Source organism: Carassius carassius, chromosome 25 (assembly GCF_963082965.1).
Source record: "Carassius carassius chromosome 25, fCarCar2.1, whole genome shotgun sequence".
Lineage (NCBI taxonomy): Eukaryota > Metazoa > Chordata > Actinopteri > Cypriniformes > Cyprinidae > Carassius > Carassius carassius.
This window is the reverse complement of record NC_081779.1, coordinates 10050517-10317204: the sequence shown is the minus strand read 5'-3', so window position 1 is coordinate 10317204 and position 266688 is coordinate 10050517. Positions and strand designations below refer to the sequence as shown.

Below are 266688 nucleotides of genomic sequence, written 5' to 3'. Positions count from 1 at the left end.
CACCCCTGCTGTAGATAAACAGAAAAAAATATATAAAGATGAAAAGAACACTAACCTTCTTTTCCATTGCAGAGACTTGACTGAAAAAGAAAAAGATGTTGTTTGTCAGTTTGTTTTTTATAGTAGCACCAGCATATATGCCTATTTCATGGCAAGATCAATCTATTTAATTAAAAAAAAAAAAAAATTTAGTAACTTAGTTTTAATGAAAAACAACAACTGACAAACAGACTGTTATTGTTGGATCATTTCACTACTGTGTTACTTGGTTTGTTTCGACTCTAATGCACTAAAAACAACAGTGTAAACTGTGATTACAGATCTCAACAAGACAATGAAAAACATTTTTGATCAATCTGCCATAAATCAGTTTGTTACCAAACACTTAACTGAATAAGTGGTTAAAAAGCAATGATGACTTTTCATTACTATTGAGCAGAGGAGTTGCACTGACGAATGGATAATGTTAGACATTAAAAAAATAAATCAATCACAGCAAACCCAGATATTCATGTTGGCTCCTTCAATGAAATCAGGCTTTGTTTTCCTGTGTATGTTTAACAATGACATGCGAAGTAAGAGAGAATCATTTCTAAAGGTGAACCATAGCAGATCAATATCACTTTCTTGTGAATCCAAAAATTAAAGTCCCTTCAGCATTAATCCAAACAAACATGCCATCAGAGACTTTAATTTATGCTTAAACTAATTCACTTTGATGATAACTTTATTACCTTGAGTTGACTGGAAATCCCAGACTAATTGGCCAGGAGAAAATAGCACCCTGGACTGAATTTACAAGATTACAGCTACTCTGACCTGGTTTTGGTTAGGTTTTTAAATATATACATATATGTGTGTGTGTGTGTGTGTGTGTGTGTGTGGGCTTTATGAGATGTAGCTTCAAAACATACATTTTGGCAAGAAGAGGATACTTTGATTCCCCATACACAAACAGTAGCCTATATGCCATTATTTTTCTTTTCGTTTTTTCAAACTAATGAGAAAAGAGAAAACATCTACTCTAAACAAGGTATTTGTATTTTGATAGAATATATGCCAATGACACTTTTTCTTTCTTTTTTTTGCGCTTGAACATAAGCACAAACATTTTATTTGACATGTGTTTTAATACGTATGCCTACCTTTAAAATAACAAGCTTAACTAGAATGTTATATTTCATAAGCTGCAATCAAAGCTGCAAACGTTCAATGACCGACAAAAAGGAAAAAAAGAAAGATTAGAAATGTTTGCTAAACGGCTACAGTTCCCATTCAAACGAACGGCAGCTGTATAAACAACACAAAAGTTTCCCCACTCTACGGTTTCTTAATTTTATTATACACGTTATCCTCTTACGTTATATGTATTAGGATAGGCTACGTTAATTTTTGTCCTCACCGTTTCTGTCGTGTTGTGTATTTCTGCCACCGTGGTCCAGGTGCTCCTGGGACTGATGTGATTGAAAGCGGCAAACAAGTTCGCGTGTGGGAAATGAAAGTTTTTTACTCGCAGTATTTAATGTGCGCATGCGCAGGCCTTCGTTCCAGCACTTCAGTTTGTTTGTGCTTGTCATGTATAATATCAGCAGTTGCGTTATCATTACACCAAATGATATTGTTATAATGATAACAAACTATTATTAAATAACAATAAACAATATATAAATTTTTTAATAAGTTACATTTTAAGGTAGACACCACTGTGACTCCTTCCTCCTAAACCTGACTGAGGCTTGATTTTTAGAGACCCTCTTAATAAATATAGCTGCTGTTTTAGAGTTCAGAAATGTTTAATGGAATCAGGTCGTCATTTGTTAAAGCACATCTTGCTAAAGTATTTTTTATAAAAAATATTAACTATATAGACATGCTGATGTGCTTACAGGCATGCTGTAACATTTACCATATTAAGCTTCCTTCCTAATACACCCAGATCTTATTACTGGAACAAAAATGGGTCGTTCAGAAATCCTAATGTTATGGTTTAACCAAATGACCATATAAATAAAAAGCTTAATTTCCCCCCTGGCCATGGGATATCCTTCTGAGGCATCACAGCATTAAACATAAGTGGCTTTATTTTGACCACTGTCTCCAGTCATTTCAGTCTGACATGATAGTTATTCTGTTTTGTTAACCTGTGACAATGTAATGTGCAGGACTTGCAAAGAGACCAAATGGGACGATACCAACTAAATAGGACCTGACAGTAAACCCACATCAGATTTACAGCATTATTACTCATAATATAAGTCATTTACATATAAGTATTTAACAGGCTGGTAAAAAAAAAAGCAAAAATAGCTAGTAAAAAAAATATTGTAAGGAGAAATAAGTATGACTTCTTTTTATTGTTTCAGTTTCATTTTTAAAACGTTCTAGAATTATGGAAGGCAAGTCACACTGACTGTTACAACAATATGTGGTCTGTGGACCATGGCACATGACAGCTATGTGGAGAGAACATGTTGCCACAAGAATATTTTCAGCTGGTTTCAGTGGTGCATTTTATTAAACACATTCTAAATAAACATACCCACAAATAAAAGTTCTTGGAAGTGTCCAAAAACTAGCACAACTAAAGTTATTTTGCAAAACTACAAATATTGATCAAATATACAAGTACAACTGTTATAAAAATTACTTTTAAGATAAAATAAAGATAAAGATTATAAAATCTTTTACAATTAAAATCCAGGATTCAGCATATGTAGACTGTGTGATGCTAGAATCGTTAACATAAAGAAAAAAAAAGTATATTATTCTAACCAATAGCACATTACTGATGTAGTGGGCAGCATCAGAGATCTAAACAGCTTTTGGGTTCTGTTTATTTTAGATATACATTTATTAGACTTAGCCTATGTCATATAGCTCACATATAACACTTTCATATAGCTTTTACCTTTCATTGTCTTTGTCCTCCATGTGTTGATGTGCTTGGCTTGTACTTGCAGTGTTGCTCTCCTCTGGTAAGAGTTGACTGCTCTGCTGCTCTCCGAGTTTCTTCTGTTCATTTGTTGACATGGTCTATCACATGAAACATTCAGCTATTCTTCAGCCTTATTCTGCTGGAATTACTTACGGAAATGTTGCTAAACATGCACATATATTAAGTCATGTCTTTTAAGCATTTTGATCCTGGTCAGTTTCTTTAATTTTGCATTTCATTTATTTTCTTACCCTGTCGGGGGAAATCCATAGTTAAATGAGAAACTGTTAACTTGCGTAAGTGTGTCTGACACAAACATATATTAACATTGACTAAGCAGACCAAGTTTACATCACACTGTTTTCTGACTTATACTGATATAGGAAGGGATAAATGGGTAGCCCCATTGGGTGGAGTGTGCAGTCAAAAATGTACATACAAAAATTGTGCAACTTGAGTATTGATTCTGATGTTTTTCATTCCAAACTCTGTTTCTCCATAGTAATATTTCACCAAGTAAACCTTGTGGCTCTGCAGGGGTGTTAAAAATAGCTTGATGATGGTTGATTGACTGAACAGATCTCCAAAATATACCAGATCAAATTCTTTTATATTGATAATTTACTCAAAGGTCCAGGAGTGTGGGAAGCTGGACTTTTACCTATCAATACCATATCCTGTGACATATTACCACGTTACCTCTACCACAACACCCAAAATGATTTCCTAATTCAGAAATCAGTACTTTTAACCACAATATGATATATACAATATATACACAATAGAGATATTGAATTGTACCCTTGTTACACAGAGCATGTGAGACACAATACTGCATAGAGTTATAGAGTTCTTTCTTTTTTGTTATCACAGTAAAGAGTTTTCAGTTTGTCATCTGACCTGCTTATTTCAGGATGACATTACAAAAACAGGTTCTTGTGAGAAAAAAGCCTTAGAACTCAAAGTCCATCACTATGCTGCTAATCTTTGTCATGAGACTTGCAACCAGCTAAGCAATGGTAATAAATGTATTTTCTGTGGTCATAATCTGACAGCACGGTTATGGATGTCAAATAGCTCTTTTGCTTTCTCTTGTTCGTTTCAAGATATCATCGCTGAATTAGAGAGTCAGATGCATGACAGTGGGATTTTTTTTTTACATTTAATAACATGACTGCCAGAACCCTGATGTTTTTTAGAGGGATTTCCATGATGTGCAACTGTAAATACATTAGTTACATTAACGGTCACATTGCCTCTTTCCATGGTTAACTGACTGTGTGAATTTTAGATCATGCACAATGTATATCTAAAAGATTCAAGCTAATGTCTAGGTCTAGCTGTGTGACTGACTGAAATATAATAAGAGAAATCTCTAAAAATGAATGTTTCTGGCTCTGGAAAATGTATAAATTGTGCAATTAAATAAAGTCATTTTTCGCTCTGATTACAAAATGTGTTTTTTTTATCTACTTCCTTAATTCTCCAATGACAGTAGGTGAAAACATTTTACGCTTTGAACAGAACAGAGAACAGCATACATAACTGGTAAAGGCATTAAGACACTTATTTTTTTTTAAAAAGGCAACACTTTCTGCAAAAGACTACTTATCCCTATAAAGATGGCAAACAGGCAATGCAGAAAAGAGACTATCTGCAAAAGAGTGGAAGGAAATGCACTGTGAAATAACTATGGGAAAACACACCTTTCCTTGTGTTTAATCACTAAGGAGCTTCAGTTAAAATGCATTATTATTACTGCAAAACAGGTTTGACCCACAAAATATGCAAAAGAGAACGGTGACACTTTCATTTAGTAGTTTTTAGGAGGTAACACAAGGTTAAAAATACAGAAGAGGGTAATTGTGTTTTGTGAACAGCAACATTAGAGATTTCACCATCTAATACAAAAATTGAGATCCATGTATTTTAAAATTACAATTGGCTAAAAATCTACTCACCTTCAGACTATTTTTTTTATTATTATTATTGGAACAGATAAGGAGAAATTCAGCTTTACATCACTTCCTCACCACTGAATGGGTGCCATCAGACAGCTCAAACAACTGATAAAAACCACAATAATCCACACGACTCCAGTCCACGTATGTTTAGAAAAAACAAATCCATCGTTGCAGTGTTTCAAATAACTTAAATCTAATTCTGGCCAATATGCCAGTCCATAACAATATTTCTTCCAGTGGAAAAGTCCATCCCATTATGCTCCCACATCACAATCCATTGATCATTTGTTTAGAACAGTTTTTGCTTTTCAGTTTTGCTTGATCCACGCATATTTCTCTCCTGATTCAGACATTATGTATCAAGGACTCATATTTTAGACACAAGAAATAGTTTGAAGGTGAAAATATCTTGAATTTATTACAAACATGCAGCTTTTCCTTTCACAAGATGTTAATTGATTGACTCGAGTCATTTGGATTACTTGTGGATATTTTTTATCTGCTGTTTGAACTCTCATTCTGATGGCACCCATTCACTGCAGAGGATCCATTTGTAAGCAAGTGATGGAATGCTAAATCACTCCAAATCATTTCTGTTGATCAAACTCATCTACATCTTGGATGGTCAGGTGAATAAATTGTATAAATTGTATTTAAAAACTATTTCTGTAAAAGCAGTTCCAAAGTCTGTCGAATAACAAAAAAACAAGTCATTCCATTAAACCAGTTTTTTGGCATGTGGTAAAAAAAATGGCTCACTATCATACAACACAAATATGAAAGTGCATTGCAGATTAAAAGCAGGCATATAAACCTTTATTGAACTAAAAAAATATTTACACAGACATTTACATAGACAATTCCAATATTCAGGTAAACATTAAGAATTAAAAGAAAAACTACTACGGTAATGACAGCATTGCCCACCAAAAGAAATTATGAACATGAACAGAATGCAAGTTTTGGATCTCTCTGAATGACAAGATGAGTGGAAGAAAAACACAAGCCAATGCATTAACAGCACTGCTGTGACAGTTCAAATGAACAGTTAAAGGAAAATGCCAACACTTTTCCATATTCCACTATGTTCTTTCCTCAACTTAGAGGAGTTGATACGTACCTCTCCTGTCTCAGTGCAGTAGAAAGAAGTGCAGCAGGCGGCACCACTATACTAGTGTTTAGCTTAGCACCATTCATTCCTTACGATCCAAACAGGGATGAATTTAGAAGCCACCAAACACTTCCATGTTTTCTCTATTTAAAGAAGGATACATGAGTAGTTACACAAGTAAGTGTTGGTGACAAAATAAAATGGCGATTTTCTAAGCAGATAAAAAATAACTAATGTATGACGGAAGAGCACTTCGAACTTTGTGCAGTAACATCACTGCAGAAAACTTCCCCTCTCACTTTCATCAATACAACCAACGTGAGGAGTTTTCAGGAGTGATGATATTACTGCTATTATAGTTATTTTTTTATCTGCTTAGAAAATTTGACACGTTTTATTTTGTGTAACCATACTTACTCGTGTAACTACTCATGTAACCATCTTTAGATAGGGAAAACATGGAAGTGTTTGGTGGCTTCCAAATTCATTCCTGTTTGGATCATGAGCAAAGAATGGTGCTAAGCTAAACGCTAGCATAGTGGTGCCGTGTGCTACAGCGATTGAGTGCATGCACTGAGATGAGAGAGGTATGTATCAACTCATCTAAGGTGAGGGAAGAACAGTGGAATATGGAAAAACAGTGGCATTTTCCTTTAAAGCATCCTATATTGTAACTTTTAAAAACACACTCATCTCGTTTGTACATACTTTTAGATCACTACAGTCATGCTTGTAGCTTCCAGCAAAACCTCAATACACTTAAAAAAAAAAGTCCTCCACCGTCAGGCTATCATAACTTCTCCCAACACTGTACACATGGAACACACTAAAGCACAAATCAGTGTGATGTGGGGCATTATTGTTGCTCATCCTCAGGACAGGAATGCCAAGTTAGTCTTTCCTCATAAAAAGCAATGACTATCTGTGGGCAACGGGTGTTGGCCTCTTTTGCAGGTACCAGGTCGGCCTCATCAGAGTCCTTCCTGCGAACACAAAACATATGTCTGGTTAAAATGCTATAAGATAAAAACAGACTCTATAACATGACAATTAGAGCAGGAAGTGCAATGTTGCACTTTGTGTATTTGAAACAGAAAAGCTTTGCATGTGGACAGGCTGCCCCCTACAGGCCTTTTAGTATCTTAAAAGGATAGTTCACAGAAAAACAAACATCTTCTCATTGTTCCAAACCTGTAGGATTTTCTTTTTCCTGCTGAAGACAAGAAGTTTTGAATAATGTTGATAACCAAATGGCTTCGGTTCCCATTGACTTTCATTGTATATTTTGTCCATACAATAGAAAGCCAATGGGAAATTAAGCTGTTTAGTAACCAACATTCAAAATATTTTCTTGTGTGTTCCACAGAAATCATACAGGTTTGGGTCAACATGAGTAAATGACACCATATTGGAGTGGACTATCCTTTTTAAGGAATCATTTCCTCAAGTTGTTTCAAACCTTCATGACATTCTTCTGTGGCGCAAAGATCTTCAGAAAAAAAAATATATAAATGTTTTTCTCATCCATACAATTAAGATCATTGTGTAGTGTAGTTTTGGACCCCATTAACTTCAATTATTTGGACAAAAACAACTGAACCAGTAGTAAAAGTATCTTTTGTTCTCCTTAGAAGTAACAGGTTTCAAACAACATGAGGGTGAGGAAATGTTTCCACTATGGCTGTATACTGCTATGGTCATTTTCATATTTCCAATAAAATATATCAGAAAACTACATGATTTCTTACCACTTCATGAGGAACATGAGCTCTCCACTGCTATCAGTCGCCCCTATGATCCTCTCTGGCTCAAGGCTTCTTGCAAAGCCTCTTGGCTTGTCAGACTGGAGAAACACAATTTTACTCTAAGTCAGTTTTATCAATAACGAATATTACAATCAAATCTCAAAAACTGATAATCAAGACACAACTTTACCATTTCTTTCTTTCTCTTTGCCTTGTTCTCTTCCGTTTCTGGTTCATCAGTGGAGGATTTTCTTTTTACGGCTTCTGGTTTCTCCACCACTCCTTTCTGAGACTCCAGGAACGCAGAAATTAGTTCAGGGCAGTCCAAATTCTCTTCAGGCTCCCAAGTGTTGTCAGTACTGAAGAAAATTAACACATCTTGTTACTCCCATTGCATGAATTGAGTAAAATCTAAAATCAACCGTTCACTACACCTGTACGAAATCAAAAAAAAAAAAAAAAAAAACTCACTCTGTGAAGCCTTTCCACTTGAGGAAAAACTCCACTTTCCCATTGACCACTCGCTGGTCAATCACCTTCTCCACCACAAACTCCTCCACCTCCTGAACTTCCTTCTTTGATTTTCCCCCCTGCTTCTTACCCATATCGACCTAAAATGCACAAAAGACTAATGATAAGCCAGCAACCGGATAAGCCATTTAAATTTCAGTCACTTAAAACTTAAATGAATATGGTTTACAGATATGCTCCCTTTCGAAATAAAATTAAGAAAGAAAAAGTTGCCATATTTACGACTTGCACTATATTTTAAAACGACAAAAGTTAGCACATTTACTGGAAGACTAGTTCAGCAAGTCAGTTTATAAACGTTACAATTATTCACTATAGCACTTACAACTAACTGTTGCCTTTTATGTGTGCTAACGTATGCTGACGAGCTAATTGCGCATGCATGAACAGGCCAAGAGCCTGAAAGCAGTTCAGGCTACTTTTTGTGATTACTACTTTTTTTATATATTTATGGATAACCTTCCTGTCCGGTTTACGGTCCGACTATTTCACAAAATCGTAGTTCGCGTAATATTTACCATAACGCCCTAGTTTAGATAAGTTATATAGCAAGAGTTAGCTTACTGGCTAACGTTAGTTGAAAAACGCACACACACACACAAAACAAAATATAATGTTGTTAAACACCATTGTGAATTACCGCATTCTACATCTATGCAGGTTGAAACAACTAAAAATAAATTTAACAAAACACGTATCGCAATGATTAAGGTTTCAGGTTTCTAACAGAAAACTACAATGGACGGTGCTGCAGCACATGCATGCGCGCGAAAACTCACCCTCAAAAGGAAAAGGGCTCAAATGTGAATTGCAGTACTTTGCACTGGCCGACCCGCAAACAGCCGCAGCGAAAATATATCGGACTTTAGCAGGACACAAACTTTTAAAACTTTCACTTTTTTGGTACACTATAAATCAACAGTACAGAAATCGACTGAGGCTTGAGGAAGGCCAGCCGTACCGCGAGGACGTAAAGCCACGCCCCTGAGCGGTCACGTGTGTCCAATAAGGTTTTTCATAGGGCGGAGCAACCGTGATTTCCATAAATAAATAAATAAAATCTTTCTGCTCATGCAAAATAACATGATTCAATACAGTAAGAAGTAAATAATATGATTTAATATAAATTTTGAGGGCTACAAATTGAGCAAATTAAAAGTTGGCAATTAGTCTAAATGTTTTTGCCACGTTCTAACGTTACCTCCAAAACATGAGAACGGCTCAACATCATAATTATCATGTAACACTGACCCTAAAACGTTTTGAATTAAATGATTTAATGATATATTTATGTTTAAACGTTAACAGTTTGAACAGAAAACACATATCTAAATAAATAAAACTATAATGCAATTTTGTAACTGATGTGATCTTGAATCTGCACGATTGCTATACAGTGTTTCTATTCGACATGGTATTTTTTTTTTTTTACCTGTTATCTGTATTGAAAATTGACATATCCCTTAAATATATTTATTTATTTTTCCATAGTCCAATCTTTGCCTCTAAACTGGTCCTTAATTTGTTTCTGCTTAATACTACCCTAATACAGATTATTTCCTTACAATTTATATCTGCTTCTTTTTCAAATTTTATCCTGGTATGTGCTGGCACTAATGAAAACATCACATTTAGAACAGCAAAGTCCAAATTAGAAGAATAAAATTCCATTTATTGTTTATATGCTCATCAGCTATTTCTGATTGATCTAAGTTACCATCATGAATCTTATTAAGGACATAAAAATTCACAATCAATGTAGGCAGGATCCATCATGGACCTTTGACCACTGCAAACGCCTAGACTGACATAGAATAGCAGAAGTATGGAAGTTATCTTAGGTCACATTATATATCTAACTATTGATCAACAGCACAATTTCATGTAAAGACCTCTCCCATATGTTTTCTTTCTTTGTTTTCGTACATTTCACTGGAAAATATGTAACAAAATGTATATACATTAGCATAATTTAACTAATTTAATAGCTATTAATGTTTTCTCAGATTCTAGTTGCAGAGGGGCCGAACAGCCTGAAACCACTATTTGCATTGTCTAATTTAAAAAAATGTCAAAAGTGACCTAAAAAACCCTGCAGATTCTGTGTGAATCTTATTTCACATGAAAAGTATTTAGTTTTAAAGTTTTTTTATATTATTATTATTCTATATTTTGGACACTGAAAAATCAATAAAATTAGAATGCATTCACATAATCTAACATTTGAATATTTTATTCACCATAAATGAATAAAAGTCTTAGCAGTTGACCCAATTTGACAATTGACCCCAATTTTTAACACATTTAAATAAACTTCATTTCAAAAACATTAATTTAAAACAAATGAATGATGCTGCAAGGATAATTATTGCTCTGCCTGCAGAATGGATGTTTGCTTTGAGGTCAGAAAGCATGACTGCATTATGCCAACATTGTCTATTATAACATTACTATAATGAAAACATGAGTTTAAAATATAGATAAGGCATTATTTAGAAGACAGAATTTAGATTTACACTGCTTTGTGTTTAAGTGTAGTATGGAATGTGTTTTTGGAAACATCTTATGTGAAATATAATCACACAAACACAAAAATAATACAATAAAAAGAAATAATAATAAAAAACAGCACTAACTTTATTGTCCTCCTTTATTCATTAAATGCTTTTGAACATCCCTTTTTAAAATATAAAAGGTATACCATCTCCTCACACACACATACAAATAATTGCTCAAAAACACACACATATAGAAAAACTGAAAAATAAAATAAAATGAAAAACTGCTCCTACTGTCAAACACAAATCAAAACACTGTGCCAATAAAGCAAATACACAAGAGGTTAATTTGTTTGGGTCCTTTTTATACTAATTCACTAAACAATTACTCATTAAGCTGATGAAGTACTTGCCTTTTCCAAATTGTGTAACTGTGAATGAGGTAGAACAATACTCACCAATTCCATATTTTTGTTTAATTACTTTTTTATTTGTTGTTTTTACTGTGACTTCACTTCAAAGATGACCACTTCTATGGGTATATTTAATTTGTGACAATCAGATTGCAAAAAATAACCTAAAGGAAAATCAAACTGAAAACAAATCCGCAATCCAAACTCTTAACCCCTTTATAAAAAGCAGCAGAATGCATTATAATCGTTGTTAGGCAAGTGCATACGGTAAATGTAAAATGCAAAGATAATGTACAAAAACAGTTTAAACAGAGTGATAACTTTTTGTCAGATTCACAGTCATATTATAATAACTGAATTTATTGATCTCAGTGGTGAGAATTTTTTTTACATACGGTTATGAAGGTAACTGCCTTAGAAAAGTTGTATTTTATTCTAATGTCTCCAAATAGTTTAAATTAAGGTCATTTCTGTGGGGTTCCTCATATTAGAGGGATAGTTTACCATACAATTTTACTCACTCTCATGTTGTTCCAAACCTGTATGCATTTCTTTCTTCTATATACACAAACATTCTGGCAAGAAATAGTGATGTACAGTTTTTAACATGGTCCTCCAGTGACCATATAAAATGATTATTTAATTAGTAACTTGCCATTTAAATTAAGTAAAAAACAAACAAAAAAAAAACAATATGAATTTTAATTTTCAAATGTGCTCTTTAGAAATACTTTTTATAAACACTCTTACTATACACAATGTCCAGTGTTTTCAGTACATTTTCTCCTGCAAGTGAACAAGACTACCGGTACTCCTATGCTCCCATGTGTATTTATTACAGTCTTTCTGCCCTCCGCTTGAGTTACGAATGGCTTTTAGGAACAAAGAACGGCCAGAAAAGCATAAAAACTCACCTTTCAGAAAACCTAAAAATATTTTTGTCAACACAAACATGCATGCACACACATACATACACACACACACACTCTCAAAAAGTCTCTTAGGGTTTCTTGTTCTTCTTTCTCTTCATTGTCTTGCTACCTGTCATTGTCCTTGACGTTGTGTTTGTGCGAGGCTGAACCATCACCCGTCCATTAGCACTGCAGTGCAGTGTGTAGTGCTCAGGGTTCAGAGGATGTCCATATTCATCCCGAAGTTGGCTCAACACAGTCTGCGAGAGTGTTTCGAATCGCTCTGCAGCAGCAGAAAGTGCTTTGGCTGTGTGGGATCTCTGGCGCAGGAGAGCATCCCGTTTCACGGACAGGCCATCAACCTCACCCTGCAGGGTCAGGATCGTGTCCAGCTTCCTTTTGCGACAATTCTGCGCAGCAAGCTTGTTTTTACCTCTTCTGCGTACGTCACGCAAGAGCGTGACTTCTGATCCTGACAGACTGTCCAGCAGCTCCAGGAAGTTTTCTACTGGCATGTTGACAATCTGAAAGGCAGAAAACGGAAGACCCAGTGACTGCACGCGACGTTCGTCACGACTCATCTCCTCGGGTTCGGCCTCATCTTCACTCATCACTTCCTGTTTGATAGCTGTGAACCAGCTAGATGATGTAGAATTCTGAGCCTGCGGGGTTGAATAGGTATGATCGTGCCAGACGCTTTCCACAAGGTTCACAGGCGACCAATCACGGTAAGCAGCCGCACAAGCTCCGCCTTTTGAAGAAAAAGACTCTACTTCACTGCTATAGCCTGTAGCTCCACCCTCATCCTCATAAAATGAATCGGACGATAGAGACGGGGATGCAGGGCTTCTTGAACTGCTCTCCAAAGAAAGTCCAGAGTCTGAATCTTCCAGCCATGGAGTGTCCATGTCCCCTTCCCTGCCGTCCAGCATCTGAGGGTCGATCGTATCAAGATTTCCAAGATCCAGCATATTGATGTGGTCAAAAACAGCCTCATCTAGATAGCCTCCCATCTGCGAAGGGGAGGTGTCATTACGAGAGCTGTTCCCAGACAAACAGAAGAGCGATGAAGGAAGTGCTCCTGCTGAGCTCTGAGACGGGTCTGAGTGAGAAGAGTTTGTGGATTCCAGACGGAAGAGGGGTGTTCGGGAAGATGCAGGCCTGCTATGAGCTGTATCTCCTCTGGATACCATGGCATCTTGAAGGCTTACGTCATAGCTGATGGGATTAGGAAATTCAGATTCTAAATCTGACATGCGTTGGGGGACCATGGAGTCAAAATCCTGTAAATGAAAAAGAAAAATATTGTCAAATGTACTCTTCTTCTTTTTTTAAACATTAAAGTCTCATTCAGTGCAAATGTCCACAAGCAAACAAGAATCAGAAAGATCAGTGTTTAGTACTGATGCACATAGCTGAAAACGCAAATTTATTTAGTTTTGTATTACTACAGCTATGTAAAGTATTTGTAAAAAAAAAAAAAAAAAAAAAAAGAAACCAATGCATGGATAAATCATTCACAATAAGATTAATAACATAAAAACTAGTTGATTATTTCAGTTATGAAGTCGTCCAAATCATCATTTTAAAGGCTGAAATATTTTAGAGGTGGATGAAGTTCATATTATAAAAAAAGTTACTAGGTTTCTAGGATTCTATCCTTGTATTCAAGTATGTACTTCCATTGTAAGAATCAAACTGTAACCAAAATCCTGATGTGACGGGATGAGTCGTATACATATTTTAAACTGTAATCAACATTCTGCCTTCCTGTCACTCAAACAGTAGAGCATGGCGCTAGCAATGCCAAGGTCAAGGGTTCAATTCACAGGGAAAGCAAGAACTAAAATGTAACATAAAAATGTGTTCCTTGAATGCAAGTCATTTTGAATAATGGAGGATGAGTCTTCCACAAAAACTACTTACATCAAATTCAGAGAGGAAGTCCTGCCACCGTGGAGGAAGCTCAAGCCCAGAAAGAGGTGGAGGAAGGGTACCACTACCCAGCAAATCCTGTAAGGAGAGGCAGCAACAAATATATCAATTAATAAATGATCAAAATATTTAAAAATGACAGTTCTCATTTACCCTCATGTTGCATCAAGCAAGAACAGTTAAGCTTCCGTGTTTAAAATATTTGATGAGCTCCATGAATGTGCGATGATCAATATTAATTTCAATAAAAGCCCAAGTTAAATTTGTTTGCCATATAAAGTGATCATGACTCTTCATAAGACATGAATAAAACCACTTAGGTCATATGGACTGTTTTTACAACAGCTATATGATGAACATTTTAAAGTGTCAAAGTTTTGGTTTTGTGTATTTTCAGTGAGGGACAAAAATCTTGCAGGTTTCCTTATTTTCATTTATTTTTTGAAAATGAATGAATATCAAAGACATAAAGGTGAGTAAATGATGACATGAATTTTTATTTTTTATTTTTAACTATTTTTTTACGTCATACACCATCACCACAAGTTCATATGGAGTTGATTGACCAGAAACATAAGTAACATCATCAAATGTAACTTTACATTCATTCATAGAGCTGGTTAATTTAAATATTAACTAACTACTGTTATGTAATGTTATGTTAGTTTGAATGCTTTGGCATTAATATTACATTAAACGTTGATTAAACATTAAACCTGATAGACACACCATTCTTGTCAGGCAGGTAGTGAAGTTAGTTTGTTTACCTCCTGCTCTAATGCAGAGCTCTGAGTCAGCTGGTTCAGTGAATCTGGTCTGGTGTCCTCCTGCCCTCTCTCATCTTTCACCACCTCCTCCTCCTCTTCATTCACTTGGTTCAGTAAAGTTTCCTGGAGAGAAATTGGGATGTCAAAATTAAGGATTTAATGGCTTGCCTAAGAAGGCTTTAGCCTTGTTTATAAAGTACAATTGTGAAACAAAATCTGTGATTACAAAAGTGCATTCAGGAGCAAATCCATGAGAGTATTAATCCACAAACTAAATCTACTCCTTCAATAGTCTCATTTTATTCAAGGAACTCTATGGATTTTGCTTTCACCTGTAGCAGTCAGAGAAAAGGAAAATATATTTGATTAACATGCCTCAAATGTGGCTCTAGGGATAATAGATGACTTAATGGATTTCAAAATCTATGTAGGGCTCTGTCAAGACATGATTGAGTAACAACGAACATTTCAGAAAGAGCAGGTTTGGGCTGGAGCAAAGAATAATTTACCACTCCTCCCTCAGACTAATACAAAAACTACCTGTCAGATAGAAAAAAAATAAGTTACATTAAAAAAATACAAAATGAAGAAAGGTTATGTAAATATGTATTTAGTAACGTGTATACTGATTAAATGTTTTTGATGTACTGGCGTTTAAACTTATTTCAATGTAAAGTTTGCACGAAACACCTGACTTGACACCTATACATCTGGTTTCCATGGTTACAAACCTTCAAACTAACAAGTAAACATAAGTTATCTCGTAAACAAGACTAATTTCCTCTCTCTCTTACACACACACAAAATACTAATAATAAAATAAAAAGTGCAGTAAAGTTGCTGAGAAACAACGTAAATAGATATAAAACCACAGCCTAAATATCACCATTGATCAATTCAAGCAGGCAGATGTAATTTGACCATATTTAACCACATTTATTTAACATGTAACTTAACGTTAAACTAATGTGTAAGGATGGGTCAGTTATTGTTTCGCTTTCGGCTTTAGTTGCTCATGAGAACAAAATACTACTTGCCATGAAGCTAACTGGCTAATTCAGCAACAAACGAACACTTAAAGCAGTACATATGTGGCTTCTGGCGTGTCCCTTGAAGAGAACACAACATAATAGAACTGTAAAAGTAGGGAAAGAGTGTAATACGGCACTGTAATGTTAACGTTACCTCTTTGGAAAGTTCTCCGGCTGCACAACAGGGCCTTGAAACAGTGCTATCCTGAGAAACTGACCGTCCGAAGCCCTCTCCGGTGCTGTGATCGTCCTCTTCCCGGTGATCGTCGTCATTTATCTCCTCGTCATCAGGGTCCCCTGACAGGTCGTGTGGCTCACCTGCATCAGATCCATCATCAGGCACCAGGTGCACCAGCCATGCGCTGACACGCGTGGGGAAGCGGGCCGGGGACCCGAGCGCACGCACTTCATTCAGGAGCCTGCGGCTAGTGAAAAAATAGTCCAGCTCGGGACATTTCGGATGCACCTGATAGCCCGCCGCTGTGTCCCGGTAGTGGTGAAACGGGGTCTGTATGAAAGCCGAGCTCGGCCCTCCGTCTGTTTCTATCAAGGGCGAGAAGTAGCCGCTCAGATAGGTGTCGACATCCACGCGAACTCCTAACAAACTCAGCAGAATCGTAAACTGAATGAGTCCCTCGGTGAAATATTTCTTCATGCGGTGCATATTTCAAAACAAATATTTCAACCACGGGACGCCTAAACGAGAACAAAAACCGCCCGTTTGCCGTTAAACAAAGACAAAGCCCAAAACAAAAGAGCACGCGTTGACTACTCTCCGTGTCAGACAAAGAGCAGCCCCGACCGGCGAAACTGTTCGCTGCACTTACACACTACAGGCTTTTCATATCTTCCTGGCCTATAACATCCTAATTCAGAGATGCAGTGCCGTCATCTAATCACGCAAAGCAAAACGAGTCATTCTCGTCGGATATATTCCGTAGCAACAACAAAAACTTAAAGATTTTATTAATAACCATAAACTCTCATCCAAGGAGGGTCACAACTGCTCAAATTTGCATGGTTCATAAAATTCATTTACGTGCGACGGAATTACCTTCGCAACAAGCTCTGATTGGACCATTTCTGTTGTCATTCACTTAAAGAGCCAATCACAAGGGTTGAGGATAGAAGGATCAGAGCCAATCTCCCTCTACGGCTCTGGAAAGGATACAGCTACGGCCTGAAAGTAACAATAGATAAAATTTTCTACCTATTAGATTGTGTTTTATTAACGTCTACGCCTATCCCCAACCTTAAACGTACCCCTTACAATAATGCAAATACAAAAATTAGTGTTGTTTAGCGTGACAAAAATTATTACAAAATATTGATGTGCGCATGCGCAGTGGCCATAGCCGTAGGTCATCTAGCCTTAACCAATCACAAGCATGTATGCTGACGTAGCTTCCTTTTTAGCCCTTCCACTCTTGGACGAATATTAAAATAGACCGTGTAGTGTTTTTTTTGAAAATGTATGTCTGTCTGTCTCAATCTATCATATATAATGTCTGTCAATCGGTCTGTCTACATGCAGATCAGGGGCAATTGTAACAATTTTTTTTTACATTTTCCTACATAACTCACATATTGAAATACACAAGTCGTCTTTTTAGACAAGGAACAATTTTAGGTGCACACATTAATAATACAATCTATTTATTTTCACTAATAAGGACAAGACTATAACATTAATTTAAATGCAAGAAGTCAGAGTGTTACAACTGCCCCCTTGGTGGTATCAAATATATTTATTAATTAATATTTTTGTAAGTGTATCAAATTCTTTTAGATGTCAGACATCATATGTATTCAAAAAGCCTAAAAGTCTATTTATTTTATTTATTTTCCAGAAGACAAGGCAACTCTTATATTTTACTCCTATACATTAATCAGCTGATGAGTCAGTCTTTAACCAAATTTTAATGAAAAGGCACAAGATGCACAGAATAAGATCAGGTGGAGATAATATTCATTGTTTGTTTTAAAATGATTTAAAAGCAACACATTGTTAAATGTGTAACACTAATACTTTTTAAATGTAGTTTTACATTTAAATGTGTTCATTTTCTAACAGAAAAATATGTCACAGGCAAATAAGGTACTTACACTGAGACATGTGGCATGTTCGAGTCTCGGGCCGGCAGGAATTTGTAGTTGGAGGGAGTGAATGTACAGTACTTTCTCCACCCTCAATACATAAATGGCTGCCCACTGCTCTGGGTGTGTGTTCTCACGTTGTGTGTGTGTTTACTGCTGTGTTTGTGCACTTTGGATGGGTTAAATGCATAGCACAAATTCAGAGTTTGGGGTCACCATACTTGGTTGTATATCAGGTCACTTTCAAATCACAGTCATCTAAACTGTAACAAAGCGAAAACATGTGGGTAGCACCGTTTGTCTCATACATAGGCTACTTCAAAACTATAACAGAAGAATGTTTGGGCTGAGAGATATTAACAAAGACAAACACTCCCAGGAGAAAAAAAAAAGAAAGAAATCAGGCTGGTCTAAATAAACAGTGCAAAAAAACAATTAGTTAAACCTTGGCCGCCCTCTACTGTTTTAAAAAGTAATTGCAAACTATTTTATAACTTAAGCATGTCCCTGAATATTATTTTTTTTTCTTTTGCACTGGATAAGTGATTATAGGTCATTTAGGCATCCAAATCATGATGTTGCTGAGATGAGAAGGTAAATTATGTATATCATGTATATTGAAATGCAGGTCATAATGTATATCAGGTTATATTATCACTCGAAAGTTTTTTTTTTTTTTATTATTGCATATGCGATTCAATGATAGGCTTATTTTAATACTTATGATACTGTTAAGCTAAAAAGCTTAAAAAAAAAAGCGAGGATCTACAGTCAATCTACCATTGCTATTCTTTGTATTTCAGCAGTTGTATTTTCGTTTTATTATAACGAAAACAACAGCAGCAACAGCAATTATTATAATAATTAAATAAATATAATTAAAGACCTTAACTCAGTAGGAACTTTTTTTAATCCATCTACCGGACTTCTTATAAATACGGATATAAAAATCGTAAAATCATAAATTTTAGATATACGTAATTTTGTCATCCAACTGAAAAAAAAGTTTCTTCGCATGTCCTGCACGCTATTACACTTTAAAAACTTAATCTTGTGTCTAGTCTTGTCAGAAATGTCGGAATAATTAGGTGAGTTAAAGCATCCAAAGTGATCATGGTCGTTGTTTGGCATTTCAGTGAATTCACTAATTTAAAGAGGAAATGGGGAGGAGCCACACTCACTCTCGTTATAGGTTTTCTCATGGTGATGCTTAAAGTGTGGAAATTGATCTCTCCCTTCTACCTCCACGAGCACATTATTCAAATATTTATGTTACATATATATTTATATATAGCTTAATTTATTTTACAAATGTATATATTTTTGACTAAAGAATTTCTGTTTAATAAATAAATTGAATGATTTTCTCATGGAGGTAGTAAATTATATGGACGCATAATTTTTATATATATATATATATAAACTATGAACTTAAATACACAGTGAATCAATAAATAAACAAACAAACTTTAAAGAAATTGGTGTGCATTTTTATTATAATTCTTCGAAAAACCAATAGAGTTTTATGGGCTTAAGCTTGCCTAGAATTGTGACTGCTTTATTTTAACAATTTTCGTTATATAGTAGCCAAGGCCTACTTATTTTAATCCCTTTGTACTTTAACTTTTTATACTATATATTTTATTATTACAATTATATTACAATTATTAGGCTACAATAAAGTAGCCTAATGCAGCTGTGTTAATTATGACAGAGGCAAGTAATAAAATGCAATACTATATAATAATTTTAAATTATTTGAAATGGACACAAATGTGTTATTCTTATTAAGTTATACGAAATATAAAATAATATAAAAATCAAATAAATATATTTGAATAATTTTATTAATTACATATTATTGTTTTTGTAATATAATTTAAGTTAAATAAAATATAGTTATTCTAGTAAAGCAAGGAAAGCCAAACTATCTCTGACTAAATCTCTGTCTTGTGAGAGCGCGAGTTGTTGACTGTAGCCTTCCACATTTTCAACTGACGCGAAATGTTTCTCTGGGCACTGCACGCCTTGATTGACAGTTCAGGGAAATCCAATCACTGCGCACTTTTAGCACAATTTCATTTGTCCAATGTTCGAAACGTCATCTCTCAAAATAGCCAATGCCAAACGTCTAAAAACGACCGGATATGACGAATTTCAAGACATTTGCTACCTCTTTAGCGCCCCGCTGTGGTTTCATATTGCATTTTTGTACAGTTTCAAATGTTTTGCAGCTCTTTTGTAGGAGGACGAGCTATTTAAACTGCCACAAGGTGTCGCTGTTAATCATGTTCTACATGATAGGTTTCACTATACGTGGTTCATTCTGTTCGTTTTCTACTTTTAGTTTCAATGTTAAAATTTCCTGAATTGTATGCAGTTACACACATTTTCCATCTCTTGTCTGTATAGCTGTTTATTATTAGATGTTGGTCAGGAAATTTCTCAGTGTGCATTGAAGCTTTTAGATGACCGGCTTGATAAATATTTTTTGCCTTGAGGGTTGCCAGGCTTCTGGATGGAAGCAAAAACAAATACACTTTTTTCAAAAAATGGCTGACACTCAACACTCAATTAGTGTTGAATTCCAATGTACATTTTTATGATGCGTCTCAAACTACCCGATTGAAAAAAACAGCATGCTGGTAAGGTATATGTTTTGAAACATGGCAGCTGGTTTGATCTGGTTTAAGCTGGTCCTTATTTTGTCCTTAAACTGTCATGGCAGCTGGTTTAAGATGCTAGTCCAAAGCTGGTTGAACTAGCTCCTTCTCAGGTCCAGCTGAAACCACCTCAAAACATACCTAACCAGAATATGCTGTATTTCTTCAACAGGGTAGTATTCTCTGAGGGGATTTTCAGTGTATGTAGTGCATTAGGAGGTCAGCTGGAGCCCTGAACTGAACTTTATGGTCCCCAAAATATAAATATATGTTTGGAGAGAATGTGCATGTGTGTATGGAAAGAGCATTTGTGTGCATCTGACTCCTGATCGATACAAAATCACGTGTATTTCCCCTCCTCGCCAAACACTAATGTGTCTGTTATTGATTTGAGGGAGAGTAGAGAGAGACAATGAAATGCACTCAAAGACACAGAAGAAGGATGATATATACTGACAGTAGGTCAAGGTGGACAAGATGAGAGTGGAAAAGACATAGCACAAAAAAAGAGAGGACCGAGAAATGTTTAAGGAGAAAATATAAATAGAAGTCCTTGAGTGTAAAGATTAATCAGTTAGTTTTCCTAACAAAGATCTTTAAAACTACAAAAACATTGATCCCAATGTCACACTCTTATGACATTAAAAACATGCAAAAGGATATGATTTCATATGTGACAAATATGATTTTGCTTCTGCATTCATAATTACAGATAATTCCGTGTTCAAGTAGAGGAAGACAAAGCGAGAGAGAGAGAGTCTGTGTGTGGAAATAAGGGGGGACCATTAAGTGGAGCTCTATTCTTGGGGTCAGAAGTCAAAAGTTGTTTCTCAAGCCCCTGCCTAGGGGCGAGGGGGAAGGGCCAGTAATGACTGACAGATGTTTTAGGGGTTGGGGTGGAATTTATGATGTGTTAATGTTTTTCTTAAAACACTGAGACTGTCAGACACACACATACAGGACTCCATAGTTCTCAAATGTCGGCCGGTCCGACAGCAATCGTGTCAGCTCTGTTATTTCTGAATGCCCTGACAAGCACATGTGACTTTTACTATACCTAGATCCCTGAAATTATGTATTTAAGACATCATCAAGTAGCTGTCAAGAGAATAACCGGACACTAGTTATTTTACAGTTGAACCTGAAACTCACAAACAACCCCACAGACATTTAAACACTGTGACAAAGAAGAAAAAAGATGTGAATGGATATAAATGAAAATGTACAAAATATAATGTTTTTATTAATTTAAGACCAAAGACTGTTAGCTCATTTAAGGCAAGATTTACAGTAGGCTTATGTGTTATTTTGACTTTGTTACACAGAAGGTGGATTTGTTAGTTATGTACACTATACCGTGCAGAAGTTTGGGGTCAGTAAGAAGAAAGGAATTTAGAAAAATGAATACATTTATTCAGCAAGGACACATTGAACTGATAAAAAGTAAAGTAATGTTTCAAGGAATTTTTATTTTAAATAAATGCTGTTCTTTTAAAATTTCTGTTCATCAAATAGACCTTAAAAATGTATCAGTTTCCACAACAATAAGCATAACTCTTTTCAACATTTATAATAGTAATAATAAGAAGAAGAAATATTTCTTAAGCAGAAAATCAACATATTAGAATGATTTCTGAAGCATCATGTGACACAACACTGTAGTAATATTACTGCTCAAAATTAAGCTTTCCTCTGATGAATAAACTACATTTTAAAATGTATTAAAACAGAAAATAGTTTTTTATCTTTTAATAATATTTCACAATACTACTGTTTTTATAAAATGTTATCAAATAAATGCTGCCCTGGTGAGCATTAAAGTGACTTCTTTCAAAAACATTTAAAATCTTATCAACCCCAAACTTTTGAAAAGTCTAGTAGGTAATTGTCATGATAGTAGTTGTTATCTGTTTGAACAATACGTGATTATGTTGCACTGGAATATTGGCATGAATGTAGCCTCACACAAAAGCAAATATTTTTAGTTACTGATGCTAAATTTTCAGTAAGCCATTATTGATTTATTCCATGAAGAAAGGGTCTAATAATTGGGGGACACCACGATAAACTAGTATCTGGCTGGTCATGTGATCTTAGTAAGTTCACCCTCATAAGGCAATATGTAAAATAAAATGGCTTTTAATAGGCTATTGATATAAATTTTAAACACAGTTTTAAAAGTATGATACTTTTCATTGTCCGTAAAACGTTTTAATGAAAAAAAATGTAAAAAAATCCTGAGTGAAACATTTTAGTTTAAGTTCATTGTGAATTTACGCTCAGACAGTAAGCAAGCATCATCAGTACGCTTAGACAAGTTGAATTTAGCATCTCAATCTCTTTCCCCTCTCAGTCTGTTTCTTGCTCTGAGGTTCATTGAGAGCAGCCTTTCAAAGACTAGAAGTCTGCATAATCAGCACACATAAGAAGGATGAAAAGAAAAGGAAGAACCACAAAAGAGAGGCAAATAAAGGAAGAAAAGAAAAGTGAGGACAGCAGCTGGAAAAGGGGCCTCGGGTTCCCATTCCCACACACACACAAACACACACACACACACACACATACACACACACTCCAGCCACCCAGACTCCAGCTAAGACTCCTCTACAGATCAATGTGTCCTCTTTTTCTCTCATTCTTTTTTTTTAATCTAACAAAACCATTCTTTTTTCTTAATTTCATAAGAAAACAATCTATATTGATACTTTCCAATACTTTCTAGCAAATATACTTACATCCTCACTTTATAGTTTATAAAAAAAAGGGTTAGTTTATTTCAGACGATCTGCAGCCATCTGTCATCTCTGTTGTCGTTGTGATATGGATCACTGGGTCCCATTTCTCCAAAACATGAGTTTGTGTTGTTCACACAATTGTCTTTTTTGTTGTACAATTATGTGTATATGAGCTGCATATGTATGTGATGGAATACAAAATGGATCAAAATAAACGATCTAAAATATAAGGAAACATGAATATTTATATAGTGTTTCTAGTTGTGTATGTGTGTTTCTGTGAGTATGGGTGTGTCTGTAGGATATGTTTATTTTTTGATTGTGCTAGATTGTTTGGGATGTGTGTGTGTGTGTGCGTCTGTGTGTGTGTGTGTGTGTGGAAGTGGCAGAGGGAAAGAAAGGGTCAGGGCAGCTGGGCTGTGTTTCAGGGCTTGTCGTGATATCTCAGCAGCTGCTGGGCGGTTAAAAGACAAGTTCCGCCCGGCGACACGGGCCCCTGTGGTTCCCCTGTCACTTAGATTGACGACTGAGTGACACCAATGAGAGTTCACCGTCCCTCCTCTGTTTAAGGGTTGCTGACTGACCAAGAGACTAACCTCTGATCAAGTAGTTGACTCTCTCATTCTCCCACACTCTTTTAGCTCACTTGATGATTCCAATGTCTTCTTAGAGCATAATGCTTTCTCTTCATCTCTCCTTTACCCATGTTTTCCTCATTCTGAGCATATCTCAACCTATTTGCGTATCTGTGCCTTATCCAACATAATTGGTTTCAATTTCATTTTAAATATCTTTTTAACTTCAATACATTAAAATCATGTCCAAAATGTATTTAGATAATATTAGTAAAAAAAAAAGTAAAAAACTATTTGTATACTGTACTAATATGCTAATATATATATATATATATATATATATATATATATATATATGCTTATATTTTTGGGAAAGTATTTTTAAAAATGTAGAAACAAAGAAATAGGGGTAAAAGTTTTGATATTATCAGAAGATCAGCAACATTATCAAGTAAAAACTTTTATCTACGCAAAGATGAGTATAACAACACATACATTTCTAACATTGAGTGTCAGTGCGTGTCTAGTGAGAGGTTGTGATTTTGAATGAAAGAGACATTAGTTTTGTGTGTGGGTGTGTGAGTGTTGAGGGATGCTTGTGTGTTGATGACGTTAGTGGTTTAGGGTTTCTAGCGCTAAGAGGTTTGAGCAATCAGGTTTATTTACAAATCTAGTTTCCTGACACCAAACCTCATTTTACCTTGCTATCAAAACAGGGACTTTTTTTACCTATAGACAAAAAACAGTCGATCGTTTAGAGATGAAGAAACAGAGGAAAAGTTTGTGGTTAGATCTTTTTTTTTTTTTTTTTTTACTTTTATTCAACAATAATAATTGATCATAAATTGACAGTAAAGATGCTTAAAATAATACAAAATTTTAAGTTTTTAAAACATTTTTTTAACAACAGATCCTAAAACAATGTATCTTGAAGAAAAAAAAACATATTAAGCGGCGCAACAATTTATAACATTAGTAATTATCAGAAATGTATATTAGAATGATATTTGTCACAGGTATATATTACCCTTTGCCACAGGAATATGTTACATTTTAAAATCTTTTAAATCAGAAAACAATTATTTTTGTAATAATATTTTATACTGTTACAAATTTTTGGACCAATAAATTCAGCCTGGGTGAGCATATAAAACTTTTATAAGACTTTTTTCAAAAAACATAAAAAATCTTACCAACCACAAACCTTTGAATCATAGTGTAAATATAGACAGTGTCATCGGTAAGCAACCGAGAAACATAACTAAACATCATCCATCAGTGGTATATTCTTGCATCAGCAGGCTCAGTATTTTCATACCACCATTACATCAGTTGAACTATCTAATTGAAACCGCCAATCAGTGCCTGGCAACTTCCACAATTTCATTTACCCTATTTTTAAATAAAAAAACAAAGCACTGACCTCTTGCATGACTATTTGTATGACTTATTATTTTGTACTGATGTTGAAAAACAAGCAAACCCTAAGATTGATTTAAAACAGATGCAAAACCTCCAACAACAAAAAGCTGAAGTCACTGATTCACATCAAGGTCACGCATTGGAGAAAATGAAAATATCATTTTGTGGTTCATGACAGTGTTTCTTCTTATAAAAACACTTTTGGATATAGGGCCGTGCTTTTGGCTTTTCTACAATTTTGAGTTGATTAAGAGAGATATACGGGGAGCTGCTTTATTTCTGAATTTCTATTAAAAGTGCAATAATAAATATCAAAAGGAAAGCCATACTGCTGTCTTTACTTTGGCAAAAATGTGAATGGAAACATAAATACAACTCATTCCATGATAACACCCACACAAAAGATGAAAATAAGACTTGATTGCAAATTACTCAAAGAAAAACACTGGTAATTTCTGCTGATGACAGAGATATGCTAGAGAATATAATACTCACTTTGATGAAAATATCAGAGCAGAACAGTGAGAGTGGAATAACAGAACGTCTTTTCATATTTGAATGGCTTAGAGAGTGTGCGTGTGTGTACATATATGCCCCGTGTCTATGATTGAAATATATATTTACTCTGACACAAGAATTATTTTGTATATAGCTTCCCTTAGCATTTACAAATATTGCTCTATGTGCAGTATACATTAGCACAATATATGGGGATGAAGGCCACGATCTCATATTAACACGATTTTTAGAAAGAAAGACAGAAAAAAAGAAAGTGTGAAACATCAAATAAATTTGTCACTGAGTGGCGACCCAATGTCTCTACAATCTTCTGCACTGAACTGCTTTAATTAACTTTAAATGAGGTTAATTAGCTTGATTATGTTTAATTTTTGTTTGAATGATAATCTTAAAAACGGATAAGAAACCACTGATATCTTCAGGTCCCACATCCTGAGCTCAAACTCAGACACACTATACACACACAAAGCTTTGAAGCTGCACTGGACCTCTGATAGTAAGTAATGAGACTGGAGATATTCAAATCGTACTCCTAAACCCAACCCTCTCACAAACCTGATGGCATTATTATGATCTAAAACATAACATCACATGGCTTATTTATAGTATAAGGCTTTTAAACAGTGAGGATTGCTTTAAATGACCCCACATGTTGGCTTTCAAGATGCTTTGACAAAGAAGGTCTTAAAGCAAATTTTGAATATCGGCTTGAGATCATGTGAGTTTTTAAATTTGTATGTTATATAGGCCTTATATGACAGAAAGATAAAGTGCCACCTATTTCTAAAAGATTTAGTTTTGCATTATTTATATGTTTTTAATTTGTTAAATCATATTTAATGTAACACAGTAATTTAATTTATAATACAAAATAATTTATCTGTATACTATATACTCACTAAGATTTGTTTTAATGATTTTGATAGAGGTCATGCTCACCAAGGTTGCATTTATTTGATCAAAAATACAGTAAACAGTAATATTGTTAAATATTGTTACAATTTGCTGATTTGAAATATGTGTTGCTTAATATTTTTGTGGGAACTGAAATCATTTTTTTCAGGATTTTTGATAGATTTAAGTTGAAGTTGAAAAGAACAGCATTTAGTTAAATTAAAAATCTTTACATCTTCAAATATAATAAATGTCTTTACTGTCATTTTCGATCAATTTTCTGCATTCTTGCTGAATAAAAGTATTAAATTATCAATTTAAAAAATCTTACTGATCCCAAACTTTTTGTAAAATGGCAATTAGTTTAATCGACCAGGGTGGCAGAATACTTCATTCATCTTCCTGTCATTACTATTTAGACTGCAATTTGCTTTCCTGTAAGGTGTAGCTAATTCAGTTCAAATTCCCACTCATTAAATGAAAGGGAGCCAGTTCTTAAATTATGAACTTGCCCTACCCTACTCTTAAAAGTGAATATTATAAACCTTACAAATCATTTTAACCTTTTTTTTTAAACCTCGGCAGACTGAATTATGTTCCCAAAATAAAGCTAATAAATAAAGTATATAGCAAACCCCATCCCTTTCACTCACACACTGATGAGGTGAGATGTTGAATATGATAAGGCCAACACACACAAGTAAAGAAAAAAATCATACATGTGACACTGATATTATGGACTAGTCAAACACAGACACACACACTGTACAGAAAAGCTAGTGCTAGTGCACTGACTATAGCAATTTGACCTCCTAATGCACTCAGTGAAGAACCGGCTATGAGGGCATGAGGCTGCACAGAAATCTTTCCTGATAATCACAGAGCAGCTGGAGAAAGTGGGAGTCATTTGAAACTTCATTTGATCTGGCAAGAGGACTGATTTTGGCCACTCACCTTTTTTGCCCTCACTCAATATCTTGATCTTGCAGGTGGGAACAATTTTAAAGGAGCAGGAATGGTCATGAGAAGATTGGACTATACCCATTCCCATTTCAGTATATATATATATATATATATATATATATATATATATATATATATATATATATATATATATATATATATATATATATATATATATATATATATATATATATATATATATATATATATATATATATATATATATATATATATATATATATATATATAAACCCCCTTTGCTTATCATCATTTCAAACAATCCACTCCACAAAAAAAAAAAATAATAATAATAATAATAATAATCCTCCAATGTTGAATATTTGTTGAAATTTACAATTTTTGAACTTTCAATTTATCAAAAAATTCTAAACAAAAACATATTATGGTTATCACAAAAATATTAAGTTTATAACATAAGAAAGATTATAAATGTGTCTTGAGCACCAAATCAGCTAATTATAATGATTTTCGAATGATCATGTAACATAGAACACTGGAGTAATGACTACTGGAAATTCAGCTTTGCCATAACAGTTATAAAGTGCATTTTAAAATATATTAAAATAGAAAACAGTTATTTTATATTGTAATTATTTTTCACAATATTACTGTTTGCAGTATGTTTGCTCAAATAAACACCACATTGGTGAGAATAAGAAACTTTAAAACATTAAAAAAAATAAAATTCTTACTGACCCCATACTTTTGAATGATAGTGTATCACAACTAGTATGCTAATGATCTTTTTATGTTTTATGAATGTAACAAAACAAAATAAGATGGTAATGCTTATGTCTCACATGCACAGCCGCAGGTTTGGATGAGTAGATTTTTTATTCCTTAAAAGACTGGGCTTGTCTGATGGGATTTCCTTCCGCTCACTGCAGGGGCCTCAGCACTGATTAAAGGAGCAAAGTAAATAAAACAAACAGCAATCAGAGATGGGAATACACACACACACACACATGCACTCAAACACATGAAAAACCCAAAATATCTGATCAAGTCTAAACTATGAGGGGTGGGTTACATTTACACAACTCATAAATACACAACTCACAGATGCATAAACATACTGTGTATGCTAAGAAAAACAGATAAGATAAGGATCAACTTTTTCACCCATGAAAAATCTACTTTTAGCTGTTCAATTACAGCAAGCAGACAAACTAAAAAAAAACCCACAAGCATTGGTGATCTTTGTATGGAGACCCTGAGAAACCCCCAATCTCTTTGATTTCGACATTTCCCATGCTTTTCCTATTCCGAATCCGCAGCATTTATCAACATCATCCGTCTGGCACAGGCAGCACATCACATTACCCCGGCAACAACAGTAGGCCCTGGTTACCATGACGGCAATGCCAAGCCTCATTTCTCTCATTTGAGAAGCCTAATTTATTTGACAGGGAGAAAATATAGGATACATGTACACAGATTCACAGCCTGAGACACATACTGATTCTTAAACAGCCACTGACAGTATGCATGTCTTATTAAACAGCCAAGCATGCTGATTTCGTCTTTCCCCTCATCATTGAAAAGTCAGTCACATATAGGCAACAATATGCCTGACCACACACACACACACACACACACACACTTTTTTTTGTTATAATGTTCTGAATCTGTCATCCATATATGGAGTGTCAAAACGGTATGAATTAATTTCTAATCTTAAATACCCTAATTATACCAAAATATACTAAACTACATGAAATCCTCACCATCCTGAAATATATGTCCAGAATATAACTGTTGAAAAGAACCAGAACACTTCTCTCATGCAGGACTTCAAACCAACACCCCTTCTCCTTTAATTTTCTGACAGGCCATTTTAGGCTTGTAGAATGTTTAAATTACCCAGAAGGCTCCCCGCTGGCTCATACAATCTCTATCCAACATTTGCCGCCAACCACGCAGGTACGCACACACAGACATGCGCAATTTGGGGCCGAACGTTTGAGTACCGATCGTACATTCTCGCAGTTTCAATTTCACAGTAAGTGGTTTTTGTCATCAATATGGAAATAAAAAATGAATGAAGATGATGAAGATCAAACCGCGGCTCCTGGGCTCCGGTGACTGACAGCGGCGGCAAAATGAGCCATGACATCACATGGCGCTTTCCTTCTCTCTCCAGCTCATTGCATATCTATAACTCATCGTTTTGCATCTTGTTCTTCTTTATTTGACTTTTAATTTTCTTTCTTTCTCTCTTCAAAAAGAAAAGGAGGGATTTGTTCTCAAATAAAGTTTTTATTGGCAACGAGGGCTGGGGTCCTTCAGAGGGGCTGCCAAAGAAATGCCTGACAGAGCAAGAGCTAATGTGACCATTTCAATTATCCTTCACACACACAGAGAGATTCTGGAAGCCATTAGTTTGCAACCCCCTCAATTTAGGTTTGATGGCTCCCAGGTGAAGGTTGGTTTTCGATGTCCGCATGCATCTTGTCGGTGGACACAATTAGCAACAACTCCGAGTGATTTCACTCATAACCCTCCCGCCGAAAGCTGCCATGTTTGAGAGGGAGAGCTGCCGTTTTCACTCAGATGCGGGTGTGTACATATGCCTGCATTCAAAGCAAGGAAGGAAATGAGAAGTCACACGCAAGCTGGTACACGTCAGCCGGTCCTAGTTAAAATGAGACCATGGGGTTTTGGGCTTCTGACAGCAGTTTCCAGTCATGCACTCTCGCCCACAGTCACACACACACATTGTCATCGTGACAGAGACACTGAGAAATAGCGGTCCTTTGTTATGGTTTGTCTGTTTTTCATGAAATCTTCACTTCTGTAAATGGCTACCCACAACCCCTATGAAAGCGAGTGAGGTTTACAATCATGAAAAATCAAGAAAAAACTGTACTTTCCAGCATAAACCAAGCTAGATCTGCTCAGAAATTGACTGTGTATGGTGGAAAAAAAAGATTTTTCTGTGTTATTTTGTGTGCTTGTGTGGATGTGAATAGAAAGCGAGAGAGGGAGCGTGAGACCAGTGGTGGTGAAGTGTGAGCATTTTCACTCTGACAGCTCCAACAGAAGATTTGTTGAAAGGAGGAAAACGAATCCTGCTTTCTTTCATTTGCATCAGCCTGCGGTCTTTCATCATGGGCTAAGACAGAGACACCAAGGGGAAGCAAAAAATCAGGCGTGATGGAGGAGAGAGACTGATATGGGTAGATAATGCATATGTGTGCCTTTGTGTCTCTCTGTTTAGCTTTCAGGTACTCAGGACCAACCACAGACATCCTGGAAATGGGAACTTCAGAAAAAATGTGCAAACATCATGCTACTTCTCATAAAGGTGGCATAAAAAATAGCTCAGATAATAGAGTCAAAAAAATAGGATAGAGAGGCCATAGACTATTTGTATGTGAGTATGTGCCAATAGTCATGATGCATATTCCAGTAGAGCATGGGTTCGATTCCTATAGGGAATGCATGGACAAATTAAATAATGCATTCCTTGAATGCAATGTAAGTCGTTTTGGATAAAAACAAAAACATATGCCTAATGTGTAAAAGTCAGCCAAATGTTTAAATGTTTTACACTAACTTAACATATTTATAATCACCAGGTTAAGGTCAATTTCAACACTTGGTTATTAAACAGACGCTGAAGGAATATAGTGTGAAATTATGTAGTGTTAGAATATTATGGCGAGCTGTTTAGCAACAGACAATCATAAACTTTTTTACTGCTTACCTCATTAAATAGTCACAGAAACTTTCACACATCTGAGAGGAAGAAATAAAAATGTCAAAGAGTGGCATCAAAGGTGTTAACTGGTCTATCAAAATATGTATTATTTTTGTGGCATGTTTCGGAACCGTTATTTCCACACTTTTCTTGATTAATGTGCTTAAGAGGTATCATCATGCTTTTTAGTTAAATATGAGAAAAATGCAGTTGTTCGCTTTTTTAATTTCCTTGTAAGAGTATTTGTAACAGGTAGTTAGACCTACTTAGAAATTACACTTTATTACAATAAAATTTATGGATATAAAAACGACTATATTTGCAATATTATTTACCTTATTCTGAATAAGACAATATTATAAGTAAGGTGTTTACATTCGTTTACATTAGTTGCTTTTAGAATATACCTTTCATGCACATTGAACACTTTTGATAAATTTTCTTTAAAAAAAAAGTAGAAAAGTACTGACCTCAAGCTCTTGAACGGTAGTGTATATTGTAACAAAAGTTATATTTTAAATGAATGCTGTTCTTTTTTTTTTTTTTTTTTTTTCATCAAAGAATACTGAAAAAAAGTATCACAGGTTATAGAATATATTAAGCAGCACAACAACTGGTTCTGACATTGATAATAAATCAGCATATTAGAATGATTTCTGAAGGATCGCGTGACACTGACTGGAGTAATGATGCTGAAAATTCAGCTTTGCATCATAGAAATAAAACATATTTTAAAGTGTATTAAACGTTTGATCAAATAAATGCAGGCTTGATGACCATAAGGTACTTCTTGCAAAAACAAAAAATAGTAATGTATCCAAACTTTTCAGCTGAAGCTGTGCAGTGTATTTTTTGAGTACTTTTATTTTTAATATTTCTGACATGGTATGAACACACCCCCATTCTCATACCTTACACAACTTCATCTTATAAAGATATCTGTAAATTATAGCCTATAATAGAGCCAATAATCTGAATTTTGACAACCAGAGTGAAATTACAATTTTTCCACTGATGTCCATTATGTGCCGGTCAGTTAAGTTTATTAACCTCTTAAATATAAGAACAGTAAGTCAGGTTTTACATACACATGAATTAGGTTTTACAAACACACAAATTTATTAATAACACACATGGATTAATTAATAACCTGGTGAACGGTGTAAAACATGGAACAAGATGATCCAGAATTATGTTTTGATAATTATTACATTTTAAGTATGGCAGTCCCTGTGCTTTGTGTCCTAACTCTGTTTCTTTTTGTGTCTTTCAACGCCTGCCTCTTTCTCTCATTCCCTTGCCTATCTGTCTTTCTCTTTGTTTCTCTCTCTCTCTCTCTGTCCTGTCTGTCTCTTTTGCCCTCTCTCAGAGACCAATCATCGTGACCTCATTCTTTGCACAATGACATCAGTGTTCAAAACGACCAATTAGTAGAAAGCGTGAGAATTCTAACGAGTCTGTTGGGAAAACTGTATGTGTGTGCCTGTGTGATGGCCATGTAGGAAAAGACACAGCACATTATTAATGAATGCCCTCCAACAGTTGGTACCTGAATGTAAATCTGCGAGACTTTGGTGTCTTGAAAGTTTGATTTGTTATGAGATACAGTCAACACTAAAGTAAAGCAGTCAAAGACCGTGAATGGAAAATGTATGTGTGTGTCTGTGTGAGTGTGTGTTCCAGCTGATTTAATCTTGGTTTTCCTTGATACCATCTACTGTTTCAGCCTGTAGACCCAACATATCATCAGTCATACCTGTCAGCAACTAAATCCCTCCCGCTCTCTCTCTCTCTCTCTCTCTCTCTCTCTCTCTTTCACACTCTCTATCTGTCTCTCACTTATTTCTCTCCATCTCACATAACACACACACACGACTTCTTAGTCCCCAGTGTGTTGTTATGTGATTCTACTGCACAATAAATGTTTTCTATACATGTCCCTTTGTGTGTTCTCTTTGACTTCTTATTTGCTTCTTTTGAACAGGAGTAATGTTAGCATGACTAACAGGTCTTATCATATGAGTATCCTATCGCATGAGTTTTCAGATATGTTCCTTCCTCCCCAGATATCACTGGACTTTGACAAAGGCTTACTCTGAAAGAAAGGGACTTTAGTTACTCTAAACCATCTCAAAAGGGAAATAGAGAAGCTTCTGTTTATTGGAAGCTGAGATGAAGCACAAAAATACTTTTGCTATTTAAAAACATACATATTACAGATAAATAATAGTTTACAACAAGGTTTTATTGCTTGAAATTATTTAATTATTGATCATTCTTTAGTATTTATTATTATTTATTCCTTTATTATTCTTGGTTAATGTTGCTATAAGTATAAAATCTGTGTGTAAGTAATGTTAATTTATACATCTAATAAATGTTTAAAAGAATAAGCAGCCTATATGTAGACTGAACCAAGATTAATACATATTGGTTCATAATAATTTTGTTAGCTATTACCTTAATTAATGTTAAACCTTATTTTAAAGTGTCAATATTTCTTTCATAACAACATTATTCCTTCATGCCAACGGTTTCCTTCATTTGGTTTATGCTGTAAGTAATCTGGTTGTGATTAATGGTGATACTGCATGCATGTAGACCATTCATCTTACTTTTACGAGATCTATCTGCTAAACTTTCATCTGTTTCTTGGCTCCAGATGTGCTGAATTGCCAGGATGATTGACAATCTGTTCATCTTTAGTGTAGTTAAATGTTCCTGGCAATTACATGTAGTATTTTGTAGACTGAGAAGCTGGTTTTGGATAAACACCAACTAATTGACACAAAAACAATGCAACATAATTTACCAGTATAAACACAGTTATGCATAACTAGACTTACCCAGACATTTCATGGTTCGCCTCTTTTATATAAGTGTATTTGCTGCTTTTGGTGAAATGTTTAAGTCATCCATAACATTTCAATCAAGCAAGTGTTTCTTTCTCTGGTTTGTATTTGTCTTAGCTGCTTTAAAATGTCAGCTGGCATTAGACTTTTTGTTTCACCTGTTTTTTTTTTTAATTATATCCTTTTCCTCACTCTGTCCCAATCAATTCCAACACAGTAGCAGAGGGTTTCATTCGAGCATTTGGCAGGTGCCAGCAGTCTAGCTTGTACCTTTCAACACCTTGATGTTATCTCTACGGCGGGAAAATGCCATAGACAGTTGACTGCACAGCCCAAGCAAACACATACTTCTTCAGGGATTTGATTTAGAGGTCTGGTCTAGGCAATGTAGTGCATGTAGGATTGACAATGGAAAGTCTGGCTGTCAAGAACAAAATGTAATATTAACAGTGAAGACTTAGTGTTTGAGATTTAGAGGATACAAAATTAGAGACTTGAAGGCAGACGCACCTCTAAAATGATGTGTCACAAAATCCTTCAGAAATCCATCATTCTAACATGCTTAATAATTATATTCATATTTACTTTTTTGTGAAAAATGTGATACATTTTTGTTCAGGATTCTTTGAATAACAAAAAGCTCAAAAGAAATGCATTTATTTAAAATAGGCTAAAAAAATAAATAAAAATGGCTTTACTGTCACTCTTTTCACTCTCTTTTTTTTTGTTAATAGAATAAACATTAATTTTGTAAATAAAATATCTTACTGACCCTAAACATTTGAATGGTAGCATACACTACAAAAGGTTGAAGTAAGTAAATTAGTTTAATTAACTGTCACCCCGTCCCGTATACGGGACGCCTACATTTACTTCACTATATTACAATTAAATCTAATCTTGACAAACTATATATCGTTGGAAAGGTCTAAGACTCCCAAATATATATTTTACCAATGTTTTTTGTTAAAAACTATGTAGGAAAAGTAATAGATTAATTTATGACAAGAGTGCACCCTCAAAAATCTACATTATAACAGGAGTTCTGACCTTTGTTTTAAAAAAAGACTTCTTCGTTGCCTTTTTCTCTATCACATTTTAGAAATCATCAGAAATTATATATCAACTGAAAACTTAAAATCTCAAAATTCATCCTTTAAAACCCATTTTAAAATCAGACATTGCATTACCAGTAAATGGTACATCAATATAATGTTACAAAATGTTTTCATTCATGAATTATACAAATTTAAGTTTGAATCGTGCACTATAAAGTCAGTTAACATAATACAAATGAATTAACTTCATTAATTGATATTCAAATATAAAACAATGCAAAAAATCCAAAGCCTATTCTAATGTATTTGTATCATTTAACATTCATGAACCATTTAACACTAACATGAACTTTAAGAGACATTTTAACCATTTAGGGTGTGATGGTTTCTTTTCATGTATCAGTCAGCAAGAAATACATCTCACTCATCTTCATGGATAGTTTGCATCTCCATTATCAAACATCTCTCACGGTTTTCATACCGTCTACTGGAACTGAGAGCAGTACAGCTCTGTGTAACTTTAACCAAGTTAGCAGAGTAACCTCAAATAGCCTGCACTATCCTTTTTCCTTATCTTCTTTTAATCATATTTTCCATGAAATAGTTATTTTTAGGCCTACCATTACAGTTAAGTGTTCGCAAATTCCTAAAATGTGGCTTTAGCCTGAACAACATACAAAAAGGAGTTTTTCTATAGTAATTTAAATGTGTGTATTTTGCATTGAATATTGTGAGAAGTGTAGCTATAAGGAGGCGGCGAATGTCGATGACATTATATTCATGCTGTTTTAACAGTGGGGGTTGCTCAGGCCATCACCTTCAGGCAAAGCATAGGGGTCATAGTTCAGTTTCGTAGAAAAGGTTAACGGTCACCCACTCCTCCCACACTGAATGCACTTTTCTCTGGCCATAACGCCAGGCCTCGACCCCATCAATGCCATCAGCCACATCTTAGGAATCGGCCAAGAGAGGAGACTAGAGGTCAAAGTTCAAGATCCCACATGGGTGGAGTCACACCATTGCTCATTTTCTCTCTCTTTTATACGTCTTTTTTATACACATTGCACTTCTGCATTATTGCAGAGGCCTGAAGTTCAAAGCTACAGATGCCAGTGTTAGATAAAGCCATCATATATAGCATGTGCATAAATAGTAGCATGCTAAAACACGTGTAAACACAACCCTCTTCTGTCATTAAGGGACATTTTCTAAGCTTCCTGATCCTTCATCAGCGCCTTCCGCTTCATTCCTGATTGGCAGAACCATGCTGACCTCAGCAGACATCTGATTGGATTACCCTAAAGTCTTGTGGTAGCGGTCCATACCCCTTGTTTGAGTGTCTAGGGTGGATGTTTGTTCAGGTCTTTGATCGGCTTGAATGGCCTGACAGGATGGGGAAAAAACAAAGGGACTGGTTAGCTGAAGTCTGTATAAACTGTAAGCATACACATTTTGGGCTACATCCTCTAACCAGCTAAATAAAACATTTATACTTTATTATTTTAATAGATGAATGTCACATTGAGGTGAAAAATAAAGCCACTTGACACCTTGAAACATTTTTTATTTATTTGAGAGCTCTGAATGAGTAAAGTTTACTTTCATGTGTAGTCTATATAACATATATGTCGTAATATATATAAGTATAAGTATATAGTATAAGTATATTTACATTTTTAATACGATATATCTCGTAATCTCAACAAAGTCCTGTTTTTTTTATCACTTATGTTATAATGTCGCACTGCCCCCTGCTGGATAAAATATGAAGTGACCTTTGCAGGAAAGGTGATGTTTCATATCGATATTAAGCATAATAGATTATTCCTTTTAGAATAAATTCATTCGAACCACTTCATAATGGTTGTATATATAAACTCCATCTAGAATATTGACATTTACGGTTCCAACATATTAACACCTAATTTACGTATTTATGACGTATTTATTCAAATGTTACATTACATTTTATGTGAGCATTCTGCAAATAGACGTCATAGAAAAATATGTGCTATGCGCATCTACAGCTAATTACAGCCAATGATCATTAATGTGCTTTTTAATTAGTCAGACATATCTGCAGCAAGGTATCTCAGAAATGTCACATGCTCTTTTAAAACAGCACTAATTGAATGCCTTTTTTAATATTTGCATCTTTTATATTTATATTTGCATTTATGTATATCTTTTATCTATATGATGATGATTAACATAACTTACAAACTACACATTATTAGATGACTTTTCACAAACATACTGATTGCATGCCACCCTCGCTGCCAGTGAACTGCATGCCAGTGATGGCAATTAGTAAATACTCTTTGATGGAATAAAATACCAGACCATTGCTAAAATGCCAGTGTGACTCTGTGGCCTACAACACCTCATTTCCAGCGTGTCGATTTCTTATTCATGCTCATGTGTCATGCATCATTTATGTGGAAAAATATCCGGCCATTTACCTTGCTCCTGCCTTAATGTGGTGGTAATTGAGGTCTAGGTGAGCTGCACAATGAATTGATTCAAACTATTGTGACATGAAATGCTTCTCGGGTCAAGTCCAAAGGTTTTGTTCAGCATGTGAATGCATATTATTGACTGGAATGGGTGCACATTTCCTAGAGATTATTGTACACGCTCATTGGTTGGCCTTTCCCTGCTTCTTCTAAGAGTATACAATGTAGAACAAAATCAATTTGTTACCTATCTAATAATTTCTCTGTAATGCATCAACATTTCAAGACCAGCCACCACATTACATATCAAATCATAGTAATTCGGAAAAGAAGTCAAAAGATAATTTTTATCTTATGGCACATGTTAAGAAACCTATAAGACACCTTTGGTAGTACTTTTGCTCCTCCTTCAGTTGGACCTGTCGCTCTGTTGCTATGAAACACTCAAGAAGGTCATTAGTGAATGAATGTAGGTGGGTGCTGTGTGGTAATATATTAAGTATGCAATGCAATGAGATCATTAAAAGGAATGTCTTTGTGAGTATGTTTATTTGCACATGGTCAAATGTATAAAAAGCCTTCATTGTGCTTGGACTTTAGTGAATGATTGTAAGATGTCCTCCTTCACTCTTCTCTCTTTAGCCTTTGGCATCCTGAGCAGCTTGATGCTGAGGGAGGTTACGGCTCTCAGATTGCCTCTTCCTGATGACAGTGATCCCGATAGATTTACATGGGGACAGTTTCCTGAGGTAAGAGCTTTATGCTCTTTCTTTTTCTTTACTTTCTTTACTTATCTTGGGTTGGAATAAACAGTATTTGTGGAATTGTGGATTTAGAGTAAATGCACTGTCATAGTTTGCCTAAAACATATCATGTAATTTATAAAATTATAATATGATTGTTGCTGTTGTCTTTATCTTTGATCTAAGTCTTCATATATAATATTATCAAAGAATCTTTTTTTACATTCATTTGTAACATCATTAGAAAGTTTTATAATATATAATTTATTTATTATTAATAAATATTATGATAATTATTATCATTTTTGTCATTACCTTTTATCTTCTTCATAGTCTTCATATCTGATATTATTTAATAAAATTAGGTGGCACCATGTTATTAAAAATAATAAAGTTTTATATTAATTTTACATTTTTATTTTGATTCAATTTTGACTGTGTCAAATTATACTGGGTATAATATTAACAAATAAACATGATAGCATTAGGTAGCACCAAAAAAAAAGCAAGCAGAAATATTTCTTTATAAGAAGATTCTTTATAAAAGTTAGAAGAAATGTGAAGAATTGTAGGACCAGCTACTGTTAGTACCCTGTATACTTATGCTTTGAATTTTAAAGTGGATTTTATAAATGCAAATTAGAAAATAAAATATAATAATAATAAAACAATAATTAATATAATAATAATAATTTGAAATGATTAAATCTGCTGATTTTCACCCTTTCCTCTTCTTCTACATTTTTGTTGTCAAAGAACACTCAAGAGATTTCCCGGAGTCTGGAGTTGGAAGACTTCACTCTTAATGTAGCCCCAACCAGCAGCCGTGTCAGCTCTCCCACCATCCTGCGACTTCACCCTATAATAAAAAAACCAACACACCTGCATGCCAACCTCCCCCTTCGCTTCGGGCGGGATGCACAGATGAACGCAAGGGACCGTGCTTCTAAGTCTACTATCAACCTCCCTCAGCGCTTCGGACGTTCCTGCACTATGTGTGGGCGCTCAGGGACTGGACCCTCGGCCACCCTGCCACAAAGGTTTGGAAGGGACAACATATTCCCTTTAGACCCTTTCCGTGCATTGACTCTCTACACACGCACACCTGAATCACCATTTCCAAAAGAAAGGTAAACTTTCATATTTCTGGTATCAACTGAAACTGTCATGGGTATTGTTTCATAATCATGTTTGTGTGTGTGCGTGTGTGTATAATTTATGCAACTAATATTATATTAATCATAATGTGTATGATTCCCATATTAACTACATAAAGTTTTAGATATAATGTGTATATACCATTATGAGTATTTTAATTTAATGGGAGTTCTAACAAATTGCTTTATTTGATTTCTCTCACAGGACTCAAGTCCACGACTACATGTTTGAAACAGTAGCAGACTCAGAAGAAACTGTAAAGAGAACAGACTACACAGCTTTAGACTAATGAAGCCCACAAAACAACTGCTGTTTATGAGATGTTTTGTTCACCAGTTTCATGAATTTCCTATTCTCTTCATGCATTTGCATCTGTACTTGCCTGCTTGTAAATTGTTTGATTAAATTATGAATTACACTACTGGTGACAGTGTATTCTTATTATTTGTATGTATATATATTATATGTGTGTGTGTGTGTGTGTGTGTGTGTGTGTGTGTACCTACTTAACCATATTTTGGTTTGGTAACCTGAAAATGGGCTAAACCTAACAAAATCTCCAAAAACCTCCCTTTGGGGACATCCTCATTTGTAAAACTGGTTTAAAAAAAATTACATTCTAAAAATGCAGAAGTTTAGATGTAAGGTTGGTAAAGGGCAACAGCACATACAGTTTATACTGTAGAAAAACAATTATGCATATGGAATGTCCCTATTTAGACAGCTAAGTGTGTGTGAAAAACATTTTATTAATCTAAGGAACCTTTTCCACTACAAAGAACCTTTTATGCAATGTAAATATTCCACTGATGTTAAAAGTTATTCATGGAACCATTGATGCTAATAAAGAACCTTTATTTTTAAGAGTGTTGGAACAATCCAACATAATTGCATCAATGTTCCTTTTGTTGATGCATTAAAAAAGCAACTAATCTTTCACCTGCAAATGCACCCCGCAGTACAATGCTTAATGAGGTTGAGGCTTTATAAATATGCTGTTTATTAACTGGAATGTTTCATGTTGATCCTCTAAAAGATGGCCTGCTACAGGTTCCCGAGGAACAATGCAACATGGCATTTGCCAAACACAAACACACCTCTAACTAAGAATAATGATATAAAACACTTTACACTTTATCAAACAATTTACAAGCAAAAAAACACCTTCATAAAACCCCTTCCTTCCTACAGATGCAGGTGTGCAAGTCGCAAAAGATATATCATCCCTCTCTGCTTAGCTTTAAAGTCTTACGTTTTTAAACAAGAGGGGACCCAACGTTTCCACTGGACAATGATTTCGACCTGCAGGGAACAAATTATATGAAAAAGAGCTGGTGTTTGCAAATATCAAAACCATTTCTTGTTCCCAGTTTTTTGACCTCCAGGATTCATCTTGTGAGATATCCATCACTAGTTTCACAAAACCTCATGAGGTGAAGCTTTACACAAAATACATGCAGCAGTTCTCTTGCAAGCCTAATGTGTGTTAAACAATCTGAATGAAACATTATATCCAAAAGCATCTAACTGCATCAGCAATGTGCCAAACTGGTACAAAAATCTAAACTGGACAGCACGTGATCAATTTTTCAGTCTTTACTTCATAACAAATGGATTACAAACAAACATTTATCCAAGTGTAAGAAGCACAGTGGGTAATATGTCAGGAAAAATGGTGTTGTATTTACTTTGGAAAAAAAAAAAGATTAACTGAGAAATTGATATTAATTTTCACAAATAAATACAAAGAATTAGCAAGCAACACTTTGAATTAAATATGAAACTTTTGTCAAAAAGAGCAATAATAACAATCAGGCAACAAGACAAGTGAAAAGGAACTGTAAGGTCCATGCACTTGGCCCAAGGTAGGTATCCGGAACTGGATTAAGTTTTTCTGCGTGTTCGGTCTTTTCAGTGCGCAAAGTTATTAAATTTAGGTTAAACTCAAATCTGACTCTATTTTATTATCTAATCTGACTCCATTTGATTATGCAAATTGGTTGTTTGTTTGTCTCTAATTATTACTATTATTCTGACATTTGATTATTCTAGTTAACTCTTTACTTTATACTTACTTAGTCCCCTACAGTTACCCACGTACAACTTAGTTGAAGAGACAATAACCAGCGGTTATGACCAGTACTATGACTAGTCCCTCATAGTTAATGCAACTGATTTAACTAAAGTCAAGATAGACAGAAATCTAGAATTTCACCTGATCTAACCTGAGATATAGTATGCACTAAATCCTGGATGCAGATTTGCTAAAACACACACTTAATCTACTTGAGAAAATAATTTCAGAGTAAGTCAAATAAATCAAACTATTTATTATCAGTCAGGTGCCAATTACACAGCCAATTCAGATATATCAACTCTACAAAACATCAATTTCTCTAAGAGGAATCTAAGAGTAAGATGCATACCTGGCTTTTAGAAAAATTAATAGTATGGAGTGTGTGAAAACACTTCATACCATGGGCTCATTCCGGCTACAGAAGCCCAGTAATGTTTTCTCACTTTGCTTATATACACAGACCAGATCAAAGAAATGTTCAAATCAGTCATAAAAACATAAAAGACCTTTTGGTAGTTAGGGTCTCATAAACCAAAAGGTCACATAGCTAGTTTTGGGGATGAAAACTAATGGTTATCAAAGATCTTTTTTGGGAGATCTCCCACATCAGAAGAACAGGTTTTGTTTTGTTTATTCTTGCCCGTTCTGTTGATGTGAGAGTCAAACCACCTTACCAGTTGCACCTGAAGTATTTATATTGACCACACATCAGCTTAAAACAATAGATTTGTGAAATTTTCATGACTGACTGAGACCTGAGGGGAAGGAGAGGGTGTGAGGAGTCAGGAAGGGGTGGACGCAGTGTCTCGTTCCCCACTCAGGGAACCATACATTTCCTCACAGTTTAATCGTGTTATTAATATGTTATTACTAATAATAATAATACACGTCACTCAAAAATGTGAATTAATTCATTGACTTATGAATAAAATTGTTTATTCATTTATTCATATTTTAATATGAATGAAAGACATCCCTTCCTGATTTAACTACTGCTCCTAACAATTCTCCTGTCCACCAGCAGAGTTCCCTGTTTCCTCAGTGGTAGTTCATTATTTTTGCAACACCAGCTCAATGTTTCTTAAACGAATCAATATTCAGATTCTGTAAATACATCATATATGAAAACTATCATACTTACATTATATGGACTTTTCATTGAATGCTTTGCATATTAAATAAAACTGTATAACCTGAGTGTTCTTTTGATGTTTTGTGTAATTCCGCTGTTAAACAACATCATAAATTTGTCTATTTAAAGTATCCTACTAGCTATTGTATGGCATGTAAATAGCATCGCGTTATATTTTAGGCCTCTTTTAGACTCAAAGTACTGGTGCCAGTAGAAATGAAAGGGTGAACAGAGATGTTTCTGCCCATAATCCACACAGACTCAATTTAATCCAAATTAAATCTGTATCTCTTTAACATGAAGTAGTCATTTACACTTGCTTTTAAAATAATGGCAATATAGAACACTAGTTCATATTTACCAAGTGTATTCCTTTGTGTTCATGTGTCAACCAATTAATAAAAACACAAAACAGAGAATAAATGATTATTTATTTCTAGTGATTTTTTTTAAACAAATATTTCCAAAAGGTTTTAATTCTCTTGGTATGATCCCTCTAATAAAAGGAAATTGTTTGTGATAGAGAATTTAAGGATTTGTCTTGTCAGGTTCATTTCAATTTCCAGTGAAATTGTGCATCCTTCTTCAATGCCATAATGATTGATATCAATATATACTAACAGTTATTGCAACACTCATGTGTGAATATGACTCTCTTTTAAAACATACCTCAGGTTCAGTGGTTTGTACATTCCACTGAAGGGAGGATTCCCTTTCCTGTGCAGATGGGTGCAGGCAATGAACTAAAACCTTTGTTGTTAAGGCAACCCTGGGATGGCATGCAAAATAGCAGATTTGTTTAGCATAAATTAATCATAGCATCGTTGATTCCCTATTCCTTTCATTAGACCTTAAGTTGTCTTCAAAATATGTTGCCCACTCAATATCAGATGGTTATTCTCCGGGTTAGTGGATGGTTCAATTAATTTGACTATAGGCTAATAGATAGATAGATAGATAGATAGATAGATAGATAGATAGATAGATAGATAGATAGATAGATAGATAGATAGATAGATAGATAGATATTTGAACTGCTTACCAGTGCGTACCTGAATTATGTAATAGTCTCTGTTGTGTTTTAAAATGCCGTCGCTCAATAGGCCACATGCCACGTTTCTTTGGATTTTAATTGGCTTTCTAAACGTCAATCACCACTATGCCCCGCCCAACTGTTGCTCATCTCACCGCGGAACTCAAAACAGAGCTCGAGGTTTAAACCTGAGCTGGAAGCCTTAAACCTAAAACCTGTGGTCTCCTCCACCCTCCGCCTCGGATTACATCGGTGCGTCACGGACATTTCGTTAGAGATAACCCTCCCATAAGAGAAGTTACCTAAAATCTGACTTCGGCAGGTAGAAGAAGTGGGATGATAACCCCGGTGACAGTCAGTAAATGTGCTGATAAGGCGTTTTTGTAAGTGGACCGTCAGTGACACGACGACAGAGCCGCTGCGCCACGCTGTCACTCTGAACCTGCAACCGCGGTAGGCACCGAGTTTGTGTTCATGTTACATACGGAGACGTTTTAATCTATCTTTGAATTATCAAACAAGTCCTGGCTTGTTGTAATTTAAGAGAAGTATTGTAACTGTGATTCATATTCACTTGTACCATGGGAAACCTCTTAACATTCCATGGATGTACATGCGAACATAAATATAATTATAAACGTGTGTTTTGTTAAAAACCACTTCTGTTGTTTGTTTTGATCTTAGTGTCGTCTTAGAAACCCGTTTAAGTTCTGTTTCCTGTCCTCATCATGGATAGACTGACTCATCAAACTGCCTAGTTTAACACTGTTTTTCCTTAAGTCTTAAGTCTGTTTCTGGCTCTGTTTGACCTCAGGCAGCTGTGCAGCTCGTGTTGGGAGGTTTGGTTGAAGGTTTTTTTGTGATGTCATTAGGATGTGATTGATCTGTTTGGTCAGTCATCAGCGTATCGCGTTGCTGTGGCAACAGAAAGGAGCGCGCATCGAGTAGCCAACAGTAACACCAGGAGTTGAATGCAAATATTATTGTGTGCATTATCATCCTTTTATTCTCATATTATATAACTTTTTTGGTAATTAATTTAATTGGATACAACGTCAAATGTTGCTCCCCTTAATTATTATCAAGCTGGGCATGGTGTAGTGTGATATTAATGGTGCGTAGTTAGACTTTTTAAAATGTTTTTTGTTGACTTAAAGGAATATTACACCTAAAATGAAACTTCTGTTATCATACCATACCATATTGATATGGTATCCTTTTTTCTGTGGACGGAAAATTAGTTGTTTGGCAGAACAGCCTCAGTCACAATTTGCTTTCATTGCATTTCTCCATACAGTGAAAGTGAAAGGTAGCTGAGGTCGTCATTCTGCTTACCATCTTGTTTTGTGTTCCACTTTAAGGTTGCAAAATGCAAATATTGTGTTGTATAATAGTTTGATATCTCATTTTAGGTAGTTTTTAGTACTATTGATTTGGTTAATTATTTATTTTTAGATAATGAGGAACATTGTCCAACATTGTTCTCCATCATATTGTTGTGACGATCACTGTGGTTTAGTGGGACGTTCAGAGTATTAAACTGAAGGCTTTTCATGTTTGTATTTGAATTATGTGGCTTATGAGCTGTGTGTTTTTCCTTAATGTACTCGCACACAACCATAGGCTTATACAAACTGTTTTATATCATATAGCCAATCAATAGTTCATACATGTCATCTTTTTTAGAAACATATCTGTGGCCTTTTTTCAGAGTTGGAAGTTAGATGTCAAATGTTGTTTGAAGAAGTAAAGCCTAAATGAAAGTCTAGTCGAAGTTAAGTCACCTTTATTTATTTAGCGCTTTATACCATTAAACGGTCCTTTTTTCAGTTCATGATTCAGTGATGGTATTGATGATGATACATGAAGTGGTGTTATTTGCTGTCTAACCAATCTACTTAAATTCATAAGCTTTTGTTGCCCCTGTGAGATCATTCTTACTAAATCATGTGACTGTAACATCCTTCAAAGACCTCAAGGGTTAAAATGTTGTTGTGATTTTAACAGTAAAAACCTGTTATTTGGTTAACAGTAATTTTCCGTACTATATACGATGAATAACTGTAAATTATTCTTTATAAGAAGAACATTGTCATTGTATAATTTACAGTGGAAAACCATAAACTGACATTCCCAGAATTCCCTGCATGACACGAATTAACTGTTTCTTCTTAGTTTTTTCTTATCAGTTGCGTACATTAGGGTTTTATCTTAAATCTAATGTTGTTAAATGAATGCTTATTGCATTATTTCAGTATCATGTGTTACCATGATGGTTTAGTGTTTGTGTGAATGGGACTGTGCACCTACTCTATATTAGTATTTACCTGTTTGTGATGAGCATTGGCTCATCATGTGACTTTCTTATTACCACCTGTTTTTGGTGGTTATCAGTGCATTATAAAGGTACAAAACAGATATTAGTACTTCAATCGGCTGTTATATTAACGTTATATCAGATAATGAAATGTTTTTTTTGACTGTGAATTTAAGTTTTAAGTCTGTAAACCCAAAATGTGGCTACTGTATTTTTTGGTTAAAGTTCAGGCAAAACCACAACTGCCAGTACTTTACCGTAAATGTCACAGGATTTTTTTTTTTTTTTTTTTTTACATTGTTGGTTTTTCCCTCATGAAGTCACTGGCTTTGTCATCTGCTTTTTTCAACCACAATAACTGTTCATTCAACTCTGTTTATTCAACTCTGTTATGACAACCTTTAGGCTAGACCTTTTAATCTATCATATGAGTTTGTATTTGTCATAACTGTATCTTCAGTATGCTTCCTTGCCTTTGGCCCCACTGTACAGCCCTCAACCTACAGCCCATTTACTGTAATGACTAAGTTACGTAGAGCTGACATGTATTCTTAATGTTTGTGTGTGTGTGTGTGTGTGTGTGTGTGTGTGTGTATATTAGTACTTACAACCACATTCTATGCTTTACACACCATAAAAGTCAGTGTGGAAAATGTCAGTTTCCGTTGATGTTTTCACATTGTTTGGCCATACAACTAACTCTGATCATATTTTGTTGACTTCTCCTATGTTTACATCATAGGTTTCTCACCCTCATATGACAAGATTACCTGTTTTCAATGTCACACATGCAATGTTTATCACTCTAACACAGGGATCAGGGACTGACAAGTATTATTAAATAGATAGTTATTGCCTAGAAATGTAATTTGTTTCTGGAGAGAGAGAGAGAGAGAGAGAGAGAGAGAGGTAAATATACATGTCAGAAAAGTTAAGCATTTTAGACTTTTAGGAGATTAAGAAAACAAAAAAAATATTTTTTTCCTCCAACTTCAAGGGGTCCTATTATGCTCTTTTACAAAGTCTTGATTATGTTTTGGGGGTGTACTAGAAGAGGAACTCATACGAGGTGGTTCAAAAACACATTATTTTTTCACATATTTTACATTATTACAATACCTCTCTCCCCAGTCTGACATTAACGGGTCGAATAGTTCCTGTATCAAATGAAGGCCTGCCTTCTGAAATACGAAATGTGCTGTGATTGGTTAGCTGGGCCAGTGTGTTTTGTTATTGGCAGCACTCAGCACCTGGTCAGGAAATGTCATGCCCCTTACCATAACGGCCTGCCAGCTTCAGTTTAAAGATTGTGTCAAAATCAAATCAATCTGAGTGCATGTCTCTGACATAGTGATAACACCCATTGCCCTCTCTAGTGCAGCTCAAACAGGTCTCCTCCCATTCATCGATATTTGTGATATCACAAATCCTGGAAAAGATGTGTTGTAGTCCAAACGAGTCGTTCATTGTAGTTTTTGAAAAGTCATTTCTGTTGAATAAAATATCTCCTTTCGAATTGGACTTTGAGCTTTGTAACTTTGCAGATCTTTTTTATGCCCAAACAGCAACATTACAGACTAAAGTTGCAAAAGTGAAAAACCCCTTTAAAAGTCCCATATACTAAGGAATTAAAATGAATTTTGAAGGATCATTTGACAGTGAATAATTTTTTTTCAAGGCTGTGCATTACAGTAGTTTTACCCCGCTTTGCATCTCTATTATTATACAACTCTATTATTGCTGTAGTATTTGTGTGCTGTGACTGTCTTTTGAATCTGTTCTTAGCATTATAATAGGAAAGAAAAGGGTTAAAGGAAAACACTGCCTCTCTTTATTTGAAAAAAAGAGAAAAGAGATCCTTGATCCTTGAAAAGAGACAGTGGGAGCTTATAATTGCACAAGGAAACATAACTTATTTTGGGTGAGTCTCCTTTCTAAAGTCTTTATCTTCTAAAGGATTTATAATAAACGATTTAGCACACAATTCCACTGCTTAGAAGAAATGTTAATAACCTAAAGAGTATATATTTACAACATTGCATGCAGTGCAAATCCGGCTGAAATATTTGTAGCGTGTACAAATGTCGAAGAGATGCAAAACCACAGGGAATTCATTTTTCCCTAAACACCAACATATATTCAGACATGCACGCATATTCGTCTACATACCTCAGTCCAGCTTTAAACAAGTCTGGCTCTGCAAACTAAACAAAAAGCAGGCTTTGAGTTCAGTAATGTTGAGCTGGAGTTAACGGTATTGACGTACAATTTCTCAAACACACATAAATATAAAAAGAAGTGAGCAAGTCAATGCCCTTGAATACTCAGAAACTTACTGTGAGTGTATGTGTGGAATAACAACATGTTTATCCTAAGGCTAGAGTGGCTCACATATACAAGAGGAGCTTTTGTGTGTGCGGTCTGTCTATTCACCACAAATTTGCCCTGTTGATTCATCATGGGAATGACCTGACCTTTAGTAGTCTTTGGTGTCGTTCTCTCACTCGGTCTCTTTCTCCTGTCCTCATACTCCCTCTTTATTGGTTTGTCCTAAAGATTTGTCAGTGTATGTATGGGTGTAGGTGTGGATGGTAGTCATTTTTAGAGGTTTGTGGTCACTCTGAAGTAGTTTGCTGGTTGTGTTTGAGTGGGATATTTTGTTTGCATGGAACAGACCTGTTTGTAAAAATTGCAATCGTCTCTCAAATGGCAGGTCATATTTTCACATTTAGACTTTGTAAGTTCTACAGTTTAGGTTTGTGATGTCAAATTAAAGTGTCATGAAACCCTCCAAAATATGTGGTCCAGTCAGGTTCATTATTGGAGGGATCTGTATTGAAACCTCTCACAGATGCTTTATGCCATTTATGCTTTTATGCACTTTTCATTTATACTGTATATAAAAAATACACATGTATGAGCATCAAAACTACATGTGAATAATCTTTTATATTTTTAATAACTTTTGAGACTGTTATGCTGTCACACTGACGCACAAGTATATATCTGATCTGTTAAATGTCCACAAAGTGGATGAATGAATCACCTGATATCTATAAATCTAAAAACTCTTGCATAAAAACGTTGCATGCAAGATTTGAAAAGTTTTGGTTATTGATTGAAAGCTTGTTTCTTTTTATGTGGGAGAAACCTTGCAGCACAAATTTGTTTGCACCATGCAAACAAACTCTTGTTTCAGAATGATTTTCAACTCATTGCAAAAAAGGTCACGCATGAATAATCACGAGTCACGACATACTGCTAATGTAGATGAGCACTGTACTAGTTTTGTATCATATGCAACACACATTAATTTGTACAAGTTAATGACCCTTTAATGTGATTAAAATTAAAATATGTTTTTTCGATCAAACAGTGTGTGTGTGTGTGTGTGTGTGCTGGAATGCGAGTTTGAACATATCGCATGGTCCACTGAAAGAAGAAAGAATAGGGGCACAAGAACAGTATGTGCCGTGTATAGGACGTGCCCGTGCATTTAGAACAATGCGTTCCAAACACCACACACACACATAAGGAGATCAAGTGAAGGAGAAAATAGTGTCTTCAAATAAAAACAAACCTGATAAATGACATTTGTTTCTTTATGGCAGGGTTTTTCTAACTTTTTGGAGCCAAGGACCTAAAATATCAAGAAAGTTATATATTTTCATGTTTGACACATTTACTTTGGATAAAAATTATGTTTGTGACATTAAAATTTGTTTTTATTTTTACATTTTACAGATCATAATAAATTATAAAAATATTATCTGGATAACAGGTTTATTTAAATAAAAAAAAATAATTGGCAATATGAAATATATATATATATATATATATATATATATATATATATATATATATATATATATATATATATATATATATTATTTTTTTTATTTTTTATTTTTTTTTAAAAGAGGATAAAGCAGATATTATTAAGTCATTTCCTGACTTCCTTAGCCTCGCTCACACTTGTTCTTGCCAGTGTCTTTGTTGCCCTCTACTGGCCATATTATGTAGTTCTTTTACTGTAATTTTGTATTAAGTGTTGCCTGTTTTTGTCTCCACAGTAAGTTAATTGCAAGATGAGTACAGAAGACCAAATTGCACCGCTGTCTCCCAAGACATCACCCGCCACACCAACTATAACACCCTTTACACAACGAAAAGAGAGTAACTCCTCATCAGAAGACAACAGACAGGTAAGACAAAACACTACAGATATTAATTGAGCACTTGATTGATGTTTGCTGATACATCTGGTGTGATTTTTATTTTTTTGCCATTGCAGTGGATATGAGGATCTTGTGATGCAGTTGTGATGCTGTAATTGCTCTTTATGCTTTAAATCAACATCTACAGCAGAAGTAGATGGAAAATGTCCATGTTCTTTCTTCCACAGATTTTTTTAAACTTATTTTGTCTTATTCTTTAGGACAGCTGGGAGTTAGTTGAGGACTTGCAAGGATTGACAGGAAATCTTCAGAAGCCTGAGAAGCTGGAAGGTTTGCTTTTGAAAAAGAGGAAGTGGCCAATGAAAGGCTGGCATAAGGTGATCACATGATATTGTCATTTGAGTATATATATTTCACCTGAGGGTGCTAAAAAAATTTCTCCTTGTCTATCTATGTTTAACAGAGATATTTCCTGCTTGAAAGAGGCATCCTTACATATGCCAAGACTGGGACTGCTGTGAGTGTGAAAACATAGTCTTATTTACATGCTACACAAGCGTTCTTCAAGACCTATGTGTAGTAAACTTGCTTAAATCCTGTCAGTGATGCTCTTTTGTCCCTTGCTGTGTGATTGATTACTCAGCTGAAGAAGGGGAGGTTACGAGGTCGAATTGATGTTGGTCTCTCTGTCATGGCCATGAAGAAGAAGTCAATGTGCATCGACCTGGACACAGAGGATAGTATCTATCACCTCAAAGTATTGGCATACACTCAAACACACGCTTACCTACACATGCTTTCATTTTGAGAATGCACATTATAGCTGTATTTAATGTGACATTCATAGGCAAAGACTCGGGATCTGTTTGATCAGTGGGTGACTCAACTACGTCATCATCGAACGTTCCGTCAGAACGAGATCACCATGGAGCCTCCCGAGCGACCGCTGCAATCTGACCCCACTGCCAACAGACGAGTATTTACCCTCCTTATACACTACAGTCATCCAACATCCCATTAAACAGGATAAGAACATGTAAAGCTGTAAGGAAAGTTACTATAATAATGAGAGACGCTGAAATTTAGCCTGAAACTGACAGTTTACTACTTAAGTTATTAAAATGTGTCATGGCTGATATTGTGTTTTATGCTGTTCTACCTTTAAAAACATCAACAAGGTTTTCCATCTGGAATTTTACAAGACTTGTTAAATGAAAATATCTGGATGAACAGTAGGAAAATTAGCTTGTTTGTGGTACTTGGCATAAAAAAAGTTTTAATTTAAAGTAATCAACTCACAATATCATGTCGCTAGACTGAAAACTATTTAATTAATTATAAGTAATAATTAATGATATCTGTGTGCATATTTATGTGCAATTACTGGATTGCATATTATACACCCTTAATAACAACAATATTCATTAAGTCAGAAAGATTTTTATTATGACTTAGTCATAATAAAGACATTGTTACAAATATGTATATGTGTTGTTAAATATTTATGTGTTATAATTGTGTTATTTTGATCTTTCTATTAAGCAAAAAATCCTGAACAAGTATCACGATTTTCACACAAAAAATAAGCATTTCACCTGTATTTAATATTGATAATAATAAGAAATGTTTCTTGAGCACCAAATCAGCAAGTTAGAATTCAGCTGTTCCATTACAGGAATAAAAAATTATTTTCTTATTTCCTTTTAAAATATATTTAAACAGAAAAAAAGTTGCAACAATATTACTGTTTTTACTGTATTTATGATCAAATAAATGCTGCCATAGTGAGAATTAGAGACGTCTTTCAAAAACACTGAAATATCTTACTGACCACAATGGTACTATAACTCTGTCCTATTATTTCCAAGTGATAAGAAAGTCACACAGCAATATGCGCAATACACATTTTGTATTTTTGTCTCTTTATTACCAGCGTTCATTTCTCTCCAAGCTGCCTTCAGCCCTGTTGAAGAACAGCTGGTGCCAAAACTCTCAAGACATAGAGAAGTGCTGCAAAGGTAGATGGAAAAACTTGCACTGACACGTCATTCTGCAATATTCATGGCAAAAGTACTGTGCATCTACTACATAGAGAACATTTTAGAGAAGTTGATTTCCTGATCATCTCTAGGAAAAATGAAACACTGTTTACTTTTTAGATCTGTCAGAGTGTGAGTCGGCGCTGCTGGAATTAAATTTGCTGCTGAAAAATATGGAAGTTCTTCACAGAACGTTCTCAGCCCCTGCCATTAACTTACTGCAGGTAGGGCTGTTTGCATGTGTTTCTTTGTATCCATGGATTAAATATGTGTTTATGTTTGGTTTGTGTGGGTAGGTTTATTAAATCTGATTAAACATTAATTTGGGGAAATCCAGATAAATCCTACACTATTCATACATAACATAAATAGAATTTTTATATATATATAATAAAATGCAAAAGTGTACACTGTTTGGGTTTGGTAAGATTTATGAAATGTTTTATCGATAGCTCATTATTTAAACAAAAATGTACTTAAATCTGTGTGTGTGTGTGTGTGTGTGTGTGTGACCCCAGACTGAAGGCTCCAAAAAAGAGAAACGAGGACACAAAAAATGGAGATCAAAGAATCATAGCAAGGAAAATAAAAACACACAGCAGGTAAAATAGCTGTGTTTCTAATTGCACTGTACACACCCAGACACTGCATCACACACTCGCTCTCATTCACTATAACTCAGATCTGTTGTTTTCTAGCAAAATCCTGATGCTTCATCTTCCCGTCTGCACGTATCTCACCCGAACTTGATATATTCAGAGCCTGTTTCACCAGACTCATGCCTGGATAGTCCAGATTCACCAACAGAAGCCTCACGAATGCAGGAGGAGTTCTGTCGGCTCGCTGGCACTGGTGAGTATGACTGCACACATGCATGCTGCACTGTTTCAGGATTATTTAATAATTATTAATAAGTATGTTTTAAAATAAAGGAATAATGTTCAGTAAAATTTGTTTTGCTGTAGTATCGAAACTGGTATCGATAATCATGAAACTCCCTTTCTTTCTTCTACTAGTTCATTCCACTCTTCGGTCAGCATACACTTCTCTTTGCACAGAAAGAGACAGAGTCAGGAACACATTGGATTGTATCAGTGAGACGGTACAGGCAACAAATTAGTTTATATGCTCAGTTGTTATTGGACAAAATCAACAAAGCCAATTATGACTCATATTTTCTCAACCGATCAGGAAGTCCTTGTTGGATCACGCCCTCTCCGACAGCAGGTGTCCAGTGAGAGTCGAGGGTCAATCCCAGAATCCCTTTCAGAGTTTTTTGACGCTAAAGAGTATCTGCTGTCTGGCAGCTCGTCTGAGAATGAGGTCAGAGAGGTCAAGTGGTTAAATCGCAGATTTGAAATACAAAATATTTTTCATTAAGAAGAAGGTAAAACACATGAATTCCTTACTGATTATTATATTTTGTATTTTTTTTGTGACCAGGCATCTGATGATGATTCGTATGTTAGTGATGTGAGTGACAGCACTTCAGTGGAGTTTTGCAGGAACGAGAACGGCGTTACAAAGGAGATTTTAAGTAAGGCACTGTTCAAGTTAACCTTAATGAAGCGTCACCTTTCTTTACAACCATAGTTATGTTTATGTGTGTTTTTGTGTCTTCAGGTAATGGCAAAAACTGTGCGGTGACACGGCGAGAACATTTGCCAAGTGCACGCATGAACGAGAGCGTGAATCTGTGGAGTATTCTGCGTAGTAACATCGGTAAAGACCTGTCGAAAGTTGCCATGCCCGTCCAACTCAATGAGCCGTTGAACACCCTGCAGAGACTGTGTGAGGAAGTTGAGTACTGTCACCTGCTGGACACTGCTGCAAACACTCATGACCCGCACATGCGCATGGTGAGATCAATCAAATGCACTCTATCATCATTTACTCGCTCTCATTCTAAATGACTTTCTATCTTCAAAACTGTTTTTGTGTTCAAAGGAATAGTTGACTCAAAACTTTAAATATACTGAAAATGTACTCAACCTCAGGCCATCCAAGATGTAGATGAGTGTGTTTTCTTCATCAGAACAAATTTGGAGAAATGTAACTAGGGTGGCCATATGCGCCGTTCATACAGGACACATCCCAGCTAGGATTTTAATAATGCCTAAAATATCCAGGTTTTGACTATTTGCACTGTTCAGGTTGATCATTGTGTAACATTCATGAGAGCTATAAAGAGCAGAGCAGATGGCTCCTTATGCTTTTGAATCATTTTCACGTGTTTGTTCATTCGTTTGACTTGAAGCATTGTGGCGCACTGTTTTCTTTGGGGGGATTTCAAGTCAATCGAACGAACAAACATGTGCGCATATTTGCATCGCTTTGATCGTTCCCTCTAGATTTCACCTTCTCACACGCAGCCTCACGATTGGTCGATTATGTACAATACCTGCATGTTATTGGTCAGGATGTTTTAGGCAATATTAAAATCCTGGCCGGGACGTGTCCGGTATGAACGGTGCATATGGCCACCCTAGAAATGTAGCATTACATCACTTGCTCACCAATCGATCCATTGCAGTGAATGGGTGCCGTCAGAATGTGAGTCCAAAAAGCTGATAATATTCCACAAGTAATACACATGACTCCAGTCCAGTGATTGTAATAATCCAACATTAAGATGTTTTTAACTTCAAAACATTGTTTCTGGCTAAACAAGTCCTCTATCCATAATATTGCTTTCTCCAGTGAAAAAGTCTCTCGTCTGAATCAGGAGAGAAATATGCTCAAATCAAGCACGGTTTGTAAGTGAACAGATTTACACAAATATGTTTGTGGATTTTGAGAGGGCAAAAAGGGGTGGACTTTTTTTTCATTATGGAAACATTATGGACTCAACTCGCACTAAAGGAATGGGTGAAAGCTACTACACATTGATGATGGACATGCAGTTTTTCACTTTACATGAAGGTAACAGATGGTGTGGATTACTTGTTGATTAATGTGATGTTTTTATCAGCTGTTTGTACTCTGATTCTGACGGAACCCATTAGGATCCACTGGTGAGCCAGTGATTTAATGCTAAATCTCTCCAAATTTGAGGAAGAAACATATTGGATGGCCTGAGAGTGAGAAAATTTTCAGATTCAATTTTAGAGTGAACTATTTTTTTAACCATATATTAAATTCTATTATGTGGTTTTTCTGTAGGTGTATATAGCAGCATTTGCTGTATCTGCATATGCATGCTCATTCACTAGAGCAGGAGGAAAACCATTTAATCCTATATTAGGAGAGACATACGAGTGTCTCCGGCCAGATAAGGGCTTTCGATTCATTGCTGAACAGGTAGGAGTGCACATTTCTTTTATTTCTACCAAAACACAAATGTGAACCCGCTCACATGAACCGTTACATTGTGTACCTCAGGTCAGTCACCATCCACCTGTGTCTGCTTGTCACTGCGAGTCCAAAAACTACACATTTTGGCAAGGTAAGTGAAGTACACTTGGCTAGTGTCATGACTTTTAGCATTAAACATGATTTTAATGTCCACTCTCTGTATGTCCACTAGATGTCCGGTGGAAGAATAAGTTTTGGGGGAAATCCATGGAGATTGTTCCCATGGGAGTCACTCAATTAGAGCTGCCAGGGTGATTACATTTTATCCTGAATTGTTTTGATTCCCATTCACTTCCATTATTCCATCCCGCCTTCTCCACCACCTCTCAGTATCTCTCTGTCTCTCTTTTACTCATTCACTCATTCTCAGTTTTGGGGATCATTTTGAGTGGAGTAAAGTCACTTCATGCATTCATAACATTCTGAGCGGTCAGCGCTGGATCGAACACTATGGGGAAATGCCAATCAAACACTCTACCACCATGGGAGACGTCAGTCATTGCAAAGTCACTTTCCTTAAGGTGGGACCATCAAGACATGCAAAACAGGCTTTTAATTTCATTTATGTGTGCATATGTGTTTTTCTTGCCCACATCTTCCTTTTGTGGAATAACCTTGACCAAATTTTCATTTTATGAATGATTTCCCTTTTTTTAATATATATAATTTGTTTCATGCATGTCTTATATTCAGTCAAGATCTGGAGGTCTGAATGCTAATGAGGTAGAGGGTATGGTCACTGATTCAAATGGGCGTGTCATTCACACTCTGTTTGGCAAATGGAACGAGGCCTTGTATCTGGGCAAACCGCCTTCTGCAACCTGCATCTGGAGAGCAAGTGAGTTTCAGACCAGTCCAGAAGAGTCTGTTTAGCTGCATTTTAATTGTTCAGACCTCTAATTTATAGTGTTATATAACTTGTATTCAATATGAATTTGTGGATAATGACCTCAAGAGGGTGCTAAAACAGCATTGTTGTCTCTGTATATGTGCAAATAGATCCCATGCCTGAGGACCATGAGCAGTATTATGGATTCACCCAGTTTGCAATTGAGTTAAATGAATTGGAAGAAGGTTTAAAGCCACTCTTGCCCCTGATGGACACCCGTTTTAGGCCAGATCAAAGGTATACAAATAATTTTAGACATTTAAAAAAAATGAATGATGCATTTATGTCAGGGATGGGCAACTTTGATAAGGAAGAGGGCCAGAATTTTTTCTCATTTATACCAAGGGGCCAGACTACTAATACACAGCGACACACCTTTACATTGTCTTACTCATTTTCCTTTTTATTGAAGGAAATCAAATTATAATAAATGTAATTGGTTTTCAAAAATAAATTAACTATAAAACTTTGCAGTTATGTTAATTCAGAAGAGAAACTTTGTTGTCAGTTGAACATCTCAATTGCATTGTCTGTAAATTTGCAAAAAACAAATGTATAGAGGTCTTACTTTTTATTAGTGGCCTACAGAACATTCTCAAAACAACCTAAGAGAACAGTTAAAAAAAAACAAATGGTACCATAGTATAACCGGGTAAATTTAAGACCTTTTTAAGACCTTTAAACAATTTTAAAAAAGTCAAAAGTATCACATATTATATTAAACAATTATCAACAATCAATTATTATATTAAGTTACATATATCTTAATGTCTAAATTGATTTTGTTTTTATCGTGCATTAGCTTCTAGACAATCTACTGGTTTACATTACAAAATATGTAGCAAAAATAGCAGATGGGATTATTGAAAAAGTAAATTCGTTCTCTGCCAGCAGGTTACACTATCAGAACGGCAGAAATATAATTGTTTCCCCTGTAACCACAGTACACAAACCAGCGCAGTGCCTAGGGGTGTTCTCTGACTCCTGAATCCCATTGGAGTCGATGGAATCATCTCCTCGACTCCATTTACCATGACTGTCCAAATTAGTCCAATTTAGCGTTGACATTACCTTTAAATGAACTATCACCATTGCTTGCTGTTGCTGACACTTAATTTCACAGAGGGAAAAGTCACGAAAAACAGCCGTAGTGGAATTTTCTCTCAGAATTAAATAAAAAAGAATATATTCTTTAATGAATTCATCACATTATAATGGTCAGGGGTTGCGCTAAACATAGGCCTGTATTGTCTTAAATTATTTATTTCACCATAAATGCAGATAGTCTAATTAAAGTACTTTTAGCTATAGGGATAAAGCAAGGAAATGTACCTTACACTTTTAGATAAACATGGTAACTGATGACCTCAAAGAAATCACTGAGCCGTTTTGGCGGAAGTGATGAATTGCAATCTTTGAATGGTTATATCTTTTAAATGCGAATTTGGTCACTGTTTTGGAGCACACTGCCTTATAGATAACCTGTTAGTTAGTGTTTAGTTAGAGTGCACAACCTACTGCGCTGTAATTCATAGTTGAGCGGTTGAAAACTAGTGACCTCTCCTGTTTGGAGACAATATTAACATCATAAACCGAAAGCAATCTTTACGTGACTTACTTTTCAAATGTTTTAAAATTGATCATCTGAATCTAATATAATCCAGCAGGCCGTACTATAAAGCCAGCAGGCCGCCAGTTGTCCATCCCTGATTTATGTTGTGTAAAGTGAACTTTTCCCATTGCTAATGCTGCTGACTACTTATTGGTCCGCTTTTTGTTAGATTGCTTGAAGAGGGTGATATTGCTGGAGCAGAAGAAGAGAAAGAGAGAATTGAAGTACTCCAAAGAGAGAGGAGGAGAGTCCTGCAAGAAAACAACATGACACACTCGCCTAGATTCTTCAAGTAAGTGACTTTTATGAACACAAAGGTTTAGTTGTGTTGGGTGCGTCATGGGTTTCTGTCTGTAAATCTGTTTCTTTAATTCAATCAGACGTGCAGAAGACGACTCTTGGGTGAGCAATGGCACTTACTGGGACCTCAGGAAGGACCCTGGATTCAGCAAACTTGAATTCCCTGTGCTCTGGTGACCATCAGTGGGCTTGTGTCATTTGACTTTTCCATTTCTGCTTTCTCCGTTATTCATATGCAATCCTGCTGAACACTGTGGGATTTAATGTATCATCCCATGTCTATGTTGATGTTTTTGTAATGGTATTTATCTTTGTTAAACAGACACATTTACAGCACAAGATAGAAAGTGCTTCTAGAAACACATTTAGCCAATGCCTTACTTGTCAAACTGATTAGCTGATATTTAGATGCAAATGAACTGACCAATGACTTTTGGTCTGGATATTAGTGTATTTATATTCATATGCAAAGAAAAAAACCTTTTACTTAATCAAGTAAATTTAAAAAAATCCTCAAATTCAATCAATTCAGATAAATTACACAACATTAATAATGATTTAGAATCTTAAAGAACACACACTTACAGGGATAGTTTACTCAAAAATGAAAATTATTCCAAGATTTACCCTTAGGTTATCCCAGGCTTGTCTGACATTCCTCTTTCAGATAAACAGATTCAGAGTTATATAAGACATTGTCCTGCCTGTTCCAACATGTGACTGCAGTGAGAGGAATGTCAGACACGCCTAGGATGCCTTGAGGGTAAATCTTGGACTAATTTGCATTTTAGGGGGAACTATCCTTGTTAGTTCACCCTAAAATAAATAAATAATAAATTATTTTAATTAATTAAGCCTATATTTTGGACCATTGGTTTTTATTTTTTTGGATTATGACATTTATTTTTTTGTCATTCTCATTACTGTAATCTGAAAAAGATTATGTATTTAAATTGTAATGAGTTTATCATGGAAGTATTTATTATACTACCTTTTATTGTTTTCTATTCTTAAATCAGCACAGAATACTGTATAAAATATCAACCATATTACAGTAATGAGAATTTAGGGTACTTAATTGTACTGAAATTAATGTCGAAATAAATCTTGGTCCTAAAAATAGGATAATTTTTTATTTTTTATTATACTAAATATAATTTCTTATTTTTGTTGTATCAAATAATAGATTTTGAGTGACCTGGTCTGAAAAGCATCATGAGAGTTAACCATAGAGACCATTGGTGGCAGTAGATCTTACGATGTACTTAGGTTTTTGGGAAACGCAGCCCTGGACTGACTGTTTTGAGATTTACACCAGGAGTTTCTACTATAAGCATTTGAATGCCACATTTAATGAATGTCTGACTCTACTTACACTCCACTCTATAATCAGGGAGTATATATATATAATAATATATAAAAAAAAAAATATATATATATATATATATATATACGTAAATATTTTTGTACTCATGACAGTAATGATTTTTGCATATTTAAATGGATTTATCATTCTTTAAATGGTTGATTATATAAAACTGATATAACAATAAATAAAATGTGTGTCAGAAATTGACACACATATATAATGATTGTATAATGGATGGTAATTTTGTGTTGTGTACATGCTTGTCCTACTTTTCTGTGTATTGTTGTGTAATATGCATAAGAATACAATTACCCTGCCTCACTGTTTAATGTATTTAGTTGATATATTGTTTCTAAGGGTGTATTTTGTTTATTTCCTGGAAAGGCCTCAAACAGGCAAATATAACTTCTTGGAGTTGTTTTATTAAGAAAGTGGTTTATTAAGAAAGACACCACATGATATTGTATTTGATTTATATAAAAAAAAGTGGTTTATTAAGAAAGACGCCACACGTTATTGTATTTGGTTTATTCAGTAAAACATCATACTTGTTGTTTTAAAGATTTATTAAGAAAATGTTTATAACATGTATAAGCAAACTCAGAAACATCTAGCAGAGAGCATGATCTAATTTAACAACTAAAATCTTGTGAAGTTACGCTAATCCAGAAGAGAAACTTTGTTGTCAGTTGACAGCAATATTTCCCCAACAAGCCAATGTGAACATCTTAATTGCATTGTGTGTAAATTTGCAACAAACAAATGTACAAAAGGTCTTACTTCTTATTAATTGCATACAGAACATTCTCCAAAATAAATAACTAAGGGGACAATTAAAAAGGGCTTATTCCAAAAAAAATTAATACTCCAAATGGTACCGACCGGGTAAATTTAAGACCCTTGAAGACCTTTTAAGACATAAACTCCACATTTCAGTCTTTAAACAATTTCTAAGAAAAGGAATTGGTCAAAGGTATCAAAAGGATCAATTATTATGTTAAATAACATATATCTTAATTGTTTCAATTTATATAGTATACTAACTTCTAAATAAACTGAGGACCTGTGGAAGCAAGAACAGGAAAGAACCCACAGTTAAAGGTGCAATAGGAGATCTTGGAAAATGCTAACATTAGCCTGATAACACTGAATGCAAACATCCCACCCTCCCTGCAATCGCTGTCCAAAGCCACGCCCCCTGAACGCATTTATGCTCACAGACCGGAGACAACATTTCTACAACAGGCTTTACCAGCGGTTCACAATTCCAGTCCATTTTCTGAAGTGAAGTAAACCCCCTGCTCAGAGAGTAGAGAGCAATAAACATGGTGTAGGGGTCATATTGATCGGAACACAGATCATTCACTTACAAAAAGTGTTCCAGTCGCCCAGATTGCACGTCTGATGGCAGATGGAGTATTCTGACAACGACTTTCATATCTTTAAATGGACCTTGACACTGTTATTTACTTGGCAGTCTACGGGACAGTCACATGCCTCCCGGTTTTCATCTAAAATATCTTAAATTGTGTTCCGAAGACGAGCGGAGCTTTAACGGGTTTGGAACAACATCCTTTTTACCAAGTTCAAGGAGAAACCCATATTTTTGGGTTGTCTGTATTTTACTTAAATCGCCATCACACCACTGCTCACAACACACACAACGGGGACGACAGAGTTGCACTTGTATCAAATTTCAAAGGTAAAATTAAGTCAACAAAAGCTTTTTGCCAAGTGCATCACAAATGTTTGCCCTGAACTATGTTCTTATTAGGGTTTCTGCAGGTCCTTAAAACATCTTCAGTTAAATTGTTAAACATTTAAAGCCATGAAACCTCTTAGATAGTAAAAAAAAAGAATAAATTATAAGAGGTCTTTGGGGACGGAAAGACAATAATTGCTATATGGATTAATATGGCGTTTAAACTTCAAAAGGCTACGATTTCACTGAATAAGCTGCACGTCAGCTTTGTGTACTGCGGATACCACTATATTTCTGAAATTCCGAAAGTGAAACCAAAGACTACAGAATACCATTAAAGGGACTTTGTTGAAACCTGCTGGCAGAGGACTTTGCTTTTTCAATAAGCCCATCTGCTATTTTTGCTACACATTTTTACATTTTGAAGTGGATCGACAAAAAGCTAATGCATTATAAAAATCTAAACAATTAAGACACCAATATATATTTATATGTTATTTAATACAATGATTAATTGATAATTGTTTAAATTAATATAATAATTGATACTTTTGACTCATCCCTTTTCCCAGTCAAGATATAGGGAGCGAGAAAAACGAATGGGTCATACACCAGGGCTGCAACAAATGATTATTTTGATAATCAATTAATCTAACGATTATTCGACTAATCATTGATTATTTCACTGATTAATCAATAGAATTTGATTATTCAACTCTTGCAATTAGTTAAAATACTGTTATACATAAATAAGAGTCTAATCACTTCAGCTTTAGGAATATTATGTAATTACAATTATTATATAATTTATACAAATAAATATTTGACACACAAAATAAGATTACAGAAACCTTATTTACCATTTAATTACTATATGAAAATTAGCTGAATGACACATTCTGCCTAACATCTCCTTTCGTAAGTTTATAATATGGATAAGAAACAAAAAGGTAAGTGATGTTTTATTTTTGGATAAACAATTTTATTCACAATATACACTACCAGTCAAACATTTTTGAACAGTAACATTGTTTTTAAAGAAGGGTCTTCTGCTCATCAAGCCTGCATGTATTTGATCTAAAGTACAGCAAAAACAGTAGCCTACAATTTTGAAAGATTTATGAAAAAAAAAACTTTTATTTGAATATATTTTAAAAGGTAAATTACTGTGATTTCAAGGCTGAATTTTTAGCATCATTACTCCAGTCACATGATCCTTCAGAAATAATTCTACTATACTGATTTGCTGCTCCAAAAAACATTATTATTATTATTATTGTTGTTGTAAACAGCAGAATATAATTTTTTCAGGTTTCTTTGATGAATAGAAAGTTCAGAAGATCAGCATTTATCTGAAATAAAAATCTTGTGTAACATTATGTCTTTGTCATTTTAAAGCATCCTTGCTAAATAGAAGTATTAATTTCTACAATAACCCCCCCCCCCCCACACCCCAATAAAAGTTTTTTTTTTTTAAAGATACTGACTCCAAGCTTTTGAATGGTATTGCGTATAATGTTACAAAAGCTTTTTATTTCAGATAAATTCTGATCTCTGTATCTTTATATTCAAAGAATCCTGGAAAAAAAGGTACTCAACGGGTTTAAATATTGATAATAATAGTTTATTGAGCAGTAAATCAGCATGTTAGAATGATTTCTGAAGATCATGTGACACTGAAGACTGGAGAAAATTCAGCTTTGATCACAGGAATAAATTACATTTTAAAATATATTCAAATAGAAAGTGGTTATTTTAAATCGTAAAAATATTGCACAATATTACTGCTTTTGCTATATTTTGGATCAAATATATGCAGGCTTGGTGAGCAGAAGAGACTTCTTTAAAAACCTTAACATTACCATTCAAAAACCTTTGACTGGTAGAGTAATCTCTCTTAAAATACCTTACTAGGTTATGATAATCAAAACAGTCCGGAGCTAGATTAAGATTAATTGATTAATTGATCTCTGCAAACCAAACTATCACTTTAATCAAATATTTAATAATAATGATGAATACCGTAAAGCTGCTTGATTTAAGGTAATGCATAAAATACTAGACGTGACGTGTATGCTTTACTGAGCTCGTTCAAACATCCACATCGGTGTAATAAGGTGCATTTTTAACTGCTGCTTTCACACTGCTTTGTTTTTTGTTGTTGTTGTTGTTGATTTCGTTATTGAGAGGAAAGCTTGTGTCATATTTTCATATCCAAACAACATTTGGTTCGGGTGCGTTTCTCTCATAGACAGTAAAAGAAATGGACACAGCGACCCAATTGGATTCAACGGAGACAAGTGAAGTCAATTAGCCTTTCGCCGGCCCCTCCCCCAAAACGGCCATTGTCCAATCACACATCATAGCAACCGTTACTATGTGAGGCAGTTCCGACAAACTTTGACTCCAAGGAAGATGGTGACGCGGTGCGCCCACGGCGTTTGTAAATCGGACACTACAATAGAGCTGTAATCGGGCCTTAAAAGTTATTAGGCCCGACAGGACCCGAGCCCGACAAATTTCGGCCCGAGCCAGACAAGTACATTTTGATTGACAGCTATTTAAAAGCCCGAACCCGTTTACAGCACTACATTATTCAAATGTACGCACGCACACAGCTCTTTTGCCTTTTGTCAAGAATGAGTCATTTATACATGTTTTAACATAATTTATACATGACTAACGTAATAGACCACTTGGAAGTTTGAACAAATAAATAAAATAAGTCCTCTGTGACACCATAACATCTCAGAAGTCTAAATAGCCCTCATTTAGCCTATAAATAGGCCAACGCACCAATAAAAACGAGTCTTTCTTAAAAATTGTAAATAAAATAAATTCTAAATTAAGATGGGTATTTTTGCAATAACGAAATAAATTAAGATAAAGACTCTGCCTTATTTGCTTCGCCATAGCAGCTGAAATTTAATAAAAGAATAATGCCAACATTAGCCTATATAGGCTAGCCTATATGTCTACATTATGCATTTAAGACTCAATTAGTATTTAGTTATCATTTTTAAAACCTTTACTCACCAAGATAATAATAAAAATAGCTACTCGCAATAGACAATAATTGACCATAACATATGAAAGAGAACTTTCCCGGCAGTGCAAGAGCATGACTGGTACACAAGGCTGTGCTGGTTGCATTTGAGGTACAGGTCATGGTGTTTCTTAGATTTCGCTTTTTTTCCCTCCACGGCATAACCCCTTTTGCCTCGATCTGGAGGATATCGCGGAGGTATTACTCCAAAAAAGGTCACTGACACGCACGGGTATATCTCTTCCCGTCATGGCAATCTGTCGCGCTGGTCGTGTTTGACCATTTGTTTGTCGGAAGTAGCAACAGTAACTAAGGGGGGCGTGGCTCGGCGAAAGGCTAATTAGAAGCAGGGTCATTCTACAGAAACATCCACATTTGGTATGGCAAGATCTCTTAAAATTGATTTATTTTTCTAACATTTAAACTTAGACCACATTATTAGATTACCCTTTGACTTTATGAGTACACATAAATTACAGCTTAATGATTTTTTATTTTTTGTGTGCATGTATTTAAAGACCGCATACACCATTTTTTGTCACTGGTGTTACCTTACTTCTTTAGCGATATTAAAGGTGTTTATGAAATATTTTTTAAAACAATTTTCAGCACATGCAGTCAGAGGTACAGAAAATTAATGATGATCTAACTAATACAGTGATTATGTTTTATTTATTTTAATCAGGTTTGTTAAAAGTGTGACTGAATGATGTTAGTTCAATTGCACAACCATGTATTTGCTATAACAATGAAAATATTTGAAAAAAAGGTTTTAAACAAGCAATAATACAATCCTTTAAAGCTTAACTCTTAAGTGCAGCAGAATTCAATGAATTTAAAATGATCATTATGCCACATATGACAGATTTTATTTAATGTGAAAGAAAAAAAACACAGTAACACCAGTGACACAACAAATCACCAGTGACATACATAACATATACAAATGACTCATTTCATAAGAACTGAAATCAGAGTTAGAAAAATATCATAGACAACTTTTTAACTTAACATTTTAACTTCATGTGAGAGAGAGAGAGTGTGAGAGAGAGAGTGTGTATGTGTGTGAGAGAGAGAGAGTGTGTGTGTGTGTGTGTGTGTGTGTGTGTGTGTGTGTGTGTGTGTGTGTGTGTGATAGAGAGAGAGAGAGAGAGAGAGAGTCGTACTTAGTACGCTCGACTTCCTGGGGGTCGAGCGTACTACGCAGACTCAAACTGAGCTTCATGACGTACAACCCGAATTCCGGAAAAGTTGGGACGTTTTTTAAATTTTAATAAAATGAAAACTAAAAGACTTTCAAATCACATGAGCCAATATTTTATTCACAATAGAACATAGATAACATAGCAAATGTTTAAACTGAGAAAGTTTACAATTTTATGCACAAAATGAGCTCATTTCAATTTTGATTTCTGCTACAGGTCTCAAAATAGTTGGGACGGGGCATGTTTACCATGGTGTAGCATCTCCTTTTCTTTTCAAAACAGTTTGAAGACGTCTGGGCATTGAGGCTATGAGTTGCTGGAGTTTTGCTGTTGGAATTTGGTCCCATTCTTGCCTTATATAGATTTCCAGCTGCTGAAGAGTTCGTGGTCGTCTTTGACGTATTTTTCGTTTAATGATGCACCAAATGTTCTCTATAGGTGAAAGATCTGGACTGCAGGCAGGCCAGGTTAGCACCCGGACTCTTCTACGACGAAGCCATGCTGTTGTTATAGCTGCAGTATGTGGTTTTGCATTGTCCTGCTGAAATAAACAAGGCCTTCCCTGAAATAGACGTTGTTTGGAGGGAAGCATATGTTGCTCTAAAACCTTTATATACCTTTCAGCATTCACAGAGCCTTCCAAAACATGCAAGCTGCCCATACCGTATGCACTTATGCACCCCCATACAATCAGAGATGCTGGCGTTTGAACTGAACGCTGATAACATGCTGGAAGGTCTCCCTCCTCTTTAGCCCGGAGGACACGGCGTCCGTGATTTCCAACAAGAATGTCAAATTTGGACTCGTCTGACCATAAAACACTATTCCACTTTGAAATAGTCCATTTTAAATGAGCCTTGGCCCACAGGACACGACGGCGCTTCTGGACCATGTTCACATATGGCTTCCTTTTTGCATGATAGAGCTTTAGTTGGCATCTGCTGATGGCACGGCGGATTGTGTTTACCGACAGTGGTTTCTGAAAGTATTCCTGGGCCCATTTAGTAATGTCATTGACACAATCATGCCGATGAGTGATGCAGTGTCGTCTGAGAGCCCGAAGACCACGGGCATCCAATAAAGGTCTCCGGCCTTGTCCCTTACGCACAGAGATTTCTCCAGTTTCTCTGAATCTTTTGATGATGTTATGCACTGTAGATGATGAGATTTGCAAAGCCTTAGCAATTTGACATTGAGGAACATTGTTTTTAAAGTTTTTTTTTACGCAGTCTTTCACAGATTGGAGAGCCTCTGCCCATCTTTACTTCTGAGAGACTCTGCTTCTCTAAGACAAAGCTTTTATAGCTAATCATGTTACAGACCTGATATCAATTAACTTAATTAATCACTAGATGTTCTCCCAGCTGAATCTTTTCAAAACTGCTTGCTTTTTTAGCCATTTGTTGCCCCCGTGCCAACTTTTTTGAGACCTGTAGCAGGCATTAAATTTCAAATGAGCTAATTAAGTGGATAAAAGTGTAAAATTTCTCAGTTTAAACATTTGCTACGTTATCGATGTTCTATTGTGAATAAAATATTGGCTCATGTGATTTGAAATTCCTTTAGTTTTCATTTTATTAAAATTTAAAAAACGTCCCAACTTTTCCGGAATTCGGGTTGTAGATGTGACATGAGAAACCTGTCTGACAATTGCAGAGGTGGGTAGTAACGAGTTACATTTACTTCGTTACATTTACTTGAGTAATTTTTTGGGGTAACTAATACTTTGAGTATATTTAAAGATGGGTACTTTATACTCTTACTTGAGTACATTTTTTGGGGAAAATCTGTACTTTTACTTAGTTACTGTGGGCGACGCTCCTCTCCTTACTTTATCTTAATGCAATAAATGTTATAAATGCTTAGTTTATTCCAAACGCGCCGTCTACTTTTTTCTGGGCAATGAGCGATGCCCATTCGCGAATGATTCATTCTTTTGAGTCAATTCTGTTCAAAGGCTTGATCAAACCAATTGGCAAACGAGTGAATTGGTTCATGAATCAGTTTGAATGATTCGTTCAGTTCCCTGCCACACGCGCTGAGCGTCTGAAGCGGTTCACTCAGAGTTGTAACGTTAAGAATATCAGCAGCGTTGAAAACGTGGCTATGGAACTGCACTGAATTGAAAGCAAATCTGCAAAGGCTATTATTTGCTTGCGATGGAGATCCTTATTAGATGAACGCGTGTGCTGTCTACTGTTTAACAGGTAATAACTTGGGCTACATTCGATTACAGTACACGATACCACTGTGACAGTTTGTTGTACGTGTGTGGCTTATAACAGAGGGGAGTCAAGTTGAATGCAGCTTCGAAAAGACAAAAAATAGCCGATTAAGATATTATTAATTTTAATACAATCACACCGGTGCAAGTATGTTCAGCGAGTCATATTATCAGCTGCTAAATTCAGATCTGTGATTGCTTGCTGGCGCTGAGCCAGAGACAGACGCGTTTTTACAGCGCTGCACATTATAACCAATCACACACGATTCTGTTGAGCTTTTGAATGCAATGGCCAATCAGAGGCGTTCAGATGAGTCATCGCTAAAATGTCGGTGCTTCCTTCACTCGCTCACTGACTGGAGACCTCTTCCTGGCGAATTCTCTCATCAGAAACAACAAAGTGCAGATGTGTGTACGAATCTTTAATTAAGATATTGATTTCACAGTGTTAACAGTTTCAGTGATTTTAATGGGAGTTTCTGAGAGTGATTGAAATCTAGACTGTCAGTGAAAATGATCTTTAATAATGTAAATGTTATTTGCTCTCTTTCTGAACAATGAAAGATTAGTAGCAATATTTATATCACATTAACTTTCAATGTTAAATTCACATTTAATAAAAAGTCAGTCATATTAAAAATATGTTATGGCATGACACCTATATCTGTTACTTAAGTAAACAGACAGGGTTTTATAATAAATTACATAAATTGGAGTAAAGGCTGATGAAATATATACATTTATATACACACATAACATACATTTTAACTATATATCTAAATAAAAACAGGCTCAGTATATATGACCCAAAGTAACTAGTATCTAACTACTTGAGTAGATTTTTTATCCGATACTCTTTTTCAAGTAACTATTCAAGACTAGTACTTTTACTTCAGTAAATATTTCTAGAAGTACTTTTACTTTTACTTGAGTACAGTTTTTGGGTACTCTACCCACCTCTGGACAATTGTAAGTCTTCTAATCTCTGTTCCAAGAGAAATCTGAATCACCCACCTGAACATGCAGAGATGGCGAGCATGAACAGAAGCAAATTTTGGTAAGTATTCTGATGTAGGATGGGACATGTTGTAGATGGCTTCAGACCAGGATGAAAGGGATCACATTCATCTTAAAGCATATCCTATACAGGGTTCCCACTCTTTTTCAGAGATCATTTTCCAGGACTTTTCCAGGACATTTCAAATTTCATGATGATGAGAATAAAATATAAGGATCACATATTCACAGCGAGAGTAATATATTCCTCTCTCCTCTCTTAAAAAAAGCATACAATTTATGGCTATAACCCAACTATAAAATCAGAAATGCACCAAATACACACACACACACACACACACACACACACGTCTGGTTCACTATCCTGCTAGAGAATCTCCTTAGACATAATGGTTTTTATACTGTACAAACTGTATATTCTATAAATTTTCAAAAAAACATTTAGTATGTTTATTGATCCATTTCCCCCATGGGGACTGCTGGCTGGTCCCCACAATGTAGATGATCTCAGGTTATACTATCCTTGTGGGGACCTTTGGGCACACACACACACACACACACACACACACACACACACACACACACACACACACACACACACACACACACACAGAGCTTCTGAAGGTAAACTCCACACTTTATTTTAATGAACACATTATAACGACTGCCTAGGCCCTTCTTGTTAAGCTTCCCCTTCCCTCTTCCCCCAAATGCAGTCTCCAAAAAAATCAAAAAGGCATTATAAAAAAAATAATTTGCAAAAAGCATCTGTCCCAAACAGACTAAACAACAAATAAATGGCCGTCCAAAATATTTACTGCATTAAGCTCCACAGTAACCTTGTGAATTTTATTTACTGTTTGAGTTGGCTCAAACTCTCTTGCAACTTTTCCAAGCTTTGTTTTAGAGCTGTTAGCTCCTCACTTTTGTCTGCGACACTTTTTCGCATTTGATTTTGACAGTAAGGTGAAGTCATGCTTTCTCTCTGCCCTGACGGCCATTTCATCTGCCTCTTTCTGCATGGTTTCAATGCTTGGTTTCAAAACTTGTCAAGCCTGGAAGTGTAAGCAAAATTTTGGAATTCTGCTTTATGGTGTGTGTAGACGTGTATTAAAAACATTTTGTACTGTGCAAGAACCTCATCACACTGAGGTGCAGTGTACCAACCAGCATTGAGCAAAACTTGCAACAGTTTTTGAAACATTTCTCTTGAATTATCTCTGCTTGCAACCATGATCACAGGGTCAAGGGAGCTCAAGTGCCGCACAGCTGGGTACATTAGGGGACTTCTCTCCATTATTTTCTTGCAAGTCATGGAAAGGAAGGAGACACATTCTTTTTTGAGCAGCTAAATTTTTACAGGATGTTCCTTGTGTTAAATGTTCCTTATTTAATAAAAAAATCACTAGTAATAATCTAGTGTTTTAATAAAATATCAACGAACAGCCTCTCCTTGAACTGTCACCTTATCGTGGTGGAGAGGTTTGAGTACCCGAATGATCCTGGGAGCTATGTTGTCTGGGGCTATATGCTCCTGGTAGGGTCCTCCTAAGGCAAACAGGTCCTTGGTGACGGGCCAGACTAAGAACAGTTCACAAACCCCTTATGTCAACATTTAAATCAAGGACCGTGACGTCGCCCGGCATGGCGCAGCCGGGGCCCCACCCTGGAGCCAGGCCCGGGGTGGTGGTCCCTCTTTTCAAGAAGGGGGACCGGAGAGTGTGTTCCAACTATAGGGGGAATCACTTCTCAGCCTCCCGGGAAAGTCTATGCCAGGGTACTGGAGAGGAGAATTCGGCCGATAGTGGAACCTCGGATTCAGAAGAAACAGTGTGGTTTTCGTCCCGGTCGTGGAACACTGGACCAGCTCTATACCCTTTCCAGGGTGCTGGAGGGTTCATGGGAGTTTGCCCAACCAGTCCACATGTGTTTTGTGGATTTGGAGAAGGCATTCGACCGTGTTCCTCGCGACATCCTGTGGAGGGTGCTCTGGGAGTATGGGGTCGGCGGCCCCCTACTTAGGGCTGTTCGGTCCCTGTACGACCAGAGCAAGAGCTTGGTTCGCATTGCCGGCAGTAAGTCAGACCTGTTCCCGGTGCATGTTGGACTCCGGCAGGGCTGCCCTTTGTCACCGGTTCTGTTCATAATTTTTATGGACAGGATTTCTAGGCGCAGCCAAGGGCCGGAGAGTGTCCGGTTTGGGGACCATACGATCGCTGCTTTTTGCGGATGATGTTGTCGTGTTGGCCTCCTCAGACCAGGACCTTCAGCATGCACTGGGACGGTTTGCAGCCGAGTGTGAATCGGCTGGGATGAGAATCAGCACCTCCATCTCCAAGAGAGTTCCTGCCTCAAGTGGAGGAGTTCAGGTATCTTGGGGTCTTGTTCACGAGTGAGGGAAGGATGGAACGTGAGATTGACAGATGGATCGGTGCAGCTTCTGCAGTATTGCGGTCGCTGTACCGGTCTGTCGTGGTGAAGAAGGAGCTGAGCTGTAAGGCAAAGCTCTCGATTTACCGGTCAATCTACGTTTCTACTCTTACCTATGGTCATGAGCTGTGGGTCATGACCGAAAGGACAAGATCCCGGATACAGGCGGCCGAAATGAGCTTTCTCCATATGGTGGCTGGGCGCTCCCTTAGAGATAGGGTGGGAAGCTTGGTCACTCGGGAGGAGCTCAGAGTAGAGCCGTTGCTCCTCCACATCAAGAGGAGCCAGCTGAGGTGGCTCGGGCATCTATTTCGGATGCCTCCTGGACACCTTCCCAGGGAGGTGTTCCAGGCACGTCTCACCGGGAGGAGGCCCCGGGGAAGACCTAGGACACGCTGGAGGGACTGTGTCTCCAGGCTGGCTTGGGAACACCTCGGGGTCCCCCCGGAAGAGCTGGAAGAAGTGGCTAGGGAGAGGGAAGTCTGGTCGTCTCTGCTTAGACTGTTGCCCCCGCGACCCGGCCCCAGATAAGCGGAAGATGATGGATGGATGGATGGATGGATCAACGAACAGTATATCACAATTGTATAAATAACGCAACATATTTAATGTTTTAAAATAAATACAGTTTAGAATAGAAAGAGGAAAGGTAAGATGCTTTAAAAATTAAATTATTACCACCAGCAGATGGCAGAAAATAACAGTCTTTATGAGTGAATCATTGGAGTCACTCTATCAAACGATTCATTCAAAACGCTTATTTAGGAATGAAGAAAATGACGGTCTTCATGAATGGGTCATGAATCGTTTCTCAAATTCATTCAAAAACGCAGATTCAGTCGGCAAAGAAACGTCACTGTATGTTGCTAAGAGAAACGTCTGTTTGGAACTACTAGGTTGGTGGAACAGAGCAAACAGACAATAGTACAATAGCAAACGTGCCTTTATTACATTTATATAAGTACTATTATATACTACCGGCCTCCGCCTCATGTTCACAAGTCTATGCTGCACTATGAACATGCAATTATTATCACTTCCTATATCGTTCATAAAACAGGTTTGGGTCTGATTTGTCTTGGGGATGCAAGACGTTCCAATGATTCTAAATAAAATAGACTTAACAAATCGATAACCTTTTCTCAGGCAAATGCCGTCACGCATGCTGTAATTTGCCGTGCAGACCCCTTGCACATGCGTATCAAAATAATTACTTTACAATAATATTAACATGTAATTAAATATTACCTGCATACCAGTGAACATTTGCTGCAACACTTAATTTCTAGCACCTGAAAACCGCCAACACGAGACAGCGTCATATGTCACAGGGAGCTTAAACAGCGTGAGGTCACGTGTCAAAACTCGGCATCCCTGAACACAGCGCTTTCTGTTATGTTAATTGTTTCAACCAGTTGTCGGCCAATTCTTTAATGATCAAGAAAATTTAAAAATAATAATTTTCCAGGACAATCTATGTTTTCTCTCATTTTCCATGTGTTTTCCAGGACTGGAAAATTGGTCATTAATATTCCAGGATTTCCAGGTTTTCCAGGACGCGTGGGAACCCTGCTATATCTGTAAATAAATAAAGGAATAACGTTAACCGCGACTGACATGGAGATGGGTTTTTTTTTTCTTCCATTGTATAATTTCATGGTAATTTCCCCATCTCCCGTTAATATAGATACCCCGTTACCCATACTTCATTATTTAATGAGGTTATGATGCAATCGTTAGCCTATTTTTTACAAAAACTGCTTCTATGAGGCCATAACGTAAGATACAAGGTAATGGAGCCTTTTATACATGTTTGTGGTTCTTTAGAAATAATTAATGGACAAATGCAGTCTTTAAACACCTCAGATGTAAAGTTATTCTCTGTCAAAGTGATGCCAAAATGAATGGGAGTCAATGGAATGCAAACAGCAGGTGGGGGTCCGCTATCCAATGGCGGCACCCAGGGGTGTTTCAAAAAAATATGAAACCCTGCCCCCCTGAGCGGACCCCCACCTGCTGTTAGCGAATTGCTTTACATCTGAGGCGTTTAAAGACTCCATTTGTCCATTCATTATTTCTAAAGAAACACGATAATGTATAAAAGGCCCCATTACCTTGTATCTTACGTTGTGGCCCTGTAGAAGCAGATTTTGTAAAAAATAGGCTAGCGATTGCGTCATAACCAGCGACTCTATGTCGCACAGTAGAGAAATTACCGTATGGACAGGAGGAGACTCTCGCAGGCAATCTTTTACGGTCTATAAAGCTATCGGGGGGACGTGGAGGCATGAAGTCAAGGGAGAAGCCCATAGAGAGTGCATAAAAGCAACGGGACAAAATTCAACAACGTCTGCAAGATTCGGTGGCTGATTCAGATTTCTCATGGCACAGCGATTAGAAGACTTACAGGTTGCTTACGTGACATTTACACCATCAAGCTCAGTTTGAGTCTGCGCAGTATGCTCGATCCCCAGGAAGTGTGTGCTTCTAATTGACTTCACTTGTCTCCGTTGAATCCAATGTGGTCGCTGTGTCCATTTCTTTTACTGTCTATGGGCTTCTCTGAAGCAGCGCTGAGTGCAGTTTTTCTTCTTCTCCTGAATTGCATCAAGGAGGGCTGAATTAGTCTTCTGCTACAGCGCCACACTGGTCAAACTGCATTATTGCAGGCTCTAAATTAGGTCAAATATTTGTCGACAAGTTTTTATTGTTGACATTGTCGATAATGTCAACCAGTTGTTTCAGAGATACAGTCTGACTTGTGAATCCAAAGGTAGCAACCCTTTTTGCCAACCAATTCAAAACTTTGCAGCATTACCCCCTTGTTGCTATCCGTCGTCACTGCAGCAATATCTTGCATTGCTCTTCAGCACAGCAAGGAATGCACTCACACGAAACAAAATAGTGAGTTTTAATGGGACTAAATCAAGTTGCTCCCTTTAATGGTGACATCTTTTTCTATTGGCTGCAATTTTCCACCTAGGTTGACTGGATGCTCTTCACATGGAGGGCCGGCCATGATCTTCCCTTCTCCACAATGAGACTTTTCCAGGGGGGAAAGTATTGTACTTCGCTACATTTTAAAACACATTAATTACTGAGTAAAAAAAATAAATAATAATAAATAAATAAATCGCTCCCTGGAAACTACGGCAGTAAATAATGGGCAGGAGGGCAAACTGGCGCTAAAATCACGAGAAAGATGCAGACGGTCAAAACAGGCGTTAGTGGTGCAGACACCGCTGAAAACGAAACCCCGTCATATTCTGAAGTTGAACTCGAAGGAAATGAAGTGAACCCCTGGCCATATGTATGCTCTATTATGCAGTGTAAACTGTACTTGCCTAGGAAGACCAAACTAGCAGCTTAAGAAATCTCGACAAGACATCAACCCTTCGCAAGAATGTAGAGGTAAGCTAAATAATTGCATCGTTGCATTGGTGGTTAAAATGAAGCTTTGACATTTTAGCAAGAGGTTTTGCACAAATTAGCCAAAAAGACAGTGGTGAGGAGTGTGCTATTTTTGTTTTAATGATGTGCACGCGCATTTATAGTGCGTTCTTTCACTGTGTGATTCAGTCTCCTAAAATGCATTTAGAATGATCACAAAATTGAAGATATAGGGGCAGAAAATTCACATATTTATATAATTTCATATATTAAATCAAAATCACACAAAGAATGCCATCTTTTCCTCCAAAAATCATCATGAATATATACATACATATATATAACAGTTCATCAACAAGTTAATTAAGAGACTTGCGTTTTAGACACCATATTGCCTTTTTTAGCTCTATTTCTACAACAGAAAATAATTCCAAACACAGCCACCAAAGCACAGTTTTGCGTCTCTGAGCAACGTGACAGTGTTTCGTTCCTGAATGAATCAACCGTTTAAATGATTCGGTTCAATCGCAATGACTCACTTATTAACAGTGACTTGCTGACACATACTGGCCATTTTAATTTCACATTTAAAGTATCTTTTGATTTTTTTAAAATAATTAATTTCTTATAATTTTAAATGAGTATTCAACATTTTATGTCTTGTATATCAAAACATTATTCATGCATTTGTAACTGCAGGTTAAATGCATTCTTGTCCTGCACTAAACAGTGTAATACATCTAAATGCCACTTCCAATGAATCTTCTGCATTTCCTCTGCATTAAAAGATGAGTTTGTTGATAATGATTTGCCTGGTAACAGCCCAAATGTTTTATTATTCTAAATAACTGATTCCTTTAATTAAAAACAACTAGTTTGAGATTAATAGACCTATCCCAGGGGTGTCAAACTCAGTTCCTGGAGGGCCATAGCCCTGCAGAGTTTAGTTCTAACCCTGCTCCAGCACACATATCATGTAGTTTTCAAATAAACCTAAATGATTAGATTAGCTGGATCAGGTGTGTTTAATTAGGGTTATATCTAAACTGTGCAGGACTGTGGCCCTCCAGGAACTGAGTTTGACACTCTTGGCCTGTCCCATTTTGACTCCCTCCCACTGTTAAAATGTAACTAAGTAATTTTTACTCTGAGTAAAGTTTAAATGAGCTACTTTTTACTTTTACTTGAGTAGATTTTTAGACTGGTACTTTTACTTGTACTTAAGTAAAATTGCATTAATGTAATGGTACTTTTACTTGGGTAGAATATTTTTGTACTCTTTCCACCTATGGGTATTGGTAAACATAATGATCGCTCACCGCTGTCAACGTTTTTTGTGCCTTTGAATCATGTCGTCATGTCACTCCGCAAGTAGTCCAATAATTTGTCACGATTGAAGTTCAAAGTGTACGCGCACCATTCTGAATGCGCACACAACCAACCATCCACTCATGTGAACAGCTTCAGTTGACTGACGAAGACCATGAACACGGGTGATTCATGTAAGCAAATCCAATATATTGTCTTTCATTTTTATATGCAGGTCTAGTAAAATTTGACCAATCAATTGATCACTTTTGTCATGATTCCATAACATTAATGTTAAACGATTCTGGGCTAACTTAGCAAAGTAACGCCATGTTGGTTATTGCTTACTTCTAGCTAGAAAGTTTAGCAGCTTCTACAAGGCTCGAAATTGCCAACATTTTTGTCGCATATGCTCCTGAAATTTAATCTGTGCGGCCTAAAAATATATTTGGGAGTAACGTTATATGCGCGGAGCATATGAGCATATCTGTCCACTAATGATTCGTCCGATTTGCGAACTAATGACTCATTTGAACCTATTCACTTTAATGAATGCTTAAATCTGATCTGGGTCGAGTTTCCCGATAACGATGCATCTTACCTCTGAAGAGCGCTCTCAACGTGCAAGGTTATAAACACTCGCCGCAATTCCACGCGCTTTTCCCAAAAACTTTACTTGACATGAACGCGTTCTACGTGCTACTTAAGAGTCGCTGTCCATTCGCAAAATTCATGCTGAAATATAACCTATGGAATCGTATTCTGAACGTTCAACCTAATAATCGTCTTCTGTTGTGAATTAGAAATCCTAGAAGTCTATAATAAAGCACTGACAAAATGGCTGAACAAAAACACAAGAAAAGAAACCTTTCAAAAATATAGAGGCAAATAAAGATGTTATTTTTAATAGATGTAAAGGACACCATAGAAATAAGCAAAAACAAAACATCTGGGAGGACAAGAAATGCCCAATAAATGGCTAGTTTTCGTGCACGTCAGCAGCAAGTTATTGACAGTTTTTTTGGATTTCATCCCTATTTTGCCCAGTCTTTGAAGCATATTTCACACATTACTCATTTTATGATTATTTTTTGTTCAATCATTTAATTTAGATGTGTATTTAAATTTTTCTTCCCTTTTTTAATTTATTAATTCATTTAAACAAAAAACAAGTACAATATTTTTTATACATTTATTATTATAGTATATAAATGATGTCACTGTGTGGTGGGGGGGGGGGTAAGTGCACCGTACAGTTTCCTGCTTTTTTGTCCTTTGTCGATCACACCCACGTTGTATTTCGACATCACTTGAACACCGTGACACCCTTTGGATACAGTGTAAGTGTGTTTCTTTTTTTACCACAGTTTAACCAAGTCGGTTTCTTACTGAACCAATATCAACACACACAATACATTAACCTTGCAAATTAACAGATGAAATCCAAAAAATAAATCAACACACCGTGTGAACCTTATAATCAGAAATCCAGGAGACATTTATATAGGCATTCCTTCTAACAAATAATATAGCATTTCTTTGTGGATCTTATACTCACGTGGCTAGCTAGATCACGTGACAAATTCAATTAACGTTACGCATATCTCACCAGTAGGTGTCACTATTACCCAATATTTTAAAATATTCAAATGCAATTTCCAAATGAACATTCATAAAACATTACACATAAATTGTGAACTAAATACATTTTTACAAAATAAATGACTGAAATACTTAAGAAAATACAACCTTTTCTGTTGACCATCAGTGGACTTTTCCATTTCTGCTTTCTCCGTTATTCATATGCAATCCTGCTGAACACTGGGATTTAATGTGTCATCCCATGTCTATGTTGATGTTTTTGTATTGTTATTTATCTTTGTTAAACCGACACTTTTACAGCACAAGATAGAAAGTGCATCTAGAAACACAATTAGCCAATGCCTTACTTGTCAAACTGATTAGCTGATATTTAGATGCAAATGAACTGACCAGTGACTTTTGGTCTGGATATTAGTGTATTTATATTCATATGCAAAGTAAAAATCCTATAACAAGTCAGTTAAAAAAATTAAAATCCTCAAATTCAATCAATTCACATAAATTACACAACATTAATAATGATTTAGAATCTTAAAAGGAAACTTTGTTTCTTTGGTGGAACACAAGATTTTTTAAGTCAAACCGGCGCAGATTGTCAGTCTTATAATGGATGTGAATGGGAATCACGGCTGAAACATACAAAAAAAAAACACTCAACACAACCAAATTAAACCCTGCGGCCTGTGATGATACATTGTGTATAGACAAAACGATTGGTCTGTGCAAGAATCTGAACAGTATTTAGGTGCATGAGGAGTCTTTTCTTCTTGCTTTCTTCACAGCAGATCGGAGACATATGTGCATTACCTCCACCTACCTCTCAAGTGGACAATTGACAGTCCTAATTGAGATTGTTTGAGAGATAGATTGCGGTAATGCACTTATAAGTCTGCGATCCGCCATAAAGCAAGAAGAAAAAGACGCCTCATGCACCTGCTGCTGAGAAAGGGCTCAGGAGGATGTGCTTGGAAGAATTTGAATAGTTTGCATGGTGCTGAATCAGAATGTAAAAACATTTAAATGCTATTCAGTTTCTTGAACAGACCACTCGTTTTGCGTCTTTACACATTTGTTTCGTCACGAGCCGCAGGGTTCAATTTGGTTTTGTTTGTGTATGTTTTTTGTTGTTGTTTTATTGTACGTATTAGATGTGAATCTCATTCACATCCATTATAAGACTGACAGACTGCAATGGTGTGTGTTAAAAATCTTTGTTTGCATTCTACTGAAGAAACAAAGTTACCTACATCTTGTATGCCTTTGGGGGTAAACGTACAAATTTTAATTTTTGGGTGAACTATACACTTAAAGGAATAGTTCGCACAAAAATTAAAATTAGTCCAATATGTACTCACCCTCAGGGCATCCCAGGCTTGTCTGACATTCCTCTTTCAGATAAACAGATTCAGAGTTATATAAGACATTGTCCTTGTAACATGTGACTGCAGTGAGAGGAATGTCAGACACGCCTAGGATGCCTTGAGGGTAAATCTTGGACCAATTTGCATTTTTGGGTAATCCCCTTTAAATTCACCCTAAAATAAAATAAATACAATTTTTAATTAATCCTATATTTTGGACCATTGGGTTTTTGTTAAAACATTTTTGGATTATGACATTTATTTTTATTGTCATTCTCATTACTGTAATCTGAAAAAGATTATGTATTTAAATTGTAATGGGTTTATCATGGAAGTATTTGTTAGACTACATTTTGTTTTCTATTCTTAAATCAGCACAGAATACTGTATAAAATATCAACCAGTAATGAGAATTTAGGGTACTTAATTGTACTGAAATTAATTTCGACTGACAAAAATAATAATAATCTTGGTCCTAAAAATAGGATTAATGTTTTTTTTATACTAAATATAATTTCTTATTTTTGTGGTATTAAATAATTGATTTTAAGTGACCTGGTCTGTGTTTTTGTAGAGCATTGGGAGCCATATTGTAAACCATAGACACCACTGGTGGCAGTAGATCTTATGTAACGGAGCCCTGGACTGACTGTTTTGAGATTCACATCAGGAGTTTCTACTAGCATTAGAAAGCCACAATTAGTGAATTGCTGACTCTACTTACACTCCACTTTATAATCAGGGAGTATATATATATATATATATATATATATATATATATATATAAAACACTTATGCACATTTAAATGGATTTATCGTATGTTAAATAGCTGATTACATAAAACTAATAACAATAAGATGTCAGAAATTGTCTAATGATTGTATAATGGATGGTAATTTTGTGTTGTGTAAATGCTGGTCCTTTTTGGTGTATTTATGCATAAGTATACAATTACCCTGCCTCACTGTTTAAAGGTACAATTTGTAAGATATTTGCAGTAAAATATTCAAAAACCACTAGGCTAGTGTTATATATTTTGTCCAGCTGATTACTAACAATATCTCTGAAGTGTTGAACTACTTGTAAATCATGAGACACGAGGCAGTGCAGTCGCCGGTCAATGATATTAGTTACCCTTTGTGACCTCCTTTACTGACGTAGAAACCACATGACAACAGTGTCCTTGACAAATGCATAAGTAGCTTCACGACAAACTGCAACTAGAAAGAGATGCCGATCTCACTTGTGTTTAACTCGACAGGGGAGTGGTTTTGATTTGTATCTTTACAGAAAACCTATGCTATTATAACGATCAACAAGATTAGTATTATGGGGCATACACACCAAACACGGGGCATTGCGTCTCTAGACCCATGAGAGGACGCGTCTGATCCATAGTCTGAACACGTCTTTGCATTGACTTTGTATGTAATTTACTCATGCAAATCGTTGAACTCACGTTAAATCCATGATTTATCTTTCCGTCTGATTGATGGCCGTCAGCGGTTGGGTAGAAGACAAATCCCATCATTCCACGCTCCTTCTTAGCGTCATCAAACCACGCGATTGTTATTGTTTTGATAGTGCGCCCTCTCGTGGCAGGTCCTACAAGCTGTACCTTTAATGTATTTAGTTGATATATGTCTAGGGGTACATTTTGTTTATTTCCGGAAAAAAGGCTTCATAGGCAAATAGAACTGCTGCATGTTGTAGAGGAAATTAAGCAATGGTCCTGTTGTTAAAGTATGCCTTTACTTTTTATTTATACCTTTGTATTGCAATAAAGTTCAGTTGTTACTGGAGTTGTTTTAAAGGAAGTGGTTTATCACGAAAATAAAATTTGTTTAATTGAGAAAGTGGTTTACGTAAAACTGCACTTGATTTAAGATTTTTTTATAACATGTATGCACAGAGACCACACATGTATCAGCAAGCTTTGAAGAAAAAAAAAAGTGGCAATTACCTGTAATGCATTGCCACAGCAGTTTTACTAGAGAGTGACCCAGATGCAGAATGTTCAAGGGAGTGAGGTTTATGGAGAAGACCAGGATTAGCAGGGCTGGTCCTTGGTCAGACCTGGACAAAGTTTGCTGTTTTGCTGGAGGACAGATGAAATAGAGCAGCACCAGTCAATGAGAACACTGGAGATCAGGCAGCAGCTTGAGAAACCAGGGCTTGATACTTTGAGCTGTAGTGATACAAGTCCAATCAGATGGCCACGTCTTGAGAACGGCATGCAGGAGGGATCCACACACACACAACACAAAACCACAAAAGAGAACAAGCAGCAGCAAAATAAGACACTGACTACACACTATGACTAGAAAAAACAAGGATAAACAATTACAAACTGCAGAGAGCAAATAAAACAAAAATAATGAACCAAAAGCAGATTCTAGGAATCAATAACCAGAAAAAACTGGCCAAAGACTAAATCAAAAGAAACCAAACTAGAGGCTTGAGAAAACGAGCAAAAATACAGACAGGAACTAGACTAGATAAAAACAACAAAAATCAAAGAAAACCTTATAAACTTTAAGAGAACTAAATGAAAAGCTAGACTGAAACAGAGAGTATGATTATAACACTACAAATGCCACTAGTTGACTGACAAGGGATTCTCTTACACAAGGAACTAACGCAACGAACCAGCAGAGACATGAGGGAAAGGGGCACAATATAAAGGAGCAAAGCACATGAGGAACAGGTGGACACAATCAAGTAAACAAGGACTAGACTAGGACTAAACCAGGGGTGCAGGGCAAGAGGAGCACATGGCCAAAAAAAACAAAGACAGAGTCATGTGCTCAAACAAGACAAAGAAAGACAGGACAGACATGACTGTCAGGGCAGGATCCTGACAACCTCAGCTGGTGTTTTTCAGACAAGCGTAGAAGGTGCAAAAAGGTGCAAGGCCTTTTATAAAAAACTTCTTAGGGGATTTCCAATATGATGTCACAAGACATTGGGATCCACCTGCTGTGTATAAAAGACTGTGAAGTGCCATGATGAAATCAGATGCTGCTTCGAGATCACCTGAAGAGCTCTCCGGCACCTGAGCCATAGCTAATATTGTCTTGAGAACTTTATATTTGTACTGCTTGCTTACTATTTGAATAAACCACGGAGAAGTCTTCTGTGACCTGTTTTGTAAGTATGATCTCAGATGCTTATGAGATAGGACAGATTTGACTTCCTTTACCTAACCTGAGAATAAATATAATAAGGTAGAAGGTGTAGGAAATTCAGCGCCATGAAACAGTATATGACGGTGGATGTTTTTTCTTTATTTATTTTACTACAAGCTTTAATTATAGGAAAAGTAATTGGAACTAGATATCATGATGAACTTTGAAGGCATTGTTAGCAGGGTTTACTGATAGGAACTTTGCTTTATAACTGAATGGCTGGTGGGATTGTGTAACACTTGAAAGATCCCGTTTCTGGACGTGATGTTTTTTATTTTATTTTATGGATGTCATTTCATAAATACATATGCACACAATGAATGTCACAGGAGCTTTCCTGACTAGGAGCCATTGCTATATATTTTGTGTTTGACTGTGCTATCCAAAATGTTGAAGTAATGTCATAAACCAGCTTAGCAAAAACTGCCAAATCTCAACCTGAATTTAAGTTGCTATTTGAAGCATTCACACGTGTAACTGTACATTTTTATCTGTACAGAAGTGAAGAGTATGTGTGTTCAGATGACAGCTACTCTAAAAAAAGTTGTTTTTTTAAATCTTCTTTACATGTAGAAACGATCTATTTAGAGCCATAACATTCTGAATAATTTATTTTTAATACTGAAATCGTTCCTTGTGTCAGAGTTTAGGGTTCCTTTTTCTTTTTTGTTTTTCCAAATCTGTCAAAGCACTACATTACTGAGTTTCTGGAGTTCAGTGATCCAACTACAGACTGTCAACACATTCTCAACAGGTAAATTATTTAATTCTTAAATTTAAGTACAAATGTAACTTTAAAATTGTATCTGGTTTTCAAACAAACACATTCCTTTCTCTTTTTTGATCGCATGTAAGAGTGAGCAGCTCTGGCTGAGGATATTCCTCACTAAGTAAAAGAGTAAGTAACAGAGATATTGAATTTATAATCCATATTGTTAGATTTATTTTTTTATACTGTATATATAATTATTTATTACTTCCAGAGGCTACACTCTAAAAATATGTCTCATTAGGCCAACTTTATTTCTGGAGTTCTGCTATCCAACAACACAGACTGTCAACACACTCTCAACAGGTAAATTATTTCTTTCTTAAAATTTTTAACTTTCGAATTGTAACTGGTTTCTTACAAATCATGTATTTTTTTCTTTTCAGTTTCGGGAACATGTAAGTTGACCAGCCCTGTCCAGTTAAGCATACTTCTCTCCACTTCACCACTAAGTAAATAACAAAAATATAAAAGTTTTGGTCCTTTTTTTTTTTTTTTTTTTTTTTTACAGAAAAACAAATGGAACTCAATTGTGTATTTCAGATGATGTCACATGCTACAACCTCGTCATCTGCAGAGAGAAACAGCCACTCAATCACATCAAAATACACAATGATGGACATCATAGAGGATTATGAAAATACAGAATTTCTCTGAAACTGGTCTTCATTTCACTATTTTCAGTTTCTATTTGGTTTTATTTTAAGTATTTGTCTATGTTCAGTGTCAACTGTCATTTATGAATGCATTCTGCTAATAACGGTTGTTAGAACACTGTCATTTTTGCAAAAACATTCATGTCAATAAAAAACAAAAGTACCGTTGTTGTTCTTTTTATGTAAAACCCTAAAAACTGCAGGATATTGTAATACCAGGCAGATAGAAAAAAAAAACTATTGATAAATTATACAAATAATATTAATAATGACAAAACTTTGTTAATATACTAATAATAATGAAAATAAGTTATCATTAAATAGGTTGTTTATTACACCATTAAGGTCATATACACTCTAAAAACTGCTGGGTTGAAAACAACCCAATTTGGGTTATTTTGGCAACCCAGCGCTGGGTCAAAAAGGGACGAACCAAACGCTGGGTTATTTTAACCAAACCTGCTGGGTTGATTTTTTTATGGTTTAAAATGACTACATTGCAGGGTTTCAAAAACCAGAGAGGGTGTTTTTTTTTATCACTGTATTTCAGAAGGAAAACTACTGTATTTAGAAAATGTTCGATTTCATTTCGCATGTGCTTGATAACATAGTAAAAGAAATGGACACAGTGACCCCATTGCAACTCAATTGAGACAAGTGAAGCCCATTTTTAGCGATTTCTAGCACTTCCGTTTCTGATGCGCAGACTCAAACTAAGACTTGATGACGTCAGCAACCTGTCTGACAGATGTAAATTTTCTAGTAGCTGTGCGTGCAAACTGCCATCGTTAATCTGGCAGAGACGGCGAGCTTGAGCGGGGAGTTCTTTGGCGTGAGTGAGCAGGAGTAAGTATTCTGATTAATTATTTTGTATAGTATTTTAAAATGTAACGCCAGTACGCCATATTAAGTTAATTGCCTGCGAGCTTCTCCTCCTGTCTGTACGGTAATGCGACAGAGAGTCGAGTGGTTATGACACAATCGTTAGCCTATTTTAACAAAAACTGTTTCTACGGGGCCATAATGTAACATAGAAGGTAATGGAGCCCTTTATACATTGTTGTGCATCTTTTTGAAATAAATAATGGACAAACGGAGTCTTTAAATGCCTCAGATGTAAAGTTATTCGCTGTCAAAGTGACGCCAAAATGAATGGGAGTCAATGGGAATGCTAACGCAAGTGAAGTTCTGCTACAAGATGGCGGCACGCGGCCGACTTCAACTTCCAGTCGACTTCCTTGCCGCCTGGTTGATAAGGCAGCGTTTGTGAGCTCAGTGCCGCTTTGCAGCCGTTACCGGAGAAACGTACCTCTCCCGCTCTTAGCGCCTCCTGCTGGCAGAAAATGAACTCGCGGAGTGCCGCCACCAATTGAGTGTAAGGATGTGGGAAACACTACTAGTCTAAAATGAACCCAAATTGAGCTAGGCATTAAACCTACAAATCTTGTTCATTTTAAATATCACTTTTACACACAAATAATTATCAAAAGGAAAATATTTATTAATATTAATATTATAATATTAAAACAAGAGAAAAGTCAAAAAGTAACACGTAAGAAGAAATGCAGAAAAGGATGGCATTAACAGCTACAGAGTTCATAAATAAAGCATTGAACATTTGTTGAATATAAACTGGACTTTGTTCAATTTTATATATTGTATAAAAATATACAAAATCACTATTATACTATAAATGTACAATTAGTTAGGTTTTTTACCAACTATTCTAGCATGACAGTACACAAATAAACCACAACATTAACATTGATATAACATTTAACAGACGTGTGTGTGAAAGAATGTGAGCATGTGTATGAATGACAGAGTGTAAACTCTTCTACTAAACACAGAACAAGCATTTAACATTGTTTTTACAAGTGATGCACTTACAGTTTGTTTCATAGTCCATGAATACAGATCATGCATCACTGTCAACTTTCATGATCTCTTTAGCATAATGGATGTAGTCATGAAGAAGCCCCATCAGCACATGTGACATCTTCTACATCCAGGGCAGCGTCCTCTTTTAAAACCACTGCTGCATCAGTTTAGGGGAAAGGACAATATCTTCTCTGACAAGCATTCATCCCAGTCACCGCCTACTCTTCATCAGTGGCCTAGAAAGAGAAACACATTTGAAAAAATAAAACATTTAATTAAACTATCCATTTTCAGGTAGAGGTGTATTCACATCCGTAAGGACGGGTAAATAATCTGTGCAAGGGCTGTAGCTATCAAATATTTTAGTAATCGAGTATTCTACCAAAAATTCCATTGATTAATCGAGTAATCGGATACAATGTGTTTTTGCTTAATTAAAGTGCAATATTAATTATGCAAGAGAAAATAAGACTCCTGGGTCTCTTAAAATGAACAACTAAGTTTCCTTTTTTTTTAGAAAAAAATATATTTTTTAAATGCATAGAATGCAATGCATACATAAAAAAATAAACATTTAATTATTACCCATTGTTTCTCTGTCTGTACTTGTACTGTGAACAATGACAATAAAGTTGAAAGATGAGTTAAGTGCATTTAAGTGCCATTCAGTTGGGGTTTTAAATAAAGCATTTTCTGAGATGCACATTAAACATTAAACACATAAAAAATTAATTTAATTATCTTTTAATTATTGAAAATTAAGCAAACTTAACTTTTTCGTAAACAAAGGGGATTTACAATTAAAAATAAAACATGGAAGAAATTTTGTGTGATTAAACCTTAAAAAAAAAAAAAAAATTTGAAACAGGACTTGTTGACGCTGAAATCACCGCAAGCGTCACGCTCGCTTCAGTGTTTGTGATAAAAGGAAGACGCGCTTCTGCTCCATTCATTAACAGAGACACGCAGAACATGCAGGATTCATATTTAAAAATACTGTTCCAGCTTAATATTTACAGATATTAGTCCATATCGTGATTTGATGTACAACCCGAATTCCGGAAAAAAGTTGGGACGTTTTTTAAATTTTAATAAAATGAAAACTAAAGGAATTTCAAAATCACATGAGCCAATATTTTATTCACAATAGAACATAGATAACGTAGCAAATGTTTAAACTGAGAAATTTTACACTTTTATCCACTTAATTAGCTCATTTAAAATTTAATGCCTGCTACAGGTCTCAAAAAAGTTGGCACGGGGGCAACAAATGGCTAAAAAAGCAAGCAGTTTTGAAAAGATTCAGCTGGGAGAACATCTAGTGATTAATTAAGTTAATTGATATCAGGTCTGTAACATGATTAGCTATAAAAGCTTTGTCTTAGAGAAGCAGAGTCTCTCAGAAGTAAAGATGGGCAGAGGCTCTCCAATCTGTGAAAGACTGCGTAAAGAAATTGTGGAAAACTTTAAAAACAATGTTCCTCAACGTCAAATTGCAAAGGCTTTGCAAATCTCATCATCTACAGTGCATAACATCATCAAAAGATTCAGAGAAACTGAAGAAATCTCTGTGCGTAAGGGACAAGCCCGGAGACCTTTATTGGATGCCCGTGGTCTTCGGGCTCTCAGACGACACTGCATCACTCATCGGCATGATTTTGTCAATGACATTACTAAATGGGCCCAGGAATACTTTCAGAAACCACTGTCGGTAAACACAATCCGCCGTGCCATCAGCAGATGCCAACTAAAGCTCTATCATGCAAAAAGGAAGCCATATGTGAACATGGTCCAGAAGCGCCGTCGTGTCCTGTGGGCCAAGGCTCATTTAAAATGGACTATTTCAAAGTGGAATAGTGTTTTATGGTCAGATGAGTCCAAATTTGACATTCTTGTTGGAAATCACGGACGCCGTGTCCTCCGGGCTAAAGAGGAGGGAGACCTTCCAGCATGTTATCAGCGTTCAGTTCAAAAGCCAGCATCTCTGATGGTATGGGGGTGCATAAGTGCATACGGTATGGGCAGCTTGCATGTTTTGGAAGGCTCTATGAATGCTGAAAGGTATATAAAGGTTTTAGAGCAACATATGCTTCCCCCCAAACAACGTCTATTTCAGGGAAGGCCTTGTTTATTTCAGCAGGACAATGCAAAACCACATACTGCAGCTATAACAACAGCATGGCTTCGTCGTAGAAGAGTCCGGGTGCTAACCTGGCCTGCCTGCAGTCCAGATCTTTCACCTATAGAGAACATTTGGCGCATCATTAAACGAAAAATACGTCAAAGACGACCACGAACTCTTCAGCAGCTGGAAATCTATATAAGGCAAGAATGGGACCAAATTCCAACAGCAAAACTCCAGCAACTCATAGCCTCAATGCCCAGACGTCTTCAAACTGTTTTGAAAAGAAAAGGAGATGCTACACCATGGTAAACATGCCCCGTCCCAACTATTTTGAGACCTGTAGCAGAAATCAAAATTGAAATGAGCTCATTTTGTGCATAAAATTGTAAACTTTCTCAGTTTAAACATTTGCTATGTTATCTATGTTCTATTGTGAATAAAATATTGGCTCATGTGATTTGAAAGTCTTTTAGTTTTCATTTCATTAAAATTTAAAAAACGTCCCAACTTTTCCGGAATTCGGGTTGTAAGTGCAATGACCTATTTTTTATTAGTTCATTCAAAATTTGGTAAATTCCGTGCCATTCTGCGTTAAACTGTAAATTCCATTTTTATGACTGGATTCCGCGATTCCCTCCGCGTTTTCTGCATCGCGGAAATCATAGGGCCCTAGTTGTGGTATGTCAGCTCTATCTTGCAATGGACACACGCCACGACGTTTTCTTTACGTTTGCCCACGCCCTCAAATCAAAACACTGCTGACTCCTTGCAGTATGTGACTTCGGACTCAGCGCTTGTGTCTCCTTCCGCTTTCTGGGTGACGTAAACGCGTTGTCACATTAAAAAAATCATTGCGAAAGAACCTGATGTGAGATTTTAAATAAATTAAAAGAGGCTTTACATTTTTTGTAATCGAGTTACTCAAGGAATCGTTTCAGCCCTAAATCTGTGTTAAAGTTTCAACACTTTGTGTGGTTGTTTAATGTCTCTGTCCACCACAGCGCTCCAGAAGGCTATAATGGCAGCACTAGTGTGAGGGCATGTTATATTGTTTGAATAAATATATTGCTTTCAGAAAGCTTCTTTACTGAAACATTAAAACAGACATGACATTCACATACCTCACAAATGTTCATGTACGTGGAGGGCTGCTCTTCTAAGGGTTAATTCACCAAATAATGAAAATGGTCATAATTTACTCTCCACATGTTGTTCCAGACTCACACAAACTCTGCTCATTTTTGGAAAACAAATAAATATATTTAATATTCTCTTAATTTGTGTCCTCCATTGCTATTCTGGGAGACCATTATTTTATTTTGAACATACATGTTTGCTATCATATAATTTAAGATTTATTCATATATAAATATCGGAATGAATTACTTTTACAATAACTCTGTATTTATGAGGCTTGAAAATACTGATTATCTAGACTATAAATGGATTAACAAAATCATGGGAAAATTCAAAATATATTCATTTGTTTTGTAAAGACAGACAAAAGTCTAATAGGTTTGAAATGACATGAGGGCAATTAAATGATTTTTTGTGTGAACTTTACCTTTAAGAGGGAAGACCAAGAATGATGACTCTCCAAATCAGACATCTCCAAAGTTGGTTTGAGTTCTGCAATCAACACAGACATCAATGGTTTTAATGAAATGAGCACATAATCAAACTGTTGTAGCATCACAATGTGAAGTAAACCGGCAGGAGACAACATAAACATTTATTTTCTTAAAATAACTTACATAAAATCTCAAAAGAATGATGATCTCCCATGTCTCTGGCTTTTAACATCTACAAAACAAAGAAACAAACATTATTTTACTCTTAGTAAAAAAAACAACAAAAAAACAACTACATCTGATAACTGATAACATGGAATTATGAAGTTTACTTGCCTTAAACGATCTTTCCCTCTCTTCCAAAGAAGCTGAGAAAACCTCACACAAGCAGACTTCTGTCCCGTTAACTCCAGTTAGTTTGAGTTCTGCAAAGAGGTACATCAATGGTTTCTATAAAATATGAACAATCACACTGTTGTTGCATCAAAATGTGAATTAAACAGGCAGGACACAACAGAAACATTAATTTTCTAAAAATAACTCACATCAGTCTCATAAGAATGAAGTTATCTACAAAAACAAACATTAATTAAGTCTTGAAGACATTCACGGACGTTATATTAAAAGTACCTCTTCCGTTCAGTAACGTTAAATGAGGCCGTTAACGTGTCTGAGGCGAAAACCACGTCCGTTTTTTTTTTTTAATATAACGTTAAGCTCCTTTTTTCCCGCCTTTCATACAACCGGGTAAACAATAAACGATAACTTTACGTTTCGAATCTTTAACTTACTTACCATAATGTCTTTCACTAGCTTCTCGCTTCTTTCACGCTGAAAGCGGCTGCTCGCACTGGAGACGTACGATCTTAACGTGACGTGCGTGCTCTCCTTCACGTCCGCGTTCTCAACCCAACCAGGCTGGGTTAAAATCAGGCGGGAAGGAAGTCGACCAGAAGTTGAAGTCGGCCGCATGCCGCCATCTTGTAGCAGAACTTCAATTGCGTTAGCATCCCATTGACTCCCATTCATTTTGGCGTCACTTTGACAGCGAATAACTTTACATCTGAGGCGTTTAAAGACTCCATTTGTCCATTATTTATTTCTAAAGATACACGACAATGTATAAAGGGCTCCATTACCTTCTATGTTACATTATGGCCCTGTAGAAACAGTTTTTGTAAAAATAGGCTAACGATTGCGTCATAACCACTCGACTCTCTGTCGCACAGTAGAGAAATTACCGTACAGACAGGAGGAGAAGCTCACAGGCAATCGGGGAGACGTCAAGAGAGAAGCCCATAGATACAAGCCCTGGCATTACATTTTAAAATACTATACAAAATAATTAATCAGAATACTTACTCCTGCTCACTCACGCCAAAGAACTCCCCGCTCAAGCTCGCCGTCTCTGCAAGATTAACGATGGCAGTTTTCACGCACAGCTACTAGAAGATTTACATCTGTCAGACAGGTTGCTGACGTCATCAAGCTTAGTTCGAGTCTGCGCATCAGAAACGGAAGTGCTAAAAAACACTAAAAATGGGCTTCACTTGTCTCAATTGAGTTCCAATGGGGCCGTCTATGGTTAAAATCTAGACCAATTTTCAACCCAAACTTGGGTTAAACCAACCCAAAGTCCTTCGCAGAGGCTCAACCCACGTTTTTTAGAGTGTACAGCATTTTCAAAGCATGGTTATTTATGGAACCCTATAAAAATGGTTCTATTTAGCCCTAAAAAGGGTTCTGTTATTTTTACAAGCCGAAGAATCCTTTCCTGGTACTGTTTAGAACCATTTTTCTTAAAAGTGTATAGTCTCTTGAGACCTAGAAATAGACTTTTGTGCTCTGTTTGGGACATTATATTTTAGTGAATTTCATTGAAAACTTGCATGTCCTCTGCAAGTTTTAAGTCTGGATGTCCTGTACAGAGCACATTCAGGGCTTTCTTCCAGTGATACCAAATGTTTGTAAGTTTCACCATGAACACTCCTTTTTCTTGGTTCTTTAAAAAATTTGTAATCTGACTAATTTTTTAACTATTTGTCATAAACATCTCAGGAAAATGTTATGGGGTTTTTAAATCAAAATATGACTTTCTGAAACAGTACATCGATTTCATACATGTCCACTGTAGAGGTCAGCAGGACTAAAAGCATGTTTATTGCACATTTTGGGAGACACAAAGATATAGGGAAATAAATTATAAAACAAGAGTGAAAGTGACGTGATGAGTGACCGAGTATGGTAACCCATATTCAGAATTTGTGTTCTGCATTAAGTACACACACACACACACACACACCGTAAACTAACAACAGGAGTAGGTCAACAACAGGAGTAGTGGTCAGCCATCTTACCATTAGGCCATGCCTCCCCCAATATTTCAATATTCCTATGAAATATTAGATATTATGAAAATCTTGCCAATTATTACTCCCATTATTACACTTCTTTTTTCACAACATGTTGACCAAAGAACACATTAATATGCAAATTAGATACAATGTATAGATACATTGTATTTAATGGGAATACCCATTTATAAATGCTGGTATATCAAAGCATTCTGTCATAACTTTCATAACACTTGAGAATCATCTTTATAGAAAGTTTGGTATAAAAAAAGAATGAAAAATTTTTAAAAATGGATTAATTTCGTTTACAGTAAACAATGCAATGGCAAAAAATTACTACATTCACAAAACCTTTTTCTTTCTGGGTTTTAGGATAGGGTTTGCATAGTTAATTTATGTAGCCTGAACACAGCTTCCCTTTCTCTAAGAATGTGTCAATTCCAACTAAAGCTAAATTTCTCTCTAAAGTTTTAACCCTGTGAACCTCTTTGTACAAACAGTCAGGTGTTTTCGTTGGAACTTGATTAACATGCACTAACTTGTGTAGTTCACGCAGTTTGAGTGCTGCTGTTATCAAAACAAAAATAGAATATAATGAATTACTTAGAAATATATTGAATGACTTAAAATGTATTGAATAACAAAAAGTAACATTTAGTGTGGGCTAACCTTTGTGCATGTAGGCCATTCGTTGTCACTTTGGCAAAAAAAAAAAAAAAAAAGTCTTTTTTGAAAACTGTTGCACGGTAGTTACAGTAAGCACGGCATAAGCAGATTTTTCACCAGCCATGTTAACAGGTTTGGGAGCTGGTTCCTTTTTTTTGACTTCATGGAGGGCCCCTTTTGTCTACAACAATATTTGAAAGGCCCCAAGTCCTGGTTTTGTTACTCCTAGATTATTTAACTAAAAGTTATCTGTACCTGACATTTATAAAGTTTATTTATTTAAAGTTCATGTAAACAAAAGCACGTAAAAGGCTGACTGTGATCTGAGAACAACTACACACTGTAGTGATCTGGAGCGGTATTTGAGATTTAGTGTGCGTAAAAATGATAGAATTTTGTGTTTATCTGCTTACCCCCGGGGCATCCATTTTTCTTTCTTCTGAAAAAAGAAAGTCATACACACCTAGGATGCCTTGATGGTCAGTAATTTAAGGGCTAATTTTCATTTCTGGGTGACCTTACCCTTAAAAAAGCCAAAGTTGCAGTGCCCTTTGTAAGGGAAACAGGTCAATTTAGCTCAAAGGGAATCATTTAAAATTTTAAAGGGAATTTGAACAGAATCACTGTTTCACAGCTGATCACTGAGACGCCCTGCGATTCACTGAACGAGCTGTTTAACATCAAATCTGCACTGGATATTAATATCCAAAGTATAGTGAAAACACTTTCAATTAGCACAGTAACAAGATCGGCAGTTTAAGACATTAACTTGTAAGTACAAAACACAAGATACTTCTCTTTTCAATATGAATAAGGCTTTATTAGATAAATCTAAGACATATAAACTAATCTAGCACATAAATGCACGCACTCACACATTCACACAAGTTGCAGGAAGATCGAAAGTTAGGGAAAGATGAGTTTAAGAGAATGGAAATGTGGAATCCCAAGTTTACAGCAATACGTGAAATTGCATAAACATGAACAACCATCAATCACTTAATTAACCCTTGCATTGAGTTCCTCAATGATGTTAAAATTATATTACATACACCAGTACAAATGTCTGAAGGTACATTGCCTGTGTTCCCTTTGTTGTCATCGAAAGGGGGTTTCCGATGTCGCTGATTGGCTGGAAGTTCAGTAGTCGCTGAAGTGACGTCTTGGGAAGCCCGTGGTTGGGCGTTGGCTGAAGATGCAGAGTTGTGTGGGCTGGTTGAAGTTGAACGGGCAGTCGAGGTCCGACACGGCGTTACAAAACTTAACTCAGAACACGAAACTCTCAAACGGAAAAGAAAAGTAAAGTTTGCAGAGACTAGGTGGTGTTTCTTCTCATTGTGGCTAAGTAGCAGCAGACGTGCAGGCCAAAGCACGCTGGAACCGCGCTCAAAGAACGCTTAAAGCATGGCTAAAAGCTAAAGCTAGGAAGCAAAGCTACAAGCTAAAAGCTAAAAGCAGGCATGACTAATAGCAGAAGCTTAACAAAAGCTAAAACTAAATAACATGCTATAACAAGCTATAACAAGAATATGATACATTTGACAAATAACTGATGGTCATAACTGTTTCAAGCTAACAGATTCGAAAATGTACACACTAAACACGAATATGTATCTTTAAGCTATCCAATAGTTATTAAAAGACATACACAATAAGTGATTATAACATGATAGTCAAATGTGTGGGTTACACAAATGAATATGGAGTGAAGCGATGGACTGATATTCATTTAGAAGTCCTTTTGGTCCATATATATGTAGAAAAGACAGTTTCTGTGTCATTATCTGACAAAGATTTCTGTGGAGACTAGAGGTTCAAAGGCCCCCCCCCCCTTAGGAATTTCAGTCTGGTTCTGCTGGGTGGGGAAAGTGTTTAAGCATATGGTGTATAACTCTCATGGGTTTACATGTGATGTCCGGCGTTGCATTTCAATTACGAACAACAAATTTGACAATCTCTTCTCCGAATTGAAATTGTCAACAATTGTTCTAGTGGTGTTAATGTTGAAAGCTGTTCTGTGAAAAAGTTGGTTGGTTGGTTGGTTGGTTGGTTGGTTATCTTGCTTGGGACTTGTGGCACAGAATGTTTTATGACTTCCTGTTGCCTTCCTGAGGAATTTGGCTCATGTTTCAACCACAGCCCTGATCGACTCTTTAATTTGTCTGGTTCAAGTCAGATCGGCTACACCTTAAAGGTATAGTGTTAATATATTAGCTCTTTATATTTCGATGTCTTTCAACTATTCTCAGTCCTTGCATGGGCACTGTCTGTTCACAAACTTCTACAAAGTTTATTACATTATTTATTTATTATTGTAGTGTTTTATCCAATAAGAACTGTACACTTCATCTTATTGGAATATCTAGCAAACAAAGGGTTTTCCTTCCTGCTACCTCTAGAGCCCATGGGATGTGGATTACATCCGTGTGTTATTGAAATGGGAATATGGGCAGGAGGTTCTGGCCATATTAGGAGCACATCAGGCAAAGGATAACTCAACTCTAGACAAAAGGACAGATCGAACTCAATAAACTGGGTCGGACAAGCCCCTGCTATATTTTACTATTTGAAACTTAAGTAATATACCTATGTGTGCAAGCATGTAGCTTTGAGATAGAGAGAGGTAAGAATGCAGAGAGTAGAGAGAGAGAGAACACAGAAGGAAGGAGGGAAAAGCATAATGGGGAGAGAAAGGGAGGGTAAGAGAGAGAGAGCACAGAGAACTCACAAAAATATTCTGGCAGAGAGTGTCATATAAAAACATACACAAACCCTGCGGCTCTTGACGATACATTGATGTGTAAAGACACGAAACGATCGGTCTGTGCAAGAAACTGAACAGTATTTATTCTCTTTACATGTCACTGTACCATGACAAGCCTCAGGGTTTCATTTGTTTTTGTGTATGTTTTTTGTCTCTTAAAGCAGTGATGCTCATTCGCTTCAATTATATGACTGACAGACTGCAACGGTTTGAATTAAAAATCTTTGTTTGTGTTCTACTGAAGAAACAAAGTCACCTACATCTTGAATGCAGGAGTGTGTCTAGAGCATTTATAATGGGGCGGGGGGGGGGGGGGCAGTCTGGGGCACTGGCTCAAAAGATGGTTTGGCTGGGGGGGTTTTATAATACATTATACATTCACTAAACAAAGAGTGAAAGCTTTTTAGTGCTTTGAAATTAGCAGTGATTGACAAAGTGATATTCATAGCAACAGATGGGACAAATATGTGAAAATGTGCATTAAGACTATACCACCCTCGCTAATTTCTGAAGTACCGTCAGTGATTATTTCTGGAACCTGGATGATACGCTTTCATTGCAAAAATATATACAAAAACAACAAAATACAAATTGACTAAATAATTGAATAAATGACTATTTATAATTTAAGCACTTAACTAAAGTAAGTAGGCTTTTAATAAATTAAATAACTAGAGAAGGCTTACTATAATCAGCTTGCTTCCATTTAGTGAGATAAGCCTACTCCTCACCTAAATTAGAAGAAAAGCTCTTCTGGTCTTCAGTGATCTTTGAAGAGGAGAAGAAAGCGGCCCTAGTCAGCTACACATGTCAGGGCCTGCCACTGCCAGTTTCTTGAGTCAATTCTGTTCAAAGGCTTGATCAAACCAGTGGGCAAACCAGTGATTGGTTCGTGAATCAGTTTGAATGATTCGTTCAGGTCCCTGCCGCGTGCACTGATCTGTCTGAAGCAGTTCTTACTCAGAGTTGTAACAGAACGTTTAAGAACATCAAGAGCGGCGATTCGGCGATCTGCACTGAATTGAAAGCAGATCTGCAAAGGCTATTGTTTGCTAGCGAGGAAGATCTTTATTAGATGAACACTGTGTGTGCGGTCCACGGTTCGACAGGTAGGCCTGTAACTGGTAGGCCTATAACTTATGCTACATCCGATTATTGTACACGATGCCACTTTGACATTACCAAAGGGGAGCCAAGTTGAATGCAGCTTCCAGAAACTGTGCATTATAACCAATCACATACGATTTCCATTGAGCTTTTGAATGCAATTGCCAATCAAAGGTGTTTCCGATGAGTCATCACTAAAATGCCAGTGCTTCCTTCACTCGCTCGCTGACTGAATACCTCAAGTGCAGGTGTGTATGAATCTGTAATTAAGATATTTCACAGTGTTAACAGATTCTGTGATTTTAATGGAAGTTTTTGAGAGTGATTGAATTCTAGACTGTCAGTGGAAATGTTCTTTGATCATGTAAATGTTATTTGCTCTCTTTCTGAACAATGAAAGATTAGTAGCCGGTTTTATATCACATTAACTTTCACTGTTAAAATTCACATTTAATATAAAGTCAGTCATATTAAAAATATGTTATGGCATGACACCCATATCTGTTACTTAAGTAAACAGACAGGTTTTTATGCATATGTAGCAGGGTGGTTGAATCCACTGTAGGGAATGTCATCCACCTGTGCTTAGTTTAGTAACCCCTCCTCCTTATTTGGTTTGAGATATATAAAGGACATGTTATGGCCACTTGGCATGCGTCCTTGTATTTCCCTCGTGACGTCATCCGTGGTCGCCACAGGTATGTGAGTTGTTTGGGGTGAACTCGTGCGTCTCGTTCTGTGCAGGTGGTTGATGAGAATTCTTCTTGTTGTCAGGCTTGGATTGTAAGCTGCTCTTTTTTTTTTCCTTCCCGCTGCTTTGTGCTGGCTGCCCACTCTTCACCGGTATGTATAGTTTTGTTTATAACAAGTAATTGACTGCGACTCGGCTATTTATGATTGGTTTTGTCCTCAGTGGCATTGATAGCACGTCACTCATATGGTCTGACTGAGCCGCTATATTGAATATGGTGTGCAACTACGAAGCGGTTTGCGTGCAGGATCATCCCGTGGTATGTAGGATTATAGTTTGCGTATTTGTAATGTTTTCTTTTCCTGTTTTAATATAGTTTCCTTATGCTCTGCAGGGCTCTCCTGCATAACTGAGTCTTTTTGGGCTAATTAGTGGGAAGTGAGCATCAACACTGAACCGTGATCGCGACTGCGTCGCTGTTTTGCCTCGACCTTTATCACGATAGCAACCCAGCGGTTGATTCACGTTGCTATCGGGGTGTAGTGCATGGTTTCGAGGGCAGGCTGAACGTCTCCCCGGGCCGCCGCATATGGAATTCCCTTGGTCTAACTTGGAATCAGCATCTCGTGTCTACCGTGTGGTTGTTTGATTATTTGGTTTTCCTTGGTTTACGTTCAGTCCGTGCCTCACCTCTGAGCACTGTAAACCGGAGTGAACTTGGTTTATTTCAAACTGTTAACCTGTTTTTGTTACATTTGTGCTATTTTGTTTGTGCTAAGTGGTTTAATTTCTTGAATTATTTGATTTATTTTGTGACATTGTTTTTTTGTTTTACTTATTTGGGGGTATTGTACTTTTATAAACGTTTGTTATTTTTGTTTTATTTATTTCTTTGAGTTTCTGTCAGATTGTAGTTATCAGTTTGTGTTTTCTTCTTTTTTTTTCTGTTATAGGAGCTGGGTCTCTGGGGGGTGAAGGCGAGGCTGCCATTTGTGTGGTGTGTTCACGTTATAGTGCTGTGTGCCTGCTGCCATCTAACTTTCACGTGTGCATTTGGGTATTTGTAGTGGACTATTGTGGGGGGGGGTTCGTTCTACAATTTGGCAGCCGACCCGGACCCCCAGCTACCGCTCCTGTTGGCCATTTGGTTTTCTTTAATGGGAATTGATTTATTGTGTGTGTGTAGATGCAGATTGATGGTGTGCCTTCCTGTTTATTATATGGCCAATGTAGAGTTTTCACTTGGAAGTTTAGCTATTTATTGGTCAATATTGACAAACATAATAAACTTTTCTATATTCATGTCTCCTCACCCACTCATTCAAGACGAACCTGTGTGCCCTTAGGGCTGTTATTTCCCCAGTGGTCTGGGGTGGCGTAGTCGACCATACATTGTCATACATATGCATATTTTGTGTTAAGAGTGTGGGAAAACACCCTTACGACCTCCTTTGCTTTTGTACCGCCACGTTACACATAGTTAATAGATTACATTAGGCTACTTTGACCAGCGCATATTTTAACCCTGTGAACTTCTTTGTACAAACAGTCGTCAGTTCGTTGGAACTTGATTAACATGCACTAACTTGTTTGCAGTTGTTAGCAGTTTGAGTGCTGCTGTTATCAAAACAAAAATAGAATATAATGAATTACTTAGAAATGTATTGAATGACTTCAAATGTATTGAATAACAAAAAGTAACATTTAGTGTGGGCTTTGACCATCAGATATTATCTAACATAATCTATAAGGTGAGAATTGAGATATTTCATGATATAGTTCATACGTCTGGGAATGTTTCTAATAAAAATGAAAAGAAAGAAATAATGCTTAATAATAATTTGCCAATATGCTGTTGTGGCTGCTGTGTGTCACATGACAAACCCCTGCCCCACTCGTGCCACCTCAAAAATAATGAGTGCATGACTCCCTTGCATATACATTAAATAAAATATTATTTTTTACATTAAATAAGCTGTCATAGAGTATGAAATAAATACCCTCCAATCCCGCGTTAGCTTTGTTCCAGGAGGAATGTCTTTGCCTAGACAATTAATATTGATATTTCAAAATATTTACGCTTGCAGAAATATACATTTGCTTACATTTTGCAGAACAGACAGAAGATCGGTCAATGTGCATTTGGTTCATCATGTTCAGATGTTCGGTAACTTAGTGGTCATGTAAGGAATTTTCACTCTTCTCTGTGTAAGAGGTTATTTATACATATATAATACATAGCCTACTTTAAAATATAATTTATTTCAGTGAAGCAAATCAGAATTTTCATCAGCTGTTACTCCAGTTTTCAGAGTCATATGATCCTTCAAAAAATAATTCTAATATATTGATTTATTACCAGAAACAGTTTTGCTGCTTAATATTTTTTGAAACCTGTGACATTTTGTTTAGGATGATGAATGGAAAGCTATATCGTTGATAGTAGATCAACATATTGGAATGATTATACACACACACACACACATTACATACATTTTATCTATATATCTAAATAAAAATAGACTATAGATATTCAGCAGAGGTGTAAAATACTTGGAAAATTTTACTTGATTACTGTTCTTAAGTATTATTTTGGGGGATTTGTACTTTACTCAACTACCATTTAAACTGACTACTTGTACTTTTACTTGATTACATTTCTGAAGAAAAGAAACTGTACTTTTTACTCCTTACAACTTTATTTAATCTTGAAAAGTACATTATATTTTTATTTTATCTTATGCCCATTAAATATGGTAAACAGAAGCTCAAACGTGTGTTTCTGACGTGAGAACTAATGATCATTGTTTTCATGCATCAAACACACACATTTCTACTTCAGTTATGACTTTCAGGTAAATGTCTGGCTTCAAAAGTTCACCATCAAATCTGAGGAAGCATATTGAGGTAGCAAAGTTGCCTTTTCCCGCCCAAAAAAGTTTATTCATTATTTGTTCTGTTTTAATAGAGCCATTAGCTATGTAATATACTAGCTGAATGCACAAAATTGAGTGCAAATAAAATCAGTGATGAGAATTTAAATAAAATTATTTTTGTGGGATTTTTAAATTTTTATTATTAAATGTTACAAATCTCCAAAAAAGTGTTTAAATAAACATTATATGCTAAATTAATTGTAATTCATGTTTAGTGATGTTCTTACCAGGTGGTGGATAAGTTGTATTTACAATATGTCATTATATGAATCAGAATTAGGACTGTCAGTGAATATTTTTAATTTTTAATCTTAATAATTACATGCTTTTCTCATTAATCTAATTAGGCTTAAATAATTATTTATCAATATTTGCTAAGAAAAAAAAACTCTAAAGGCCTCTTAATAAACTCAATTTAATCCCTTTGCCTGTTTTTCTTTTTTTTTAGCTGGGTTTCCTTTTAATTGTTGTTGTTGAACTAAAACATGTTTGACCTGTGCCATTGCATTTTTTCTGTTCCCTCCCTTTAACCATTCTTCTGTATTGTCTGTCAGAAAAAAGTACTTCTACTTTTTTAATACTAGAGTACAATTTAAAGTTGTACTTTACTTTTACTCAAGTATGATTTTGACCAGATACTTGTACTTTTAATTGAGTAAAACTTCCACTGAGTACTTGTACTTTTACTAGAGTAAAATTTTCGAGTACTTTTTACACCTCTGATAATTCAGTATATGATCCAGAGTAACTAGTAATTACTACTCAATTAGTTTTTTTATCCAATACTTTTTTAATCTTACTCAAGTAACTATTCAGACTAGTACTTGTACTTTTACTTGAGTAAAATTTTCAAGTACTTTTTACACCTCTGATATTCAGTACATGATCCAGCGTAACTAGTAACTAACTACTCTTACTCAAGTAACTATTCAGACTAGTACTTTTAATTTTACTTGAGTAAAGTTTTTGGGTACTCTACCCACCTCTGCGCCCTTGCTTTGATGCTTTGGGGGTAAGCATAACATCAAATTTTCATTTTTGGATGAACTATCCCTTTAAGACCTGGAACATATTGTGCACTTCCTTCCTGTCAAGCCCACGGTTCTGAAGTGGCCAAGGCTGCGAGTGTGGGGTTTTTAAACCAGGCATAGGCCTATGTTCTGGTTTCTGCATGTGGCGCTTCCGCTCTGCTTTCCTGTTCTTTCTGCTCTGTTTATGTGCTGCTTCCGCTATACTTAGGAGTGTACAGGGAGTCAAATCATGACATCTTCACTCGTCACATGAAAAAAACATGTTCTGCTTCATCATAACCAAAGCTATGTATTAGTTTATACCAATAACCCATAACCTCACCATGTCCAAAGTTGTTTTATCAAGTCTATTTATTTATTTGTTTGTCATTCTGAATGCTGCATTAGTCAAAACAATTCACAAGCCTTCTATAAACTAGTCACCAGACTGGCTAACGTTACTCGACGAAACTTTGCTTTAAAAAAAAAAAAACTCACTTGGAACCCAAACTTGAGCCAAAAACCAATGATATGAGGTTCAGCACCGCCTCCTCCTCATAGACAGCCCAGTAAACGGGATACTAGCCTATCACATTACATGTGAAGGGACTTTCGAGGAGACGGTTAAATGTGCTTGCGCCTGTTGATTTTGTTTGACTTTCTCACACAAGAAGTAGGCTACTGTGTGGATTTGTCTCTGAAACCAATTTTTTTTTTTCATACTCTATCGCTGTTTCCGCTCTCTTTTGGCCGTGGGTCTACGTTATACAGACTGCAAACTATTCTCTGACTAACAGTGAAAGGTGCGTATTTCTAAAGAAATTAAAAATATTTTATCTATTAATACGTTTGATCACAAGATTTAATGTTTGACTGAATTACTTTATCCATGCTAATGTACTTTAGTATGAATTTAATAATGTAAACAAATTAAACCATGCCCATGTTTATGTGACATAAGGGGAGTAGCAGAGGTCTAGAAATTAATGCTGATCTGTTGTGCCCATTGTGACTAAAGTTACATGAACATAATCTAGTCTGACTGAAGAAAACCATCCATTTTGGCCATTGCTTGTGCCACTGGGTAACATGATGTGGAAAAAGAAAATAACGGTTTTGAGCAAGAGGTAGATAAAGTGATGGAACAGGAAGTTATGTTAAACCTAGTCTACATTGCCATACATATTCAAACTACTTCTAACTAGTATCATATGCTTAAACATTTGGGGGCAAGAGTGACGTTATTTATAACTCTTAAAGGGATACACCACCCCAAAAACAAAATTTTGTCATTAATCACTTACTCCCATGTCGTTCCAAACCTGTAAAAGCTTAGTTCATCTTCGGAACACAATTTAAGATATTTTGGATGGAATCCAGGAGGCTTGTGACTGTCCCTTCTGCCAAGTAAATTCAGGGCTGAAATTCTTTGCTTATGGAAACCGACATCTGTGGCATTGTGCTTTGTGGTAAAACTGCACATTTTAGATTGGCCTTTTATTGTGGCTAACCTAATGCATCGTTGTGAAATAATCATGCTGTCTAATCAGCATCTTGATATGCCACACCTGTGAGGTGGATGGATTATCTCGGCAAAGTGCTCACAGATTTGTGAACAATATTGGAGAGAAATGGGCCTTTTGTGTACATAGAAAAAGTCTTAGATCTTTGATTTCAGCTCATGAAAAATGGGGGCAAAAGCAAAAGTGTTGCATTTATAATTTTGTTCAGTGTAATTGTTTAGATTTGTATAATGCGTATTTGTATAATTCGCTTTTTGTCGATCCACTGATTCACATTAAAAAATATTTAGCAAAAATAGCACGCTTATTAAAAAAAGCTAATTTGTTCTCTGCCACCAGGTTTCACTTTCGGACCTGCAGACAATCGTAGTAGGCCTACACAAAACTGACATGCAGCGGCAGGGATCCAAACAAAAAAAATGTATTATGCTACATTGTATGCAATTGGGTCCTATGAGAAAAAAAACGTTGATGCCAAATAAGATTTTTAGGTACCACAGAATAAACGTGTTTTATTTATTTTATTATTATTATTAATTTTTTTTGACATTTTAACATTTCAATCATACTGTCATATGTTTGTGTCTAATCTTTTCTTGACTTTATCAGTATTAATCCATCTTGTAGATGACCTGGGAACAAGGGTTGCACAATTAATTGAAATTTAATTGCAAAGGCAGTAAATCGCGATTAGGCAAAAGCTACGATTGTTATGCGTATGTTTCAGTGAAGCACAGTTCTGTGATCAGCAGTAAATCTCCATCCGAAGGCCAGAGGGGGCTCTCACGCTGAAAATCCAAATATGCCCCAAAGAAGAAACCCAGGAAATGCCTATGGCTGCAGCTGAATAAACAGAAGTGCTGCATCTGAAACTTAGGCACCTCATGAAATGAATGTCGGACTGACTTCTGAGGCATGCAGAAGTCTTCGGATGCAGCCAAGATTTTACTGCTATCATTAATTCAATGTGACTAATAAACACATGACTACAGAAATATATGGTTTATCCAAGTTTTTATTATTATAATTTTCATCATAATAAGGTATATCTATAGTGAAATGCTAATCGACATAGCCATTTTGATATAGTCACTCGACATGTATCCCTGCTTAGAATACAATGAAATACAGTGTGCCTTAATTATTAAGAAGCCACATCATCTCACAGAAGGATTTATTTCAAACACTCGATTGACGTTTTGAACTGAGTTTGGAGTAGAAATATGTTGTTAAATTTGGTATGTTCACGTCCTCTCAGATGGAGCAGCATTTACTACACAGAGCCGTAGTTCACTGAGAAGATACGCGAACAGCTGTTGTCATTGTGTTTTGGCAATTTCATAATACTACGATTATGTTGTCTGCGATTATGAACATGATTTTGCAGCTTGTCAGAGAACTACGGCTCTGTGTAGTAAATGCTGCTTCACCTGAAAGCAGGTGATGGAGATTTACTAGACTACTAATCACAGAACCAGCTTTACTGAATGTGCATGACAATTGTGATTAATCGCGTTTGATTAATCGTCAAGCCCTACTAAGCCTCAGGGTTTCATTTGTTTTTGTGTATGTTTTTTGTCTCTTAAAGCAGTGATGCTCATTCGCTTCAATTATATGACTGACAGACTGCAACGGTTTGAATTAAAAATCTTTGTTTGTGTTCTACTGAAGAAACAAAGTCACCTACATCTTGAATGCAGGAGTGTGTCTAGAGCATTTATAATGGGGCGGGGGGGGGGGCAGTCTGGGGCACTGGCTCAAAAGATGGTTTGGCTGGGGGGGTTTTATAATACATTATACATTCACTAAACAAAGAGTGAAAGCTTTTTAGTGCTTTGAAATTAGCAGTGATTGACAAAGTGATATTCATAGCAACAGATGGGACAAATATGTGAAAATGTGCATTAAGACTATACCACCCTCGCTAATTTCTGAAGTACCGTCAGTGATTATTTCTGGAACCTGGATGATACGCTTTCATTGCAAAAATATATACAAAAACAACAAAATACAAATTGACTAAATAATTGAATAAATGACTATTTATAATTTAAGCACTTAACTAAAGTAAGTAGGCTTTTAATAAATTAAATAACTAGAGAAGGCTTACTATAATCAGCTTGCTTCCATTTAGTGAGATAAGCCTACTCCTCACCTAAATTAGAAGAAAAGCTCTTCTGGTCTTCAGTGATCTTTGAAGAGGAGAAGAAAGCGGCCCTAGTCAGCTACACATGTCAGGGCCTGCCACTGCCAGTTTCTTGAGTCAATTCTGTTCAAAGGCTTGATCAAACCAGTGGGCAAACCAGTGATTGGTTCGTGAATCAGTTTGAATGATTCGTTCAGGTCCCTGCCGCGTGCACTGATCTGTCTGAAGCAGTTCTTACTCAGAGTTGTAACAGAACGTTTAAGAACATCAAGAGCGGCGATTCGGCGATCTGCACTGAATTGAAAGCAGATCTGCAAAGGCTATTGTTTGCTAGCGAGGAAGATCTTTATTAGATGAACACTGTGTGTGCGGTCCACGGTTCGACAGGTAGGCCTGTAACTGGTAGGCCTATAACTTATGCTACATCCGATTATTGTACACGATGCCACTTTGACATTACCAAAGGGGAGCCAAGTTGAATGCAGCTTCCAGAAACTGTGCATTATAACCAATCACATACGATTTCCATTGAGCTTTTGAATGCAATTGCCAATCAAAGGTGTTTCCGATGAGTCATCACTAAAATGCCAGTGCTTCCTTCACTCGCTCGCTGACTGAATACCTCAAGTGCAGGTGTGTATGAATCTGTAATTAAGATATTTCACAGTGTTAACAGATTCTGTGATTTTAATGGAAGTTTTTGAGAGTGATTGAATTCTAGACTGTCAGTGGAAATGTTCTTTGATCATGTAAATGTTATTTGCTCTCTTTCTGAACAATGAAAGATTAGTAGCCGGTTTTATATCACATTAACTTTCACTGTTAAAATTCACATTTAATATAAAGTCAGTCATATTAAAAATATGTTATGGCATGACACCCATATCTGTTACTTAAGTAAACAGACAGGTTTTTATGCATATGTAGCAGGGTGGTTGAATCCACTGTAGGGAATGTCATCCACCTGTGCTTAGTTTAGTAACCCCTCCTCCTTATTTGGTTTGAGATATATAAAGGACATGTTATGGCCACTTGGCATGCGTCCTTGTATTTCCCTCGTGACGTCATCCGTGGTCGCCACAGGTATGTGAGTTGTTTGGGGTGAACTCGTGCGTCTCGTTCTGTGCAGGTGGTTGATGAGAATTCTTCTTGTTGTCAGGCTTGGATTGTAAGCTGCTCTTTTTTTTTTTCCTTCCCGCTGCTTTGTGCTGGCTGCCCACTCTTCACCGGTATGTATAGTTTTGTTTATAACAAGTAATTGACTGCGACTCGGCTATTTATGATTGGTTTTGTCCTCAGTGGCATTGATAGCACGTCACTCATATGGTCTGACTGAGCCGCTATATTGAATATGGTGTGCAACTACGAAGCGGTTTGCGTGCAGGATCATCCCGTGGTATGTAGGATTATAGTTTGCGTATTTGTAATGTTTTCTTTTCCTGTTTTAATATAGTTTCCTTATGCTCTGCAGGGCTCTCCTGCATAACTGAGTCTTTTTGGGCTAATTAGTGGGAAGTGAGCATCAACACTGAACCGTGATCGCGACTGCGTCGCTGTTTTGCCTCGACCTTTATCACGATAGCAACCCAGCGGTTGATTCACGTTGCTATCGGGGTGTAGTGCATGGTTTCGAGGGCAGGCTGAACGTCTCCCCGGGCCGCCGCATATGGAATTCCCTTGGTCTAACTTGGAATCAGCATCTCGTGTCTACCGTGTGGTTGTTTGATTATTTGGTTTTCCTTGGTTTACGTTCAGTCCGTGCCTCACCTCTGAGCACTGTAAACCGGAGTGAACTTGGTTTATTTCAAACTGTTAACCTGTTTTTGTTACATTTGTGCTATTTTGTTTGTGCTAAGTGGTTTAATTTCTTGAATTATTTGATTTATTTTGTGACATTGTTTTTTTGTTTTACTTATTTGGGGGTATTGTACTTTTATAAACGTTTGTTATTTTTGTTTTATTTATTTCTTTGAGTTTCTGTCAGATTGTAGTTATCAGTTTGTGTTTTCTTCTTTTTTTTTCTGTTATAGGAGCTGGGTCTCTGGGGGGTGAAGGCGAGGCTGCCATTTGTGTGGTGTGTTCACGTTATAGTGCTGTGTGCCTGCTGCCATCTAACTTTCACGTGTGCATTTGGGTATTTGTAGTGGACTATTGTGGGGGGGGGTTCGTTCTACAATTTGGCAGCCGACCCGGACCCCCAGCTACCGCTCCTGTTGGCCATTTGGTTTTCTTTAATGGGAATTGATTTATTGTGTGTGTGTAGATGCAGATTGATGGTGTGCCTTCCTGTTTATTATATGGCCAATGTAGAGTTTTCACTTGGAAGTTTAGCTATTTATTGGTCAATATTGACAAACATAATAAACTTTTCTATATTCATGTCTCCTCACCCACTCATTCAAGACGAACCTGTGTGCCCTTAGGGCTGTTATTTCCCCAGTGGTCTGGGGTGGCGTAGTCGACCATACATTGTCATACATATGCATATTTTGTGTTAAGAGTGTGGGAAAACACCCTTACGACCTCCTTTGCTTTTGTACCGCCACGTTACACATAGTTAATAGATTACATTAGGCTACTTTGACCAGCGCATATTTTAACCCTGTGAACTTCTTTGTACAAACAGTCGTCAGTTCGTTGGAACTTGATTAACATGCACTAACTTGTTTGCAGTTGTTAGCAGTTTGAGTGCTGCTGTTATCAAAACAAAAATAGAATATAATGAATTACTTAGAAATGTATTGAATGACTTCAAATGTATTGAATAACAAAAAGTAACATTTAGTGTGGGCTTTGACCATCAGATATTATCTAACATAATCTATAAGGTGAGAATTGAGATATTTCATGATATAGTTCATACGTCTGGGAATGTTTCTAATAAAAATGAAAAGAAAGAAATAATGCTTAATAATAATTTGCCAATATGCTGTTGTGGCTGCTGTGTGTCACATGACAAACCCCTGCCCCACTCGTGCCACCTCAAAAATAATGAGTGCATGACTCCCTTGCATATACATTAAATAAAATATTATTTTTTACATTAAATAAGCTGTCATAGAGTATGAAATAAATACCCTCCAATCCCGCGTTAGCTTTGTTCCAGGAGGAATGTCTTTGCCTAGACAATTAATATTGATATTTCAAAATATTTACGCTTGCAGAAATATACATTTGCTTACATTTTGCAGAACAGACAGAAGATCGGTCAATGTGCATTTGGTTCATCATGTTCAGATGTTCGGTAACTTAGTGGTCATGTAAGGAATTTTCACTCTTCTCTGTGTAAGAGGTTATTTATACATATATAATACATAGCCTACTTTAAAATATAATTTATTTCAGTGAAGCAAATCAGAATTTTCATCAGCTGTTACTCCAGTTTTCAGAGTCATATGATCCTTCAAAAAATAATTCTAATATATTGATTTATTACCAGAAACAGTTTTGCTGCTTAATATTTTTTGAAACCTGTGACATTTTGTTTAGGATGATGAATGGAAAGCTATATCGTTGATAGTAGATCAACATATTGGAATGATTATACACACACACACACACATTACATACATTTTATCTATATATCTAAATAAAAATAGACTATAGATATTCAGCAGAGGTGTAAAATACTTGGAAAATTTTACTTGATTACTGTTCTTAAGTATTATTTTGGGGGATTTGTACTTTACTCAACTACCATTTAAACTGACTACTTGTACTTTTACTTGATTACATTTCTGAAGAAAAGAAACTGTACTTTTTACTCCTTACAACTTTATTTAATCTTGAAAAGTACATTATATTTTTATTTTATCTTATGCCCATTAAATATGGTAAACAGAAGCTCAAACGTGTGTTTCTGACGTGAGAACTAATGATCATTGTTTTCATGCATCAAACACACACATTTCTACTTCAGTTATGACTTTCAGGTAAATGTCTGGCTTCAAAAGTTCACCATCAAATCTGAGGAAGCATATTGAGGTAGCAAAGTTGCCTTTTCCCGCCCAAAAAAGTTTATTCATTATTTGTTCTGTTTTAATAGAGCCATTAGCTATGTAATATACTAGCTGAATGCACAAAATTGAGTGCAAATAAAATCAGTGATGAGAATTTAAATAAAATTATTTTTGTGGGATTTTTAAATTTTTATTATTAAATGTTACAAATCTCCAAAAAAGTGTTTAAATAAACATTATATGCTAAATTAATTGTAATTCATGTTTAGTGATGTTCTTACCAGGTGGTGGATAAGTTGTATTTACAATATGTCATTATATGAATCAGAATTAGGACTGTCAGTGAATATTTTTAATTTTTAATCTTAATAATTACATGCTTTTCTCATTAATCTAATTAGGCTTAAATAATTATTTATCAATATTTGCTAAGAAAAAAAAACTCTAAAGGCCTCTTAATAAACTCAATTTAATCCCTTTGCCTGTTTTTCTTTTTTTTTAGCTGGGTTTCCTTTTAATTGTTGTTGTTGAACTAAAACATGTTTGACCTGTGCCATTGCATTTTTTCTGTTCCCTCCCTTTAACCATTCTTCTGTATTGTCTGTCAGAAAAAAGTACTTCTACTTTTTTAATACTAGAGTACAATTTAAAGTTGTACTTTACTTTTACTCAAGTATGATTTTGACCAGATACTTGTACTTTTAATTGAGTAAAACTTCCACTGAGTACTTGTACTTTTACTAGAGTAAAACTTTCGAGTACTTTTTACACCTCTGATAATTCAGTATATGATCCAGAGTAACTAGTAATTACTACTCAATTAGTTTTTTTATCCAATACTTTTTTAATCTTACTCAAGTAACTATTCAGACTAGTACTTGTACTTTTACTTGAGTAAAATTTTCAAGTACTTTTTACACCTCTGATATTCAGTACATGATCCAGCGTAACTAGTAACTAACTACTCTTACTCAAGTAACTATTCAGACTAGTACTTTTAATTTTACTTGAGTAAAGTTTTTGGGTACTCTACCCACCTCTGCGCCCTTGCTTTGATGCTTTGGGGGTAAGCATAACATCAAATTTTCATTTTTGGATGAACTATCCCTTTAAGACCTGGAACATATTGTGCACTTCCTTCCTGTCAAGCCCACGGTTCTGAAGTGGCCAAGGCTGCGAGTGTGGGGTTTTTAAACCAGGCATAGGCCTATGTTCTGGTTTCTGCATGTGGCGCTTCCGCTCTGCTTTCCTGTTCTTTCTGCTCTGTTTATGTGCTGCTTCCGCTATACTTAGGAGTGTACAGGGAGTCAAATCATGACATCTTCACTCGTCACATGAAAAAAACATGTTCTGCTTCATCATAACCAAAGCTATGTATTAGTTTATACCAATAACCCATAACCTCACCATGTCCAAAGTTGTTTTATCAAGTCTATTTATTTATTTGTTTGTCATTCTGAATGCTGCATTAGTCAAAACAATTCACAAGCCTTCTATAAACTAGTCACCAGACTGGCTAACGTTACTCGACGAAACTTTGCTTTAAAAAAAAAAAAACTCACTTGGAACCCAAACTTGAGCCAAAAACCAATGATATGAGGTTCAGCACCGCCTCCTCCTCATAGACAGCCCAGTAAACGGGATACTAGCCTATCACATTACATGTGAAGGGACTTTCGAGGAGACGGTTAAATGTGCTTGCGCCTGTTGATTTTGTTTGACTTTCTCACACAAGAAGTAGGCTACTGTGTGGATTTGTCTCTGAAACCAATTTTTTTTTTTCATACTCTATCGCTGTTTCCGCTCTCTTTTGGCCGTGGGTCTACGTTATACAGACTGCAAACTATTCTCTGACTAACAGTGAAAGGTGCGTATTTCTAAAGAAATTAAAAATATTTTATCTATTAATACGTTTGATCACAAGATTTAATGTTTGACTGAATTACTTTATCCATGCTAATGTACTTTAGTATGAATTTAATAATGTAAACAAATTAAACCATGCCCATGTTTATGTGACATAAGGGGAGTAGCAGAGGTCTAGAAATTAATGCTGATCTGTTGTGCCCATTGTGACTAAAGTTACATGAACATAATCTAGTCTGACTGAAGAAAACCATCCATTTTGGCCATTGCTTGTGCCACTGGGTAACATGATGTGGAAAAAGAAAATAACGGTTTTGAGCAAGAGGTAGATAAAGTGATGGAACAGGAAGTTATGTTAAACCTAGTCTACATTGCCATACATATTCAAACTACTTCTAACTAGTATCATATGCTTAAACATTTGGGGGCAAGAGTGACGTTATTTATAACTCTTAAAGGGATACACCACCCCAAAAACAAAATTTTGTCATTAATCACTTACTCCCATGTCGTTCCAAACCTGTAAAAGCTTAGTTCATCTTCGGAACACAATTTAAGATATTTTGGATGGAATCCAGGAGGCTTGTGACTGTCCCTTCTGCCAAGTAAATTCAGGGCTGAAATTCTTTGCTTATGGAAACCGACATCTGTGGCATTGTGCTTTGTGGTAAAACTGCACATTTTAGATTGGCCTTTTATTGTGGCTAACCTAATGCATCGTTGTGAAATAATCATGCTGTCTAATCAGCATCTTGATATGCCACACCTGTGAGGTGGATGGATTATCTCGGCAAAGTGCTCACAGATTTGTGAACAATATTGGAGAGAAATGGGCCTTTTGTGTACATAGAAAAAGTCTTAGATCTTTGATTTCAGCTCATGAAAAATGGGGGCAAAAGCAAAAGTGTTGCATTTATAATTTTGTTCAGTGTAATTGTTTAGATTTGTATAATGCGTATTTGTATAATTCGCTTTTTGTCGATCCACTGATTCACATTAAAAAATATTTAGCAAAAATAGCACGCTTATTAAAAAAAGCTAATTTGTTCTCTGCCACCAGGTTTCACTTTCGGACCTGCAGACAATCGTAGTAGGCCTACACAAAACTGACATGCAGCGGCAGGGATCCAAACAAAAAAATGTATTATGCTACATTGTATGCAATTGGGTCCTATGAGAAAAAAAACGTTGATGCCAAATAAGATTTTTAGGTACCACAGAATAAACGTGTTTTATTTATTTTATTATTATTATTAATTTTTTTTGACATTTTAACATTTCAATCATACTGTCATATGTTTGTGTCTAATCTTTTCTTGACTTTATCAGTATTAATCCATCTTGTAGATGACCTGGGAACAAGGGTTGCACAATTAATTGAAATTTAATTGCAAAGGCAGTAAATCGCGATTAGGCAAAAGCTACGATTGTTATGCGTATGTTTCAGTGAAGCACAGTTCTGTGATCAGCAGTAAATCTCCATCCGAAGGCCAGAGGGGGCTCTCACGCTGAAAATCCAAATATGCCCCGAAGAAGAAACCCAGGAAATGCCTATGGCTGCAGCTGAATAAACAGAAGTGCTGCATCTGAAACTTAGGCACCTCATGAAATGAATGTCGGACTGACTTCTGAGGCATGCAGAAGTCTTCGGATGCAGCCAAGATTTTACTGCTATCATTAATTCAATGTGACTAATAAACACATGACTACAGAAATATATGGTTTATCCAAGTTTTTATTATTATAATTTTCATCATAATAAGGTATATCTATAGTGAAATGCTAATCGACATAGCCATTTTGATATAGTCACTCGACATGTATCCCTGCTTAGAATACAATGAAATACAGTGTGCCTTAATTATTAAGAAGCCACATCATCTCACAGAAGGATTTATTTCAAACACTCGATTGACGTTTTGAACTGAGTTTGGAGTAGAAATATGTTGTTAAATTTGGTATGTTCACGTCCTCTCAGATGGAGCAGCATTTACTACACAGAGCCGTAGTTCACTGAGAAGATACGCGAACAGCTGTTGTCATTGTGTTTTGGCAATTTCATAATACTACGATTATGTTGTCTGCGATTATGAACATGATTTTGCAGCTTGTCAGAGAACTACGGCTCTGTGTAGTAAATGCTGCTTCACCTGAAAGCAGGTGATGGAGATTTACTAGACTACTAATCACAGAACCAGCTTTACTGAATGTGCATGACAATTGTGATTAATCGCGTTTGATTAATCGTCAAGCCCTACTAAGGTTCACTTACAGTGAACTAAATGTCTTTTCCAACTTGAAATATACAGTCATTCATTGTTTATTACACAGAATCTGTACCAATATCATGGACCATTAGGGCTGGTCTGAATACCATTTTTTGAGCTTCTAAGTTTTATAGTAATCAACACTAAATATTCAAAGCATGGAGGGAGAGAGCTGAAATTTTTTTTTTGAATGAAGGCAGGAAACTGTGTGTCTGTTTGCATTTTTATTATGTCAAGAACCGTTCATCCAATCGACTTCACAAGTGGCGGGTGTGTTACTGCGGACCCATGGGAGTGCAGTGTAGAATTTTGTTGCAATAAGGAAAAACGACAAGTTGAGAATTAATAAACTCTTAATAAACTACAGAACAGAATAATTTTTCATACTTGATGTGCTGTTGTGGTAGGGTAGTTTCAAATCTGGCACACTGCCTTTGTCTTGTCTTCACTTAATTTCAAATGCTTCCACACAGCTGAGGTCTTCGGCATTTTTGTCTTCTCTTCCAGATGAATCATGACGTTCACTCATGGGTGATGCATAAGTCTCTTTTCCACTATCAGGCCAAACAGTTCCCTTTGCTTAACCATTCCATTCCGTGCTGAAACGGGCCAGTCAGCATGGATACGGTTTAATTTTCTACTGTGGTGCTGATAACAGAGCTTTTTGGAATGCAATACACATGCGTCAGTCCTTGCCTTGGTAACGCAAGTGTAATATAAACAGCGATATGGACGATGATAAAATATTCTTTCTTTTTGGACTCCTTTTATCTGATATTTACTTTGTAAGTAAGATATCAATAAGTGCAAATGTTACCTCCACAGACCAAACTGTCTCAAGTTTGATTCTTTTTTATATTGAATGAGGCGTAGCTGTTTACTTGGCTGTTTGGAGAAACTGGTAGCCAGGCATAGTGGCGAAGTCATGCACTCGCACTCTAACAGCACGGCTAAGTGCGGTTGTCTAACCGGGCCGAGAGCAGTTTTTAATCGTGCAGCACTGTAGCCTACCAGGCTCACGTGGAAATACAACCGTAATCGTACCTGACAGTCCTTATAACCATTGGGCCCAATAGTAAAAAAGTAGCTTTTTTCAAGCGCGAATGAAAACCGTTTTGCAGGGAATGCCAGGTCTAAAAAAAAAAAAAAAAATGATTATTCGAATCTCGAATAATTCGAATAATCGAATATTCTGGTCCAGCCCTATGGACTATAAGCATCGCTTGGCCACTGAGTGTAGTTTGGGCTTCCTCTGTAAATGTTGTCATAGACTCTTAAAAATAAAGGTGCTTCACGATGCCATAGAAGAACCTTTTTTTTGTCTAAATGGTTTCATAAAAACCTTTAACATCTGAAGAACCTTTACATTTCACAAAAGGTTATTTGTGGCGGAAGAAAGTCCTTCAGATTATAAAAAGTTGAGCACCTATATTTTTAATAGAGTGTGTCTTTCAGTCAGTTATCTTTTTAATTTGTAAAATGCAATTTTATAGGAGGAGTTAAATCATGTAGACAACAGGTTAAGTAAAAAAATATTAAAATGCAATAGCGCATAAATATAGCAAAATGCTCCTCTTTTTGGTTATTTTTCTTGCTGACTGATGAGCTTATGGACACCAAATGGTTGTTGTGTTAAATGTAGACTATATTATGTTGCAATGTTTACAATCTTTACACGTTTTCCAGTTTGAAACATTGAATGAGCTGTTAAACAAAACATTTCAGTAAGTTTTTACGCTGTCTTATTCTATTTATATGATGAACCTTATCTGTTACACCTACAAGCCACCATCTGCAGTACATAGATGTGGTTGAAATGCTATTTTCAGCTCTTATCAGCAGTCCATGACATCTTAATTCATTATAAGATTTGTGCTTTTTCTATTCAACTGTTCTCTCTTCTGTTATTTATTCCTGTTTTTGGTATTACTTAATGATTTTGGCGTGCAGTCACATTTTGTGTATTTTTGGTTTATTATGTTTGACCCCTGCTGTGGAATGGCTGTTGGCATATACAGTATTATGATAATTCTGTGGATTATGTAATGTAATGTAATGTAATGTAAATAAAGGATTATGTAATCTAAGATAATTTATATTTGGGAATAACTGCGGGGGAAATTCAATCAGTAATTCAGTTGCTGCTTTTATACAGTTTGCATTTATCATTAGGAACAATGCTTGAGAAAAGTCAGTGAAAGTGTTCACATTTTCCACTATGGTTTAATGCTGTCTGTTTATGTGTTTTTGCAGAGGATGTTTGACAGAGCAACAAAGAATCTGGTCCGACAGATTGATCCTAACGGTTCCCTGATTGCGGCTTCCAGTCTAAATGATTCCAGAAAACTCCAGCCGCTTGCGGTGGTGCAGAAAACCCACAAAGTCTGGTTCTGGCAGCAAACTAAATACAAACCCACAGGGTTCAAACTCAATGACCTGCTGGAAGGGGATCCAATTAAACCAGGTAAAGTGCATAGTGAATAAGTATCTCAGTATGTTCTCAGTAGAAATAGATCTTTTTTCAAAATATGCCTAAATGGAACTGTCTTGCATCTGTCATTGTTGAAATTAGTGTCTCTCTTTGTTTTGATAAGTGTGTGAGGAGAAAGAGTTTGTATCGGTTGAGGGAGAGTACAAGAACTCTATAACTGGATCCGGAGAGATGGGAGGTCCTGCTGTCTGCCTAAAGGCGAATGGACAGGGCTCATCGAAACTTAGTTTATCCCTCATGAAACTTAAGAAGGAAGATGTGGATATTCCCGCTCTTCTGAAGCTCACTAGAGGAAGGTCAGAGAAAAACAATTTAATATGATGTCGACCCACTAAAATGAATTTTAATTACATTTTAATACAAATAATTAAAAATCAATTCAGAACCTAATTTTGAACCTTGTGGTATCTCTTGACAGGAATGTTCGTTCAAAAATAATTTTTATTTTGAACCCACATGTAACTCAAAATCTGTGAAGGAGATTTTTTTTTAAACTTTTCATTTTCATTGTATGAAAAAAAAAACTTTTTTGTAAAATCACAGGTTTGGAATGACATGCGGATGAGTATATGATGACAAAATTGACATTTTGATGCATATAAGATAAAAATCTGATGTGGTTTGATACTCATTCCTCTGCTTTTGATGACCCACTTAGGAAGTTGGACCTCAAAAACTCTTTTTTCAAGCATTCCCCCCCAAAACACATGGCTTTTACCCTCCTTAAAGAGCGAATTTTCACCACCCACGACTGCTCCATCTCTTATGCTGGACTGGAGAAGGCCAGCTGCCAAGCATCGGTTGATTTTGGTCAGGTTTGTAAGAAGTAGTGTGTTCAAGGTAATGATCCAGAGTCATTAGGATATCATGTCATTAATAAATCTCCTTATATGTAATTGGTAACTGAACTAATAAAATCATTTTCAGTAATTAATATAAAGCTGAAATAAAATATTATATAAATATTGGATGAAAAACTGAAACTTAAAACTTAATTGAGAACTAAACTGACTAAAACTGAAATAAAAATCTATTAAATCTGTATAGAAATATAAAAACAATAACTGCACTATTTAAACTAATTAAAGACTAATTAAAATTCAAACCAAAACTAAAAATATAAAAATAAATGCTAATTGTATATAAATTAAACTAAACAACAACAACCCAGAATTGACTGTGTCTTTGGTGTTTCAGGTGTACGCGAAAGACGGCTTTGAAATTCAGTTAGGCTCTAAGACTGCATTACACATCCCACCGGAGACTGTGATGGCTTACAGTGTCATTGAAATGAACATCGAAAGTGACGGCTATTTTGGTCTCTGACATTTACTGAATATGGCTGAACAACAACATCACAGTTCATTTTGATTGCATCAACAAATATTACATTTATTACTATGATCTGATTTTTTTTATTTCTATGTATTTGGGGTTTCCATGACTGAGCTTTGATTTTTGTGTGAGTTTAGATCTGTGCATTTGGAAGGACTTGGAATCAGATGACATTTCCGAGAATCCCAATCCCACTTTCTCAGAGGTGGATGGTCAATGGCCACTAATGCAGGAAGGTTTCCCGCTTACTACTCTAAAAAACGGTGTGTTTCAGTTCCTTCGTGTTCTGCTCAGGTATCTGTGCAGAAGTAGGATTAGCCCTGCATTTCACTTTCCCTTTTTTAAGTTCCTGGTTCTTAGGACATTGTGATAATGTGGCATTTTGAGATGTATTTTTGTGGTCTCTTTGCAGCACTTGCAGAAGTTCAGACTAGGTTTTTGGCACTGGCTGACTTGTCTGCTGAAAGCCGTTCCTCCCTCCTTCTCCTGTTGAGGAAAATTCTGATGGACCGATCTGTCTTGTCAGCTTTGGTGGATAGAGTGAGTGAGAGTATAAGATACAATGCTCGCTAAATCATGTACAAAAGTTGCAGAAGGACATTGTGAAATTGCATAAATGGTTGAATTTTCTGTCCTCTAGGATGATTTTAAAGATTTTTTCACAATAGATTTGAACTTTTCCTCAATTTTTAAGAGAGTTTAAAGGTTACATGTACCATAAATTCTCTATTTTGTGCTTGTACCCACACAGATTTATTTCAGATTTATATTTTTATATAATTAGTGTTAGTTTGAATATCATTAAAAAGTAAATGTTTAACTTTTCAAGATTTCAAGTAGTCGAGGGTCATGTAACTGAAAGATTTCACAGAAATGAAACCCTTTTTTCCTCATTATATCACTTATATTTAGTTTTCTCTGATCCCATTGTCTTTTTATTTTTTAGCTTGAGGTGTTACGCAGCGGTGAAGCTCCATGCTTTTTAAACAACGAGTTGTCTGAAAAACAGAGCCAGATGATTGATGAATTTGTAGACTTACTGAAAGGCGAAAAACTTGGCAAGAGTGGACTTACCACATCAACGTCATTGTCCAGTTACAATGGATGTCAGATATCAACAGCCAATCACAGTGATCCTCTTGTGGCATCTGAGTTAAATGGGTCAAGTCCCATACCAGAAGAACAGAATGGCTGTGACATGGCTATATCCCATCAGAACGAATGCTCAACAGAAGCAAGCAGGGAGAGCGTGGAGCGTATGAATGTTATGGAAATGCTGATCAATGCTCTTGAGGGTTAGCATTGCACTGAAACTCAAAGGTTGCATATGTACATAGAGTGTTGGTCTTCACTTATACACTTTATTGTTTGATTCAGAACTCATCGATGCTGGACTGGACCTGCTAGAGCTGTTCTACACTTCTGAAGCTCTCCAAAGTCTACAGGATTTAGTGAGTTTAATCTTGTTGGATGCCAATGAAGATTCTGCACGAATGCTTTGAGAAAAATTAGCTGAAAAAAATAAACTTTACCATAAAAAATGTAAAGTCTTTTTATTTTTCTCACTCTGTACACCTAGGTTATTCATCTGACTACAAGAGATATGCCTATCTGCAAGGACTCCATGCCTGTTTTTCTCCAAAGTGACGACGAATTCAACAGAGTCGAGGAACTTTTTAAGTCATGCAATGTTTTACTAAAGAAAGAGAATGACACGTTAACCTCAGAAATTACCTGTAAAGAGGGCTTCCTCCCAATTATTCTGTGCGTTGCCATCCATGGCCTTGCATCCTTTTACTAACAGCTTAAATAGGCTGTTAAAGTGTTAAGTCATTTTAAAATGTTTTTCCAATTATAAAGACATGTTAGTTCATGCAGCAATTGCTTGCTTTAGTTTTAATATTCCTGTGTGCAGACATTTGCTTGCTTCTTAATATTTTGCAAATAGATCTCCAACAAGGTGCCTTTACTCAGATTTATAATTTTTTTAAATAGCTCTGCAAAAAAGTTATTAATACAAACCTTCATTTTCCAGATAATTTTAGTTATTTTCCAAAACTAAAATACACTTTTATTTAATTACAGTGAAATTGTAGTAAAAGCCTAATTTAAAAACCTTTATCTCGGAAACTGATTTGTTTTCCATAGATGATTTAAAGATAGCAGTTTTAAATAAGAATTTCTTTATTTGCCCAGAAGCAAAAAGTTTTAAAGTTTAAAATTTCTTAATTGCAATATTTTTCATAATAATTATTTTTGTTATTTTGAGTTACTGTAAATGCATAATTTTGACAGATTTTCAAATATTAATGTTTATCACTGCACTTGAACTTGAATTTTTTACTTATGTAAAATATATGATATTATGCAAATACATTCATTGTTGTGCATCTCTCTGCACATAAGGAGTGGACGCAGTGATTTTCTCCAAAAACTTCTGTTTGATTTCATCATGCACTTGTATTATTATTAAATGAAAAAGAGGAACAAAAATAATTTGGTTTTGTGTTTATTGTCTTTTTATAACGGACTTGTTGCCATAGTGACAAATTAATCTGGCAGAGAGGTCATGAAATTGTGCTACAGAATTTGAAAGACATTCAGGAAAGAAGTTACAAGAAGAAAAAAACTATTTGTTTGGTTCTTTAACGGACTGAGGATAATAAGACACAGACACAACATGCAGCCCAACGTTGTACAACAGACAAAATTAGTGTATGAAATAGTACAAAAAAACCCCACTATAAATAAAACAAACTGCACACATTGATATGGACTTTTGCATAAAAGGAATTGAATGCATCTCTGTTGGATATAAAGAAAAGCAAATAAACAGTTAAGAGATCTGGGTTTATGTAAACAGTTTTATGGTTCATGATTTTAGGATCTAGAATGTTCTACAGGAGCCCTTGGCCTGCTACACTGTTCTCAGGTTAGTCCTTCATTTGAGTATAAATCAAAACGTCACATTAGGTTCAGAAACTACAAAATGAAAAAGGAGAAACACATGTAAAATAACTACAATAGCCTAATAAATTAAAAAATATGGCCTCTGAAACACCAAGGCCAGTTTCAGTGTTCCTCATTTTTCTTTTCTTCCAATTCCAAAGATGTTACAACAGAAATATATTCTTTAAAAACATACAAACACTAAAATAAATAAGTATTCTTCCCTTTCAGTTTGAGTAGAAAAAACCATGCATTGTGTGCACAATAGTGAGGCTGGGGCTAACAGACAACGCTCATTTGGTTGGTCAATTCAAATGAGTAACTTCACTGCCCCACATCAATCTCTTGCACACCAATCATACACACACAAGCACGCACACACACACACACACACACACACACACACTAACACTCTTGCATAGTGATCTTCTAAAGCAGGGATGTCAAACTCAATTCCTCGAGGGTCAGAGCGCTGCAGAGTTTAGTTCCAGCCCTGCTCCAACACACATACAATGTAGTATTCAAATAAGCCCGAAGGCCTTGATTCGTTGGATCAGTTGTTTAATTAGGGTTAAATCTAAACTCTCCAGGAATTAAGTTGAACACCCCAGTTCTAAACGTTCCCCTTAGTAAACCCAGCTCACTGGAACCCACTGTGGTTCAGTACAGAGCTGGTCTACAGCCGACTGCAATTTCTCAAATGCACGGTCAAGGTTGTCATTGACAATAATGAGGTCAAAATAGTGTCTGTAAGTCCGGAGGATACGGGCACTTTCATCCACAGTCTTCTTCAGGTCCACATCCTGTGAAAAATAGAAAACAGAATTATTACTTGAATTAAGAGAGAAGTAAGTGTTCAATACCACAAAGGACGTCTGCCAGAATGTGGATATTAGCAAATCAATTGGGTGAACAACAATGTGATCGCACACAACAGACACTGAGCTGCTGTCCATTAGGTTGTTAATTATACATGTATACAATTTCCTAAATTTTAAGGTCACTAGTTTGTCCTATTTTAAGTTAAGAATGGCAGGTTTTAAACATATTAATTGTATTCAGAAGCACAGTATAAAAAAACTTAAATGAGATATTTGAAAAACAATTTTGATCAGAATTAGAGAACACTTAGTTATTGGTGTTAATCTGGCACCTGGTGCTAATTTCCTTACTTAAACCAGTTAAATAATTTAAATATATAAGTTTGTCACTCCAAATCTGTAATTTCTTGAATATAGCAGCTTTACACTGACACCAATTCATTCAAGTCCCACAAAAGGCTGTTCTTCCACTTGAGAAGCATGTGCATGATAAGATAATGCAGACACCCTCAATGGGGAATGGGTTCAACACTGCAGCTGGAAGTGCTCGCCAGTTCAGTGCTGACCAGGGTAAGGATCTGTCCCGGAACGTTTAAGAGAAGTCGGACTGAAAGCACACTCTGCAGTGACCAAGCCTCTCATCAGCAGAAAGAATCAAAGGTTGTGAGAACAGACGAGAACTAGTCCAAAGTTCGCTTTAGAGATGAGAGCAAGATTAATTTATTTGGGTCTGATGGGAAACATTTTGTGTGGCATCAAACTGGTGAAAGACTGAAGCCCAAGTGTATAAAGAAGTCAGTGACACGTGGGTTAGGTGGGAATGCAAATGTTTATCAGAACCTCCTTCAGCAACATGTAGTTCCTTCCCTGCAATCATCTCCCAATCAGCCTGCAATTTTCATGCAAGACAATGTCCCTGTCACACTGCAAAATGGGTAAGCAATTCCTTGAAGCTAAAACATTGAAAATCCTTGGTGACAATGTTATCACACCAGCGCAGTGAGAGAAACTATTGATGTCCTGTGGCTGCAGATGTGCTGATGTCATTTAAAGTGAGGGCCTCTACACTTCCTACTCATTTCTGTCAGCTGTAACGGTCAAAAGTGTAGTTCTTTTAGAACTTCTTTTGTGCTACAGTGGTTACGGTTCTCAAATTTTGCTCACAGTGTTCTCCACAAAATAAAGGTTTTTGTTGAAATGCCTTGTTTATTTTGCCAAACGTGTTAGTGGATCAGTGGTATACCTAGAGCTAATATTCCTTCATATTTTGAGCGATTAAGATTAACGATAATTCAGAAGTATTTATACATTGTTCTCTAATTTTGATCTCTACTGTATATATATATTTTACATTGTAATTTACTCATGTGATGGCAAAGCTATATGCCGAAGTGGCCAAGAAAGATTTCTTAATATAAAATAACATTTTCCAGGATTCTCTGATGAATAGAAAGTTCAAAAGAAACACTTTTTAAAACAAAGGAAAATCTTTTGTAACATTGTAAATGTTTTTACGGTCACTTTGAATAATTTTAATGCATTTTTGCTTTATAAAAGCATTAATTTATTTTGAAACCCAAACTTCTGAAGGTCAGTATATATCTCATGTGAACGAATCTTATTAAAAAGCAATTTAAAACTGTTTCTCTATGAAAACGAAGCAAGACCGTTAAGCCCATGTTTACTTAGAAGAACAATTCAAAAACATGCCCTGCACTCAGAATGACATATCGGCAGTTAAAACTGTTTAAGATTAATGTTTAATGTTTAAGATTACATCATGGTAGAATATTTTAGAGGCAGAAGAAACTTGTGCGGTGTACCACCACTGACATAAGTGTTGAAGAATGTCTCACTTAGCAGAAAATGCCATCAAGATGTGCTACCATCACGAGTAGCATATTTTCCGACGCTGGGCTAACAAGTAAACATAAAATAATGCAAATATACACCGAACAGAACTCACTGTGAGCTGTTTGGTGGTGAGTCCAGCATCAACCACAGCTTTATGCATATCCTTCAGTGTGTCGAACTCTGGCGCTGCGATGAAAACAACATATGGCATGAACTCTGCAGTTTTTAACACCTTCAGTGCCTGAGGACAGATGATGTAAAAAAGACAAATACAAAGATAAAACGGCCATATCCATGCATATCAAGAGTTTTGATTACAGACTATACAATTTATGGATCTAAAGCCTCTGATGTCTTATCATAGTATAAACCTGATTGTATTGCTGGTTGTAAAAAGCCTTCCTAAACAGCTGAAATGTCAGCATGAGCCTCTACTTCCTGTGTGTTTGTATGATGGTTGACTGATGTGTAACATCACAAGGTGAAGCTCACTGAAAAAAGTTTGTGGTATGTTTGTATAAAGATTATGTGAATTCTCATGTGTCCACCATATGGCAGACGAGGGACCACCATTATGTAGGTTACAATATGCAGTCTACGTCTTGTAAAAGAGAAACATTTGAGGAGAAAGTAGAAAGTAGTGCTCCTAATAGATGCACCTTGGATGTTATAAGTTGCACTGAGTAAATACAGCTGGATAAAACATTTCAGGCTGCAAAGCATCAAAATGTGATTATTTTAAAGGGGGGTGATTCTTTTCTATATCCACTTTATATTGAAATGTGGTGAGAACAAATGTCTATGTCTAAAGATACTGAAAAATATCTTCACCTATATTATAATGAAACTGTTTTTGAAAGAAGTCTCTTATTGTTAATAAATCTGCATCATTCTGATGCCAAACTTTGGAATGGTAGTGTATATCGCCATATATTCTGTCATTTGAATGAATCTAAATGACATAATATAATATCTGTGAAGCTCTGTGAGATACACTGACCTGGGGATTGACATCCAGGATACATGTGCGGCCGGTGTTCACCACCTCATGGATGGAGTCGATTTTAGTACCATACAGGTTGCCGTCGTACTCTCCATGTTCCAGGTACCGGCCCGCCTTGATGTCCGTCTCCATCTCTAGACGTGTTACAAATCTATATGACTGACCATCTTGCTCATCATTGCGAGGCCGCCGAGATGTGTCTGAGATATTGAGACACAAGAAAAGAAATGGGTAAACCTATGGGCAATTCATTTATCACATAAGAGTATTCCTTAGGTACTCACGTGGTACAGTGGTACCAAAGCGAGTGGGATGTAGTACAACTAGTCTGTTTTTCAGGCTACGACGCCCCACTCCTTGCGCTCCAATCAGAATGAGGGTTTTCCTTTGAAACGGTGGCATGCGTGCTACTTCCTCGTAGATCTGAAGCTCATGCCGATCAAACTCTGCAGCACAATGGAATTTATCAGCATTAGGATAATGATGCATACATATGCTTGAGCAAGAAGAGGCCTGTTTTCTACTTATTCTATAAGTTAATTAAGAATTACATTTTTTTTAATTTATACATTTTTGGTCAAAAGTTCAAAATAAGATTGAAAAATAAGATTTTTTTGTATGTTTTTGGATGAAGTCTCCTATGCTCACCAAGGCTGCATGTATTTTAGTAAAATATGATAAAAAAAAAGTAATATTGTAAAAAAAAAAAAATATTTTGAATTTTTTTTTTATACATTTTCACATTTTTATTTCATTTTTAATAATTGATAAAAAGTGATAGTTAAGACATTTATTACAAATATGTTTGTATTTCAAAGAAATGTTGTTCTTTGAAATTTAATTCATAAAATAATTTTGGAAAAAAATGTATCACAGTTTCCACAAAAATAGTAAGCAATATATATAATATAAAATATATAAAAATATAAAAATAGTTTTTTTGTATTTTGTTTTATTTATTTTAGTTAAGGCCCTTTCTGATTACATTTCTATAAGAAATTATATGTATAACCAAGTATTTTTATCTACTTACCTGCATTTTTGGCAGTGAGGTACATCATTTTTTTCTTCTTTTTACCAGTTATTGTTCCACATAGGATTCCTAAAAAAGAGAAGATGTGTGAAAGCACTATTATATGTCATGCAATACTATATTTGTCCATTAGATGGCATTATGTTTGTTTTTTCTTGGACAAATTTGCTTGTATTCCATACAAATGTGTGCAATATATTTCACACAGTTAATACTGCAAAAGCATAATACATTTATATACTTTGTCCTTAAAACAGTGTCAGAAGTTTCAGAATACTACTGTAATTTTGTTTCATTTCATGTTTTGGCGACAATAATGTGTTTAGGTGTATCACCTGCTCCATCCAGGTCTCTAGGAACAAATGCTTTCCTCTTTTCTTCCAGAAAGTGGCTGGGAATCAGCCCAGTACCTCCTTCTGTTAAATGGCATGCCTGTGAGTCAAAGCAATGTGGTCAGTGAAATGCAGAAACAGACCAATTCACATGAGCAAGAACAAGTAAAAAGCACAGTAATCATACCTGCCACCAGTTTTGGTCTTCTCGGTTGACAATCTGCAGGATATCACCCCTTTTGAAAGCAAGCCCCGCCTCTCTGCATGGAATTAGATTGTCATGGGCTGGATTGTAGTCAAAATGTGGCTGCACATAAACCTGAGAGAAATAAAACAGGTGGGATTTATCCAAACGCCAAAAAGCACTCAGCATAATTGTAATATCCACTAATATTATTTATCAATCAGCAAATGACTGAGAAAACATCATACTCTCTGTCTCAGGAAAGTAAGAACTCGAGTTTTTCACATTCCAGCAGGATTATAAAGTTATAATGTCATTCACATTCAAGTGATTTTAGACTAAATAAAATGCTAAATATTAATTGTAATAAAACTTATATTCCATTTTTTCACACTTGTTAGCTTTAGAACAACAAAGTGAGGAACAAAGAATGTGCATTAGATGTGTATTTGATATTTTATGTATTTTTCCATTCTTCGATTGACAGAAAATTATGTAAATGAGAATGAGTCATCTCAGCTCAATAAGTACAGCATAATTAAATGAAAACTTATGACTAATACATATTCATTTCAACTAAGGAGTCAATGTGTTGCATTGTTATACTACATGGGAGTAAAAAGCAACATTGATTTTGAAAAATAACATTTAAATGTTTAACATTTTTAGTGAATTATTGTAGATGTTTTACATGTGCACAATTGTTTAAAGCATGAAATGGATTAATTTCTTTCCAGCATCCCCCAATCATATGTGCTCGTCTCATAAATACAATGCTTTTTAAACAATGACTTGAAAGAAAACAAAAACCTAATCTTATTTTTACACTCATAACCTCGTTCTAGATCAAGCATCATGATTTAACAAGTGTAGGCCCTAAATTTCCATGGCAGATCTCTAGGTTCACCACAGATTGAGGAGGAGGGGATGATATAATATTTACATAAATGTATTTAAATCAGCCTTATTTTGAGATAGTGTCACTGAATTTGAGAAACTGAATCACAATAACAAAATTATTTTATGTTAGCAGAATCCCTTTCTAAAAGCTTCTTGAGAAGCCATAAACACGTAATATATACAGAGTGAGATGTGTGATACAGAGAAAATACCAGGAGCCATGTAATGAGATTGAATTGAGCATGTGTGTATGTCGTGCCCCAGATAGCATGTGGAGTGTTATTAATAGGGCTCTCAGTGATCTTTTTACTACAAAGAATCATGGGATTTCACAAATGGCCAAATGTGACCCCAAGGATGGATGGTAACTTGGGTATGCACAAGTTCACATGTGCGTTTTACTTTTTTACTAAACAAATACAGATGGATATGAACTACATGAATGAATACGAATATCATTAAGTGTCTACATGAGCAGTTTTTTCTGTTGTTGTTTTTTTATTACGGTTTTGGATCAGTAAGATTTTTTTATTAAAGAAATTAATGTTATTTAGCAAATACACATTCAACTGATCAAAAGTGACAGTAAACAGACACTTACAGTGTTGAAAATCAGTGTTGCAAAAGATTTCTATTTCAAATCATTTTCTTTTTCTATCTCAAATCAGCATATTGGAATGATTTCTGAAGAATCATGTGACACCAAAGACATCCAGCCTTCTTGAACATACCTACCCCAAACACTCTTGAACAGTAGTGCATATGGATATTATTGTGTGTGTGTGTGTGTTTGTGTGTGTGTACCTGTGGTGGCGCTGGAGCATCTCTATAGCTCGGCAGTATTTTCAGTGTTATTCCTCCACTGCATTCTTTGAGCATCTCCTGGAGTTCAGTGGGATCATTGCCGACGTCCTTCCCATTCACCTCTTTAATGATGTCACCCACATGCAGCAGGCCCTGCCTGTCGATCAGCCCTCCGTGGAGGATGCGAGCGATTACCAGATCACCCTTGTCCATTCGAAACGTCACACCCTGGCCGAAACGATAGCATGAGTAATGAAACGCATACAGGTGCTTTCGTTCTGTCGCACCTGTGTGTTTGGACTGGATATTAACTGAAATTATGACTGGATGAGATTTTAAAAGTGGTGATTGAACATGTGGTCACATATAAATGTATATATTCACAAAACACACCAGAGGTTCTCCTGCTTTCTTGCGGATGCCAATCATCCTGACTGCATCAGCCTGCATAAGAGCATTGTTTACTGCTGCTTCATTGGTCACTTCAGGAGGGGGTGGGGCTTCATAGCACTTGGATGCCACCATATCATGGGTTTCAAGAAGAGACTGAAGTAAAGAGAAAAATGAGAACAAAATACTGCAGAAAATTTAGAAAATATACTGAGGAAAATATACGAAAAAACAAGAAGGTAAAAGAAAAGAAGGTATGAGGTGAGACAAAAAAGAGAGATGAGATGACATAAGATCAGAACAGAAGGTGCCAAAAAAAGAGCCAAGATAAGAAGAGAAGTTATGAGATGAGAAAACAACAGTAACACAGATGAAGATAATGTATGAAATTAGATGAGATGAGATAAGATGAGATGAGAAGGTACGAGATGAGAAGAGAGGTTAAGAGCTTAGTTGAGAAGGTGTGAGATGAAAAGAGAACAGAAGGTATGAGATTAGATGAGAGGAAAACATGAGAAAAGAATGTATGAGCTGAAACAAGAGAAAGTACAAGGTGAGAGGAGTAAAGAAGAAAAGGTGAGAAATGAGAAAAGGCGACACGAGAAGGTATGAGATAAAGATGAAAGAAAAGAAGTTACAAGGTGAGACAAGAAGAGAAGTTAAGATGTGAAGAGAAGGTACAAGATTAGATAAAAGGAAAAGGTACAAGGTAAGACGATAAAGAGAAGTTGGTATGAGATGAGAAGAGACAAGGAGGCAAGGTATGAGATTTAATGAGATAAGAGTACAAGATGAGATGAGATTATAAGGTATGAGATTAAATGAAATGAGAAGGTACAAGAGGAAAAGACACAAAAAGAGATAAGACGTGAAGGTACAAGAAAATACTGTACCTGAAAATGGGGCTCCTGCAGGATTGTGGAGAGCTCTGCAGCGCTGTCATCTTTTACAGTCAGTCCGCTGATGTCACCCAGAATCTCAGTCACCAGCTCAACGTTATTCTCCTGCACTGCCTCCAACTTCACATCGTCCAAATGCTCATGAGCCTGATCACAAAAAATCTTTCATCTTTCAAAATTTCATCAATCCATTAACTGATATTTCTGACTGTGTCTAGCTTCTCCTCTGTGAATTTAATACACATCGGCATGTTTAATATCCAAAAATTATTCATTTCATTCAGTCTTAATCAGTCACAATTTAAATTTGCTTATAGGTGAACCCCATAAGCAAATCAGCTAGAGTAAAGTCTTTGCAGCTGGGTGCACTATACCTTGGCTAGCGAGTGGATGACAGGACTCTCCATGATGCCTTTGAGGAAGATGAGGTTAATGTCTTTAGCCCCGGTGGTGGTGGGCATCTCACCCAGGTTATCCAACACCTGCTGCATAGCTGCAAGCATACATAGAGAGCGGTTACAACATAACAACACACCTGCAACACGCTGAGTATTACACACCAGGGTCAGAGGACAGGGCAAAAGACTCACCTACAGGATTAAACTAACTTCACATCACAATAACAGATGGCTGAAATATAACACCCCTTCCATCGTACTATCATCTGCTTATTGTACCTGCTCAGCTGTTCTTTTGTCTTCAGTTCATTTGATCCATTTCCTTAATGTAAACCAGTATAGTGTGTGAAACATGTAGTATTCAGTTGTATGTGTGTTAATTGAAGAAGATGCCAAGCATATCGACTAACATTATTTATTCTTATAATCAATAAGGCTATAAAAGTCATAATAAAGAAAAAAGGAAAAATATATATTCACCACCGAATCTGATCAAAAGATTTGATACATTAAAAAATACAGCAAAACAGTAATAATTGTGAAATATTATTACAAAGTAAAAGAACTATGGTCTATTTTAATATATTTTAAATGTCATTTATTCCTGTGATGTAAATCTGAATTTTCACATTTTCTGTCAAAAATCACATTAATATGCTGATTTGCTGCGCAAGAAACATTTATTATTATCAGCGTTGAAGACAGTTTTTCTCCTTAATATTGTGTCTATTGCCTCTTAGAGCATACACTGTAAAAAAAAAAAAAAAAAATTGGTAAATGACTGGCAGCTACTGCTGCCAAAAAAACCCATAAAATAAAGTGCAAAAACAATACTTTTATAGAAATTTTCATTAAAGGTTTTTTACAGGTTTTTTTGTATTATTTTACAGATTCTTCCTTGTTTTATTTACAATAATTGACTTTAATTTTACAGTTTTTGTTTGGCAGCCATAGCTGGCAGTTATTGATCATTTATTTTTTACAGTGTAAGATACTTATGAAAAAAATCTTAATTAATCACAAACTTTTGACTAGTAGTGTATATTTTTAGTTCCATGGCTTATAACAAGATACATCAAAAAATATATTTATAAATAAATAAAAGTAAAAATGTTTTTGAAAAATATTATGTTTTTTTTTTTTTACTTTGTGTCAGTCATACTGATGATAAGACCACTCTCTAACACGGCCATTGAAAAATCTTGCTCCAAATCTACACACATAACCATTTTGCGAGGCCAAGTGCTCAGTGAGTCACGTGACTACACAGGTCATAGCCTGCAGTAGTGTAATCCATCTGTGACAGTAGATCAGAACAGTGCGCGTATGTGTGCTTACACACTTACTCTCAATCAGGAAACACAGGCGAGACCAACAGATCAATATTTAACATCAGTTCAGTGGTTCAATTCCACTCACTTAATTCAGGTCAGACACTGTTTTAGTCCAGAAACAACCATCAGCAAGCTCTGACATTATACCACTGTTTATTTTCTATTGCAAATATGTCACAGAGAAATGCACCCTGGGGGCCTCTCTTATTTGGCTGAACAGAGTACATAATAGATGAACTGACAGAGTAATAAACAATTGAGGAGGAAATAAAGCACAAATGAAGTTACACACACACTCAAAATATATGTGTGCACACACCCTTTAATAAAAACGTCCTCTTATATTGGTCACATTCTGTAAACGGTTTTAATTTGGTTTATTTTAAAGACCTAATTAAAGACACTAGCGATCTTCTTGACAGTTAAATTACAGTTTTGGCATGTACTGTTATTACACTCCCAAAGATTTAATTACACAACTGATTTGCTGTAAATTCCAAGCAAACAGTCAGTGCTAAATGTCACAAGAGGGTCTTTCCAAGTAACACACATAAAAACATGTGAAACCCATGTGACTCGCCTCAAAATATAACTTTTCTCTATATAAAAAAAAAAAACACCAAGAAAATCATGGTGTTTTTATTGAGAAAAGTTATATTAGTTAATCCTTACATCCTTTATGGAATTCAGCTTCACACAGTGATAAAAGATAAAGAAATATTTATATGAAAGTTTTTCCATTTAACATCAGCTGAATAAATTATATTATTTCCAATAAAACAGAAATTTCATAATGAAGAAAATAATTTCATATTGAAAAAAAGAAATTATATTATATGTATATATATATAAATTATATTATTTCCAATAAAACAGAAATTTCATAATGAAGAAAATAATTTCATATTGAAAAAAAGAAATTATATTATATGTATATATATATATATATATATATATATATATATATATATATATATATATATATATATATATATATATATATATATATGTATATATATATATATATATATATATATATATATATATATATATATATATGGTACAGACCAAAAGTTTGGAAACATTACTATTTTTAATGTTTTTGAAAGAATTTTCTTCTGCTCATCAAGCCTGCATTTATTTGATCGAAAATACAGAAAAAAAAACAGTAATATTGTGAGATATTATTACAACTTAAAATAATAGTTTTCTATTTGAATATACTTTAAAAAAAATAATTTATTCCTGTGATGCAAAGCTGAATTTTCAGCATCATTACTCCAGCCTTCAGTGTCACATGTAACATCAGTCTATCACATGATCATTTAGAAATCATTCTAATATTCTGATTTATTATGAGTGTTGGAAACAGTTCTGCTGTGTAATATATTTGATGAATAAAAGGTTAAAAAGAACTGCATTTATTCAAAATATTAAAAAAAATTATAATAATATATGTTCTAATAATATATTTTCTTTGCTATCACTTTTTATCAATTTAACACATCCTTGCTGAATAAAAGTATTGATTTTATTTTAAAAAAAGAAAGAAAAAAAAAATTACTGACCCAAAATTACTGACCAGTAGTGTATATTGTTATTACAAAATATTTATATTTTAAAAACATAGCTTCTTTTTTTTTTTTTTTACTTTTTATTCATTAAATCATCCTAAAAAAGTATCACATGTTCTGAAAAAATATTAAGCAGCAATGCATCACAGAAATAAATGATAATTTAAAGTATAATAAATTTAAAAACAATTATTTTAAATTGTAATAATATTTCACAATATTAAAATTTTTTCTGTATTTTTGATCAAATAAATGCAGGCTTGATGAGCAGAAGAAACTTCTTTCAAAAACATTAAAAATAGTAATGTTTCCAAACTTTTGGTCTGTACTGTGTATATTTACATATATATACACACACACACATATACATACGTGCTTATGCCTCTGCTTAGCTAGCAAACATTGACTCATTTAGGTTCATTAACTAGCAATTTAATATTTTAGTTAAAATAAAAACAGTTTGTCAAATTCTGGATCTGTAAATGTGAAGCGATTTCACGATTTATTTGAATACTTCTTAAAATGAACAAATTTGAGGTAGCAGGTAGTTACCACCTTAAAAAAATATCTTGTCTAAGAGCACTTAGAATGTTTCGGTGTTGGTTAATGCATGTAACTTCTGCATTGCATTTTCTTTCATTCTCTATCTCCTGTTCTGCAATAAATCCTCTCTCACCCCCAGAATCAACAAGAATTTCCATTAATACATTATATAAATATAGAAATGGAACAAAAATAAAACATATGCAACACATTTGTCAAACCAGTGCTACAAGCTTTGCTCTGTACTCTGTACTGATTGGCACACTTTGACTGACACAACCTGGCAACCCACTTTTGGTTTGGTCAGAATATTTCACACTCCTCATCTAAGAGCCATAAAATGCCATTCATATTTGAATATATAACTAGAGGATATGAAAAAACAAGAAGATCTCTAACCTCCAGAAGTGTCTGCGCTCTCAACAAGTTCAGACGGCCCCTCCCCGGTTTCTCCGATGTTCCCAGCATCCGAGTTAGAACCTGCTCCGTTTGAGAACGCTTCGCCCACAGTAAGAATCATTCCTGCTGTCAAATCTGACCTCTGCTCTACTGAATCACAAGAAAAATGCTGACTTGCCAACGAAAACAAAGAGACTGATAAAATAAAAACCTAGACAGAAACTACTCTCTACTCTGACTCTATTAAAAAGCTGACAGGAGGCAGAAGAGTGGAAACAGAAAGAGAGAAAAAGAGGCCGAGAGACATCCAACCAAAGAAAGGAGAGAAAGTATTCCAGACGCCTACCAAACACAGATGTGGAGACACACATACACATACAAACATACACAGATCCTCTTACTAGCGCTTCACTTAAAAACACACATACAGCCCTCTGAACATCTAATCCCACAATCCCCTCCTGCTGTTTCAGACTCCACCCCCTCATGTCAGAGACAGCCCATCACCAAGTTAAGCCCCCCAGTGTAACTTACATAAGTTTCCTTATATAAGCTCTCAAACCAGGGGACTGAAGGGCCAACTTGAGATTCACCCAGCCTCGCACTCAACATGTCTCTCACTGATTTTTCTGCAAATCTCACTCTCTTCAACTCAATCCTGGTAACACAAACATACTTCAAGTCCATGCTGTCGTGTCTGGGCTGTCACAGTGAAATATTCTGTCTGTATTCATGTATGAATAATATACTGCACTCAACACTCAACACACAGAAGACTAAATGGTCTGTATATGAAGAATGTTCATATTTACGTTACGTCACGTTTTGAGCAGGCCACAGTTATTCGGCAAAGAGTTAAAAGCATAAAGCTTTGAAAGCATGTATTGAGTGTTTAATGTTTAATGATTGGATTGATCAACTGGTAGGCTGCAGTGTTTTAGTGCTGATAATGTTAGCTGGGGTCAAACGCATTAGCTTGCTGGATGTATTAACAGCAGCTCACGCAGTTTTACTCTGAAAGCAATGACACTTTATAATCTTTAGTATATTTAGTCTCATTTCATGACTATCATACTGACCCAAGAATTTCAACCAACCTGGTTATTTAAGCAATGACCACTTGATTTTGTATTCATACAATTTCAAACATACAGTGGGTATAGAAAAGAATCACTTCCCTTTCAAATAAACACATTTTGTAGCTTTGCAGCTTGAAATGAAGATGGACACAGTTTTTGTTTTACCCAGCTGTATTTACTCAGTGTAACTTATAACATCCAAGTGAAAGGGGAATCACTTAGTTGAAAAAAGGGTCACCCCCGTCAGTATTTTGTTGAACCACCTTTTGCTTTAATTACAGCCTTTAGTATGTTGGGATCGGTCTCTACTGACTTTGCACATCTATGCTTTGCAATATTTGCCCACTCTTCTTTGCAAAACTGCTCAAGTTCAGTTAAATATGTTACTCTTAATGTCAGGCTGCAGAGAAATATATAAATATTTATAAAAAAAAATAAACTTACCGACCCTGATTATATATATATATATATATATATATATATATACACACACACACACACACACACACACACACACACACATGTATACATGTTTTTTGAGTGCTTATTTGAGTTACTACTGGACTGAAATTATTTTCCAAAAATATATATATTTGTAAAGTAGGAAATAATAATAACAAAAAAAATCTATAAAATAACCAAACAATAATATTAAAGCCACATTTTTACGTGGAGAGAAAACTCCAGCAATGCTTACAGTAATATTACAAGAATGTATGAAAAATTATGTTTGATCTGGGTGGAATTAATCTTGATTCGACTGTGATCCCCGGGTTGGAGCCACTTGAACTAAACTGACTGTTAAGGTTTTTTGTTTTGTTTATTGGTTTACATATACAACATATATTTTGTTTATACAACCATATTCAAAATATATAGTATAGCATGGCCAAGCTGTCCTGATTTGGAAAAAGACATATTCAGAAGTCACATTTTTAGCTCATCATAGACAATGGCTTGTCTAAAATAAACAGTTTAATAGTGATACAGTAGCCTGATCTGATCTGAGGTCAGTTTGTAGAGGCATCCAGAGAGATGCCTCACTTGCACAGCTGTGCCGTAAGAGGATACGATCTGTCCCTAATCCAGTGCCCCTCCCCCGCATCTCCCTTTCTTCCTCCCCCCTCTCATAGCATTGTTTCTGTAAATCGGAGTTGGATTTTAATCTGAATACAACCATGGTGGATTAGAGAATCCATTATGTGCTTGTTGGAGCAAGGCTGAAAAGGCACGTCTGAGCATCAGGTGTAAATGACTCATCAAAGAGGTGGGAAAAAAGAGGTGATGAATAATGCCGGAGGGGTGAGATACTTCCAGTAAATGTCCATATGTTTACTGCACATGTGCTTTAAATGATGCATTTAGGAGGAAAGTGCAGTGTGTTCAGAAGCTGAGTTTTGCCGCCATCCTAACCTTAAGCATTAGCCTGTTAAACAAATGGCGATTTTGGTTCATTTCACATTCATTTACAAACATAAACATGAGAAATGGTTCAAAGAAGTAAATCAGGAGACAGTGAGTTAACAAATTACCTCTGACAGCCCAGGAACGTGCAAATCAGCTTTCAGGTACCATCTGCAGTCGCAGAAAAATCTCATTATCTTTGTAAGGTATTAGCTTGCAGGTTAGCTCCAAGCTACACAGAGAGCTTTGGCAACTCTGAAGTAATGATATAAGCCTATAGCAACTGCAGAATGTACCTTAAGCAGCATTTTATGTCTACCATATCCCATAGATGAAATTCAAATAAACCAAATGGAGGCTTTGATTTCCCAACAACAGTAAGTATATGTACTTAACATTTTCTCTTTGTTAGCATTATGGCAGCACTAGGCACAAAAAATGTATATTTTATTAGGCTTAAATGTGTGGAGAGAGACTGTGAGGCCTTAGCTGACCAACAAATAATGGAGTTACAACATTGTAAACCTTCCCAAATAATTATGATTATATTTACATAAGATTAAACCCAAAACCTTAAAAAGAAATGTGTCTTACCTGAAATAAAATATATATAAAAAAAGTTGCTGATGAAAGTAGTTGCTGATGTTTAACTTGATATTAGTTTAACTTGATATTAAAATAACTGAAACTGAAATAAAACTTAAAAACTATATAGACATATTTAAAAAAAAAAAAAAAAAAGATAAATTATAAAAAAAAAAAAATTGTACTCAAATTAAAATGAAAACAGAAAAATATAAAATAAAAAAAAAACTAATTCAACTAAATACAATTAATAAAATAACATTTAAAAAATTATAGTAGTATCTCAATATTACCTTCAAAATGTAAGTCATTTGCATGACCATCAAACAGCAAGGTGGCAAATGTGCAACTTCTAATGAATATACTATCAATTATAATGAACCATATTCATCACTTTAAAAAAAAAAGAATATCCATAGAATCTTGAATATGCAGAGAACTGTCAAACGGTTTTACGTAAAATCTTATCTCTATCATTTTATGTGTTTACATCTCTCAGATCTATTTATATGTGACCTGATTTACTAACAACATGCTATTTTACAGCCGTTCAATGAAAGTGCTTGTACTCTCATAGTAAATCACAGGCCAGATAAGTGCACTCAATCTCTCTCCTGCTCACTTCACCATCTCTACCTGTGATCATTGCTGCCGATCAATGAGATTCCAGCTGTGAAGACAATGTCACATTCACTAATACAGTTCATATACTTTCAAGTAACACTGGATCGATGGACAAACGTTTCTTTGATCACAATAACACACTCACTTGTAGCCGGTGGTGTTCCCGCTCTCTCCCCGAACTGCAACAAACTTCTCATCCACGGTTCCAGACAAGTGCAGAATCTATAGAGAGAGAAGGACCATCAAACACTGCTCGTGCAAATGCACGCACTTACACACAGTTCTCCTCCTGGGTCAGGACAGAGACTGTCACAGCACTGATCCAGACACAGTGGGTCACTGTGTGAACTGTCATTTTGTGTTAAGCAAAATCCACACCATTTCACACCATTTCACAAAATGTTAATTGATGGACTGGAGTCATGTGGATTATATGTGGATTTAGGGGTGGGCAATATAGCCACAAAATTATATCACAATATTTCAAAGATATTTGCGATATTTATGATGATATAGAAAACAAAAACATAGAACAATGTTTTATTGTAGATTGCAGCTGGCAGGCAGCAGCATTTATTAGTGCAAACAAAATGAAGGGCATTTTTAAATCTTTTCCAATGAGCTACTGTCATTGATGACAGAATACCTTAATTTAAACTGTAAATCTATTCACATAAGGTGGCAGCATTAGCTGTGTGTTCGACTAGAAGCAGACCGATCGGTGTACAGGGCTGTAGCTGGGGCTTGTGGGGCTCCAGTGCAAGTTTTACCGCTGGGCCCTGTTTGAGATTGTGTAAATAGCACAAATAAACAAATGTAAAATTAAACAATGTTTACTTTTTTTTTCAAGTTTTTAGGTGTCCAGGTACAGAAACTGAATAATCAAATGTAATTAGTATTGCATAGCCTTTACAGTATAAATGAAATATAGATTATTTCTTGTTAAAACTACAAAAGAATTCAGTAAAGAGCAGTGAGTGGTTTTCTTAATTAACATTAAGGACACTGACAGCAGCTAGTAAATTAGGTCCGGTCACTTTAAGAGATAATACATCCAATATGATACACATTCCATTTCTTTCACAACTCTTTACTTTCACTTTAGACATAACCAACCATTTTTTGAGCATACTTTCGAGATGACAATTTTTTATGTATTTGTTGTTGCAAGAGCAAGAAGAGACTAAACTGCATGCTGCACACTGTCACCACACACAGACAGACGTGTCAAGGAATTTGCTGAACCACAGACAACGGCAGAGACATCTTCCTGGGCTAAGGAGAAGAGGAACTGGACTGTTGCCCAGTGGTCCAAAGACCTCTTTTCAGATGAGAACATGTTTTGTATTTCATTTGGAAACAAAGGTCCTATTATCTAAAGAAACAAAATTATCTCCATCTAAGATGGCCTCAGGATGAGTACATTTTTGGGTGAACTGTTCCTTTAACATTCTATTAACAGGACCAATGTCAGGTAGACAACTGGGATGTCCAGACAAGTCAGAACACAGAGCGTTCATAGGCCTTTTCATTTCAAGTGAAGAAGTTGGAGAGTGTACTATGCATATTACATGACAGATAAAAATAGGTGCCCAACATACATGTTGAAATAAGATGGATTCTCGAGGGATGGTGTAATTCTGAAAGCTTCAGTGGATCTCTGTGCCATTACTGGAAACTTTCTTTACATGAACATGTTACTATAAAAAGGCCAAAGTTATGCAAGCTTTTAAAGAAAAAAATATGGAAGTATTCTGAGCATTAAACAGGTGGAAAAAAGACAATAATAAAACACATAACAAAATACTTTATAATTTCTTTTTTCTTTTTTTTTATTACAAAGATATGCATCAATTAATGGTTGGGTGTACCAGCTATTACGAATGCATTCTAGTCTCATAAAGAGTGGCTGGTAACCTGGATTTGCCAACAGCCTAATGTCCTTCCCACAGCCTGCTGCTGCAGCTGACATCTCAAGAAAAGCCTGATAATTAGTGAACTTGATGGAGTGCACTGCACACACACTCATCTCTTAACAAAGGGTACGGGCACATCCCCCCTGCAAACCCACCCTTGCATGAAAATGTAGGTCAGTTTGAATGAGGAAGTGCCCTGCAAATAAGAGGATTACGCTGATTGTGCCAAGTGTTACATCAAAACAAATAATGAAAAGCAACAACAACAATAATTCTCATAATGTTATGCATGTTTATTCTATTAAAAAGGAACAATTTCTACCATTTTCATTTGTGTTATTGATGCTTCATATTTTTGTAGTACTATACTAAGTTAAGAATTGTGAGAGAAACAAAAAAATGACTAGAGATTTGTCGGATGTTTTGATTGCACTTGTTGGCAGATTTGATATGTAATTTTAAGATAAAAACCTGGGGGACTTATAGTATATATTTTCATCTGTAGAAGTAGCTGTTCTAATTCTAACATACAAATGACATTAATTATGCAACAGTGATCACCACTGAATATTTGAGATGTTTTATGTAGGAATAATAAAATGCCAAAAAAGACACGTTGAAGTATGAAGACAATTACTAGGAAAGACAAAATAAGTGAAATTTACTGTAAAGATTATTAGGGAAAATGTATGAATTAAGAAATTGTTTGTTAAGGGGTACAAATAAAATGTTTAATAAAATAAAAATTTGTGGAGGAGTGAAAATAAAAAATTGCTTCAAAGTTTCCTGACATTGACAGGTAATTGAAGCCACGCCCATTTGGAACCCCAAGTCTTCTGAGTAATGACGTAGAGGGATTCCCCAGTTACTTCACAGGAAATGTTCACACAGCCAGATGTCCCGGGTTCGAGTCGGACACTGCGTAATTATGAATTAAACGAGAATTTTACACTCCGAGAAGTTATCAGACTGTACATTTATGTAATATTCGTGGGGTTTTGAACATTAAAAGGATTTTCAATTGACAGCCGCAACACAACTGAGGCCGACAGAAGCTGAACTGCACATGGACTCCCACCATTTACTCTACATACGAAATACAAAGTCTCGTTTAACATACTGTCAGAAAAGGAGAAGATCCCAGATGTACTCGAATAACATTTATTTATGAAGAAGTTGCATGGCATAGTTCTTTTTAAACATGTTTTAAATCCCACGGGATATTTTTTCAAGCGCCGCTCCAAAAAAAAACTGCAACCCGGGGACGTTCAATGAATGAATGATACCAGCAGATCAAAAGACAGAAAAAACAGAATCAAAACAGATCAATATCGCCAGAACCACTCAAACTAAATCCTGGCAAATGAATATCAATAATATGTATTTACAACCTATATTTCTTGCAGATGTTTTCACACGCGCGGCCATTTTTGTTATTTATTCAAAGCGCGCAAAGTAACGTTAGATAACCTGTTTCACCTAAACCATGACAGGACACGGGACAGATGAGGACAGACGCTCAAGTCACTGTTCCCTCATCAGTGACCAAACCTGGTGTTTTCTAAACACTCACTCACTCACTCACCCACACTGATAAAGGACACCTGGGGGCTGGACTTCCGACGGCATTTCTACCCAAAAGTGGCTCTTCCCAGCACATATATAATGTTACTTTTAAATGAAACACAACTTGCTCGGATTCGCACTTTGCAAATAATACGATCTATGCACTCACCTAGGTTGCTCCGAGTCCTCTTCAGTCGTCCCGGTCAGATATTCAAAGCTTTCAGTAGTCGTGGGTCCCGTGGCTAACTATTCGGACACACACAATGTCAATCAAACGCTAAGCCTCGCCTTTCAAGTGACGTCTATGTGAATGGACCAATCAGAGCTCGCTCTGGATTTACGCCTCGCCCTCTCGTGGCAGTGGTTGCATTGTCTTAAGGTTTTAACAATGCAAGAGAAGACCGAGCATGTGTGGGTGTTTTATTTAGTGAATGAGAATGATTAAGTTCCGCGTTTTTTACCTATGTGTATAAACATATTAGAATTACTTTTATATTATAATTTATATTATCCAGTGACTAAAATAGACTATACAGGGCAAACGATAAGAATCAGGGCAATTGTTTACCCATACAATTTGCATTGTATTTAACAGGCAAATTGTTAGGAGGCCTAACTATATAGCTCTCTTTATATCTTTACTGTTTATAACTATTAGAATATGTCATTTGACAGAATCATGTAGGCTGCATAAAAGTAGCAGGTTTGTAAAAAGGACAGCTTTAAGAAAATAAACAAAAGCGCCATATTGGCTGCATGAACACACACAAGAGGGCGCACTTTATACAATGTGCCTTTTCTGCGGTTTCCTTCTAGTCTAGTGTTGTTGAATGTCTCAAGTGTTGGTGAGGATGACGCTGGTGTAGGTGAAACCTCTAATTTACTCTTCCTCCTTTTTTGATCAGTATGAGCTAATCATACAGCCCAGTTAAAAAACAGTTAGATCAATGTTTTTTATATGGCATTGTGTCCCTTGCAGTCTACAAAGTGTAGTCTGTAGTAACCCACATTCCATATCAAATCGCCTATATTGCCAAAAGACATTCACAACATAACAATGTCAATACTGGACAAGCGACTATAACAAATAGGCCTATGATAGCTATGTCCAAAATAGAACACTAACAATACTAATTCTACTATTTGTGTGGAGCGTACTGTGCCATATATGCCAAATTTGACCTATTATTCAATATGAAGCTAAATATATGTGGATGTCAATCACAATTAAGCATGCAGTGTAAAGAGGTCATTGAAAAATGTAGCATTCTGCTTTTTAAAATGTATATTGTTAGGCCTACACTGTTACACATAGCTTTTAAACATTTATGCAATGTATTTTGCATAGCATGCAGCAAGCAGCAGGATGGTATTCCATTTGTTTGTGCACCTGCACCATCACAGTAAAAAGTAAAGTGCCACTGTAAAATCTGTAAAACTCACTCTTTAGTTTTGTCAGCTTTAGAGACTGAGGGGGAAAAAAGCATTTCTGATAACTGAGTAGCTGTTCGCTGTTTTTTGCTGTGCATTTTGGGAATTTAAACATTTCAGTAGAGGATTTTGACAGTGGGACAGGCCTGAAACTCCCCCTTGGCAATACATTTAATAATGAGTATTGAGCTAAAGGAACACCCAAATATTGTCCAAATATTCCCTATTATATATGCAAAGATCAGTACACCAAATTAGTAATCAGAATATGCAATATTATTTAAACAGCAACATGGCTAATGTCATATAGTCATATAGAGATGGCAAAACAGTAGAAGTAGCGCAGGGCTGCTCCAACCCTGATCAAACACACCTAAACCAGCTCACTAACATCATCAGGAGCAAAACTGAACTCTGCAAGCAGGCGGATCTCCAGGAACACCTCTGATGTAGTATGTCAATATGCTGCTACATACATGCAGAGATACTCTGACAGAATGTAATTCCAGAACAAATTAAAATATATAAACTTTGTGCACATTAATATGACAGGAAACAGGTAATCAAAACTGGAATGCATGAACTATGCAAAACATAAATTACATAAGGTGAATGACCCAGGAGACCTACGTGACAAGCAGAGTCTGACAAAACTGAAGATAATAAAACATTGAAGAAGGTAAAACACTGAAACCATAAAAAATAAAAAGCAAAAATTTGCATATGTGGATCAGCTCTTACATTTTTAATGCTTCGAACGTCACATTTTCATCACCTTGACTATGAACGCAACTGATTTTTACATCATTTAATTCATCTTTCTCATTTTCAAAATATGTCAGTTTTGGCAAAGACCTTTTCTGATTTATAAAGATTTTGTTCTGGTTACTTTTTATTGTTATTATAATCCTCATTATTCAATTTGTGTGTAATGGTCTACATGTATGCTTAATTTAATATTTTTTACTTATACTGGAATTTGTGTTCAAAGCAATTTGACCCTCATTCAACATCTGCAATGATTCTCTCCTTATTTCTTTCTCAGAGCGGTTTTAGCAACAATTAGCTGACAGTCACAACAAACTGATATGACCAATAGTTCATCTGTTGCCATACAAAATTGAAGACCTTTAAACAAATTTATCTCAATTACATATTTTTTCATCAGAACAATAGAGACTAAGATAAGGCTGTCTTACTATATATATTAAGTATACTATTACCTTTTAATTTCATGAAACATTGCAGGCTCTGGTTATATTCTTAAACTCAACTGGCATGTTCTATTGAGAACAGAAATCAGGAACCAAAGACGATGCTTTCAAATATAGTGGACTTTATTAGCATGGTTATACTGTACAGTCAGTAATGTTCTCCTTTGATATTTAGGATTATAATGGACATGAAGTCTCTGGACAGTTGTCTTATTGAACAGCTGACTGAATTTGGATGAGTCTAGAGAGAGCACACGTCAACAACACCATGTTAAAGCATTTCACATAGACATGTACTTGTCAGACATAATGATTTGATGTCTTATTTGAATGTTCTGCAGTATTTTCACTATCCTGAAGATGGCTGTGGTACTTTGCAGCAAGCTGCTGATCTTGATGATGCAGAAGATTTCAAATTTATGAGATATGGTTGCCGTTATAGTTAACAGGATGACACATGGACATAACTGGATTAACATAGTTCCTGGGATCACCACACCAACTGGTCCTCATATCTGTAAATAAACAGCCATGAATTCTTAAGCAAAAACCTAAGCAGTGTTCATCCATCACAATTTCATGTTTTCATTGTTCACTGCAAATAATTTTTAATTTGCAATAAAATAATCAATTATGATCTACCATTAAAAGTCCGTTTGTAAATCTTACCTTGTCTGGGGGTGGGACTCCTCCTTACTTTCACCAATCAGAAGGTCTGAAATTAAGGTGTCAGCGCTGGACCTTTTGCCATACCTGCAAACAGAACAAAGAAGCAAAACTCACATCAGTGTAAGAATTATACAGTACTTGTAAGTGGAGTCAACATTTGCAAAATAATACTGAGGTTCATGTCGCGCACCTCGAGTCGTCTATTGGTGCTCCAACAAACGTTTGACATCAACCTACTTCTGTTCCCGATTTCAATTGCCGTATTGGAAACAGAATGACTAACTGAAACTCTGAGGATTTTGTTGAAACATGGCCTCATTTATAGGCTACTAATGTTAAACCAAATAACATGTATCCCTCTACCTCCCTCTCATGTGAATCCCAATTTCAGGTTTCGAGTCCACTTAATTTCCATCTCACTTGTGATCTATGTTCTCCCTTTTTTCTAATCTGAAGTCTAAAAAAATTTTTCGTTAATTTATGCTCAGGAATTTTAGCTTGTAACCAAAAGACCTTTAAAGAAACAAGGCAGAACATTCAACAATGAATTTCGTAAGTAAAAACACATCCTGCTGTTTTAACTCCACAAAGAAACACATTTAATACAATGCAGTTAATTAGACAGTCAGCAGGGTTTTATCTGTGGATTAATGGTGCTTTTAAAAAGAAAGAAAGGCTCTCCAGTCCCCAGTGGCTTTAATGTGGAGGGTCCGTTTTAGTATTTTTAAACCACTAAATCTGCAGAAATATAGATTAACTTTAGTCGATAACAAAATGAGAGGAAAAGGTGTTTTGACAAATGCTTTGACACGAGAGACAGAAACAACTTGAAAAAGAACTTGTGAACATTTCTGTCCAGTTCTTTTGATGAGTATATTATATACAATGAACTCACCTCTGCCTTGTTATGAGGTTGATGTAGTGTCTCAGTGCAGAATAATACTTGGCGAGCTCCTCCGCAGGTGCGCCCTCTCCAGGGTTATCGGGTTTTGTCGGATACCCTTCCGTTAGAGTTCCCAAGCAGGCGAACAAGAGGAAGGCGCATGCTGCCCAGCCGATCCACAGTTTCATGTTTGAATGCATCTGAGATAAAACAATGCAAAACTGTTTGCGCTAATATATCATGTTTGCACAGCCCTATAAAAAAACTATCTTTAACACGTTAACAATCTTAAAACTTCATACTTTCAAAAAGAAAGGAATCTACAAATAAATTAGGCTTAAAAAGTTTCAAAATGTGAAAGTCTAATAAAAATGGTAGCCTACACTTACACTCCCTTGAATGAAGTCTTGATTGAACTTCTTGCTCGGTGGGTGTCGACTGCTCCGATTTTCTGCATTCTGAGTCGTGAGACTCCTGGTTTTATACCTGTTCAGCTCGTGCCGTAAAGAGCAGAGCCCACGCGCAATTGCGCTCGACTCTTTTGATGCGCGCGAACCTGCGTCACGGATTAAATCCTCTGTCATCAGTGCTTTAAAAACGCGCTTGTTTGGTCCTCATTTGAATGTGTGGGAGGTCCTAAGAACGATATTTTGCACTAAACACAAGAAAAACCAAAAGTCAATGATCCGAGACTCTAAATTTTGTCCACCGGTTCCACATTTTACAATTTTAAACTTGTGATATTCTTTATTTAAAATACCATCCTAATATCTATTTACAAATATGATGATCATGATTAGCAGTTTCATTAACCGGATCGCTTATGAATTCTTCCTCTATCATTTACCCCAGAAAGTATAAAGAACAATGAACCATTTTATGATCGTCATGCTATTGCATATTATTGCTTTGTCATAACTCAGTTCACATTTATTTGAACACACTGACGCATTTGTCTCATGTTTGTCCTAAAATTCCTTGCAATGAAAAATATATTTTAGTACAGACTTCCTATTTTGTCATTTTAGTTTGAGACATTTTTGGAGGAGATGCAATGTGCCATTAATGGAGTCTTTTTCTCAGATGTAAAATCTGAAAAGCGGGAGAAACATTCAAATAAGTTATTTTTTTTCCCCATATGACTCCCTCAGCAAAAAAAAAAAAACCCAAAAAACATGAAGTAAATGGAAGCCCCCAAAAACTATACAATATGTCTTTCTGTTTTTTTGTCATTCCAGACAGCTGCTTATCCAAGCATCAAGTGCCATATCATTTGCTGTCTTGTTGAAAAATATTTTCACTGTAACCTGTCTCATCCTCTTTGCTTCTATTTATCTGAGTACATCTGAGTATGCTGTACTCATCACAGTAAGAAACACAATCCTTCACTTCTTCAAAGGAAAACTGTCTTCACGGAAATTACAGTATGGTAATATGTTCCTGGTGTTGTAGAATGAGGCTGTGAGCCGAAGTTCCTCCTTTGTCATCAACAACTGCAGACAATTACATGCACAATCAATTTTTTTGTTGTTGTTACATGGGGAAGTTTGTCCTAATTTATTCCTTTCACTTTCATGGTCTTTGTCGATCTGTCTTTACCAATCTGTCTTTCATACTGAGCTGATGAATAGCTCTGAAAGGAAGCACCTTAAGAATTCCTCTCCAGAATTCACCAATTTATCTCCATTTATTGCTGCACATCTGCTTCCACTCACACAGACTTCCATTACTTTTACTAACACTTACAGGGTGCAGTTTATACTTTCTCTCTTTTTTTACTAGTATATATACACACAATAAAACAAGTCAAGAAAAAAGTAAATGTTCTCCCAAAAAATACATCATATTAGTACCTTCCTTGCATTAAAACATATTCCGACCATGTTACCTGCACTTTTTTTTCACAAAATACTACAGTATGCTTTAGAAACATGACAGCGTAGTCTATTGATAACACTATAAAATGTTCTGTCTGCCTTATTATTTTGAGGTAACTGCATGATAATAGCCTGAAACATGCATTTTGAGTGTGCGGTTTGAAATCTGCTGTTAAATGAAGTAGCATTTAAATGGCAACATTATGTCAGAACAAATTTCCTAGAAAATAATGTACCTGTGATTATTGTGTTTCATAAGCTTATTCAACCGTAGGAAAAAAATAATAATTTTACTAAAATGATAAGCATGTGTATTTGTGTACATTTTAAGAAGCAATCTTTTGAAGAAAATAAAGGACAGAAGTGAACCACAGAAATACTGGTGCTGTGGTGCCATCTGTCACCTCCAGATCTTTGCCTTCAGGCTTGTGCAGAACCAGAGGGTCAGAGTCACAGGTTAGACACAAAGGTGCTATAACTTTAATAAACCTCCTGCGTCTCTGTCTGACCCATAAAATCATGTCTTTGAGCTGCCAATCCAATAATGTCTGTCAAGAAAGCAGGGAACATGATGTTCTTCCATCACCTGTAAATTTCTTTACTTAAAAATTTCTGTATATTCAAGCCGTATCATGTTAATTTCAACAAGGAACTTCATCAGCATCATAGCCAAATATTTCCTATTTCCCGTAGAATTTCAGTGGTGTAATAGACCCTTTTCAGGTTAGACGCCATACTGAATTTAACATGTAGGCTACTGTATGAAAACGTGGATGATGGATAGATTTGCAGTATTTAAAATGGCTTGCATTTAGAAAGTTATCACATAATTTTCTCTAACAACATATTGCCTACTTTTTTTCTTTCAAAAAGACGTTTCATCAGACGAACAATTGGTAAAAGAATTTAACACACTGTACTTCAATCCCTTGCAGCCACGTTTTCATTCTTGTCAAAAATAAATAAATACAGCACTTCTCTGACTAAAGTTTACTGGGATTTATCAATGACTCTTTCAGAGAACAAATATACGCCAGTAGGTGGGACAAGTTACTGTTTTTACGTTAACTGAGTTATTGACTTTTTTATTCAATGATAAGTTTGAAGGCACTGAAATATACAGGAATGAAAGACGTGTCATTGAATTATTCATTCAACCAATTCGTTCAAAAACTCTGAATTGCTCATAAATGCATAAATTGGTCACCACTGCTCATTACTGTTGTAATGGTTCTGCTGTGGCTTTGTTTTAAAGTATTTTCAAAGTAACTTGAAATATTGTATTTGAAATGTCAGTTACTCAGCTTTAACTGACTCTAACTCAGTTTAAATGTTTTTTAAACTGTTGTATAAAGACACACACACACAAACACACACACACAAACACACACACACACACACACACACACACAATGGGCCTGTCTAAAGGCTGTCTGGAAAAAAAAAGGTTGTATTTGCTCACAAAAAATGTCTGACTCACTGTGTAATTATTGTTTCTTCTTCTGCTCATTGTATCAGACTACTTAAGCATGTTACATAAAAGCCTTTAAGTTAAAGAAAAGAGCTAAAAGCTGAACGAGTCCTGAGATAAGAACGTCAAACTAATTTCGCTGCCCTCAAACACTAATTGTCTTTTCTCAGTTTTTCCACTTCTTCCTCTCTTTCACCTTATCTCTTTCTCAGAGCTGTTTTACAACATCTATTAAAACATGGAACTTCATTGTTTTGTAATATTCTTTTGTTTTTATGAAACAGTCTGTTTTTTTTCTTCTCTCATCCTTATTATCATTTGACTCTGTCCATTCCTGCATTTGAGTAATGGAGTAGGTAAATATAACACTGAGCCAATAAGGCTTCCAGGACCGTGGTCCAGACACCTGAAAACAAGCTACTGCCAATGTAAAATTGATGTTCTGTAGATTGGACAGACAGTGCCAGTGACTTTTGTGATATTTCAATGTGAAATAAATGAAGAAATGAGAAGTGTTATCCATATAGCTCCAACAGTGCTTTGTTATTTAGATACAAAGTGTTTATTCTGATAATAGCACTATATATCTCCCAGTTTTGACTCTTTATATCTATGGTGCAATTTCTTGTTATTACACACCTCTTTCAGAAATTGAAAGATATCTTTTAAAAAACACGAGGGAACATTAAAGTTGTGTTTTTTTTAAAGTGCTGCCCGTATGAAGCTATTTGACATAAATATTTAACAAAACAAATTACTGAATTTTAACATTATACTTTTCAAATGTCTGCAGATTCTTACTTTTGTGTAAAATGGATTAGGCTTTGTCCTGTAGAATATATGTTAATATCTGTTGCAAGAAATACAAAAAATAAAATAAAATAATAAGAATAATAAAATCACAAAATATTGCAAATATTTTAAACAGGATCATATGTGTAAAATAAATTATTATTTTGTCTTGTGGAATATATGCAAACATCTGATTTGCTATGATATACTAAATAAAAGAAACTATTATAATTATTTTGATTGATTAAATTGTTTTTTTTTTTTTACAATTTGTTTTCGTTTTATCATAAAAGACTGAAAATATTGCAGATTCTTCAAGAATTATGCTTATTTATATGGCTTAATTTATTGATACAAATACATCTCACAACTGTGACCAGAGGATGTGTTTGGGCCCCGAGGGGCTCGCAGGACCATTATCCGTCCTTGGCGGATGATCTTCAAAATGCAGTCATGTGTCTGAGGGTATTTAAGAGAGTGTGCATGCAGTATGGGGGCAAATCAGAGTGTTTTGATGCACAAACGACAGAAATAATCTTTTATTACTGTCAAGCAAACCCGTATTGATTTTGCACAGCTGCGTGATTCCACACTCCCTTTTGTCTCCACCTTCACACTCATGGGCTCGGCTTGAATAAATAACGCCACGAATCCCACAGTCGTCATCTCTGCTCCCTCACTCCTCTTTCAATCCTTCAAAGCACCACTGAATAAAGGATTGGAGAGCAACCGAAGCACCTTGATTCGCAGTTCCAGAGTCAATTTTCAACCTTTTTAACAAAGAAATTGAAAAAGCAATTGTCTCGACGCACTTTTAGGTCTCACTGCTTTGATTCAAGGTAATTGATGTTGTTCTTTTTAACATCCCACAACATAAGAGTCTGACAATTTTGCGGCAATCTTTCAGGTTTACGGAAGACTGAGAAGAGGCGACATTTTACGAGGCTTCAATGTGATTCAGTAATATAAACAGACTATTAATAAAGTCTGAACAGAATCAAGAAGTGCCTATGATTCATAGTTTGCTGGACAGTTTCTAACTTCCTATAACAAGTTTGCAGAATGATTAAAACTAATACAATATCATACTTTTTTAAATATATCATAGACTGACAGCTGCTTCTCCTGATGAATCTGAGCTATAACCTATATATATATATATATATATATATATATATATATATATATATATATATATATATATATATATATATATATATATATATATTAATTTTTTTTGTGGCATGAAGCATTCACAATTAACTCTTAACTAAAGTCTTAATACTAAATCATAAACTAACTAAAAAATATTATTAAATGTATTAAATTATTAGTTATTTATTAAATGTATTCATTAAAAATTAAAAATTGGACCATTGATAATTAACTCAACTAAAATCTAATACTAAATGAAAAACTAAGTGTAAAAAAATTGTGGAATATTGAAAAAAAAAAGATTTTTTGATTTTATGTATTTTTCTACATAAAATTAAGTCTTAATTATGTATGATTATTTTAATCTATTACTCATAATATCAGTATGAGTTAATGTTAATATTATTATATAATATATTACACACATACTATAAATACATTTATATTAATGTTATGGTTAATAAACACTGTAAAAAAAGTTTGCTGTGATTGATTTTCACAGTTTATGACAAAACAGCAAAACACAAATATTAAGATTTAGCTCTCAGGCTAAACAGAAAGCATAAAATGTAATATATAATTTAAATATATATTAAAGGTATGTGCTAACCTAATGCTAACATTATGTTTGTTGTGGCATAACTCTTAGGAGACACATAGCCTATTGTGTTTGCTATTCACATGTATTGCCTATGCCACTTGGATCCAGTCTCAGGTAGATGTCCACCAGTGAGCTGAACACAGTAAAGCCTCCCATAAGGAACAGCTCTGGATGACCCCATGCCATGCGCTCTTCCCTGGTTTTAACTAGCGTCACGTGCATATCCAGGCTGACCACATCCACAGATAGATGGACTTTGATAGCCAGTGCAGTCAGTGAGTGCCTGGAGGTAAACAGGTCATTTTAAGATCCGTTTTTATGTTTTATTAAATGCTTATGTGTAACACGATGAATTATGTTAGCTTTCAATTAATAATAGGGGATGCAATGGTGCAAAACTCACATTTCTTGCACTGGTGCCCAATAGTTTCCTTGTGCTCAGTGGTTGTGTGTTTGTATTGGCAGCGTACTGCCATTAATATGAATGTATTCATAAGATACACACTGTCAACCTTTCACCCAACAGGGCAAAAGTATATGCCTTTCCTTTGGCAACATCTCGAAGTCTGTGCAATGGTATTTATACCTGAGAATGAAATAAAATTATATTAAATTAAATTAAATTTATGCATTTAGCAGACGATTTATCCAAATCGACTTACAGAAATTAAATAGAATTATTGAATCTGTTTGTGTACGTGTGTACATCAATAATATATATTACTGGTTATCCATACCTATGTGTACAGAAACAAGGTGGCTCTGGTTCAATGAGTTTGCAGTCTATCAGTCCTCGGATCGCCAAAACTGACATAAAGGCGATTCTGTTTTCTTCTTGGCACTATTGTCTCTTTATATTTCTTGCACTCTTCCTCTGAAAACAGCCTCCCTCCATCATCTTCCCCAACACTCCTTTGCAAAACAGGATCTTCAGTGATAGAGAATTAAACTTTTTTTTAAACCTTACAAGCTACAAAGGGATGTAGGCTACAAAAAAAATTCCATTCAACAGTGACTGTGAACCTTTGTTTGTGGTTTTGTCTCTTAATATAAACAAGTAATCGAGTGGCAACACTTGTTTGTAATGAAGGTTGCTTTTGGCGTCTGTATTTCTAGGCAACGAACTAACAACATCGATCAGAGCTTTCTCTAAATTGTCTAAATTAAGTAAAATAAAAATCTCTAAATTGTCTAAATTAGGAAACAAAAAAAACTGTTAAAAACATCTAAATGTAAAAATTCAATGAGTAATTTTTAATACACACTCACAACAATCCGAATCCATTTCGACTACGTTTGTACCTCTGAACTACATTTCCCATGGTGCCTATGGACTTTTACGTGATTGACGTGAGCCAGACTCATATCAGAGAATAATTTCATTCAAACGGTTTTTAAAAAATTATTCTGTGATTCTTATGTTATGACGTAGTTTGCATGGTCGCACGGTCATAATTTATGTATTTTGGAAAAAAGTATATAGTTACTATAAAACATTACAGAAAATATGCAGGCACATACAACTGTATATTGCGGTTTTTAGTGTATTAACAAAGGTGTTCACATTAAATAAATCAGTTTTTTTTTTTTTTTGATTGACTGAAAACTGTTTTTGCCTGTTCTATTAACATGTTTCGACTCAAATCAAGACATACAATCAAGTCGTAACGTTACATAAACATACTTCCAGAACGTTTTATTTGTATTTTACATTTGATGTAACTTATTTTTCGGACCATCCGGTCATAATAAACGAATCAAGAACTGTTCGAGATGAATTGTAGAAAAAAAAATCGCTCAGTCCAGTGTGAGAGGATCGTTTAGAGAGATGTATGAACTGATTCGTTGAAAAGATTCGACCAATTCACAACCGGATGTCGCCGGTGCGTGTCGTCGTGACGTCTACGCAATAGCTCGTGTGGTTACCAGAGGGAAAATACTACTGACATTTTTCTGTAGTTCCTAGTTTCGATACACCAGGTGGATCTCGTATTTATTTTAAGGCGTTAACTTGCCTCCAAAATAATTAGCTTCTCAGTTAATACAGAGACGCATGCTTTGAAGTTATGCTGCAGTTTGAATATTGTTTTAATATTACAGATTTTTTAAGATAGTAAACGTGCTTAGAAGATGTCAACAATGTGGAGTCTACGAATCTCTCATCTTGACCAAAGTATTTAAGGTAATTTCAGTGTTAGCTATGTTACCGTAGCAGTTTCATCAGGCTGTTCAGACCCGGCCTGGTCGAGATAACGTTAGGTGTGCAGTCGTACAGTCTATTTCGTTTAGCTGCTTAAATTAATATCAGTCTGCAGACCTTGAGGACCGAGTAAAAAGATAAAAACAAGCTAGTGTAGAAGCATGATATGAGTTCAGCCAGAATGCTGAAAGCTGTTTCGGTTTTATATATTTGCTTATACTGCATGTCAAATATCAGTGGTCCTGTTTTTCTGTTTATGCTAACCTTTTCTCCAATACAGTGTTACAGCTGCTTTATGATGACATTAACAGTTAAACTGAAGGAGTGTTTAACTAATAATAACGATCTTTTCAGCAAAGGCATGATATGTCTGACCTCAGAGCTTTAACCCAGTTTTATGCTATAATTCCCATCTTAAATTTCATGTGACTATACTTTTTTACAGCTTTACAGCCGAAAACAATAGTTTGACAGGGTGGAGCACACAGTGTAAATCCCTTGTACTTTGTTCAGTCTTTGATAATAACAGTCACAAGATTGATTTCATCTTGACTAATATTATCAATGCTACATTTTAACGTTGCTGATATTGTTTTGCTGATCTGTGGGGATGTAATGATTAAACGTGGTCCCATTTCTCCCTCCTGCATTATTAATTAATATCTAAAGCACCATCTCATTGAGTGATTTGTGATTGGGTGGAGAGTAGCACTGTAACCACTGAGAAAAATAATGATGACATGGCTTCTGTTCACTTATGAATGGAAACGTAATTTATTAATACAAACTGAAATCTTAGGCTTTGCATATTTACTGCAACTACAGCTATTTAATATGATTAAATGTGTTTTGTGTGCGTGTATGTTGTATTTTACAGGTACATCTTGCACCTGATGCCAATTCAGCAATTGACAATTACTTCCAAACCATCTATCTTCCATGGTGATAATTTCCTAGTCAAAACAGCTAAACAAATGCATGAGATCAGTGACCTTATTACAGGATCTTCTCCCCATTCCTAATTTTAACCTCCACTCTGCTTTTTCATGACTTAATTATTCCCAGCCCTGAACCTGACACCCTCTTATAAACCTGTCCCCACCCCGTCCCCCATCAGACCTGCAGCATTGCCATGCTGGGCTGTCTGCTGCGTAGGAGCATGTCTCACAGACTGAGTGTGTTTCTGGTAGTCTTCGGCCTGGCCTGGTGTCTTCTGCTGCTTCACTACACCATCACACAACCACGGCGCCAGAGCAGCGCAGAGCTCCGCCAACAGATCCTCGAGCTCAGCCATCGCTATGTCAAAGTGCTTAGTGAGGAGAACCAGAACCCTTCAGGGCCCCATGGCATCTCCATGGCAGGATATGGTAAGAATTTATTATCCTATTCATTATTTAATCCCCCTCCCATCGTTCCTAACCTGTCTGCGCTTTTATAATGCTAAAAGATGTATCATAAAAACAGTCCATATGACTTTCACAAAAGTCAAAACAATAATTTTGTGTGATGAAATGACCAAAATTGACATCTATAGCAAAGGTTATCGCGAATTTTAACCAAACAAAATTTTGAAGTTTTAACTTGTTGCCTGAGCTTAGAAATTTGTTTACGCTTTACAACAAGATTCAGTTAATTTACATTAGTTAGTACAACAGTTGTCGTGAACAATGAAAAATGTTATTGTTGCTAATGTTTTTTGTTCATAAAACATTAAGTAATGTTAATTTACACTACTTAAAATGTTAAATAAGTATTAGTATATGTAAAACTTAACATTAACATGAGTGAAATTATAAAGGAACTTTGTTGGTTGTTAGTCAGTAAATTACGTTAACCAAAAATAAGTTGAAATTTTCTTTTATGTTTTCCCTCGCTGGTAATGCTTTACAAAAGGTATTTGTTAACAGTAGTTAATGTGTTTACTAACATGAACTAGCAATTAAAACATTTACAACATTTATTAATCTTGTTTCCATTTATTAACGTTAGTAATCAAAAATAAAATTTTAATGTTAATGTAAACAACTGTATTTTTATTAAACAGTATTAACAAAGATTATTAAATTTTGATTTTTTTTTTTTTTTTAACTAATACTAACAAAGACTAACAAATGTTGTAAAAATATATTGCTCATTGTTAGTTCACATTAAATTTGTATATTTGTGCTGTGAACAAGTATTAGAACTCCAGTGTTAATAAATACAACTTTTGATTTTAAAAATTAACATAAAAAATAATGAGGGCTGTAGCAATACTGTTTTATTTTTGTTAATTATGCAGTTGTCAAATGGTAATAAATGAAACCTTAAAGTTTTATCTAAATTCTTTTAAATTATTTTATAAAATATAAACACTTTTATTCCTTTTTTTTTTTTTTTTGATGCTTATGTGAATAAATTTCCTGCTTCGCATTCAGGGAGGGTGTGGTAGAAAGAGGTTTAGAAATAACATAATACTAATCCTTGCCTTGCCTCTTGTTCTGCTGAAGCTGACTTGAAGAGGACAATTGCTGTGCTGTTAGATGATATTCTCAACCGTTTGGTGAAGTTGGAGGGGAAAGTGGAGGCTGCTGTGAATGCCTCTATACAGAACATCTCCCATCCTGCTGTTGGTGCCGGCACTCTCCTTGCTGCCAGAGTCACTGTTTCCAGGTCCACCAAACAAAATAGGTCTGCCCACCGACCAGAGAGACGTAGTAACCCTCTGAACTTCCTGTCACAATCACCTGACAGGTCACATAAGCCGCACTCTTTGAAATAGGAAACTGTGGCTATGGACATCTTCTGCATCACTACATCAAAGACTGAGATACAGAGATAAATAAATAAATAAATGTATATGTATGTGTGTGTGTGTGTGTGTGTGTGTGTGTGTGTATATATATATATATATATATATATATATATATATATATATATATATATATATATATATATATATATATATATATATATACACATTTTTTTTTTAGACTAAAGCAGCTTTTAGACATTTCTGTTGTGCACATGAGCTTCTGCTTGATTGTTTTGTCTTATATTCATGGATCACAAGTATATTTTATAACGTATGTGCAATATGGAATATAAGATATGAGAGAGTGATAGGATGTGTTTTCTAACAGAAGACATTTTTTTTTATATACGGATGAGTGTTTCATAATGTATCTTTAAAAGACACCATGTACGCACTGTCTCCACAGCTAGCTAACGGTGTGTAGTGCACGTAGATGGACTCCAGAGCGAAGGTTTACACGTAGCACCTTTTAATTGTTAAGACTTTATGGGTTGCTATGCATTAGCTATTGAACTGTGGAGGAAATGAGCTGATCCAAAGAATTATCTCAGTCAATAGTTGATTGATGTCTCTTTAGCACGTTGATTTGTTTAAGGGGTGGGGATATACCTCAGTTGCTGTTAGTACATGGAGCTGAATCACAGCAAAACTAAACGCAGCATTTAGCTTTCAGGAGGAACTGTACCATACAACACAACTCAGTCCATACAATAAAACATGTACCAGACTTCAGATGTGTCAGTGTATGCAAGTGCTGAAAAGTTGTTTTTTAATTTCTTAATTAAAATGTTCTTTTAAATAAGTAAGCTTTCTTCAAATTGCTTCAAATAATACAATGCTGCCAGTACCATGTCAATAAAGTGCTTTTTGTTTTTTCTCTCTCTCGGATATGTTGCTATTAATCTATGAATTATAATCTTATAATTTGCTAGTGTATATTTATACACACTCTGTTTCTATCTATCTGTCCATCTATCTATCTATTTATCTATCATGTTGATTTATAATTTATATTTCAGTCAGGGATCCGCACTCGCTTAATCTTCTTAATCACTTTATGATTTATTATAATTTTGCAGCAGAGAACAATCAAATGTTTCGGCAGTAAGCCTTCTTCAGTGAATCATACAGTGATGTTTCCTACAAGAGTTCTTAAAGAACTTCTTAAAGTTTCTTGACCAGATCCCTGACTAGAATTTGATGTGACTGATTGATCTGTGCACCCTAGACTAAAGTTGAGCACAGTGAACTTTATTCCTTTATAATCTATCATTTATAAACATAATTTGCTAGTGTATATTTAAACACAAACATTCTTAATCTATCATTCTATGATCTATGTATATCTTTCTATCTATCAATACACTTTTATTTTGGATATTTTGATTTATAATATATAATTTATAATCATATAATCTATATATTTTTTTATTTATTTAGTAATTTATCAGACGCTTTTATCTAAAGCGACTTACAAATGAGGACAACCGAAGCAACTTGTCAGTTGTAGTATTAAAACAGCTGAAAACAGATCCAGAACTAGTGCTAAAACTTTATAAATACTATCTATATATACATTTTAAAAAATAAAGAAAAATGACAAAAGAAAGCAACAAAATGCCAAAACTGTTCAAGCGTCTGCTAAATGCATAAATTTAAATTAAATTTAAATTTAATTCAATTTAATATGTGTATGTACAACCACATACACATTTATCAGTTATATATATATATATATATATTATTTCCATTTAGTTTGTTGAAGTATTAAAATAACTCAAATTAAATAAAAAACTAAAACTTAATAAAACACCTGTACAGACATAATAAATTCAGAAATAATTTTAATAAAATTAAAATATCCATCTATCTATCTATCTATCTATCTATCTATCTATCTATCTATCTATCTATCTATCTATCTATCTATCTATCTATTTCCACCTTTACTGTCTATGATTTCCACACGTTGAAGAGGATGTGACGTATTTGTTGAGCCGCCCGCCTCCCATAGTTCACCGCGCGCTGAAGCTGGTCAGCCATTTTCTGCAGTTACTTTAGGAGCGGAAGTCGTCGAGGAAGAATCTTTATTTTAACGTTTTTGTCAATCATTAATACTTTAAAAATGAGTGATGTCGAGGAGCCACAAATCGAGGGGAGGGTAAGCATTATTTCGGTGTAAACCGTTCGTCCGTTTAACGTACCTCAGATATTCTCTCTTTCTCTTTGCGGTAATGCTCGATTAGTGAACAACTAACGTTAACCGCCTTTTTCTTTCTTTTGTTTATTTACAATTTAACTGAGCAGATAGACAAGCTGATGCAAACTTAACGGTTAATAATTCGTTAAACATTTAATATTAAGTCACTTTAAATGTTTATATTAGTCCATTACGATGTTGAATGTCAAGTAAATGTAATTACGCTTCTGGGTTGGATATAGTAAGGATTTTCAGATGCATGAATTTTTATATAACGTTAACGTTTTTTTTTTCTTGCAGTTGTTGAAGCAGATATTGATGAGAAATGACTTTACACGTGTTTTAATATGTTAAAACACGAGCCTGCATTCACACAATAGCAGCCTGAGTAACTTACTTTTGGTTTCTCTTTCCAACATTTCTGATCTTTCCTTACCCCTCTCTCTCTTACACCATATGATTATGTAACCAAAAAACATCTGTATTTCAAACGGAGTAACGTTAGTGGAATTTGAATAGTTCACTACATATTTACCCTAAATTTCCCTTGACCTTAATCGCTCTGAATGTTCTTTTTTCATTAAGGTTATTGGTCGTGAAGGATTTGAAGAGTTAAGGCCAAGAATGTGGAAGAATGTTCAAGATAAAAGAAGGCTTTTACAGAGAAAAATGTTTACAGAGCAGACGGTTAAGTGGGAAGGGGAGAAAAGAACGGAAGATCGGTCAGATAGCAGCACGCTCGCGTTATGTGTCTAAAGCAGAAAAAAAGAAAAAAGGTTTCAGATTGGGGTGAAGAAATGAAAAGGAGAGAAAAATGAAAACTGAACAAACGAAGACCGAAGAATAAAATGCCTGAGAGAGAGGAATAGCGTATACTGAAAACCGAAGAATGAATGAGTCCGTAGGTTAAGTAAATGCAGAATTTGTGTTCCAAGTGTCTTTCTAATCTCATCTTGATGATCATTTGCATGTTTGTAGCGTTACTATGGTGATTCGGCTAAAGAACAAGCATCACAAGGACCTGTGATGACTTTGTAGCATTTTAAAATGTATCGATAATGTTACTACATTTTTATTTTTTTTAATTCATGATGTAATTTAAGTCATTCTAACACTTTCCTCCACAGCTGTAATAAAGTGAATGTTTGGAGTGTGGTATGAGTGTAAGTTTGCTTGCATTGTAAATGTTCGTCTTGTTAATGTTGTAACGCATTGCTGTGACGCTAGGAATCCCGCTCTCTATCCAAATCGGAGCGGGGCAGTCCTGCCCAGCCCAAGATTGAAAGCAGGTCTGGCTCTCCCAGCCCTTCCCGAGCACCCAAACGTTCTGAATCCAGATCGCGATCCCGCTCCAAGTCCAGGTCAGTTCAAACATTAGCTGAATGTCATGTAGATATGAAGTAATTTCTCTATAGATGAATGGAAATGAACTTGCTTTCATGTTTCTCACTGTCTGTTTTCGGTCCTTTCCAGGTCTCACTCTCGTCGCCATTCAAATCGGCGGTACAGCCGCTCTCGGTCTCACTCCCACCGGAAGAAGTCCCGTTCTCGCTCCTACAGCCCTGACTCCCGACGCAGACGGAGCCAGAGCACATCACCTATGTCTAACCGCCGTAGACACGCCGGCAGCAGGGTGAGTATCATGGGATAGGGGTCAACGTTTAGAGCGATCAAAACTACTGCTCTGCAGTTGCTGTTGAAAGTACAGTACACTCAAAAATGTAATTGTCATTGTTTATTTGCGTCATATCATTGCAAACCCATCTAATATTTATTTTTGTATATTTTTTATAAATGCATTTTATTTTAATAAATGGCAGCATACAGCAGTTGTTCATAGTCAAGTGGCTGGGGGCCCTAGCGAACTTCCAGAATGACTTCTGTATTGAAATTAATAAATTATTATTAATGTATTAAAATAAAACTTTTAGTTAAAATGCTGTAAAAAAAAAAAAAAAACAATAATTTGGGGGGATACAATTGAATTTTCTTGAAGTTTCTGCAGTCTAAATTTTTTTTCTTAATTTAATATTTGTAGATTTTCCAGTTACTTTTTTTTTTACAAAAAAAAAAAGTTGTAAACAAGCTTTGTTATACTTATGTGGTACCATGTTTACATTTACATATCTACATTTTTCTACATTCAGAAAAAAAGGGTTCCAAACTGTCACTGGGGTGGTACCTTTTCAAAATGTACCATTCAGGGTAAATAAAAAGATTTATTTTTCTAGGGTACAGCCCCAGTGGAAGCTTTGTATGTTTTTTTTTTTCTGAAAGCGTTGGCCAGTTTTTCTAATTAAAAAAAAAAAAACAACACAACGCACTCTGCTATAGATCAAGAACTTTTTGTTCTTTTAAGTGATGTTTTAATTGCTAGTCTTAAAGGTGTGTTTCTGTTTTGTATAAAATGCATGCAAACCCCCATCACAGCCTCACGGGGACGAGCATGACTGTCTTTAATAACCCCTTTTATTCCTTCTTATTACATCAACAGAGCTCATACAGCCATGACTCCAAAAAAGACTCGCACAGTCATGGTGATGCCAGGGTATGTGGACCTTTCTTAACCTTTTAACAATAACCACTAGACCAAACAAGTCTCAATGTTGCCTTTTAAAGGGGTTAAGAGGTCCATGTGGTGACTCTTGCTTTTTAAAGAATGGCTTTGTCTTCCTGCAGTGACTGAAGCCCTTCAGACGGCTCATGCAATGACCATATTCATACTGTGATGCCCTAAGAAATGTTTTGGTTGGACGGAAAGCTGTAATGTTTGTTTTTGCATCAAAATCTCTCTAACGGGGTTATTAAATACTGGGTCACACAGTTACCCAGAGAAATTTCTGAGAATTAGCTAGCAATGTTGATTTGCCGCCCTACCAGAGAAAGCAATGAAGTATTTCCTAGAAAACGGTACATCCATCTTTTGGAATGGTGTGACAATGAACACTGGGGAACCTAGACTGGTTATTACATACGAAAGAAATGTTGAGCTGCTTTCCATCATGTCCAGTTGTTATTTAATGTCATTGCATGTTAATATTTTCTATGGTATAAGATTTGAAGGTTCACAACAGGAGATAAAGAAATAAATTTCAATGTGTCTGCTTTTTCCCCCCAAATATAAGTGAATGTTTCATCAAAGATCCGATGGACCCTTTTCACATTTCCGGGTTTCACGTCAGTGGAAAATCATCATAGTTGGGTTAACTTGAAGAATGGGTGAATGAGAGAGTACCACAAATATATTTTTAGCATTCAAATTTGCTCCGATAGCAAAAGAAAAACTCCACAATAGTGTTTTCATGACTTTCAATAAAAGGGAAAAAATTGAGCGATAACGGCAGTCAGAAGAGAGAACAATGTTAAATTTAGCATCCCTCCCATAGACAAAACACCCTCGCATTAGTAGTAACTGTTTTTTTTTTTGTAATTTGATGCAAAGGGGATGTAATACAAAGAATAGTGTTATAAATGTACATAAAAAAAAAAAAGATACAAAGAAAAACTTTTGAGAATTCACGATGCTGATGACTGTTCAACGCGTCATCACAGTCTTGTAAAAAGGGTCCATTATGTAAATTTGAAGTTTATATTTCAGTATGCTCAGTAATATTTGTGTACAATTTTTCCGTGTAGTTCACTGGTGTTGAATGCTGAATTTTAATCACACAGTCTGTGTTTTATTTGGTCGTTGCTCAGTTCTTGGTGTTTTGTATCTTTTGTCCTGTGTTCTAGTGCTGACACCTCTGTTCCTCTTTCAGGCCAATCCAGACCCAAACACGTGTCTGGGTGTGTTTGGTCTCAGTCTGTACACAACAGAGCGAGACCTGAAAGAGGTCTTCTCACGTTACGGCCCTTTAGCCGGTGTCAATGTTGTCTACGACCAGCGAACAGGACGCTCTCGCGGTTTTGCCTTCATTTACTATGAGCACATTGATGATGCTAAAGAGGTACATCCCCAAATAGAAATGACCTGCCAGCACAAGTTCACGGTCTAAGCAGTTTAGTGATTTACTTAATGCCATCTTAAGTACAAATGCAGATTACCCCTTGTAATCTAGTGAACACAATTGTTTAGATAAATCTGGAAATATCAGGCCATTTGTGATTTACAGGCCCTGAATGGTCATGAAAATGACAGTTTATATTTAATTGGCTACATATTGCACTCATGTTAAGTAAAACTAGCTTGACTGCAGTAGTAAGGTCCACTTTGTGACTGTTTATTTTGAAATGATTCTTTCCTATATGTTCACACATCGGTCTGAATGATACAATCATTCTCATCTGTTAACATCAGTCAGTACATCAGCTAATTAAAACTAACAATTGGCAGTATATTTTTAAAGCATTTATTAATTTTTGCTAATGTTAGTAAAAACCAGGTTTCTCAAAACATCTTTTACGGTCCATAGAACAAGAATTCATAGGTTTGGAATGACACATGGACAATTGAATAATGACAGAATTTCCATTTTAACTGTCGCTTTAATCTTTAAACATTAAGACATTTTTATTCATGTTTTTCAGACCTTCTTTGAGCACTCTAATGTTATAACATGCTCTGATTTTATATTCTGTCTAAAAAGACCATTTATCTCTCACTATAGGCGATGGAGCGGGCTAATGGCATGGAGCTGGATGGAAGGCGCATCAGGGTGGATTTTTCCATCACCAAACGTCCACACACACCCACACCAGGCATCTACATGGGTCGGCCCACACAGTGAGTATTTTGCTGGCCAAAAATCTCTCACTGAAAAATAAGCTGAATAAGCTAGTATGGGTGGTTTGTAATAACACTTCAGATGTGACACTTTTAGTAACGGAGGCGGGAGCAGCAGCAGCAGCAGCGGTGGCCGTAGACGAGACTGGAATTACGATCGTGGCTATGACCGATACGACCGTTATGATGAGTATGATTACAGATACAGGTAACACTGAATATATATATATATATATATATATATATATATATATATATATACTGTCAAACAGTGTGTCAGACATTTCTACTGTTTGTGTGACTTTCTTGTGAATTCTGATCCCTTATTCTCTTTTCCAGCAGGAGGCGCTCTCCGTCACCTTATTACAGCCGGTACAGGTCTCGCTCAAGATCTCGTTCATACAGCCCACGTGAGTGGATTTAAAAGCCTTGAGCAATCTAAATTTTCCACATATGCCCAAATGCATGCATGCATGCCTGCCTGCTTGATAAGTCACAGCTTCTAGAGTGCATTACTTATGAAATCCCATTATTCACCCGTTAGCCCACTAAATCATGCTATACCGTGTGATGGAAACTTTTAACTGTTGACTCATTCTAATAAAACTTATGTGTTTTGCAGGACGATACTAAGAAGATCCTCAAGACTTCTTTCGTTTTGCCTGTTTGCATATACATTTATAAACACATGAAGTACATGGAAAAACTCACTGTATTAGAGAAAGATTTGTTTAATAAATGTCTTAATTTGGAGACTTCCCCTTTATGTAAGTTTAAGGTTTGCGGAGATCATAAATGTCAATTTTATGATGTTTTTTTTTTTTTTGGTAGTGTGTTCCTATGGTGTGATATGAGTTTTTCTATATACTGGGCATCTTTTAGCAGGTATGTATGCAGTACTGAGAGTGTGTGTGAGTTACTGTACATCCGTAAGGCAGAGCATCATGTACTTGAGAAAGCATGCTGAGATTGCCTCCATTTATCTGTGACAAATAACTTTATTTTCAGGAGTAATTAGTGTTGCTTTGTGTCTTTTTCAAGAAATAAAGACCTCAAAATAACTGCTTTTTATTCTGAAAAGACATGCTTTGATGTGCTACTTAGTCTTATTTATGTTCTTTTAAAGCTGGAAATGAAAGCATAATTTTTTTCAGTAGTTATGTACAATACAGTAATTGTCAAATTGCTTTGGTTTTTAAATTCAAAATGTTATAGACAAAATGTACATAAAAACAGATCTAATTCATTGCTAAGAAATTAGTTTTGCAATGCAGTTTCTATCAAGTAATAATAATGAATCTCTGTGGAAAAACTGGTCACAACTGTTTTTGAGATGGGTTTTAAACCTAAAACACATTCCAATATCTGAAATGCAACAATTTGGTCATAATTATTGATAATAGTAACAGTTGAAAAGAAGAACATTGATACTTTGCATTATCAGATTGTTACAATAAAATGTGAACAAACAAAAATCTTTATTTGAACCTTCTATGAAGATTAAATGCAAATCATACAGAAATAATTTGTACAATACAATGGTTGATAGTAACAATTTCATCATAAAAATGAAAGTAAATGTTTTTGCATTTCTATAAAATTGCTTGGAACGTCATAATAAATAACCACAATATTTCACTGCAGACAAAAACTAAAGCAGTTATATAAAGGTTTTTTAAACCGCTTCCATTTGTGAATCTGTAAGTGTGTTTGAAATCATCCATCTTAAACTACCAGACAAGCACACAAGGTACTCCATTAGTGCAGTTTGGAGAGCTTGGCTACATTAGACTGTCGGCCATATTGTTTTCACCTATCCAGGCATTTCAGATCAGTAGAGTGGAAGAGTGAGGAAGTTCTGAGACAAGGCTATCGTTAAGATTTCACTCCCTGAATTGGCCAGGAAGTGATAGGCCAACACTCCTAAAATGTTATTAAAAATACTTTTGAATAAACATATAAAAATGTGCAAACCAGGCTACAAAGACTATAAAACAGACTTTGGTGGACTTAAAAGTTCTAAATTGCTAACTGCCTCTTTTACAAGTCACTGAACTCTAATAATTGTGTTAGGTCTTGTAATGAGGTCATCTTTTATGCACAATCAACAGAATGCATCAGCTGTCAGTATATTTTCATAATGACAAAAAAAGCTCCTTGATCAAGGAAGTTTCACTGCTGGTTATATATGCTATATATAATTTTGTATGTGACGAATAAAAATCTTGAATCTTCATCATATCACAATCGTTTCTTATTAGACATTATTACTATGAGCATGGGAGACTTTATTCTTTCATTGTGCTGTAATGTATTGAATTAATACTTGTATATCGGATTCAAATTGTGTATTTCTCTGCAAGTGTTTGCTTTTTAAAATTCTTGACTTCAAAATCATCAAAAATGCAATCTACATATTAAACTTTACGTACCGAAATGTAGTGAAAATGGATATCACAAAAAATAATGCCATCTTCTCACATAAGTCAACTTGCACACAGAATAAGCTAAATATTTAAGTCCCACTACTTGTGTACAATATCATACAATATTTTTCTTGTTTTACTCATTTTTGTTCATACATTTCCAGACCATTTCAGCAATAAAAATAGTTCAAAATTTCAAATAATTGAATTATTCAAATGTCTCAAAAGTCTCTGTAGAATCTCCCTGAATTTGGATTTCTTCAATGCACATCATCAACCTGGCCACCTATAAACATATCCTATCAAGGCACACATGGGGAAAAAAAGTGAATACATTACATAAAAAAATTTAAAAGTCCATACCACTCAATTCAAATGAACGTCAGGAAATTAGAGCACGCTATATGACCTCCCATGTCTTCAATGGCAACTACACCCATTAAGACAGAAAAAAATACTGTATCCATTTCTGAATGAACTAGAAAGCTATGAATTATGGATTTAAATTAACCACTCAAAATATCATCTTAGCAGGCTATGAAACACTTTTTATATTTGTCTAAGCGTTTGACACCTACGGCCTATCTAGTTTTGTTCTGCTTGAGACAATGAGTAAAGCATTAGACATGTTTTACAGGTCTGTTAAGATCTTCAGACATTACACACTGCACTCATACAAGCCTCTAACCAAGCATGTTATTAAACATTTACAAAATACCACTTATTATTTCCAATCAGCTGTTCATAAGCTTACATGGAAAGTTTGCAGGGCTTTGATTTTCGAGGCCCCACAGTCAAAGGTCAGGCCCTTGTTCTCTTAAAATGATTTGAGACAAATATAAGTAAATCTTAATTTTGATATCAGCTCATAAAAGATAAAGGAAAATAAACTTATGTTGTTTAACAATAAAATTGTCCGAGACTAGACTTACATGGGCCATAGCCTACAAATAACTTGTGTAGGCAGAGGTTTATTTGCTTTTTTTATGGATCACCGTTATTTCATATTCTTTAACAAAATACCAATATCTCAAAATAACATATCAAAGGAAATATGTAAAACTTCCAACTTTACATGGGGTAAAAGCACAATAACGATAATACAAATGTTCAATTACATAACTTTCAATTTTACAATTGGCCTTTCAAAGTATAAAAATAAACAAACATTATTCAAAATATCTTAATATAAAGTGAATGAATAACTAGATGAACGTAACCTTCAGTTTAAACAACTAACGTTAATGACTGAACACTCCAAACATTCCTTAGGATGATAGTAACCTAAAGAAGTTTGGAGTATTTAATTGTAACGCTTGTTAAAGCAATTAATATATGAACTCTATACGAGTTCTTTGACGTGAACACAGGAAGCAGTTTAGAGGGGAATAAAATAAAATAGGAAGGTGTGAATCGGTACCGCCATTTTCTGTATAAATACACCGTGGTTAATACAGCCAAGAACATAAACATGACTACACTTTAAAATATATATATCCTTAAAACAAAATCAATATGAAAGAAGAAGTCGGTTTCCAATAAATTACTGGTTAAAAAACAACGTTTACCCGAAACAAATGTGCTTGCTATGTACGAAACTTGCATGAAAGTTTCTCAAAGAAATGTATTCGCGTAAACATGGCGAAACGGCACAGAATGTTCCATACATTCGCTCAACAGGGAGTATAGGCTGAAACAGGCAAAAATCTGAAACGGTACAAAAAAACTAATTTCCAACTTAGCCTACATAATGTTTAATTGCAGCGTTCTTCGACGATATAAGGATGCAGTTTATGCTTTTGTTAGCTTTTTGTTTGTATATAATGTATAGGCTATGTTTAAAACGTATTTATGCTATCGTTTGGGTCCCAAATTCTATTAAACGGCAAATTATCCTGGTGCTTTTAAGGAAAGCCCGCAGATATTTTTCGTCAAACAGACATATGCCACCCTCAATCCGCATACTAGCCTATACATACACAATGTGTCCATATAGAAAACGTCCCCCTGACGGGTGGAGCAACGGGTCGCATTCCTTTCCAATAACATACATTTTAAAGCAACCTCACAAACAGGCTGTACGTTTAGGTTTAGTGATTCTATAAAGTACTTATTAATTTGCACAGTTTATATAAAAGTTGACTAACGTTATAGAAAATGGACGGTGCAAAAGGGGGGAAAATTATGGTAGGAAAATTAGCTTCCGATCTGACCAACGAATGAGGGGAGGAGAATCCCCACATGAGTCCTAGACAAAAGGACTGGGTATCTAAAGCCATAAAATAAGACCTGTAATTAACAACATATGATACGTTTTCAGAATCAGAAAATGTTTAATATACAACACATTCATGCGAACTGCCTCGAAATACCTTATGCGAACGAAGTCCTCCTTCACATTTTTCTTTCTTGGCATGTATTTTACCTTTCAAATTAAAAGGAAAAGAAAATGCATGGTGCATATGTGTTCCGGTTTCTAATTCCGAAACTAAATGAAGTAATTCTGGCCCATAGTAGACTTTTCGCGCCTGGATTTGTACCGAAGAGCAGTGGCTGAAAACCAATGAATGAACAGCCGATGCAGCAGTCAGCGAGAGTAGTAAAGCAGAAAGGAGCTGCCCTCTCATTGGTCTCCTGTTCGACCAATAGGAGCGCGTCATGTGCGTGCCTTTCTACTGTAGTAGTTGTGCGAGGCGAGCTATACTACTGGCATCCAGGCCCATGCTGTCTGAGTTTACCCACAATAACACATTGAGAATTCAGATATTCTTACTTTTTATTATTGTATATACAATTTAAAGTTCATATCTATGGCATTAAGAAGCTAGTTCTATTCAGTTATAAAAGAACTTAACTGAATTGAACTGAATTAGGATTTCATGGCTCTTTGTACGATTTTAAATGAGGTAATGTGGTAGATTTACTGAAAAAAAACATGATGTATGGCTTACTCTAATTCAGTGTGTGTGTGTCTGTATGTGTTAAAAAGCTAAATAAATTTAATTAGTAGTGTCAAGGACGAAATTAATTAACTCCCATCACTAACATAACATGGGTACTCTAAAGGTGCAGGACAATCAGATTATTTTTAATCATAATTTTATCTTGAACTATGCATGCTTTTGGTTGTTAATAGCCTATATTTATAGAATTTATTATTATTATTATCAAACATAGCGAAACTGTCTTTAATTCAAATTAAATTTAAACATGTGCAGGACTATTGTGGCGCTTGGTAAACCGAATATATTTTAGCAATTTTTCTTATTTAATTTAAACGCCAGTTATGACATATCAAATAAATTACATAGATTGTCTCAAACTAAATTTGACTCGCCCACACGTAAACAGAAAACAATAATAATAATCCTGAAGTGACCATCTGATATCCACCCTTTACTATCGGATTTGTGGAAGGACGTTATTTGCCATTTTTGTTTAAAACAACCCTCAAGTATAGTATCGCGTATCCCAGATTCCTCCAAGGGCGTTAAATCTGAATTCGTCCTACAATTATCAGAAATCTGTCGGACGTGTCGTAGGCTACTCTTAATTTGCGATGCAAATATTATACCCTACAACTTGACTAAATAAAAAAACGACTTTATCTGTTTACGTGTACAGAAAAATATTTTAAAAGAAATCCAGCACGACCTATGTATGTGTGTGTGTGACAGAAAAGGAGGGAGAGCGAGAACGAGGCGCACAAGGGCGTGGGCCCAGTGTAAATGTCTCCGCTATACGTGGAAGGTCGAGCGATTTGCAGGCCGCACTCCCAGATATTATGCAATTCCAGCCTTTTTCTGTGGAACAGTTAAAAAGATGTGTCGAATGGGGGAATAAGTCTAAAGTATATTGCATGAACCAACCAACACACAGGCCTATGATCTCCTCTCGATGTGCCAGAAGGAGGCCCGCTGTAACCACTCGCCATTACGACTTTTCTATGTTCCACATGGCCCTCCCCTTTCTTTAGGCACAGGAAGTGTATAATTCGCTTTGTTCAATCTGGTTAGGTCACGTAACACTAGGCCACAGATGTCATATACTGTAGGCATGTATAGTTATTTTGCGTTAGAGTAACAAAAAATACATTACACATGTAGCTGTATAATTAATAGTACATAGTTGCACGTATAGGATTTTTCTTCTTTGAATGAAAGAAAAGGAGAGGAACGTTGCTTGATTGCATATGGCCTCAATTGTTTAGAGGTTTACCATACCTCTATGGCACGTAGGCTATGTCATGTAATGTATAGCCTAGAATATAGAGTAAAAATGATGCAGATGCTGTATAAATGGCAGACCCTCCCCCCATCCTCTATATGGCAGCCCACCACAAGCGCAGATAAAGCCTCAGCGCTGGTTTCAAGCGCTGCGTGCAACGCCTCTTTACAACTCCACCAACAACCAATAAGAAGGCAGAACGGCATTAGTAGAGAAAAGTCCACGGAACGGAATATCATTGAACGGTACAAAGAGTGCACTTTTTGGACGGGATCCCTGCAAATGCACGTACCCCATCTGTCTCTCTCTCTCTCTCTTTCTCTCTCACACACACACACACACACACACACACACACACACACACACCATCGCGCTCTCTCCATCTGTCCCCACCCCAGTCATCCCTGTGCCATTTCCCCCAATCCGACACGTAATTGAGCAACCGGGACACCTCACGTGCAGGACTGATTTGTAGTTTGAACACGTGGCTCATTGAAAAAAAGCAGAAGAACTTAGTTTTTTTTATTTATTTTTTAATCTTCTCCGTTCTCTCGATGTTATTAAGAGGCGGTGCTTACACAAACGAGTGTGACAATTTAGTAGCATCGCCAAATAATAAAGAAACTTTTTCTGTTTTCTTCCATGCCCTTGCTTCGAGGAGGTGACGGAATAAATAATTCAGCACGTTTAAATCAAGAGCCAACGCGAGTGCGCGCAACCACTGCGCCGATCTCGTCCATCAATATCTCTGTAGCTTGGAGTGATTGGGAGAACACTCCCAGACCCTCTGCTGAGCGACAGTGCGGCTCTCTCTCTCTCTCCAAACACTGCCCATCCGAGCGACGCGATAAAGGGCTGTCCCTCTGCTACACGGTCGCCCTTTTCCGTATACATCAAAATGAATAAGCTCTACATCGGGAACGTGAGCGAGCAGGCGAGCGCGCTGGACTTGGAAAGTGTCTTTGAGCAGTGGAAGATACCTTTCAGTGCACCCTTTCTTGTAAAAAGTGGCTACGCGTTTGTGGATTGCCCCGACGAAAAGGTAGCGATGAGGGCCATTGACACTCTTTCAGGTGAGACTTTTGTATGTAGCCTATGTGATTTCGTCCACCTTCCAGATGAATTACAGTGCACATGCAACGGTCACGTTTAACAGTTAAACGCCTATGTAAAGGAGGGATGTGTTCATACACTGAGCAAGTGTAGACCATTCACTTTCAGTTTTTTAAGCCACGGGTTTTACTCGCCGAGAACGCCAAGTCTCGCTTTAGTATCAAACGGAACGGTTTAGTATCAAACTGAACGGCAACTGTCTATCAAAGTTGCAGCGTTTCTTTTGTATATGTTGGGTGAAATGTGAAATAATGTGTTTAACAACTCCAGTATCCAAGCGGCGAGAGGTGGCACATGCTGTGTATTTGAATTAAAATAGTCTTGGTGTTTCGTGAGTGTTTTAAACGCAGCTCGTGGAGCACTTTCTGGAAGTGAACTCCAGTGTTACACTGAACGGGTGGTTTTGCGAACTTTGTCATTGTAAAAATGTATCACTTCTCGCTGTAATCACGAGCTGTATCTAGAACACCAGGTGGTTGGGTTGCATTGGAGCCTTGTAGGCCTTTCGACTACTCCCTTGTCTATATATTATGGGTTCATTATGTTTGGAATGAGTGTAAATTGTGTAAAGGCTACAATATTTGCCCTAAATAGACCGTCAGTGGACATTTAGTGATTAAAAAAAAGTCAACGTCTCGCTGCTCGTAGGTGTGAGGCCTTCTCTCAAGCGTGTGGGCAAATTTGCCTTCCACGTTTAACCTCTGGGAATTTTGTATGCATTTCATTTATTTTTTTATTATTTTGCTTTAGGATGTCTTAAATTTTCTTGAAATCGTATATGTCATTGTAGTTTCTGTATATCTAACGTAACTATCTTTTTTTTTTTTTTTTTGCACTTTCGTACATTGTGAACCTTTGACACTATACATTTTGCTCGCAATAAAATGTTATTAAAATACTATTAATATTTTTCAGGCAAAGTAGAACTCCACGGAAAAGTCTTAGAAGTGGAGCACTCGGTACCTAAACGACAAAGGTAAGATTCACTGGTAAATTTCACAATTTCATGAAAAAAGTCCACGTTTTTCTTTTGAATTAATATCTATAAATATTTCTTCCTGACAAGCCTTTATTTTTTTAATCGGGCCTGTCGTCGTTTACCTTTCAAATTACTCGTTTGATTATTGTTATTATTTTTTTTTTACTTTCATATACGATACATCAAACTGTTATTTACAAGCAAAATTCAAGATTATGGGTTTGACGGTGTGTTTTACATACCTGCTTTAAATGTATATCTACAGGCCTGTTTAGACAAATTAGTATTATTATTATTATTATTATTATTATAAGGTGTGTAAGCTACTGATTGAACCACCATGTCAGTATGCGGAATGTGGATTTTTGTAATAGGTCTACATCTGAGGCCCTGGATATGTTGAGTTCACATTACTGGGCCTTTAGGCCTTCAAAAACGAAGCAAGAAACGCAGCAGAGGCGTGCAAAGTGAGAACGTTATAAACGCGACCTCACGTTGCACATGGATGTGCATTTATGGAGCGATGCTTGCTGTGGCGTCCATTTAATAAGAAACTACTATTCAGACATGCCTTTCAGTGCTTCCGCCCCCTCCTTCGCCTCCTCGCGCTGGTCAGGCACGAGATGGACTCCTCAGCGCGCGTGGACTGCTAGGGTCGAGGTCTTGTCACAAAAACTGGTTCGTGGGTTCACATGAACTATAACGACTAGTCGTGGTTTAAGCCACAAAGAACTGTTTACTAACTGTGTACGAGTGGGTTGCAGTTTTATTGTAATTAAGTTTACCTAATGACTTCAGATAACGAATATTCGCCTTATTTTCAATTTATGTCCGCCCTATGTTCATACACGCTGTTTGTTAATTCCTTGGCGTTTTGTATTTTTAATTTATGAATAACTAGCGGGTTATATAGGCTGTGTATTTTAATAGTGATTTCTCAGTCAAGAATTACGTAGTTTTCACGTAGATTGTACGAGGTATAAGTTAATGGACGTTCTGTTTAAAGATGACAAGTTTAAGCATTTAGCATATTCAGTTTAAATAAATGTTAGATTACGTAGAGGTTGTGATCATTTGGATTACAGTAGGCCGTTTTTTGTTGTTGTTGTTGTTTTTTTTGTAAGAGTTTTACGTATGTTGAGCTTAGTTAAATTTTAAGGCAATTCTTGATGGCCCTGCTTATGTTTTAACGTGATGTGATCCGTTTATTTGGCGTTTAAATTTCACTGTGTATCAAAACCATGTTAAACGTGTAACGTAAAACATATTGCGCTGAGTTGAGTGTTTAAATTATAGAAACCGTATAATTTAACTAAGTGTTAAGTGTATAATGCTTATTTTGTGTGTGTGCTGCACATATGCCATAAATGTTGATAGGAGCAGGTCAGAGATTGTGTAGGATATGTGGAGTTGGTTTGAACTGTGAGCCAATGAGAGCCAAGTATAGTGAAATGCATGATGGGAGTGATCATGCATTCTATCCTATGAGTCTCAGCTTAAGCCCTGCCCACATGCACACACACACACACACAAAACATAAAAATTGGGTAAAGTGTGCGTGTTATGGAGTCTTTTTTTTTCTTTTTCTGGACGCTTTAGTTTGGTCAGTGTGTGTGTGCTGCTTAGCTGCATGGACACCGGTCCAATAATATTATATATAAATATTCACTTATACATTAAGGCAGGTTAACATAAATGTTAATGTTTACTTTTAATGAAGAATTGTAACTTGGTAGTGTATTTGAGATTAAAACATTAAAAACACTGAGTGTACACTGAGCGGAGTCTGCATGGACAGCCCATTGGCCTTAAGAAGTTTAGTTTTATACACCATTTTTCATTTTTCACCATTTTTACTCCGAGCTTGCACTGTATGTGTGTGTGTGTGTGTGTGTGCGCATGCTCACGTGTGGGGCCCCAACGGCTAGAAGAGAGTGTGGGAAAAGGTTCTTCAGCTAGAACAGAAACTCTGTGTGAGGAAAAAGTTTGAACCTTTGTGTGGACAGTCAGTCTTTGTTTAACACTTTATTTAGTAATGTAGTAATGTTAACTTCTGTTATAAATATAATATATTTATTACTTTTATTATTTTTCTTATTTTGGCACTCATAACAATTTCTGATTGCAATCTACAATAGAACAATATAGCTAGGTATTTTGCATTCATTTAAATTTGGTTTAAATTGCTAAATTTTATTTAGTGTGTGAAATCCCATTCAACCTAATTCGGTGTAAAAAAAATTTTCCTTAATTTGTTGTTATTGGTATATGCTGTTATTATTAGTCCTGCCCTAATTTTTAGAGGGCCTTTTGGTTTTCAAGTAAAATAATGTATAGCTTTTTTTTACTTATTATTACTTATTATGCATTTGGAGGTAATTTTCTATTTTTCTTTTATTCCTACTTATAGATGTAATTTGTAACTTGATTTTTTTTTTTTTTTTTTTACTTGTGCGTAATATCAACTATGGCGGGAATGATCTGCATTGTCTTTTTACTCTAAAACCAAATAAAGTGTCTTGATTCAGACCGAGTTGTGAGTTCTCGTGATGGAGTCACTGGCTTGTGAATTATAACGTTCGGCTGTGTTTCCTGGTTCCTCCATGAGTGTTTGTGGTGGGAAGTCTTCCCCAACCGCCCCATTGTACTATGTATGTTCATACACACGTGCACACAGAGACCGTTATGTTGCATGTCTGTTGGGTTTTGGAAGTAAATGAAGATGCCATATACTTCCGTTGTGTCACAACCAAACCCCCCACCCTTTTTCCCTTTCTTGTCTTTAGGCTAACCTGTTACCATGGTAACCAGACCCCACCACCCGGGGTAGAGAGTTTCTGTTACCCTGAAATGGGGCACTAACACCCCCCCCCCCCCCCCGTCCTGACCCCACACACACACACACAAAGCACACTCCCTCCTTGCTCCTATAGGTTAATCTGCTGTAGGAGAACATTCCATATTGCATACCCACCGTAATGCAGACCAGGGCTGGAAAAGCACCAATCCCACCAAATTCTTCAAAAGAAAAGGGAAGTTTTAATCCATTTGTGAAAACTGCAATGTTATACGACTAATTTACTTGGTTGATTAATATATATGTATGTGTGTATGATTTACCAAATGGCATTAGGGGTTTTCAAGTAGGTGTTGGTGTGTTTTTTTTTTTTTTTTTTTTTTTTTTTTTTTTTTTTTTTTTTTTTTTTTTTTTTTTTTCTCTCGTTTTTCCCCCCAAGTCACTTGTCCCATGTATGCAACTATAAGCTCGGCCTTTTTTTTTTTCACTGGTCCCACACATCTCTCTGATCATTCAGCTGAGTGCTAATGTTTTATTAACTCTGTGCCTTTTTATTAAATTTGATACACAGGTGTGTGTGTTTAAACTAAGGTTTAGTAAACTAAAGTTTAAATGGTGAATGTGTGTATTGCCGGTTTTAGGTTATCTAATTCTGTCAGAGCTTTTCGCCACAGTGGATTTTTAGTGAAGCCTAGACGGCTTCTCATATTCTATAGTATCGCTCACAACCTATAATTTGAAGATCAAAATTATTTGTTTATTATATAAGCTGTTTTTCTACAGGAGATGTTCCCTGTTTAAAAATTATTGTAAGCACTACCTCTGGTATTTTTGCCTCACTGGTTAGTTTACAGAACCAAATTTGGATTGCGGTGCCTTGGATTTTTGACATCGCAAAAACGCTTGGGGAAACATCTAGGAATCACACTGAGATGTTGAATGCAAGTTGTGATGCATTTTGAGAATTCCTAAGATGACTCCAAGTGATTGTTCTCTTGACATCTACGCGCTTCATGAGTGCAAATGTCCCTTACAGCATGTACAACTTCAGTTTCATCTCCAGGTCTTACTCGATATAGTTATACATAGCTAGGATAGACTGTAGTGTTTTTTTTTTTTTTTTTTTTTTTTTTTAATGTCAGTATTTAACTTGTTCTTCATTTCTAGGCAAAATTGCATTTTATTTTAATTGGGCCAATTTGTTACAGTAGTTAATGTGGCAGTGTACATGGAAGTTGATGGAACCTTTTTTTATCTTCAGATATTATTTGCATGCACATGCATGCTCTATCTTCCAGAAGCAGCATAGTATGACTGTTTTGTTTGACAGTTAGATACTTCAGAAATAAGTTGCTACAATTAGTCCTCAATTAGAGAGCAAGTTGTTTATTTAGATGGCTTTGTGGTGTTTCTTAGCTATTTAAATTTGTTGCTGTACAATCTACATAAACTTCAGAGGAAATTGGTGAAATATAATTTTTTTGCCTTTTTATGCCCAAGTTAAAATGTTAATTCAGCTTAAATATTGCTTAAATCCAAGCAATATATTTGCTGCTGACCGTTATGTTAAAGCAAGATCATCCATCTGTTTTCTCACTGTCATAATTAAAACAGCTTGCACGCTACAAGAGATATATATATATATATATTTATTTTTGGTGGTTAACTGTCTTTTAGAGAGATAAAAGCTGACTTTTTTAATAGTTTGTAACCAGAGTACAATACACTAAATAAATAATACAGATCAACCATTGATGTTATAAAGCCCTTAGAACTGTTAATGCATGCGAATTGCTTGAAGCACGCATGCGAGTCCACGTCCGTTGTTTCCGTTATGGTAGATGAGTTTCTTTCATGCCTGTGTGCTACAAGTCCCCTATTATTGCTCGCTGTTTAGGCCTCAATCTATGTGCATGTGTGATAGACGTAAATGTGTGTGTGTGAGTTGGTGTTTACTTGTTCAGGTAGAGGCGTGTTTGTTCCCATTTCCTTTGTACATTCTGTTCTTTTTAATGTTAGTGTGTAAATGCGCAAATATACAGAGCATGAACTTTGGAGTCAAGTAGGCAGTTATAGATATTTCACTATCGCTGCACCAAAACATACATACTAATGAAACCCATGTTAAAATTAAAGTACTGGTCTATAAAAGCGACATCACCACTAAATTTAATTTTATATCACAGAATGGCATATTTACAGGCTCTGTGTAAATCTGAATTAAGCTAACAATACTGTGTTGTCATTTCTAATTGAATCAAAAGCAGAAATATAGATTGTCCTTTTTCTAACCCTTGATGCATTTAGTTCTTGGCCTTTCGAAAATTCTCTGTAAAAATAACATTGTTTCTATGGCTGATTCATGTGTGTTTTTTTCCCCTCATTGAATGATTCATTTGTGTAGTTTACATCGGAATTGTAGCCAAGTTGGCTTGTTGCTTGTACTCCTAAGCCCCTTTCACACTGCACGTCGGACCCGGCATATTGCCGGAACATTGCCGGGTCGCCTTCTGTGTGAAAGCAAACACGTCCCGGGATTGATTCCGGCATTGAACACGGGTCGGGGACCTAGTAACATTGCCGGGTTCGACCCGTGACGAGCGCTGTGTGAACAAAAGCCAGATCTAATGCCGTGTCGAAGTGATGACGCGCGTTTTCGCGTGACTCTTTTACCGGCTGTTTTGAAGAAAGCTCAACGTTCGCGACAAAAAAATATGTGCAAACTGTAATGAAGCAGAGATCAGTTAGTTCCTCACTTTCCGCGCTGATGCTGAGATCATTTGCTTGCTTCAGTGAAAGTATAACGTGCCTAGCGTTTTCGACTCGTACATTACACGTCACGCCCTGATGTCACGTGTCGTTACGGGATCTTTACTGATTGTGTGTGAAAGCATGCACATATCCCGGGTAATCACTGGCAGTGTGAAAGTGCTAAATCTAGCGACCCGGGAACAATTGCTGGACCACCCGTGTATTTGCCGGAATGGCAGTGTGAAAGGGGCTCTAGTGATGTAAACATTAAATGCTGTGTCTGCGTTCCTGACCGTTGCAGGTGATTACGTTGTCTTCCTCAAAGTGAACTTACACTTTGCATTCATTGGCAAATTAAAGTTGATTCATAAATTAATTTCGTTGTTGTCTCTAGGGGTGTGCACAAATAGTCGAATATTCAATCTGTAGTTATTTTAAAAATAAAAACACTTCCGATTTTACTAAGTGTTACTTTGCTGGCAGTAAATGGAAGGCAATCCATGATAAATCATAAGAAAGCCTACTAAAACTCAGTTATAACAAAATGCACTGGGTGGTGCGCTGGAGCATGTTAACAAGTTGATTTATTTGATCACGGAATGTTGTTGTCTGCCTTGCGAAGTTTGCAGTTACTTTTGATCAAATTAATCGGTGAAACAGAGTTATCATTATCACCACCACAATGAGAAGAAAGACCGCTGTCCAGCACAGCATTCACGACTGCAGGTGAGCACAGGTGTACCCCGATTGAGCTGAGAAGAGGGCTTATCTGATGATTTTGAGACAAGCTTCCTTTAATTTTCCTGAGGGTGAGTAGTTTAAGAACAGAAAACCCAAAGCACTGCAAGAAACTTTGCTTAGCACAACCATTTCTTTGTGTCTTTGGAACGTCTGTCGGCGCTCTTTTATTATTAGACTGAGGAGCCAACTTTCATGTGGATGATATTGTTTTCCTCAATGATGTGAGACATAATAAACATGATAAACCGACCAATTTAAGTGTATGTACTGCTTTATTTTTTCATTTGCTTTTGCTTGAGCTTGATTTATATATTTTTTTGTTCAGAAATGGTGACAATGTATTGAAAAATAATGTCTTGTTAAATGCCATTTTTAAATAAACGAATAAGCCCAAATATTCGAAAACCATATTTTTGAAAAATGCCCCTCCCTAATTGTCTCTTACCTGTTGGTTTTGTAGACGTCAGTGTAGAATTTCTAATAAAAAAAACCCTCACCTGTAGTATGATTATTTCTGAACTGAGCCTTTCCATTATATAAAATCCCCTTTAAGTTGACCCTATGTTTATCAAATTTTCTACATGTCAGCATTTGCGAAATCAAGGAAAATTGCAATATGCCAGACGTTTCAGACATAATTACTTGTGTATATTCAGGTTTTATCTGTCTGCTAGATATGTAAAATCAATCTTAACATCTACAACTGAAGGTTAATTAACACACATCTGGAGTTGGTCATGTCTATTATATACCTGCTTTAAATCACTTTCTTTTGGATGTTTGAATCAACGTTTATCAACGTTTGAGTCAACAAGGTGTTTGACAGTAACTATCATAACCCATTGGTAAGAGTTTGTGGATTTGACTTTCTTTTGGGAATTTTCAGGCTTTTTTTTTTTGTGAAAAGCTGATTTTAATGAAGCTTGATGAGACTTTCTGAGATTCCAATGTGAAGTGGACTGTATTGAATGAGTTTTAAAGGAAACCACTGTTAAAAAAGACTTTGAAATGGCCTTTTCTACCTGTTTGATTTGGGTTTTTCTCTTTCTGTGACTGTAGTTTGTTTGGAAATGAACCCGGTTTACTATAGATGTTTACACTATAAATAAGCTGTTGGACTTTCACCCTTTACTGTACTATCCCTGCTCCCTAAGTTCCATAAGCATCTCTCTATCAGTTATTTTGGTTTATAGACCCTAATTTCAATAAGACGTATGTGCGTGTGTGGTTACGTGGTATTAGTGGACCGGTTTTGGTTGGGTACCTCGTCTTCAAATGCAACAAATCCCAGGTTGTATTTTCTCCAGTTGATGAACTCCAGTACATTTTTTTTTTTTTGGTGGTTTAATGGCACACAAAATCACTAGTTTGCTTCCCTCTTGTTCGATGAATTACTGCTTGTTTTGACCAGGTCTCGCTTGTAAAAGAGGTTTTAACCTCAATGTGACTTTCCTGTTTAAATAAAGGTTAAGTTTGCTAATATTGCCCATAACCGGTTCCCTAATCTGCAAATACATGTACTATATGATCATGTAATTTTTTGGATGTATAATAACTAATGCATGTAATTGCAGAACAGTGGTTTTTGCTGGTCGATATGTTGAAACGGCATATATAGGATATTAAGTAGCTTTAGTCATTGACAAATATGTTTTGAAGATCAAAGACATTTTCTGTTTGGCATTTGCAATATTAGAGAGGCTGTGTGATTAGACACCATCTAGCTTTAATTTTCAGTCATTTACTTTCAAAGAGACCAAAGAGGGAAGTGGAAGGTCTTCTGGTGACAAGTCACACACTATCTAAGAAATGGATTGAAATTGGGCTTTTTTCCATAAAACATAGGGTAATTGTCAGAATACTAATTTTAATCGTTTTTCGTTTTATTTGAACTAGTAGAGTGTATTATAAAGATATTACTCAAATCGTCCTCTACTGGGTGCTTCCAGACAGACTCAAATGCTTAATTTTTTCCCCCTCAAAAGTGAATGCCTCTTTTAAGAATCTGGACGTTGAACACTTTTTCTTTTTTGTTTTGCAGGAGCTGCAAGCTGCAGATCAGGAATATCCCTCCTCATATGCAGTGGGAAGTAAGTCTCTTTCTTTCTTTTTTTCCCCCCAGTTCTCTTGAGGTGTAGGGGCTTGTATGAGGTGTGATTTCAAACCAGTACTGTGACTTGCTGGCTCACCACCACACCTCAGAAGTGTTGGTATTTGACCCACCAACCCACCTGAGTAATATCCTAGAATTTGACATCTTGGACCAAATGAGCGCATACTTCCCAATAACATGCAATTATCCTTCTTATTTATTCAATTAGAGATGTTCTAAGCTGTCTTTTTTGGTGGTAGCAATTTGTCTGTGTTCGCTTTAGAGGTGTGTGACTTAATTTTGTAAGCTCTGAGCTTTGAGAAGCCTCATTATGTGATTTATATAGTTACAAAAATCACTTAATGTGCTGATCTTTAAAAATCCTTCTTAAATTTTTGAGATTTAAGATGGATGGTCAATATCTGGCGTTTCTTGTTTAGTGGATGTCAAGAAAGATTCAAACTAAAAAGCATATGCTGTTCAGTTAAAGAATTCCCCTTTACACCCACTAACCCATTGTTATTGTCCTTCACTTATCAGATCAAACTCTTTAGAAGCTTTTGCGTGTAATGCACGGTACGTCGCTACTTGCCATGTCGCTTTTCATGTGAGCACGAGACAAGATCTCACTGACCCTTTGAAATGACATGCTCTTTTCTCATCCCTCTTTCTCGTTTTATTCCTGTTGTGCTGTGTGTGAATAGAGCTTTACAGATGTCCACAAAAGTACTCTGATCATAGGAATCAGTTCAGATTCAAAACCGCATTGTGCTCTGGCATTGTTTCCTCAGCTTTTACATCCATGACCGATTCTTCCAGTGTTTGAATTACTGGGGGAGCCGAGGGGCAGAGACCCCCTAGTTCTAGTCCCTCTAGTTATGTGTAAAATCAGGCTTGGGGGTGGGGGGGGGGGCTTTTTTTGCCTGTGTTTGCAGCAGTATTTATTGCATATTTTGTTACAGGTAAAATGAGTAGCAGTATAATGGGAATGTTTGCCATCACAGTAAATCAAAGCTACAATATATGAAGCGTTGAGACGATTTAAAGTCTTTTATCAATGTATTGATCATGATGAATGAAGTGCTCCTAGTCAATATGATGTCTTATTTTTAATTTTGTCAACAGCTTGTATTAATTTTATGTAAATATCAGTTTTCATGCTATATCTCCCAATAATGTCTTAAGATAATATTTAAATGCTTAGTTTTATGGTCAAAGCTCTGTAGTTTTTGTGGGAGGCCAAACGTATGATGCAGTGCAATACAGTGAGGATTGAGTGATGTACAAATAAACGATCCTCAAAAGCCTGATGTATAATTCGATTTGAACAATTGTAGTTTTTTCTAACATGGATTATCAAGTAAACCTAAACTGCTTCAGTCCTGTAAATGTTCATCTTGAAATAATTTCTAACAATACAATTTTTTCTTTTTACGTTTACTTTATAAAAGTCTGTAGAAGATTTCCCAGCAAAAACATGTACCATGTGTACCATAGCAGGAAATCTTAAGTAAAAGGCCTTTTATTATTATTCTATCAATCAGATGACAGAAGGCATGTAGTAGATAGTTACAACGGGGTTTTCAGTTAAATTCAGCAAAACATGGTTGCATCAGGTGCAGACTGGGAAGAGAACTGTTGTAGTCCATCCCTTTCTTGGCAAAGCAATCAGCCATTAATTCCCCATGTAGTAGCTTATGTAGCACTTCAAGATTTGTAATAAAAACTGGGTTAGGGTTTTAATTATTTTCCTAACCCTAACATATGACTGTTATAGAACAAAATTTGAGTCTTTTAAAGTCTTCTGAAACCGTTATGCTAAAAAGCCATTGGTAATTCCAGAGGGAACCTGTGGTGATTTAACCTTCCATTTTTGTATGTGAAAAATATTTTTTCAAGGTCACCAGGGCTCACTTTTTAATTTATTTTAATCTGGAGTCTATTTGTAAAAGCAAACGCTAGACATGAGGAAAGCATTGTTTTAGCATATTACAGTTTCTAAAGTTTGAGGACAGGTTTTCTTTATGTATCTCACAACGCTGCAATTTATTTGAACAAAATACATTAACTTGTAATATTTTGGCAAATTATTACAATTCAATACCTTTTTGCAATTTTTAGGTGCACATTGTTAAAATGTAAAACATTACTTAAACTGTAAAAATATGCTAAATGACACGAGGGCTTTAGGTAGATGTTGAACTTGTTCTTAGATGGAAGATGTATGTGTAATGGTTTCATTTCCCATGGATTTACAAACAAACATGGCTAAATTTATAGCACAATTTTCCTTTTATTTAAGCTCAAAATGAATCCGCAGTCACATGATGTCAGGCTGCGAAAATGTCAAGTACCTACTTGAGCGAGAGTTAGTTATTTAATCTCTCCCTTTGTTTTTCTTTGAGTTTGACCTTCCAGTTGTGTTCAGATAGAAGGTATTTGTGTTTTTTATTGTCTTGTTTCTGTTGAGATCTTAAAGTGTGTGTTATCTATTACTACCTCAATACCATGACTTAGGTGCCCTTGAGCAAGGCATCGAACCCCCAACTGCTCCCCGGGTGCTGCAGCATAAATGGCTGCCCACTGCTCCGGGTGTGTGTTCACAGTGTGTGTGTGTGTGTGTGTGTGTGTTCACTGCTCTGTGTGTGTGCACTTCGGATGGGTTAAATGCAGAGCACGAATTCTGAGTATGGGTCACCATACTTGGCTGAATGTCACGTCACTTTCACTTTCATTATGACGTAGATATGGGGATGTGCATTTTGCTTTGTGACCAGGCTCCGGTGAGTTAAGTCGGGCTGGATTTTAACCCGCTGCCCTATGTTTCATGTGTAGATGCCCAGAATGTGTAGATCAACCCCAATTCCCCTTCTCTTCACTGCATGGTGTCTGAAAGCCAACACCCCCTTCCTCTTTCACCCGATTGAAGGAAGCCTTGTCTTACTGGCCTGGACTCAATGATTGACTGGTTATGTAGCCAATGGCTGAAAATGCCCAATGGCTGCTGGGAATTCCATAGTAATGCACACTAACCAATAGGATGGCTTGGAATGGAGAAGGGAAGTGGTGGCGGTTAGGGGGGTTGTGGGCATTAGTATGTGTGACGTATAGGGGGCTGGTGTGTGTTTAAGCCTGTAGGCTTCCTATTTGCCCATGTTCAATGTTCGCCTGCACGCCTCCTCTAGAGCAGGAGTGGCAGAAGCGAAGAACTGCAGAGAATGAGGTGTAAAACTGTGCTTTCTTGAATTCTTTTTGTTTGCGTATGAGATTCCAAATGCTTAGTTTGCTTTTGAGTTTACATTTTTTTTTTGTCAAGATCCAAATCAGCAAGAGCAAACCGTTTAAAGTTGGCATGAAATGAAAATTCACCATATCTATTTGCTAAATGCGTTATTGTGAATAATTGGTCTGCATATAGGTCTTCTCTAGTCTCTTAGTCTGCTTTAAACGACCTGCAAGATCGCATTCACCTACATTCGTATTGAGTTAGGGGTGGGTGATATTGAAAAAATGTCATCACGATTCTCGATTTTATCACAATTCTTTGTCATGTTGGTTTTACTATTTTGAAAGTTGTCTGAGCTTTACAGCCAAACTAATTTCCCTATTATAAAGACAAAGCCTTTCAAGGTAAAAAAAAAAAAAAAAAGTGGCAGATATTTAGGCCAAAGATAAAAATCTTTGTTCTTATTTTTTAATAACAAAGATAAAAGAATGACAGATACATTACAACTACACATAATATACAAATAAAACAAATAGTGCTGTGTTTTCAGGTACAATAGGTGTATAGTATTCAGTAAGTTTAATGAACAAATCTGAAAAATAAAACACTATATAAATTGATTCCTAAAACAACTATTACATTTCTTCAGTCAAGAGCAGTGAGTGATTTTTGTTTTGTTGTTTTATTAACATTAAATAGTTCACCCAAAAATAAAAATTGTTTAGCTGTCTGTCAATTTTGTCATAGTGTTTAATATTTATGCCACCATTTACTCACTCAGAAGTGGTTTTAAACCACCTTCTGAACATAAATGCTATTTTGAGGAACATGGAAATCCAAACAGTTGCTTGTCCACAGTGACTTCCATAGTATTTTTTGCTACTATCAAATTCAATGTGGACCGGCAACTGTTTGGTTACCCACATTCTTCAAAATATCTTTTTTGTTCAGCACAAGAAAGAAATTTAATACAGGTTTGGGATAACGTGACAGTGACTAATGACAGAAATTAAATCTAAGGGTGATCTATCCCTTAACAGTAATGACAGAAGGCTGCATGTTAATTAGGCCTACTGTCCCTTTAAGACCTGCACACATCTAATATACAGACACGTATACGGTTTTCTCTCAACAGTTTACTTAAATTTTTGACATAACCAATTAAGTCTACATGTAAACCTTGTGTGTTTTGAAAGTATTAGCACAAAAGATAACTTGGTTCAGGTCAGACCAGCGCACGAATAAAACATTTTAAAAGCACATGTAAATGAGAGTAACTCTACCACCGAGTTAACACTGCTGTGAATGCCTGTGGCGTTGTACAGTATATGACGGAGGTGCCAGAACTGCAGCTGACCGAACGATACTACGATATTTCCTCAAAAGCAGATCATGGAGACATTTTTATCGTCCACGATCAAAAATAGTCCTATCGCACACCCCTATATTGAGTGCAACACCAATACCTCAATCCAATCGACAATTAGTTTTTCGATAAGCCACTACACTCTGATTTGCATCAAAGTAAATTTGTCCTTCATCTCAAACCCCTGGCTATTGCCCAAAAATTATACAATACTGAAGAAAAAAATGTTTTTGGAAGTAACACTTTGTTTCTATGTTGTTTGTGAACTGCTTTTAAATCATTGCGCCTCAATCTGGAAATGTTCATAAGTCTTGTATAAACTGTTGCATGTAATTGTGAAACATTATGCAAGGATAGAATTGATTATTCATAAATGAGGTCCATGAAATATCGCTACTTGCGTTTCATCACAACTTTGAAGTGACCAAAAACTTTATTTTTACTCTCATCTGTTCCAAACCTGTATGGTTTTTTTCTGTGCAACCCAAAAGCTAACATTTTGAAAAATCCACTGATTCATTCACAAGTCAATTTGAAACATTACATTACATTGAATAAATTATTTTTGCGTGAACTGTCCCCTTTAATACTTAACTATTCAAACTTTTTCACAGCATTATGGGTGTGTCTGGTTTCCTTTATTTTTTTTACCACCTTTACCACAATGTGTAGTCTCTTAAAACATTGGTCTTAATCACAGTCTGAAAGTGTCTTTTCACCTACAGGTTTTGGACGCGTTGTTAGTGCAGTACGGGACAGTGGAGAGCTGTGAACAAGGTAAGGTGTGCTCTACAGCAGATTTTCACTTTAGTAATCCATATATTAAAAGATTAGTTAATCTCTCCCCCTCTGTCTTCCTCCTTTCTCTTCCATCTTCAGTCAACACTGACACGGAGACCGCTGTTGTTAATGTGCGATATGCCGCTAAGGACCAAGCCAGAGAGTGAGTATCATCCGCCTCGGATTCAGCCGGCTCAGTCACCACCCCACCCCCTCCAGAGCGTCTCTGTTCCACCTCTTGCAGTGAAATGTGAGACTGTCAGTTCCATATGCACTGCTATTTGGATTTATTCAGCAATTATAATAACTCATTCAGTGCCACCTACTGTTTGATTGGTAGAACTGCAGAGCGGTCACAGGGGTTGGTAAAGAAGCCTCTGTAAAATGAACGGAAAGACTTGGATAAAGGAATCTTACTCAGTTGTTTGTGCACAATAGGGAGTTCCTGTTACCATTCGCAAGTGGCTCGGGCATTCCATCACGTCTAACCCTCAGGCTCTTAACACCCCACCCCCACCCCCCCCCCACCACCATCCATCAGATTCACTTACGTTTTACATGTGTCCTGCTTGACAAGGAAGCTGAAAGCAGAGATTATTTTCATGGCCTTTGTCAAAGTAAAAACTAGACTATATTGAAGAGTTAGTGTTTTTTTTTTTTTTTTTTTTTAGAATTCATGCTTGGTTTCTGGGGACCTCTGCTTTTAAATGTTTGCAAAATTTTGGGTTTCATTCATAACATGTTCATAAAAACAACTGTTGCAATGAATTGACAGATTATGCAATGATGGAACTGATTATTTTCTGTAATGCAAACATTTATTCAGAAATTAGGCCCATTTTAATTATTTTCAACAATTGGTTTATAGTACATTTTTATTTTGATTCAAATCGCCCAGAGTCAAACTGTTTAAAGGTATAGTTAAACAGAAAATTTTCAGATGTCATTTACTCCCCCTCTTTGGTTCCAATTCATAAATGAGGCCAATTTTATTTATTTTCAGCTATTTATTTTGGTCCAAAGCAGCAAGAGGCAAACTCTATAAAGGAATAAACCAGATTTAAAAGTTTTTTTTAATTAATTGCTCCTAAATTGTATTTCATTAATTTTATTTTTCAACCGAGCATAATATCCCACACAAGAATAACAAGTAGGATGTTTGAGATGTATAAAAGTAGCTTTGTGTGGCTTTTGTCCTTTCACTGAAACGTAACTTTCAGAAGCATGATTAAAAATTAGTTCAATGAAAAGATCTGTTCATGTTAGTATTTGTTAATGTTTCCCATCCTTCTGTTACTCTTTTTTTCCAGAGCATTGGATAAATTAAATGGCTTCCTTATGGAGAACTACGCACTAAAGGTTTCCTATATCCCAGATGAAGTGGCTGCAGCAGATGCCCCTGCCGTGGGTGGCAGGAGAGGTTTTAACTCACGCGGTCCGCCTCGCCAAGGCTCTCCCAGTCTGGGCGCAAGACCTAAACTACAGTCAGACGTGCCTCTACGCATGTTGGTGCCCACCCAGTTTGTAGGAGCTATTATTGGCAAAGAAGGTGCTACCATCCGCAACATAACCAAGCAGACTCATTCAAAGTAAGAATACTCAGTGCACATATTTGTAAATAGTCCTGTTTCACTCTGTGCACATAAGCATGGCATATTTATTTTGGCATCCATATTTAGATGTTACAACATTTCACACGGAGCACATAAGGCACTACAAGTAAAGTATCAGCAATGAGTCTGTTGTTGCATGATGAATGCTCTCTTGCGAGATCTTTTGCAATATAGGACTTAATGAAGCCACAAAATAATGGAACTAATAAGTGAAGTCAGTGTTTAACAAAAAGAATGCTGGGTTTGTTGAAAGTTAATCATGCAGTGACAGGCAACCTTGTTGAAGTCAGGTTTCAGTCTGTAGGTAGGTTGTCCTTATTATTCTTAAAGAGAATTTCACTGATCGAGTTTGTATTAATTCTCAATGATCCACTTCCGATGTTGAATGATTTCTCCCAGAAGTCACTGTTGAATTTGTGAGATTTTTAAAATAACACCAGTAATGTATTAATTGGCACAATAAAAATATTAATCACTTTCCAAACTTCTAAAAAAAATTACACAGAAACGTCCAACCTTTATATTGCAGCTAAGAAAATGTGTTGTATTTTTTTAAACCATTTGCGTTAACTGAATTTCAAGGAATCTAAATGCCTTTTTGTCTATTGGCATCTACCAACCTAGGGTTGATCTGAGTGCCCTAACAAGTTGATTATATGTGCACAGGATTGATATCCATCGTAAGGAGAATGCAGGGGCAGCTGAGAAGCCCATCACTGTTCACTCCACACCAGAGGGCTGCAGTTCTGCCTGTCGAAACATCATGGAGATCATGCAGAAAGAGGCAATTGACACCAAGATGTGCGTTGATACACAAACACAGTGTCATACTGTTTCTGTTGGTCTGTCTTTGTTAATCATACTACGCTGTTACAGAGTCATTTACAGTCCATGTTGCACGTTCAGGCACAATATATACCCTTCACTTTTCTCACATAAACAGCACTGAAGAAATCCCTCTGAAGATTCTGGCTCATAATAACTTCGTTGGCCGCCTGATTGGAAAAGAGGGACGCAACTTGAAGAAAATCGAACAAGATACTGACACAAAGATCACAATCTCACCGTAAGTAGTTGTATCATTGTGTTCTCTATACTTCATGACATCGTTGTTGTTGTTCATTGTGTGCTGGATTCTTGGCGTGCACCAGGTACATTCAGTTGAATCGTATACTTTCCAAGATGTCATATTTATTCTGCAGAGGTCTTTGTTTTAAAACATTGCTCAAGATAAAAAATTTTTTGTGTATTTGTACGAGTGTATACATGAGTGATGCTTTGTGAACCACTGGATATGCAGTTTTCAGAGTTCAGTTGGAGTGTCTGACTTCCATCCAGCCTTTTGCTATATAAAATAGGCTGTATGATGAGTACTTAAGTGGTAGTTTGACATTCAAATGTGAGGGAATTTGGATTTTTTATTTTAAATATACTACTGAATAAGGTGCATCTTCCTCACTTATCACCTGCGTGTGACTGGTTGCCCCTTTTGCTACATTCATCTAAGGTTGACAATCCACCCATGTCAAAGCATTTCATTTGGTGTTTGTTTTGCTCCCACATGTTTTATTTTATTATTTTATATACTATTATGGTATATATAAATACTTTGAATTGGCTTGTATTTTGTGTGTGTATATATATATATATATATATATATATATATATATATATATACACACACAGAACAAAAGTTTGGACACACCTTCTCAGTCATGAAAATAAAGAAAAGTCTTTGAATATGAAAATTGTAGATTCACACTGAAGGCATCAAGACTATGAATTAACATGTGGAATTATATACATAACAAAAAAGTGTGAAACAACTGAAAATATGTCATTCTAGGTTCTTCAAAGTAGCCACCTTTTGCTTTGATTACTGCTTTGCACACTCTTGGCATTCTCTTGATGAGCTTCAAGAGGTAGTCACCTGAAATGGTCTTCCAACAGTCTTGAAGGAGTTCCCCGAGAGATGCTTAGCACTTGTTGGCCCTTTTGCCTTCTGTCTGCGGTCCAGCTCACCCATAAACCATCTCGATTGGGTTCAGGTCCGGTGACTGTGGAGGCCAGGTCATCTGGCGCAGCACCCCATCACTCTCCTTCTTGGTCAAATAGCCCTTACACAGCCTGGAGGTGTTTGGGGTCATTGTCCTGTTGAAAAATAAATGATGGTCCAACTAAACACAAACCGGATGGAATAGCATGCCGCTTCAAGATGCTGTGGTAGCCATGCTGGTTCAGTATGCCTTCAATTTTGAATAAATCCCCAACAGTGTCACCAGCAAAGCACCCCCACACCTCCTCCTCCATGCTTCACGGTGGGAACCAGGAATGTAGAGTCCATCCGTTCACCTTTTCTGCGTCGCACAAAGACACGTTGGTTGGAACCAAAGATTTCAAATTTGGACTCATCAGACCAAAGCACAGATTTCCACTGGTCTAATGTCCATTCCTTGTGTTCTTTAGCCTAAACAAGTCTCTTCTGCTTGTTGCCTTTCTTTAGCAGTGGTTTCCTAGCAGATATTCTACCATGAAGGCCTGATTCACAGTCTCCTCTTAACAGTTGTTCTAGAGATGTGTCTGCTGCTAGAACTCCGTGTGCCATTGACCTGGTCTCTAATCTGAGCTGCTGTTAACCTGCGATTTCTGAGGCTGGTGACTCGGATAAACTTATCCTCCGCAGCAGAGGTGACTCTTGGTCTTCCTTTCCTGGGGCGGTCCGCATGTGAGCCAGTTTCTTTGTAGCGCTTGATGGTTTTTGTGACTGCACTTGGGGACACTTTCAAAGTTTTCCCAATTTTTCGGACTGACTGACCTTCATTTCTTAAAGTAATGATGGGCACTCGTTTTCCTGTACTTAGCTGCTTTTTTCTTACCATAATACAAATTCTAACAGTCTATTCAGTAGGACTATCAGCTGTGTATCCACCTGACTTCTGCACAACACAACTGATGGTCCCGACCTCATTTATAAGGCAAGAAATCACACTTATTAAACCTGACAGGGCACACCTGTGAAGTGAAGACCATTTCAGGTGACTACCTCTTGAAGCTCATCAAGAGAATGCCAAGAGTGTGCAAAGCAGTAATCAAAGCAAAAGGAGGCTACTTTTAAGAACCTACAATATGACATATTTTCAGTTGTTTCACACTTTTATGTATATAATTCCACATGTGTTAATTCATAGTTTTGATGCCTTCAGTGTGAATCTACAATTTTCATAGTCATGAAAATGAAGAAAACTCTTTGAATGACTGTGTCCAAACTTTTGGTCTGTACTGTGTGTGTGTGTGTCTATATATATATATATATATATCCAAACTCATTCCAATAAAATAAATAAATAAATAAATAAATAAATATATATATATATATATATATATATATATATATATATATATATATATATATATATATATATATATATATATATATATATATTTATTTATTTATTTTATTGGAATGAGTTTGGATTTAGTATTTAGAAACAATCATACTATTTTGAAATAGCTTCTATTTTAACTTTAGTCTTATACTGTTTATCAAATTTTTTCAATTTTCAGTCTAATCTTAATTCAGGTTATAGTTTTTTGTCGTGTATTTGTCTCTTTCTTTCTTTCTTACACATTTGTCTTAATTTGAGTAATTTTAGTATTTCAGTATCTAATGTATTTTATTTAACCTTTTTCTACTAACATCAATGATTTTAATAGTTTGTTAATAACTACACTGGTTTTCTTTTAGAATGTATTTGTACTAGTAACACAGCTACTGTTTTACCATTTCACCAATCCCAGTCTGCAGGATCTGACGTTGTATAACCCAGAGCGCACCATCACCGTTAAGGGCACATTAGAGGCTTGTGCAAAAGCAGAAGAAGAAATCATGAAGAAAATCCGTGAGTCCTACGAGAACGATGTAGCTGCTATGCATGTAAGCCTGCAGTGACTTTCCATTTTAGTCCAAAATTGTATACAGCACTAACTTCATCTCCAGAAAAACATCTCTGCCCTCTTTTTCCCCTAGCTACAGTCTAACCTGATTCCAGGGCTCAATCTGAACGCGTTGGGGATTTTTCCCGGTGCAGCGAGTGGAGGGATGTCACCCTCTGTGGTATCAGGTCCTCCAGCTGGGGCACAATCATTTGGGGTAACACAATTGGATAAAATTTTGTTTTGTTTATGTGAGTTGTTCGTGTTTGGTGTACACCTTATGAGAGTGGGGAGAGTATTAATATATGTAACGGCAAAATGTGAGCCGGGCACCTACAGACTGTGTGTGTGGGAGTGTGAGTGTTAATGTGTGTGTTTCTCCCGTAGTGCAGCGTGTTTGGGGGTGAGGTGCCATTTTGGGCCTCTACGCTCTCCTCCAGCAGCAGCACAGCCTTTTCTGTAAGTTTTTGTTTGTTACCCACCATGCACTGCATGGCTTGGCTGCTCGCTACTGGACTGGCTGAAGGGACAAACGTCTGTTCCCAGATAAGTTGCTGCCCAGGGGGTGTCACTCAGCCTCCACTAACAGAGATGCTGAAATGCTCTGGATGTGATGTTTAACACATAACGTGTATGGATGTAGATCTAAAGTGTGTGTGTGTTGATGGATAGGAATGAATGTTGTCAAGTTTGCAGTTAGATGGGATGGACATGAAGTAATCCGAGTTAGACTAACCCATAAACTAGGATGAAATGCACAGATGTGTGTGTTTGTCTATATTGACTTACTAGTGATTTATTTTTCAAATTGTTCTAGAGACCTATCTGAATAGTTCTCAAGTTGAATATTTACTTAAACTACATTTGTAGATTTATAAAAAAAAATTAATAACCCCCCCCCCCCCCAAAAGGTTGATTCGATTGTAAATTTGAAAAAAAAAAAAATTCAAATCGTCTTTTAAAAATAAAAAGCCTTTCTATATTGCATACAGCAGCATTTTGTTTTATTTTATTTTAAATGGTTATTTTTATTTTTTATATCTGATGTTATACCCATACTGGATGCATACATTTCCAGAAAGTGGAATGAAATGAAATGTATTCATAAATGATATGAAGTGACTGTAGTTCTAAAGCAAACATCTAATCATTGGTTTTATGTTGAAAATAAAAATGACCAGACTCCATATAGAAGTTGTATAATTGAACACAAGACTTACCCATGTATGTTCATTGAAAGCAGAATTGCCTTTATTTTCCTCTATAGTCTTCATTGACTATAAAACATTTTATTAAGATTGTCCTGCTTTAAATGCATTAACGGACATTTTAAAGTTTCTCATTAGAAGTATCAAATATCAGTTGTATAATTATTTGTTAAATTTTCATATTTAAACAATTCATTGAAAGTATTGTTAGGTATAGTATTAAGTTAACCTGTTCATTACATCATTGTCATGTCAGAATGAGCCGTTTTTGCAGCTTTCTTTGAATAAATGGTGTTTTGGGTGTGGGATGATGAATTCCGAACCTGTCAATATATTTTCCAAGCAAAGTGAAATCAAAAGATTAAATCTTGATTCCTCATGTTGAGTAAATCGTTGACTTGTTCATTTGAGTAGTTCGTTGACTGAATGTTTTCCCAGGATGTCTTGTGGCCTGTTCTCTGGATGTGTCTGGATAAAAGCTGATTTATTTAGTGTTAAATGTGTGTTCATAACACATGAGTGTATTTCTGTCTGCATCCACAGATGGAGTCGGAAACCGTGCACCTCTTCATTCCTGCTCTGGCAGTTGGTGCTATTATCGGCAAGCAGGGCCAGCACATTAAACAGCTTAGCCGATTTGCTGGTGCATCAATCAAAGTGAGTGATTGGCCCTCATTCTGATACTGTTTGTTAAACGTTATAATTTTGCTATGCTGTAGCAGTATTAAAGTTTAAGATCTGTCATATTGGATAGATTGCACCTGCTGATGAAATTGACACCAAGCAAAGAATGGTCATTATTACTGGACCACCAGAGGCACAGTTCAAGGTAAAAATGTTTTACACATTGTATGAATTGAGCCATTTTATGAATGTACACTCATTTGATTTGCATATTAATGCATTAATTTTTCTCAGGCTCAGGGACGTATCTTCGGGAAGTTAAAAGAGGAAAACTTCTTTGGTCCGAAGGAGGAGGTTAAATTAGAGGCTCACATAAAAGTGCCATCATTCGCCGCTGGCAGAGTCATTGGCAAAGGAGGCAAAACGGTAAATGGCCACTTTACATATCTAACACAAATTTTCAGTGCTCATGTTTGCTTTATAGGTGCATTTAACCCCAACATTGCCTGTTTGTAGCTGATCTGTGTTTCTGTTTAGGTGAATGAACTACAGAACTTGACCAGTGCAGAGGTGGTTGTCCCGCGGGACCAGACGCCTGATGAAAATGACGAAGTAGTAGTAAAAATCACAGGCCACTTCTATGCAAGCCAGGTGATTGAGCTACTAGACATACCAGAACTGCAGAATGGGGTTAAAAGGTGTAATTTTTCTGATGTTAAAACACTTTCTCTGATCCCAGCTTGATGGCGAAGACAAATAATAAGTAATCCGTCAGTTTATAAGTGTTGTCATGCCAAATTTAGGATGTGGAGCTCACAAGGAGTGACTTTAATAATAATAATGAATTATAAATGCATTTAATGAAATGTTTTTTTTAAATGTATTTAAATTATAATTTAGATATTTTTGTATGTATATGTGTGTGTATAATATATATATATATATATATATATATATATATATATATATATATATATATATATATGTATATATATATATGTATATATATATGTTTGTATATATGTGTATATATGTATATATATGTGTATATATGTGTATATATGTGTATATATGTGTGTATATATATATATATATATATATATATATATATATATACATACATACATACATACATATACACATACATACATATACACATACATACATACATACATACATATATATATATATATACAATTTATTTTCCCCCTAGTGTAATGTTAAGTAATTTAGCCGCCCCTTCACTGAGCCTTACATAAAGCTTTGTCCAGTGTAAAATCATTTAAAGATGTTTAATCTTGTGTCCATTTATTGCTGAAGTGCTTTGGTATTATGTTATTTTGCTGTTTGATTTGAGTATTTCAACCCCTTTTGTTTTCTTTCATGTGTCCCAGCTGGCCCAGAGGAAGATCCAGGAGATTATCTCTCAGGTGAGGCGGCAACAGCAGCCCAAGGCCACGGCCACAGGTCCACCAGTCGCCCGGAGGAAATAGAGCCACTGCGTCTTCTCGGGGACTGAAATGACACGGGATGTGTCCATCTCAGGGGTCAGGGAATGTCCTTACAACCCCACCCGCTTTTACACCCATTTCTTTTGACAGTTTCAGGATATTGTGTACACCTGCACCCACCCCCCTCCCTTCAATCAAATCATAAGAAAATCTGCCACCCAGTCCTTGCCTTAATATGGTACTTGCACAGACCTTAATTGACAGACGTTAAACTTTGTTTTTATTATGAGTTTACTGGGAAATGCAGCATGGTGTATGGGTGACACAGGGTGGGGTTTAAGGTCTTTGGCTTGAGATGGAAAGAGGATTGTTGATGGAAGTACGCTGTCCCGGGATCCATAGTGGCTTTTTATAAATTCTGATGCATTTTATAGATTAATAGATATATATACATATATAAAATTATGAAAGAAGGTGGAGCAACACTGCCACTTATGACAGGGAAGTGTTGGTTGGTGTTGGCCAGGAAACCAAGTTAATATGCATTTTACTGATCTACCTCAGGCTAGAGTACCTCAGAGAGGAAAAAAAGAAAGAAAATGATATATGAAAAAATGTTGTTCATTTTTTTTAAATTTTGCTTTGTGGTATTTTGTATACTTTATAAAGCTAATAGTTCTTGGACATTTTTATTTTTTTAAGAAAATGTAAAATTTAGTCTGTAGTTAATGGATGAATCTCGAACTCCGCCTTGCTCTGTTTGCCGCGTGCGCGATGAATAACGGTATCTAACTTGCGTGCGTGGCGTGGCGCGGTTAATAAAGTGGAGTTTGAGCTTCTGTGTTAGCTACAGATAGGAGAAAGAAAAGAAAAGCGCCTCAGTGTCGCTGAGGAGCCACCACCCTCTGAACACAGTCAAGGTAATGAGAAATAACGCCAACCGTACATACCGCATCAATGCCGTGCTAAAATGCTAATAACTATCGGCGGTAGCAGACGTTTCACCCGCATTTCATTACACTTCAGTTAGGGTTGGATGCAAGCAATAGAGGTCAGGGATAAACGATGTCCTGCTGTAACCTCTTTGACACCCACTCATCCTCAGTGCGACTAGTTGTCTATCAAATTAAAATAACGACCAGCCTGATTGAGGTTGTTTTTTTTTTTCTTTTCCCGTGCTTATCGTTTTTCCTCCTTTTCCAAATAATGCGCTCCGTTTGTTCTTGGGACGGGCGTTTTTTGGCTTTTTGTTTTTGCATCAAACTGGGCTTTACATGCCGAAGATTTTCAGTGTTTAACGTCAGTCAATGCGTGCCAGGGACTCGGGGAGTTACACTGTTCTGATGCTTTTGCGTTAATAGCTAACGTTAGGTCGAGGGCGTGTCTCTAGGCTAACGAGCAATAACGTAGAGATGGGGAGTCGCGAATTGATTCATTTATATCTTTCGTTTATCATTTCAAAGTGGAAAAAAGCAAAAAAAATGTATATGAACTTAAGCAAAGAAACAATGTTTAGTAAAGAAACTGAGAACCCAATATTCCTTTTTGTTTTCATGCAGAATGTAAATATGATTTGATTGTGGTAAGAGTGCATCGATGCTTCCACACTAGTAAGACCATTGTCTACCTCAGGTGAGGAAAGTTTGGGTGGTGAGAATACTTCCATCTTACCCGAGACCTCCAGCGCGCGCAGCGATACCTCAAGTCCCTCGTGAACACTTCCGCACTGGGTACGCGTGTGGCGCCGAGCGCTGACCAGAGGGGCACAAGTGATCGTTTTGTTTTATTTCCACCCTTCTCTTACACCGTTTTTGATCTACCTCTTATTAGAAAAGTATTTAAATTAGAGGCATATTGCCTTGTTAGAATCTATAAGGTCATGTTCCATCTGCCCCTTTCCTCACAGAAAAAAAAATATATAATAAAAAAAATAATCATGTATGGCTAGACTTTAAAAATGAGTGAGAAAATGATTTCGTTTTTTGCAAGCAATTTATTCTCTGCTAACTGATTTGAAACCTCACCTGCTTTTTTTCTTTCTGCTTCTTGGTTTGGTGATGTGGCTTCCTTGTATTGGGCTTTATTTCTTGCATAAGTATTGTATTAAAAGTCAAAGTGTTTATTTTGGATCTGATTAATGATGGCTATAGAAAAGGTTGTTTTCAAGAGCCTGCTTCATTTCTTGCTTATGAAATATGAACAATGAAGTCTTTATTATGTTACTTTTTTCATGTCTTATGGATGCTATAGTTTTTTTTTTTCCTGAGTTTCATTTCATGGCTGTGTTGTGTGGTGAGTCATGTTTCAGTGGGAATGTGATGTGGAAATCCGGGAGCTGGAATAGTTTCCGGGGTAAAAAGTGGTCTGATTTCAGCATGATAAGCAACATCCCCTCCGACCGTGCTTGTGCGCCCTCACACACCTCCACTTGTCAAATTCCTCTGATTTAAAGAAAATAATTAAAAGTCAAGTTGGCTCCTAGCTACCATTGTTTGTGATTCCTTGGCTGTTCTTTGTCAATATTTGTTGAATGTTTTACAGTTGCTGTGTGTGTGTGCGCGTTTAAGTGTTGCTTTGTCAACGGGAAGGTTGTTCCCTCCATCCCTCCCATCCCTAAATATTGGTTAAATTTCAATATCAGTTCAAATACCAGTGCTCTCTTAAAGGTCCTATGACATGAAAATGTAACTTTCTGAGGTTTTTTAACATTAATATGACTTCCCCTAGCAAGTATGTGGTCCCCAAGTTTCTAAAAATTTTAATCGGTGTAAATGGAGATTTTGCTATCTTTCTCTGCCTTTGAGAAAATGGAAGCTCAAACGGGCTGATCTGGAATCTCCTCTTTGTGACGTTGTAAAGAGAAATGTTACCTCCCCTTTCTCTGCTTTGCCCGCCCAAATATTTACATATAATTCAGTCGCAATGTCAGCAAAGGCGTTACAAACAGACTTTTATTATATGGATTCGACAGCACCGGCACAAACAGTGAGTAACAGTGTTCATTAATGCCTGATCTGTGATCAGTGATTTCTGATGTGTAGCTAATTATTCAAGTTCACACAGACTTTCTTTCTAAATCGTTTAATACTGTTTATGCATCAGTGAATCAAGCCAGTGACTAAACGATCAACTTCATGTTGTTTCTCTTAGTAGCATGAAACAAATCTGTTATTTAAATTGTGATTTTAACTACAGAGAGCGATCAAAGAACGCTCTCTTTTTTTCGGAGCTCTCACACATCGCGAGTATATCTGCACACTTGCCTAAACTGCCGTTACAATGAATGACGCTGTTATGCTGCACAACGGAGCTCTTACTGTATTCACGTGTTTGCTGTTAGTTGTGGTGAAAGCATTGTGTGAGAGAGAACGTGTTGCAATAATGACGAGATCACTGCATTCACGCGATAAACAGACTCTGTCTGCTCAATGCTCATCATTGCAGCCTTTCATGTGATGGGAAAAGATCGAAAAATAATTATATAATCAACAAATCCACGATTCGTTCATCTCGACAGCTGTTATATATATATATATATATATATATATATATATATATATATATATATATATATATATATATATATATATATTTGAGAGGGGTCCACATGTAATACGCATTTCAAATGCAAAGATGTCAGCCAATCACAACAGTTGTCGTTTACTCGGAGTCTCACAGCAGACACGCCCCTTCAAACAGAGCATTCAAGCCAGAGGGCTATTATCAGGATATAAAAATGCTTTTTATTTCTAAATTTTAAATGTAAAAATCATACTAACAATATAAGTACACCTAAGTAAACATTAAAAAGCATTTAAAGAAAAGGAAATAATCCATGTCATGGGACCTTTAAAAGGTCTTTATTGGCACCTATGACTTGAAGGACCATTGGAACTCTCCATTTCTCAAAATATTGTTGATAGTGGGGGAAAAAAAGGGTTCATTCGATTTTTATAAATTTCTTCACACTAAGAAGAAATGGTTCTTTTTGTATTTTTTTTCTATGGCATCACTGTGCAAAAAAAATTAAATAGAGCCTTTATTTTTAAGTGTATGAAGATTTAGAAAATGACAGTTGTGTAGATCATTAGCAAGTGATTTTAGAAATTTTATTACAATATTTGTGTACATCACTTACAGAAGTGGATACATTTATTATCATAAAGAGGAGATTCATATTTCTGAAAATTCCTGTTGAATGTTAATTTTAAATAAGCATATGCCTGCATTTGTATATGTGTTCAGTAACAGATTTACCAATTTTTAATTAATGCTTTATGAAAGGAACTTGTTAGTAAAGTGTTTTCTTATGAAACAACAGCTTTAATTACCATCAAACTAGTCTCTCTTTTAAAAAATAATAAAAAATGCATAGAATTCAGTTCAGACATTTAAAATGTTTAACCATGTTCAAAACAATGTATAACTTCTCAGAACATTACAAAACATACATCAACTTACTTTAGATTTTCTAATCCTGACTGCAAATAAGGAACATTCCTTATAAACGTCAGATTAAATGCCAAAATCATCATCAGAAAAATGGGCAAAAGCAATAATTTTCAGCCTTAAATCCCAATTTATATTTTGGTTTGAAAAAAAAAAAAAAATATGATCACTTACGCATGGGACACATTTGGTCAGTTAGTAGATGTTTTAGTCATTTCAGATGATGGAAACCTCTGTAAATCTGTCATATCTGGGCTCATTCATCCCAAATCTTGCATTAAAAATCTTTAAAGCTTGCATGTGCTATAACTAAAATGTTATGATTACTTATTCTAGCTAAACTGATGAGAAGATACCAATGTTATCTAATCTATAAGATCACTTCTGTTATTGTCTCAGATAAACTACAGCCAAATTAATATCGAATAAATAGCAACTGATTGCTGCAGAATCCCAGATCAGTCTACACAGGCCTCTCTGTCAATAAATGGCTTCTCTCCTCATCAGCAGAGAACAGAGTTGCTCTTAGTTTGGTTAAACTCCAGTTACCAGCATTTCTCTCAGCGTCATCCAACACAGAGCCTCTCACTGGACGATATGCCTTATATCGCCTGAAAGGAATAAAAAACATATGTAATTAAGATAAATTTGCACACTGTTATGTTTTTAAAATTTCAGTTTTGTTAGTGGTACTCACTTGTAAACCATGACGGCAATGAATGCAATAATGGAAATAAGCACAGCACTGGAAGACAGAACCACCTCAGTGACATGGGAGGATTTAGGAGAGTCTAAGAGAAAGCAAGTGACAAAATGAAGATATTCAGTAGTCAATTATAATGTTTGTAATTATAGAATTTAAGTACATCTATTTATACACTTGTAATATTGGTGGGGACCAAAATTGGAAAATAATTAGGCACTACTAACACTGTAGCAGTGTTACTAACTAATACTATTGTTTATTTTAAAATAGAAATAATGTATATTAGATGATAAACTTAAAAAAACAAAAATGATAAATATTGCTTTGACAACTAACTGAAAATGATTAAAGTATCAAAAATGCAACTAATACAAATGACAAAGCAAATTTTGCAATTAAAGCGGATTCAAAATATTAAAAATACAAAAATAGTATACAAACAATACTGAAGTAATACTAAAATAAAATTAAGTATAGTATATTAAGTACAGTCGTGGCCAAAAGTTTTGAGAATTACATAAATATTAGTTTTCAAAAAGTTTGCCGCTAAACTGCTTTTAGATCTCTGTTTCAGTTGTTTCTGTGATGTACTGAAATATAATTACAAGCACTTCATACGTTTCAAAGGCTTTTATCGACAATTACATGACATTTATGTAAAGAGTCAGTATTTGCAGTTTTGGCCCTTCATTTTCAGGACCTCTGCAATTCGACTGGGCATGCTCTCAATCAACTTCTGGGCCAAATCCTGACTGATAGCAACCCATTCTTTCATAATCACTTCTTGGAGTTTGTCAGAATTAGTGGGTTTTTGTTTGTCCACCCGCCTCTTGAGGATTGACCTCAAGTTCTCAATGGGATTAAGATCTGGGGAGGTTCCAGGCCATGGACCCAAAATTTCAACATTCTGGTCCCCGAGCCACTTAGTTATCACTTTTGCCTTATGGCACGGTGCTCCATCATGCTGGAAAATGCATTGTTGTTCACCAAACTGTTGTTGGATTGTTGGAAGAAGTTGCTGTTGGAGGGTGTTTTGGTACCATTCTTTATTCATGGCTGTGTTTTTGGGCAGAATTGTGAGTGAGCCCACTCCCTTGATGAGAAGCAACCCCACACATGAATGGTGTCAGGATGCTTTACTGTTGGCATGACACAGGACTGATGGTAGTGCTCACCTTTTCTTCTCCGGACAAGCCTTTTTCCAGATGCCCCAAACAATCGGAAAGGGGCTTATATATGATGAAAGTCCATTCACTATACTTTCGGCAGAAGATCAATCTGTCCCTGATGTTTTTTTTGGAGAGAAGTGGCTTCTTTGCTGCCCTTCTTGACACCAGGCCATCTTCCAAAAGTCTTGGCCTCACTGTGCGTGCAGATGCGCTCACACCTGCCTGCTGCCATTCCTGAGCAAGCTCTGCACTGGTGGCACTCCAATCCCCCAGCTGAATCCTCTATAGGAGACGATCCTGGCGCTTGCTGGACTTTCTAGAATGCCCAGAAGCCTTTTTTACAAGAATTGAACCTCTTTCCTTGAAGTTCTTGATGATCCTATAAATTGTTGATTTAGGTGCAATCTTAGTAGCCACAATATCCTTGCCTGTGAAGCCATTTTTATGCAACGCAATGATGGCTGCACGCGTTTCTTTGCAGGTCACCATGGTTAACAATGGAAGAACAATGATTTCAAGCATCACCCTCCTTTTAACATGTCAAGCCTGCCATTCTAACCCAATCAGCCTGACATAATGATCTCCAGCCTTGTGCTCGTCAACATTCTCACCTGAGTTAACAAGACGATTACTGAAATGATCTCAGCAGGTCCTTTAATGACAGCAATGAAATGCAGTGGAAAGGTTTTTTTGGGATTAAGTTAATTTTCATGGCAAAGAAGGACTATGCAATTCATCTGATCACTCTTCATAACATTCTGGAGTATATGCAAATTGCTATTATAAAAACTTAAGCAGCAACTTTTCCAATTTCCAATATTTATGTAATTCTCAAAACTTTTGGCCACGACTGTATATAGTATTAGATGAAAAACCTTATTAAAATAAAGCTAAATAGAAATGTTTTAAAAACAGACAAAAAAAATGACAATAGCACTAAAACATACTAAAATTCCTAAAATGAAAAATAAAGCAAATTCTAAAAATATAAGCCAATTCAAAATATTAATAAATAATACAATAGTACAAAAATACTGAAAAAAAGCTTAAAAACGTATTTGAAATGACTAAAACCAAAATAAAAAAGCTAAATAGAAATGTTTTTAAAAAAACTGATAAAGATTAGAAATGCTTAAAAGATTAATAAAACTTAAAGCAAATTACAAAAAAATCAAAGCTGATTTAAAACATGAATAAATACTATAATAGTATCGAAATAATACAAAAAATAACACTGTGATGCTGCTTCGAAATTATATATTAGTTAAATGTTATAAAAATAAATAAATATATAGACAAAATTAACTGATTCTTAAGACTGACTTGTGTCAGGGCTGTTGCCAATTTTAACTGAGGTAGTGGTTGCAAGAGCCAAGCCTCCAGGCAGACCCAGTGTGATGTTAACACAGTAGTTGCCCGGCGTTTGGAAAATGCGCGTCAAACTGATCTTGCATCCTTCGCCGTAAGGAGCCACGTCCTCACAGACGATATTCTTGACCTCCCGACAGGAGGAGTTGGTCACTATGGTGCAGGCCACTGAGGGAACACTGAGAAAAAGAGAGATTAAATGTGTGTAACGTGATCAGAGGTCATCTGTGTTGTAAATGTGAGTGACTGAATCTCTGTGACGTTTCTGACGATGACATGCTGTGAAATGTCTCGGCTGCAGGGCTTCAAATAGTCACTGTGGATCAGAATCATCTACATCTAATAAATGCTCTTCACTTTCTGGCTTGTATGTGAATCTTACCTGCCCGAGCACGACACCATGAAGTTTACAGATGTGTTGGACACTTTGTCAGCCAACACCTTTAAAATCTGATTGTCTGGCTGGTTCTGCAGAGCTGGAGGAGGATCTATAGAAACAGATATTTTGTTTCCACCATGGAAAAACAAAAAGGTAATTGGAACTTTCTCATGCTTCCAATTTTTTTCTCAAAATTGTCTGTTAAAAGTTCAAATGATGAGATATAAAGCTCAAATTAAAGCTTTAGTTAGTTCACAACAACCCTGATACATACCAAAAACATGATAATTTGAGATATTCTCTTATGTGTTTGCCATAAATTCTTGCTTTTTAAAAATAAGTAGTCCAACAATCTTCTTACCAATGATGTTGATCTCGCCTTCAAAGGAGCCATACATATGGCGGAAACAGTCGGACTCCTTGAAGTGCGTTTTTCTGATCATCGGCGGTGAGGTGGGCTGGTTATAGGTTGAACTGGCTTCGGGTACAGCGGTTGCTGTAATGGATGTCACCTCTGAATCAGTTTGGAGTGGTTCAGTTGTTGGGGCAGCAGTTGTAGAGACTTGAGGAGTGGTTGTTGGTGAAGGATTGGTGATGACAGGAGCTGGAGCAGGAATTAAAAATAAAAGAAATGTTCTTTAAGTGTTCTTTGTGATATGTAATTTTATTAGACTTTTTTTTTTCTTGCTTTAAACACAACTCATCTCACCCTTAGTGGTCTCTATTTTGCTAGTGAATGCATGAGTGCCAGGTGGTAGCGTAGGCATTTCTGCAACACACAAAAGTGATTGAATTATTTAATAGAACGACTGTATACTGGCTGGCTTTTAAAATGACAGCAGCTGTAAGCATAAATTTGCTTTACTCTGCAAGATAAATGGACACATTTTGTCCTGATGGATAATAATTAATATGATATGTCTGGCTTGGATAATAGGATATCTGTTGTCTGGGTGTGTAAAGTGCCTGTCTTTATGAGATTACCTGTCGTATGAGCCTGAGTAAAGTGCATTGGTGTTGGAGTCGGTGGTGGGCAGGGCACATGGAATGATGCCTCCACGAGGAGCTTGACTGTAACATTTCCAAGCATGTTGTACACATGGGTTGCAATATTTCTGTGGGTGACCAACTGGTTGCCATCCCGAAAGTCCCAAATGAAGTCCACTGCATCAGCTGTCTTCAGATAGTTACTTGGGTCATGGATCTGGACGTTGAAAATCACATTTGACCCTCTGACAAAGATATTTTTGTCAGTTATGCTGGCTGCATGCTTCTGGGAAATATTCACCGAGAGCGGTATCTTATCTGGATGAAGAAAAAGTATTTATTTTTAAAAAAAGAAGGGTTTTTTATATAATATATAATATATATGTATATATGCATGTATATATGCATATCCATCAGTAAATATATATTGTCTGGCCACTTTATCAAGTACACCTTGCTAGTACTGAGTTTGACCCATAGACTAGGTTTCCAAACATAGGTTTCCAAAGAGCGTTTTTGAATCCATAAGTAGGCGGAGCCGGCCGTCGCCATCTTGACAGTGCATTACCTCTTGTCACTCCCGGATAATCGAAAATGGGCAAAAAGGCGGGAGCTGGTTATTGAAACCACACCCACCTAGCTCGATGGTGGTGACAGCAGCAGCAATTCATCTGTCACTCAAGTGGCTGCGCCCTAAATTATGCAGAACTTTAACCCCTTACCAGTCACCCCCCTTTTTTGGCATGGAGACAGAAATGACATACCCAAAATAAAAAGATTTCTGCTCATGATTCTTTCTGACTAGATACATAATCAACATTTTTTCACAAAGCTGACACTTCAAAGTTTACTGTTCAGGAATCCGAACCACTCAGACTGTTATGATAATAGAGATATATAAGCTCAAACATAAAAACAAAAATAAAAATATTAAAAACATTTTTTAAATGTATTAAAAAAAATTGTTGATGTAAGATATGAGTTTGGAAATACAGTGTAGCTAAAGCCACAAGTCTTTCAAAACTTCATTAGAAATTTCATAATCTAATCTGTAAAACTGTGAATTTTATTAAATATTTTCTAAGGCCATGTCATGTGTGTTTTTAGAGAAGGCTAATCAGATTGATTTATGGCACTTGTCATCTCTTTAAGATCTCACATATAAACATTCCTGTGCTCTCTGTATGTGTTTTTGTCTTTGAAAACTCCCCGAATCATGGTTCTATTGTTTCACCAATCGAGTCTTTCACACCTCCGCCAGGTATGACACATTATCAACATTATTCTTTTATCATTATTCTTTTGTTTTTATTCCACCTTTATCAGCCTTTTTTGTGGAATTTCAATGTTTACAAAGCAACAAAGCAGCGATCTCACTTCAGTTTCTGTATGCATTTAGCCCTTATTTATCAATAGTCTTACTATAAAAATACAACAAAACAATTTCTTACGACCTTACGTGAATTATTGTGAAAGAAATGCATTATGAAGAAGATATGCACCTGCTATTAGTAGCATTAGAGGTAAAGTTAGCATCAAGCTACATCAGACAATTTATTAAATTATTAGTACACTTTTACTCAAAACTCACTTTGAATCCCGATGGAGTGTTTGTAATAACATCCTTTTGCGATCACGGGTGGAATTTGGTCGTTTACTATTGTAAAAATATGCTATTTGTAGCCTTTTTCATCGCTGCACAAGTTAGCATTTCCGATGTACATTTTTTATATTTTTTATAAAATGCCCCAGATCTCAAGAAAATCTCATACCAAGCTTTTCTATCATAATCGCGAGTTTATTATTCGGATATTTCGTGTGTACAGAGGTGATTCAGTGTTGTTGTGAGCAGATATGATCCAGGAAGTGTTCACGAACCATGTGACACGATTTGACGCTGTCCGGTTTTGGGGCTGTCAGATTGACAAACCGAAGGTCCAATCAGAGTCTGTCTGGGTCACAGCTCGAGTACACAGAAGCAAACACACAGAGACGGCACTGGGAGAGGCTGTTTATCGTCAGATCGCGTAAATCAGTGGAAAATGAATAGAAATTATGATTCTGTCTGAAGAAATATGAAGTAAACATAAGTAAATATATCAATATATCTCCGCGGATATGCATCTTTGGTCTATAAATCCTTATTGACGCTGTTCATTTTGCACTCCTGACATAAATTACTAAATAACTGTCACTGCAACAATGTTTTATCAAAATATTGGTCAAATATCGAAGCTAGAGTCTTTAAAGAGTAACTAAACCCTAAACCAACTTTTTTTAATTAATGATCTGTAAGAATGGGGCTTTATTCGTGCTGTTCATTGATTCGAGTAACTTTTTTGACATTTGAGTATAAAGTGTTTTAATTCTACCATGTATGGTGTAAAAACGACTGAGTGCTGCCCTCTTCAGGTTGAACGGTGGCTACTGGAGTTGATTTTTCCTATTGGATGTTGCGGTGGCAGGTGACGTAAGCAGTTTCCAGCTCACCACGCCCCTTGGTACGAGCTACCACGCCCTTGGCAGTATAAAACCATCTTGTTTCGTCAAAATCACTGTAGTGAGTCAGGAGTTGGAATTGCGAGTATTGAAAACGACCAGGATAGACTATGATAGCATCTATTTAGCATAGCATTTATATAGTTATTTAGATTATTTCGTGTAGCCTATATAGTTAATTATAGTTAATTACTCGAATTGATATGGCTCAGGCCACAGACACCTCGACATCCTCCACTTCAGGTGAAGGTGGGGGAGAAAAGTCCTCTACTTCAAATGAACGCTCTGTTGCAAAGCCACTTGCGTCACTACAGTCACTCTCCATTTTAGCGACTCTGACAGCAGCTGTCAATTAATCCGTCACTGCGCGTCTCAGGTTCACGCCCCACGTGCTCAGCCCTGCCCTCGGTTCATCCCCTCTATCTTCGCTGTGCTCTGCCCACTTTTCAGCATTTTTCAAATCTTGCTAGTGGGTGGAGTCAGGCTCTGACCAGGGGTTTAGTTACCCTTTAAACTTTCAATTGATGCACAGTTTGTGCAGATCAAGTAAGAGAGTGATGTTTAACGTGCTGTAAAGGGGAAATATAAGAAACTGGGGCCGTCGGCGATGCTTGCACGTAAAGGAGTTGCTTAATGTAATTTAAACTAGGGTGACCATATGAGCCATTTTCCCCTTGCAAGGATTTCTATATAGCCTAAAACATCCAAAGTAGTTTGACCAATAACATGCAGGTATGGTACATAATCAACCAATCGTGGCGTGTGAGAAGGTGAGATCTACAGAGAACGATCAAAGCATTGCAAATACACGTACATGTTAGGTATTTGTTTGTTTATTCAACTTGAAGCATCGCTGCGCACCGATCATTGAATGACACCAAAGTACCAAGAGAGTGATTTAAATGCAAGAGCCGTCTGCTCTTATGAATGTAATACAATGATCGATCTGCACGGCACAAACAGCCAAAATCTGGATATTTTAGGCAATATGAAAATCCTGGCAAGGACGCGTCCTGGAAAAATGGCTCATATGGTCACCCTAATTTAAACGGATGAGTTAAAAAAAAGTTTCACCCCCTTCACAGTTGTCATGAAGGGCAAAATTAGCTATATAGACCAAAATCATTTTTTGAACCAGGCTGTAAACATGTTTTTTATGCTGTAAAGTTGGGCATTTTAAAATGGGGAGTCAAGGATTGACTCCCTTTTGCAGCCTACGTCCTGCAGATTTGTTGGCTGCACATCCATGATGTGAATCTCCCATTCCACCATATCCTAAAGCTGCACTATTGGATTGAGATCTGGTGACTGTGGACGCCATTTGAGTAAAGTGAACTCAGTGTCATGTTCAGGAAACCAGTCTGAGATGATTTGAGCTTTGTGACATGGTGCATAATCCTGCTGGAAGTAGCCATCAGAAGATACACTGTAGTCATAAAGGGATGGACATGGTCAGCAACAATACGCAGGTAGGCTGTGGCGTTTAAACAATTCTCAATTGGTACTAAGGGGCCCAAAGTGTGCCAAGAAAATATCCCCCACACCATTACACCACCACCAGCAGCCTGAACCGTTGAGACAAGGCAGGATGGATCCATGCTTTAATGTTCTTTACGCCAAATTCTGACCCTCCTGTCGCCTTTCTATCATCTCTAACCAGTCTGCCCATTCTCCTCTGACATCAACAAGGTATACATACATATATATATATATATATATATATATATATATATATATATATATATATATATATATATATATATATATATATATATATATATATATATATATATATGGTACATACATTCATATACATATATTATACAAACACAATCATACACACTACCATGAGTCAAAAGTTTGGAATAATTAAAATTTTTGTCTCTGACAATTATTTAATCAAAAATAGAGTAATGACTGTAATATTGTGAAATTATTACAATTTAGAATAAATGCTCTACTGGAATATATTTTAAAATGTAATATATTTGTGTCATGGCAAAATAGAATGTTCTGCATTTTTTTAACTGTTCTCATTACGTTGTAACCATTTTTGGAATAGAAAAATGAATAGAAAGTTCAATTAACAATTTATTTGAAACATAAATTATTTATAAAATTATACATGTCTTTACTGTCACTTCTTTTAATCAATTTAATACATCCCGAATAAGTGTTAATTTCTTTTTTTTATTATTTCTTTTTTTTAATAATGATATAGTGTATCATCACAAAAAACTATTAAACCCCACAACTTTTTCCACATTAATAAGAAGAAATGTTTTTTTAAGTACTAATTCAGCATATCAGAATGATTTCTGAGGGATCATGTGACAATGAAGACTGGAGTTATGATGTTGAAATTTGAATTATATAATACAATTATATTCTAATACACTAATATTGATATCATATTACATATATATTATATATATTATGAATTCATTTTTTTAATAAAATTATTTATTTTTAAAAGATCATAGTGTAGTTTTGATCGTGTATGTAAATATGATTAAAACAAGATGAAAGTAACTGGCAGACCTGTTATGAAGAATACGGTACTGTCTGTAGAGAGTGGGCTGTACTTCCTGCGCTCCTGTTTACGGTACACCATGACCTCCATCACACCTGCTCCAAATGTCATGTTTGTGGTGCTCAGGGTCAGATGGGAGGAGGAGCCATCACATGTCTCAAAATACTGGCCTGTGAGAGAAACCACACGATGATGGTCCAATTTTGTGCTAAAATTATGTAAAGGGAATTATTAAAACATTGATATCAGTCGGGTAAGATGGCAGATACTCACCCATGGTGTGCCACACATAGACATAACCTCTACGTCTCCAGTCATTGGTCTGAGGAAAAGGCTTTCCATCAGGGAAAATATTGCACCTCTTCAGATCTGTACACTTCCCAAAGCCATAGTCATCCAACCAGGATGTCCAGTTTAACACGTATCCTGAGCGCACATGTCCATTGGCTGAAAAATAAGTGAAGGTTTTAGACACTCGGATAAAAAAAAGCATTTCTTCCTTTTTTTGGGGAATATAAATGCAACGTTTTAACATACAGGTCTTTTTCCCCCCTTGCAATTGTACATTGTTTAGAGATTACAGGGGTATGGAGCACCTGAGGCCTCCATCATACCGTCCCCACAGTGCTCATCATACACCAGGTTGCCGCTGCTGTCCTCCTTCTGACACGGTGGAAACTCCAGAGCTGCAGTGAACGAGATGCACGAGCCGTTCATTGCAGGGCTGTCGCTGGTAAGGCGCACCCTTGGTGGTTTGTCTGTGAGAGAGCATTGAAATATTAGTGTGTGGTCTTTCCTGTCATGCAGCACATTTTTCTGTCCATCACAACATCTCGTATATGTTAATATAGTAACTTGAGAAAATCAGTCTCTCTTGCTAAGACAAAACTGGGGGAATATTCAACTATTTAAGAAGGAACATAAGGTTTCAAACTGTTTTTAATTTTTTTCCCCAAAAAATATTTGAAACTGAAATATTTACACAAACTCACACAGAAAGTACTTAAAAGAGGGCTTACACAATTCTAAAGGGAATTTGCAAGTCTTTCCCCCCTTAAGTCCTCTAATAAATTTTTTTAAACAAAACATGTTTAAAATATTGTTTAAAATGGTAGCCCCCCCCAGCCCAAATGTACTCTTAGTATGAATTTTGAGAAACCTACAAATAATTATTTTGACAAAGTAGGCTGTCATCTCACCATTGTGTAAAATATTTTTAATAATCACGTTATAATTAATACATTTTGATTTTTTTTAATCAAACTTTACTAGATAGAAGGAAACCCTTACCATGTCTGCGATTCAGATGTTGTTTGAAGGGGGGATACAGAGATTCGTCCCAAGGGTTCGTGTCCGGTTCCCATCCAGGGATTGGGAATGGAAAAGGGAGTTTGTGTTTGTGAGGGAACATGTCACCATAAGCTGTACGAATGACAGAAAAAAAAACATCGTGAAAGCCTTCTGAACTGACTTTGATGACCCAAAAATCTCGTGACCACGAAGTAAATAAATGGACAATAATTTACTTGGATTAGGCGTTTAAAAATTTCATAAAATATAACAGGGAAAGCTGGGATTGTTACTTTCTGCTCGGTTATTGATACAGAAACAGACATAAACTTAAACATTCTGCGGCTCAGTGGTAGAGCATTGCGTTAGCAGCGCAAAAGGTTGTGGGTTCGATTCTCAGGGGGGGGGCACAGTGGTAAAATAATGTGTGGTCTGAATGCACTATAAGCGTCTGCTAAATGTAAATTAGAAATTATATGCTTATGGACGTTCTCCTCCGAGTTAAGTTACTGAAAATGTGAGGACAGTAACATTCTTACAGTCTGGTGGGTGAACGAAAGTTTTTCTAAAGGCTCTGGCTATCTCTCGTCAGGCGGGTAACGTAGCATAATCAGTTTCATGAGACTGCTGCTCGCGGAAGAAAACAGCTTTATTCCAGCAAGTTATGTATATTTGTTTCATAACTCAATCTAGTCGACTTTTTTTATGAATTCACATCAATTTTATAGCCCAGTCTGCTCTATATAGTTTTAGTGGTTTAGCTATATAAAAATATGTTCGATTTAACAATCGCATGTCAAAACATTATTATACAAATAAAATAAAAACCTTAACTAAATGCTTTGAAATGTAAGAATTATAAATATTCACTGCTGGAAAAAAAAATTAAAATGAATTATTTCGTTAAACAAGTTCCTAGGCTACTTACTTTTTTTGCTGTTCGTTACAGGGACGAAAAATGCCAAGACCAGCACGAGTAACATTTCCGAATGAATCAAGTCGATTTGTTGGATGAGAATACAAATACAGTTTATCCAAGGGCTTTTTCTTGTATGTCCCCCGCTCCAGCTGCTCGATCTCAGACCCCTGAACTCTCTGTTGCTCTTGCTCCCCTCTCACATTCACCCGCACGAGCTCTAATTTAATACTGCAATCATGTGACGTTTCTGTAACAAGTGTCATCTGATACTTCATTAGGATCCATGGGTGCGAGCTGAGAGGAGAGCTCGGAGTATCATGTTGTTACTTTTTCCCTTGTATTTCGAAACAGACCATTTCATAATCATCTGATTTATTTCCGATAGCTGGCTTAATGCTTTATGGTCTTGTCTAAAACAAATGATGCACTGTAGCCATTTATTATGATATATATTCTTGATCTGCCTCAGAGTCCTTTTTGAGAAAGGCATTTTTTTGTTAGATATCAGGGTCAGAAATATCAGAGAGGTTAATAGCCAAATTTAAATAGCTACTCCATGTTATAAGAAATGTAATCTTTGTTAATTATTAGGCACTCAATTATATTGTCTCTTTTGCATTTGAATGTGTTTTGAATAACTAATTTGAGACAAAAACAATAAGCATGACAACACATTTTTATAATTGTAGAATAAACTAAAAGTAGCTTATCTAAGTGAATGAACATAACATTTTATAAATATTAATTAATAAGAATCTTAAGGAATGCTACGGTCTTTTGAAGTTTACCTAAAATTGTCATAAAAAAAAAACAAAAAAACAATATTACCGTTAAAAACAATTTCAAGTCCGGATGTCATGAGATATTCGAGACATAAGCCGTGATTTGCACAGATCCGCGCGCTTTCAGGTGACAAGTTGGGAAACAGCTAGAGGTCAAAGGGACTAACGATTTGGAGAACATTTCAAAAGCACCACCCCTCCTTTATTTATTTTATATCAAGACTAAAATAGCTAAAATACAGAAACTATAACATCAGAAAAAAGTGAACAATTATGAGGGTTAGTCTAATAACTGTAATATTGATTATTCTTATCATAAATGCATGAAATCTCTGTTATCAGCTCCTGTTTATCCATAAAGGAAACTGGCATGCCATCACATGCTTTGAGGCGTCTCTCACGAGCTCCGTTTGAAAGTTCCTTCCAGTTTTTAATGTAATCATAATGGCGTGACATTCCATGACATTTAAGACAGCGCTCCTGTCCTCCCGACGCCGAGAGGCTCACGAAAGACTTTAATAAACAACATGACTGCTGAAAAGTAGCTATGCGTTGACTGACTTCAAGAACAGTCACATTGCGATGTTTCGGTTTTTCTTCTATTCTATGTGATGCGATGCGATCATCTCACTGCTTTCAGGTATGCTACACTTCAGAAACGCTACTGTGTTGAATTTTGAGCAAAGTATCCAAGGTTAAGTCACAATAAGTTTGTAATATGTATGCACTAAATCCTAAGGCACATTCATTTTTTTAAACTAAAGCACTGTTAACAATCAAAATAATGACACACTTGTTAGCAAATTGCATTATTTCAGTAAAAAATATTTATGTGCAGTTTTTTTAACAATTCCATTACATTTAAATTATTGTCTTTCTTATATATATATATATATATATATATATATATATATATATATATATATATGAAATAATAATGTTTTGCACTTTGAAAGACCGCTCGGTGGCGCTACAGACTGTGTTCACCAACCTTAAACACAGACGAAGAAGAAACGTCACCGGAGTGACAGAGGTGAATGATAATGAGCTTATTTTTTTATTATTGCTAATAATTAATTTTAAAGGTCTACTGAACACGAAACAGATTATCTAGTTAAAACATTTAAATCGCTTACTACTCACTTCCGATGTCAGTGTTTTTAGTTATCATTTAAAAAACAGTAACTAACCTGCGTTCTGTCTGATAATATTATATCAGGTGCTGGACAGAGATCAGACCGTCATATCGATCATGAGTGGCCCGTGTTTTGTGAGAACGGCAGCCAGAAGTTTCGCCGGTGGATCAGGCCTCTTCAGACAGACTGGTTGCTTTTCAAGTAAAGACAAAGTCACACGGTGAGTATCCAGACTCTGGAGCTCTTTCTACAGGCTTTGGACATAGTGGTTGTGTTTGAAAACCAAGAGAGCTGGCTACCTAACGTTAGTTAGTTGATATGAAAAAAGCAAGCAAAAATGCTTTCTGTTAAGTAAGGGAGCTCACTGTGTTTTGAGACACAGCCAGTCCTTTTTGCTTAACTTAAACTCCCCTAAATTTGTTTCAGAAAAATGTCATCCAGGAGACAAGCTGACCATCTAGAAAGAACTGCTAGCGTTCATAGAGAAATGGTGAGTCTTTTTAGATTTCATTATGAAACCCTTGACCTGCTGAGCATAGATTCCTCTGTGACTCCTTATAAGTGGTTAACAAATGTTGTAGCCAGGCAAGAGAAAGTACAGACTCTTGTTCTGTGTCGTAGGTCAGCCAGTGTGTCATTTGAGTTTTGTCATGAGACTGAATTCAAGAGGATGCAATCAGGCATTTGTTTGTTTGTTTATTTAATCACTCTAGATATGTAGCATGCATACTGTATAGTATAGTGTTATTTTATTAAAATGCTATGCCCTTTTTTTTCTGTCATGCTATGTCTTATGAATATGTGTAGACAGTTTGAAGTCGTAAAAATGTATAATGTCTCCCATTTGTACATTTTGTGGCAAATTCTCTGTAAATGTACAATTTTATGTTTTGTGTGTATCCAGGAACTTTTCTCTGCTCGTGTTTGTGACATTAGGAATGAATCTGATTCAGTAAACAGACTGAGACTGGAGGTATCACATCCTGACTTCAGCTTTCGTGCTGGACAGTGGTAAGAACTGTAACTTTGTGAAATATGTATTGTAAGCATCTTATATTGATGACAATAAAAAATCCTAGAGAATAGTGCTCCTAGATGCTACTATATTTTCACTTGAAAGTGACCGATGAGAAGACATGCAGTTGCTTAATGGACAGGAGATGGCGCTTTCCTCTCAGACAAATTTTTTACTTCAGCATGAGATCTGTTATCAGCAAACAAAAATGAAAATCTATTCTCTGTGAGTTTTGAGAGAGTGTGCGTGAGGTGAAAAAGTCAGGTGATGATTTATGTAGATGTATGCACAGAAACTCCTCCAGACCATATGATGTTGTGTTCCTGCTAAAGAACACGAGTCAGGGAGAGCAGAGCGTGTGTGTGTGTGTGTGTGTCCTGACATATGTGTTCATCACTTATTCATCCTCTGCATACACATATGGTGACTCTCAAAGTGTATATGTTGCTTTGCTCTTTTTTTTATTAAATATTGCTGTGATAAGTAATACACATAGGTTTTGTTGTGCTGACATGTTACTGTGTGGGAAGATCTACTTTCTAAACTTTCTAAAAGTACTTTATGTAGTTGTGTTGTTACTTTTGAATGTTTTAGTTTTTAGTCATTAACATATAGAGTCGATACATGAGATAAACAGTTAAGTTAATATACTCCAGCAGTGTTTCTTATTATATTATGTTATTGTATTTAATTGCGCCCTTTTTCACAGGGTGGATTTCTTCATCCCAGGTGTGGATACAGTGGGTGGCTTCTCCATTTGCTCGAGTCCTGGCCTGCTGCAGAGAGAGGGAGTGATTGAATTGGCTGTTAAAAACACACGCCATCCTCCAGCTCACTGGATTCACACTAAAGTGAGTGAATGACTTAAAAAGTATAAATACACTACTGTTCAAAAGTTTGGGGCTGGTAAGAATTGTTTATGTTTTTGAAAGAAGTCCCCTATGCTTACCAAGGTTGCATTTATTTGATCAAAATACAGTAAAAACTGTAATATTGTGAAATGACAAATTTTTTCAGGATATTTTGATGAACAGTAAATGAAAAAGAACAGCATTTATTTGACTTAGAATTTTTTGTAACATTATAAAGGTTTTTACTGTTACCTTACTGCCTTTATTATTGAGTGGCGATGTGTCATTGAATTAGTACCATTTTTTCAGGTTTTCATTCTGTTTCTATTTTTAATGTTTCATTCCATGTTTTATTGGAATTTGTAAGCAACTAAATCAGTATATTTTCTTAATATTTGGAATATCTTGTTTCATTCATATATATGTATAATTTCAAATGTATTTAATATATGGACAGTTTTTCATAAAATAATTCTGCTATGCAGAAAAATGTATTTTATTCATTAACCTTTATTTTGAAAGTTTCTGTTGTATGTCACTATTTTATATATTTTGTCAAATAATTTTTATTTCTTTGTAAATTGCTCTATTTCAGTGCTCTGTGGACTCGCAGGTAGCTGTGAGGGTGGGAGGTAACTTCTACTTTGACCCTCAACCTTCTGACCCCGTGGTGGACCTGTTGCTGATAGCCGGTGGTGTTGGAATCAACCCTCTGTACTCCATCCTGCTGCATGCAGCTGATCTGCTTAGACACACTCATGCTCACAGGTGCTCTCCAGGGCACACACACTTGTGCTACAGTGCAAGGAACACAGAAGAGCTGCTCTTCAAGGTATGTATGTGCCCTCGACTTATCATTGAAGTGAGATTGAAGCTGCCGACTGATTTTTTTGATATTTGTTGTCTTCAGAACACCATTATTGATATTTGTCATGAGCGACCAGATAAATTCTCCTGCGATTTCCATGTTACCCAACAGAGCTCTGACACAGAGCAGGAACTTCAGCCTTACACCATAAGTGAGTTGCACACATCTACATTTTATATTTTGATTACCCATAATCTACAGTCTTTTAATTAACTGAACTATTTTTAGATGTGATGTCACATTAGATTTTCTTTTGTCTGCTCAGATGGAAGGATATCAGAAGAGGAACTTAAGCGCCATGTAGATCCTGAGCACACATTGTGTTATCTTTGTGGCCCTCCTCCTATGATAGAGAAAGTTAATTCAGACCTGCAGAAAGTCGGCCTATCGGAGGACAGAATCCTTTTTGAGAAATGGTGGTAGCACTACAACTCAGATCTTCACAGTGATGGATGCATCTGCATCATCATAGAAACAGACTGTAATGGTAATGGACCAGTAAAGCCTTTGAGATCAATTGAAACGCACAACAGACGCTATGTCTGCATTCTCCACATTTAAAGGAATAGTTCTCCCAAAAATGAAAATTACCCCATGATTTCCTAACCCTCAAGCTATCTTAGGTGTTTATGACTTTTTTTCCTTCCGATGAATACAATCAGAGTTATATTTAAAAATATCCTGGCTCTATTTATAAGCTTTATAATGGCAATAGTCCAGTAGAAGTCCGATAAAGCGCATCCTTTCATCATAAAAAAGTGCTCCACATGGCTCCGGGGGGATAATAAAGGCCTGCTAAAGTAAATCGGTGTGTTTTTGTAAGAAAAATACCCATATTTAAACTTTACAAACCTTAATCACTAGCTCGGAATCTCTAATCTCGGAAGCAAAGAGGAGAGAGCAAAACAAACAAAAGGGTTACGAATTAGAAGTACAAAAAGAAAATTTTTTTATAGAAAAATGTCAAGATTCCGATATAAGCCAAGATGAGTCTGGTTTTCCTTTGCTAAACAATGGAAACTTTGCTTCCTTTGCTCCTGTAAACAAACCTCGATTCTTGCGAGACTAGCATGCTCTTGTTAGTTGAAGATGTTTATAAAGTTTTAAATATAGATATTTTTCTTACATAAATACATCGATTCGCTCCAGGAGGCCTTTATTAAAGTGTGGAGCACTTTTTATGATGAATGGACACAGTTTATTGGACTATCGAATATCACCACCCATTCACTGCTATTATAAAGTTTGGAAGAGCCAAACCATTTTTCAATATAACTCCAACTGTATTTGTCTGAAAGAAGAAAGTCATATACACCTAGGATGGCTTGAGGGCAAGTAAATCATGGGGTTATTGTCATTTTTGGGTGAACTGTGCCTTTAAACAAACAATTCTCTAGACACTGTCCTATTTTTTTTTGTTATACCTCATTTTAAAGATAAACTCAACAAATTGACCATAACCAGCTCTGTAATGCTCTACATTATAGTTCATTTGCTGGTTAATGGCATAGCGTCCTGCTTCAAGGGCATCATGAAAGGTTGCACACTCAGATTGCACTGGGTGTTTCAGAGATCTGTGTATAATGTTGTAATATGTTGTTTGCATTTTAGAACACATTTATTTAGTAAAAATTTTGGGGGCATGGAAATGATCAGAGTTATGCAAAATAATATAAAAAATTTCTGCTCATGAATATAATCTTAATTTGCTAAAAGATGCTAAACATGGTCCCTTAAAGGGATATTCCACCTAAAAATTAAAATTATCTCATTTAATCTAATGCAATCCCAATTGTATAAACTGAGATTTTTTTGTAAAATAATTTATTGATCCATATAATACAAGTGGATGGAAGTTGATGCTTCAAAAACCACACCAAGTGACCATGACAGCGCTCATGTGACCCCAGCGGATGAATCAATGTCTTCTGAAGCAAAACGATGGGTGTGTGTGAGAAATATACTAATATTATAACTTTGTAACCTAAACCATAGTTTCTGGCTAACTGATGGTTTCATCCACTTTCATTTTATGGACACACTTTGGACACATTTTATGGAGTTTATGTTTAAAAAAATATGTTGTGTTCCACAAAATAAGGAAAGTCATACATATAGGATGGCATGAGGGTAAAAAAAAAAAGTGAATTGTTATTTTGAGGTGGAGTATCATAGTGTCATATATTGTGTATTGTAATTTCAAATCATGCAGAAACTTATTTTAGCCTTGTCCAGCCAAGTGATTGACACTTTTTTTTTTAACTGAAAGGCAGGACTACAGCTGCTATTGCGAACTTTATTTAGCATCTTTTCCAATCAAATCTAAACTCATAAACTATAATTATCTCCAGTTTCACAGGAAGGATGTTTTTAAAAAACTGGATTGATGAATAAGATCTTTATCACTAATACTGCTGAAATGTTTCGATATCTTTGTCTTTGTCTATCTCACAAAAAACCACACTGAAAACAGAAGAAAACGGCGAGCTGTTTCTGTAAATGATGTGCTTTTAATTTGCGTGAGAAGCCAATTATTGAGAGCTTTTATTTACACCATTAACTGTTTCACAGATGTTCATTTACTGTTACTTTATAAATTTCGACATTAGTTACTGCCATCCTCACTAATATAAATAAATGAAATAACTGATGCAATACTTGTGGATTTTATGCATTTGAGCTAGTGCACGATATATTGCATACACTAATACTGTATGTAATGCGAGTTAACATCACAGATTCACAGAGGTACAAGTCTCAACACATTGGTCAGCGTTTAGCATATTGAGAGCCCATCAAACGTATGTTTTCACATATTTGTTAGTCTCTTGCAATTTGTTACAGGAATTCACCTTAAAAAACAAAAAATAATGAGGAGCGGCAATATTCTACCAACTCTTTGCAATCTTACAGTACTGTTACACTGTCAGCAGATGTATATGCCAAGACGTGGGCCTGATGAGAGTGTGTTCTGCCTAAATAAACATGAACATACTGTAATGATTAAGTATCCATAAATGAATACTGTCAGCACACTCCAGAGAATAAAGCTCTCTCTGTTATGACCACACGCACGTCCTCATGTTTACCACGTGTAATTGTGAGCTTTAATTCCTGATTGCCATTTGTAATTCCTTCCTGTTTTGCAGGGCTGATGTTTGAGATGTCTATCCTCTGGCTGTGGAATTCCACCGTCCTTTCCACTCGATTTCTCCTCTCTGGGCTTTCTGGCAAATTTTGCCCATTTTCCTTCTGGATAATCTCACGTTGTCTCATCAGACTTGTGTTTTCTCTCTCCATTCGTTCAATTTCTCTCTCAATTGTTGCCAGCAGTGATATCTCCCTCTCTGGTGTCCTTTTATTATATAAGTTCCTTTTGTTTTGACCTCTGAGGTGCAGTTTCTGGAAAAGATACACACAAACTGTCAGACTCTGTGCTACTTTTGAAGATTTGAAAGTGAACCAACAATTCTATTACAATTTCACAGTCCTCTAAGACAGCTCTCAGCTGTCATCTAATTTTAGCAGAAATGAACTTTGTGTCATGTATACACACACACACACACACACACACACACCGTCAAGTCTCTCCTCTTGCTAGGCAGCGTGGGTCTCTGGAGGAAGAGGATCTGTTTTGTGGCCAAACTTCCATCACTAAAACAAAAATAAAACAGGTTATAAAATCTATAAGAATTATTATTTTTTTCTTTTGACACAACTGAGAAGAGTTTTTTTGCAGGTTATATATATATATATATATCCTATTATTAGCCCCTGAAATGCAACAGTGAATGAAATGCTCTTGTTTAAAGGCATAGTTCAGCCAAAAATGAACCTTACCCTCATGTTTTCCAAGATGTAGATGAGTTTGTTTCTCCATCCGAATTTGGAGGAATTTAGTGTTCACTTGCTCACCACATCATAAAAATCCAGACGCAATCCACACGACTCCAGTCCATCAATTAACATCTTTTGAAGTGAAAAGCTGTTTGTTTGTAAGAATCAAATCCATCAAGATGTTTCTAACTGTAATATGTTGCTTCAGTCTAAAATATGAGTCCCTTTATCCATAATATTGCTTTCTCCAATGAAACTGACGGACAGGAGTAATTTGAATTACTTGTGGATTATTGTGATTCTTTTATCAGATATTTGGAGTCTCATTCTGGCGGCGCCCATTCACTGCAGAGGATCAAATTGGTGGTGTTGTTATTATAATTTTTTGTGTTCCAATGAAGAAACAAATTTATAAACATCTTGGATCGAGAACATTTTTTTTTGCAAATTTGTACTTTTGGTGAACCCTTCCTTCAAGTGTTTAGTATGGATTTGGAACCTTTTCATTTTGACGATGGGAGTGGGCAGGACACACATTAGTCTCCAGCCATATGAAGCCAGAGACTGAAGCAGAGGGATGTAGTCTGTTTTCACCGCAACACCCTGCAAAACAGAAGTGTCATTTAAACAATGTGTTAAAGGATTTCACTAATCTCTTATTGAGACATATCGTATAATTATGCACATATATCTGCATTCCTTTAAAGGGTGGTTTGTAAGAAGAAAGGTTTAAATGTTCCACAAATAAAAATTCATTGAATTCAATTTGGGATGCATCACTGCAGACTTACATCAATAACAGTCCATTGCTCAACTACAATGGCGTCATACTCTGTGGTTGGCCTGGCATCACCTGAAGCACTTTGGAAGATAAAAACACTGTCCACATTGGAAGGAGATGCTAAAGATAGAGCAAGAAAAGGATTGGAAAATGTTAATAGGGATGGTTGATCATTTGTTTCAGAGTTATCTGGGTAAAACTGCTGAGTAGGTTATTAAAATAATTGAAAATGTATTCTAGTTTTTATTCATTATTTTTATTCATAAATTAAATTCATAATTTTATGCATTTGATCTTTTCTATAATTGTATCACTAATTTATTAAAACAATTTAAAGAATAAATGTGATACATTAGTATAATGTATGTTTTTACATTCAGGAAAATTAACTGCTACCTCTGAGTTCTTTTGTATAATGTCACAACATGTCCAGTACCTCCATCGTCTCCCAGGTGAAAGTAGCCGTCGATGAGTTGCGCGCCACTTCTGAAGTGCTGCGTCATGTGGTCCAGCCAATGGGAGTCAACCGAGCTAACAAGCCCCGCCTCCCTGCGCACCTGCAGTGGAACCCTCAAAGAAAAGAACTTTGGCGATCCCGCCAGAACTATTGAATGATTGTACAGCGCGAACACCTGCACACCTACACAAACAGGGTCAAATATTTAGTAAGTGTTTTTATGACTTATATGTCAATGTTGCTACACATTAATTAAAAAAGTTAAACAGTGAGTTAATTATGAAGCAATATTAGGTTCAGTAGTGTTACTTTCTTCAGACGAGACGAAATATGTTCGTCAACGACCTTTTTTTTTCATGACTAAGACGAGACAATGACAAGACTGCACCACTTTCCAAAAACGCTGACGAAGACTAAATTGACGAAAAAATACGAGACGAAAATGTTTTGTATAAAATAAAAACTAAGATAAAATCTCTCTTCGTTTTCGTCTACAATCGTCTCCGCTTTTTCATCAGCTGTTACGCCTTTAAAATAAGTCGAAGGAAGAGGCTCGATATTTGTGTGTTATAGTTAGCAGCGGTCTGTTATCAAGAAATAAAATAGTGCGTGCGTAGAAAGAATTCGTCCACACGCCGCTCAAAAAAAAAAAAAAAAAAAATGATCCTGCGCGCAAGTCCACCGTCTAGGCAGGCCTTTTGTGTTAAATTGTATTTCCTGTCGCTGCGCAGGCTCTTTTATTGTACATGACAGCTTATGTCCCGATGACCGGTCTTTGCATTAGTATTAAAAGCAGTATCAATAAACGAAAAAAATGTGATCAGGTTAATCATTTGTGAATGTGTCTTCAAAATCTGAAAACCAGACACGTTGAACATTTGCATTCAACAAAAATCATTCAACAAGTGTATTTTGTCAGGCAATACATTTAACCAATGTTTGAGATATGTGAAACACTTTTTTTTTTACTGAAATGTTTATCAGTAATAATGTGTTATTTAAAAAAAGACGAATTCTTTAACTAAAACTGGACTAAAATGACGAGACTTTTAGTCGACTAAAACTTGACTAACAAAAAAAGCTTTGTGAATGACTAAATATGACTAAAACTAACAAGGACATTTGGCACAAGACTAAGACTAAATTAAAATAGGTGATGAAATTAATACTAGGTTGCAGTGAGATTGCTACTGATAATATACAACAGCTGAACAGGAAGTTCATTTAGAGTAACTTTCGTTTTAGACACAATATTGCCAGTTTGTAATTTTAATTTTAATTTTTTTTGTTCCCCAAACGAAAATAATTCCAAAGGAACAGCGCGTCTCCGAGCAACAGACACCAGTCACGTTCTTGACTGAATGAGTGTGTTTGAACCATAGACTGTATATGGTTTGAATGAATCTTTTGAATGAATGACTCACTTATAAAGCCGCTTCCTTCCTGTTGAGCATGAGTGTTAGGTTACAAAAATGATTTCATGTAATGTATTTTCCCAGTAATGTTATTCTACTATGGTGTGAATTATCTTTTTGGTTTTCCAGTTAACATTACATCATTTAGTCTTTTTCAGGTATTATTAATTGTTTAACACAATGAAAGTGAACTGAAAAAAATAATGACCAATACGGAGATTTCATGATGCATCACTTGTAAAAAATTATTTTCAGAGCAAATATTTACACACCTAGAAATTACAAATTGTGCATTTTATCTAATTTTATATTTATCTGACATTATTTTGATATAATCTAATAAAAACATGCCCCCCCCCCCCCCCCCCCACTAACCCTTTCTCTATATTTCAACAAACTGCACACTCACGATTCAGCATCGGGGTGGTTCCTGTGCGCTTGCTGTGTTTGTCTTGGCTTTTGACCTGTTCTCTTTTGTTGTTTTCTGCCAAATCACAGCAGGGCAAGTTTGGCTGCATTGTAATACTCTGAGTCTGATGTGGCTCTGGTGCACAAGAGCGTAATATAAACTCATGTGATGGCACTTGGTTCTTTAAATCCTCAGCCTGCGTACAATCACCTTCAAAGTTTAAGTGCTGATAATCTGGACACTGATGGTTCTCAGTGAACGGATTCTGATTATTCCAACACTGGCTGCTCTCAGGGCTTTGTATTTGAAAGCTGTGGCTCACAATGTCTTCATTGTCTGAATTAAAGTTTGTATGATTCTGGTTTCGATGATCCCCATTGTCTCTATCCTGTTGGCTCTGCTCGCTCGCAGGGCTGAGGGTCGGGGGCCCCTGATGCACAGAACAGGGACTGGAGTGCAAGGAGGAAAGATCTTCTGGTTCCCAGTGACCAAGGAAATATGGACCTTCACCTGGTTGGGGCAAAAACCCCACAAACAGATCACCCTGATCAGCCAAATCCTGCATCTTCATCCCCCAGAATGACCAGGACCAACAGAAGAAGTGAAATCAGTATCATCAGTAACATCACTCTTCATATCAAACGTTCCATTCAAAGTCTACAATCAAAGCTGACAATGAAAGTATGTGGATTCCAATGTAATATAAATAATTTTACAGTGTCTTTGGAGGAAAAAGCGTTTTCCAGTAGATGCTTTTAGAAAACGCTCTGTGGAGCTGTGACAGGAAACGCTAATGAAAACCATATTTTCCAATCATCATACTGTCACGCTAAACACACACATACATCTAAATCATCAGTAAATGTCACATGGCTCAAACACTACCACACACACACAAACACACACACTCAAACACTGCTTATCTCAAAAATAAATGCAATTACTGCAAAGGCGAGGGGGTGACGACTAATGGAACGGCAGATGAATGTGGCATTTCAGTGTCTATGGAGCACCCTGTCAGATTATGTTTTCTGTTTTACAGCCGTATTATAAGACCAAGATAGAGAGAGTTTGAAGTAAGTGGGTTTTTGGTGCCATCTGTAATGAAAGGATGACATTAAGTATGACACTAAAGTTTAGTAACTGAATGACAAACAAAATGATCTACTGCTCTCTGTTTGAATGAAAACAAATTAAAGAAGGTCTTTAAAAGAAGCTCTAACCTTTTTCACATAGCCCTGTATAACTTCTGGGTCAGGGTCCTGGTGGCCGAGGTGACACACGTCTGTCGTGAGATGAGGCTCAACCCTGTTCAGCAGGCCACTTTCAGAACCACTGTAACAAAAACGCAAAACAAAGCCACTTTTGAACATCCATAATAAAAAAATGAATCAAAGTATACGCTGTTTACATGCTTAATGCACAATCTTTGTCTTATTGTAAATGATTCATATGCAAATCATTAAAAAAACTATTTAATATAGTTTTTAATCAAAATATAATAAATTATATTCCTGTTATGTGACCTGGGTAGTATCTGCTACTAACTAATATTTTTATATCAGTACAATTTAAATGGCTGTTTTCTGTTTGAACGGTAGTGTGCCACAATTTTTTATGTCTGCATTTTTTAATCTACCTGACAATTTTACACAAACTAAAATGTAAAGCAATTCTTTTTATTTCCGACACGACCAATGGACTCCATTCACTGATTAAATAATGCAACACAGTAGTATATAGTGCAAAAATATTACTGTTTAAAATGTTTGTGATGTGTACAGAACACTGTTTCTGTGCAATAAGTATGTAGTATTCTATTCCTTGTGTATACCTGTTTGTTTCTCGGATGAGCACGGCTCGGTGTAACTGCTTCTGAAGGTTAGCACTAGCAGGGCCGCAGGAGTGAACAAAGGGATGGACAGCAGCCAGTACGAATCCCTTCTGATACAACTCACACACCTGTAGAGGAAGCTCTCTGACAGACGACAGACACAGCAGTGAGGACACTGCCACCTCTGAAGAGACAGAGAGAGAGAGTCAGGGAGGCACAGAGAGAGAAAAGAGCAGAGAAAGGGAAAAATATATCATGGTTTCCACAATATTGAACAATACAAATGTTTTCGACAGTGAGAAATGTTTTTTAAGCACCAAATCAGCATATTGGACTGATTTCTGAAGCATCATGTGAGACATATGTCAGTATACCAAAACTGAATTAACTGATGACTAATATAGGCACTTTCATAATACTATATTGGCACGATATCGCCACATATACTCAAAAACATTAAGTAGAAATTGGGGGGATGAATGATGTAAGACTGTGAATTTCATTCACAGTCATCACTGCCAAACACGGTTCCTGACAAACACAAACTGAGTCGCTGTAGAAATCGTTTGAAAGTATTTTGATTGAACGTTTTTACAAGCAATTTGTTTCTGGAATCAGTAATTAAACTTAATTTTCAGCGCTCATTATTCAGAGCACTATTAAGGGTAGCAGTGAGCTGTAATCTGAGCACTGCTTGACTGCAATCATCTTTCAGAGGTGCGAGGAGCTTATTTAAACAAAACTGTGCTTTGACTCTGAGGGGGGTTTATTAGTGTTTCCACTGAATAAACAACTGCACAGTACATAGCAAGATGAACGTATAGTTGAATCGAGTGCAAATGTGTTATTCAGTCTTCAGTGTCACATGATCCTCAAGAAATCATTCTAATAAACTGATTTGGTGCTCATGTAACTTATTATTATTATCAATGTTGAAGCTATTGGAAATTGTATCTCTAAAATATGACAAAAGAAAGATCACATTTAAAGACAAAAATAACACCAAACAGAGTTAAATGTTCAGTATCCAGTTCACTGTATCAGTTCAAAGATACAGATGGCATCTCTCATGACACATCCATGAACCTTCACCAAATAACAAAATCTGTTTTCATTCATCAAGTAGTGCTGAAACTGCGGAAGTGTCTTAGACTTTATGATGTCTATTAACTCCACTCCAGTCCAGAGCATGAACTATATTAACCAGCGCATCACACGAAAGGCCCGCGGGAAAGGACTCTCTGCTGCAGCTGTGTGTGAGAGAATTAAAAAATATATTTGTTTATGTAAGACACACACACAAAGAGAGGATTTCACTGCTCCTGAAAGACCAAATACATGATAACCTGTCCCTATATCTACTACAGGGGAATTCCACCTTCATAAAGCAGAATTATCCCAGTCGGGGGTTAAACATTCAGGTAAACAGTCAATCTCCGCAACAAACTCCATCTGAAGAATGCAGCCATCTAAACGAATATCCCTCAGTCTAATCTACAAGGTAAGAAGCAGAGACTTTGGGAAATCAGTTAAAACCCAGATGCAGAGAAATGTTTTTATTCTAAAATATCAAGCAATCACACTGTCTAAATCCTTTTTGGGCCGTCTGGATACTGCACTATGTGGGTTTGTTAGCGTAACCAAGTATGATTAGCGAAAAATCCAAACACACTGTGTGCATCTCTTCTGCCTAACAGGATTTGTACCGTTTTTTTTTAATCAATGTTTGAACATAACATGAAAATAAGTATCGGCTTATTGACCAGAATTAATATCCATGCATAGATTGTATTGACCAATCAGCATCCAGGACTAGAAATATCCATTCTGTTAATAACACTTACTCATTTATTATTTAAACAAAGATGTTCATTGTGTGAATTTAAATGCCATAGTAATTCATTACTCTGAATGATTCTTTGAACTAAATGTGTTAGTAGCAAATCTATCAGATAGCCATCCCTTCTCCTGCTGTGCTGACCTATCAGAACGGCTCTCTAAATATTGATATGACATAGATATTAAAGTAAGTGTTTATATGAATCATAAGTATACAGAATTCTTGCTGCTTATGAGTGTGATGTTGGGTTCTCGGGGGTCTTATTTTATTTTGTAATAACCCCACAGGGAGTGGAATTGCATTATTTTTAAAAACCAATTTCAATTAAAACAAGATGTGGCTATAAATGCAGTTCAGTGTCACTAGGACGACTGATTTTTTTTCTGTTGCGCACACATGAACAGATAAATCCAAGTACTAAGCCCCCCCAATCTTCAAGATCAGATCATCTTTAAAGGATGCCTAGCATTTTTCGTTCTTTCTCCGTTTTTTCACTCTCTGTCTTTGTTATTTCATTCCTGTCAGTCATTCACATTCATTAAGTCACTTGTCATTGCTTTCAATATTGATGCCCTAAAACAAACAAACAAACAAACATATTTTAACATCTCTGGTTCTCACTTGTGCTGTCACAGCAGTTTTTTTGGGGGGCGTCTCTTTAGGCATCAGTGAGTTTTACATATAAATGACCTGCCTGCCTGTCTACCGATAAGCAGCTAAAACAGAAAGCCTGGAGTTTGTGTGTGTCCAGAACTTGAATGATTGCCACTGTCCCAGTTCCCACATATCCCTTTAAAAAAAAAATATATATATATATATATATATATATATATGATCCAGGTCACACTCTCAGATGCACACCTGCACAAACACACACACTTGTGTTTGGATTATGTTGTATGTGTAAAATTTAAGAAGTAAATGCAATAATTTGGATAAACTAACACTAATTAAATTATTGCTTAATAAGCATAGACAGAGTGGTCAGGACCGATGCTTAATGTCTACATAGAAGCAATTCATCCTTAAAATGCATTAACAATAGTATATTCATAAATATTAACAAAGATTTATAACATTTTAAATGCATTTAAATATTTATGTTCATTGTTCATAATACAAAAGGCATTCAAAGAATCCAACTTTATAGTACACTTTTAACATGATGGAGCTAATAGAGACACTTTCCATTGACTTCTATTGTTTTATACTCAGCTCATGATATTTTCTATGCCCTAAACTTCACATATGGAGCATTACACATTTTTCATTAAGAAATTAGTATGTTTATTAGCATGTTTTCTTCCTGGAGACCACTTGATGGTGCCCACAATGTAGGTAAAATCAGGTTTTACCATTTCTATCCCCACACACAAATATATATATATATATATATATATATATATATATATATATATATATATTTATACACACAGTACAGACCAAAAGTTTGGACACACCTTCTCATTCAAAGAGTTTTCTTGATTTTCATGACTATGAAAATTGTCACACTGAAGGCATCAAGGGCTATTTGACCAAGAAGGAGAGTGATGGGGTGCTGCGCCAGATGACCTGGCCTCCACAGTCACCGGACCTGAACCCAATCGAGATGGTTTAGGGGTGAGCTGGACCGCAGACTGAAGGCAAAAGGGCCAACAAGTGCTAAGCATCTCTCGGGGAACTCCTTCAAGACTGTTGGAAGACCATTTCAGGTGACTACCTCTTGAAGCTCATCAAGAGAATGCCAAGAGTGTGCAAAGCAGTAATCAAAGCAAAAGGTGGCATTTTTTAAAGAACCTAGAATATGACATATTTTCAGTTGTTTCACACTTTTTTTGTTATGTATATAATTCCACATGTGTTAATTCATAGTTTTGATGCCTTCAGTGTGAATCTACAATTTTCATAGTCATGAAAATAAAGAAAACTCTTTGAATGAGAAGGTGTGTCCAAACTTTTGGTCTGTACTGTATATATATATATATATATATATATATATATATATATATATATATATATATATATATATATATATATATATATATATATATATATATATATATATAATGCTAGTGATATGGTTGCATCTTTGTAATTAGGTTCAGTAATGGCCCATATACTCATATGCTTTCAAGTCATTAAAATAAGCAGGTCTGTTCTTCCACTTCAATCTGTCTCTTATATTCTCTCATCCTGTCTCATATCCTTTTTCTCTGAATTCAGCGGGATCCATTATTGCTTCTCTCGAAGCACACTAACAAAAGCGGCATTAGTATATTTAGAAACATAAGCCTTCAAAGAATAAACGCTGTTTGGTTACTCTCTTGCTCTATTACTCTCTCTCTCTCTCTCTCACTCTCTCTCTCTTTCTCTCTCATCTTATATTACATTATTTTTCTTCCCAGTTGGAGGCTTTACACTTTATTATCTGAAGGTGGGTTTTTGTGCATTTGCATATGCATATCATCAATATGGATGTTTCTTCGAATTTTGAAATACAGCAATCATTTTTATGCTGTATGTCACTCTTTATGTTAATCCTTTGATGCATGAATTATGAAGTCACAAAGAAGAAAAAACTAAACAAAAACACAAAGTATAGTATTACAGTAGTAGTATTTTAGTATTATTTATCAATATTTTTTATTTTACTTAACTTTTAATTTTTAAGCATTTTTACATGCTTTTGTCATTTTATTTAAAATATTAATATTTCAGCTTGATTTTAATATTAATGACAAGGATTTTCAATAGTTTTAGTTTTACAGGAGTTTTTCCCATATATATATTTTTTGGTTTATGGTCTGTTTTGGTATGGTAAATAATGCAAAGGTGCTACTTTATGATGACATAAAGATGACAATTGTGCAGAAATATAGGTAAAGTCCCATTCACATTCCTTTTTGTGAGAAGTGTCCAAAGTTGATTATACATATGAAAATCTGGTCATTTAAATGTCCTTTACAATATTTGAGAATAAACAACAACAACACGTACAAAGGGACTTTTCAATAGACAAAGTGCACAGGAAATGGGCATGTGTACCTTCTTTTCCTAAAAGAAAGTCCAGGAAGTGGTATGTATACGCCACTCCTGAGTGTGTCTCCACTTGTGCTCTTCTGAGGGTGGAGAAAATCTTCCCTGGAGCTTCATCTGACCCTCGAGGCTTCTGCAATTTACAGCCCATGTCTGCACATGCAGAGAAAAACAAAGCAAAAGAGAAAATGAGACCGATGAATATAGATAATTTGTCTATAATATTAATGTATTCATGACTGCATTATCGATTCAGCTGATTGCCTTGGCAGTAGTCCATAATTGTAATGCTTATTAAGTCAGATTGAGGTTGAAATTGGAATTGAGCATGTGCGAAACTGGGGAGAGGGCATTTCGGCATATCTTTAAACACAACTGTAAACATTCAGATACACGTACATATGCACACGCAAAGATTACACAGTAACATAACATGAAGGCTAATTGGAAAGCTAATCAACCTTCAAGCATCAACCTTAAACACAAACACACGTTCAACATGTCAAACACAATGCCCCCATCAAAACGCACAAACTGTCTCCTTGGTTACCAGAAGCAGTAATCAGATAACACTTCATATTTGATCTGTAACTACAAGCAATCATACAGTGTAATGTGTGGCTAATGAATTAGCGTGTGGCTAATGCTAATGAGTGTCACATCTATAGCTGGCTAACTTGATGTGACAGCAGAGGCAAACCACGTGGGTCCCAGGTCATCAGGTATGGGTGGTTAAGTGCCAGCATTTCCGTGTCAGCGTCTGATGAGCCAGAACAGTTGAAACTGAGAGGAACCGGACAAGCTCAGTAACCGTGACAACAAGCATTAAGGGTGCACTGATGACATGATGGGACAGATGATGAATTAAGATGGGACAGGGGAGCGATGGATGGCTGGTTTTGTGGTTCGGGGATGGGGGGATCATTTTAGGGAGCGCTATGAGTAGATTGGGATACACACCAAAAACCAGTACTGTGTTTTACAATGGTACAGGATACTATTCTGATGTATAGCCTACAATAGAAGTGTAAGGCTATTGTTTTCAATGATATGTACTAGATACTTCAAAGAATATGGTGGAATTACCATCGTAGCAGTTTCCAGAAGACCATGGTTTTACTTACAGTGGTGTTTTGTCTACATATTATGGTAACTGAGTGAGGTTAAATAAAGCCACAGCAATGCTTTAGTTTCTATTGAGCTGTCTTTGCTGGCTGCAAGCAAAAACACAGCATGAATGAATGACTTGTATAAAAGATTATTGAAATGACTCGTAAAAAGACTCACTTATCAGTTTGAATCAGTCTGAGGAATCACAGCATGGCTTCACTGAATCAGTCAGAACAGCTACTGAATCAACATCTGACTGAACCGAATGTCTTCACTTTTACTATGAATGAAAATGAAGCAAGAATAAAAAATTTGGGGGTGGGGTGTAATAAAAAAAAAACTATTGAATGGAATGGGATCACGTGTGTGTGTGTGTGTGTGTATTTCTAGAAAGATGCAAGGCTGCATTTATTTGATCAAACACAGTAAAACAGTAATATTGTGAAATATCATTACTACTTAAAATAACTGTAATTTATTAATGTGATGAAAAGCTGAATTTTCAGTATCATTACTCCAGTCTCCAGTGTCACATTACCTTTCAGAAATAATTCTAATATGTGGATTTGCTGCTCAAGAAACATTAATTACCATCACTTTTGAAAACAACTGTGGTGCTTAAAATTTGTATAGAAAAGTGGGATGATATTTTCTTTCAGGTTTATTTGATGAATAGAAATTTCAAAAGAACAGCATTTACTTTAAATAGAAATCTTTTGTGACAGTATAAAAGTCTGTATTCTTATTTCTGATCAACAGAATGAGTCTGTGTAAAATAAAAGTATTACATTCTTTAAAATAAATAATGAAAATCTTACTGACCCCAAACTTTTTAACGGTATTGTGTAGTGCATGAATGTCAAATAATATTTATTAGATAGTCTACATTACCAAAATAGTATATGGGAGGTCCCAGGCTGCAAAAACAGCACTGACTCCCAGAAATCAATGGAAAACATTAGGAGGTGGAAAACATAACCTGGGATGGCTCTGATGTAGAGCTTTATATCTGCAGAGACATCTCTATGTGGACACAGAGGGGGTTCTTCATAATTTTAGGTGCTTTCACACACTGGAAATACTGGTATAACATCATCACAATCAAACGATCAAACTATCGCCTCAGATGTGATAGTTGCTGGTTATCTCTGTTATTTATTTAATTCCAAAAAATGGTGGACTACAGACTTCAAGTGAACAACTGAAGTCGGAAACAATATGCTACGCTACTTTTAAGTTTAGTTATTTTTGAAGAAATTTTAGAGTCATTTATTTTAAACTCAAAATGGGAGGTGTTAACATAATGATCTGTTACCTCAAGCACTAGGTTTAACTTCCAAGTAGGAATAAATCACAAAGATTTACTAAGACAATTTGCTTTCATTATGAATCTGACAGCTGGATTATAAATGTCTATTTCACTGGAGATGCACAGACCTTCACACCTGTGCTGAGTGAAGTTAATGCTGGCAGTCAAGCGTCTGGTTCCACTCAGTTCCCTTCACTAGCCTGACAATCACATCATTACTGACTCTAATCACCCGGCAGCAGACCGACAGATCATCAGTTTGCTCAGAGTTACTGGAGAGCTATTAGAGCAGAAAAAGAAACCACTGATTCTTAATCACAGCTGAATTTGCAATATCATCAAGGGACCAGCAAACGCAAGCTTTGACAAATACAAATGCTTTTTATGAGCACATAAGCCTCAGTGAGGGGATAGTTGCTCCCTCACTGAGCACAAAAATGACAGCACACCAACGTGTGCATCATATATAGCCTTTGCCATCAGTACCATAACCGTGATTGACCATATTATAATTCATCGACCAGTATTGGATATTTTATTTTGCATGTTTATTACATTTCCTCTCATCTACTAATGCACTAATAAATAATTTAATAATCTAAAGTCTCAAAATGATTTTGCTCGAAATTACTGATTCAAGTTCTTTGTATTTTTTTTCTTTTAAATTAATGTTTATTGGTTTTTAGTACATTAAACCCAAAATAATAAATTGAATAAAGTTAAAAAAAATCGGGAAAGCGATTTTACTAGTGCAACATTACTAGTACTAATAATAATAATAAAAAAACTAATAAAATATACAAATAAATAAATTGGAAAACTAAATACAAAAATCATTGCACTGCGACAGGATAAACAAAAAAGTGTGTATATATATATATATATATATATATATATATATATATATATATATATACACACAAATACAAACAAAGACATACACCCACACACACATAAATATAGACAAGAGAAAGTAGATAAAATAAATGCATAAGAAATTGTATTTTAAAATTATTTATGCAAAATTGTATAGGATTTTAATATCATGTTTATCATTATCAAACACAAAAGTTATTCAAAAGTGATTTCTATATGAATTTCTCATCAAATTCTTCTAAGACCAAATGACGTGAGCTATGCTGTCTGCATTTGTTTTAGTACTCTTCCTGTGTATCAACATTTGTTTCTATTTATGTTTTATTTCTCGGGAATTACAGAGGAAACATTCATGGCTATGAAAGAGCAGTATAAAATTATTCTGGATACACTTAAGATTTTATAGATACATTAAGATTTATGAACATACATGCCAACCCTCCCTAATTTTCCGGGAGACTCCCGAATTTCAAAGCCCCTCCCGAAAATCTCCCGGACCGACCTTTCTCCCGCAATTTCTCCCGATTTCCACCCGGACAACAATATTGCTAGACCATCCGTCACTGGGCGCCGTTTTAGACCAAACGCTTGCGCTCCCATGGCGTCTGTCGTTGCTATGCAACCAAACTGCGCTCTCCATGATGACGACAAAGAAGTATCAGCAAAGGATTAATTGATTTCTAGCCTCACCTCAGCTCGCATTAGCTTTACTACTATATATATTTCTGGAGATGAGAAGGAAAAACCCGCCTGGAAAAAGTAGCGCACCACGTTGTTTCCATTATGAGCGTGCTCACCGCGGCCGCGCACCTACGGTTGAAATAACGACCTTGAGCGCGAAAAAGATGCGATATGTGAACGGCCCCTAGAAGCAGACGTCTGAAATGAAAGGCAAGAACAGCTATTTATTTAGCTTTAGACTGTTACATGAAAATTTAAAAATGAAATGTCATAATTAGAATGTTTTGAGAGTTTACTTATGTAATTGTTGCATTAGGCTATGAATTAATAAATGTTTATTGATAAGATCTAGCTATTTCATATCTCTTCATTTACAGTAGCTAACAAATTAGGGTCTAACCTCCTGAGGAGAGGCCTTAAGGAATTGAATTTGTCAAATAAATGAATTACATTTTTCTTTGCGTTTGTGTATGTGATATTATATATGGCGACACATCGTTTGTGTATGTGACATATATGACACCCCCCCCCCCCCCGGGTCCTTTTTAATATCTCCCTAATTCTGAGGTCTCAAGGTTGGCAAGTATGCTTATGAATCAGATTCAAATAGACTATTTAGATGACTAAAAAGCATAAATGCAGAGCCTTCAAGTTTATCTTTAGCACAAAGACACATATACAGTTTCATAGTTTACATCACAATGGCACTATACACTTCCCACACTACACACTTCCTGCATGGTGCGCAGCAGAACACACATGAAGATATTCACACACAATAATCTCTCACTGTGATAACCGTGAGGACGGGAGCGGAAGAAAAAAGGCAAATAGAAAGATGGAGAGCTAAATTTAGGCAAGATGATAGGGAAGGATAATAAGTTGAGGCACACATCGAATGCAAGGTGGTGGTGGGGGGGGCTATGGTAACCAACGGAGACGAGAGATTGTCAATGATGCAATAAAGAAAAGCCTGATGTCATTACAATCCTAATGTCTCGCTCTGACAAAGGATCTTAATAAAATCTTGTATATTTGAATACAATTATAATAAAACTGTGTAGTTCTGCATTTTACTATATTCATCGCATCATCTCCAATGTAAACAAAGCAAAAAAAAGTACCAAAAGTACCATAGTTTGAGATGGTTCCTTGTTTTTTTGTGAATGTTAGCAATAGCACTATGTTAACACTACAACACTACAGTATGCAAAAATGGTAATAATACAGTATCATGATATATGTAGTGGGTTCAAAATAAGACTACATTGAGAAACTGGTATTGCAAATATAACTAACCATTTTTAAATAAACATTTTAGAATTCTTTAAATTTTAATGAATAAGAAATGTTGTAATACAACAAAATGATTAATAAACATTTAGGATACACTATTTCTATCACTATCCCCAATCATATTATGTTCACACACAGACACGTATATAAATATATATATATATATATATATATATATATATATATATATATGTATTGTATACACAATTTTTTATTTTTTAACTGCTGAATTGTGAATGGTTTTGAAAGTAAATTGGAGTCTGTGTAGACATAAAACTATCCAGTCTGGGTATATGTATGTGCATCTGAGAAAGTTTGTGTGTGAGATTTTTGTAGGTCACTATCGCAAGAGCAGGTTGGCATGGCTGAACATGAAAGTTGATGATAGCACACTCCCCTCACATTTCACAGGTTCATAATCATCTCTTACTTCATTCCTGTCACTTTCGGTCTCTCACCTCTGCTATATTTCTGTCTCTCTCAGAGTTTGACTGCTTAGCCTGTCACTCATATCAGCCTCGGAGCCCACTGTGAGTGAGTGTGTATATGTGTGTGTGAAATACTAACCGAAGGTCCTCTTCTTCCGGCAGTCATCTCACTTGATACCATCATGTGCGAATGAACTATATGTGCCTGTCCTGAAGAGCTTTTTGCTTAAAGTCAAGGTTGAAGCTGTATTTTTATATCTTTATATTTTTAATTCATACAATACAAAATATTTTTTTGTAGTTTAAAGCATCAGTGAAGTGCGTGTTTCATAAAAGAAATATTAACATTGCTAAAGCACAAATTAATAAATTGTTCCCTGTGTGTAGCACCTACGTCAGTAAAGGATCCCAACATTAAAGCAACTAAAGTTTCATTTGGATCATTTCAGTGATTTAACCGATTGCATATTTCAGTGCAGATCGTTTCGTGAATGAAATGCACATTTTCACAAAGGCTATTAAAAGCAGGGGCAGCAGCAAACCACTCTATATATTAGCACATTTTATCTCATTTCACATGCAAAGACGGTATTTAAATTCAAAAGGAAAAGGAGTGAAAAAGTCCCCAAAAGAAAACATTTAAATCCCATTAATTGTAATGTCAGAGGAAATTGTCATGATAAATTAATACTATTTTATGTACAAAAAAATGTGACTAATATTATAAGCAGACCACATAATATATATATATATATTATACACACACACACACACTATGGTCCTTTAGTTTTTTTTTTTTTTTTATATCTTTAGGGTTTGGTTTAAAAAAGAAACACTAGGCTACATATGAATTATAAAACCATGCACCCTATTTCATGCATGCAGATAAAAAAAGTTTATATATATAGCTCGACTTACATGGCATTCTTTGATATTTATACTGTTCTCTATTAGCACAGGCATATACATGCACAAACTCAGTCTTTGTATTAGAAGAAAGCTTGAACTTTAAAGTGACTCATATCACATTCAATGGCAAATAAAAGCGTTTATAACAAGTATAATGAGAACATGGAAAGAAAAGAAACAAGATAAATCAGAAGAAAAGTAAGCAGTGATTTATGGGTGGAATCAGTAAACTGACAGTGAATAGGGTAACAGTGACAGAAAGAAACTACACAGAGTGAACATACCTGCTGTTGTTCTTTGATTGTCTCTCAATTTGAGTCTCCACTGTCGTTTCTTCTCCCCTAATTATCGTTCGCTCTTCTCCGGTTTCTTTCTATTTTCAGTCGTTCTGTTAACTCTCGTGCCCTCGCTTGTGTGTGTGAACTGGAGGCAGGTGAGTGGATGCTGTGTGAACGAGACTCCTCCTGCTCCCTCTCTTCTCTCTCCTCTGAGACTGAGAGAGCGGTGTTCTCCGAGGTTTCCAAATCGCTCTCAGTTCGTCTCTCGCTTCATCAGCATTGTACACTTAAACTACGTTGAGTTAAAATAAATAAATATTAGCACACACTAAAACCCAGTGTAAGGCAACCTTAAGGGCTATCTTAAGGGGAAATTATACTTAAGGTGCTTTATGCAACCGGGCCCAGAATAGTTTGACTAATGTTAATAAACCAAAAACGACATGTTGACTTCAAAGTACAGGTGCATCTCAAAAAATCTGCATATCATGGAAAAGTTTTTTTTAATTAATTTAAAAAAGCAAACTTTCTTATATTCTAGAGTCATTGCACACAATATTTCAATAGATTTTTTTTTCAATTATGGTTACGATTTACAGCTTAGGGAAATTAGAAATTCAGTATCTTAAAAGAAAAGTAGAATTACAAAAAAAAAGGAACTTTTCCATGATTTTCTGAGATGCAGTTTCTTTTGATTATTCATTCATTAAACACAACCTTAAAAATGTAGAAAAAAAAACCTCATAAAAAACCTCTATAGGGCTCTATCCACTTCAAGCGCTTTTTTTAAATTAATTTGAAGTTTCTATTATTTTTATCCTATGGATTCCTTTATATGGCACAATAATCATAATAAAGACTAGTTATTTTTTTATTTATTATTTCATACTTTGTATATTTCCACAGGACAATAAGCATAACACTACTATGAAATTCAAAGAGACAAAATGACAGGTATTCTAGATGTACCAATATACATTTTTTATTTTAATTCCAGTTTAGTTTTGAAGTAGGCTACTAAAATGACTAGCGTCAAACAGCCCAGAAGTTGTCAGGTCGAAGCATAGAGTCTCAACTCCTAAGTGAATGAGGTTTGTTAAATATTGTTAACACTTATAGGGTTATCCATGTTAAAGCATATTCATAGGTTTGAGAAGCGGTATTTCACAGCAACAAATAGGATTCTACAGAAACTTTAAGTTACAGTAATGTAACAATAAAACATTTAAATCAAACCTGGTGCTTATTACAATAAAAAAAGCAACCTTTATAAAGCAAAAATAAATTCAACTTTATTTTTTATTAACAACAAAAACAGCAAAACCATACAATGCCAACATCAAAACCCAAAACATACACACACACGGCAAACCCAGTGTACAGTGATTAGAAGCTATCAGACTATGGTACAATAGAGACCACAACTCCCATGAAGCCATGGGAAATGAGGAAATAAAACTGCAAGATTTTAATACAAGTTAGAGTTGGTTTTTAAAAGTATTTGATGAATATGCTACAGCTATTAAATCAAAGCCCCCCTTAAGAAAAACCTATAAGAACAGTGTTACAACTCCATGAATAAAATGACAGTGGTTTGTGTTCAGAACAACAATACCCATAACTTTACAAACCTTCCAGAAAAATGAAAAAATAACACAAAACCCAATTAAAATGAACTGGTGCAAAAAGTTTTGGAAAAGTAGAAAGATGCAGTATGACTGTGTTCACAGTGATATCAATATTCCGTCATTGCTTTAATTTAAAACAAGTCAACCGTCCCGTGACCTGCTGTTACTTACAGGGCTCAGTAAAAAAAAATTGTATATATATTTTGAATTAATGCAGTGATCTTATTTAAACCTTTTAACTGCACCAACAGAGAAAAAAAGTGTTAACGAAAAATTAATGGAAGTACAGTGACGACAACTGATGAAAGCAGATTCAGAGTAAAAAAGGAGGGGAAAGCCACTGTACCCTGGTGCTCAATAACCAAACAGGTGCCCTGAATGTGAAAACCCCAAAATAAAACTAACAGTGAACACTCCCCAGTCTAAATGAGAAAAAGAGACTGAACACATCAGAACAGTTACCTTAATACACAAAATGCATCACCAACAGTGAGTCTAAATTTAAAATAAGCAAACATAAAATATAAATATGCATTTGTGAGCTTAAAAGGTGCCTTTAAAGTTAGTTGGCCATGACAAAGAAAAAACAGACAATACAAAAAGAATGGGTTGAATAAGCAAAAGCAAACAAAGCTTGTCTTGTTTCAGTGTGGATGTGTGAGGCATTAGGTTACAGTATGATCATATGATCATAAATCAGTAATTTCCTCAAAATACACCTTCACATCACACCCAGGGTGAACATATCTGCAATGGTGTTTCAAAGCACAATAAAGTTCACTGCTTTAGCTCCAAGTTTTCCTCTGCTTCTATTGGATTCTACCTAAGGAAAAAAACAAACCGAGTGACTCATGAGACTAAAGACTGGATCTTGATTTTAGGTGCACAAAAACTTACCAAGAAAAGGAGTCTGTGCTTGTGATTGAAGGCTACAGAAGGGTTAGCAAAGTTTGGACTCCACAATCCACATAATTCTGAAAGAGAAATCAAACTCTTATTGATGAGCCTTTCAATTTTAGCATTCTTTTTTCCCCTTCAGGTGTTTTCAATTTTCATATTAAGCCAGCACTGCCATCTATAGGTTAACCACAGAACAACAGTCAAATATAATATGGGTACAGACTCCAAGCACTTCATTAACATGGATAAAAAAAGACTATGCTTGCAGTCTGGTGGCACATTGTGATTGACATGTATCATATTTGGAGGTAGTTGCTCAGAGCTACTCTTCACACGTGTGGAAGAAATGAAACTTTGATAGTGCATCAGGTTCATTTCCTAGAGCCCTGAGAGTTCACATCACTAATATCTTGCGATTTCATTTGGGATAAGCTACATTCATATTACACACAAAGAAGGTTTTCACTACAACTCGCCAAAATATTTGGAATTGATAAAGCTATTATTATTACTATGTACTTATCAAAGAAATACTAAAACAATTAAATCATTTCTGCCACAAACCATAAGCATCAAAATCAAACAATTGATAAAAAAAAAAATATTTTTATATATATATATATATATATATATATATGGGGGCTTGATTGCAGAGCATTTTAGCAAATCTCAGACAATGATCTTTTAGCACAGACTAAGTAAAACCGGTGCTTACTGCTACACTGCACTGACATTATTAAAATGCTAGAGGCAGCTGTCTTGGACTAGTTTACACATACTCTTAATTTAATGGGCAAGGCAAGAACACTAGGCCAACTAAAGTTAGCTAAAGTGGTTAACATCCGTGTTACACTACAAAAAGAACTACAACAAATACTGGTGCATTTCAATAAATAAAAAGGACGGTAAGATTACACCATGTTTTAAAAGAAATCTTCTATATTAACAAGGCTGCATTTAAAAAGAAATACATTTAAATATACTTCCAAATTTTTTTTTATTTTAATATAAAATGTTATTTATTCCCATGATGGCAAAGCTGAAATTTTCAGAAGTCTTCATTCATCACAAGATCCTCCAGAAACAGTACTATCAGTATTAAAAAGTAATATTTGTGTGGATTGCGGACACCAAAATTCCTAGATAATCGGTTCAAAAGAACAGCATCTATTTGAAAAACCTTTTGTAACCTAGATTCTTTACGGTTTCAACCTCTTGCGCTCAATCCTTTATTTACCAACCGAGAAAAAGGGGAGAGGAGCTGACCTGATTGACAAGCCTTGTCCTCTGCTCTCCACACCACTGTGGCACGGGATACTGTACACAAACACAATCAAGTTTTTTTTATATATATTGTACAACCGGAGAGAAAAAAAAAAAAAAAAAGTGCATGAACCGTTAGCACAAGATATCCATGTGCGTGTATCTGTGAGATGAAAGCAATCGATTATGTACCTGGTAGGCATATGTGGTCTGTGCGTAATTCATGGGCACCTGTGGGACAATAAATCCTGGAGGACTGGAGTATGAATAAGGCTATAAAAGACAGGCAGACACTAGAAAAAATGATATTCTACAATCTTTGGAATATGCAAAATTTTAGGAAGCAGAATATCCAACTCCTCCACATGATGTTAATTTGCAGAGTATCATGGTTTGTATGAACACTGTGTAGTTAGTTACCTGCATGTATTGATTCCCTCCATTGAACACCGGTGAGGGCGGGGCCAGGCTTGAGGGACAGCAGCTGCAGTACACATATGGGGTGGGGCTTATCCACTGTGATGGACCAATCATTGGAGACGACCCTGAACCTAATAAGATTCAACACATTTTAAATAAAATTACATTGCAGAAATCATTTTAGAAGATCTGAGTACTTCCAAATATGTCCACAACCAATTCTCGAAATTGAAGCAATTGAGAAATAAAATGCACCAAATAAATAAATATATATATTTTTTATATTCCATCACTTTTGCACAAGACAGACCAAACAGGCAGCAACGTGCAGGGACTCACGAGAACTTCGCTCTTTCATGATGGCAGGTCCCAGTTTGAGTTTTTTCCCTTTAAAACTGATTTGCTGCTGTAGAAGAATTTAATGTACGAGACGTCAAGATACCGTCATAACATCAACACCCAGACAGAAAAGAGAAAAAGTCACGTAGACAAGTAAAAGTGACCTCCTTACATCAACGATAGTCTGGATATCAACGTCGTCGCTGAAATAAACGAAACCATACCTGTGTGGAAGATGGGAAACTAATCAGATGTGACAAGACACTTTTTTTAAAGCTGTTTCCAAGACACTTGATAAAGGGATAGTTCATGTCACAAACGACAATTCTGTTATTTACTCCTCTACATGCTGTTCTAAGATGACATTCTTTGAATGGCATGAAAGTGAAAATGACAAAAGAAACATTTGGGCGACTTGATGCAGTGCACAATAATTATAGTCTGGTAAAATCTAGATTCAAATTAAATTAGTTCAGGAAAAAATGCTATATATTAGTATGTACAATATATTCTGAATGACCCATTAGAAAACTATTCTGACAAGAAAAAAAGTGAGCTAAACCAGTTTAAGCTGGTTAGCTGGTCTTAGCTGGTATCCAGGCCTTGCTGGTTTTAGAAGAATTTTTTGAGCTGGTTAGGCTAGCTGTGTCCGGTTTAAACCCACTAAAACCAGCAAGGCTGATCACTTTCTTCTCAGCAGGGAAACTCACAACTCTCACCCTTTGCATATTCCTCCTCGATAAGTGATGATTTTCACTTCTTTCACAGACCCGTACTTGGCAAAGAACTCTCTGATCTCGTTCTCGTCCACCTGTCGAAAAAGTACCGGTTTGGGGAGTACGTTAGATAAAAAACATGGCATAGTGGTTGTACCAAACATTGTACCAGTTTGACCATAAAGTCCACAGAAACGGAGTATAAGCTTCGGTTTCCCATCGGCGTCATTACCTTCATGTCAATCCCGCCGACGAACAGAGTGTTGGGCGTCATCTTGCCCTCAGGTAAAATATAACCGTTAGACAACTTCAGAGAGGACAGAAAGCCCTGACGGTGCTTCTGGATATCCTGTACGTTTTAGACAACATTCTCGGCATTATATCAAACACATATTATCAGACAATGAACACACAGAAATTACATCATGAGCGCTCAAAAACAACCGGTAGCGGCACGTCATTGAGGTTTAAAATACGATTACCTGTGAATATAAACCACATATGAGGCACAAGGGTAATTGAACGCCCTGATACATCGTAGATTTGAAGTAAGGCCACACGCTTTGCCTGTTTCCTAAACATACACCCGAGTCAGCCGAAATGCTAACGTTAGTGAAAAAGTTTCAAAGTGCTCGACACAAGCGGCCGAAACCGGGTCGAGCTCCAACAAGACCTTTTCACGTTTCTTCATTAAGCAATCTGGGCATTTAGGCTAAAATTAGTTAATTGGACGAACATTTGTGCTCTCCTGACAGATGTTCATAATCTAATGGGCGACGGTCTGATTTCAACTGATGGCGAGTTCGCCGCGCGAAATTTTAACACCAATACACTTGATATTAATAACACCGAACTTTATAGATGGCATCCGAGAGATTAAATTATCAAATGCTGTTACTATTTCTGTTACTTACCATATCTAAAACAATTAAAATTACAAAATAAGTTAATGAAGTGAGTGGCTCGTTGGGTCTGTGCTTCTGGCTGGAGTTGCGTTAAAACGCCACACCCTCTCAGTCCTAATTGGAATATAAATACCAAAAAAAGGCGAATTTTAAAGTTATTCACACTGTTATATAACATTATTAGATTTTTATTATCGTGAATTGTTCAGAGCTCGATCATTACACACACTAATTATTTCTCAAATAATATGACAGAGTCTAAAAGTATGTACACGAAAGTTTGGGAATGTACACGAGGAACTTGAGGACCTTGAAAACATACTAAGATCTTTATGAGCTATCAAAATTTGTTTAGCATTTAAATGCAAAATAAATCAGATTTACACAAATGAGGAAATGTAATACAGTCCGAATTGACAACCAATTTAATAAAATGCTAGTTCATTATTAACGAGGAGCCAATCTTGCTATAGCAATAACTGACCGCTAGATGTCGAGTTTGAAAATCATGAGCTGCATATTTGGACAATTATCATCTCCACAGAAAAGAACATAAGAAAAGTGCAGCGTGCACAAAGTTTTGGATTAGACAAGAGTAATGCTTTTTATTCATCCAGAGTTAATAAGATATCAGTATTAGAAACATCCCTTGTGTCATGTGCAGAACAATACACAGTTACCACAGGAACCAAGACAAAATGAGACTGCTGACGCCAGATAAATACTAGAACACAAAAGGATCACATAACATTGGCTTAAAATATGACAAATATGAAAGAATCATTAATAATTTAACAAATTATGTCGTGGTCTAAAATTGCAAATCTTAAAAAAAGAAAAAACAGACAAAACTGGACAACTGTTCATGCACTGGTTCATGGAAAATCAGTAAAGACAAGTGAGTGAATGATAGCAACACTCAGTCCATATGGATGATAGAGCTCTCTACTACTAGACTGAGCATCTGTCAATGTCACAACACTTAGTAATCCAAAAGTAGACAAAGACGGAGATAGAGGGAGAATGGTAGCAAATATAGCTTTTATCTGAGGCAGAGAGTGTGCTTAATGTATTTCACAGGATATTGATTTAGGAGAAACCAAATATAGGTTTTCCAAATAGACATCAAGTGATGTCAAAAACTTTCAGTAATAGGGGCATTTAAAAAAAAAATTACAGAATGGAGAATCTCATTTGAGTTGATGCTGCTTTTTATGGCTTTGGATACCACAATTAGGTAACGGAGCAAAGGATCCATGGAATACATGGTACAGTATAGGGCCTCATATTTGGGGCACAAAGAAAAGAGACATTTGAATGAGACTGTACTTAAATACACAGCCAGTAGTCCAGGATTCAGTTACAGGGCATGGGGCACATGAGGCAATCAGCCTGAGATTGTATCTGCAAATGTCCGGCAGAGTTTCTTAAGTGTTGGAGATGGGTCTAGTCATATTTAGAGGGAATCCAGGTTCAAAGGTCAGTAGGATTAACAATAGTGAAATCAGAGTCCTTGCTGTGAGTGCTGCCGTCATCTGGACTGGAGGACCCTGATGTGGTCCCCATCAGAGGGTCTTGAAATTCCGCCTTGTTTAGGCCTCGTACATGCTTAAAGAGTGGAGCCGTGGTGGTTATGCTTTGCTCCTCATTCTCAGATGGCTCGCCATCCTGTGAGACCAAGATGTAGTCATCCCAGTTTCTCCCTTCAGTGGCCTAAGATAAAAAGTAAATAAAACGTGCATGAAATTGATTTACAGTTGTGTGTTTGGGTGAATCACATGATCATTTGGCGCACATGTAGATATATGCAATCAATTTATCAGCATCTTGTGTAATTCAAACCAGTGCTAAAATTAAAAAAAATAATAAAATGGTTGAACTTTTTAAATAAGCAAGAGACTATTGAAATAAAACTGAAATATAAATATTAGAATATTAAAAATGCTGCCTTGGCAACGTACCGAAGTTGAAGTACTAAAACGGAATTAAAAATAAAGCTAAATAGAAATATTAAAAAATTAATAATAAAATTCATTTGAAACCCTTTGAAAGTGAAAATAAAGAAAATATAAAAATAAACAAATTTAAAATATTCATAAATATTATAATAATATATTTATAATACTAAAATAAAATATTTTCCCATGAATTAACAGCCCAAAAGATAACACCCACAAATCCCATTTTGAAAAAAGTTAATTAAGTTCATTATTATTATTCCTTAACAATTAAGGAATTTCTCCACAAATCTAATTTTGTAACACAAATAAAATAAACAAAGTATGTATGCATCATTTGCTGCAATGCCTTTAATTTATTTGATAATTATTTTTTCTACTGTAATATATGTACTTTTTTTTTTTATTTAATTAGAATGCATCTTGTACAGTCATAACAAACTTAATTTACATATTGTAATATATATATATATATATATTAGTACAGACCAAAAGTTTGGACACACCTTCTCATTCAAAGAGTTTTCTTTATTTTCATGACTATGAAAACACTGTTACACTGAAGGCATCAAGGGCTATTTGACCAAGAAGGAAAGTGATGGGGTGCTGCGCCAGATGACCTGGCCTCCACAGACACCAGGCCATTTCAGGTGACTACCTCTTGAAGCTCATCAAGAGAATGCCAAGAGGCTAAGGCAAAGGCTACTTTGAAGAACCTAGAATATGACATATTTTCAGTTGTTTCACACTTTTTTGTTATGTATATAATTCCATATATAATTCCACATGTGTTAATTCATAGTTTTGATGCCTTCAGTGTGAATCTACAATTTTCATAGTCATGAAAATAAAGAAAACTCTTTGAATGAGAAGGTGTGTCCAAACTTTTGGCCTGTACTGATTATATATATATATATATATATATATATATATATATATATATATATATATATATATAGAGAGAGAGAGAGAGAGAGAGAGAGAGAGAGAGAGAGAGAGAGAGAGAGAGAGAGAGAGAGAGAGAGAGAGAGAGAGACACATATAAAAAGAAAACTTAACTCCTGGTGTACCGAAAAAAAACCTTTAAATAATTTATAAAATGTGCATGTACTTGCTCTCATGAAAAAAGTTGTGTGTAATCCTCTCTAACCTGTGGCTCTGGTATTGTGGTGATATCTTCAGTGGTCAAGACCTTCTCCATCTTCTTCTCCTCCTCCTGCTCCTCCTTTTCTTTCTCAGCTTCCATGTCTCCTTCCTGGTGGTCTTTGCACTGTGGAGCCTTTTGCTGTATGCCAGTAGAAACAGCTGTGTCTTCATGCAAGTGGTCTGGATCACTCTGGTCCAGAGTGGAGCAGAAGTGATCGTCTGCTATGGTGATCTCTTCACTCTCCTCTGACTCCAGCTGGCTCTGGTTGAATCGGAGAGCTCCCTTCAGGATGTCCTTAATCTGGGACAATATGGACAAAAAATAGATCTGTAATTCAATATTAGATCTAACAGATCTCTAATAGATTTTGTGTCTCCCTGAATGCAGGGCTCCAGACTAACATTTGTGACATGTGTGTTTGCGGCGTGGTCCGAGCTGATAAACGGTCCATGATGTGCATCTGAAACGTAGCGCGGTTCAGTTTAGCTTTCGTTTCGTTTGCAGTTTGATGTTTCTCAAATGCAACAGAAATGGCAGAGCTTATGAGTTGGGCAATGCAGTGGTCGTGCCAGTGCAAAAAAAATGGACGCATTTTGCAGTCCGGAGCCATGGAATGGTTTGTGTACTAATTACATAGCTACTTGCCAATAAACAAATAAATGATCAGAATACAAATGTTGTATATTTTTACCATTTATCTTCATATTATTAAAAAAAAAAAAAAAAAGCAAATTAATTTTGGCAAAGCAGAGACCTGATTCATACCTGTTTTAGTCCAGCAAGTGACACCAGAACCTCATCTTCCTTCTCCAGATGCTCCTGCAGTATCACATCTTGAATTTTGCCTGTCCATCAATCAAAGCACAATCATTTCCATTCCATCACCAGTGTTGGTTTAGAACAGAGACGACTGACTGGCTCACTGACTCACCTATGTGCATGTTCATCATCTTGGCACAATATTTACTCATGGCCTCTAGGTCATTAATCTGACCCTGTAAGAATGACACCTGGGCCTCCAGCTCCTCCTGTGTGTAAAAATACATATGTATAAATAGCATACACGTAGGACCTATTAAACACAAAAACAGTAGTTAGAACATAATATCCTAGTAATTCACATGCTATGTGAAAATAAAAAAAGGGACAGATAAATTGAGTCTGGGAATGCAAATGGTAAAGTTGAAGAGTGAACATGATAACAGCAGTTGCAAAGAGTAAAGATGGTGCTTACCGCATCCTTCTTGTTTATAGTCTTACTGTGGGACCGTGAGCGACTGATGTTAAAGAAAGAGTCTTTCTTTGTGGCAGAGGGGGGAGGAGATGATGAGCTGGAGTCTCGGCCCCTTGACACTGGGAGAGGAGGGGAAGACATGACAGACAGACTTTCCGTGCTGGGGGAGGAGCTAACCATCCAGGAGGTGTGGCCTGTAAGGTAGACATTACAAGAACAGTCATAAAAATGTATTTCAGACAGCAAGACCAAAGGTAACAGAACAGTTTTAACATAACATACAATAAACACATAAATATATAGATACATAAATAGCACAAAGAGTTTGAGACAATTACACAGCATGCAGTTAATCACAGATACAGATAAACCAGAAGTTAAACAAAACATGACCTTGAGAATAGCAGGATCTCATTTGTACAATGAAGATGCATAATAAGACATGTTCATAGAAAGTTCAGAGAATAATTATACCTTCGCCCAAAATAAATGTAATACTTTTATTTAGTGAGTATGAATTAATTTAATCGAAATGACAGTAAAAACGGTGTTAAACTTTCTATTCATCAAAAGATGCTGAATACAGATGTATCACAATTCCCACTATAATATTAGGCAGCACAACTTTTATTATTAATAGCACTAGTAATAGTATGTCTCTTGAGCAGAAAATCAGCATATTAGAATATTTCTGAAAGATCATCTGACACTTGAGACTGGAGTAATGATGCTGAAAATTCAGTTTTGCCATCACAGAAATAAACTGCAGTTTCAAAGTTTACAAAAGAAAATGGTCATTGTAATACTTTATCACAATAGTACGTTTTTACTGTGTTTTTCAAACAAATGCAGTCTTATAAATGCAAATAAATGCAATGTTGGTGATACTTCTTTCAAAAACAGAAACAATTAATTCCATTGACCCCAGACCTTCAATTGTTAGTGTAAATTAATTACTTAAATTTATTACATAGTATTTGCACATAATAGCCTGGTGACAAAATTCAGCATGACTCAAAATACACGATTACACCAAGTTTATTTGAACACAAACACACATGGATTACACAGCAGAAACGTCACAGTGAAAGCATGCAAAAAAACAAAAACAAAAACAAAAAAGCAGGATAAAATAAAATGCATTTATACAGCGCAAATGCACACTGCGGTGCTGATGTTATTGTCATAGAAGCAGTTACCTGGGGGATCAGAGTGAATCTGGGCAGGGAGAGATATCTGAGAGGCTCCACAAGAACCTAAATCTAAGAGACAGAAGAGAAAATCTGTAGAGCACACACCTATTCTGTCACATGTTCCTGTGTTTAAGCACATGAATGTACACAATCACATTATAATCCATGCACACTGAAATATTAATAACTTAATATCCACCACTGAAGCCACAATCAACACTACATGTGTGCTCACCTTTGCTGAGGTGCACTGGCATACTTTCAGACTTCAGCAGCCGGTGCGGATTCTGCGTTTGTGGGTACGGCTGAGATTTCATCTGTGTGTTTGTGGGCTCAGCCAATGGGCGGGACACTTGAGCTTGAGGGGGTAGAGCTGATATCACCTCACTATTAATTGGCGAGATACCGCTGGAACCACCTCCCATCGGTGCGATGAGCTTCCGGCCAAAACTTAGAAGAGAACTGGATACTTTATTAATGTTGAGAGGTGCTACTTTGGTGCTGGCCCTTGCAAAAAAAAAAAAAAAAAAAAAATCAAAATTTTAAATAATTATTGTAAATATACAGTGTATATTAAAATACATTATACTATATACATGAATAATTATATTATTAATTATTAGACATGCTTTAAGATAATGCACAAAAACACAAGCTACCGAGTCTTGTTGACCAAGTCAGCTCCACGGGTTTTGTAGTAATCAAGGTTTTGTTGGAACTGGTAGTTTACAGGTCGTGGATTATTCTAAAGTTATATAAAAAGACATGACAAAAATAAAAAGTTACTAAATTAATACTTTATACTTTACTTTATACTTAATACTGTAAACTTGTATAAAATATATTTCAGAATAACTAATAATAATAGTAATAATAATAATAATAATAAGTCATCACTCTTATCATATTACTAAATATTACTTTTATTTAATATATATGATTGTATTTAATTATAAATATTTACATATTTAATATTATAAATTGTGTTTGTAATATAATATTTCGATTTGTTTAATAATATTTATTTATTTATTTAAAGGGGTAGTTCACCCAAAAATGAAAATTCTGTCATCATTTACTCACCCTCATGTCATGTCATTCCAAACCAGTAGGAGTTGCTTTCTTATGTTGAACATAAAAGAAGATATCTGGAGACTGCTGGTAATCAAACAGTTGGTGATTGCCATTGACTTCCATAGTATTTTCTTTTTCCTACTATGGAAGTCAACGATATGAGGGAAAGTAAATGATGACAGAAGTTTCATTTTTGGGCGAACTATGCCTTTAATATTATTAAAGGTGAAAATGTGTATGACAGTACCTTAGGGTCTCTGAGGAATAGTGCTTTCAGCAGCAGTGAGTGGATGTCTCCAATAGGAGGATAGTGCATCAGGAGCCCGAGACATGTCTGGAAGTTACTAGCGATCACTATGACATGAAAAACACTGGAACGATAGTTACTGCATATACAAAAATGTTAATAACATTCTTTTAGAGCTCTTTGTTAGATACATGTTCAGTGTCAGCAGGCATAAGCCAACTCATCTGCATACCATTTCTTCCTATCTTTGGATTTACTATGTAGGCGTCAGTGATGCGATATATGACTCTGTTAGTGGGTTTATATTGCTTGCTTTCCACCGGACTGCAACACTTAAAGTGTATTTAGGCCTTAAGACGTCTATATCTTGTGTTCCATTGGTTTTTGTTATGAACGAAGCAAAGACAAGAGAGAATTGTACTCACATGCATCTCTGATGTACAGAAGCATAGCGACAAACACATAATCCACCAGGTCCAAAGTTATGCTGTCAGCAAAAAGAGCATCCCAGACCACTAACAGATCCTGCAGGGGAAACTCCCGACCAAACAGCAGTCGAACCCAGCGACTGCCCACAAACAGATAAAAAAAATTCATAAAAGACGAAAAAAAAAAAAAAATTACATTTAGTGTAAAAAAAAAAACAAAAAAAACACTTATTGCTTAACCTATATTTAATTATTCCCCATTTATATTCAACAACACGTAGAAATGGCAAGAAAATTATTTAAATAATTAATATATACATTTATAAATGTTTAATAATAATAATATTACATATAATTAATTTAAATTTCAATTAATAATAAAACCTTTTTACTTATTATTATAACAAATTATATATATTATATATATAATAAAAAATATATAGAATTTATGCATACTCACATGCCATAAATCTGGGGAGCTATTTCTAGTCTGCTGAGGTGCATGTACAGTTCAATGTCATGTTTCTTTACTAGCTGGTCCTGAATTCGGTTGACTTTGGTCACTATGGCAACAGAGGGGCCCGAGTCCTGTGGCCTTGCAAAGGGGATGCTGGTTAACATTTCTTCTTTGCCCTGAAATATTTAAGCATCATTTAACTAATGTTAGCAAGACTGACATTTGAAGTTGACACTAACAAAATATCAATGCAATACGTTTAACATTAAATTATTCTTTGTACCTTTCTGACCTGTCGCTCAAAACTGCTAAACCAGGGTTCTGCTGTCTCCATGAGCAGAGAGAACATGGCACTATGGGATAATTATTGAAGAACACAAAGATGGATGCAACAGATTGAGCAAAGTGTATTTAACAACTATATTCATTTAAACAAAGACATGGCAATAGGGTTTAAGATCTTCCAGTGTGATACTCACTAAGCATCGTGCTCATGGAATTTAGGATCCAGAAGGACTTTCATCTCTTCACTGCAAATGAGGAAAGACAGTTTAAAATATACCAAGAATTACTGAGAACGTCATTAATAATTATTCAAAACTCTGTGCAGAACAAATGTTTGATTTGAGCAAGTCTTCAGACAGTCTCTCGTGTGTGGTAAATAGGTCAGACCTGGGATTGGTCGTCTCACTGGCATGTTGAAATGCCTGGTGATCACAGTGAAGAACAAACACTATAGGTGCCAGTAACTCATGCATGCCCTGTAGAGAGAAAGAGAGGATAATGTAAATGTAAATGATTATTTTGTGCAAAATCTTTATTAGATACATCTGAGCCAGTTTGACGGGTTATGTTGTTGTGTGGAAGTATCTGTCACAATCATTAAGTGTTAATAAACCTGCTTATAGAGTAGCTGTTCGTTTTCTCGTGCATAGCAGAAGAGAATATCAGTCAGCTTCATCCTGACATCCTCTTCCTGGAAGAACAGCATCTCTGGAAACCTGCAGACAATCAAGGAGTTGCAGAATATAATATAATAATAACAATAATTTGTATGGAAAAAATAAACTATTTCAATTCTAATTTTGGTGTGCTCATTTAAAGAGTGAAGAAAACATACACCACCATTTAAATAAATTAACACTTTTATTCTGCACATTAAATTGATTAAAGTGACAGTAAAGACATTTACAATGTTGTAAAAAGTCTATTTAAAAAAAATATCTATTTTTGTTCTTTGGAACTTTCTGTTCATCAAAGAATCCTGAAAGAAATGTATCACAGTTGAGCACCAAATCAGCATATTAAACTGCCTGAAGGATTATGTGACACTGAAGACTGAATTACAGACAGTTCACACACTTACGTTCGTAAAACATCTTGTTTGATCATGCTCCTGAGCTCCTTATCCTGAAAGAACTTATTCCATAGACTCTGAAGAGAGACAGAGGGAAGAAAAAAATATGTAAATCAAACTGTAATGGACAGATCCAGCCATTCTTCTGGTTTTTCAGCCATTCTTCTCTCTCACCCCCTCATCCTGTGACAGTGGGTTGTTCACCACCAGGTCCTGTTGGCCGGCAGCTTTGCGAGGGTTTGTAATATGCTGCAGGTCAAGACAAACAATCATGATTTAGTGTCAAAACCTACTGAAGACACATAAATCACTGCCACAAACACGTGCACGCACACACACACACACACACACCGTCTCTTTGATCTTCTCATACTGTGCTCGGTGTTCCTTGGTTCGCCTGATCCATTGAGTCTTATCATCTGGCAGGACGTCCAGATAAAGCTGGAACCAACAAAACCAAAGCTCATAATATTTTCTTCCCCGTTTGGCACAGACATTGCACACTTAAACTTTCAACCCCAATAACAAGAAGTAAACCTGTCATCTGCCACTGTCACCGTCAGGAAGCCATTACCTTCCAGCATATGCTGCGGAATCGGCTGCTCCGTAATCGGCCGTTAATACCAGCCTGCCTGATCCGTGCCAGATAGTTACTGTTCTGGAACAAATCATCCCACTCCTTTCTGTAAAGAGCACGTCAAACAGAAAGTTAGAGGTTAGAGGTACACCTTCTTCACACAGCAGTGAGTTTCACATGTGAACCAGAGTGGATATCTGATGCTTTGTGACATTAGGGAAAAATTAATGACCTGTATGACTGAAGCGTGTACTCAACAGTACTATCCAATGATCCTGCAATAAAACAACAGAAAATAACACAGAGAAAACAGATAAGACATCATAGTTGGTGAGACATCATAGTTGCAAGTCTGTAGTTTTTGCACATCATTTTGAACATGAAAGCTGTTTTTTTGTTCTTATATATCAGTTAATAGCAATAGTTAAAATCCAATCACAATTCTTATTAACATAAATGCATTACAAAATATGCAGCCCTATTATTCACACTGTCAGGTTTCCAGTTTGAATGTAGATATATTAGGTAACTTACGCTCTCTGTTGCTGTTGTAGTTCTGTAGAGGGTCGTAACCCGTCTCCTGCTCCTCTTGCTGCAGCGGGTGTCGTGTTTCGAAGTTTGGGTGTTGCATGTCCTGCAAAAGCACAGAGGAAGAGCTTATCACTGTGATATTAACATCCACCACTGAAGCCACAATCAACACTACAGTACAAAACAGGAACTACAACAGATATTGTGTGGATACTCACTGTTAGACTCGCCTGGTTCACCTCATAGGCCTAATCACAGCGTAGACCACAGTCCACTAACCATTAATCTGCCAAACAGCATAGCAAAACAAATGAATATACAGACAGAGTCTAAACTGATAATATTAATGGCGTACTTCTCTTTGACTTTGCACATTAAACTATCGGACAGCATGAAGTACTTTAAAGGGATAGTCCACTCAAAAACTAAAATTCTGACATCAATTACCCCCCCCCCCCCCCCCCCATATCGTTCTAAACTATATGACTTTCATTCTTCTGTGGAACATGAATGCATGCATTCTGAAGAATATTTATAACCAAACAGTTTTAGGTTGCATTGACTTCTATAGCATGGAGAAAAATACAATGGAAAAATCAATGGGATCTGAACATGTTTGCTTACCAAAAAAAATCCCTCAAAATATCTTCTTTTATGTTCCATAGAAGAAAGAAATGCATTCAGGTTTGGAATGACATGACATGAAAAAATGTCTCCATCATCTACTTTTCAGGACTGGTTAGGACAGAAACTCAAATCAACACGCCAGAGACCCAGCAGCTGTTAGCATGTCTGGTTAGTATACAGTAAACAGACTGTGTTTGTTTGGATTAATTACATGGTTTGATTTTAGTCGAAAGCTGTTTGTAATTAAATCCAAGTGTAGCTGCTAATTCTGTCACCGAATGTAAATGTGTTTCACAAACCGAATGTTTCTCAATTCATGACAGCAACATTAATAAAGAGTGCCAGCAACTCGTTTCTTTAAATGATGTTTAATTGGATTGTGTATATGACTGTACCATCGCCTCAGAATCATTATACCAGCAAAACTTGTATTCATTTACCAGAATAACCAGCCATGCTAACGATTGACAGATGTGCAGTGAATTAAAATAAGTCTTGACTCAAACTCAGAAACAAAGAGGCAAACAAACAGAGCTCATTTGATCTTGTATATGTGGTAGAATTGTTCTGCAGCAGTGAGGGCATGTGGACAATCACACTGGCAGTGCCATGCACCGTTTCAAAGTGATTCCCAGACATTTATAAACCAAAAATATCTCCGACAATCCAGAGCCAGACAGCGCTGATGTGACAGCATTAGCCTCTAAAAAGTGGAAAAACAGGCTTATATGGATTTTCATTTTCTATTTTTTAAGCCTAAATCCATTCTGTTGTTTTTAATGAGGTTACATTAAGTCCTGAACACACACAAACTCCAGCAAACGTGCTTTATCAACTAATAAAGACTGATCAGACATCTCTTCCTTACACCAGCAGACAGCCTGTGCAACTCATGCATTATATATAACTGGTATATTAGCTGATATATGAAGAAATGCTGTGGGGGTGGCATGGTAAAAATTAAATTAAATAAATCTAATAAAAAAAGATGTTTAATAAATTATATAAATAATAAAATAATCTATAAGACAAATGCATTATTACAATTAATCAATCAAATAAAATATAATAAAATAATAGCAATAACAATTATAAATAAATAATATAAAAAGAAATGTATTAACAACAACAACAACAATAATAATAAAAGCATACCTCCCTACTGACAGTCATTCAAAAGTTTGTTTTCTGTCAAAATAAAAATAAATAAATCATAAGTGGAAGATTTCAAATTTTATAAGCTAACAGATAGCTTTCCTCATGTATAATCGACCTCCCTGGCCCAGCTCAATTAGATTTATGCCTTAGCTCTGGTACAGTGGGAAATCCCAGGATCCTCTGCAGTGAAGTACAGTGCAGGAAATTAGCATAAAGCCTCAGGGACAACTAGAGGAATTATTAACTCAAGGCAGACACATGAATAATTATTCAAATATGCTAAACAACAATAATATTAAACTGGACCTGCTAGATGCCTCACACAAAGGAATTAAACTAAGACTTTCACCAAAAAAGATTATTAAGTAAAACATTTAAAAATAGAAATAAAAAGAACTCTGTTTAGAACTCTCTTGGTTTGTGTAGCATGAAACTCTTGTCTTAATGTTCAGTTTGTTTCATTGCAACTACTGCATTTACTGACACAGCTGCAGGCTAAAGCCAGCACTGATGCAATCACTCCACAAATGAATCCTTGCATATTTCATTAGCGCGCACACACACACACACACACACACACAACTTGCATAAATATTTATCACTGCATCAAATAACTGTGGTGGTAGATATTACTTGATTCAGATGCAGGGCATAAGTTCCTTTGCTTGTATATGTGTGTCTGTATGTGCTTATACATGTGCATAAGGAGAAAAGCTTGATTAGAATTAGGACTGAATATATTTTTTGTATATAATTTTGATTTAGCTAAGATTAACATGGTAATGTCTCTATTTTGATACATTAGGATTGGAAAGGACTATATGCAATCCTTATTTACTGTGTGTGTATTAGAAATAATGAAATGAGGACCTGAAAAAACCTGTGCTAAACCAAAATGAAGGAACAAAACAACCATAACTCACTAAAGTAACTAACTAGGGGAAAAAAGTCATTTGCACAAATAGAAACGTTAAAAGGGAAGTTATTTTAGACTAGTAGTAAAAATAAAGTAAATATTTAAAAATAATCCATCAAACATTTAAGGAGCTTCATGAGACAAAACCTAGCTCATTACATCAAAATGCCTCTGAGGGTGTAGAACACACCAATAATGAGGGTTACAGAAGCAGACCAGGCCTAAACCAGTTTAAACACACTCACATGCCTTCACTTCGACAGCCAATTACAGAACAGAGCTCCTGCACCAACCACATGACAGTAGCTTGTAGGAATTCTACAAGCTACTGGGCGAACTCAAAAACCCTACATTATCATTAGTGCAGAAATATGCTTGGCTATAAAATTAGAGCAGTACTGAATTAAGAAAAGAATGTGCACATGTTCTGCTTCTGTAATATACATGTATTCACATACAATGATAACATGAAACTCAACAGAGTTTTTCAATATTCCAGGACTAAGAGTAGACATATAGGTTTCTTTAAACATGAATTAACCAAATGCCATTAGCTAATTATAATCTGACACGGTCTGAATTCATTAAATGTTGCAGTATGACAGGCGTTTAGCTCAGATGTCACCGTGTGTGAGCAAGTGTGACAAGGGGCAGCGAGCTGATCTTGTGATGCCACGGTGAATCTTTTTCTGTTGTTCAGACTATGTGCCCTTAGATCCAAAGAAAATCATAATGTTACATAAAAAAAAAAACTTTTAGCAAATATATTCAAGGAGAAAGAGGAATCATGAAATATCAAATTCTCAATAGATTCTCAGAAAAAGGGCGTCACTAAAATTCAGGTGGTAATTTTTCCATTTTAGTTATTACATAACTTTTATTTAAAATGCTTTATTTCAATTCTTTATTTAAAAATGTTATAAAATCATATAAAATTTGATTTGATTCTGATTTTTCCCATATTGAAAACAGATCATATCAAGGCTTAATATCAGGACTCTGAAAATAATTGTATCCATGTTGTCTATTTTAAGTTACAACGTTTTGTTGAATCAGATTTGACCGAACAGACATTACAGTATAGATTTATAATATTAGCCATCATTTTGGTTATTTTAAGTCAATTAAGTTGGTTATATGTTATCTGCAACAGTAACCACATATTTAAGACTAGAGAAGACCAAACATAAAAAAATAAGTATTAACAATTGAAAACCAAGTATTACCAGTCACACATTATTCAGAATTTTAGGGGGAATGTGACCCAGTCTATGTCTATAATCATACAGCTTTCAGATACGAGGACCAAGATGTAAGGCTCCCTAACCAGAAATGAAATTAAAAATTGACATTGATCCATAATGTGGACAGACATCAATTGCATAACCAATAAAATATAGTTTGAAACTTACAGGCATCCCTACAGCCTAAATATCAAAGATAGATTTCAAAGTGATAGTTATCATTTCTCATATCCAGGACTTACTGTTTGGGATTTACATCAGAAAACGAATTAAAAGCGGTTAATAAATTTTAATAAGGGATATGTTGAGTCGAAAGGCCTTACGGGGCTGGCAGCTCTACACTTCCGATATGAATCAATGATCAGCACTTCACCCTTTATGTCTTTGCTTTCAGTTTTGACAAGCACTCCGACTATCGCAAACGACAGTTTTCAATGCAGTTCAATGCAGTAAAGGAATTTCAGCTGATATTTTACCTGCAATGCTTCAGGCGGCTCTGCCCATTCTGCCCCGTGCAGCCTGCATGTAAACACTAGCGCGAGTCAGGCGGATGTGCCGCATAACAGCTGATCAGACACGTGACTCACTCCGGACGGGAAGCCTGGCACCAGTTCTGATTTCACAGCGCGCGATATTTTATCCTTATTTATGTCGCAAATAAGAAATAAGAAATCAAGTATAAGAGTTGTGGGTGGATTAGAGAGAAATATTTCTTGATATGACCCAGAAGCCACCATTCACCACAAATAAAGAGTGCATTTTGAGACTGGCACAGCACATGTCCCACTTTACCTGCAGAAATTAATCTGATCAAACAGATGTTTTTGTAACATAAACATTTCATTTAATTTTCTCGTAATCACATATTGACAGTACCCCTAAAAGCACCTGTCCTCAGACCGTAACTCTTATATAATAAAATATATATTCACTCAAGAAAGCTGCTCATATGTGGAAGAATAAAGAGTTATATATTCTTAAAAATATTCTTCTCATTTTCAACATTACATGATTTCACTCAACTGTTTGTCAACACTGTCAGACCTTTATGAAAATAAAATGTCAGTTCGATTTTCTTGATATTTTCCCTTATTTTAAGTAGACTGTCAATTCTGACTCTATTTAGCAGAGAAATCGTTATGTTTATATGTTTAACCATCAGAGTTAAACATATAAAGCTCACTTTCTAGTTTTTCAATAAAATGGCTTTAAATATAATGAACAATAACAAACGGTACAGATTTATTGTAATTCATTAGAGAGACTGATAGTACTGTTCACAGTAATTCAAAGTGCTGTTTCTATTGTGTTTTGTTCTATTGACAATAATACAGTAATGTACTGTTTCTTTCTAACATATAAAACATCACGGTTTCAGGGTCTCTGGCAACAGTTCTTGTAAAAGACAACACTGTCTGGATAAATATGCCACCCTTAACACTGACTGACATTGCCCACCACCTACCTGCAAAGATTCAGTTGAGGATTTGAGTAGAAAACTAGAGACAAACAATATATAATACTACTATAAAATTGCAAATCATATTCATTTAGGGGTGTAAATATTTGCTACAACAACAATTCAAATTTGCAATTCTTCCTGAAAATGGCGACTTAATTTGGATTGAATACTGAAATAACTCAATTTAATTTCGATTGTCAGATATGAGCATTTTTACACCCCTAATATTAATTAAAAACTTTTTTAGACATAAGAACAGTGATGTTTAATGAATACTTTCCATTGCAATTCCTTTGTGGTTTGGAATTGGAATCCTCAATATTACACTTCCATAGCCCATTCAAAGTATGACGTTTTAATAAAACACCTTGTGCATAAAAGCACAACCGTAAATACGCTACATGAAATTGTAGTGTCACCCAGTTTAATTGCGGTTTCTTTGTTTAAATGGGATTTAATAGACTACTGTTCAAAAATGTGAGGTTGGTAGGATATTCTTAAAATCTTTTTGACGTCGCTTATGCTCACTTAGGCTGCCTTTATTTGAACAAAAATACAATAAAACCAGTTATATAGTGAAATGTTTTATATTTTAATATATTTAAATTTATATATTCCTTTGATGGCAAAGTTGAATTTTTACTGCCATGTGATCCTTCAGAAATCATTTTAATTTAGCTGATTTGGTGCTAAAGGAACATTTATTATTTTCAATGTTGAAAACGGTTGTGCTTCTTAATATTTCAGGGACATTTTTTTTTGGGATCGATGACGATGAATAGAACATTCAGAAGAACGGTATTTATTTGAAATAGAAATCAGTTGTCCCGTTATAATTGTCTTTACCATTATATTCAATCACTTTTAATGCATCATTGCTAAAGTATTAATTTCATTCAAACAAAATGACCCCAAGCTTTTGAACAGTAGTGTAGTATTTTTTTTAGGAGTTTATGAATTGGCAGTAGGCGGGGCTATCATCACGCTCCTCCTTACATGGAAGCTGCTCCTCTTTTTTAATAGTAATGATAAAGCGAGTTTGTGTAGATGCATTCTGCTCCACCGCACCATCTTGTTTCCCTGTCATCATGTTTGCATTTGTCTCATCATCATTTTCCACTGTACTCCTGCATTCCTCCTCTGCCTCCATGTAATCGTCTTCCCTTTCCTCAATCTCTCCTTCTCCTCTGTTGTCCTGTTCTTCCTGTCGAAGCCAGTTGTGACCATTGAAAAAGCTAAGAACAGCCTCTTTGGCTACTCCCAGTTGAGCAGACAGCGTATGAATGTCCTCTTGATCTGGATGTAGTCCTACCTCCTGAATGAAACTCTGCAGAATTGCATGGGCTTCTGGTGGTAAAGACCTGCCTCCAATATTTGAGCCCATGTGAGAGTCTTCGGGACATCCAGTGATGAGATGCTGCTGGAGGAAGTGTTGATGATGCTGAGGTGGAATTTTATGTAGTTGTTGGTGCTGTTTTAGAGGCAACATATGCTGTGGCATCACCTTTAGAAAAACAAATCAATAAAGTAAATAATTATGGGATCTAACACATCAAACATGGTTGATTTAAGGCCCATATTAGCGAAATATATCTAAACAGTAATTTACAGTCAGTAATCGAATATTCATAATGTACTGAAATTGTTTACTGAAATTCTAATTGTAGAAGTTAGTGTGAGCACTCACTTGTAGTTGTTCAGTCAGTGGTCTTGTGTGTTTTTCAGAGTAGAACGTCTGCCCGGTATTGCTCTCTTGGTCATATATAACATCTCGTTCTGATTGGCTGAGATTTAGGAACTGGCGAATCAGAGACAGATTTTCCCACAGTGTACGATTCTGAGGCGATGGCTCCTCCTTCCAGCGCAGGAGCTCACACAGCCAGCCCTAAAACACAGACACATATACAGCAGGGTTCAAACATCAGAGACCATGTTGAAAATTTGCTTCAAAATCTGATTTAAACCTAGGAATCCTGTTATAGGAATTTCGACCATTTAAAAGTAGAAAAATGTTGTGATTTAAAATGAATAAGAAATGATTAATTTATGCTTTCCATGACATAAATACTGTAATAATTATATTCAATGTTTATATGTATGAGATAAATATTTAATTGTCAAGAAATATTTTAAATTCTGCAGTATTTCTAGGTCACTATTCAAATAAGCCAATTTGTGCTATTAACTATGTGCAGGGCTCGCAAAATTGCTAGCTCGACTCCCTGGGGCTAGCATACACCACACAAACATAGAATTGATTCATCTTCTGCGTCTCCTTGTGCTTGAATGGACACATACACACAAAATTATTTCAAGATACCAGTCTAGGAAAGTATTCTCTTAAACGGTTGGTTAAGTGAACATGAACAGAAAGAAATTGGATGTGTATCATTATATTAGATCTGTGCATCAGTGCTTATGTTATTAATGTTAATCAAACAACAAAACACAAGCTTTTTAATGGATTTTTTTAACTTTTTATTTAATTTATACAGTTAACATTCTGCAGTGTTATTATACATTATGACATTTCTGTGCCAGAGCAATAATGTTAGACCTTACTTTATTTGTAGCTTTGTTATATTTTCTTTATCTATACTTGTAATTAGTTTTTGTTTTAATTTAATTATTGACGGTTCACCTATAATAATAATATTTTACTTTTTGCTGTGGTTTCGAAGTACTTAAAATGTTATTAAATTTTTTTTTTTTCACTCAATGAAAAAAAAAAGTTACAAATCCTTTTATGTAATCAGAACCATGAGTTGTGTGATCGTTGCACCCTACAAGATATGTTATTTAAAAAAAAAGAAAAGTTTTTGATCATGCTGATTTGTCCGCAGTGAAGTTCAGCCGATGTCTTTTTTATTCAGGCTAGTTAAATTCACTTTGGGTTTCCAAAATCTGAAGCCTCTGCAAAATATATTAAAATAGAAAAAGAGTTATTTTAAATTGTAATAATATTTTAAAATATTTCAAAATAGCTGATTTTACTGTATTTTGGATAAAAAACTTATTAAAAAAAAAAACACTGAAATTGTTATGTTAATAATCTGATTTGTAATGGATGAAATTCCAAATAAAAACATTTCCACTCGTGTTTTTGACTTTTGGACTGTACTATACATATTTTCTCATAAAACTGGGAGTGGATTAACCCCAATTATTTTCATAATCACTATATTATATGCATTCTAGTTATATACTGCACATGTCTATTAGTCCTAGAATTCCCAGCATTCATATAAACATCTATTATATATTTAATCAAGTATGAAATGTATACAACTCAAATGCAATGTAAGTTGCTTTGGATAAAATGCATAAATGTGCTTGTAATGTCTAACTTTTTTTTTTTTTGAGATTTTTTTGTGCAGTCTGGACCAATGTTTTCCTTCAGTGCACATGACGTACCTGACTCTTTGCTGCAGAGACTTTTGCAAACAAGGCCTGTGACACTTTGGCTCGTCTCATTTCCTGCTGTATTTCATCATAGATGCCATAATTTATTCCAGAATCATCGCATTCCACTTTGACTACAATGTCCTTGGAAAGAGGTGAAAGTTTTGCCTGTAGTGAGAGAGACACTTTTGAAGACATTGACTAATGGTACTTGAATATTTTTATTATTATTACTATGGTTATTACGAGTTTGTCTAAATAAGTTGCACTGTCCATAGAGATTACAGCACAAGTTATTTTGCATCTCAGGTCCATAATTAAATTTGAGTGACAATGAACCTGAATGGGCAGAGGTGAGCTGGTATTGGTGTTGTAGGTAGAGTTGAGGTTACGCTCTCTTTCCTCCAGATAAATGGAGTCTCTCTGGCTCTGCGGGAGTTGCAGGAAGCTCTGCATGGCCCTAAGGTTCACTAAAAGAGACTGAGATGCGCACCGTGGGTCCTCTTCCTTGCGCAAGATCTCTGACAGCAAGCCCTGTTGCAAGTGATATCATTGAAAGACACTTTATTATGTGTTCAGATACAAAACATTTAAAAGATATGATCGTACGACTAAAAATTCTGTTGCATAAAATGACCATGTTACCTGAGTCCTGTTAATGGCCACCCGTGCAAACACTGCTTGGGAAACCCCCGCCCTCTTCAGCTCCTCACGCACCCAGTGGTAAATTTCAGGTGACACGTCGGCGACAGGTGAGGGACATTGAGGTACTGTGGTTGGGGAAACATTGCATTTGGGAGGAGTCCTTAGCGGCGCAGGATGAGGTCCGTGCGTGTGAGCGTGTGTGAGAAGTTGAGACATGGCGTGCTGCTGTGAGAGGAGCTTAGCCATCACCAGACCTGGCATTCCAGCCTGCATCTGGACAACACCACATGACTCCGCCCCACTGCCTTCCATTGGCTGCTGGTAAATGGTGGGCTGGCTGGAGGATGAGGGTTGGTTGCATTGCCTGCTCATTTCACCTGAGGGGAGATAAAATCTTTAGTAGTTCAAAATTAATATTAAATAACTTGAGTCCATTTAAAATTCACATCCAAAATCTTTTTATTTTTTAAGTATATGCTGCGTTCACTTTTAAATTAAAATTAAAATTTTGTACATACACTGCCATTCAAAGGTTTCTGTAAGATATCCTTAACTTTTTTTTTTTTATTGAGCAAGGATGCATTAAAATGTTCAAGAGTGACTTCTATATTGTTACAAAAGATTTTCATTGCAAAATAAAATATTTCTATTCATTTAAGAATCCTGAAAAAAATGTAGCACAGTTTCCACAAAACATGCACAATAATTATAATGATTTCTAAAGAATGATGTGTAATTGAAGATTGGAGTATTGGTTTTGCCACCACAGGAACAAAATACATTTTTAAATGTATTAAAATAGAAAACAGTTATTTTAAATTGTTATAACATTTCACAATATTAATGAGCTTACAGTATTTTTGACTTAGCCTTGTTAGTAGTAAGTAGTCTTGGTGAGTGTAAAAGATTTGCAAACTTTTGAACAGTAATGTACAGTAGTTATTTTTTTTATTAAAATAGGTTAATACATTATCATAAATTAACAATGAACAACAATTTTTACAGCATTGCTGACAATTTATAAATATGCTATTATATTGTTAATTCATGTTTGTTCAGAATACATTTAATGTTAATCAGTAGAGTTTGAAATATTATAAATGTGTTAGTATATCTAAGAATGTACCTTAATTGATAAATGCTGTAAATGTATTGTTATTTGTTTGTTCAAGATACCTACTGTATTACCAAATAGTAACAAATTAAACTTTAATGTAAAGTGTTACCGAAACACAAAAAGAAAACTACTTAAAGAAGGCTATAAATGTGTGAATATATTATCTATTCTTGGACAACATACAGTAGATTGCTACTCACCCATCATAGATTTGGCCCTCTTGTAGTGTTTGTACCACTGGCCGAACTCCTGACATCTCACAGCAGAGATGCTGGCATAGTAAGTGCCGTTCACTACTGACGAAATCATGCTCTTTCAAACAAGAATATGTGTGTCAATAAGTCAATGTGTGTTTATGTGCTGGGGAAAATAGGATTTTGCCTCTCATTTTCTTTTCATGTGACTGTAACAGGAATTCAGTAAATAACAGACAGTGCATACTAAATTAAGACTTTAGGTGTACCATGAAACCGACTAAATGTGTCCAGAAAGGATGTGCTTCAGGTTTTTGTCTCCTTGCTAAATAGATTTAATAGCTGGTTCTCAAACTAGGCATGGATTTTAATAGTAGGGTGTATTCTTCAATGCGGAGAGCACTTCTTAGATCACAGTTATGTTCTTTAACCATGAAATATGAGACAGTTAACCTAATTGTATTCTATAGCTACATGCAATTAAGCTATGGTTGATAAAAAGTGTTTTTAAGTTAGTATAGAGGTTATATGGATGGTGCCTTGCAAAAATAGTTTATTTACAGTGTCTAATTGTGAACATGTACCTGAGATAATGGACACTCTTTAGCCAGTGTGCTCTGATTCATCTCTTTTAACAGTTCCTTCAGGGCATTTCTGACGGTGGAATGAGTCCACTGCTCAGCAGGCAAGTCCTCTAGTTTAGAAACACTAAGAGAGTGAGAGAACATGCATGAGTCAGTGAGAAAAGCAGTGCATTGCAACAATTAATTACAGTGTAGAACATTAGTCACAAATAATTATTATTCCACAAATAGCTATATTATTAAGTGTTTAACCTCAAAACTTTAATAACTTTTAATAATTTTTTATTAGTTTTAACACTAGATCACCGGTGAAAGATTCTTAATCATAAATTTACTATTACTTGTGATTAAAATCCGTTTTTGTAACTGATCGGGAGAAATGTGAAATATTTGTCAGATTTTAACTAATCTTTAGGCTAAGTAAGAATGTCAAAATGTATTTATGTAGAGCTGAATAAAAAAGTAGGCTATGATTTTCCAGCCAATTGTAATTTAAATCTTGATATTTTTCTTAGAAGCTGTCAATATGATTTACACGATTGTTTTGTGTCTGTGTTCGTCTTGTGTCCTTGTTTGTAATTTGTGCCTTGTTGTCCGTTTTTGTAACTGAAGACCTGAAGCAATATAATTATTCATTCCATTTTAACTAATTGTTAAGTGAGAATATTATGTTCAAGTCATTATTTGTTCATAGAGATTCATTTTAAAAATGAAAAAATTCGTTTCTAACCGAGGTCAACATGCTGAGCTTTCATAATATTTTTATTAGGCCGAATGTTGAAGATGTCAGTATGTCTCGTGCATTTATTGTGTTTATAGCTCTGTTTCTGTAACTGTGGAACTGAAAATAAATAAAAGGCATAGGTTTGTCATGTCAATCGTAAGTGAACACGTGTGCAAAATTTACAGAATACAATATTTACAGAAGCTGTCAATAATGAATGAATAATGAATTTCTTATGTAGGCCTATATACTCCATTGTAACGTAAGATCCTGAGCTGGATGAATTGTTCATTGTAAGTTTGATAAAATGTTTTAAGTTATAACTTGCATATGGAATTAAAACATTTTATCCTGCTGCCGGTGTGAATGCACTCACTGATTAACATGCACGCCGAATACGCTTGCAGTGTGAAACTGGAGTAAGTGTGTGTGCAGGTTGTACCTGTGTAGCTTTATTCTTAAGGTGATGACATGGTAAAGATCTTGAAGCATGTCTCCTACTGTTGCGTCAGAGGTGTCTGTCACTGTGGACAGGGACACTGGGTTCCAATGGCCAACTTGAACCTGACCTAAAGCAGAAATGTATATTTATTACAATATATGACTACTATATATAATCCTTATATAGTTCCTGACACCATAGTTCCTTTTTTGTTTGGATTTTGGAGTTGTTGTTTTTTAATTATTTGACTTTGCTACTTATTTTTCTCTTCTGACAACCTTAATAGCTTCCTGATCTTGACCGAGTTCACATTCTCTTGTGTCCCATCAGCTTCCTGCACTTCCTTTTCTAATTTTCCTTCAGTGAAAGCTGAAGTGTGATGCATGTACAATAAGATTTGATGCAGGTTGTGATGGTGAAAAAAATAACAGCAACATTTCCCCCATCTTTCAGGCTTACATATTCAATTTGAACAGAGCGTGAATTGTTTATTAGTGTGTGTGTGTACCTGTAGCCAGAGCTGCTGCGGTATGTGTGTATCCCAGCTCTTGCAGTGCGGCCTCTGTAATCTGGCTGAACAGCAGGTCTGTTTTCAACAGCACAAATTCTGCATGCTCTGACTTCTTCCTCTCTGAGGGCGGGACATCATTGTGCTCCACCATACAGAACACAGGAAGCAGACTGCCTGTATGGGCAGACAGGAGAATATGATCACTCAGACATCTTATGAACAGACGAAGACCTGTATCTGCGTTTATGCCCACCGGTGGATACCTTTCCTCCTGTTAGTGTGTAATGATGTTTGTTTGGAGGTCACAGGAGTGACTCCAGGTACAGGCAGATCTCTTGAATTCTCCATACGGGCCATTTTACATGAAGGGTAAGAGGGTTCACACATGACAGGTCCCTGGGTGCCACTAGTAGTTGCCAAATGGTCCATCATTGTTTTTAATCTCAGCTCACAAACTACAGAAAATGAAAGAGTGAGGAGAGAGAGACATATATCGATATAAAATTATAATATTGCTCAGTTGTTTGTGTGTGTTTTTTTTCTCTAATGATGGTTTAAGATAGTTTTTTTTTTTAACTGTTTCTAGATTTTTTAGCTGGTTAGACTGGGACTCCAAATTGCTTTCCGGCTAAACCATCTGAAGACCAGCTTGATCAGGCCAGGAGACCATCATAAACCACCAACGACCAGCAAACCATCTTAGGCTGGCTTAAGATGTTTTTTTGTTCAGCAGTGAAGCGCTGCTACAGGTGCTGCATAAAGGCTATGCTCAACCTATGACACATCATCATCTCGTCTTCTTTTTATGCCATGTCAGATGTCACTTACTTTATTGACCGCAGTGCTGTTTTCCGGTGGTTATAATCGTGCCGAATGGTATCCGAACATGCCGACAGAGTGAGCGCGAGTCCTAGGATCGCTCATTAACAAAAACACTGGCTCCGGAATCAACGCGCGAGTCCGGTGACAAGCGACTCGAGAGCGGGTTTTATTTAATAAAGAAAGGTCTTAACAAACGGAACAACCAAATTTAAAACATTAAAATCAATAAAATAATGATAACAGAGAGAAAAACAGCTCGCATAATACAATGCCCGAACACTGATCTGTAATTAAATTTCTACTAGGCGGCCCCACAAAGCATCATCACTGTGACGTCACCAGGAGCGGACCAATCAGCTTCCAGCGGAAGAGCCTCCTGCCAAGGCTGTAGAGTACGGCAAGCCAATTTAACGTTTAATAATTGATCTCCCAAGCATTTTTGATATTTCACTATTAAAGACTCTTAATTTCAAATATCTAATGTACAACTTTGACTACTAGTACATTTTGATTGGCTTATATCGGAAAGAAGAGTGCTATGAAAAAGTAAGAAGAACACCAGGAAATGTGTTGTCCTTGGTCATATGGATACTAGAAATACATTTGGACAGCACTGATGGGTAAAGGCAATATAATTTAAATACACACGTTAAAAATAATGCACTATAAACATGGCATTGCATCAGAATTGCCATCTTCATCTGACTTTATTTTGGTTAGGTCCAGATTTCTCTGAAGTTGTAAAAAACACTGAATATTCATTCACGCCATGTAAGGGCAAGCAGTATGCTATAATAGTCACCTTTATTTATATAGCACTTTAAACAAAAAAGATTGTGTCAAAGCAACTTAACATTATTTAGGAAACAGTGTGTCAATAATGCAAAATGACAGTATAATAGTACTAATAATATCCACCAAAATGAAGATTAGTCACACCACAACTTATGCACATAAGACAGGAGGTATTAGTTAGTTTGATTTTATGAATTTAAAATAACTACATTGTATTTACTTTTCAGTCGCTGGGGGGGGGGGGGCACTGACACTGACTTAAGACTGGCGTAATGGCTGCTGAAAATTCAGCTTTACCATCACAAAAAAAAAAACATTTTAAAATATAATAAAATAGAAAACATTTTAAACTATAATAAAATGTCACAATATTAAAGTTTTTTTTTTAAATTAAATTAATGCAAACTGGCCGATCAAAAGTGACTCTTTCAAAAATGTAAAAAATGTCATCTGATATGCACTTTTTCATGGGGTGTATTTAACATTTCACTATAATCTGTTATAGTCATAGGTAATAGAGGCTTGCCAACATGTGCTGTGAGTACTGGGTGGCAGGCAATATAATAATTGTTTCAGTTGACAAGAAACTGTTAATCAGCCCCATCAAGTGATCTCTGTGATTAACGCTTGTTTGCACCTGCACACATGATAGTCACTGTATGTGGCAATCATTCTTTTCCGTGAGCTTAATCATAATAACAGTGCTTCATTTGTTTCTTTATTTGCATGAGATGGCATATTTACAATCAAATAAAACGCATTCAATACATTTGATCATAATATAACGTGATAAAACCATAATTTTCATCATATTTACAAAAAGCATTCTACAACAGAATGATTTAGTTTTTCACTGCTGTTATAGGCATACATCAGTACACAAGAAACAGAAACAGATACATGATTGGATTATAATATTTGCCAATTTGTCAAATCAGCTCTCCAGTCACTAATCACATTTCAACAATTACCCTACAGCAGCAAAAGCAATAATGATGGCAATATTACCATAATAATGTAAGAAGATTCTTAACTAATCCTCTCTTATGTCACATTACTGTACAGCAAATAGCTATTTATTTGAATAGTGTTTTCAACACTGCCTCAGCACTTGTGGGAATTTGTACGTAGTAGTAGAAGGTGAATGTGTGGTACTGTGACAGTATAAACAGCAGAGGGCGACATAGCCTGGTCCTTGTGTAAAATGTTTGACAAAATCGTCGTCTTTATTGACTGATGCAAAGTATGCACACTTCTAATAATGTTGTTCTCAAAATACATTAGTAGAGCTACAATGTTTCTCAAATCTATTCCTGGAGGCCTCCCAATCTACACATTTTTTATATTTCTCTAATCAAACACACCTGATTAAACTTATGCGGGTTTGTAGTATGCTATAACATTCTCAGACATATTACATCAGCCATGGCATTATCTCTCACCATTTTATATCTACAGTGTGACTTACAACTAAGAACAGTGTATTTAGACCTTCTTCTTATTTGATGTACTGGTTTTTGCATAGTAAACAGTAGGTAAGTATGCATATTTGGACACAGGAGGTCTGTAAGATGTCTAGTTCTGGGGGCATTCCAGGACCTGCTTAGACCCTAAATGCTTTCTCTGTTTGCAACCAGCTGAGACCAACTGTGTTACTGTATTAACGTGAGGTGAAACGGACACACTACATGGTGCTCAACAC

At 35.9% G+C, this 266688-nt stretch overlaps 17 protein-coding genes, 2 long non-coding RNA genes and 1 pseudogene across 34 annotated transcripts in view; 8 read left to right on the top strand and 12 right to left on the bottom strand.

Moving 5' to 3' along the window:
* The window catches only part of LOC132104676 (sorting nexin-10A-like), a 7406-nt gene extending 4104 nt beyond the window's left edge, over nt 1-3302 (bottom strand). Inside the window, exons 1-3 of one of the 2 annotated variants that reach the window (XM_059510238.1) lie at nt 3187-3302; nt 2909-3033; nt 56-80 (exon numbers count right to left, since the gene is read on the bottom strand). In XM_059510238.1, the coding sequence (XP_059366221.1) occupies nt 56-80; nt 2909-3030 (147 nt within the window). In that variant the 5' untranslated portion in view covers nt 3031-3033; nt 3187-3302. Of the gene's footprint in view, nt 1-55; nt 81-1402; nt 1503-2908; nt 3034-3186 lie in introns of those variants that run through there. The other variant, XM_059510239.1, reaches the window with a different exon arrangement.
* A 3093-nt stretch (nt 3303-6395) lies between these two features.
* LOC132104149 (chromobox protein homolog 3-like) lies at nt 6396-8399 on the bottom strand. The gene is made up of 4 exons (XM_059509402.1): nt 8227-8399; nt 7946-8114; nt 7759-7853; nt 6396-6993 (listed from the first exon to the last, which is right to left on the bottom strand). The coding sequence occupies exons 1-4, from the start codon at nt 8358-8360 to the stop codon at nt 6867-6869; spliced, it is 525 nt and encodes a 174-aa protein (XP_059365385.1). The 5' UTR covers nt 8361-8399; the 3' UTR covers nt 6396-6866.
* A 2519-nt stretch (nt 8400-10918) lies between these two features.
* LOC132104148 (endoplasmic reticulum membrane sensor NFE2L1-like) lies at nt 10919-16818 on the bottom strand. The gene is made up of 4 exons (XM_059509401.1): nt 15996-16818; nt 14811-14933; nt 14035-14121; nt 10919-13391 (listed from the first exon to the last, which is right to left on the bottom strand). Exons 1-4 carry the CDS (start codon nt 16503-16505, stop codon nt 12198-12200), a joined length of 1914 nt encoding a protein of 637 aa, XP_059365384.1. The 5' UTR covers nt 16506-16818; the 3' UTR covers nt 10919-12197.
* A 21595-nt stretch (nt 16819-38413) lies between these two features.
* On the top strand, nt 38414-40102 carry npvf (neuropeptide VF precursor). Its single transcript, XM_059510237.1, has 3 exons — nt 38414-38548; nt 39299-39672; nt 39905-40102. Exons 1-3 carry the CDS (start codon nt 38414-38416, stop codon nt 39987-39989), a joined length of 594 nt encoding a protein of 197 aa, XP_059366220.1. The 3' UTR covers nt 39990-40102.
* Nucleotides 40103-43686: 3584 nt separating this feature from the next.
* Nucleotides 43687-59311, top strand: LOC132104147 (oxysterol-binding protein-related protein 3-like). The gene is made up of 22 exons (XM_059509400.1): nt 43687-44395; nt 50333-50464; nt 50698-50814; nt 50901-50954; nt 51081-51194; nt 51285-51413; nt 52371-52455; nt 52597-52700; nt 52995-53078; nt 53175-53328; nt 53493-53578; nt 53668-53799; nt 53920-54013; nt 54100-54335; nt 55639-55776; nt 55858-55921; nt 56003-56081; nt 56201-56351; nt 56524-56668; nt 56830-56956; nt 58501-58623; nt 58712-59311. The coding sequence occupies exons 2-22, from the start codon at nt 50348-50350 to the stop codon at nt 58806-58808; spliced, it is 2430 nt and encodes an 809-aa protein (XP_059365383.1). The 5' UTR covers nt 43687-44395; nt 50333-50347; the 3' UTR covers nt 58809-59311.
* Nucleotides 59312-82310: 22999 nt separating this feature from the next.
* LOC132104869 (gasdermin-E-like) lies at nt 82311-118392 on the top strand. The gene is made up of 10 exons (XM_059510393.1): nt 82311-82436; nt 115019-115229; nt 115360-115552; nt 115915-116071; nt 116454-116574; nt 116729-116854; nt 117004-117131; nt 117538-117886; nt 117969-118042; nt 118171-118392. Exons 2-10 carry the CDS (start codon nt 115022-115024, stop codon nt 118390-118392), a joined length of 1578 nt encoding a protein of 525 aa, XP_059366376.1. The 5' UTR covers nt 82311-82436; nt 115019-115021.
* On the bottom strand, nt 85595-89710 carry LOC132104674 (uncharacterized). Its single transcript, XR_009423569.1, has 3 exons — nt 89660-89710; nt 89470-89534; nt 85595-86016 (listed from the first exon to the last, which is right to left on the bottom strand). It is a non-coding gene; the product is annotated as an uncharacterized LOC132104674 (long non-coding RNA).
* A 692-nt stretch (nt 118393-119084) lies between the features above and the next one.
* Nucleotides 119085-139479, bottom strand: LOC132104145 (protein PALS2-like). 4 transcript variants are annotated; one of them, XM_059509396.1, is made up of 14 exons: nt 139352-139479; nt 135846-135922; nt 132009-132158; nt 128135-128253; nt 127755-127907; nt 126865-127017; nt 126472-126699; nt 124771-124902; nt 124587-124683; nt 124252-124320; nt 123503-123664; nt 123216-123418; nt 122328-122456; nt 119085-120343 (listed from the first exon to the last, which is right to left on the bottom strand). In XM_059509396.1, the coding sequence occupies exons 2-14, from the start codon at nt 135895-135897 to the stop codon at nt 120167-120169; spliced, it is 1824 nt and encodes a 607-aa protein (XP_059365379.1). In that variant the 5' UTR covers nt 135898-135922; nt 139352-139479; the 3' UTR covers nt 119085-120166. The 4 variants fall into 4 exon arrangements, with proteins under 4 accessions (XP_059365379.1, XP_059365380.1, XP_059365382.1 ...); XM_059509397.1 differs by having other exon boundaries at nt 132009-132155; XM_059509399.1 differs by lacking the exon at nt 132009-132158.
* A 3013-nt stretch (nt 139480-142492) lies between these two features.
* Nucleotides 142493-143862, bottom strand: LOC132104673 (pro-neuropeptide Y-like). The gene is made up of 3 exons (XM_059510235.1): nt 143769-143862; nt 143392-143579; nt 142493-142580 (listed from the first exon to the last, which is right to left on the bottom strand). The coding sequence occupies exons 2-3, from the start codon at nt 143577-143579 to the stop codon at nt 142493-142495; spliced, it is 276 nt and encodes a 91-aa protein (XP_059366218.1). The 5' UTR covers nt 143769-143862.
* A 5485-nt stretch (nt 143863-149347) lies between these two features.
* LOC132104868 (protein FAM221A-like) lies at nt 149348-150597 on the bottom strand (annotated as a pseudogene).
* Nucleotides 150598-151161: 564 nt separating this feature from the next.
* Nucleotides 151162-154334, top strand: LOC132104672 (coiled-coil domain-containing protein 126-like). The gene is made up of 4 exons (XM_059510234.1): nt 151162-151457; nt 152353-152417; nt 152541-152842; nt 153965-154334. Exons 3-4 carry the CDS (start codon nt 152608-152610, stop codon nt 154234-154236), a joined length of 507 nt encoding a protein of 168 aa, XP_059366217.1. The 5' UTR covers nt 151162-151457; nt 152353-152417; nt 152541-152607; the 3' UTR covers nt 154237-154334.
* Nucleotides 154335-156273: 1939 nt separating this feature from the next.
* On the top strand, nt 156274-162256 carry LOC132104144 (transformer-2 protein homolog alpha-like). Of its 5 annotated transcripts, XM_059509395.1 has the most exons (10): nt 156280-156430; nt 157055-157370; nt 157697-157830; nt 157943-158102; nt 158964-159017; nt 160231-160419; nt 161080-161195; nt 161278-161403; nt 161535-161605; nt 161818-162256. In XM_059509395.1, the coding sequence occupies exons 2-10, from the start codon at nt 157359-157361 to the stop codon at nt 161826-161828; spliced, it is 873 nt and encodes a 290-aa protein (XP_059365378.1). In that variant the 5' UTR covers nt 156280-156430; nt 157055-157358; the 3' UTR covers nt 161829-162256. The 5 variants fall into 5 exon arrangements, with proteins under 5 accessions (XP_059365377.1, XP_059365376.1, XP_059365375.1 ...); XM_059509394.1 differs by lacking the exon at nt 157055-157370 and having other exon boundaries at nt 156274-156430; nt 161293-161403; nt 161538-161605; XM_059509393.1 differs by lacking the exon at nt 157055-157370 and having other exon boundaries at nt 156274-156430; nt 161293-161403.
* A 5987-nt stretch (nt 162257-168243) lies between these two features.
* On the top strand, nt 168244-195003 carry LOC132104143 (insulin-like growth factor 2 mRNA-binding protein 3). 3 transcript variants are annotated; one of them, XM_059509387.1, is made up of 16 exons: nt 168244-168921; nt 169877-169937; nt 178271-178319; nt 183639-183690; nt 183793-183856; nt 185004-185282; nt 185973-186107; nt 186250-186372; nt 189105-189240; nt 189334-189456; nt 189627-189698; nt 190991-191104; nt 191202-191276; nt 191366-191497; nt 191609-191722; nt 192466-195003. In XM_059509387.1, exons 1-16 carry the CDS (start codon nt 168747-168749, stop codon nt 192562-192564), a joined length of 1803 nt encoding a protein of 600 aa, XP_059365370.1. In that variant the 5' UTR covers nt 168244-168746; the 3' UTR covers nt 192565-195003. The 3 variants fall into 3 exon arrangements, with proteins under 3 accessions (XP_059365370.1, XP_059365371.1, XP_059365373.1); XM_059509390.1 differs by lacking the exon at nt 168244-168921 and adding an exon at nt 169607-169673; XM_059509388.1 differs by lacking the exon at nt 189627-189698 and having other exon boundaries at nt 168247-168921.
* A 1602-nt stretch (nt 195004-196605) lies between these two features.
* On the bottom strand, nt 196606-209078 carry LOC132104142 (protein QNR-71-like). Of its 3 annotated transcripts, none has more exons than XM_059509384.1 (12): nt 208831-209076; nt 207903-208034; nt 207209-207370; nt 206886-207059; nt 206621-206782; nt 201578-201898; nt 201303-201362; nt 200955-201197; nt 200597-200702; nt 200170-200393; nt 197669-197762; nt 196607-197582 (listed from the first exon to the last, which is right to left on the bottom strand). In XM_059509384.1, exons 1-12 carry the CDS (start codon nt 208883-208885, stop codon nt 197435-197437), a joined length of 1881 nt encoding a protein of 626 aa, XP_059365367.1. In that variant the 5' UTR covers nt 208886-209076; the 3' UTR covers nt 196607-197434. The 3 variants fall into 3 exon arrangements, with proteins under 3 accessions (XP_059365369.1, XP_059365367.1, XP_059365368.1); XM_059509385.1 differs by having other exon boundaries at nt 207227-207370; nt 208831-209075; XM_059509386.1 differs by lacking the exon at nt 201303-201362 and having other exon boundaries at nt 196606-197582; nt 208831-209078.
* A 1548-nt stretch (nt 209079-210626) lies between these two features.
* LOC132104140 (oxidoreductase NAD-binding domain-containing protein 1) lies at nt 210627-216761 on the top strand. 2 transcript variants are annotated; one of them, XR_009423513.1, is made up of 9 exons: nt 210627-210636; nt 210823-210959; nt 211166-211229; nt 211644-211750; nt 212464-212605; nt 213201-213437; nt 213516-213624; nt 213739-213960; nt 216623-216761. XR_009423513.1 is itself a non-coding variant. In XM_059509383.1 (8 exons), the coding sequence occupies exons 2-8, from the start codon at nt 210856-210858 to the stop codon at nt 213894-213896; spliced, it is 921 nt and encodes a 306-aa protein (XP_059365366.1). In that variant the 5' UTR covers nt 210627-210636; nt 210823-210855; the 3' UTR covers nt 213897-214583. The 2 variants fall into 2 exon arrangements, 1 of the variants encoding a protein (XP_059365366.1); XM_059509383.1 differs by lacking the exon at nt 216623-216761 and having other exon boundaries at nt 213739-214583.
* LOC132104139 (raftlin-like) lies at nt 216138-234164 on the bottom strand. Its single transcript, XM_059509382.1, has 10 exons — nt 233976-234164; nt 227092-227235; nt 222207-222390; nt 221596-221707; nt 220373-220937; nt 218528-218731; nt 218102-218211; nt 217810-217913; nt 217052-217127; nt 216138-216875 (listed from the first exon to the last, which is right to left on the bottom strand). Exons 2-10 carry the CDS (start codon nt 227231-227233, stop codon nt 216501-216503), a joined length of 1872 nt encoding a protein of 623 aa, XP_059365365.1. The 5' UTR covers nt 227234-227235; nt 233976-234164; the 3' UTR covers nt 216138-216500.
* On the top strand, nt 218577-227476 carry LOC132104141 (uncharacterized). Its single transcript, XR_009423514.1, has 3 exons — nt 218577-218756; nt 220784-221053; nt 227108-227476. It is a non-coding gene; the product is annotated as an uncharacterized LOC132104141 (long non-coding RNA).
* Nucleotides 234165-235235: 1071 nt separating the features above from the next.
* LOC132104138 (deleted in azoospermia-like) lies at nt 235236-240267 on the bottom strand. 2 transcript variants are annotated; one of them, XM_059509380.1, is made up of 10 exons: nt 240150-240267; nt 239468-239584; nt 239239-239330; nt 238692-238743; nt 238520-238586; nt 238181-238311; nt 237953-238033; nt 237764-237814; nt 236495-236571; nt 235236-236416 (listed from the first exon to the last, which is right to left on the bottom strand). In XM_059509380.1, exons 1-9 carry the CDS (start codon nt 240150-240152, stop codon nt 236527-236529), a joined length of 639 nt encoding a protein of 212 aa, XP_059365363.1. In that variant the 5' UTR covers nt 240153-240267; the 3' UTR covers nt 235236-236416; nt 236495-236526. The 2 variants fall into 2 exon arrangements, with proteins under 2 accessions (XP_059365363.1, XP_059365362.1); XM_059509379.1 differs by lacking the exon at nt 240150-240267 and adding an exon at nt 239718-239918.
* A 451-nt stretch (nt 240268-240718) lies between these two features.
* On the bottom strand, nt 240719-254905 carry LOC132104137 (TBC1 domain family member 5-like). The gene is made up of 23 exons (XM_059509378.1): nt 254765-254905; nt 250562-250629; nt 250347-250446; nt 250045-250087; nt 249810-249918; nt 249587-249676; nt 249410-249484; nt 249245-249312; nt 248777-248879; nt 248551-248639; nt 248358-248408; nt 248162-248231; nt 247882-248054; nt 247419-247561; nt 246994-247100; nt 246332-246417; nt 245908-246179; nt 245679-245741; nt 244480-244673; nt 244177-244273; nt 244011-244090; nt 243249-243545; nt 240719-241853 (listed from the first exon to the last, which is right to left on the bottom strand). Exons 3-23 carry the CDS (start codon nt 250441-250443, stop codon nt 241614-241616), a joined length of 2547 nt encoding a protein of 848 aa, XP_059365361.1. The 5' UTR covers nt 250444-250446; nt 250562-250629; nt 254765-254905; the 3' UTR covers nt 240719-241613.
* A 1631-nt stretch (nt 254906-256536) lies between these two features.
* LOC132104135 (DNA-binding protein SATB1-like) lies at nt 256537-263872 on the bottom strand. 2 transcript variants are annotated; one of them, XM_059509377.1, is made up of 10 exons: nt 263633-263872; nt 263367-263543; nt 262859-262985; nt 261693-261816; nt 261115-261226; nt 259798-260174; nt 259492-259686; nt 259165-259320; nt 257438-257635; nt 256537-257242 (listed from the first exon to the last, which is right to left on the bottom strand). In XM_059509377.1, the coding sequence occupies exons 1-10, from the start codon at nt 263799-263801 to the stop codon at nt 256694-256696; spliced, it is 2184 nt and encodes a 727-aa protein (XP_059365360.1). In that variant the 5' UTR covers nt 263802-263872; the 3' UTR covers nt 256537-256693. The 2 variants fall into 2 exon arrangements, with proteins under 2 accessions (XP_059365360.1, XP_059365359.1); XM_059509376.1 differs by having other exon boundaries at nt 256537-257254; nt 263633-263865.
* Nucleotides 263873-266688: the final 2816 nt, after the last annotated feature.

Excerpts from the sequence above, each read along its gene's own strand:
- LOC132104137 (XM_059509378.1), bottom strand. The coding sequence starts at position 250,443 with ATGCAACACCCAAACTTCGAAACACGACACCCGCTGCAGCAAGAGGAG. Across the intron at positions 249,919-250,044 it reads TACACGCTTCAGTCATACAG|AAAGGAGTGGGATGATTTGT; the intron begins GTCATTAATTTT and ends TGCTCTTTACAG. Across the intron at positions 246,418-246,993 it reads TATTCCTCAGAGACCCTAAG|AATAATCCACGACCTGTAAA; the intron begins GTACTGTCATAC and ends ATATAACTTTAG.
- LOC132104672 (XM_059510234.1), top strand. The coding sequence starts at position 152,608 with ATGCTGGGCTGTCTGCTGCGTAGGAGCATGTCTCACAGACTGAGTGTG. Across the intron at positions 152,843-153,964 it reads CATCTCCATGGCAGGATATG|CTGACTTGAAGAGGACAATT; the intron begins GTAAGAATTTAT and ends GTTCTGCTGAAG.
- LOC132104144 (XM_059509391.1), top strand. The coding sequence starts at position 156,395 with ATGAGTGATGTCGAGGAGCCACAAATCGAGGGGAGG. Across the intron at positions 157,831-157,942 it reads CGATCCCGCTCCAAGTCCAG|GTCTCACTCTCGTCGCCATT; the intron begins GTCAGTTCAAAC and ends GGTCCTTTCCAG. Across the intron at positions 158,103-158,963 it reads GTAGACACGCCGGCAGCAGG|AGCTCATACAGCCATGACTC; the intron begins GTGAGTATCATG and ends TTACATCAACAG.
- LOC132104148 (XM_059509401.1), bottom strand. The coding sequence starts at position 16,505 with ATGCACCGCATGAAGAAATATTTCACCGAGGGACTCATTCAGTTTACG. Across the intron at positions 14,934-15,995 it reads CCGGAGAACTTTCCAAAGAG|GAAACTTTACTGAACCAAGT; the intron begins GTAACGTTAACA and ends ATTTCTCTCCAG. Across the intron at positions 13,392-14,034 it reads ACTTCCTCTCTGAATTTGAT|GATTTTGACTCCATGGTCCC; the intron begins GTAAGTAGTTTT and ends TTTCATTTACAG.
- LOC132104139 (XM_059509382.1), bottom strand. The coding sequence starts at position 227,233 with ATGGGCTGTAAATTGCAGAAGCCTCGAGGGTCAGATGAAGCTCCAGGG. Across the intron at positions 218,212-218,527 it reads TCACCTGGGAGACGATGGAG|CATCTCCTTCCAATGTGGAC; the intron begins GTACTGGACATG and ends CTCTATCTTTAG. Across the intron at positions 216,876-217,051 it reads GCAAGAGGAGAGACTTGACG|AAACTGCACCTCAGAGGTCA; the intron begins GTGTGTGTGTGT and ends TATCTTTTCCAG.
- LOC132104869 (XM_059510393.1), top strand. The coding sequence starts at position 115,022 with ATGTTTGACAGAGCAACAAAGAATCTGGTCCGACAGATTGATCCTAAC. Across the intron at positions 115,230-115,359 it reads AGGGGATCCAATTAAACCAG|TGTGTGAGGAGAAAGAGTTT; the intron begins GTAAAGTGCATA and ends TGTTTTGATAAG. Across the intron at positions 118,043-118,170 it reads TCCAAAGTCTACAGGATTTA|GTTATTCATCTGACTACAAG; the intron begins GTGAGTTTAATC and ends CTGTACACCTAG.
- LOC132104138 (XM_059509379.1), bottom strand. The coding sequence starts at position 239,771 with ATGTATCAGGGCGTTCAATTACCCTTGTGCCTCATATGTGGTTTATAT. Across the intron at positions 239,585-239,717 it reads TATGTGGTTTATATTCACAG|GATATCCAGAAGCACCGTCA; the intron begins GTAATCGTATTT and ends TAAAACGTACAG. Across the intron at positions 239,331-239,467 it reads TCGGCGGGATTGACATGAAG|GTGGACGAGAACGAGATCAG; the intron begins GTAATGACGCCG and ends CTTTTTCGACAG.
- LOC132104135 (XM_059509376.1), bottom strand. The coding sequence starts at position 263,801 with ATGATGGACCATTTGGCAACTACTAGTGGCACCCAGGGACCTGTCATG. Across the intron at positions 259,321-259,491 it reads GCTCACCTCTGCCCATTCAG|GCAAAACTTTCACCTCTTTC; the intron begins GTTCATTGTCAC and ends CTCTCACTACAG. Across the intron at positions 257,636-259,164 it reads TCTCTGCAGCAAAGAGTCAG|GGCTGGCTGTGTGAGCTCCT; the intron begins GTACGTCATGTG and ends TCTGTGTTTTAG.
- LOC132104149 (XM_059509402.1), bottom strand. The coding sequence starts at position 8,360 with ATGGGTAAGAAGCAGGGGGGAAAATCAAAGAAGGAAGTTCAGGAGGTG. Across the intron at positions 7,854-7,945 it reads CAAAGAGAAAGAAAGAAATG|TCTGACAAGCCAAGAGGCTT; the intron begins GTAAAGTTGTGT and ends GTGTTTCTCCAG. Across the intron at positions 6,994-7,758 it reads CTCATGTTCCTCATGAAGTG|GAAGGACTCTGATGAGGCCG; the intron begins GTAAGAAATCAT and ends TTGTGTTCGCAG.
- LOC132104147 (XM_059509400.1), top strand. The coding sequence starts at position 50,348 with ATGAGTACAGAAGACCAAATTGCACCGCTGTCTCCCAAGACATCACCC. Across the intron at positions 50,815-50,900 it reads CAATGAAAGGCTGGCATAAG|AGATATTTCCTGCTTGAAAG; the intron begins GTGATCACATGA and ends TATGTTTAACAG. Across the intron at positions 56,352-56,523 it reads GCAAAGTCACTTTCCTTAAG|TCAAGATCTGGAGGTCTGAA; the intron begins GTGGGACCATCA and ends TCTTATATTCAG.
- LOC132104142 (XM_059509384.1), bottom strand. The coding sequence starts at position 208,885 with ATGTTACTCGTGCTGGTCTTGGCATTTTTCGTCCCTGTAACGAACAGC. Across the intron at positions 208,035-208,830 it reads TGTAACGAACAGCAAAAAAA|CTTATGGTGACATGTTCCCT; the intron begins GTAAGTAGCCTA and ends TCATTCGTACAG. Across the intron at positions 200,394-200,596 it reads ATGGTGTCGTGCTCGGGCAG|TGTTCCCTCAGTGGCCTGCA; the intron begins GTAAGATTCACA and ends TCTTTTTCTCAG.
- LOC132104673 (XM_059510235.1), bottom strand. The coding sequence starts at position 143,579 with ATGCATTCAAACATGAAACTGTGGATCGGCTGGGCAGCATGCGCCTTC. Across the intron at positions 142,581-143,391 it reads AACCTCATAACAAGGCAGAG|GTATGGCAAAAGGTCCAGCG; the intron begins GTGAGTTCATTG and ends TTCTGTTTGCAG.
- LOC132104145 (XM_059509396.1), bottom strand. The coding sequence starts at position 135,897 with ATGAGAAGTTTGTTGCAGTTCGGGGAGAGAGCGGGAACACCACCGGCT. Across the intron at positions 132,159-135,845 it reads GGGAACACCACCGGCTACAA|TAGAGCAGAGGTCAGATTTG; the intron begins GTGAGTGTGTTA and ends CTTGTGATTCAG. Across the intron at positions 124,321-124,586 it reads TAGAGACCTGGATGGAGCAG|GAATCCTATGTGGAACAATA; the intron begins GTGATACACCTA and ends TCTCTTTTTTAG.
- LOC132104140 (XM_059509383.1), top strand. The coding sequence starts at position 210,856 with ATGAGTGGCCCGTGTTTTGTGAGAACGGCAGCCAGAAGTTTCGCCGGT. Across the intron at positions 211,751-212,463 it reads AGCTTTCGTGCTGGACAGTG|GGTGGATTTCTTCATCCCAG; the intron begins GTAAGAACTGTA and ends CCTTTTTCACAG. Across the intron at positions 212,606-213,200 it reads CTCACTGGATTCACACTAAA|TGCTCTGTGGACTCGCAGGT; the intron begins GTGAGTGAATGA and ends GCTCTATTTCAG.
- npvf (XM_059510237.1), top strand. The coding sequence starts at position 38,414 with ATGTCCTCCTTCACTCTTCTCTCTTTAGCCTTTGGCATCCTGAGCAGC. Across the intron at positions 38,549-39,298 it reads CATGGGGACAGTTTCCTGAG|AACACTCAAGAGATTTCCCG; the intron begins GTAAGAGCTTTA and ends TTGTTGTCAAAG. Across the intron at positions 39,673-39,904 it reads TCACCATTTCCAAAAGAAAG|GACTCAAGTCCACGACTACA; the intron begins GTAAACTTTCAT and ends TTTCTCTCACAG.
- LOC132104143 (XM_059509387.1), top strand. The coding sequence starts at position 168,747 with ATGAATAAGCTCTACATCGGGAACGTGAGCGAGCAGGCGAGCGCGCTG. Across the intron at positions 178,320-183,638 it reads CTCCTCATATGCAGTGGGAA|GTTTTGGACGCGTTGTTAGT; the intron begins GTAAGTCTCTTT and ends TTTCACCTACAG. Across the intron at positions 186,373-189,104 it reads ACAAAGATCACAATCTCACC|TCTGCAGGATCTGACGTTGT; the intron begins GTAAGTAGTTGT and ends CACCAATCCCAG.